This window comes from Felis catus, chromosome B3 (assembly GCF_018350175.1).
Source record: "Felis catus isolate Fca126 chromosome B3, F.catus_Fca126_mat1.0, whole genome shotgun sequence".
Classification (NCBI taxonomy): Eukaryota; Metazoa; Chordata; class Mammalia; order Carnivora; family Felidae; genus Felis; species Felis catus.
Window position 1 is genome coordinate 97,732,555 of NC_058373.1, and position 240,837 is coordinate 97,973,391.

A 240,837-nucleotide genomic window follows, 5' to 3' on the forward strand; every position below is an offset into this window, starting at 1 on the left:
ATGCTCCAACAACACCAAACCTCATTTGATGCAGTTGAAGGTGCTGGTTTGGAGCACCTGATGGGTTGCTCACTGCATTCCAATTCATCCTTCAAGAATCAGCTCAATGGTCCCTCATGACATCTTCCCTGATCAACCCAGGCAGAATTAACCATACCCTCCTTTGCACAGTCACTGTAGCTAATTCATACCTTTATTATTGCACTTCTCCCAGAGTTGCAATTATTTTTGCATGCCTATCACATTATGGATGAGGAAGCATCTTAAGGGTATAGATCGCATTTTATCAATTTATTTGCCTCTAGTACCTAACGGAGTATTGATGTGTATACTGGACACCTAAGGGATACCTGTTTTGCTCCTGCTTCTGGACCTAATTGAAAGAGTTGAATAAAATGTGTCAAATGTTTCATAGAAACCACGCAGGGTGGATTTGATAATAGGAGAAGGGAAGAGAACTTAAGTGTTTTGAGGATCCTTTTACATCAGGTGTTATTCTAGATACTTTACATATGGGACCTCAGCTTTCAGTTAAATGTGGAAGCACAGCAACAGGCCATATTTCACTTGCTGTTCCCTTTAGAGTATTTTGAAGAGTCTCCAGTAACTTCTCTGCTAAATTCTGCTTCTGCTAGTCTGCAGCAATGGGATCTTCAGGGCTTCAAGAGGCTATTTCTCTGTTTTGTTTTGGTTTTACATTCTGCTGGGAAGTACCAAACCAGTAACGCCTAATAGCTTATTAAAGCCTTACAGGGTTTTTGTTTTTTTGTTTTTTGTTTTGGTAAGAGCAACCTCTTTTCTTCTCCCCCATGACCTCCTACTCCCTTCCTGTGATGAAGGTGGAGTTAGAGAGGAGGTGAAAAAGTCAGAGTGGGACATAAAAGTAATGGATAGACATACTGCAAAACAGAATCGCTTCTTTTTGACAACTGAGGCTTGGTTTTCCCCTGGACCACGTTATGTGTTGTTTACTTGGGATGACTTCTTTCACACTTCTCCAGTTTGCAAGAGTTGACCAGTCTCAATTTTCAGGAGAAGCCTTCCTCCCTGCTCTCGTGCCCATATATTATCTAGTTTAACCATCACCACAGTGCTGGCCAGTGTGCAGCATTCTCATTTTATGGAAAGGGACATTAACATTAAGAGAGGTCAAGTTGCCCAAGGACATACAGCCAGATTAGGCAGTAATCAGTGAATGATTTTCTCAAGAGAAAAATAATGTTCAAGCGTGGGTGCATAAAGGGAAAGTGACTGGACACAGAATGGAACTGGGACTGTCTTCCAGGGCTAATGGGGAATTCTGTTCCTACTGGCCATACTAGGCTGCTACTGGGCTCTCCTCTGCCCTGGGATCTCAGGTTAACAACCACTTACTTTGGACAGAGTAACAGACGAACGTGGATGTCACATACACACACGTTTGAGAGTGCAAAGAGAGTTTTGGAACAACAAAAATTTTTTTAAAATCTTTGTGACAATATTTAGAAAGAAGATAGCTATTTTAAAAGCATATTTTTTGTGCCTACGTTCATAAACGTCACAGAAATCCAAAGACATGCTCTGGTTAAACAACAAACACACTCACATGAGACTGTGACTTGTTTTTCCTGTTTTTAAGTTTCAAGAAACCAGGCCTACATTCGATGTGAATTATATGCCACGAGATTATTCTTTACACTCATTCTAAATGTAAGGATAAAGCTTCTCATCTAAGTTTTGGATAAAATATGCTATTTGTATTTGGAGCACCCCAATACTCAGCTGTACCGTGCATTGCAGTACAAGTGGGTTTTGAGGACAGATTCCTAAAGAACAAAGTCAGGTACTGAATGTGGACACATGGGAAGTTTGTACTGTACACTCTTAACTCCAGCAATCATTTATTAATTTATTAAAGCAATGATGAGCCAACAGGTAGACCTGAAACTCACCCTGTTGATGCCTGGATTTCAGTAAATTAACAAAATGGAATAAAAGTTAACTTAAAAAAAAATACTCAAAAGTGTTTAAAAGCACTGATCCATCAAGGGTTTAATAGACTGCCAGTAATACTTATTAGAGCTAATAACATGAAGGAAATCTGATAACTATTCAAACATTTAAGCCTGTAAGCTCTACATCTATAATAGTTCTTTTCCAAAAGTCTTAATTTTGCTCTGCAAGGAACAAATGTCAGTTTCCAACCTTGTGAATATTAAAAAGTGCAAATTACTCTTCATCAAAATAAGTTAGTGCATTATAGGTAAGTAATAAATGCTCCTAAAAATTAAAACCAGCTATTTAGGGTTCATGACAATCTTTTCCATCACTTAAAAATAAAAGACCTTGGAAATTTAATAAATGTAGGTAGGCCCATGTGCCTCTTTACACTGGCTGATGAGGAAGCAGATACAATTCCTTTGCGTTCTCTCATTCTTGTCTGTTGGTACATAGTCAGGTAGTTTGAGGGATTAGTTAAGCTAAACTCCTGGAACCCATCATTCACATGACATGGTAAAAAATTGTTCATCTGGGAGGTAACTGCTACAGAAGTGTTTTAGACTCACCTTGCTTTTAGAGTTCATACATCTAAACTTTGAAAATAGTTATGTGGATACATCAAGTCCTAGACTTCAGAAAAATGGTCTGCTGCTATACGTTTAATTACCTATTACCTAACTGGTCTCAGTTTAACAGATGTGATAATAAGAATCACAGAGCGAAGAAGTGGCTAAAAGTCCAGGGAGGTGGAATGTTAATCCTGGAGCACCAGACAGCAAGATCAGGCTCCTGTATTTAGAAATGAGGAATTCTATTTGAAATGAGGATTCCTTTGAATGCCCATGGCACATACTTTAAAACCATAAGAATGAGGGGCGCCTGGATGGTTCTGTCAGTTAAGCTTCTGACTTCGGATCAGGTCATGATCACCCAGGCTGTGGGTTTGAGCCCCATGTTGGGCTCTGTGCTGACAGCTCAGAGCCTGGAGCCTGCTTCAGATTCTGTGTCTCCCTCTCTCTGCTCCCCCCCTGCTCATGCTCTGTCTCTCTGCATCTCTCTCAAAAATAAACAAATATTCAAAAAATAAAAAAATAAAATAATACCTTAAAATGAATAGCAAACAGGGGCGCCTGGGTGGCTGAGTTGGTAGGAGCATCCTACTTCGGCTCAGGTCATAACCACATGGTTTGTGGGTTCAAGCCCCATGTTGGGCTTTGCCCTGACAAGAGGGAGCCTGCTTGGGATTCTGTCTCCCTCTCTGCCGCTCCTCACTCACACGCTCTCTCAAAAATAAATAAAATATTAAAAAAAAAAAACACGAACAGCAAACAAATGTTTTTCTTCCAGTCCATTTTCTTCCTTTTTCTAAAATTGCTTACATGTTCAAATAACAGTGCTGTGGAACAGTGCTCTCAACCTCCTCCTACCCCAACCACCATTCCCACCATGATGGGGGAGTGATGTTTACATGGATCCTATACTCTCAAACAGATGTCCAGATTTTATACTGTCATATAGATAAAAATAGATTTCTACCATACACAGTTTCCTAGTCCCTACATGTAAAGTAATTCCACCTCTACTATAATCACAATATACACTGAACACTTACTACGTGCCAGGCACATGAGTGCATTTCACATATTAAACTGACTTAATCCCCATGGCAAAGTATTCGGTGGATACTATTATGATCCCCATCTTACATATGAGAAATCAAGCACACGGAGTTTAAATAACTTCCTCAAGGTCACACAGCTAGTAAATGGCAGAACTGGGAATTCAAGCCAAGATAATCTGGTCTCTAGGCCTGTGCTGACACATGGTTTTCAGAATGCATGAAAAAAACATTATCATGGAGATAATTTGCTCTAACACATTTTTAAGTCTATTGTTTGGAAACTATCTTGTTAATAAAAATTTACATAAAATCTATCTCACAATTGATGGGCTCACTAGATCTTCACAAAACTCCAACTAATACTTAAGAACCTAAGACAATGTCTCAAATGACTCCAAGTATGCAACAGTTTTAACCTACCTAACTGGTGTAAATGGTTTGAGAATTCACTGCTTTCTTACTCAAAACTATGTAAAGTGAAAACTTTGCTTTTCCATTACTTTTCAGTCAGATTTTGTTGCCACATTTTTTTTCTGTATTTGAATTAGCTTGAAGGTCTCCATGGTATGAGAACTGAATATCCTACGTTTACAATGTTTATTATCAACAAATCAAAAACTCTTTCAAACCCTGATGTTCCTTGAGGAGAAAGAGAAACTGAATGTCAAGAAGCTGGCCTAAGCCTACAGGACGATGGTACAGCCAGACAGAGCTTCAGTCTTGTGATGCAAAAGCTACTTATTACTCTAGTGAGGAAAGTACACTGGTTTGAAAAGCTAATTAAAATTAATTAGAAGGTTCAAGTACCTCAAACATAAAATCATGCATTATATAAAAGGTACTTTCAAGGTCAATTTTACAGAACTTGACCAACTAATTTAGTTTCTTAAATGTCTTTCACAGAAGATATCAATAGCAGGGAAATGGTTTATGAATTGCAGTTTCTGTAGCTTTAGGAATAACACTCAGAAATTCAAAAGGTATATCAGAATGCAATCGGGGCACCTGGGTGGCTCAATCAGCTAAGCTTCCGACTTCGTCTCAGGTCATAATCTCACAGTTAGCGGGCTTGAGCCCTGCATCAAGCTGTGCACCGACAGTGTGAAGCCTGCTTGGGATTTTCTCTCTCTCCTTCTCTCTTCCCCTCCCTCACTGTGAGCAAGTGCTCTCTCAAAATGAATAAACTTTAAAGAAAAAGAATGCGATAGGCATCACGATAAATCAAATATAATTTTATAAGAAAAAATTCCACTTTACTTACACTGTTGTTATGGTCTGAATGTTTGTGCTCCCCTCGCCCAGCCCAAAATCTTATGTTAAAACTTATTCCCCCAATGTGATATTTGGAGGTGGGCATTTGAGAGATGAGTAGGTCGTGAGGATGAAGCTCTCAAAAGTGGGATCAGTGCCCTATAAAAGAGACCCCAGGGGGATCCTTTGTCCCTTCTGCCATGTGCAGTTACCATGAGAAGACAGCTGCCTATGAGGAAGTTGATCTTGGACCTGGAAGCTGCCTTGATCTTGGACTTCCAGCCTCCAGAACCATAAGAAATAAATTTCTATTGTTTATAAGCCTTCCAGTCTGGGATATTTTGTTCCAGCAGCCCAAACACACTAAGACAACCATGTTATACTGGACAACAACTCATGATAGGTAGGTTTATTTTATTTATTTATTTTTAAGTAGGCTCCACACCCAATGTGGAGTTTGAACTCATGACCCTGAGATCAAGGGTTGGATGTTCTACCGACTGAGCCACCCAGGTATGTTTATTCTTTAAAATCTAATTTGGTTCTCCTTTAAAATGCAAGTGTGATTCTAATTCAAAATATTCTATTTTAGCAACTTTCTTTTTATAAACTGTTTAAAGACAAAGTCAAGCAATGCCATCTACAGGGAAACTTTAGAACAACAGTCCTATTTCTATAACCCATGCTTCTTTAAATTAATAGAGCATTTATAGTCTGAGTTATAATATTGCATTTGGTATCATCTGGCAAGAAAAAAACAGCAGCTGTGTAAAAAAAAATCCCACTAACAATCATTCTGGATTAATATTTCCTAAAATAATTAAAAATAACCTAACTTCACTCCCAAGTTTATCACACTTTGGTTATGAACCATACCTGATTGAGATTCAAGTTATGCAACCTCAAGAAACTTTAGTTTTAACTGGTATGCAGGGGAGACTCAAGTCATTGGAGACTGACCTGCAACAATTTCCTTTTTCCAACTATCGAACTCCCCTCCCCCTTCCTCTTGAGTAGCATCACCTTCCCGTTGTCGGATTCTCTAAATTTTCAGGTAAATAGTTTCTAAAGTTCAGTCCTGTTTAATCCCTATTTCACAGACCAGTCCACATTGCATTCAAAGCTCCTTCCTTCTCTATGCAGTACAGGCCCACTCTAATCATGGATGGGTTGTTTTCTTATTTCTCCTCCTTTTTCTCTGCTCTTTCTCTTGGGAAGTAGATACTGGAACGCAGTGGTTCCCAATTTAGACCAAACACCCAAACCACCTGGAGCCCTTTGACAAAAATTCCATGCCTCTTACTTAATTGAACTGGTACCTGAACATGGCTTTTGTTTGCTTTTAATTTTCTAGGTGATTCCACATGCAGCCTAGTTTGAGAATCACTGCTTTACAAAAGGGGCTCCCTAATTGGCAACAACTGCATGCTGATAACGGGCCTATGGGTTTCACGGTGCACAGTGGCAACCCCTCCTTCCCTCCCCTGCAACCCAGCCCTGGCAGTCCCTGGAGGTTTGAGAGTTGGCTGCATTCTGGCTGATCCCCAGTCCCTGGCATCACACCTCTCTCATTTATAGCACCTGCCCCTGAACTTCCTCATGTGACTGCACACGTCCTTCAGCCTCCAACTCTTAGGCTGACAGGACCCATCTTTAATACCTCTCTGCCTGGCAGCCCCCGCCCTCCAATTCTATTCCTGTGCTCTGGAATAGCAACGCAGATATGCTAACCTGCTGAGTAAACACAAATCCAACCAGGTGGAGAAAATGCTGGGTTCCCCTTCTTAAAGGCATCTTGAATCTTAAGGTGTTCCCTTAGGCCTCCCTCTTGTGGTTTCTGAGTACAGATGCTCCCTGTCCCTTCTCTCATGACAGCCCAAAGGACTAAATCCCATTCCCCAACACTGCCTCTCCCTAGCCTCCCAGCTGTCTGTGGAATGGCGGTTCGGGACAGGGCGTTCCACAAACCGGCAGCCCTCGGTAAGCCCTGCAGTGCTCATGGGTCCTAAGCACCAGTGGTGCCCTCATCTTACAACGTGGAGACTTGCTACCTTGGTACCTTTTAGTCTCTGTTTTGGTCTTACTCCAGAATAGGAAAAGAAAAATCCCATGATTTAATGTTACAAATTACTTAAGTCTGCAGTCAGTAACTTACGTCAGTTCTCTAGAACAGATGTCAATGAATGTATGCAAATGACTTATTAAGGAAGTAAGAAGGAGTGGGAATAGGACAGGGAAGGAAGCACGCCCAAGCAAAGGGGTGATTCTGACCAAGCGGTAGAGGCTGACCTCAACCCAGCTCCTCCAGAGAGTTCCGGAGTGTAAACGTACACCTATGTGAGGTAAAGGAGCTGGGCTTTCATACAGAAATGTCAAGGAGCACTTCAGGCCGAAGACCCGGAGGTACTGAGTATTAGAAGCATAGTGAACAGGGGAGGAGGGTGAACAGGGATCTGAGGAATCTGGGTGGATCACTATAGCTGGTCAATGTCAGACTTACTTTTACAAGTTCTACAACGTTACCAAAAAGGCTAAATAGACTTCACTGATAATAACTGGTGCTATCTGTAACTAACAAAGTATCATATATTTAGTTTACACTGTTTAGTAAACTGCTTAATAAAATGCTAAGGGCAGTATGAACAATGTATTTTGAGAAAGAACAGCAAAACAAATTTTAAAGACTGAAGGAAGCCTGGAGGAAACAATGGTTCTTTTGCTGGAAAGCCTGCTTTAGACATTCATTTTCTTCAAAACTATCTCTGAAACATTCACAAAATCACAGGGTCTCAAAAACAATGTTTATTTTAATACAGAAAATGTGCCACCAAGCACCAATGCCTGTAAGTACCAGAATCCCATCCAGTTAGTATTACTCTTCACAACTGGTATGACTGAAGTCCTTGACAGATCCGAGTCTGAGCAGATGATTACCATCACTAACATAAAACAGACGACACAGAACCAAAATCATTTGCTAAATGTATACAGAACTACATGTGTAGTTACTTAAAAACCTTTCTCTGTTCCATGTAAAAACAGCAGTGATTTTAGTCATTTTCCTAGAAGATACACACAAGGAGAAGTGCAAGAGCCACATAAGTGCACAAGCCTGAAAGTGGGCTTTTTATTCTCACTCCATTCTCAAATGGAAGATTCTGTAAAGATACCTTTCCCCACTCCTGATTTCTTACTTTCATTCTTACCAACTCATTACAGTATAATTTACTATCCAACTCACATAGACATGTATGGTGGAGGAAAAGAATAAAACTTTGGCTAATTTAAATATAGAAAACAGTATTTTTGTTTTTTTTTAAATAAAAGAAAATTTAAATACTAAAGCTATCTTAATAACAGCAATGAAGTGGAAGGTATATATAAAACCACTGCAGAATTATGTTAAAATAAAAATCTTTTTTTACATTTATCTAGGTTGAAGACAACTAAATTTTACTAGTTTCAATTTAAACATAATTACATAGTAATAGATGTCTCTCTTTAGAAATTGGATCAATTTATCCCTGGTTTCCTGAAGATACACCACGTCATGGTTATGCTGCTTCACTGTTTCTTTCTGGCAGACTTTGGCAAATCGCAATACCTATTTTCATTTGAGGAGTGACTGATATGCAATTTTCTTTTAAGCAGAACCTGATGCTGAGCTAAAAGTAAACTAAGTTGGATTTCAGGCCCAATGGCAGGCAGGCAGTCAGTAATCATTTTTCGAATTGCAGGCAGCCCATGGTAGTTTTCATTTATATATCAAATCTCTACGGACATGCTGGAATAATCTGTGAACACAATCTTCCCATGCTGTATTCACATGCTCCACTCACATCTTTAGCTTACCCAGGTTGTTAGAGACTTGGGTAAGATGACTAAAGATTTCACGATGGAGATTTCTATAAGAAAAAAAAAAAAGAAACTTTAAAACTTTAAAGAGGCTTTCTAAGAAGAAACTTTAAGTACTTACTGGGTGCTTAATACTAGGTAATATGCCTAGTAATGGCTAAATGCAATTCAAAGGAATAGCCATGCATAATTTTTGGAGATGGTTCGTTGCTGATACCTAAATGCAAGCAACCAAAGAAAAATGACATACACTGGACATCATCAAAATTAAAAAGCTCTGTGCTTCAAAGGACATACTATCAAGAAAACAAAAAGACAACTCACAGAATGAGAGAAAGTATTTGCAAGTCACGTTCTGGTAAGGGTCTAGTATCCAAAATATATAAAGAACTGTTACAACTCAACGATAAAAAGACGACCCCATTTAAAAACAGGCAAAGTACTTTTGTAAAGATATACAAATGGCCAGTAAGTACATGAAAAGATATTCAACATCATTAGTTACTTGGGAAATGAAAATAAAAACCACAATGAGATACCACTTCATACCTACTAAGATGGCTAGAATCAAAAAATTGACAATGACAAGTGTTGGTGAGGATACAAAGAAATTAGAACCCTCAGCTATTGCTGGTGGGAACGTAAAGTGATACAGCAGCTTTGGAATACAGTTTATTAATTCCTCAAAAAGTTAAACAGAATTCCCATATAACCCAGCAATTCTACTCTAAGGTACATACCCAAGAGATCTGAAAACACAGATCACACAAAAATTCACATGGATATTCATAATAGTATTATTCATTATAGCCAAAAAGTGAAAACGACTGAAATGCCTATCAAGTGATGAATGGATAAGGTGTAGTATATGCATGCAAAGAAATAGTAAAACTATATTAAAAAAACATATTATACCTAAAAAAAACTGTAAGGAGTTAAGTGCTGATGATGTAGGCTCCAACATGGGTAAACCTTAAAAACACTGTGCTGTTAGAAGCCAGATACAGGAAGCCACACAGTATGTGGTTCCATTTATATGAAATGTTCAGAATAGGAAAATCCATAGAGAACAGACTGGTGGTTGCCAAGGGCTAGGGAGAGGCAGGAATAGGAAGAGACTGCTAATAGGTATGGGGTTTCTTTGTGAGGTGATAAAAATGTTTAGAATTAAAAAGTGGTGACAGCTGTGCAACTCTGTGAGTATACTATAAAACCAGTGCATTGTACATTTTAAAAGGGTGAATTTTATGGTGTGTGAATGTTACCAACTTTTTCAAAAGAAACTGATTCTGGGGCATCTGGGTGGCTCAGTGGGTTGAGCATTGGACTCTTGAGCTACTCAGGTCAGGATCCCAGGGTTGTGGGATTGAATCCTGCATCAGGCTCTGCACTGAGTGTGAAGCTTAAGATTCAATCTCTCTCTCTCAGGGCCCCTGGGTGGCTCAGTTGGTTGAGCTTCTGACTCTTGATTTCAGCTTAGGTCATGATCTCACAGCTGTGAGATCAAGCCTGTTGGGCCCCAGTGTGGAGCCCACTAGGGATTCACTTTCCCTCTTGCTTTGCCCCTCCCCTGCTCATGCTTGTGGGATTTCTCTTCCCCGACCCCTGCTTGTGCTCTGTAACAATTAACAATTAAAAAAAAAAAAAAAAAGTGATTCTTTGGGGGGGAAAAAAAGGAAGCCTGTACATTTAGGAAACACAAAATCTTTATGCCTCAAAAAAATCCTACTTTCAAAACTACACCACGAGGGTACCTGGCTGGCTCAGTTGGTAGAGCATGTGACTCCTGATCTTGGTATTGTAAGTTTGAGCCCCACATTGGGTGCAGAGATTACTCAAAAATAAATCTTTTTTTTCTTCTTCTTTTAAATGTTTATTTATTCTGAGAGAGACAGGGAGAACATGAGCTGGGGAGGGGCAGAGAGAGAGGGAGAGAGAGAATTCCAAGTGGGCTCTGTGCTATCAACACAGAGCCTGATGCAGGGCTCAATTTCACAAACCATGAGATTGTGACACAAGCTGAAATCAACAGTTGGATGCTTAACCACTGAGCCACCCAGGTACCCCTAAAAATAAACCTTTAAACAAACAAAAACCCTGTACAACAGCCTGAGCTAAAACCACATTCCTTAAGACCTAAAACATTTTTAAATTTATCTTTATATCTCCAGCACCATGCCAAATAAAAGTTAGTGGATCTGAATTACTAACCCCACTAGTCCTCTTTCTTTATAGTCCTAACACCTAGCCTTGATCTCCCAAATTGCAAGTTATTTGCTTTTGGCTAGAATTCACATAATGAGAAAACTTCATCAACAAATTCAACAAATTCAATCAAAGCAAAGAGAACAGAAACAAGTTGGATTTACTAAATTAAGCATCTTTAATGCATAAACTTGACCATGTCTTTGCTTTATACTAGTCACATATACAGAAGGTGATACAAAAATGGATGAGACACAATTCTTCCTTTCTACAGGTTCAAACTCTAGGCATCACAGAGGCAACTTGCATAAAATATAATTACTGTAACAGGTAAAGCAACAAAAAAAGGGAAACATACATAAATTCTATTTAACAGAGTGCATTTTTATTTACTGTACAGACCTACCTTATTATATTTTACTCTGACAATTTAAAAGAATTTGGGGCGCCTGGGTGGCTCAGTCAGTTAAACATCCAACTTCGGCTCAGGTCATGATCTCACAGTTCGTGAGTTTGAGCCGCAAGTTGGGCTCCGTGCTGACAACAGGGCAGAGCCTGCTTGGAATTTTCTCTCTCCCTTTCTCTCTGCCCCTCCCTCACTCACTCAAAATAAATAAATTTAAAACAAATTTTGAATGATTGGAGAAAGTTCACAAAAGTCAGAACTAATAAGAGACAATACAAACTTATAAATAGCTGAGTTCCTTGCTTAAGCTGATGTCCAATTATAAACCTCTATTATTTACAGATGGAAAGGACCTTTATAAAAGCAGCCTGCCTAATTTTAAAGGAAGAATCCAAGGCCAAGGAGATTATCTTAACACTGAAAGTGCCTTAGTTCAGTGAGTTATCAGAGCAGTTTCCCCACATCACAATCAACATCTACACCACACATTAGCTCAGAGACCATGCCCAGCTAATGAAATCTCCTCAGAGGATAAAGGAGCTAGGAATATATTTACCGGTTTTTTCTTTCTGATGTATAAAATATGAATATCTTCGCTTCGATATTCTTCATCATGTTTCTCCAAAGGAATTTTTTCAAAGTCAAAGTCTAGTTGGAGTAGCTATAAATTTAAAAGAGATATACTTTAAATTCAGTAATATGAAGTGTCCTGTGGTGACAGAAGTCAGAATGATGGTTAATTTTAGAGTACTGACTAGGGAAGGGCATGTAGGAGCCTTCTGAGATCGTAAAAGTGTTCTATAGTTTTATGTAGGGTGGTGGTTGCTTGGGTGTATACACATGAAAAAGTGAGCCGAGCACTGGATATATGTGCATTGTACATGTGTTTTAATTCAACTGAAACAGTTTAGCAATACAAAATTTTCAATTATACTCTCAAAAGTTCATTAACTTTCATTGTCAAGAAAAATATAAACCATTTTAGCACATATCTGAGGCAGAGTCATATATTTGTTTTCTCATTTAAGTAAAGTAGTCCTTTCAGGGCTGTGTAGATGTACCCTCAAGAGGAGTCACTTGTAAAGTGATGGATTTTTGCCCATCAAAAGCGTTTGGGTGACAACCAGGGGAAGATGGGTAAAGATACATGGGACTCTATGTACCACTCTTGCAACTTTGTGTGAATCTTTATTTCAAAGTAAAAAGTAAAAAAAAGAGAGGCGGGGGGGGGAGAGGGAGAGAGGGAGAGGGGGAGAGGGGGAGAGGGGGAGAGGGGGAGAGGGGGAGAGGGGGAGAGGGGGAGAGGGAGAGAGGGAGAGAGGGAGAGAGGGAGAGAGGGAGAGAGGGAGAGAGGGAGAGAGGGAGAGAGGGAGAGGAAGAAACTGAAAGCAGACAGGTTTTCTTCCAGGACACATGGGTGGCTCAGTCAGTTAAGTGTCTGACTCTTGATTTCAGCTCAGGTCATGATTTCACAGTTCATGGGTTCTTGGGATTGAGACCCATGCTGGGCTCTGCCCTGACAGCAGGGAGCCTGCTTGGGATTCTCTCTCTCACTCTCTCTCTGCCTCTCCCCTGCTCACTCTCTCTCAAAATAAATAAGTAAACTTAAAAAAAAAAAAAAAGCAGATACGATATCTTGGTCAAAGCTTTCATAAAAACAGAGAAAACCACAGAGGTAAAAACATATCACATATCAATGTTTCCATGATGTATACTCCAAAGGTAATACATACATCAATATGTTCCCCAAAGCTAGCACAGTGTTTAATCAAGAAACATTATTTTAGATTGTTCTCTAAATACTAGATCACCTAATTAGAAAGAAAAATAAAGGATTAGAAAAGATGAAAAAAGCGGAAGTCTTAATAGAACGGTGGGCAATGAAAGATCCTCTCCTTGGGTTCATACAACCAGAATGTTTTCCCCACTCAAGAGTACCATAATATACTTGAACACACAGTCACATACAGCCTCACAGAAGGGTAATCAGTACAAAAACATATCTAGTACAGTACTTACCTCAAAATACTTTTTCTCAATTTCTGGATTTTTTCCCATGGTTCGTTGTTCATAACAACATATAATACAAGTCTCAAATCCACTAAGATCTTTTAGCGTTTTCAACAATGGCTCCAAAGACTGTTCAAAAAAGGATATAGTTTTTATTTATGATTTTTAAAAATTTATATTTTTACTATACAAACGGGGCAGGGGAAGTGGAGGGTAATTATAATTCCCCTCCAACTTATCCATCTTTGAATCAATGCAACAAAGTACACGTGGTTAAAGCTCTGTAACTAATGACTGGTAAACTTCTCTTAACTAATCAACCATTACACTGATTTCAATTTCCAAAGAGAGGAGTTAAGTGACTGCATTTTGGAATGCCCATGGGAAAACAAATGGAACTGACTTCACCCTTAAAAAATTAATTTTATTTAATCTATTTTAATTTAGGATTTTGCCCACAAAGGCAAGTCTGACAATACCTTGAACGTAAGTTAGCTCAACCCTCGTTATTTTAAAAATGAGTGATGCCCACAATGCTATACAAACGGTTTTTTAAAAATCATTCTGAATAATTTTGCCACAGAAAAATGAATTCTTTACAAAGCAACTTAATTCTCAATGTCATGGGCAACATGTTCACTAGGAAGAGCTTTAAAAAACTTGGCTTTTCATAACATCCAAATGGCAAAATCCTTTTAAAATCTTACAGAAGCTTCTAGTAAAATGCACATGACACTTTTCTCAACTGTTTCAGAGGTATATATGTTTATCATGAGTGTACATATACAGTTCCTTAAAACTTATTTTCTCTTTACTGTGTCATCAACTTTAGGACAAATATCCTGCATTTAGAGATGTTAAAATGGGAAGAAATGTGCACTATGAAATCCACCAGTCATGGTACCACTTCTAAAGGAAAGGCACTTCGCTCCACTGAGTACTTACCTCTTCGTAGTATATGCAGTCGGCCATCAGTATGTAGTCTGGTGGAGAAGACAAGTCTTCTATTTCTTCCCCCCTTAAAAATGTCAACCAAATATTTTAATTGTTGCTTTAATAATTTAAAATACAGTTTTTATAAACAAGGCCTGAAAAGTCCCCTTCGTAGTGAAATGCAATTTAAAGCAAACTACAAATCATTACTTAAAACAAGCTGAAAGGCCATACAAACCATTTCAGTACCTTGGCTTGAATAGAACCAGTGACAAGATGCTCGTTCATATTAATATTCATCTTCAGTAAATCTTGCAATTCTTCAAGATCTGTGACTACAACATCAGCCCTGTAAAATAAGGTGGATTGAGGTGTAGGCACAAGTATGGTAAACCAGTAATGTGGGTTTCCCGAACAAAGCGGCGCCCCCTCCTGCCAGCTCTTACCCGAGGGTAGCGGCCATGAGCCCCACGGCCCCTGTGCCAGAGCCCAGTTCCAGCACCGACCGCCGGCTCAGAGCGTGGGCCCCATCGCCGGAAAACTCGGGCGTTTCCAGGTACTTAGAAAGAACAATGGCAGCATCCCAAACAACGCAGCCCACGCCGCCAGAGCCATACTGCTGCAGTCGTAACACTGTGCCATCTCGCTTCTCCAAAACTCGAACAAAGTTCCGCAGTGGGTCCTCCACGGAGGACTCCAGGGTAGCCGCCATCGCTGCCCGGCAACAAGAGGCGGCGTGCGCGGTGACGTCACATCCACACGCACCGCCCCAAGGGCCGACCTGAAGAGGGCCCGGCGCCTCCTAGCGGCGAAGTTGGGCTCCACAGCGCGTGCGCAAAGGCACAAAGCCGGGAAGGCAGCGTTACCTGGGCGTGGTCGAGCACGAGGCCACCCGCTTCCCCAGCGTGCTGGTCTGCCTCACTCCGCTCAATTACAAGTCAGGCCTAACAAACAGGTAGTTTAAATCACTCTTCCAAAGCTAAGATTGTAAACTGCTCTTTAAAAAACAAAGGCAACCTCAGAGTGTTTTTACCTGGAGACTAATTCACATGGTAGTTATTGGCCTTAAACCCAGGCAGGTTCCAAGATCCTACCAAGGAAGGCTATAATCCTTATCAAGAGTTCCCTAGCATGTTTCTAATTTTTCATCTGAATGCATAAAAATAGTTGCTGGAAGCTTGCTGACTGCATTTTGAAGGTTAAGACAAAAGTAATCCCTGTAAAATTTACGTCACTTAAATTCTTTGGGATTATGTAAGGTAAATTGCACAAAATATTGTAAATAATGTAGGTGTATTTATTTCCACAGAACTCAACAATCTCTCCCCTTGTTTCTTAAAATGAAAACACATACTTTAAAAATCTTTTAAAAATTAAGACTGGGGTAATTTATTAATCTTGTTAAGAACTCTGATACAAAGCACAGTAAAAGGCCACAGACCAGTAAATAAACAACGTGGCTTTTGGCTACTTTACAACTGCTGCTACAACACTATTAGCAAAACACGCTTTTTCATCACTTTGAACCCAGGAGTCCAAATGGCAAATAAAAGTTTTATTCACTTCTCTGAATAAAAAGTTTAATAAAGCTTTAAGTATTTGCTGGTTTAAATGTTACCAATGTAAAAAAAAATATTTAAAAAATTTTTAGTTAACATGAAATTTATAAAGTTACTAGGTTTTGAGGGCAAAGCAGTTGGTTCCTATGCCATAAGAATTTTTCCTCTGAATTTCTGAATTAGTAAAGTAGCAGATTGTATTATAGGCCTCGAGTCACTTAAATTTATATGTTATTAGCATTATCTTTAAATATACAATATAAACAAAACTGTACATACATGGCATATTAACTTTGTTTTCCAAAACAATAGGCAACTCATTAGCTAAAGACACCATAGTCTGCAAAAACAAAAGGCACATCTGAATGAGATACATGCCCTTTCTCCCTCTATGATTGGGTTAGGTAGTCTCTGTATACATTTTGACAAAATAATAAACACAGTGCATTCTACTATTTTCATTCTATTTTTCATTTTTGTCTTCAGCAGCAAATTCTGGCATTTAAGACATGGCATTAAAGAGTTTAAGAACAGTGGGTGTTTTTCACAATTCTCCTACATGTAAAAACTAGAAGTAAAAACTAGAAGATGGTCAAAGAGTTTTAAAAATCAGTAATACCATACACCCCCTAAATCTGTGTAAATTCATTGCCTTAAAAAGGCATCTATTACTCAAATTTGAAAAATTCCACAAATGCACTATCCCCTTTTTCAGTGCAATCAATGTCACTTTAAACCATATTTTAGCAGAGTCTACAGTGCAAATATAAATTCTTTATACTGGCCTTTTGGCAGCACTGAGGATCCAAAACAAGGCAATGCTACTGATCACCTGAGGATCATGGTAAAGGACTTCTGTATTTTTATTTTTCTGATTTTTAAAAGCTTATTTGATCAGTAGCATTTTTGTAAGAGCATTATTTGTAAAAAGTACTAAAATACTATGCCTTTTTCTGAATAAATTAAAAAAAAAAAAACAAAACCTTTACAAATACCATTCCAGTGTCAATGACTACATATGGCTAAGGTCATTGAGGAGTTTCTGCATTTTCTAGCAAAGGCAGTCTGTACGATGGGGGGTGTGAAAGCTCCCGTTTATAAGTCTTTGGTGGCAGTTTTGGTAGGTGAGGGCTTGAATTCTGCCTTGGTGGAACAGGGGGAGCTTGAGGATGAGCAAGGTTATTGTGACTGGAACTGAGCGCATAGCATCGACGTGGTACTCTTGGAGAGGGTGTGCTAGGAGGAGTATTTGGTGAATTTGGACAGGTACTAACGTCTCTGAGCCACTCTGGATCTCTGTGAAGATGTCCTAGTGGAGGTGGCTGAAGATTAAATGGACAGTTTATAAAGTGTTCTGGAGGCCGAAGGGGAACTGGTGGAGGGGTATCAGGAAGAGGATCTCTCGGCGGTGGTGGAGGTGGACTATGCAGAGGCCCGTCAAATGCACCAGTAGGAGCAGGAACTCTGGGTTTTACCTTTGGAGGAGGAGGTTGTCTTGGTGGAATAGCAGGGGGGTCATCATCAGATTTCGTATTTCCCTAAAAAAAAAAAAAAAAAAAAAAGAAATTAAATTATACCTCCATTCTCCTGAAAAATTTGTTAAGAAAGGTTTCAAAAGACTGAAAAATTCTTATGTGTTCAGTTAAATCCAGAGGTTCAAAATAGGTTAACCTAATTTAATGATCAGATTTATCAATAAATTACTTCTAGTATAACTTGGGGCCCAGTTTAATATTTTTATATATGAGATGTTTTAATTGAAATCTTAGAACATAAAGCCTCAGGTTATCTTGTAATTATAATAGGCAAGCGACTAAAAAGGATGTATAGTTTTGTGAACATTAAAATACATAATTCCAAGGGGACTTAATGCCTAGCTTCTGCTTTCTGGTCATCTACTTCTGCTTTCCCCAGTGAGGTTCTCAAAGTGTGATCCAGGGACAGCAGCACCAGCATCAGTAGGGAACTTGTTAAAAAATGCAAATTGTGGTGCCCCACCCTAGACCTACTCAATCAGAAACTCTGGCAATCTGGTTTTAACAAGCCTCCCAGATGATTTTGAAGCAGTAAAGTTGGAGAAGTGCTGGTTTAAAGTTTCAAGAATGCTTTGAATACTAAAGTTTTTTCCATTTCTACCAGAAAGAAAACATACTTCTAAGTATATGTGAATCTGCCCAGCCTCTTTTTAGAAAAAAATATTCCAAGAATTAAGCAATTATTTAAAGTATTTTTCAAATAAAACCAAAGTGTTTTAAAACCTTAAAGGGTAGCCAAATTATAATTGACAGACTTCTTATAAGAACAAGCACTGTTCTGAAGATTCACAACTTTGAGTAAGTTGAGTAAGTTAAGGCAAACCTAAGTCCTGTTGACTACCTTGGAATTTGAAGCATCATGATCAAACTTTTTTCGAGGAGGAAGTGGAGGAGGAATCAGTGGCTCTTCATTTAGTTTATGTAAACTACCACATGAACTGAAGAAAGACTCTAGGGGTAAAAAAGATTAGTTTAACCACAATTCACAGTGCAATCATAAGACAAGACTTTATTTCAATACGTGATCAACTCTGCTACAGCAAATGTCAGAATGTATTTTTTTTTTTTAACGTTTATTTATTTTTGGGACAGAGAGAGACAGAGCATGAACAGGGGAGGGGCAGAGAGAGAGGGAGACACAGAAGTGGAAACAGGCTCCAGGCTCTGAGCCATCAGCCCAGAGCCTGACGCAGGGCTCGAACTCACGGACCGCGAGATGGTGACCTGAGCCGAAGTCGGACGCCCAACCGACTGAGCCACCCAGGCGCCCCCAAATGTCAGAATGTATTGTAGCTGATGGTTGGTTTACCTATCCTCTCCACTAAAAACCGTAAGCTTTTTGAGGGTAGTGTGTATTTATTTTTGTATCCCTAAGCACTAGTACAGTGGTAGTGCTTGATATATGGCAGGTACCATGGCTACATGAAGACATACAATTTAATTAAAATTAATAATGAGATTCTGTATCTCAAAAGCCTTTTTAAAATCTAAAACAAACATATTTGCATATATTGTAGTAACTTCCAGAGAAAGAGCATACATAATCATACATAATTCTGAAGCAGCTAGTATCAGATACATTTCTACACAGGTAATAAAACCTCCAAATAGGAGAGCAAAAGGTAAGGTTGTATCAAATAACCCTTTCTCTTTGTTAAGTTTCTCACTGATAAAGGACATGTTATATAACCACATTAAAGAGAATTTACAAGATGATAAAGTATTCAGGAGAAAATTCTATGCCAAATAGACATAGAGTATGAACTGTTTTCTGGGGCGCCAGGGCAGCTCAGTCGGTTAAGTGTCTGACTCTTGATTTTGGCTCAAGTCATGATCTCACGGTATGTGAGACTGAGCCCCGCATTAGGCTCTGCACTGACAGTGTGGAGCCTGCTTGGGATTCCCTCTCCCCCTCTCTCTCTGCCCCTCCTCCACTCTCTCTCTCTCTCTCAAAATAAACAAACAAACATTTAAAAAGTACTATTTTCATTTATTTCTTTTGTTTTTCATATGACAAAAATGCCTATAGTTAAGGACCAAGTCTATTTGATCTCTCTCCATAAACAGTTGTTATAAAAGCAGTGACCATGTCTCATTTATCATTATACTAAGATTGAGTTCACAGGAACTAGTTGGGAAAATTGATGAGTTTAATTTTAAACACATTGTGTATGAACCGCTTATGCAATATCCAAGTAAAGATGTCAATCTCGTTACTCCACGTAAAAAACTGCTGTCCTGATCATGTGACTCTGCAGTCACCTCATGTGTCTTGTTACCTCAGGGTGTCAGTAGTGGAAAAAGTATGCCTATGGGGTCTTGGCAGATGCTGTGGGATGTTAGGCAGAGCACTATGTGCTGTGGATATATTCCTTTGGCCTGCCCAACATCCTTTGCCCTGTCTTTGGATGCAAACTACTCTTGGTGATAGTGAGTCTATCTCATGTGGTTTAGTTGGCCAATTTGGCCTAGTGCACCCCAACTCCAATCAGAAAAATAACAAGTGTTGGTGAGGATGTGGAGAAAAGGGAATCCTTGTGCACTGTTGGTGGGAATGTAAACTGATGCATCCACCGTGGAAAACAGTATGGAGTTTCCTCAAAACATTAAAAATAGAAATACCATATGATCCAGTAATTCCACTACTGAGCATTTACCCTAAGAAAACAAAAACACTAATTGAAAAACATATATGTACCCCTGTGTTCAGTGAAGCATTATTTACAATAACCAACATATAGAAGCAACTCAAGTATCCATCAATAGATGAATGGATAGGGACGCCTGGGTGGCTCAGTTGGTTGGGCGTCCAACTTCGGCTCAGGTCATGATCTCACAGTTCATGGATTCAAGCCATGCGTGGGGCTCTGTGCCGACAGCTCAGAGCCTGGAGCCTGCTTCGGATTCTGTGTCTCCCTCTCTCTGCCCCTCCCCCACTCATGCTCTGTCTCTCTCTCTCTCTCAAAAATGAATAAACATTTTAAAAAGTAGATGAATGGATAAAGAAAATATGGGGTGCATGTGTGTGCATGCGCGCATACACACACACACACACACACACACACACACACACACACACACACACACACACTGGAATATTAGCCACAAAAAAGAATGAGATCTTGCCATTTGTGACAATATGGATGGACCAAGAGGGTATGCTAAGTGATAAGTCAGACAAAGAAAAAGCAAATACCATATGATTTCACTTTTATGTGAGTTCTGGAAAAAAAAAAAGCCAGAAACAGACTCATAAACACAGAGAACAGACTGGTGGCTGCCAGAGGGGAGGAGGGTAAGGGAATGGACAAAATAGGTGAAAGGAATTAAGAGGCACAAACTTCCAGTTATAAAATAAGTCCAAGATATGAAAAAAACAGCATAGGGAATATAGTCAATATTATAACAACACTTATGGTGAACATGGAGCAATATAGAGAACTGTCAAATCACTATGTTGAATATCTGAAACTAATATAATACTGCATGTCAACTATACTTCCATAATAAATACTTTTTTAAAGTAAGCTCTATGCCCAACATGGGGCTTGAAATCATGACCCAAGATCATGAGCTGCATGCTCTAATGACTGAGCCAGCCAGCCACCCCAATAATAAATATGTTTTTAAAAGTAAAAAGGAAAACAAAGAAGGGGGCACAGGACTCACTCTTTTAACATGATCAGATTTCTAATCTACCTTCCTTTTATACATGTAGCCCTGTGCTTCAGGGAAAGCTGACCTTATCCCTTAAGTCTGGAGATGGGGCCTGATTAGACCAAATCAATAGAGTAATCCAATCCTTCAGCCACAGTGACTGGTTTAGCTGAAGGCATGTGACCTAGTTCACATTTGGAAGATGTGCTAGCAGATCTGAAAACAAAGTTCCTTGCCCTTCTGGAAAAGTACTCTGCCAGTCTGTCTCTCTTTTCTGTACCTCTCTTTTCTTCTTACCTGATGGAATAAAGAAGCAAAGCACACAAACTGTTATGCTCCCGCTACCACTCTTATGACCTTGAAGAAAAACAGTCTTAGATAAAGCTGGTAATTTAGCCAAAACAATGAAGAGTTGAAAAGAAACCTGGTCTTTGATAACATCACTCAGCCACTGATTCAACAAATCTTAAAGTAGCTTTCCTCTAGACTTCCAGTTATGTGAATCAGAATGTTTTCTTACTGTTTAAGTCAGACTTAGGTGGGTCTTCCCTTCCTTACAGAAACACACACTCATGGAAGTGGAAAATATCTAAATGATGGTAGAAAAGCTGTGAGAGCTTCTGAATATAGGTCTGACTCTACAGTCAGACCACAAAACCACTGTTATACTTCTCCATAGCAGGCAGTCAACAATCCTTGCTGAAGCATCAACACAATTTTATTTTGCTATCAAGAACACTTCCTTGGGGCACCTGGGTGGCTCAGTTGGTTAAATCTCTGACTTCGGCTCAGGTCATGATCTCACAGGTTATGAGTTCAAGCCCCATGCCTGGCTCTGTACTGACAGCTCAGAGCCTGCAGCCTGCTCAGATTCTGTGTCTCCCTTTCTCTCTGCCCCTCCCCCACTCATGAGCTTGCTCTACCTCTATCTCAAAAAAATTAAAAACGATAAAAAAAAAAACCCACTTCCCTACAAGATTAGTGTTTGTGAGCATTTTAAATAGCTTCAGTGTTTAAAACTAGAATGTAGGATAATTTACTAAACAATTTCTGTAATATTAGTTAGCTATGTAAGTTACTTCCAATTTTTTTGCCATTCGTCCATCCATTTATTCAACAAATACTTATTGTGCACCTGCTATAGTGCCAGGCGCTGTTCTAGGCACTATGGCAATATAGTAGTGAACCACAACAGGCAAAAATTCATGTCTTTACAGAGCTTATATTCTGCATTGGGGAGAGAAAGTGGACATGGTAAATAAGTAAAAGTATTATGGTCATAAATTAGAAGAAGATATATTAGGTAGGGAAGGAAGACAGGAAAAGATAGGAGGGGAGCAATTTTAAATAGGGTGACTAGGGAAGGCCTCACTCAGGTAACACTGGACAAAAGCCTGAAGGAGGCAAGGGAGCCTGCCATGAGGCCAACTGGGTAAAGAGCATTCTAAGCAGAGGGAATGGCAAAGGCAGAAGTCCTGATGTGGGGATGCATCTATTGTGTGCATCAGGCAGAGTAGCTGGAGCAGAGTGAGTGACGGGAGAAAACAGTAGGTGGTGAAGTCTGACATATCCAAAGAGGCTAAAATGCATAGGATGTTCTGGGCCCTTTGCAAGAACTTTGGCATTTACTTTGAGATGGAAAGCCACTGGGGGGCTATGAGACAAGTCTAACTTACATTCTAAAAGGACCTGGCTGCTATATTGAAAACAGACTGTGGGGAAGGTGGGAAGTTAAAATGCTACTACAGTGGTGGCTTGGATCAAGGTGACAGCAGTAGAGATGGTGAGAAACAGTTACATTCTGGATATATTCTGAGGGTAAACAAGACTTATTGATGAATCACACTGGGGGTATGAGAAAGAGAAATAAAAGATAACTCTAATATTTTTGGCCTAAGCAATTAGATACAGTTAAAGCTGGGATAAGGGGCTATGGGAAGAACTACTTTGCAGGGGATGAAAACAAGTTCAGTTTTGGAGAAGTTTGAGATTCTTATTCAATGTCCAAATAGAGATGTCAAAGGTCACTGAGTATATGAGTCAAAAAGTCAAGTGGTTCCAGGTAGATTAAAAAAATGGGGAATTATTAATATAGAGATAATATAAGACTGAATGGGCCAAACAAGTGAGTGAGAAGAGGTCCAGGGACTGAATCTTGTAACCTTCCAATCTTTGCTGACTGGAAATATGAAGAGAAACAAGCAAGACAGACTAGTGAGCTGAAAGTAAAACAGAAGAACCAAGAGAGTGGGAGGAACAATGTGATCATGTATGTGACTTCTTCCCAAAATTGGTATTTTGTATTAATGAAGGCAGAAACTTGATCTTTGGTTTGCCACTGAATCTGTAGTATCTAGCAGGGTAGCTATTACAAAGTACTCAATTCCCTATTGCATGAGTAAGCCAAAGGGTATGAACATTTTTATGGTTTGACATATTGTTTACAGATTTCTTTCCAAAAGGGTCATACTAATACACCAATTTGCAAGGGATAAATAACATATGAGAGTACCTTTTAACATAGGCTTGCTCCTACTTTCATGTGAACTGTCTATTCATGTCCATTGTTAATGGAGTCTTGCTGTTTTACTCGCTGTATGTGAGCACTTTTCATATGTACAATGTTCTTTCTTTCAGGATTTGTTTTAGGGAGTCAGAATTTTATGCAGCTATTCTTAACATCCTCCATTAAATTTCAAGATGAAATTTTCTTTATCATATGGAAAGCATATTTTATTGCCATCCAAAATAATGTCTAGAACTGCTGGTTCTAAAATGGCATGGTGTTATGGTTTGAATTGTGTCCCCTCAAAAGATATGCTGAAGTCCTAACCCTCAGTACCTGTGAATATGACCTTATTTAGAAATGGGGTCTTCACAGCTATGTAATCAAGTTAGGATCAAAGTGGGCCCTAACCAGTATGATTGGTGTTTTTATAAGAAGAGGAGTAGGGACAAAGAAACAAACAGGGAGAAGATGGCCATGTGACAACAGAGGCAGGGACTGAAGTGATGCACCTATACACCAAAGGATGCCAAGGATAATTAGCAAATACCAGAAACTAGAAGAGGCAAGGAAAGATTCTCAAAGGTTTCAGAGGGAGCAAGGCCCTGTCAACACCTTGATTTTTGGACTTATATCCTCTAGAACTGTGTTCTTTTAAGTCACTCAGTCTGTGGTACTTTGTTATAGCAGCACTAGAAGAAACAAATATACATAGTAAAAACATTTCCACCACAGAACAACAAGGAAAAAAAGAAACATACAAACTTCACTGAAGCCAAGAAACAACTGAATCTTGAAGTTTCAGTACATGAAGGTGGACTACAATGTACATGAAGGAGACAAATGGAGGAAGATGAAACCCAAATGTCTATAGTTAGTGATACTGTCAAACAGCAGTTAATGTGTCCACAGAATTAAAGGAGGGATCAGGACTTAAAGGCACTTGGTATAATGGAAGGCATGGACATGAAAACAAAAGACTTGATTAAATCTATGTAAGGAACAATTAAAACTCGATAGGAGATTGGGGATTTTATTTTCTGGTGAATCTAAACATTGGACTGTGCTGATAACACAGATTTTTATATTAAATGCTAAGACCACCCAGGCAGAAGACTTGAAGATCTTTCTTTGGAAAAACTAAACATTCCTAGAGAAGAGGCCTCACAGATTCTGACATTTGGAGATCTCCTAAGTAAAAATTTCTCATCACTCTATTCACAGTGAAACCTAGAAGTCAACAAACTTTGCCCATGGATATAGTATTTCCCATCACTTTATCTTGCCTCACTCTAACATATGAAAAGCTAAGGATACCAAACAAGAAAAGAAAACCTCTAATATGAAAGACAAGAGACTACAACTAATAGAAGGAACTCAGAAAGGAAATAATATAAGAAACAAAGCAAAAATTTTTTCCAAAAAACACCAAATCCTACAGGAGATAAGACAGTGAATCCACAAAACCAGGACAACAGGGTGACATAAAATTGGCATGATCAGAGGTAACTAGAAAGAATTTCTTGGTTCAAAATCATTGTAGATGAAAAAAAAAATAGAGGAGTTGGAAGATGAAATGAGGAAATCTTGTGAAAAACAGAACAAGAAAACAAAGATATGGACAACAGGAGACAAAATAAAGTTGGAGGCTCAATCTAGGATGTACAATATGGAAAAGGAGCTCGAAAAAGGAAGTCAGAGAATGTGTTTGGGAGGAAATTATTACCAATGATACAAGGAACATTTTATAGACATCAAAGACATGGATCTCTAAATTTAAAGGGCTTAATAAGTAGACAGTAAAATGAAAGAAAAAAATGACCCATATCAAAGCAGATCATTGTATATGTGCAGAACATTAGAAATAAAAACAGAAGATCCTAGAAATTTCTTGAATATATTGTGGTAAACACTGCTAACTGTCCCCCAGTGCACCTTTCCTTTTCTTCCTTTCAGTAATAGGATCCTATGTATTTTAGCAAGACAAAAGGCTTCCCAGTTACAGACAACATCTCTTAGCCTCCCTTGTAGCTAGGAATGTCTGTGTAACTAAATTTTGGGAAGAAAGCAGAGTAATGTGAGAGAACAACTCCCAGATCACGTTTTTCTAACAAAACTCCTTGACCTTCACCTTCCTGCTGGCTGGAAAATGAACCAGTTGGTTACAACTCAAAGATGGAAGCCCCACTTTGAGAATCCTGAATTGCCTTGCTAGCTTGTGGAGCAGAGTTGTCTACTTGGCCTGCAATTGTGAGAAACAGATTTCCATTTCATTTAAGGCACTGTATTTTGGGGTCCCTTTGCTACCGCAAGTATACTCTAGTTTAAAAAAAAAAAGGACTGAAACTATAGGGTCACTGACAGAGGATTTCTATTTATTTTGTTCAGTGTTCTCTCTTCGCACCCTAGACTAGTCCCAGCACATAGGCATTTAAAAACTGTGCATGAGCGGTGCCTGGGTGGCTCACGCAGTTATTGATTTTGGCTCAGGTCATGATCTTATGGTTTGTGAGTTTGAGCCACACATTGGGCTCTGTGCTGGCAGTGTAGAGCCTGCTTGGGATTTTTTTTTCTCTCCCTCCCTCTGGCCCTCCCCCTTCTCCTCCTTCTCAAAATAAACTTAAAAATATAAATAAAAATTAAAACTATGCATGAATAATTTATGAGTGAATGACATTGTACTTCTAAAAAGCAAGCACGAAACCAAGAGGACAATGGGAAAATGCCTTCAAAATTCTGAGGTTTTTTTATTAAAAAAATTTTTTTAAACATTTTATTTATTTTTGAGAGAGAGAGAGAGAGAGCACAAACAGGAGAGAGGCAGAGAGAGAAGGGACAGAGGATCTGAAGCGGGCTCTGTGCTGACAGCCCAATGTGAGGCTCGAATTCGTGAACTGTGAGATCATGACCTGACCCAAAACTGGACGCTTAACTGACTAAGCCACTCAAGTGCCTCCAAAATTCTGAGTTTTAAGCAAATAATTACACTTATTTATAAGAATTTTATTAATTTCTTAAAAAAATTTTAATGCTGCCAAAACCCAAATACCCATATACAAATTTAGTCAACTCGATTATTATCTGTACAGTCATTTCATTAGAATCAACTCACTTACTTGAATGTGGCAAGAGGACTGGAGCAAAGATGCTATTGCTGCCTATTGGAATGAGAAAAGTTAATTTGAAAAGAGAGGTAAAATGTATGGTTTTACTTTAAAAATATGTTTGCATAAAGTAACAAATGTAGTAACAGAGAGAGTACAGAATTTTATCATCCTCTATTGCCATATTTTAAAAGAAATGAACCTGCATAGTTACCTTTGTAGGTTGGATGTTTTTCCGTTCTTAGCATGCATAGTTCTCTCTCTAGCACAGACTCTTTTTAAACTTCTTTCACAAAACTTATCTCTTGTTTTCTTACTGTCTATTGCTCCCTTTAGAGTAGTAGTGGGGCCCAAAAGGTACTAAATAAGTATTTGTTTAATGAATAAATTAGAAAATAAATGCATAAACAATACACAAATGATGCTTTAGTCCCTTGTGTTAATCATTATTTTCACATTTAAATGCCACTTTCCACACTAATATAGTGTGCAAAGGATTCTAAAGTTCCCTAATTAAAATGATGAGAAGAATTATCTGAAACATAAGATTCCTTTTTTAACAAATGGTTTTATCAAATACATACCACAGGAACTGTTGAGATCCACATCTAAAAACACACTAAGGTCTGAAGAAGCAGATACTGGTGGAGTAGATGGCGTATTTGGAGAGGTTGGTGCTGACACAGTTGATTCAAGATCAGTTTCAGCAATCCGACTAAAGCTTATCTTATATGGTTCTCTTTCTAATGGTGTTGGATGACCTCGTAAAGTGCCTGAGGTAGAGCCATGTCGGCCTGTATTAGGCCTTATTCCAGGAGATTTTAAAGAGAAAGTTGATTTCCTAGGCTAGGAAAAGCAAAATAACTACCATTACTAATTTGCATATACTTTATTTTTAAGGCTTAGCACAACCTTATTAATTCTTATCATATAGTTAAGACAGTACAATCAAATCCCAATCTGCAAAACACCCTGTAACATTCTAGTAGAACACTTCAGAATTTGATTGCCTTAATTTTAAGATGGACTTGAATACAAGTAAACCTCTTTTCATACTGCAGAAATAAAAATGTTGAAAATCTGTGTGAAAACTTGTTGCTCCCCAAACAATTCAATTCTTCAATTCATCGATATCAATTTTACACATATTTACTGTAGGCACAATATGTGCAATATATGTTATGTGCATCAGGAAAAAAAAGGTCTTTTTTTTTTTTCTTCCTAACAGTAAATCGCCAACCTCTATGACAGCACTTTAAAGTCTTTGGGAAAAATGCTATCATTGTCTCCTACCCTCAACTTCCACCCCTCTTTTTAAACTCTCACAGTGGTCACCTAATAAAAAAACATGTAACTCAGATTCCAGTAACTTCAATTAAAATCTCAACTGTGCCAATATCTAGCTTTGCAACCTTGAAAAAGTTATTTAACTTCTTTGAGCCTCAGTTTTGAGATTTGTAAAATGAGAATAAGATCTATATTTACAATTGCTGTCAAGAGGAGATAACATGAAACTACCATGCTTACTTCTTGGCCTAAAGTAGGTGTGTTATAAATGATTTTACTTTCTCCCACATTTTGCTTCCAGTTCAACTACTTAGAATTGGTCTTCCACTACTTCTGTTGCCACTATAAACCCAGGAATAACTAGGAACTGTAGCAGCAACTTTTAGCACGAAGTTCGTTCCACTGGCAACAACGGACTATGGTGCTCTAACAACAGGACTCATGGTTAAGCCAGAAAAACCGGGATACACTTGCTCACTCCTTTTCCCAGGTCTTTTCATTTCCTGTTCCATTCAGCTTACCTATCATTTTAGGTTTTCACTTTCTCACAACTTTCCCCCTTATACTATGAAGGATTAAAAGCTGACAGATAAATAAGTCCTACTAAGATAAACGATAAACCAGACTTTATCAAAAGGCTAATAACATTGCCCCCCCACAATATATATAACTTTAGAAATAGTATAGTAGTGTAAAACAAAAGACTGAAAAATAGTTATTCAAGTAAATTAGAATTTTAACGGTAATGTTATATTAAATATTGAAAACTGTTGTAAAAAAACAATTTTTCCAAAAAAATTTTAAAAACCACAATTTTTCCAGAATTGTAATGAACTTACAAATCGAGGTGGCTGTTTGCAGTTTCGGGGTTCAATTTCTAGTGACTTATTGAACAAATAATCTGTAAACTCCTTTTCAGAAGCACTTCCCATGGGGTTAAGGTTTTCAAAGAATCTCTGGAATTAAACAAATTTCTGTAAGTATGTTTTAGATCTTTTTGGAATATGCATTTCACCAGTTTAAAACAAAAAAAATTATCAACATACTAAGGGATCATGTCTTAGAGTTCACAAGATTGTTTCAATCTCCCTCCTTTCAAATAAAATTGTATAATTTCTATGGGAGCTGTATATTCTAGTCTTCATTTTCTATAAAGATGAACAGATTTTCATTTATTACCATCTTAATGGCTCAGTATCCCTCAGTTAACATTACTTCTATTCAGTATAACAACAAGATGATTATCACCAATAAGCTATCAAAAGTGTTTAGGGGGCTCCTGGGTGGCTCAGTCAGTTGAATGTCTGACTCTTGATTCCAGCCAGGTCATGATCCCAGGGTTGTGGGATGGAGTCCTGAACCACAAGGGTCTCTGCACTGAGCGTGAAGCCTGCTTGGGATTCTCTCTCTCTTTCTCTGTTTCTCCCACTCTGTGCCTCTCCCCCGCTCACACTCATTTTCTCTCTCCAAAATAAAAGTATGTAGGGGCACCTGGGCCGCTCAGTCAGGTAAGCATTTGACTTCAGCTCAGGTCATGATTTCATGGCTCGTGAGTTGGAGCCCTGCGTCGGGCTCTGTGCTGACAGCACAGAGCCTGGAGTTTGCTTCAGATTCTGTCTCCCTCTCTCTGCCCCTCTCCGACTTGCTCTCTCTCTCTCTCTCTCTCTCTCTCTCTCTCTCTCTCAGATATAAACATTAAAAATTTTTTTAAATAATAAAATAAAATAAAAGTATTTAGAACAGAATTATAGTTAAAATTCAAAATAAAACTTTTTTTAAAGAAAGATTTTAAGTAATCTCTACATCCAATATGGGGCTCAAACTCACACCTCCAAGAATAAGAGTTGCATGTTGAGCCAGCCAGGTGCCCACAATGAAACTTTTGATAATTGGGGAGAAAAAAAAAGATAAGTTGGATTAAGTTCTATTCAAATTCAAAAGTAATTTCAAGAATAACTATAAACTTATCTGTGCTAACCTCTAGTAAAATAACTTTTCTTGTCTTTAAGGAAAAATATTTTCTAAGCTTAAATTTAAGTTTTTAGGTAGGAAATTTAGATGATTTAGCAAAGGGCAAAAAGGAATATAAATAGCAATCTCACTAACCAGAGATCTGTTAATATTTTACTAATGGAATATAGTTCCAATGTTTTTACTGTGTGAATATATGCACGTATACATATATTAGTTTTGGGGGGTTATTTTGCAAAATTGGGACCACACCACAGTTATTGGTGGCTTATTTATAAAACACAAATTTTAGCTCTGGTGTATTTAATCATATGGATGTTCCAAAATATATTTCACTTATCTCCACATAGGCAGTTATCCACAACAGTGCTGTCTAATTCTTTGTTATTACAATAATTAGTATTATTATTAACTTCTTGTGCATAGTTTTCTGTACATTTCTGATGATTTCCTCAGAAAAATTCCTTAGAAGCAAATCATTAGATTTAACTTTATTTAATTTTGAAGTGGTTTAGAAGCATATGTAAAAATAAGTATTGTTTTTCACTTTAAGGGTAGGCAAAATGAGCTTTAGAATTTCTGATATAAAATTCTCCATTTTTCAGGCTTTCTGCCAATGTCAAGAAAATTATATTATTCTAACAATATTGAATCAACTTGTTCTTATATTCAGGTTAGCCAAATTAAATCATATGAACCAACAGTAATTTAAAGACTTTAATAAAGTTATAATAGCAATATTCTTGATTTTCTCACCCTTTGCTCTATTTTTAAACACCACTTAACTATGGCTTGAAAAGTGAATAGCTACTTTGTCTATGTTTAAATTTACTTTGACTTAATCATAAAGAAAACATTCTTTGCTCCCACATCCCCAAGAAGAATGCTATAAATGATGGTAGGAAGTCTAGACCAGATCACAAAAAACTATTAGGAGTTACTGAGATATGAATGTTAAAAGTTCTATTTGAAATATACCCAGCTACAATTTAACATTATTTCTCTGGGAAAATGTATTATAAACTCTAATCTGGGCTTCAAGAACATATTTCTTTAGACCTATGAAGTTGCACATCACAGAGGGCTGGCCTAATGTTGAGGGAAGAGAATGAAATATGGGACCACCAGCATCATTTTCTTTAAAGCAGGTATCTGTCTATGTTTTCATAATGGCGTACCCTAGGTCATTCTTTCTTAGGACTAGGGTATTTTGTTTTGAACTCAGAACAAAGAATAGTTACCATCTTATAATTTAGGAGGGTGGGAGTCATGGTGGCCATTTTCACTTAATATGCCTAACCTGCAGATTAAGTCTGAAAGTTTAACACCATTTTTAATGTGACAGGTGAACTTATTCCAATAGCTATTATTTGTTCTGAATTTCAAGTAAGTGTAACACAATAAAATTCATTTAACATAAACATAGTATCATAATTTACTATGATTTAGACGCTATCCCACATCTTATAGTACTACAGAATCAATGTTATGAACCACTGCTCAAAATAGAATATCAATTGATAGAATGTTAAAAAAAATAATTTTTTGCTATGCATACATACAACCAACCTCTTCCCCTATTTTAAACCCAGCGTTCTTATGAAGAAATTAATTACTTAATGTTACATTAGCACATGTAAAATATCTAAAATGGCTATCAATCAATGATAGCACTAGTAGCGGACTTTCTTTTTACTACATGGACATCAGAGTTACATTCATTTCGTCATTCATTTTTTGAACGTATTATTTGAAACAACTGCACAAAGAAGCAATACTCTGAGAAACTATCTAATATATGTATTTTTAAGATTTCATTTTTAAGTAATTTCTACACCCAACTATGGGGCTCGAACCTACAACCCTGAGATCAAAAGCCACATGCTCTACCAACTGAGCCAGCCAGGCCTCCAGTACCTAATAATAATTACTGCATATTGTTAGCACAGAACATCTAATATTTACTTCTATCTATTAGTTATTAACTTACTATATTATTTTTATAGTAAAATAGGTGGCATAACATGTGGTTATGATATTTCTTACAGATTGCAGAGGATTTATTATGTTCTCTTTTAAGGATAAGCAAAGAAAATATTTACCCTCATTTCTGGTTCTATCCGTAAACAGTAAGGTTGATTCTGATACTGCTGAATTTCTCCAGTAATTTCAGCTACTTTCCTCCTCTTACTGAAATTGATTAAATCTTTCCCTTTCTTTTTTAAAAAATCATTATTCCCTTCTTCAGTTTTCAGAATATTTGTTAAATATATTCCTAGTAAAAAAAAGTATTTGAAGTTATAAAATTTGTTACTTAATCAACCATTTGAAAAAACAACTGTTCTAATAAAGTTGAAAGACATCCTATAATCCAGCAATTCTACCCCTAAAATGTTAAGTCTCTGATAGGTGTATTAATCAATTTTACATTAGGAATTTTTTTAACATGGGAAGAATTAAAAATAAAAAGAAAATTAGGGTTTAGAAAAGGCTTCTTTCTTAGACTAATAGCCTAAAATAAAAGGATTCACTCACAAAGTCTAAATTATAAGTGTTATATATGTTCTAACCATTTTAATATTTGATTATAAATATTTAATGCCAATGATCTTAAATAATGATCAATAAATAAATTTTAAGCCAATTCTGGTGATAAGACTACAGATTTATAAACTAATCCTCTGTTTTCCCAAAGCCCATAATTTAGATAGAAAAAGAATTATTCCTCACTCTGGGATAGTAAGAAAGTTTTTAGCTTCTTTTTCATACATAATTATGGGTTCATTTAAATCAGTAGCTCTCAATGGGGGGGACAATTTTGTCCTATAGGGGATATTTGGGATTGGCTAGAGATATTTTTGGTTAACATAACTGGTTGTGTATGTGTGTGTATACACAGGCATACATGTTTGTTCAAAATTCCTATGTTGAAATCCTAATGCCCAATGTGATAGTATTAGGAGATGGGGTCTTCAGGAAGTGCTTAAATCATGAAGATGGAGCCCTAGTGAATGGGATTAGTGCTTCTATAGAAAGACTCTACAGAGCTCCTTACAACAACTCTATGAGATAATTTTTATAACCTTATGTTAAAGACAGGGAAGTAGAGACTTTAAGTTTTATTTATCAATATGAACAGCTACTATCTGAGATATGCTCAGATATAAAAATTGGGACAATCTGCCTTTAAAGGCTGGTATCTCTTGGCTACAAAAAACTGTACCTAAAATGTAAGCATAAATCTATATTTAGTAACTTACCAAAAAAAGGCACACAAGGTGGATTGATTGACTTAAGTTTTACTAGGTATTTTTTAAAGTGATCTTGACTTAATTCCACAGCTTCATCCAAAATTCTCCTTTTTCTTTCCTGCAATGCCTTTAAAATATATGAAGTGAATATAATTTGTTTTTTACAATTCAATCATATTTTATGAACACAGAGTTTGGAATTTTATAAAATTCTGCAAATATCTGAAAAATAACTTTTTAAATTAAGGATGTGTAGTATTTCTTTCTGTACTTGCCTGAAATGATTTATCTATAAATATAAAACTTTTCAGTTTTTTTGATGTAAATTAGATGATTAAGCAATAAAAAATTCTTCCCAAGACCTTATTAGTTATATTTCTGATTAGCCAGAGTTTCAAGTTATAGCTATAGGAGAGAAATATAGTCCCAAAGCATTCAAATATTTTTGTACTTTCTACTGAAAGGTCTTTTGGGGTTAAGGGTAAGATTTTGCTAAGGAGGAGAAGGGTGTGGGAGGGAGAGAAGAATTGAATGAAAATTTAGTAAAGCAAGTAAGCAGAGTCATTTCTTTTATATTTCATTATTACATTTGTTACAAATTAATTATTTTTAACCTTGTAAGTACACACACACACACACACACACACACACACACACACACACAGCAAACTTTATACTTGACAGAAACTATTCAATGCATTTCCTTTAACTTAAGGAAAAAGCAAAGGTGACTGCGTTGTTAACTTTTATTCAGTACTATACACAAGTCCTAACTAGCATGAACAAAAAAAATAAAGTTCTAGAAAATGAAAAGAAAAATTGTCAGTATTCACAGAGGAAATAACTGTCTGTGAAGAAATAAATCTACATATAGAGTATTAATCAGAGAATTTAGCAAAGTTTCTGGATATAAAACTAATAGGCAAAAATCAATTGCATTTTTAGATATCATCAATAAAGAAAACAAGATATTAAAAAATATTCTAATATAAATCTAATAAAAAGGTATGAGATCTTCATGAAGAAAACCATAAAACTTTATTAAATGAATAAATAAATGGAGAGATACACATGATCATGGTTTGGAAAACTCACTGTAAAATTGTCAGTTCTTCATCAATTGAACCAACTGCAATTTATATAACCAATGCAACTCCCATCAAACTGTCAATAAATGTATGGAAGCAACTGGCTAGCCAGCCATATGGAACAAAACATGAAATTTAACTTCAACCTCACTCCATACTGAAAACTTATTTCCAGCTATGGCGTACCTGGGTGGCTCAGTCAGTTAGGCGTCCAACTTTGGCTCAGGTCATGATCTCGCTGCTGGTGGGTTTGAGCCCCACAAGGGGCTCTATGCTGACAGCTCAGAGCCTGGAGCTTGCTTCTATGTCTGCCTCTATCTCTTCCCCTCCCCCACTCAGGCTCGCTCGCTCGCTCTCTCTCTCTCTCTCCCCCTCCCCAAAATAAACATTTTAAAAAATGTAAGAAAAACTTATCTTCAGCTGGATTAAGGACTTAATGTGAAAGACAAAACATTAACATCTTAGAGGAAGATCAATTAAACAAGATACCCAAAAGCACAAATTATAAAAGACAAAATAAATAAATTTGACTACATTAAGAACTTTTGTTCATCAAAAGACATTTAAAAAAAGGTGAAAAGGGAAGATCTGACAAGAGATATTATCACACACTAACTGACAAAAGACTAAGTTCCAGTATATAAGAGAACTCATACAGATTCCAAAGAAAAACTCAACAATTAAAAAGTCAAAAAATTTCCATAAGAAGAAATACAAAGAACCAATAAATGTTTAAAAAGAGGTTCAAACTCATTAGAAATCAGGGGCTTATCAACCAAAACCACAAGACTAGAAAATGAAAAGGACTGACAATGTCAGTACTGGCGAGAATGTAAAACAACCAGAACTCACACATTTCTGGTGGGAGTATAAACTGGTACAATTACTTGGGAAAACAATTTGGCATTTTCTAGTATAGCTAATGATACCCATATCCTATCATCTAGTAGTTCTAGGTAAATAACAGAGAAATTTGTGCATGCATGCACTAGGATTTATTTAGAGAATGTTCATAGCACTATAACTGATAATAGCCTCACACTGGAAACATGCAAATGGCCATTAACTAATGAATAAATAAATAAAGTTTGGTAAATTTATTCTTATAATATGATACAGCTATGAAAAAGAATGAACTATAGCAGCAAGATACAACCTGGATGAATTTTTTTTTTTAAGTTTATTTATTTGGAAAGAGAGAAAAAGAGAGCGTGAGCAGGGTAGGGACAGAGAGAGAGGGAGAGAAAGAATCCCAAGCAGGTTTCACGCTATCAACACAGAGCCTGATGCGGGGCTCTATCTCATGAACCGTGAGATCTTGACCTGAGCCAAGATCAAGAGTTGGATGCATAAATGACTGTGCCACTCAGGTGCCCCAACCTGGATGAATTTTAGGAAGATAATGTTGCATAAAAAAAGCATTTGAAAAACTATATTCATATATAATTAAGAAACATGCAAAATGAAATAGTACATTGTTTAGAGATACAAATAATAAAACTATAGGAAAATAATAAGCAACAAAATTCAGAATGGTAATTGGCTCTGAACTGATGAAAAAGGAGATGGAATTGGGAGTTCTTAAATTGGATACCAAGTATACAGGTGTTGTTTGTATTTTTATTCTTTTGGCTTTAGACATAGTTTATAAATATTGTTCTATACCTAATATTAAGAGACTAAAACTTAAACCTCTCAAAATAAATACATTACACTTTAGAGTTTTTCAAAGTCAGAATTAAAATTATTAATCTATTAAATAGATTAATATTTGGCAATAATTAACTGTTAATATCCTTCATATATGAAAAATTCATACAAATAAATAAAATGCAAACACCCAAATAGAAAAATACATATACGAAAGCAGTTTGCCTTCCACTCCCCTCTAATCATAACCAACTGAAAGAACCAATGTTAAGAAAAGAGTATGTATCTTTCCATACTCTTCTCAATGCTCATGCAATTCCACTAACATGTTTAGGGTTTGCTCTGTTTTGTTACATAAAAATGAAATCGTATTATACTCATTGTTCTAAAGTTTTTCCCCTATAATATTACAAATATTATTTTAATACAATACACAGATCCTACTCACTTTTTTTCTATAGCTGAATAGTATTCTACACTGTTGGTGTAGAACAATGTATTCAAGTCATTCTATTTATGGACATACAGGTTGTTTCTACTACTAGTAGTAGTACTACTACTAGTGGTTTTCTGCTACTACAATTAACGCTGCAGAAACTACATCTTTGTACATTAACCATACAGTCTGGCACTTTTATTTCTGGATCCAAGAGTATGTGTTTTTTTAACATATACTTTCTGTATCTTCTGAATTTTCTGTAACAAACACTAAACATGTACTCTTATATATAATTTAAAAAACCAAATTTTAAGTTTTAGAAAGACTTCTCTCCATGTTCCTCTTTCTTTGACTGTATACATTAAACTAAAGGTAACTGAAGTAATTTGTATACTTATATTTAAAATGCTTGTCATTTATTTGAAACAATCAATGTGTCACTGGAAAAATCCATTTGGAACTTCATTACATTTAAGTAGCATATTAAACAAAGTCTCAAGTCACACATTCCTTGAAGAATCCTAGGCTTACCAGTGTATACTGATATATTTAAGGGAATAAGATGATTTATAAAGGATTCATTCAAAACTACTGGTGGTAGAACCAGTGTCTTTTACATCAATTGTATCTCCCCCCCCAAAAAAGATAAAATATTTAAGCCTAAAACTTACCTCAAAAGTATGGTCTAGTCTGTACACTGACACTGAATTTACTGCACTGACTATCTCCAATACACCATTGAAATTATTCAAATCTTGAAAAACTTGCAGAATTTCTATAATTCTACTTAGTACTGCCACCCGTTCCTCAAAATTTTCTGCTTCCACAATGCACCTAACCAAAAAAATAAAAATAAAAAAAATCATGGCTTAAAATGCAATTATGCAATTTCCTCACCTCATCTAGAAAAGAAGAAATGTATTTTTAGCCAGAATTTAAGCTTATAGATGACTTCTATTATGATTATTAAGAAGTAATAAGACAGAGTAAGTAAACACTCACTTTTCAAACCAGAGGGTGAGATTTGTGGTATGGCGAATCATTTTTAATAAATTTGGAGAATTTATTTCTTTATCTTCTTTGGTCCACACACTCCCTACAAGTTCAGAAGGCTGGACTTTCCTGTGGAACCAAAAATCAATCCAACTTAACTTACAAATGATTAGTATCAAGATTATTTAAATATCTCCTAAAACTTAGTAAGGAAAAGACAACCCAAAAGATAGATGGACAAACATATAAACAGGTTTAAATCACAGAGGACTGGACCCAAATAGTCACATAAACATGAAAAAATATTTTATCTCTTATTCAGGGAGAAGAACATTAAACCACAACAAAATGCCATTTCACTCCTGTCAGACTAACAAAAGTCTAATGATACCAAATGGGTAAAGATGTGAAAAAAACAGCACCTTTCCAACGCTAATGTGCAAGTGAAAACTATAACAATCACCTTGTAAATAAATTTAGCAATTTCTCAAAATACTGAAGATATACATATTCAATTACCCCACAATTCTATCTAGGTATATATTCTAGACACACCAGGTTATAAGAAAACATGAGTAAGAATATTCAGTGAAGCAGTCATTATTTCCAAGAGTGAAAAATCACAAACAACCTACAGGTTCATCATCAAGAGACTAGATAAATTATGGAGCATTCATATAATGGAATATCACACAGTAATTAGAATAAGCAAACTAGAGCTATATTCATCAACTTGAATACCAGAAACAATTTAAGTGCAAAATATGTTGCAGAATGATACATAAGTATAAACTATTTTAAATCTGCAAAACAATATTATATACTGTTGATCAATGTGTGTATGTAAATAAATTATAAAGACATACATAAGAACAATAAACACCAAATAAAGGATAGTGGTTATTGGGAGAAAGAAGAGGAATGGAATTGAGAGGAATTAGTGTAAGGATTTCATTTTTGTAATGCTTTTGTTGTTCATGAGCCCTCCTTATGTAATTTTCTACATTTTTTTAAATACCTGAATTACTTCATTAAAAAACCAGACATAAAAGCAGATTAAATCATTGTATACAGTCAGTCAGGATTACATATTTAAAAAATTGACCAGTGGCATACCCATCAATGTCCTACAGACGTGGCTATTAATTAATTAAAAAAAGGTTTTTAATCAGTAGATTCAAGTATACATGGATACTTGCTAACAGTTTTTAAAATAAGTTTTCTTATGTGGTTCTATTATTTCACCAGAAATTCAGTTTACAGTGTCAACGTTTTACATGTTAGTCTTAATCCATAATACACATATCACTTAACAAACCTATTTTCTGTGTTCTGAAGGCAGGTCCACATAGAGCTAAGTGTTTTTGTTTTGTTTCTGATGTCCACTCATGTAACAGTTACTTTATGAGGAAAAACTTGATACAGTACTATTTGCTTTTTAATCTCATGTAACAAGTCCCTCATTCCTACCTTTACAAAAGCAAAAAACAACCTGAACTCCAAATTACTTAAAATACAACACAACACTCTGAATCAGATGTTGACAACTTCTGATGTGTGTGCTAAATTCTGAATGGCACGGCCAGGGCGAACCAGAAGCCCAATTCTAAAGAAGGAAAAGATTTTATCTCTGCTGCCTTCCTACATTCTCCATTAGCACTAAATTTTGTGTATTCTTGCTTTTCCCTTTAAAAAAAAGTGGCTGCCAATCAGGATAACTTCTTAAAGGTATTTGTATTTTGGAAGGGATTCCTAAATGCAGAAAAGTTTTTGATGGAATGATAGTGGTGGGAGGTCATTTTTTGACAGAGTTGGGGGAGGAGGCAGTTACCTGCAAGGCCTGTACTCTTCATAGGAGCCTGGGTTGTAAATGAAAGAAGAAAGCTTAAATTAGGAAGAAGACAGAATAGGGCTAATGTAATGGGAAAGGGAGAGTGGTTTAAAAAAAGATGGTAGAGGAAGAAGCTGATAAACGCAAGCTGAAAGGAGAGAAGACTATAGTTAGAAGCTGCTTGAATTAGTAATTTTGAAATAAGAATGATTTGGAGTGATAACAAGATATGGAATATGACCACGAGAGGTGTTTTGATTTGGAGTGGAGAATGACATTGGAAGTGATGAAACCATGAAACTGTAAAGGTTAGGTTGTGAATGGGTGATCTGCATGGATACAGGGTAATGGCAGGAAGTGTTTTACAAGTAAAGACAGATGATGGGATACAGATCAAAGTAAACAGCCAAGCACATTTCTAATGAATTTCACAAATGAAAGAAAGTGGTTCAGAAGTTTTAAGCATGGGTCATCATCACACCTTATAACTTTTCTTTAAAGTTAATATGAATTTTTAACTTAAATAGAGGGGCAGAGGGAGGACAGAGGATCTGAAGTGGGCTCTGTGTTGACAGCAGAGCCCAACATGGGGCTCGAACTCACAAGCTGTGCGTGAGATCATAACCTGAGCTGAAGTCAGATGTTTAACCAACTGAACCACCCAGACGCCCCTAAAGTTAATACTGACTTCAAACAGCTGAAGTACTTAAGACTCCTTTCAAAAAATAATGGAATCTTTATTCTTCTAAAAATTTTGTTATTCAATTGCCTAGCAAACCTAACTCAAACTCCAAATTTAAATTTTGATTATGTAGAACCTGAAAAAAGAAAATAAAGCTTGTCTCACTCAATATTCTATTTACTCAGCTGCCTTTAAGAGTACCGATCCATACTGACTGATTTAGCTGAACCAACTCCAACTAAAGCAACCTGAGAAAGTATTAGGAGCAGAAGCTGGGTGACTGCCTTGAAAGTGTTGCTATTCTGCTGCATAGTTTCTCTCCACCACTACTCTAGTGAAGGATTTCTAGGCCCTACTTAGGCCTAAACAGCAATAAGACTTTTACCTATAGAAAAAAATTGTAGTTAAAAACTGTGCTGTGAGCTTTCCTCCAAGCCCACAAGAAGACATGAGGGATTTTTTTAAAAAAATTTCTTTTAATCTTTATTTATTTTTGAGAGAGAGACAGAGTGTGAGCAGGGGAGGGGCAGAGAGAGAGGGAGACACAGAATCTGAAGCAGGCTTCAGGCCCTGAGCCATCAGCACAGAGCCTGACGCGGGGCTCGAACCCATGAACCGTGAGATCATGACCCTAAGCCGAAGTCGGATGCTCAACCGACTGAGCCACCCAGGCACCCCGACATGAGGCATTTTTAAGCATTCATAAATAATTTGCAAAATGTTCTGAAAATAGACAGAGGTATGTTTAAGATTCTTGAAAACAGAGCAGCAAATGAACATTAATTGTTTACCTGTAGAGATCAGATTCCAAAAGTGTCAGCTGACGTGCAATTTCTATTGGATGAAGTGTCATAAGATCAAATGTTTCAAACTGTCCTGGTCTGCTAATATGCCATTCAATTGGTGGAGGTGGACTCTCAAAGGTAATATTATGGCTTATTCCATTTGCCTGAGCTTGTTTCTTCCTCTTGATGATCTTAGCAATTGACTCTACCCACTTCTTCATAGCTTTCCCTATGTTTGTGTTGCAGAGTACAAATAAAAAAATACTTTTAACTTGACAGACTGACTGCAAATCTTTATATAATCTCTGATCTTCACCCAGCTTCAATAATTATCAACTCATGGCCAATTTTGGTTTCATCTAACCCCACTCGTGCCCTCCCTCCACCCCCCATGTTATTGTGAAACAAGTATATCATATTATTTCATTTGTATTTAAGTATGTATCTAAAAAATTAAACACTTTTTTTAAATGACCACAATACCATTATCATATATAAAAATGACAATAACTTAATATCATCAAATATCTAATTAGTGCTCAGATTTCCCTGATTCTCTGATAAATTCTTTCTAATAGTTGGTTTCTTCGAAATAGGGTTTGAACATGAACTATAAATTGCACTGAGTCAGTGTCTCAAATCTCTTTTCATCAATTTACAGTCTCTCCTTTTCTCTCTCATTTTTGCTTGCAATTCACTTGTTAAAATGGAATCATCTGCCTTGTGGTATTTCCCAAGTCTGAATTTTTCCAATTGTTTTTGTGGTATCTCTGTTCCCTGTTTTTTCTGTAAATCACATGCACAGAGATGTGATACGATATAGGATCAATTTTTTGACATGAATACTTGCACGAATAGTTCCAACAGCCAGCATATAATGTCCAGTTACTTCTCTTGTTACAATATTAGGGAGTTGAAAAATAGTAATATTCTAATTCTATCATTCCTTCTCCATTTATTAAAATATTTTTATAAAAAGAAACTTTCCCTCATCACTATTTGGTTATGCTGTGGTATAACTTACTTCAGAAAGGCCTTACGACATCAACTTCAGACATTAACATAACCCTTTACTTGCTTTATTCTAATACATATATGTATTTTTTTTATTTTAGAGAGAGAGAAAGAGTGAGTGTGAGTGGGGGAGAGGGACAGAGGGAGAAAGAGACAATCTTAAGCAGGTTGCACACTTAATGCAGAGCCCAACATTGGACTGGATCCCACGACCCTGGGATCATGACCCGAGCCAAAATCAAAAGTCAGATGCTCAATCCACTGAGCCACCCAGGTGCCCCTACATATATTATTTTAGGAGTTTCTTAGATCATATATAATTTAGTGTCCTCATTAAGAAAATAATACAAAAAAATTAATTTACTACCAAAAACAAGTATCAAGGCACACATGATGATAATGTACCTTAAACATCTCAAAGCTGAAACAAAGGAATCACAGTCTCTATTTTAAATAAAATCCCCCTTAAGTAAAAACAAGTAGGAGAGAAGTTAGGTTTAAACTATTCTTAATTAATGCCTTATACTGTTAGATAAATGATCTTGATTCAATAATATACATTTGCTTAAATGTTCGTGGTGCAGAATTTAATTTCATGGGCTGTGCTCTGAAACTTCAGATAGGAAAGTCCTATCTTTCAGGTGCTAAAAATATACAAAGACTTTTCCAGAAGTAAATATCATTTTGAAAAGCTGTTAACCATTCAAAACTAAAGAATAAGATTAAGGAGAACACGAAAATAGATAAAATTAGTTGAAAGAATGGAAACCTTGAGATAAAATTTTAAATGTTTATTAAAGAAGACTTATAACTTCTTTTAAAGAAAGATTCTCCTAAAAAACTTGAAAAGGTAAGGTTCTCAGACTTCCAGTGGCTCTAACATGTGAGTTCCTTAGAGTCTATAAACCATACCAAATGTTATTTCAACTGTTAAAATACATATAATAGTTTAGCTTATTTAAAAGTCAAATTTAAAAATCAACTCATGTGCAACATAAGATTCAATCAAACCTTTAAATAATATACCTCTTACACTTGAAATGAAGGATTCTAGTCTCTCAAGCAACTCCAAATCTCTTTCAAAGTCATAAAAATGATGTTCAACCCAGTGCCGAAACACATTTAAGATCCTAAAAAAAAATGGAAAGAAACACATTTTAGCAAAACCTAAGCTTCTTCTACTTCTCTAATATCATAGTGACAACTTTATATACAAGGGCCAATATAACACTCAGAGTCTCTATTTTGTATTTAGTTAAAACCTTAAGTACTTCAATGATGTGAAAACCGGTCTCAAGACTAATTTATTGTTTTAAAATTATACTTTAAAAATATTTATAAGCATAAAAATTGTAGTTTCCATATTTAACTACCCCTTTATGCTTAGGAAAAGTAACTTTTCTTTATAGATATGTAGAAAATTCATCTTCTGTACAGTACAAACACTATTTTAAATTCTTAAATTGAAAAGGATTTTTTTTAAAGATCTAAATTGATATATTTTTCACATAAAATGGCAAATCAAATAAGATTAATGTATTTGTTTCCAAACTCAAGTGCTATCATCAGACTTCTCTTATCTATAGTTATGCCCACATTTCCTTATTTTATGTCAAGATAAAAATATTTCTGACAGAGCTGTTTTGTTTTGTAGTACCTCAAAAATGACTCTTACAACCTTGCAAACAGAGATTTAATCTATCTGTATAAATATAACATTATATATAACAAATATAACACTACATAATGATAGTGTAAATTAATTACTTTAGAATTTTTTCTTCATTATTTTAAAAAATGACCATTTATAGGTTAGCTTCTCTCTCCCCCCCCAACCCCACCCGACTTTAGTTTTTCTCCCAGGCTAAGAAAAAACTTTAAATTCCCAATCTCTGTCATGTTATCTATAATAAAACAATCTTTTTTTTTTTAATTTTTTTTTCAACATTTTTTATTTTATTTTTGGGACAGAGAGAGACAGAGCATGAACGGGGGAGGGCCAGAGAGAGAGGGAGACACAGAATCAGAAACAGGCTCCAGGCTCCGAGCCATCAGCCCAGAGCCTGACGCGGGGCTCGAACTCACAGACCGCGAGATCGTGACCTGGCTGAAGTCAGACGCTTAACCGACTGCGCCACCCAGGCGCCCCTATAATAAAACAATCTTAAGTTACTGTGTGCCTGGTAGACTCGGTGGCTTAGAAAATATTTCAAAGAAACAAAACTGTTAACTTCTAGTTCACACTTAGGTCAATCTGTTGCCAATTTCTGTCCTTCATAATTTCTACAGCAGCTAATGTAATTTTAAAATTAGTATCATGTACAGGAAAAAAAATCTAATTAGACTTCATCAAAATTAAAAACTTCCATTGACCAAAAGACATTATTAAGAAAATGTAAACAGATGGGGCACCTGGGTGGCTCACTCAGTTAAGCGTCTGACTTCCAATTGGGTCATGATCTCACAGCTCGTGAGTTCGAGCCCTGCATCAGGCTCTGTGCTGAAAGCTTAGAGCCTGGAGCCTGCTTCAGATTCTGTATCTCCCTCTCTGTCTGCCCCTCCCCCACTAGTGCTCTGTCTTTCAAATATAAATAAATGTAAAAAAAATTTTTTTTAAAAGAAAAATGCAAATTAAAACTACAAAGACATACCACTATACCCCACCAGTTCAGCTAAAATATAAAGACTGACATAACTAAATGTTGGTGAGGATATGGAGCAACTGGAACTCTCATACATTGGTGGTAAGAGTGTAATAAAGAACAATCACTTTGGGGAAAGATTCGACAGTTTCTTTTAAAACCAAAAATATAAATACAAAGCTAGCCACTCCACTCTGAGTTATTTACCCAAGACATATGAAAAAATATATTCACAAAAGATTTATAAAATAAAGTTCATAGCAGCTTTATTCATAGTAATAAAAAACTGAAAAGAACCCAGGTGTCCTTCAGTGGGAAAAAAAACTGTGGTATATTCATATTGCTACCTTAGCAATAAAACAGAAGAAACTACTGACACAAGCAAAAACATGCTCAGAAGCATGATGAGTGAAAAATGTCAGACACAAAAGAGTACATAAGAATCCATTTATATGAAATTCTGAAACAGGTAAAACCAATCTATGGAGGAAGATGAATACTGCTTTGGGCAATGAGGACAAAAATTGATTAGAATGGGCATGAGAAAACTTTCTGAGGTGATGGGAACATTTATATCTTGAAAGGAGTTTGGATTATAGAGATGTATGTATTTGTTAAAATTCAACCAAAGTACATTTAAGATGTGATTGTTTTGGGGCTACTGGGGGGCAACTGGTTGAGCAACCAACTCGATTTTGACTCAGGTCAGAATCTTAGTTTATGAAATCAAGCCCCACATCAGGCTCTGTGCTGACAGCTCAGAGCCTGCTTGGGATTCTCTCTCCTCTTCTCTCCTACTCCTCTTCCACTCATGTGTGTGCATGTGTATGCACATGTACTCACTCTTTAAATAAACTTAAAAAAAAGATGCAAAAGTACAATAAACAAATAATGCACTTTTAATGATATACAAATTGAAGTATTTAAGAAGTGTACTTTGAAATACGTCCCCTAAATTTGACGATTAATGGACCAAAAGAAGAATAATAAATGAATATATGTGTGATAAAATAAATATAGCAAAATTAACAGTAGATCTAGGTGGTGGATGTATGAACTCTCACTGTAAAATTCTCTCAAACTTCATTTATGTTAAAAATTTTGCAATACAACAATAGAAAATGTTACGATTGTTATAAAAATTACCATCATTGCTAAAAATTCTTTAATGTTTGTAGGACTGTTTTAACAACCTGGCTTGTATTTCAAGGCCATCTTGAATTCCACCCCATTCATTCCATATAGTTAATACCCCTACTACTTCTTGCAATACATTGTCTTCATTTCTGTTGAGTTAGTTTCCGTACTTATTTCGTCTGCACACCATTCTCACTTTTGTCTTCTTGCCTTTGTTCATACTATTTCCCAGGACCTTGAATACCTATGGTCATTTTCTGCCTACCTAAATCCTATACACCCTTTAGGGGCACTCAGATTTACCTCTTCCAAGATGGCTTCCCCTAGCTAATCTTAGCTATTGCTCAAATTATATAGGGATATATTTTTTAAAGCCACTTAAACATTTAAAATAGAATACATGACTATTATTACCGAACACAGAGCTCAAATTCACAACCCCAAAATCAAGAGTCGCATGCTCTGACTGAGCCAGCCAGGTACCCCTTAAATTTTTTAAAGTTTTGGCTGAGAGTCATGTAGCTGGGAACTCTACATTTCTCTGAAACTACATTCATTTGTGACAATTATCCTGGAAAATAAATCATATACTCAGTTCCAAAGTTGTAATTTATTAGTTAGCAATAATCAAGGAATCTTAATAGTTACAAAGAAAAAAATATTTAGATCATGTACAATTAGGGACTGTAAAGAGAGCTAGTCAAAGGAGCTTCCAATTTCCAATCTCAGTGGTATAAAAAACGAACACGGGCTTAAGAAGTCAAAATGGAGTCTGAAACCTGTCCTGCTGTTCTCTTTATATGACCTATCTCAAATTACTTTATCTTGCTAAGTTTCAATTTCCTCATATAAGTTTCAATTTCTTTCATATATAAAGTAGTAACTGTGTTATGAGGATGAGATAAAAACGATAAGGCATTTAGGTACACAGTGAGTACCTAACAGCTAGCAGCTGCTATTATCAATTAACATTTTTAGAAATTGCTGAAATGATTTTTTAGATGAAGTAATAAATGTCTATGTTTTGTGTGAGAATAATGGGGAAAGAGCTATAGATTCCATAAATATCATAAACTATAAAATAGCCCAGAATTACTAGATGATCACAAAGGAGGAGGAGCAAAGTTGACAGTAGGCACACTCACATAAAATTTTATAATTTTTACTTAATAGGTATCCTGGTATGCTAACTGTATATTGAAAACTGAACAGCACATAAAAAATAAAATATTCAGGCCAAACCTAAGTTGTACTGGTTGGACATATTCCTTGCGAAACCTTTTAAGGTCTGCACTGATTGGCTGTTCGCCTTTCTCTACTGCCAATTTATCTGCTTCAGTAGGTTCTGGCTCTGGAATTTCAAATCTAAGAAAAAAAAGAAGCAAAATGAGAGAAATTTTTTGTTTCATATACAAATGAAAAGGATTTAAAATACAACAGAAAAAATATTTTATTTAAGCAACTTTCTTTCTTATCATTTATGTGAAAAGTGCAATTACTGATAAACTTTCCCCGAAGTATTCCATACTGTAAGAAATTGTTCTTTAGCTATACAGTAGGAAGGTTTAATATTCTTACTTTTATCAAAACAAGTTTGGTAACTAGCACTGATCAATACAGAAAAGGTCAATTAAAAAGATCAAGCTATATAAAAATAATCTATAAGAAAAACTTTCTTAAATGATGTAACAGAATTGGTATATCTAATAATCTGTCCTTAATATTTATTTTGTTAAAATTAGACATAAACTTCCTTAAATGACTATACATACAAGAGAAGGCCCAAACTGAATTTTAAACAATATTTGAAGAACACACTTAAGTGGATAAGGTAACAATCAAAGCTAAAACAAACAAATAAAAGGAAACCTTGCCCAATCATAGGAAATATAGCTAAAATAGGAGTCTAAGAAATGTGCTTTCCTTATTTTGGACATGGAAATACAACTAACTAGATCTTCATAGCACATTACACTGATTCAGTCTGGTAAACTTAGTTTCACAGTACAACATAATGATACAGGTGAAGATGTAATTCTGGTATTAGGTTTTTATATGTGAAACAAAAATTATTTTGGAGCCCAGACACTATCTAAAGAAGAAAAATTCAATCCAAAACTTAGAGTTTTTAAAAAACTAATCATAATGAAAGAACTGTTAATTTTTTTACATATAAGACTTTAATTATGTTTTTAATAAGAGTATTTATCTTTTGGAAAATGAAAATATTTACAGATGAAATATGTTGTGTAGGATTTACTTCTAAATAATCCTGGGTTAGAGTATTGAAGTCAGTAGGGAAAGAGATGAAAAATGGGTTGATAATTACTGAAGCTGGATGATGAATAAATGGGGTTTACTGTACTCTTCCATTTACTCTTTTATATGGTTTGAAATGACATATAAATGGTTTTAAAGTGACATATAAATGGTTTTAAAGTGACAAGTAAAAAAGTCTCTTTTAAGGAAGTTTTTATTGCCCCCCAAAAACTCATTTAAATACATACTCAAAATTAGGTCTTTTTGATTACCACTATAAATATTGCTATGATCTGAAGAGACCTCTGTTATAAAAGATATTTCAATGAGCACATTGTTTGAAGAGAACAGTAATACTACCAATTTAATGCCAAATATATTATGTTCAAAAACTAGCTGAGCACATACTAGGTCCCCATCACTTTGCAAGGAACAAAGTAGTTAACTTTTTATCAAGTGTTAAGTAAAATAAATATTTTTCTTACCGTTCAATCAGTAAGCTTAGTAATTCCTGTGGTTTACAAAATGAACGGTATGTAGTAAGAAAAGTACGGACAAAATTGGGATCTGAAAAGATAAAGAGTATAAAATGGGACGTATGTTCAATTTATTCAGTTTCATTAATTCAAAGTAGCATATTTTGGAGGACTTCCTCCTTTTTTTTTCAATGTTAATTTATTTTTGAGAGAGAGAGAGAGCGAGAGAGAGCGAGAGAGAGAGAGCGAGAGCGTGCACGCGTGAGAGCAGGAGGGGGGCAGAGACAGAGAGGGAGATACAGAATCTGAAACAGGTTCCAGGCTCTGAGGTGTCAGCAAAGAGCCCAATGGAGGGCTTGAACTCTGAACAATAAGATCGTGACCTCAGCAGAAGTCAGAAGCTTAACCTACTGAGCCACCCAGGTGCCCCTTTTCCTTTTTCTTTTTATTCTGGTTCCTCCCACCATGGTCTTCCTGCCAATTATGGGATTTCTTTTTTTTTTAATTAAAAACAATTTTTAATGTTTATTATTTTTGAGGGACAGAGAGAGACAGAGCACGAGCAGGGGAGGGGCAGAAAGAGAGGGAAACACAGAATCCACAGCAGGCTCCAGGCTCTGTCTGAACAGAGCCCGACGCAGGGCTCGAAACCCACAAACCGTAAGATCGTGACCTCAGCCAAAGTTGGATACTTAACCGAGCCCCCCAGGCACCCCATGGTATTTCTTGATAAATGAGGACTGTTTTCCAATTTAAGAGTCATACAATTTTTATGAATATTTAATAATTAATGAAGTTAACAATACTATACATATATATTTTTAAGTTTATTTTCAGAGAGAGACAGAGAGAGAGAGAGAGAGAGAGAGAGAGAGAGAGAAAGAGAGAGAGCACAGTGGGGGATGGGCAGAGAGAGAGAGAGGGAAAAAGAGAAAATCCCAAGCAGGCTCCGCACTGTCAGTGCAGAGCCCGACGTGGGGCTCAAACCCATGAACCGTGAGATTATGACCTGAGCCAAGTCAGACGCTTCACCAACTAAGCCACCCCATGTGCACCAACAATACTGTATTTTAGAGACATTTAATTAGTTATTTATTCCCTTTGATCCTATGGAATTCTTTTTATATTTTAGAAGCAATCCCTTTTTTTCCATGCCTCAAGCATTTTTTTCTTTTTGCTTCAAGTTTTTAAAAAAAATTCTAGTTAGTTAACATACAGGGTAATATTGGCTTCAGGAGTAGAATTTAGTGATTCATCACTTATGTACAAAAACTGGTGCTCATCACAAGTGGCAAACTTTTTTTTTAAGTTTATTTATTTATCTGGAGAGAGACAGACAGCACAAGCAGGGAAGGAACAGAGAGGCGGGGGGGAGAGACAGAATCCCAAGCAGGCCCTGTTCTGTCAGCACACAGCCAGACGTGGGGCTCGAACTCACAAACTGTGAGATCATGACCTGAGTCAAAATCAAGAGTCAGACGCTTAACAGACTGAGCCAGTCGGGTGCCCCAAAAATGGCACAACCCAGGTAAGCAAGCATTTGTAATGAGTTTCACATACCTGCATACATATGATATGTTAACCTTTCAATTAATTTCACCACAGTTCCTCCTTTAATGATGGGAATTCCACTTCTACTTTGCAAGTTGTCTTCAAAAACAATGTTTTCCTCAGAGTCTTTTACCACAAAACGATACACTTCAGGACTTGGTAATCTCAGTGGCTGCTCATTTTCTTCTTTCAATAACACTGAATCTAGCATTCGATCTAGTGTACTACGATAGTGAAGAGAAATAAGTGCGGCCATCCAATTATTTTTCTCTTCAGCAGACTTAGCAGCAAATATTATGCTGTTTTCATCTTTGGATACTATTTCAAAAGCATGTTTACACTCACAGGTATCTTCTTTATCACATATTTGTATTTTCCTCATGACAAATTTTTCTTTTAATCTGTATTCTGCACTACTGTAACCTGGAAGGCGTGACTGGCTATGATTGGGCTTACAGCTAATCATTAAGCCATCAAAGAGAAAAATATGCCGTTCATGTTTAGCACCAATTCGTGTCAATGGACCTTCCATAATGAATTCATTACAACACTGTCCAATATCTTTGCCTTCCCATCCATCTATGTTTTTCTGAATTTCATTCATTTTTTTAATAGCCAGATGCTTGCTTCTTAAGTGACGATTATAAAAAGGGCAAATAGGATCCCTAAAAAAAAAAAAAAGATAAATTTAGCTTTTTCAATGACTAAGCAATCCAAATTTCTTTAAGCTACCTCAAATCAAGTGATAAAAATATTAAATAATCAAACACTAGATTTTGCGCTCAGCATTACTTCCTCCTACTAACTTTGCCACAACAGACACATGCCTCAATTTCATTATTGTGAAAGAAAAGTACTACAGAAACTGTATTTCATTCCAAATGCCATACGAACTAAAGTTACAAAGAATCCTAAATTTCTTATATAACATACAAAAGTTACTATATTTAATAAAATTTTAAAAGATATACTATCTCAACAATATGACAATACCAATTAAAAATTTTTTTAATTTTAGAGAGAGACAGGGAGAGAGAGTTTGAGTGGGGACAGAAGGTGGGGGAGAGGGGGAGAGAGGAAGAGAGGGAGAGAGGGAGAGAGGGAGAGAGGGAGAGAGGGAGAGAGGGAGAGAGAGAGAGAGAGAGAATCTCAAACAGGTTCCATACCCAGGGCAGAGCCCATCACAGGGCTTGATTCCAGGACCCTGAGACCATGACCTGAGCCAAAATCAAGAGCCGGACGCTCAAGTGACTGAGGCACCCAGGCGCTCCTGACAATGCCAATTTTAAGCTCAAAGACCAAAAGAAAAATGTAAAACAAAAGTATAACTTTCAGGGGCGCCTGGGTGGCTCAGTCGGTTGAGCGTCCGACTTCAGCTCAGGTCACGATCTCACGGTCCAAGAGTTCGAGCCCCGCGTCGGGCTCTGGGCTGATGGCTCAGAGCCTGGAGCCTGCTTCTGATTCTGTGTCTCCCTCTCTCTCTGTCCCTCCCCCGTTCATCCGTTCATGCTCTGTCTCTCCCTGTCTCAAAAATAAATAAAAACGTTAAAAAATAATTAAAAAAAAAAAAGTATAACTTTCAAGAATGCAATTATCACTACGAATAAGACTTCTTTTATGGGGCGCCTGGGTGGCGCAGTCGGTTAAGCGTCCGACTTCAGCCAGGTCACGATCTCGCGGTCTGGGAGTTCGAGCCCCGCGTCAGGCTCTGGGCTGATGGCTCAGAGCCTGGAGCCTGTTTCTGATTCTGTGTCTCCCTCTCTCTCTGCCCCTCCCCTGTTCATGCTCTGTCTCTCTCTGTCCCAAAAATAAATAAACGTTGAAAAAAAAAATTAAAAAAAAAAAATTAGGCATCAGATCTATAAATGAAGTATGCAGAAGCATTCATATTTTCAACAGTTTGGAATTACCCAGGTCGGCGTCTAGGTGAATACTGCTTGTAAATTCGGTCCATACTACCTTGGAGATTCATAAGAGCAGTAATAGCTTGGTTCAAACATTCTCTGTCTTCCTGCTCTTCACTACATGCTTTCAATTGCTAAAAAAAACAAACAAATATTAAACCTGCATTGTTCAATTCTTTCTTTTCTTATAGTTAGAGGAAAGAGCAACAAAAATTATTAACTCTAAATGAATTTTAAATATGCTTAATAATATGCTTAATAAAACCAGTTATACTTTTATTTCATTACATACCTGATCTCTCGAAACCAAGTCTCTTTCTACATATGTAAATATAATACACATATAAAGTACTACTGCCAGAGCAATCAGAAAAAGAAGCAAGTGTGAAAAACATTTGGACATTTTCCAGATACATAAAAATAGTTTGAAACATGCAAAACATGAAGCTTACAGGTTGCTTTTGTTAGTAACTATAAGATAACCACGTAAGTTATTTCATATTCTTGAATGATTAAGTTCTTATGTTTCAGAAATGTCTAAAAGCTTGCATATCTTTGTTATATAACATAATCAAGTATACAAAATTAAGCAACCCAATCCATCATAAACTTTTCTGCAAACAGCATCTTTGAGATTCAACTGGTATCTTTTACAACATAAAATTAACCACTGTAGTAAATATCAAGAAACCATGAAAGCCAATATTCTATCTCATTAACACTTAGAAATAAGGTTTATAAATTTTTAACAACTCTGGCTTTATTGGACTTATCCAACATTTCTCTTGTATCTCACTCTCAAAATGAAAGAAAATTTACCTTGTAATAAATAATTCAGTTTGGATGATGATCCAATGTTTTTTTTTTTTTTTGAAGAAAGAACACAAGCAGAGGAGACACAGAGAGAGAGAGAGAGAGAGAGAGAGAGAGAAGGAGAGGGAGAGAGAAGGAGAAGGAGAGGGAGAGAGAAGGAGAAGGAGAGGGAGAAGGAGAAGGAGAGGGAGAGGGAGAGGGAGAGAAAGAGAGGGAGAAGGAGAGGGAGAGAAAGAGAGGGAGAGGGAGAGAAAGAGAGGGAGAGGGAGAGAAAGAGAGGGAGAGGGAGAGAAAGAGAGGGAGAGGGAGAGAAAGAGAGGGAGAAAGAGAGGGAGAGGGAGAGGGAGGGAGGGAGGGAGGGAGGGAGAGACAGGGGGAGAGAGAGAGAGAGAGAGAGAGAGAGAGAGAGAGAGAGAGAGAGAGAGAGAGAATCCTAAGCAAGCTCCACACTCAGCATGGAGCCCAACATGGGGCTCAATCCCACAATCGTGGGATCATGAACTCAGCTGAAATCAAGCGTCAGACATTCACCTGACTGAGCCACCCAGGCACCCTTCCAACATTTCAATTTGTTTGACAAAAGAAGTCAAAGTGGAGCATTATGTAGATATTATATACAGATTATATAGATACAAAAATACATTTATGCAAGAACAAATATGGAAAACTTATAATCACTTCTTTCAGAAAATTTTTAAAAATTTAAACCTATTTCATGATTTTAAACTACCTTACTAGAAATTTTGTGATAAATTTTCCTGATATTCCAAGAACAGTCTGAAAACCATTCAATAATGATCCCCTTTCCTCAGCAAGGAACTGAATAAATATTGTTTGAGTCCTAGGTCATTACCTTTTTTAAGTTTACTTATTTTTTAGTAATCTCTATACCCAACATGGGGCTCAAAGTCATGACCCTGAGGTCAAGAGCTGCATGTTCTTCTGACTGAGCCAGCCAGGCTTTCCTAGGTCCATTACCTTTCATTTATATATCCTAAAAATTATTCTCCAGAACACAGAACCATCTGTGGCATGTTTTGAGATACATGTAGAAGTCTTATTACCAAAAGATCAGCAATATAAACACTTGAAGAGACTATCATTAGAAATAAAGCCTTAATTTCTAGATTAAGAAATAAGAAATTGAGAGGATGAAAGTAAAAGAGGCCAAATACCAAAGAAATTGGAAAAGGATCAGGGCTTGGTCATTCGGACTTCTAAAGGTGAAACATTACTAGCCAAATCACTTATTTTGCTGCTTTAAAGATTTCGTGCAAAAAGATTCTTCTCAGCTCTACTCTAAAACATTTCCTTAGTAAATATGGGTATTGATGATATAAAATGCTTAATTACAGTTTTTTTCTTACTGCTTCTGTCAATCCAAATTTCAAATTATCTCTAACAATGACAGTCTACCAAAATGAGAGCTGCTCTTCTATTTAGGTGTATGAGGATACTATTTCTACAGTCTACTTAGTCTTCAGGCTGCTCAAACTCATCTATATAAATGGCCATGTCTTTTCTAAATATCCATGTTATAATTAAAGGCTGTCAAGGAGCAGGAAAAAAAGGATATTTCAAGGATATTTCAGGGTATTTAAAGCATAGGATTTCCTAGTGATCAAAGTACATAAAGCAGTGGCTCTGTTTGCCATGATCTTAGTTCACCAATTTGCTAAACATTTCCTGAACTTTAATTAAGATCAGTGAGATTTAATAAACATCAAATAAATACCCAAGCTATCTATAGACATTTGAAAGAATGTATTCTAAACATCTTACGGCAACACAGAAATTACCATACTGAACTACCTACAAATAAGCCCAGCTCTTTCACATCTCTATGGCTTTCTATAGGGTTTCTCTGCTCCTCCTTATCCACCTGGCAAATTAGCCTCTGGACAGCTCAAATGCCTCTTCTCTATGAAACTCTTCCTTTTTCTCCCTCCTTATATTCTCTTAAAATAATATCAAATTTATAAAAAATTTATGAAAACAATACAAATAATTCCTGTATAATAGGAGTAACCAACTTTTAACATTTTGCTACATATGCTTCCTTATTCTGTGTGAGGGTATGTGCACCATTTTACCCCTGAACTATTTGAGAGTAGTGTGTGATGCTATCCTTTCAGTTCCTTGCTGAGGAAGGAGAACCGCTGCTAGTTTTGAGATGGTTTTTGGAATACAAGAAAAACTTAAGAGATACACAAATTACTCTCAAATACTATCATTCCCCTTCATTCCTTTAATATGCCAGCAGTGCAACTTATAGCAAAGATACTCTTCTATGGTAGTGACTGACTTCAGGAGATGTAACATTCATGAACTTCTATTATCTAATTTTGTGCATATCCAATTTTGTCAATGTCCTGATAATCCTTAGAGTAATTTTCTCTCCAATACAGGATGCAGTCAGGTTTCTACTGGCTCTCTCTTTTTTCCAGTTTTATTAAGATATAATTGACATGCAGCACTACCTAAGTTTACCATGCACAACATGATTTGATTTACACATATTGTGATTTACTGCCACTCTTAATCTGCAAAAGCTCCTCAGCATTTACCTTTCATTGCTCCCCAAAATAAATTACACACCAGAGTAGGATAAAAATCCCTACATCCCCAAAGCCCATATTAATTTTTTTCTTACTTCCCTAGACATTGTTACTCCTGTCTCAGCAATTCCACAGTACTACTTCTTAGACACTTAATTACATTTACTTGTTGTAATTATTTGTTTAATGTTTATTTTCTTCACTAAGCCATGAATTCCTTAAACCCTGGGATATGTTTTATTTACTTTTATGTTTATTTATGTTTTGAGAGAGCGAGTGAAAGACAGAGTGTGTGTGCTCAAGCAGGGGAGGGGCAGAAGGAGAGGGAGAAAGAAGTCCCAAGCAGGCTCTGTGCTGACAGCGCAGAGCTTGACACAGGGCTCAAACTCATGAACAGTGAGATCATGGCCAGAGCCGAAACCAACAGTCAGACACTCAACCAACTGGGCCACCCAGGAGCCCCTATTCATTTTTAGTATACTACATGGTAGATATCCAAAGGTAATTAGAATGAATGACTACTGTATAAATACTTATAATTTTGTTAAATGTTTAGACAAGTAACAGCAATACACATTTACTTAGTTCTTACTCTATGCATGCTCTTTTATGCATTACCTTACTTAATCTTTGGTACAACTCTGTAAGACAGGCTCTATGATTATACATATTACAAATGAAGAAACCAAGGTACAGAAAGGTTAAGTAATTCACCCAAGATAAACAGCAGAGTGCATTCAAACCCAGAAATTCTGATTCCAGGGTTCATGTTTTTTGCTGTGCACTACACTCACTGCCTATCTACAATGATGCAGACACTATGCAAAACACTGGTTTCTGCCTAAATCTGGTGACCATGAGTTGAAGGGGACCCCCTCAATGTTAAAACAAACTGGATAATTACACAGTTTAAGAAATAAAATGAAGTTGGTGTGCTTTGGAAAAGAGGTCAAGGAGAGAAATGTCCTTTCAATATATGCCTAAACTAAGCAATAAAGTGGAAATGATCTTTCATCAAGATGTAGTATCTTATTGTGAATACAAGCTGGCACAGCCACTGTGGAAAACAGTATGGAGGTTCCTCAAAAAACTAAAAATAGAACTACCCTACAACCCAGCAATTGGACTACTAGGCAGTTATCCATGGGATACAGGTGTGCTGTTTCAAAGGGACACATGCACCCCTATGTTTATAGCAGCACTATCAACAATAGCCAAAGAATGGAAAGAGCCCAAAAATGTCCATCAATGGATGAATGGATAAAGAAAATGTGGTGTATATACATATAATGGAGTATTACTTGACAATCAAAAAGAATGAAATCTTGCCATTTGCAACTACGTGGATGGAACTGGAGGGTATTACGCTAAGTGAAATTAGTCAGAGAAAGACAAAAATCATATGACTTCATATGACTACAAAAACAGGGAGGGGGACAAAACAGAAGAGACTCACAAATATGGAGAACAAACTGATGGTTACTGGAGGGGTTGTGGGAGGGGGGATGGGCTAAATGGGTAAGAGGCATTAAGGAATCTACTCCTGAAATCACTGTTTCACTAAGTGCTAACTAATTTGGATGTAAATTTTAAAAAATAAAAAATAAAATTTTTTAAAAAGATGTAATATCTTATGAACTTGACTAAAGAATATATTCCTTGCTTACTTGATAATCATTATTCTCCTTACTTGTCTATAAGTATATCCCGAGATTTTACATTACACACCATGTAAGTTTTTTCTTTATGAGACTTCTTGAAATACTTATCATGATTCTCTTGAATTCCTATAAAAATGCTGTATCTACTATGGATGTCTGTGTGCCTGAAGGTAAATTATAATAAATTATAAATTTGTTTCTAATTCATTATACTGGGAATGCAGTCTTGGTGTGAAATAATATATGTGATCAATTCTTTTTTTGTAATAATAAAGTTCTCTCAACATTTTCATAAAAATAGTGTTTTAGTAATTTGGTGAGAATTCAACTCATTAAAACCTATCACTTTTCTTTATATGCTTTGGGAAAAAATGCATTATCTTCCTTAGGATGTCCTTGAATCATGTGTCAGCACTGAAAGAATACTAATTATGTAGCAAAATATTTCTTGTAGTCTTTTTCAATAAATAGAACATTTCTCTTAATAGAGATTATCTCAAGGTCTTAATGTTATAATACACTCACACACAGGAACACAAAGCCAGTGACAAAGCAAATGTTACATAATCTTAAGAATTAGTGAACCTAGGTGAAGGGAGCATACTATACTATTTTTGCACCTCTTCTCTGTTTTTCAAAGTAAAAAAGTATTTCCTAAAGAAACTCAATCGTCTCATATCGAAATATTGTCTTCTCTTTCCCAATGAGCCTCATTAGAATTATTACAAATAGGTCTTCCTGTTAAGCTTTAAATTAAATTAAGAAGGATTACGTTCTCTTGACAGGAGACTTTTTATTCTTTCCATGACTAAATTTCCAAGGAATGACCAGACAAGCAAAGAATGTTACTTGGCCTTGAACACACCAATTGTGAAGTGAGACCAGATAAGTTCTTACCAACAGAAGAATAAACATAGAATATGCTAGAAAATAACAAAGTTACTTATAAACCAGGAAATGAATTATTTTTTTCTTGTTCCTCTTACATAAGGATTGAATTATGTATTAAGAAAAAAATCTATAATTTATCTGAGGAAAAAAATTAAAAAATGAAAGTAGTTTGTCATCAACCTCAGAAAGATTAAATTTGAAAAGAACCAAAAAGAAATATATCACCTATAAGATGAACTTTAAAGTACTGCTACGAATAACAATAATATAACAATTCACTGTAAGGTAATTTCAAGTAAACTATATGTGATATACTGTAATTTCTCCTTATGTAGTCATTTTTCTATTTTATCATAAATTCTGGTTCTGGGAAATAAAAGTTGAATAATATTTACTTATTTTTTTAAAATTTTTTAATGTTTATTTTTGAGACAGAGAGAGAGCATGAGCAGGGGAGGGGCAGAGAGAGAGGGAGACACAGAATGTGAAGCAGGCTCCAGGCTCTGAGCTGTCAGCACAGAGCCCGACATGGGGCTCGAACTCACGAACTATGAGATCATGACCCAAGCCGAAGTCAGATGCTTAACCGACTGAGCCACCCAGGCGCCCCAAAAGTTGAATAATATTTAAATGCTATGTCCACAAATAAATATTCCTTGGTATATGACTGAAGCAAATACTTCAGATTAAAAACAGGTTTAAAACTGCTCCAGGATTGTGCTTTCTATTCCCTAAGGAATGTGACAGCCTTAAGTTACACTGGCCTAGCTTTCTTTCTTATGGTTCTCTTCCCAAAGTAAGCTTAACATGAAATGAAATTTCATTTGGATGAGTACTTGAGCCAAACAATATCACAAAAAGGCAATCTACAGAATGGAAGAAAATATTTGCATCTGATATATATGATAAAGTACTAATATCCATAATATATAAAGAACTCCTATAACACAACAACAAAAATGTAAACCCCCCCCCCCGAATAGCAAAGGATTTAAATAGGTATTTATCACAAGAAGATACACAAATGACTAACAAGCATATGAACAGATGCTCACCATTACTAATCATTAGGGAAATGCAAATCAAAACCACAATGAGATACCACCTCACATTCATTAGGACAGCTATTATAAAAAACCAAAATTACAGGGGCACCTGGGTGCCTCAGTCGGTTAAATGTCTGACTTCAGCTCAGGTCATGATCTCATGGTTAGTGAGTTCAAGCCCCACGTCAAGCTCTGTGCTGATAGCTCAGAGCCTGGAGCCTGCTTCAGATTCTGTGTCTCTGTCTCTCTGTGCCCCTCCCCGCCATGCTCTCTCTCAAAAACTAATAAACATTTAAAAAATACAGACAATATCAAGTGTTGATGAGGATGTGGAGAAACTGGAATGCTTGTGCATGGCTGATGGAGATGTAAAATGGTATAGTGCTATGGGATAAAGTACAGTGATTCTTCAAAAAATTAAAAACAGAATTACCATCTGATTTAGCAATTCCATTTCTGGGTATATATCTCAAAGAACTGAAAGCAGACTCTTGAGGAGATATCTGTGTACCCATATTCACAGCAGCATTATTTACAATAGCCAAAGAATAGAAGTTACCCAAATGTCCAGTCACACAATGGCTCCATAACAACATACTTAGCATACTTAAAATGGTTAAGATGGTAAGTTTCATGTTATGTATATTTTACCGTAATTACAAACAATTTTATGTTTTAAAGAACCAATGGTATCAGGGGCACCTAAGTGACTTAGTTGAATGACTCTTGATTTCAGTTCGGGTCCTGATCTCACAGTTCATGAGACTGAGCCCCATGTCGACTGAGCCCCACATTGGGCTCTGTGCTGACAGTGCAGAACCTACTCGGGATTCTTTCTCTCCTCCTCTCTCTCTGCCTCTCCCCAACTCATGTCATCTTCTCTCTCTCAAAATAAACAGCAAAAAAAGAAAAAAAAAACAATAGTATCACAGTCAGAAAAGATTTAAGAGTAAAAAGTAGTTTCTCATCTGCTCATGTGATAATCCGTTTAGCTTGTGTTTAGAATTACTCCTTATTTCAGTGTTTTTCAAACTGCCTGTCATAATCCATTAGTGGATCACCACCATTTTTTAAAAGAAACAGAACAGAATATAAACAGACACAGCATGAAATGTTAAGTAGCATTTCATGAAAGTTTTTGTTTCATATGTTTGTGTGTGTGTGTGTGTACACATATGTACATATACACTGATCGGATGTTAAATGCATTTCTCATTGTGGATCACTCCCACTATATAACATAAAGAATGATTCTCACAGGACAATAAATGCTAATAACTGGACCACATTCTACAATATTTGGGCCCTTGTGATCCCACTAATTGAATCGTATGCTTAGCAAGAATCAGTGTATGTTTCCAAATATGTTTATGCAAGTTATGCCTATATCGTAATTATGTAATTCAATTACTCACTACATAAGTCAAAGAAATAGGAGTATAAAAGGAGATATTTATATGAAAACTCAAATAATTTTAAAGGCAAGCTCCTTTAAAAAGGTATAAGGAAAATGACATAAAAATTTTGGAAAAATTATGAAAACCTAGGTTTTTGCACTCAGATTGTTTTACAAACATCTTCAAGTTCATGTACCATCTAAAAGAAATGGAAAATAGAGGGGCGCCTGGGTGGTTCAGTTGGTTAAGTGACGGACTCTTTGTTTCAGCTTAGGTAATAATCTCACAGTTTGTGAGTCCAAGTCCTACATTGGGCTCTGTTTTGACTGTGCTGACAGTGCAGAGGCTGCTTGGGATTCTCTGTCTCCCTCTCTCTGCCCACCCCTCCACCTTTCTCTTTTTTTCTCAAAATAAATAAACTTAAACGCGCATTATAAAAAAATAAATGGAAAATAGAAATCACAGAAGATAATTTTTGTGATATAAGAAAGATTCACAAAGAAAAGATTTTATCCTAAGTCAACAGATTAGCAAATAAATACATACAAATGTTGATCTACAGGGGTTTTGTGTGTGTTTATGAGAATGAAATGTATATAATATTCAAAATGACTGTTTAATTAGCTGACCAACTTCAGTCCCAATTACGAGGACATGGAGTCCAGTGATTAACTGGTGGCAAAACAGCTACCAGGATCAGTCTCAAGATAAGTCAGGCCATCATTATTAATGATGCAGACATAGCTGTAAAATTAACCCTGAAGATTTTAATTTTTTTAAATGTTGTTTTTTTTTTAATGTTTTTATTTATTTTTGAGAGAGAAAGAGACAGAGCATGATCAGGGGAGGAGCAGAGAGAGAGGGAGACACAGAATCCGAAGCAGGCTCCAGGCTCTTAGCTGTCAGCACAGAGCCCGACGCGGGGCTTGAACTCACGGACTGTGAGATCATGACCTGAGCCGAAGTCGGATGCCCAACCGACTGAGCCACCCAGGCACCCCTGAACATTTTAATTTTTTTAATGTTTTATTTATTTTTGAGAGAGAGTGAGAGTGAGTACAAATGGAGGAGGGACAGAGGGAGAAGGGACAGAGAATCCAAACTGGAGTCTGTGCTGACAGCAGTGAGCGCAACACAGGGTTTGAACCCACGAACTGTGAGATCGTGACCTGAGCCAAAGTCAGATGCTCAAATGACTGAGCCACCCAGGTGCCCTAACCTTGAAGATTTTAAAAACCAATCATCCAGATAGGGAAAAAAAAGTAAGCTTCAATTATGAAGTCAAACAAGGATTTTAAATATTGGCACATACTAGAAGGCAATTATAAGACTAATGATAGGACTTCCAATTAGACATGAACATTCTCCAAAAAATTTTAGAAATCTAAGTATACACCTAGGGCAGACAATATATTATTCATAATGAAGGCTGCAATTATTTTTATGAGCTCTTTAGAGATCCATTTATCTCCACAGAGACATTCAGAATCAAGATGTTCACCTATTTGTGCTCAAAAACTTTAGCATCACACATTATGGGTAATAAGACTTCATAAAGAAGAATTCCTGAGGGGCACCTGGGTGGCTTGGTTAGTTGAGCATCAGACTCTTGGTTATAGCTCAGGTCATGATCTCGCTGTTCATGGGATAGAGCCCCACATGGGATCCCACGTGGGATTCTCTCTCCCTCTCTCTGCACCTCCTTTGCTTGCATGGTCTCTGTCACTTTCAAAATAAATCAATAAACTTTAAAAAAAAAAGAATTTTTTTTAATCTTTACTTATTTTTGAGAGAAAGAGAGACAGAGTGCAAGTGGGGACAGAGAGAGAGGGAGACACAGAATCCGAAGCAGGCTCCAGGCTCTGAGCTGTCAGCACACAGCCCGATGCAGAGCTCGAACTGGTGAACTGCGAAATCATGACCCAAGCCGAAGTCGGATGCCTAACCGACTGAGCCACCTAGGTGCCCCCAAAAAGAATTCTTGAGATAGCTTCTCATTAGAAATCACCAAATGAATTCCTTGCCTAGGTGCCTACAAGATAGAGTTATTCTGGCTTTAATATTATTACTAAAGAGTTAGATGGAAAAAGTCTGAACAGGTTATTTAAAATAACAACTTGGTATCCTAAAGGAGATGTACAAAATACTTACGCAGAAAGATGCCTAGCTTCTAAAAAGTAATTTAAAATGTGGAAGGGGGTGCCTGGATGGCTCAGTGGGCAAAATGTCCGATTCCTGATTTCAGCTCAGGTCATGGTCTCAAGGTTTGTGAGACTGAGCCTCACACTGGGCTCTGCGACAGCCGAAGCCTGCTTGGGATTCCCTCTCTCTCTGCCCCTCCCCTGCTCACACACTCTCTCTCAAAGTAAATAAGTAAACTTCAAAAACTTTTTAAAAAAATGTTGCAGAAGAAAATTTTACTAAGCAAGATATTTTGAAATTACAAATGAAAAAGGGAACTAATCTGAAAGTAGACAAAAGTCCTAGATGTTAGCTGGAGTCAATGAAGATCAGTAGCTATGACATAGAGAAATTAGGATGTATGGTACCCTGAAAATATCTATCTCTCCACATGCTGACTTGGGTAACAGTCCTAAAGATCAAGTTAAAGTGCAAAAGGAACGTGGAGTAGAAAAAGAAACATACACTCACGAATTGTGATGCCTATCTAAAGGCAGCAGATATTCTTTTGTAACTAAGTAGTAGTGCTTTAAAGGCTTCAAGGAATAAGTAATGAGAAACCACCCGTATCTCATCAGTGAAACTATAACCCTTAAATATAGAATATACTCACTTTTAATTAATGCACAACAATAATAACAAATAGAAATATGGAATGCAAAGACAAGCCACAGGAGAGAAGATATTTAAAATGGCAAAAGACTTCAATAAAACTACAACAGTTATCTAGAAGGCCAATAAACATATACTCAAGCTCATTAATAATCAAGGAAATATAAATTAAAAACATGAGATACCATTATAAATATACCAGATGACCATTAATTTAAAAGTCTGAAAATATGCATAAAGAGCAACATAAACACTGATGCATTCTCTTAAGAGTGTAAACTGTACAACCCACTTTGGAAAACTGCTTGGCAATATCTATTACATTTGAAAATATGCACATCTTATAACCAAGCAATTTCATCTTTTAGTATATACTCTAGAGAAATAAAATGCATGCACATATGTACCAAGAGATATGTACAAGAATGTACATATCAAGTGTTATCAGCAATAGCAAAACACTGTTCATCAGCTAGGAAAGGATAAATAAATTTGCAATTTATTCAAACAATGGAAGAAAAACTAGAAAAACATACAATATCAATAAATTTTACAAATATTACTTTAAGAGAAGGTACAAGACACAAAATAATATATATATTATGAACTAATTTATATCAAGTTCAGAAACAGGCTATATATATTTTTAGTGAGATATATATATATATATATATATATATATATATATATATGGTTAAACTGTAAAGAAAAGCATGTAAGTAAGTGCCATTCAAGTCGGCATTGTGGTTTACCTCTGGTGTGTTTATACATTCATTTATTATATAACATGTTTACATTTTACATTTTTCTATATGTAATATAATTTACTAAGTTTAATAAGTTTATACTTTATTTATTAGAACCTTTAACAATTCAATATATTTTTATGTTTACTGATCTTCAAAAAGAGTTCAAGTTTTACTGTAATTCTTTTTATATGTTGCTTGGGTTCTAGCTACGAGAGGAAGAATACTATACTGTATGGAAAAAAGAAGTGCTTTTCTTAATAAGTTAAAATGATGGAAATTTAGACCAATGTTTTGCATTTTACTAATTAACGTAAGAGGCAAATCACTGTTATTGTGTGCCTTCAAAAATTAATGAAAAAGTAATCTCTATATTAGTACTCTGAAATACTGTATTACAAAATGACAGATAAAGACATATTTTCCTCTCTCTACCACTTGGAAATGATATGAAGACAAGAAACATAGGGTTTTATCCATGGAAAAGAAGGTAGACATTTAAGGTATTTTATTTTTATGAATAGAAAGTATGAAAAATAATATGCCAGATTAAAACTAGTTCTTAAGCCTCATAAATGCAAGTACTTTCAGTTCAGGAAGACTTCATCTTACCTTTAATAATTCAAAATAGTGCCAACAATGATATACAGGCACCAGCATAAGGCGTGGAAGGACATAACGAACTGCCTCTTTAAAACCATCAGCAATGGACTGTAAAGTAAAAAGATGTAACAGTATATCTCTGGTATCAAGAATGTACAACAGCAGTGCCTAACACAAGTAACTTTTTATTTAAAGTTTATTTGTTTTGAGAGAGAGAGAGAGCGCGCGTGTGCAAGTGGGGACGGGGCAGAGAGAGAGAGAGGGAGAGAGAGTTCCAAACAGATCCATGTGGTCAGCGCAGAGCCCAACATGGGGCTCAAACTCAGGAACCATGAGATCATGACCTGAGCTGAAGTCAGATGCTTAACCGAATGAGCCACCAAGGTGCCCCTTAACACAAAAAACTTTTAAAGATATAAGATAACAGACTTAACCAAAACAATAATGGAAATCATGTTCTATATGGAAAGAGAAGCACTATAAAATCAAGGGTTTTTTCCTCCTTTAAGTTATTAGATATATACATTTCTTCATCTCTTATACAGCCAAAATAACTTTCACAATAGTCCTATACAACTTTTTTTCAAAAGTTTTGGCTTTCCCATACCCTAAAAGAGTTTTGAAAGCTATGTATCCTCTTGCACATTTTTGTATCATCATTTGAAATATCTTAAGTGATTACAAAGGATGTATTTTTTGGAATGTTGCATACTGTAAACGTGATTTAAATATGTTTCACCAAACAATGACTAAATAAACTTCAAATTTAGCTTATTTTACAAAAACATCTCTCATATAACAACATTGACAAAGCCGATCTTCATTGTCAAAATAAACAGCTAGATCAGACAATGTCTTCAAAAAGTCTTGGCTGCATTCTTAAGTTCAAATACACGTTAATGTCACAGTCTGAAGTACAGAAACCATCTGAAAGAATCTATAACTGCTTCTAACATAGTGCATCCAGGTATGAGAACATCACAAGCCTTCCCTCTCCGTTATTTCAATGTCCAATGAAAGATGAGGTACTCTTCGGGGTGCCTGGGTGGCTCAGTCGGTTAAGTGTCCAACATCGGCTCAGGTCATGCTCTCGCAGTTTGTGAGTTCAAGCCCCGCGTTGGGATCTGCTGACAGCTCAGACTCTGGAGTGTGTTTCAAATTCTGTGTCTCCCTCTCTCTCTGCCCCTCTCCCTGCTCATGCTCTGTCTCTCTCTCTCTCAAAAATAAATAAACATTAAAAACTTAAAAACAAAAAGATGAGGTACTTTTCTTTTAGGAAGTTAATATTCACCCTTGTAACAAACATCTTACTTCTTAATCCTCGGATAGTTAGATACGACAAGACAGAGATATGACATGACATTTTAGCTACTGAGAATTTTTAACACAATTAAACCCACCTCCTGCTATTTGAAACCTTTTTGCTTTGTACTCAATGAATTCTCCTTCAAAAGCAAAAGTTTTGTGTTCTCCCTGGCTGGGACCCTGCAGGTTTTTATACTTTGGATCAATGCATAATGGGAAATTAAATATTGCTGGCAAGGGTAATGTGTAAGGAAAGTTGGAAGAGAAAATGCAAAAACACAAACAAGGTAGCAGGTAGGCTAGAAACTGATTCCCTGAAAGCTGTCTGTGCCCTTATATCACCTGGGAAATCTTAGCGAATAGCTAGGGTTAGGTATATCCCAGTTTTGAAAACTAATCGTCCACAGAATAAATGATTTTTTAAAATTTAGAAGGGATTTAAAAGTCACTCATATTGATTTTAAATGTCATTAAGGTTGACTTAAACTAGTATTTCTCCTCATTAGATAAATATAGAAAACAGCAATAAAGGAGGAAAAAATCTCATATGATGCTTTTGAAAGTATCCTCATAGGCAAGGGGTGCCTGGGTGGTTCAGTTGGTTAAGTGTCCGACTCTTGACTTTGGCTCAAGTCATGATCTCACAGTTCGTGAGATCGAGCTCCATCTAGGGCTGTGTGCTGAAAGCGTGGAGCCTGCTTGGGATTCTCTCTCTTTCTGCTCCTTCCCTACTCACTCTCTCGAAAAATAAAAATAAACTTTACAAAAAAAAAAAGTGAAAATATCCTCATAGACAAACACTGCCATAATTCTCATAAATTGTTCACTGAAGTTAAATTATAATTTGTTCAATGGACTTGTTAACATAAGATGCACAGTCAACTTACTTTCCTACAGATTAATTTCTTTCACCATTCAATTAATGAAAGTGATGTCAATCACTCGATATATTTTCATATATTTTATACATAATGCTTTAACTGGAACCAAGATGAAACTTAAAATTAAGTCTACAAAGATCATCTATATTGTTAATTAGCACTGAAATGGCTACTAAAGCATATTCTCAAGTGCTAATGCAATGTATATTTATAGTGTAAGAACCATAAATCACACAAGCAAATGTCTATTTAACATGTGCCAAATGTGCTTAGTGTATTCCCATTTGGTTTTTACAGTTTAAAACCATAAGAGATATACATTATGATCATTTCACAAATGAGCAAACAAAGTCTCAGAGATTGACTTTCTCAAGATAACACAATTACTGACTGGCCCAAAGCCAGAAGTTCTAACTCCAGAGCTCATGTTCTTAAAGTGTGCTATACATCTTCTAAACAAGTTTTTTTGTTTTCTGTTTTTCTTAACGAAGCATTACCTTCTTCACTTTACACTGAATGAGTCTTTTTAAAGTTAATACAGTACAAGTGAGTTTGGCCTGAAAAGGGTTTAATCTAAGTCTTTGAATTTCATTTCATATCTGCAGCAATAGCTTAAATAACTGGGTCCTAAACATTCAAATCGCACAGTAAGAACTCCTAATAAAATAGGAATGAAACAAGAAATGCAAAGATCTTACAGGCAGACTGTCCCATTTACACAATGTTTACTTTATGGCTTATATGAATATAGAATATTTAGCTTAAGAAAACTATTCCTTCATTGAAGTAAATTTTGAGAATTAGGTGTCATTTTTATTCCAAGTTGACAAATTACTCAGTGTAGAGTAGAAGTAGGAGACAATAAAGGGAATTCACACTGATGAAGGCAGAGGGATGGTAAGTTCAGTTTTGAATACATTATATTTGAATTGCTTGTGAGACATCCAAGTGAATTAGCTCAAAGGGCAGCTGGTTATATGAAAGTGTGCAGTCACACACACACACACACACACACACACACACACACACACACACACACACACACTGCTCCAAAGAGAGCAGTTTGAAAATACAGATAGGAAGTCATTAGCATATAGGCAACAGCTGAAGCAAAATGTACAGATAAACTTACCCAAGGAAAGCACAGAGGGGCAGAAAAGCAGGGGCTGATAACAGAAATTGGAAAACATCTACAATTAAGGAGACTAAGAAGAAATCAACGAAGTAAGATAAAAATGAGGACAAAGTATCAAGGGAGCCAAAAGGACAAGGAGGGGACTAACAAATACTACAGGCATAAATATGAAATAAAAATATCCACTGGACTTGGATATTGTATGGATATTACATGAGGATATTCTCCACTCTTTATGATTTCTGTTCTAGGGAATTCTCTACTCTTTATGATTTCTTATTCCTGTGGGGAGTAAGATCCTGAAATAGCTCTGCATATTAATCTCTATATCCCAGACCTAGAATGTGCCATATTCTTGTAGCAATCAGAATGTATAATAATATTCTAGAAAAGATTTCTACATTAAGGACAGACTGAAAGAACTCAAGACAAAAATAGAAGACAATCTAAAATAAGCTAACAGTGAACATATTTTGAAGTACTTGCAAATTATTTCCTTATGTGCTTTATGAAAAGATTCTAGAACTGCAAATATTTGAAGGATAAGATGGTGAAATATTTCTTTAGTTGCTTTATAAAAAAAATAACATTCAATTTAAGTTTACCTGAAAGTGTAGAGCCACTGCAGGTCTGGCCATCAACTTACTGAAATGTTCATTAAATTTTGGAGACAGAATATCCTGTGATAATGTTTCATAAGGATCAAATGCTTGCTCCTATTTTGTTTAAAAAGGAGAATGTGTTAGGTTTAAAAGAACATCTTTTCTACTAATACGGCACAGATTACTTAATGGCAAATTTTTATCAAGGCTTCAACTAAATTTCAGAACTTTTTGCTTTCTGCTTTTAAGGGGCAAACAATAACCAGGAAATTTTTTTAAATGTAAGTAATGATCTTGAGTGATAGATGCTGAGGTCTTAAAATAGGTGACTGAATCTGTGGTCAGAAGTTATCAAACTTAGTGCTTATGCACATTTATCCCCAGTAAATAGAGAGGATTTATTAGTAAAAGAAGGTTGGGATTTGAAATTTCAGTTAGGCTTACCTAGATTGAAATGAATTTATACTTAGGATACTTCCAAGGAAGCAAAATGTACCACTGTTTTATCCACTCCACACTTTTCAAAATTAGAAAAAGAAAGCAAAGACTAATATACAGTAAAATAACACAGCAGAAACTCCCCATATGTTGTACAATGTTTATATTTAAATACATTCCTATTATTTGGTAATAATCAGTATCCTCAAAGTATAGAACTCAGAGATTTGTTTCATTTTTGTATTTTAAAAATACAGTATGTTTTTCAGAAAATAACAAATATTGGCGAGGACCCTATGACCCAGCAATTCTACTACTGGATATGTACCCCAAAGAACTGAAAAAAAGACTCAAACAGATACTTGTATGCCAATGTTCACTGCAGCAATATCCACTATAATCAAAAGATGGAAACACCAAAAGTGTCCATCATCAAATAAATGGATAAACAATACATGATATATACATACAATGGAATATGATTTAGTCATAGAAAGGGATGAGTTCTGATACATGTCATGATATGGTTGAACCCTGAAAACATGTTAAGTGAAATGAGCAGACACAAAAGAACAAATATTGTTATGATTCAGTATCTAGAATCAGCAAATTCACACAGACACAAAGTAGATTAGAGGTTAGCAGGGCTCAGGAGGGAGGGAAGAACTTAATGAGTTCAGAGTTTCAGTCTGGGCTAATAAAAAAGTTTCGGAAAAAGATAGTGGTAATGGTCGTATAATATTGTGAATTTGATTAATGCCACTGAATTGTACACTTAAAAACAGTTAAAATGGCAAATTTTATGTTATATATATATATTTTACTAAAATAAAAAACAAAATAAAAATTAGAAAATACATGTTTTTGAATCATGATATCTTTAAGAGAACAGCAAGCAACCAGACTACAGATTAATATGCTAAGATATTATAATATAAAAACTTTCTAATAAGAACCAAGACTGAATATTTGGGTTAGGTATTAGTAACTGAATCTTTCTATACTATCAGTTTCATTATCTACAAAATGGATATAATAAAAGTAACGTATATTTTCAAAAATAGAGGCAGAGATTATAAAGTAAGAAAATCTTTTTACATGAAAACTAAAGAAAGCGCTTTTAAAACCCTGTTTTCCAAAAGCAATAAAAATGGCCAATGAGTATACAAAGATGTTCAACATGATTAGTTTAAAAATTAAAACAAATTGAAGAATGAGGCTCTTTTTTTTTCTCATTAGACTGACCAAAATGAATGGAATAACACCTGGACTTAGTGAAGGTGTGGGGAAAAAAGAGCCACATATACTAGAACTTACCTGTAAGTAAATTTGGCAAAATGTTTCCAAGTTCTAAAAATTTCCTAATCTTTAGTACTACAATTTCATTTCTAGGAATACATCCTAAAATAATTATTAGACTATGAAGACAATGTAGATACGTTTGTTACAGTATTGTTTACAATAACAAAAAATGGAAACAACTTACATGCTTATTAATAGTAAGGAATTAAAATATGTTATTGTGTCTCCATATAACATGTTACTAATTCAGACTTCAAAAACAGTATTGAAGGAAGGGTAGTGGGACTGGAGAAACAGGTGAAGGGGATGTGAGGCACAAACATCCAGTTATAATGGGAGCAAATCACAGAGATGAAAAGTATAGCATAGGGAATATAGTCAATAATATTACAATAATGTTGTATGGTGACAGATGGTTAACTACACATATAGCAGTGAACACTGTGTAATTTATAGAATTGTTGAGTTTACACATAATCTAATGTAACATATGTCAACTAATCTTCAACTAATATATAAAAAAATTATGTGTAAGTCTATTAACATGGAAAATGTTCATGATGTATTGAGAACAGCAGATTTTATAATAGTAACAGCCTATTTTTGCAAATAAATGAGTTTGTATGTACACATAGAAAAACATTTTTAAGGATTAAGTAATGTATGTTGTAAGGATAAGTTATCTCTGGGTGTTGCAAAATGGAGTGATTTTCATTTTATTTGCCTTTATTTTCCTGAATATTTTTACAATGAACTACATTACTTTTATAATCATTTAAAAGACAAAATGATTTTCACTTTGGGGAAAAAAAATTGAAACATAAACTTCCTTTTCAATTTTTGGAAATTAAGACCAAGATCTACAAAAGCTAAATAGCTATGGTCAATAAAATTTATTTTCTTTCACCTTTAATGCACGTGCCATTAAAAAAAATCCTAAATGCTACTACTCAACCAACTTTCACTATAAATAGCATCATAAATACACTATAAAAAGTGTCACTAAAAATATAGACAATTTAGTTTGCTACTGGCTAAACCTTAAGTATTGTTTTACAGTAGTCAGCAATATCCTCTAATTTTCACAAAGAATATCTTACTAAATTTCTTAATACACCATTTAGGACTTTAATGAGAATTATCAAGTAGTTTTGTAAACTTACTTCTGCCAAATCTTCAAAACAGCTGCCAGCTAATGGATGAGGGCTGCTTTCATCAGTCATTTCAACTGTGTCTTCAATAAGACCTAGAAGTTTCACGGTCAATTCATGTATATCTGAAATGTTACTGAAAATCCTTTCAATATCCTGAAAAAAAGAAAAAGGTTAAGATATATGAGGTTGAAATTCTGTTTAAAAATTATAAAATATAAGTACTATAAGTGTTAAGGGTGTATTTTCACTCAATGCATACTTACATATTACAAGACATGATATATTCTATAACAAAGCAAAAGTTAATCATGAACACAGAAGTGAAATAAAAAACTTCTTGGATTACACATAGTAAATTCACTGTAAAATACAGACTGTAGATAGTTTTGTTTAATAATTCTAAAACTCATACTGTGGATGAATCTATGCATTCATAAAGAATCCTGGCATTTGAGTATTTTAAAATTAGTTAAGAAGCTAAAAATCTTGATTAAAGTCTTATAGAGCTGGTTAATGACAAAAGCTGGGATCAAAATGAAGGTCTGATTCCTAACCCAGATACAACCCAGTTTCACAATTTGCGATCAGCCTATCTCCTGAATTTGAGGAATTAAAGACTTCATTCAAGCTTTCATGTGTGAATTAGATCAGGATTAAGAAATGTTAAGTCCTTTGGACACAGACCCTATACTGACTGTGCAGGTTATGGCCAACTATCATTCACTCTTCCATCTTTTTTTTTTTTTTTTAAGATTTTATTTTTAAGTAATCTCCACATCCAACGTGGGGTTTGAACTTAAAACACCAAGATCAAGAAAGAGTCTCATGCTCCACTAACTAAGCCAGCCAAGTGCCCCCCGCTCTTCCATCTCATAATGGAAACATCACAGGCTATAGAACCTGACAGACCTCAGCATGGATCTTGGGCCCCGCACTTGCTAGATAAATGACTCTGGATTAGGTCACTGAGTATGTTTCAGGTACTATTATAAGTACTTGACATGTAATCTCACAACAGCCTTATTAGATAGGTACTATCATTATTCTCATTTTTACAAATGAGGAAACCAGCTCAGAGCAGGTTAAGTAATTTGCTCAGGATCACACAGCTGGTATACTAACACCTACCCTCATAAGGTTCTTAATAAGGTTCTTAGTAGGATTAAATAGATGATTTCTACAAACTGCTCCTGGCATATATTAGGTCCTTCACAAACTTGAGCTTTTTGAAGACACAGGGGTAGAGCCCAAAGGAGTAAATTAAGATTAGTTTTAAGTCATTCATTCTTTTAATATTAATCCTCCTCAAATATTTGCTGCGTACTATGCTCTGATCTCAGGTGGTCTTTATCTCAAAAGTTTAGTCTTTTGAGATTAAAAAAAATACGGTGGAAAAAATACAGTAAATATAGATAATTTATATCTAAATGCTAAAAAAGGTACAGTAGATCTAGAAAAAGAAAAAAAGGGACTGTCTCTTTCTCTTGAGCTTTCAGTCTAATAGAAATTTTCTATCAAATCAGCACTAACTCAATAAAAAGAGATCCCATAAAAATTAACTCCTGAGGAATGAAAACTAATGGGACACAGAAAAGGCAAAGAAAATAATATTAGCTATCAGCATCTGTTAGGTTTTTATTCTTAAGTAGAACTCAATGACACTGTGGTATAAAAGAACTCAAATTCAAGTTCAGCCTCTGTAACTAACTTACCAAGTCATAACCATCCTGTGTCAATTTCTTTACCAGTAAGTTAGGGATGATAATACTCAGAGGAGTATTATGAGGGCACATAAAATAGGACAGTATTTTGAAAATTACAAAATGCTGATTACTTAAGTCCAGTGGGAGTTATTATATTATCAAACATTAAACTAAACATACGTACAAAAAAAAAAAAAAGGACAGATGTCAACTAAAAAACCTTAAATTATCACTGAAACTCATGATTTTGGAAAATAATCAAAGAGGCAAAATCACATCTTAGTCTTAAACACTCAGTCACTGCACATTCGTTCACATAATAGTCATTTGGGGGAGGGAATCAGGAGGGAGAAAAAAGGCTGAGTATTTAAAGTGAAGGGCAGACACACAGACATCTAAGAAAAATGAATCATGGGATAAAGGAAGGAAAGAAAAAAAATCTTTAAAAAGACAGGATTTTAAGAGTCTCTTATGGTTTGGCTCCCACCCTCTCTAATTTTTTTTCCCCCCTTCCCCTCCCCCATGGTCTTCTGTTAAGTTTCTGAGGATCCACATAAGAGTGAAAACATATGGCATGTCTTTCTCTGTATGACTTATTTCACTTAGCATAACACTCTCCAGTTCCATCTACGTTGCTACAAAAGGCCATATTTCATTCTTTCTCATTGCCAAGTAGTAAAACTGAGAATTAACTGCGGGTTGATGGGGAGTGGAAGGGAGGGGAAAGTGGGTGACGGGTATTGAGGAGGGCACCTGTTGGGATGAGCACTGGGTGTTGTATGGAAACCAATTTGACAATAAATTTCATATTTTAAAAAAAGAGAGACAGGATTTGTCTGGCTGGATTCCTTAAGTTGACTTTAGAAGCTAGATAAGTAAGAAAAAGATGACAAGGTTCCCATCCTATTCACACCACTCCTACCCCGTTTTCCAACAGCAGCTCTACCTGTGTTTATGTGGCATTCTGCATAAACTTTTTTCTTAAAAAGTTCCACTGTTGGGGCGCCTGGGGGGCTCAGTCAGTTGGGTGTCCGACTTCAGCTCAGGTCATGATTTCGTGGTTCATGGGTTCGAGTGCCACGTCAGGCTCTGTGCTGACAGCTCAGAGCCTCAGGCTCTGTGCTGGAGTCTGCTTTGTGGATTCTGTCTCCCTCTCTCTCTGCCCCTGCCCAGCTCATACTCTGTCTCCCTCTCTCTCAAAAATAAATGAAACATTAAAAAAATAATAATAATAAAAAAAGTTCCACTGTTGAAACTTTAAGCCTCTGCCTTAAAGTATTTACCAGAAGATATGAAAAAGTATTAAGTCTATCTTTTGTAGACCATACATCTTTTTCACTATCTTCAAATGAAGGACTATAAACCTCAAATAGCTCATAGCAGAAAAAGATTTCATTCCAGTGTAGTCTCCCTTTCTAATAAGGGTAGCTGTATGCACTTGTGTCTAACTATCATTGTCACTGGCCTTAACGTAGTATAACAATTCACATATTTTAAAAACTATAAATACCACATAAAAGAATACTGGTTTACATACTCATAAAGTATAAAAAGTTACTATTTATGATTTTAAGCTGCTATTTAACTTTTGGGGTACATAGTATTTCAAACAAAAAAGGTACTTACACAAGGTTTAAATAGCTTCCTGTCAGAAAGGAAAGCTTCTCGAAACACTTTTATAATCATATTTAATTCCCGTAGATACTGCCTTTCTTCTGCAATTTCAGTTCTGACAAGGTCATAGTAGTTTAATTCACCTGAAGAACTTGGTTCATCTTCACAGAGAGAAACCAAACCTATGTCATCCTGATCAAACATGTCCATCAAAACCTGAGAAATATAAATCAATAATGTATAAACTTGTTTTTCTCACTCTTATAAAATGGTCTCAAGGTACTTGGAATTAAAACATTATTAAACAATGAGTTTTGTGTTTTACAGGCTAATTTATATAAGAAAATTCAAATAAGAGAAATATGAAAAGTTGAAGGGAAAAATGTTCAAATAAAACTGGATATGCAAAAGTAAATAAACATTTATGGAAAAAAAGATAAACCTAGTAGTGAAATATATGTGTGTGTGTATACATATATATGTGTGTATATACATACATACACACACATAAACACACATATATAAAAGCCAAAAAAAGCATACCTTTGAAGAACAACAATCTGAGCCAAAATCCCGGTTCAACCACTTACTCACCTGTGATTACAGACAAGTTATTTATTCTTTTGAAAGCAGATTCCTTACATGTAAAATGTAACTGATGAAAAAATTCAATGAGGTAATGTACATAAAATGCATACTATTATGTCTGGCAAATAGGTGTTCAAAATGGTAGTAGTTCCTTGTCCTATTGTAAGGAAAGCTGTATGCACTTGGAGAAAAATGAAAGGACACTATTGTAGAAGCACATGATAGAGCATAGTATGATGCTTTTCTAATGCATATTTACTATACCAGTAACTGGTACTAAGGAGTTAAGAAAGGTGCCTACACCAGTGCTATTAGATAGGACTGTCAGATTGGTTACGTACAGGAGAAGTGATCAAATAAAATATATTAAAAAAATGGGAGCCAGATTTCTCAGTGTCAGAGAAGGCAGTTACAAACATGAAAAAGGGGAAGCTAAAATGAACACTGTGGTAGTAGTTTTGGATTGGAGAGATCTGTGAATTCATATAAAGACAGATAATGCTTTTTCGGTAGACACAAGGTAGTCCTTGAGTTACAAGCATAAGCCCAAGAGAGGGGCACCTTGGTGGCTTAGTTGGTTAAGTGTCTAACTCTTGATTTCGGCTCAGGTCATGATCTCATGGTTCGTGGGTTCAAGACCTGCATCGGGTTCTGTGCTGACAGTATGGAACCTACTTGGTATGCTCCCTCCCTTTCTCTCTGCCCCTACCTGGCTCCGGCTCTCTCTCTCAAAACAAATAAGTAAACTTTAAAAAAAAAAAAAAAAAGAAGCCTAAGCCTAAGAGAAGGGTAAAGCAGATTTCCAAAAATGTTCTACCTCAAAACTGTTCTACCACTCAAAAATAGGTAAATAAAATACTATCTTTTAAGCAGAGCTAAATTACCACTTTATAGGTCCACTTCCACCTAAATGTAGATTAGTGCTAACGTATCACCTATGTCGGAAAATAAACAACTTGTATTAGTTTTCTTGGGCTACCATAATAACAAAAAGATGGAGAAGAAATAAATACGTATGTGTATGCATGTATATAATGTATACACACACACACACGCCCCAACTCTGGCCTCTAAGAGACCAGAGCATTTACACTCTAACAGCTTATGGACCACCCAGATTTTGGTTTCCAAGTACCATTCTCCACTAAAAGGAACCAGGAGTTTTTAGAAAATGCCTAATTCCAGGTTTGAGCTGCATATAAAGAAAAGTTGAGCCTGGAATATCTGTCAAAACAAAGTATTCAAAGAAGGATACAGACAGAGAAACCAACTTGAAGGAATTCCCACTGGCCAGATCTGGGACAATTTGAATATCAAAACAAGTAATGAAATAACAGATGACAGCACATTAAGTAAGAATCCATGGGTCTATATTAAAATAAATGAATACATTTCAAGTACAATGAGGAATAAGATATTCACAATCTCAAAATATTCCACAAAATATTTATTAATTACAAAAGGGAAAATAGTACTTCAAGATAGAGAAGCCTGGAAGATAACCCCTTAATCAAGTGATCAAAATGAACAACATCAGTAATTGGACACATCAAAATTGTGTGGCATGTGAATAATGCAACGAGAAGAGTACAGCATTACTTCTATGATATTCCTGCCAAAGATCTATAACCCAAATCTAATAAAGAGAAAATTTCAGAAAAAAACTAAAGTAAGGGACATTTTAAACAATAACTAGAGTAATCCTCAAAAGTACCAAGGTCACAAAAGTTAAAGAAGAATGAGGAATTATTCCAGACTGAAGGATTCATGACTGATTCTGGACTGGATTATTTTGTTATAAAGGACACTAATGGGACAACTGGCAAAACCTAAATGGGGTCTGAAAATTAGATAGTATAATGTATCAAAATTAATTTCCTGGATTTTGATTGCCAGACTGTGGTTATGCAGAAGAATGTTTTCATTTATAGGACACACTAAACTATGTTGGCAACTTACTCTCAAGTGGTTCAGGGCACAGGGAAGTACTTGTAACTTATCTAAAAGTCTGAGATAGAAAAGTAAAAAACAGGCTGCAATCATAATTTTAGAAGCCAAAATAGAAATATCAAGGAATTTCTACTATTAAATTAAAGTGAAAAATAATTTTTGAGACTATCTCAGAGTACAGCAGATCTCAACCATAACTGTAAATCAGAATCACCTGGGATGCTTTCAAGCTATTTCTAGGCTTAGAGTCCTAACCCAGGCCAAGAAAATCAGAACCTCTTGGGAGTAAGATACAGTCATCAGAATCTTTAAAAGCTTTCTTGTAATTCTGATGTACAAAGGAGAGAAACACAGGCATGTGCCAAGTCGTAGGGGTCATTTACCCTTAATGGTCTAATTTAGGCATCTTCTCAATGAAGTGTTCCTGGTCTACCCCATGCCAGAGTTCAACACTTTCTATACTGCACCTTTGACTTCTAATAGTTTTAATCACACTGTGCTGCAATTTTTTTTATATTTTTATTTCCCACTAAAATAAATTCCTTCTAACACAAGGGACAGCTGTCTTATTCAGTATTTTATCATCACTTGGGACAGTGACTGGCATATAACAAATACTCAAAAATTTTCATTTAAAATGTAAAAAAAGAAAAAGTAAAAAGGAGGAGAGAGGAAAATAAATAAGAGACTCAATTTCTTCCCCCAGTAGCTTACAGCCAGGAAGGAAAAAGGTAACTAACAAAAAAACTTATCAGAAGGAAGAAACATTAGTACTGAAGTCTTTTGCTCTCTACTTGTGCCCCAAAGTATGTTTTTCAAAATTACTTCTGTTTAAAAGTACCTGAATGCTCTGTGTAGATTCTCTTTATATTCTCTTTCTAAAAAGATAAAATTCAAACTATTTTTCCTAAACTGGTTTGAGGCTTTGGATGTTTTTTTCCTGTAGGTAAAAGACTCTTGCCGGGGGGGGAAAAAAAGGGGGGGGGATTCCCATCCTGTCATATGCTGAAAACCTGGAAATATCATGTTTTATCTAAAAAGCTAGCATTTTTATGTATTCTAATACAAGGAATTATAAAAATTACTAATGTATAAAAAAGAGATAGAAGTGACATATAGTCACTATTATTCAAGTTAAGTTAAAAATACAAGTGTTAAAAATACCTTTTAACACTTACCTTATCTGCACACATTGACACTTTAATGTCCTGCTGAGATATTTCATAATGTCGGATATTAAAAACATAATTACCAGCCAACTTCAAAATATCAGCTGAGATATACTCTAGTACAGCCACAATATACAGGGATACATGATAGTCCACTTTGTACCCTAAAACCTCCTGTGGAAAAAATAAACAATTTAATTCCAAAAAATGGGACTGCCAAGTATCAGTTAAACACTTAAAAAATTATCCAATATTCTTGCTTATTTATAAAGAACTTTCTATAGACCAAATGTCTAAACTTACAGATATCAAAGGACATAGAATGAGCCACAGGTCCCAGTGTCAGAAGTTTTTTTTTTTTTTTTTTTTTTTAAAGAGACATCTAATCTAACAAATCTGCCTTTAGTATCAAGTAAGAAGAGATTATTGATTCCAATATAGAAATCTTGGTCAGGACTTCATGGAAAACCTCTTAAATTAATACATTACCCAAACCCATTGGACAAGTATCTACTATTTTCAAGGACCTGTAACCAATATTTCCAAATGCCAGTGGTTTTCATTCAGGGGAAGATGTGTGCATGTGAGGGGGGGTAGTTAGGGGCTCTCAAAATTGCTACCCAGGGGCATTCAAATCCATATACACCAAGTATTTTCTATTGACTAAATAATATTCCCTAGTCTACTTTTTCCAATGTATGTATCTGTGATATATTTGAAAACAGTTCTGAACTCACCATAGCTTTTGACAATTATATATTTTCTTAATCAACAAAAGGTTGAGAGTCAGTCAGGGGTAGTACTCATCAGAAGATGACACAAAGATGCACTATTGCTTATCATTAACTTTTAATATTATTTGAAAGGCAATATGATTTTATTAGAGTGTGTTTATTTTTATTTGTACACACATTAAGAAATATATATATACATATGTATATGTACAAGTATACACACATACACATGCACAGACTAATATAGGCCGTGCTATATAAATACTAAATAAATACACCAATACTTTAAAAAGTGTTATTTGTTATAAAGAACTCCCCCAATGTTTGTTTTTACTACCTTCAATGAAGGATGGATTTTGTCCACAGGCAGTAAGAGAGGATTTCTTCGTTTTCGTTTTTCTATGGCAGATTGTGCATCAGCAATAGCCCACTTGTCAATTGGATGAGGAAAGGTCTTCTGAACACGTTCCTGTTAATATCATAGCAGTACTATTGTTAATTGAAGTGTTCATAACTAGAAAATTCATGCAAAACTAAATTTTATTATCATCTTTAATGCTAGCAGATAACAGTGCCACAACATGTTTTGATTCCTGTAAGAACTACTTTTTTAAAAGGATCAACAAGACTTTCAAAATTTTTTCCTACATAATTCCCATGAATAAAGATAAAGTGAATTTTAAACAGAAAGCTTTAAGCATAAGCATAATTAAAATGGAACTGGAACTAGAAAAAAGCAGTAACATTAGGAGAGATTAAAGCTAGCATGAAATACTCATCAGTGATTTTACAATAAGGCTCCTAGGATTAAAACTATTTACCTGGCAGAAGTTGTTAACTCATTATTAATAATTATTATGCAGTCACTTTCCCTTTGCTAACCTTAGAGCTTTAATATAAAGAATTTTAAAAATAAGAGATGTCATGTACCTGTTAGAGGATCAAGTAGGTGACAAAGCTCAGAATGTCTTAAGGAAATACATCTCTTGGCAAAAATAATCTAAGTCTTATAGGTTACTATTATGGCTCATCTAATCAAAATTTAATCAGTGGTTGGCATGAATAATGAGAACTAATGATAACTGAATCAAACTCCAATTTTTAGGACTTCCTATTTTAAAAATTATACTCTCATCTTTTAGCATATTTAGCTATTGAGAAGTTTGCTTTTTTTTATACTTAATGTCTAATTTTTAGAGCTGAGACTAGGGAAGAAATACTCTAATTCCAAGAGTCCCTGAAAATATTAATAGCTCAATTACTCCAAATTAAGATTTTCCTTCATACTGGAAGTTGTTGCCTTATTACAGAAACAATATTCAAAAGAAAGGATGTAAACAGTATAGTAAAAAAGTTAATTTTTGAAAGCTGTGCTGATAGGTATTTCTAAAAATCTAAAAATACTCCCATGTAACTGAGCCAATACAAATATTTTAGCACTAATTTACACATCTTTTAGAAGTGTGTCTGCGTATTAATCAAACAGTAAATATCCAAAAGATTTTTATTAGTCCTTTATTGAAGCAGTATTTATATGCAGTAAAATGCACAGATCTTAAGTGTACAATTCAACGAATTTTGAAAAATGGTTACACCTGTGTAACCATCACCCTAATAAAGATTCTAACATCTCACTCCCCACCCCTCATAGGCACATCCTGACTTCTATCACCATTAATTTTAGTGTTTCTGAACTTCACAGAAACGTATCCTACTATATGTACTCTCTGAGGCCTGGCTTTTTTTGTTGCATATAATATCTTTGAATTATAGCTATGTTATTGTACATTATCAATAGCCCATTCTTTCATTTTATTACTGAGTAGTATTCCATCTTATAAATCAACCACAATCTGTTTATTCATCTTCTTGTGATGGAAATTTGAGTTGTTTCCAATTTTTGGCTATTATGAATAAAACTGCTTGGATATTCATGTATAAGTCTCTTTGTGAACATGTATTTTCATTTCTCTAGATTCAACACTCAGGAGTAAAACTGTTGGGGCACAGGCTAGATATACTGTATATTTAACTTTATAAGAAACTTTGTAAGAAAAAATAAACATTAAACTTTATAAGAAACTTTTCTAAGTGGTTATACTGTTTTATATTCCTATAGGAATGTGCTGAGAATTCCAGTTAGGCTACATCTCATTTGGTGTTATTAGTCTTTAATTTTATCCCTTGAAAGAGGTGTGAAATGGTATCTCATTGTGGTTTTAATTTCTATTTCCCTGTGATTTAAGAGCTTGAGCACCTTTTTCATGTGCTTATTGGCCATTAGCATATCTTCTTTTTATGAAGTGTCTGTTCAAGACTTTTACCCATCTGGGGAAGGAGGGGGTCTTTTTATTATTGATTTGTAGGAGTAAACATCTTCTAGATACAAGTCATTTGTAAGGAATATATATCGCAAACATTTTCTCCTGGTTGTGACAAACACCTTTTTCATTTTCTCGATAATTTTATTCTTTAATACTTAACTGTGTTTTGAGTCCTCTGTAAAAAAAAAAAAAAATTGCTTAACGCCAGGTTAAACAAATATTCTCCTGCATTCTTTTCTAAAACTTTATAGTTTCAGCTTTATGTTCAACTCTACGATCTGTCGTGGGGTGCCTGGGTGCTCAGTCGGTTAAGTGTCTGACTTCAGCTCACAATTCATGGGTTCGAGCCCCGCCACAAACTCTGTGCTGACAGCTCAGGGCCTGGAGCCTGCTTCAGATTCTGTGTCTCCCTCTCTCTCTCTGCCCCTCCCCCACTCATGTTCTGTCTCTGTCTCTCAAAAATAAATAAACATTGAAAAAAATTACAAAAAAAAGACTATGATCTGCCTTGAATTAATTTTTAAGTGAAATAGGTTTCAAGGGTTTTTTCCCCATAAATTTATTCAGTAGGTTTAGCACTCTTTTTTGCTGAAAAACTTTCCTTCCCCACTGATTTGCCTTGATATCTTTGTTGAAAATGAACTTAGCACACACCTATCCCACATGATTTCAATGGTTTTAGTTTCCACAATAATTCAGAACGATATAGATTTAAAAATTCATTTTACAATGGTTCAGTGACTTTGAAATATCAAAATAGTTTTTACCTCCACATCTTGAACAGTCCTTGGCTGAGCCATGCATAATTTATTAAGCAGCTGAAAAATCAGCTCTTCAATATAATAGAGAGACTCTTCATTAGCTGAGAGATTGGGATGTACTTGCTCCTGAACCTTTAAAAAAAAAAAGTTCTTAGTTAAAGTACAGGCCAAATTATTAATGACAAACACCAGAGAATCTTCTTTATAATTAATATTTTACTAGACTAGTCATTCAAATACAGACATAAAACACAAAAAGTGGGAAGAAAAACTCACCTCTATTTGTTACTCTCTATAAACTTTTCTGAACGTATAGAGTAGGGTTCCTTAAGCTTTTTTATACTCTATGAAAATCTATTGAAAGCCACTGGCCCCTCTCTACTCCTTACTGCCAAAAAAAGCATATACAGATAAAATATTCTATATAATTTGAGGAATAGTAGATACCCATACCCTTAAGGTAACTAATATATCTACTAGAAGTCTTTGAGCACTAGGTCATGAATCCCAACAATGGAGATATCTCTGAAAAACCAGACTACTTTACAGAGCTGCTCTGTGAGGTAGGTGCTAGTCAGCTTTCTTCTAGCATGGCACAGACAAACCTCAAAGATATTCTGGTTTCAGTTCCAGACCACTACAATAAAATGAGTATCACAATAAAACAAGTCAAATAAATTTTCTGGTTTCCTAATGCATATGAACGTTATATTTACACTATACTGTAGTCCAGTAAGTGTGTAATAGCACTATGTGTAAGAAACAATATATATACCTTAATTTTAAAATATTGCTAAAAAATGGTAATTATCATCTAAGCTTCCAACAAGTCATCATCACTGATCACCATAATAATAAAGTATGAAATACTGCAAAAATTACCAAAATGTGACACAGAGACATGATGTAAGCAAATATTGTTAGAAAAATGGCACCAGTAGACTTGGTTCCACACAGGGTTGTCACAAACTTTCAATTTATAAAAAATACACTATTTGCAAAGCCCAATAAAGCCAAGCACAAAAGAAGGTGTGCCCGTATACATTCCTTATTGCTGCTATATAGCTGTGGTGAGCCTTTTTGGTTGTTAATTTTTAATTAGAACCTAGTAAACTATCCTAAAAAAGAATCTAATAGAACTGGATATGAAGAGTAAGGTAAAAAATGGTGTTTAGCACATGGTAGGTGTCATGTAAATATTTGTTTAAAGAATAGTTGAGAGAAAGGGGTGCCTGGATGGCTCAGTTGATTAAGCATACAGCTTTGGCTCAGGTCATGATCTCACGGTTTGTAAGTTCGAGCCCTGTGTCGAGCTCTATGCTGACAGCTCAGAGTCTGAAGCCTGCTTTGGATTCTGTGTCTCCCTCTCTGTGCCTCCCTTGCTCATGCTCTTTCTTAAATAAATAAATAAATAAATAAATAAATAAATAAATAAAAATAGAATAGTTGAGGGAAGTATTGCTCTTTTTATGCCATATTAGAAGGTTATCAATGCCACTGACATAAAAATAGAAAACGTAAGTAGTCTAAGATCTACTTTTACAAAAACAAAAAAATTGAAAAAATAACTCACAGATTTTAATATGGAATATTTTTAATAATCCAGTTCAAAATAGCTTCTAATTTCCATTATGGTTTTCCCCTTTGACTTTTAGAATTTAGAAGTTTATTTCTTAATTTTTAAACTTACAGTTATTTTTTTAAGTTCTCTTTTTTATTGATTTCTAGAATAATCACACTGTAGTCAGAAAACATACTTTCCAGGAGTTCAATTTTTTGAAATTTGTTGAGACTTGCTTTTATAGCTCATTATATGGGCCTAGATGGCTTCACTGACAAACTTATTAAACATTTAAGGAAGAAGATAGAAAAAGAACAAGAGACTTCCCAACTTACTTTGAGACTACCTAGATATAAAAATTTAAAAAAGATGAAAATTATAAGCCATGTTTACTCATCAGCCTAGAAATAAAAGCCTAAATAAAATATCAACTAAATTCCATAATATATATAAAAAATATACGTGACCAACCAAGTGAGTTTATCCCAGCAAGTTGGGATAAAGTTGTAAAATCCCAGTAAAGTTGGTTTAAAGTTGTAAAATCAAGCAATTTACCATCCTACCAGATTAAAAAGGAAAATACGATAATATCAATAAATGTACAAAGAGCATCTAAAAAACTCAACATTCATTCATAATAAATTTTCTAGTGAAACTGGGGCGCCTGGGTGGCTCAGTCAGTTCAATGTCCAGCTCTTGATTTTGGCTCAGGTCATGGTTTTGTAGTTCATAGATCAAGTCTTTGATTGGGCTCTGCACTGATAGTGTGGAGCCTGCTTGGGATTTTCCCTCTCTCTCTCTCTCTCTCTCTCTCTCTCTCTCTCTCTCTCTCTCTCTGCCCCTACCCTGCTTGTGTTCTTTTCTCAAAATACATAAATAAACATTTTTTAAAAAGTCTCTAGTGAAGTTAATTTAGTAAACAGATAACTACAACAAAAACCCTACAATAAACATCACAGTCAACATGGTGAAATACCGAAAGCTTTCTGTTTGAGATCAAGAAAAAGGCAGGGACAATTGCTACGTCATTTCTATTCCACATTGTACTGGAGGTCCTGGATAGTGCAGACCATCAAGAAAAAGAAATAAAAGTGTAGGAAAATAGATTTACAGATGATTTGATTGCTCATTGTGATAGCTAATTTTATGTGTCAAATAGCCTGGGCCACAGGATGCCCAGACATGTGGTTAAACATTCTTCTGAGTGTGTCTATGAGGGTTTCTGGGTAAAATTAACATCTGAATTGGTAGAAGTCTGAGTGAAGCAGACTGCCCTCCCTAATGTGAGTGGACCTGCCTGAATAAAAGGGTGAGTAAGAAAATTCCTTCTCTCTGCCTGTCTTTGAGTGAGTATTTTGGTCTTCTGCTTTTGAATTAGGACATGAACTACAACTTGAACTAGAACTATAACACCAACTCTCATGGGTTCTCCAGCTTACTAACTGCTTATCTTGGATTCCTCTACATCTATTAGAGAGAGAGACAGAGAGAGAGAGAGAGAGAGAGAGAGAGAGAGAGAGAGAGAGAGAGAGAGAATGTGTGTGTGTGTGTGTGTGTGTGTGTGTGTTCCTGTTCCTTTGGAGACCTCAGACTAATACACCCAAGAAGGAAAATCAAATATTGTATAAATACATTATTTTAATTTATAAAAAATAAAATTTTATTCCTGTGTAGCAGCAACAAAGTTGGAAAATAAAAATTTTCAATAATATAATTTACAATGAATAAAAATATGTATCATGTACCTTGGAATTTATCTTAACAAAACAAGTACAGAATCCCTAAGGAAAAAACTATAGACTCTGAGAGGAATTAAAGATCCAAATATATGAAATGTAAAATCATGTTCGTGAATTATCAGACTTAATATCGTAAATGTATCAATTCTCAAACTGATTTTATAGAGATAAAATCACAGTCAAAACCGAAAAGGTTGTTTGCTGAAACTGACAACATAATTTCAAAACTTATATGAAATGCAAAAGGCTAAGAAAACCAGCCATTTAATCAAAGAAGTGTAAGTACTTGCTCTAATCATTATTGGGATTTATTACAAAGCTACAGTAAGAATGTGATACTGTTATAATGACAAACAAATGAATGGAACAGAATACAGAAGCAAGTCCACATATATATATGGACCCTTGATTTACAACAAAGGTAGTTCTACAGAGTATGAGGATGGGGTCATGGGAAGGTGGGGAAGCCCAGAAACAGTAAACAACTAGATACCTATATGGAGAAGAACGAAACTTAACTCCAGTTCACACTTTACACAAAAAACAATTCTAATTGGATTTTTTTAGATTACACATAAAAACCTAATAAACTTCTGATAATATAAAACAAGATATTATCTTCATGACCTCAGGATAGGAAAAGATTTCACAAAAATTACTATCCATAAAGGAAAGGATTCATAAACATAACTATATTAAAATTTAAAACTTAACATTCATCAAAGTTAGCACTGGAGAAGAATAATGTAACACATAAAATAAAAGGGCTCATATCCAGAACACATAAATAACTCCTAGAAATTCAGTAGACAGGCACCTGGATGGCTTAGCTGGGTAAGCATCCGACTCTTGGTTTTGGCTTAGGTCATGATCTCGGGGTTTTGGGAGTTTGAGCCCCAAGTAGGGCTCTGTGCTGACAGCAGGGAGCCTGCTTGGGATTCTCTCTCTCTCACCCTCTCTCTTTACCCCTCCCCTGCTCACGCTGTCTCTGTCTCTCTCAAAATAAATAAACTTAAAAAAAAGAAAAAAAGAAATTCAGTAAGAAAAAAAGTATAAAAATTCCAGTACAGGGGTGCCTGGCTGGCTCAGTTAGTAGAGCATGTGACTCCTGATCTCAGGGTCATGGTTCAAACCCCATGTTAGGTATGGAGTCTACTTAAAAAAAAAAAAAAAAAAATACAATAGAAAAAACAGGTAAAAAAAATCAGCACTTCATAATAGAAGAAATTCAAATGACCAGTAAGAGCTTTGGCTCTTTAGTAATCAGAGAAATGCAAATTAAACCACAATGAAAACTATTACCTACTCACATCAAACTGCAAAACTAAAATGTCTGATAATACCAGTAATCATGTAGAACAATGGGGAAAAAAAACAATGCGAACTTCAGACACTGCAAATGGAGTGCAAAATGCCTCAATCATTTTATTTTTTTGGCTCAATCACTTATGAAAACTTAGCCATTATCTACAAAAATGCAAAATATGCAATACCCCGTAGTCAATAATACTGTAAAAACTTTGTATATTAACAGATGGTAACTAGACTTATTGTGGTGATCATTTCGTAAAGTATATATACCTGAAACTAATACAAAATTGTACATCAATTATACTCAATTAAAAAAATTAAAAATTAAGGACACCTGGTTGGCTCATTCAGTACAGCATATGACTCTTGATCTTGGGGTCATGAGTTTGAGTCCGGCATTTGGTGTAGAATTTACTTAAAAATAAAATCTTATATATGTAGATAAATAAATAAAGTGTTTAAAAGGATATGCATACCCTATGTTTAAAGCTATGTAGACCAACATAGCAGACACTAGGTACCTGTGGCTACTGAGTACCTAAAATGTAGCTCCACTGAATTAAAATGGGCTTTAAGTATAGAGTATATGCCAGATATCAAAGATATAGTATAAAAAAAGAAAGTCAAATATCTCAATGTTTTTACTGTTTATATGCTAAAATGATTAGATTTATTGGGTTAAATAAAATATATTATTAAAATCAATTTCATCTGTTTCTTCTTACTTTTTTAATACAACTATGAGAAAACTGAAAATTACCTTATTTACCTGTTTTTACATTATATTTCTACTGGACAGCACTGTTCTAGAGAAATTAGCACATGGGTTTACTAGAAGACATGTACAAGAAGGCTCATAAGCAGCATTACTAGTGATACCACCAAACTAGAAACTCAAATATCTAGGGGCGTCTGGGTGGCTCAGTCAGTTAAGCCTCTGACTTGGGCTCAGGTCATGATCTCACGGTTCGCGAGTTCGAGCCCCGTGTCGGGCTCTGTGCTGACAGCTCAGAGCTTGGAGCCTGCTTCTCATTCTGTGTCTCCCTCTCTCTGCCCCTTCCCTGTTCATGCTCGGTCTCTCTCAGTCTCAAAAATAAACATTAAAAAAAAAATGAAAAAAAAAAAGAAACTCAAATATCTATCTAAAGTGGAATAAATTATAGCATAGTCATACAATTGAATACAGGAGGAAACATGAGTAACTACAGCTATGGATATATCTTCAAAATAATGTTGGCAGAAAGAAGTCAGATAAGGAGAATATATACCATGGAATTCCACCTCAAGATCAACAAAATTAAACTATAATGTTTAGGGACACGTTTAAAAGGTAAAAATATAAAAGAAAAGGGCAGTTATTACCATAAAAGTGGTTACCTTCTGGAGAGTTCTATTGAGAAAAGCGCTAAATAAGTGTTCCTTAAATTGTATATTTATGTTTTATGCATTTTTTATTGTTTTACCACTTCACCATAAATAAGGTTTTAAAATGTTGGAGAATCATCTAGCAAACAGAAAATCAAGGGGTGAAATTACAAAAAAAAAATAAGTCAAAAGGACCCTCCTAGTCACGAGCTAATAAATGAAATTAAAATGTCAAGGGTGCCTGGGTGGCTCAGTTGGTTAAACATCTGACTTAGGCTCAAGTCACAATCTCACAGTTTGTGAGTTCAAGCCCCACAATCAGGCTCGGTGCTGATAGCTTGGAGCCTGGAGCCTGCTTCAGATTCTGTGTCTCCCCCTCTCTCTGCCCCTCCCCTCCTTATGCTCCATCTCTTCTCTCTCTCAAAAATAAATAAACATTAAAAAAAAAATGTCAGAACCCTGGAGACAAAGAGAATATCCTACAAGCTGAGGGTGAAGGAAAGAAGCAGGTCCTGTACAAAGTAGGTATTAGACTAGTTCCAGACTTCAACTCTAATACTAGAAGCTAGAAGGCAATGATTTTCATCCTAGAATAGTATCCTAATAAACTATCAATCAAATGTCATAGTAAAATGAAGACATGCTTAAACATAACAAGGTCAAAAATTCTGTCTCCCATGCACACTTTCTCATTAAGCTTTTATAGTCTGTAACAGTAAAACAAGAGTATGAATCAAGGAAGAGAAAAAATGGCATACAGGAAATGAAGGAGCTAATATAGAACAAAGGCCAAAGGAATAACCAGCATGAAGTGAAGGAAAAATGTGAGAGTTGTACAACAGGCATAAGGTCACCAGTCCAGACTGCAGATCAGAATACTCTGGGAGAAACTATCTCAAGAAGATGAAATCACGGAGCACCTGGCTGACTCAGTTGAAGAACATGTGACTCTTGATCTCAGGGTTGTAAGTTCAAACCCCATGGTGGGTGTAGAGATTACTAAAATAAATAAAAACTTTTAAAAAAAGATGAAATTGGTAAGAGTATCTGATGGATCTAAAAATCTTAAGAGGCTATTTAGACAACTGGTAGAGACTTTAATCTTGAATTAGTAAGTACATAAACAACTACACAAATATGAAAACAAGACAATTATTAACTCCAGTAAAAGGTTAGGTAGAAAAGGAAAAGCAGTTTAACTATAAACAACATTTACAGTCATAATAATGTAAACTGTAAATACTGATCCAAACAAAACTAAGATATAACCATGGTGTGGGGTGAAACAGGAAATATGTTATGTATGGTAAGGTAGATGTGTATGGGGGAAGGAGGGAGATGTATATGTGTATTAAAGAATATTAAATCTTTATCTTCCATGGTAGGAAGTTAACAGATAATGGCCAAAACAGAAAAATCAAGAAATAGTAATTTTTTTCCTGAGAGATACAGAATACTGAAACAAATCACTTTGAAAGTTAAAAGTAATTATCTCTGGAAAGCAGAAAATTTTGTGAATGGAGAAGAGATACTGCTATTTTTCTTACAAGTTATTGTTCTTATAAGTTAGTTATCTTTTTATTTGCAGGAATAATTTTGATAAAATATAAACTAACTTATAAAGAAATATAATCTGAACTGGGGAAGTAGGAAAAAAGAAGGATACATAAAACTAGAAATGATAAACACTATTTTTTCAAGAACTTTGGATAAGAAGAGTTTAAAGTAAGGCAGTTAGATATTTATACAGGACCAACATCCAAAATGACAGGCTTTATAATATTTTTATAAATTCAAAATAGATTTCAGGGAAATATTTTCTCTTACATCATGCACTTCTTTAACATAACAAGAAGAAACTTAATTACATCTTACCATGTTTCTATTAGATCAATAGAATTAAAATTTTCCTTTTTTAATAAAAAATAAGGACTGGGGTGCCTGGGTGGCTCAGTTGGTTAAGCATCTGACTCTTGATTTTGGCTCAGGTCATGATCTCATGATTCATGAGTTCCAGCCCTGTGTCAGGCTCTGAGCTGACAGAGCCTGCTTGGCATTCTCTCCCTCCCTCTCTGCCCCTCCCCTATGCCCATTCTCTCCCTCTCTCTCTCTCTCTCTCTCAAAATAAATACATAAACATTAAAAAAAATAAGAATTTACACTGGAAGTTTAGCAATGGCATTCATAAGACTGTTTCTTATAACATCCTTCCATAAAAGCCAAGTGCCCTACTCAGTAAAAGTGACTGTGCATGAGAATTAAAATAATGTCCAACTGGGATAGATTTTTTTTTTCTTGTGATTATGATTTTGGTAAATAACCTGCAAAGCAACTTTAACATTTAGCATCAAAATTTCTTACGCCAAACTTCTTAAAGTAAGTGCAAATATGAAAAGTCATAAAAATATATGTTAAAATCCCACACATAAATACTAATAAGACATCAAGATGACAATAAAAGATAACCCTACTTTGCACTTCCACAGTGTTTACTATGTCAGCACCGTAAGGGACAGTAAAAATAAAATTACCACATCAGAACAAACTCACCTATCATATTTTCCTGAAAGACTAGTCAGAAAAAGAGCAATTAAAATAATTTTCAGTCCTTAACAGTAGATCAACAAGTCAGACCTGCATTTTAGTTACACCATTTTTTCAAATTGCCAGAAAGTATTTCCCTATACACACACTGTAAAAAGAATAGTCATGATTCTATATATAGATTCATGCACAAAAACTTTAAATTTTTTCCTACTAAGATAAACACTATACAAACTTCAGAAATGTCATTTCCTAATTTGTATCTTTCAGTTCTGCATATTCACAATCAAATAAAAAACTCTTGCTAGTGCATTTATTTAATCAATTAACATTTGAGTTTTTGTACAATGTAGAAATAAATCCCTTTGGCCACACAGTATGACATTTATTGATGCCAAATTCTTCACTCCATTGCCAAGATTTTTGCAAGGATGCAAATATCTCAAACATCAATATTAAGAATACTGGAAGTTTAAGGGGCACCTGGGTGGCTCAGTCAGTTAAGCATCTGCCTTTGGCTCAGGTCATGATCTCACGTTTTGTGAGTTCCAGCTCTGCATCGGGCTCTATGCTGATAGCTCAGAGCCTGAAGCCTGTTGGGATTCTGTGTCTCTCCATCACTCTCTGCCCCTCCCCCACTTGCTCAAGTGCTCTCTGTCTCTCTCTCAAAGTAAATAAACATAAAAAAGAATACTGGAAGTTTTTGTTGTTGTTATAAAAGAGTTAAAATTCAATTTAGGGGCACCTGGGTGGTTCAGTTGGTTAAGCATCCAACTTCGGCTCAGGTCGTGATCTCGCAGTTCGTGGGTTCAAGCCCCGCGACCGCTCTTTGCTGACAGCTCAGAGCCTGGAGCCTACTTCGGATTCTGTGTCTCCCTCTCTCTCTGCCCTTCCCCTGCTCACGCTCTGTCTCTCTCTCTCTCAAAAATAAACATTAGGGGCGCCTGGGTGGCGCAGTCGGTTAAGCGTCCGACTTCAGCCAGGTCACGATCTCGCGGTCCGGGAGTTCGAGCCCTGCATCAGGCTCTGGGCTGATGGCTCAGAGCCTGGAGCCTGTTTCCAGGCTCAGAGCCTGGAGCCTCTCTCTGCCCCTCCCCCGTTCATACTCTGTCTCTCTCTGTCCCAAAAATAAATAAATGTTGAAAAAAAAATTAAAAAATAAATAAAATAAACATTAAAATAAAAAAAATAAAATAAAATAAAAAAATAAAATAAAATAAATAAAATAAAAATAAATAAATAAATAAATAAAATTAAAAAAAATAAAAAAATAAAATAAACATTAAAAAATTCAATTTAAAAAGGAAAAGCAAATTTCATTCTAAAAATATACGCAAAAAACTGTAAAATATTGCTGACAGAAATTTTAAAAGACCTATGTAAATGAAAAGATAAACTTTATCAGCTGGAAGACTCAATATCATTAAGATGTCAATTCTTCTCAAATGATCTTTCAATTCAACACAATCCCAATAAAAATTCCAGGTTTTTGCATAGTAATTGATACCCTGATTTTAAAATTCTTATGGAACTACAAAGGCCCAAGAATAACCAAAACAACTCTGAAAGAGAACAAAGTTGGAGGGCTAAAATTACCTCATTTCAAGAATTTTTATAAAGCTACAACAATCAAAACGGTGCAGTATTGTTGTAAAGACAGGCAAAAAGGTCAATGGAACAGAATAAAGAATCCAGAAAGAAAGCCATAAATATACAGATGAATAATTTTTTTTAAAAGATCTTATTTTTAAGTAATCTCTATATCCAATATGGGGCTCAAATTCACAACCCTGAGATTAAGAGTCACATACTCTACTGACCTAGCCAGCCAGGTGCTGAGTGATGAGTGATTTTTAATACAGGCATAAAGGAAAGGACAAAACTTATCAAACTGTACATTTTAAACATTTATTTCAATAAATGGTAGCAGAACAACAGATATCCATATGGAAAAAAAAGTAACATACAAAACTATCTCATATGTAAAAATTAACTCAAATAGATCGTAGACCTAAATAGAAAACCTAGAACTATAAACTTCTAGGAGAAAAAGTAGAAAATTTTTATAACTCTCAGTTAACCAAAGTTTTCGTAAATATGACACCAGAGGCATTGTCCCTAAAAAAGCAAATAGGTAAACTGGACTTTATAATAATTTAAAACTTTTGCTCTTCAAAAGATAATATTAAGAAAATGAAAAGACAAGTTACAGACTGGAAGAAAATCTCTGTAGAGCATATATCTGATACAGGATTTGCATCAGACATATATAGAACTCTCAAAATGCAACAAAAAGCAAACAAATGGGCAAAATGGGCAAAAGATTTGATCAAACACTTCACCAAAGAAAACAATGGATGGCAAATAACATGAAAGATGTTCAACATCATTAATCACTAGGGAAATACAAATAAAAACCACAAGGAGATACCAAGACAGACCTATTACAGTGGCTAAAATTAAACACCAAATATTGGCAGGAGGAACTGGAACTCTCATACTTTGCTGGTGGGAATGTAAAACTGTAAGACAGTTTGAATGGAAAAGTTTGATAGTTACTTAAAAAGTTAAACATATATCTACTGTCTGATCCAGCCACCCTTTGGTAATTACTCAAGAAAAAAGGAAATATATGTTCATATAAAGTCTTATACACAAATATTCATAGCAGTTTTATTTGTAATAGCCAAGACTGGAAAACCAAATGTACACATATAGGTAATGAGATAAACAGTGGTATACACACAATGGAATGCCACTGAGCAATAAAAAAGGAGTGAACTATTAATATATGAAGCAAAATGGATGAATCTCAAGACAATTATGCTGAGTAAAAGAAGCCAGACAAAAAGAGTATATATCGTATGATTCCATTACTATAAAACTGTAGAAAATTCAATCTATAGTGATGGAGGGCAGAACAGTAACTGCTTGGGTACAAGAAATGGGGAGGGTTGGGAGGGAGAATTATGAGAGTCAAGAGGAAATTATGGGGCTTAGGATATATTCAATATTTTTTTGTGATGGCTTCACTGATATATACATACACAAAAACTTATCAAACTGTACACTTTAAATATATGCAGTTTATTATATGTCAATTATACTCCCAATAGTTTTAGAAAATAAAAATATAATATTTTAAGGTAGCATTTTCTTTAACTAGGGTATATAATGAAGAATTGAAACCGCAGCTGTACACTATCAAATCTTTAAGGTCAGAACCATTTCTTATGTTTTTGGTTTCCTCTTATTTCCCCACCCATTTATTTCTAATATACAGGTAATCTAGTGCCATGCTTTGCCTAAGGAAAGCACTCAGTATATACCTGTTAAATAAATAAATTCACTGTAGCAAAGAGATTTCTTAGCCTCACTGAAATATGGCCATCTGGCACTGGCGAAAATTGAGAACTCCATAAAATTAGTTTTTATTTCACTGGATATGTACTGGAGACTCAATTATCCCATATAACATTACAAATGAGATTTCCAATCTATGTTCCTCCGTTCTATCAATATTCACTTCTCAGATTCAGTGCTCTTCGGTGCTTTCTTGAAGGGTTTTCTTTTCTTTTTTTTTTTTCTTTTAGAGAGAGAGAGAGAGAGCAAGAGAGAGAGGGAGCACGTGCACACCCATGAGCAGGGGAGAGGGAGAGAGAAAGAGAGAGAGAATCTCAGGCAGGCTCCACACTCAGCACAGAGCCCGACATGAGGTTTGATCCCATGACCCTGGATCACGACTTGAGCTGAAATCTTGAGGGGTTTCCAATGTAAGTTTTTTTTTTAATGGAGATAAGTACAGGACAAGAATTTTATTCTATTCAGCTTAATATTATATGTGAGGGCTTACCATAAAATAATCAAAACATGTAGAGAAAACTATTGGTGGAAGCTAACATTTTTGTCATTAAAATTTTCCTTAAATGGAATGCAATGGCATATGATTTGTCATGTGAATATTAAGTACATTCCCATACAGGCAGGCCATTAGCCTATAAAGCCAAGAAAGTGCAGGCTAGATCAATGGTTCTGCGATGTTTCAGGGACAAAGCATTTCGAAGTTACACTGCTCTTAGCAGAATATGAAATATTAAGTCACTTATATTTCATCATAGAGAGTAGGTGTAATATTAGTAAAAATGACTACAAAACTGAAAACTATAGGCACATGTTTGTAAGAAAAAACAAAAAGTGCCAAACTTTTTCCTGCAAAATCTCTGTATCTCTTGTTCATTTGTGTTACTATCTTTCACTACTCACTAGCAAGTAAACTGTAGCAGACACACCATAGACTTAAGAAAAACTTATGAGAGAAAAATAAAATTGAAAAAAATTAATATTGGCTTTTTTCCCCCTCTGAACTAGGAAAAGATCACTCTTCTCAATATGCTTTTATTCAAAGGGTATTTACTCCTAGTGCCAAATACCCACTTCCTTCAGCATACTACCAAAACTTTTAGTATGTACTCTTTCTTAAAGAAGATCTGCCTGACAAGGTACCTGCACTCAAAGAGTAAACAGGCTCTCCTTTCCCACCTCTTCTCAGCTGCCCTCCCACTTTGCTGAAGAGGCAGATCTCTAACTTACTCTGAATGTCACTATGGTGTGTTGCCCTGGGGTGCAATAAAAAACTAATAACTAAATTCTAGGACACTAAACAAAGAGACAATTACAAATACTTCTCATTAAAGTACCCTGCTTCTTGGGGTGCCTGGGTGGCTCAGTCAGTTAAGCGTCCGGCTTTGGTTCAGGTCATGATCTCGCGGTTTGTGAGTTTGAGCCCCGCATCGGGCTCTGTGCTGACAGTTCGGAGCCTGTAGCCTGCTTTGGATTCTGTGTCTCCCTCTCTTTCTGACCCTCCCCCGCTCATTCTCTCCTTCTCTCTCTCTCTCTCTCTCTCTCTCTCTCTCTCTCTCTCTCTCTCTCTCTCTCTCTCAAAAATAAATAAATAATTTAAAAAGTACCTTGCTTCTTCCATTTGCTAGCCTACTATAAAAAAACACAGCCTAAGGAGAAAAACTCATGAAAACAAAGAAAAGAAAGCATCTTTAAGAAATATTAAAAGGCAATATTACCTTATCTCATTCAGGAGAAAAAAATTCAAAGCAAGTTTTCACACTTTATCTACTTTCTTATCTTACAATTAGAATTCAGAAGTGAGATGGCTGGCATGTGACATGTATTAACACATTCATTTGAACGCATTCATTTGAACTGAAAAATTAAGTCAGACTTTGTCTCAAAGAAGATAAATATGATGAGGCTGGTTGGCTTGACAATTAAAACTAACCTTAGCAATTTGGTTATGTGGTGGATATTTTGCATTAAACAAATGAGCGTGGTACTCAGAATTCTAAGGTGGCCCCTAGGATTCCCACCCTGTGATATACGTGCTCTGTGTACTCCTCTTGAGTGTGGGCAGGACCTGTGAATGTGATGAGGATATCACTCCTATGATCAAGTTACCATATAAGGCAAAAGTGAATATGATCCCTAATCAGTTGACTTTGAGTTAATCAAAAGATTATCACTAAATCAGGTGAATCCTTTAAAAGAAGGTCTAGAGTATGAGATAAGAAACAGCACCAGATACATTCCTGTTGGCCTTAAAGAAACAAACTGACATGTTATAGAGAGGGTCGTGTGGCAAGGAATGGCAGCAGCCTCCAGGAGCTGAGGGCCTCAGACATGTAGCTGCAAGGAAATGAATTCTGCCAATAACTACATGAGCTTGGAAGAGGATTACCAAGCTTCAGATGAGACTGCATGCCCAGCCAAAACCTTGACTGAGACCCTAAGCAAAAAACCCAGGTAAGAGCTGTGCCTAGACTTTTGACCTACGGAAACTGAGACAATAAATTTGTGTTGTATTAAGCCACGAAGCTTGTAATAATTTGTTACACAGCAGAACATGAATACAATGAACTAGATCTACAGCTCCAAGAATTCAATGAAAGTATGTTTAAAGATGAGGCATCTGGGTGGCTCAGTTGTTAGTTAAGCATCCAACTCATGATTTCAACTCAGGTCATGATCTCACGGTCATGGGATTAAGCCCCTTGTCGGGCTCCATGCTGATGGCTCAGAGACTGCTTGGAGTCTCTCTCTTCCTCTCTCTCTACCCCTCCCCTGCTCATGCACTCTCTCTCTTCCACAAATAAATAAACATAAAAAAAAGAAAATGTTTAAAGAATATGATAAGGTAAAATATATTTTATTAGTAAATACTGTCATAGCTAAAGTGTACTAAAGTTAATACTGTTTTCATTTTCCCAATTTTTCTTAGATATACTGGACTAAAAGTACTTGGAAGCAAAAAAGTGTAAAAGTAACAGTTATAATTATTAGTCATTTGACACGTTCTAGAAAAGCTAGAAAATAAAAAAGTGAATAGCTCTAAATACCAGGCAACAAATCATTCTGCAAGTCAGGTGGTTTCCAACGTTTTACTTTAAACAAAAGGAGTTTAAAGTAAATGAGTTGCTGGGTGACATGTCCTTAAGACTCTTTGATAGATCACAATACAATTTTTGGCATGTAATTTTGAAAGAAGTTTAAAAATGAGTTTGTTTTAAATTCTTCTATTTATGTTAACAAGGGGTCTCAGGGCTTACATCTATAGAAATGGGAAATAGGAATAGAACTAACACTGAACTATGATTCACCTCTGCAAGACCCTATCTTATTCTAGCAGTTAAATCATCCACAAAACATGAACTAATTTAAAAACAATGCAAACAACTACATAGGTGTCACTGAATAATGCACATTCAATAAAACTTCGTAAGTACTAGTTGTTCAAAATCCATGACATACATGTTCTTTTGATCAACCATATCCTGCTGGTAATTCATCCTAAAAGAAAGATCTTAACACTTTATAGTCACTGAAGAGTTTTAAAAATTCAATATGTAGACACTTTTGTTGAGGAAAATGTAACTATAAAGAAGAGATAAAAGACTTTCAAGCATAAAAATAATAGACTATAATTATGTGGAGGAAGTGGAAGGAAAAATTCAGAGAGAAAAAAGAATGATATAAAATTTCCAGCTGTTAAAAAAAGCACTTTGTCCCATTTGCAATGACACGGATAAAGCTAGAAAGTATAATGATAAGTGAACTAAGTCAGGGAAAGACAAATACCGTGTGATTTCACTCATACATGGAATTTAAGAAACAAATGAGCAAAGAGAAAAAAGAAAGAGAGATGAACAGACTCTTAACTATAAAGAACAAAATGATGGTTACCAGAGGGGAGAGAAATGGGGGGATGGGTCAAATCGTTGATGGGGATTAAGGAGTGCACTTGTCATGATGAGCACCAGTTACTGTATGGAAATGATGAATCACTATATTGTACACTTGAAACTAATATAACACTGTATGTTAACTAACTGGAATTAAAATAAAAAAATTTTTTAATATATATATATATTTTAATGTTTATTTGTTCTTGAGAGACAGAGAGACAGAGCATGAGTGGGGGAGGGGCAAAGAGAGAGACTGGGAGATACAGAATCTGAAGCAGGCTCCAGGCTCTGAGCAGTCAGCACAGAGCCCGACGTGGGGCTCGAACTCACAAACTGCGAGATCATGACCTGAGCTGAAGTCGGATGCTCAACCAACTGAGACACCCAGGCGCCCAAAATAAAAACATTTTTTAAAAAGAACGTTGTCATGTATATTATAAAAAGATGAATGGTGGATATCAACTTGTTACAGTATTTAGATTTCACTGGATTTATTTAAAAGACTGATAGAACTGTTTTATTTTAAAACATCAGTATTTAGGGGTGCCTGGGTGGCACAGTTAGTTGAGTGTCCAATTCTTGACTTCAGCTCAGGTCATGATCTCAGAGTCATGGGATCGAGCCTTGTCAACACAGGGCCCCGTGCTGAGTGTGGAGCCTGTTTATGATTCTCTCTATCTCCCTCTGCCCTTCTCCCCTACTCATGCTCTCTCTCTCTAAAACGAAAACAAAAAAAGTCAGTATTTAGAACACATACATTTTTTTTAATGTTTATTTATTTTTGAGAGAGAGACACAGGGTGTGAGTAGGGGAGGGTCAGAGAGAGAGGGAGACACAGAATCTGAAGTGGGCTCCAGGTTCTGAGCTGTCAGCACAGAGCCTGACATGGGGCTCGAACTCACAAACGGGGAGATCAGACCCGAGCCGAAGTCAGACGCCCAACCGACTGAGCCACCCAGGCGCCCCCTAGAACATATATAAAATTATATCTTCTGCAACTATTTGAACGTGAAAATTTTTAAATGTCAACATAAAAACATGCAATTAAAAAATTTCTTTTGGGGCAAACCATAAGAGACTCTTAAATACAGAGAACAAACTGAGGGTTGATAGGGGTGGGGGAAGAGGGGAAAATGGGTGATGGGCACTGAGGAGGGCACTTGTTGGGATGAGCACTGGGTGTTGTATGTAAGTGAGGAATCATGCGAATCTTCCCCTAAAACCAAGAGCACACGCATACACTGCATGTTAGCCACCCTGACAATAAATTATACATATAAAAAAATGTCTTTGGGGGATACATAGCAATAAAAGTAAAAAAAAAAAAAAAAAAGCAAAACAAAACAAAAAACAACCCTCTAATTTAGGAGAATCAGGGCTCCATGCTGATTAGATTTGAGCCTAGTGTGACACAGAAGGGAAGGATGATGACCAGGTTTCTGGCTTGAAAACTGAGTATATCATTTATACTGGAGGTTTTGGAGATGATAATAAACTTGGATTGGGTTATGTTGTGAACATCTACATAGGAATGTCCAGGAAGCAGGGGATGTAGCAGTTTTAAATAGGCTTCAGGAGAAGTCCTCTTCAAGATGATGTTTGACTTAAAGGAGATACGAGGACCAGTCATGTTTTTAATCTGCAGGAAGGTTGTTCTAGGCAGACAAAATAGCAAATACAAAAGCCCAGAGATTAGAATACGTCTACAGATTAGAATGTCTCTATCTGTGGGTACAAGATAGCCACTATGGGCAGGAGCAGAGCAAAAAAGGGACAGTAGTAAATGAAGTCAGAGGCGTAAAGGTAAAGGGCAGCATAGAGTGCAATAACCTATTGAGAGGACTTAGACTTTTATTCTGAGAAGCAATGAGAGTTTTGAACAAAGGAATGACATGATCTTACTTACCTCTACTATGTTAAGAAAAGACTGAATGGGGCAAGGGCAGAAGAGAGGAGGCCAGTTATAGGGTATTTTAATACTCCAGGACATTGATGATGACTTGGTCTCAGGTGGTAGAAGTGGAAGAGTAAGAAATGGTGACTGAATGAATATAGCTACTGTTTTCGAAGTACAGCTAAATGGATTTTCTGACAGATTAGAGAGACAAGATTTAGGAATAACTCCAGATTTTTATTTGGAGCAACTAAAAGGATGGAGTAGCCATTTACTGATATAAGAAATACTACAAAAGGAGCAGGTTTTGCAGGGGAAGAGAAGGAGCTCAGTATTGGTTGAGATGCCTATCACAAATACACGTGGAAGTATCAAGCAAGAAGTTGCTTAGGCTCAGGAGAGAGGTCTGAGTCAGAAATAAAAATATGGAAATCATCAGATACGGATGACATGCGAAGCCATGAGGCTGGATGGGATCCACAAGAAGTGACTGTAAATAGAAACAAAAGTCCCAAAACTAAGCTCTGGGGAAGTCAGGATGAAATAGTTAGGGAAGATGAGGAGGAATCAACAAAGGGAGAAGACCTAGAAGGAATAGCCAGAGGGAGAAAACCTACAGAGGTGGGCATCCTGGAAGCCAAACAAGGAAAAGGATTTCAAGAAAGAGAAGTTCAACCGCCAAATGCTGCTAATGGGTTACTTAAGAAAGCAAAGTGCTATGTAAGTAAGAGGTAATGTTTGAGTTTACAAAGGGACTTAAGAAAACAGGGAGACTGAAAACTTTCCTTGGAAGAGACAAAACTAGTGCTCATATCTACATCTTGATGTTATTTTCATTGTATTGCTTCATCTCCACACATTAAAATGTGAAGTGCACAACACTTCATACATTACAAAGGCTTTCTACTATCATATGTTCTTACATAAAAGAAGAAAAGTTTCAGGTTGTTAATTTTTAACGTGACTACATGAGATAATGCTAAGTCCATTAGTTCCATTAAAATTCCTTCCTGATTCAAACATACAGGCTAACAGAGGATATAATCAAACTACCGTTCCCTTGAAAGAGAGGCCATGGTTAATATAAAAGACACATAGTGGATTTATGTCAAGTGGTAACACAGGTAATGCTTTGGATAGTCAGCATAAAACACTTTAATGGAATATTATCGCTCCAAATATACCATACCAAAATTAAACTGAAAATGGAGGACGACTACTAAATCATGGCTGACAGGGAACTAAATGCAGCAAGTTAAAATGCATTCCTAATGCTCATCCAGTTCTGGCTGAACCCCTTGGGTCAGTTTGGGTCATTATTAGTTTGGAATAATTCCAAATGACTCCCTGGAGTTCTACTTTTATATTCACTGGCTTTAGGAAATCCAGAACAGGACTGACGTCACAAAAAATCATAGGATATCCTATTTGTTGCCAGCTTTCAGTTGCAGTTATCTTTTAAAAAAGCAATTTGATCAAGTTAATCCAATTATTTTGTTACATAAATAACACTACAGGACTTCGTATTTTCAGGTAGAAACGTTAACCTGGTCTTACCAACTAGCCTCTTCTTTTCACTTCATCTTGGTTCTTTAAAACAAGTCGTGTTTTGGGGCGCCTGGGTGGCGCAGTCGGTTAAGGGTCCGATTTCAGCCAGGTGAGTTGGAGCCCCACGTCGGGCTCTGGGCTGATGGCTCAGAGCCTGGAGCCTGTTTCAGATTCTGTGTCTCCCTCTCTCTCTCTGCCCCTCCCCCGTTCATGCTCTGTCTCTCTCTGTCCCAAAAATAAACGTTGAAAAAAAAAATTTTTTTTAAATAAAAAAAATAAAACAAGTCGTGTTTCCTACCTTTCCCTCAGTCTCAAACTCTTTCTCCACCCCCACCCCCTTTCTTTGTCAACTCCTATTGATCTTTCAGATAATTGTTTACTTTTTTATTGTCTGACTTTCTCAGTCCTCTCCCACAGAGCCATTTAGAAGGGAAGCTTTATGAGAGCAGGGGCCTTACTACAACCTATCAAGAGTAGTGCGGGGAACCTATGAGGCACTCAATAAATATTTGAATATATCCTCCACAACTCGGCACAGATGTTACTTCCCTAGAAAAGCCTTCCTTGACCTTCTTATGTTAGTGACACCAAGTTTATTTTCTCAAAGCACCCAATGATTTTTTTCTGGGCCCCAGAAAGATCCAGAGCAGTCTTCTAAAATGGCTCCAGGAGACATTAGTACAAAGGCAGAAACACTAGATCTTACAGAGTTCACAAAAGCATTTCTAAACCAAAACCCCCGACCCTCTTTTTCCTTGCCACAGACTGCTATTTAATTAACTCAGACGTTCTCTCATACCTCTTATATTTTAGACAGCTATCTAAGAGCAAACTGTAACATTTGGGGTGGGGAGTTCATATTTAACCTAATTAAGTTAGAGTCAGGAACAATGTAATTCAACCAATTCTTTCTCTCTATGACATTTGTAGCTACAGATAGTAAGACATCAGATATTTTCTTTTCCATAATTAGCCTGGTGAAGAACACCTGAAGGAAAAGACATCCACAAGGGAAACATCAGGGACTAAAAAACTGTTCAAATGATTTTAAGGTATGTTTCCCATACGTAGAATGCTTACACTGATTTTTCGCAGCATACACTCAACAGCACATACACAAAGTACCAAAGGCATTTCAAAGACATAGGTAATAAGCTGCACTTACAAGTATACTCCTGTGCTCTTTTTTCCTCCCAAGTAATATGATAGCTTCAATTTTCTTAGGGAGTAGTGGTGAAGGCATTTATGTTTCTTGCTCTTTTAGGGAAGATACATAATTTAGCAGTAATGTTAACAATCATGTATCATCCATTAGTAATGTCATTTCCCTCTGCTTTACCCTCTCTAGTTCTTTACGTATGTAAATGCTCTACATGAAGTTCTGTTATAAAAGTTAAATAACAACAACAAAAAGTGAAAGAACAAAAACAAAACAAAAAGTGACAGAACACATTTTTATTTTCAAAATCATTTTTCCATAAATCTATTTTTCAATGTTAGTGTTTCTATGTAGCGAAATACATATTTAAAGTTGGTTTAAAAAATGTGGTTTTGGGGTGCTTCAGTGGCTCAGTTGAGCATCCAACCCTTGATTTTGGCTCGGTTTATGATCCCAGGGTTGTGGGATCAAGCCCTGAGCTGGACTCTGACGTGCATGTGGAGCCTGCTTGAGATTTTCTCCCTCTCTCTCTCTCTCTCTCTCTCTCCCTTTGCCCCTCTCCCTAGCTCACGTGTGCGCTTTCTCTTAAAAAAAAAAAAAAAAAAAAAGACCCCTGTAGTTTCCAGGGCCAACAATGGTGACTTTACCATATTATTTGATTTTCATAAAAATTAGCCAAAACTTGAAAATAAGCAAAAGAGATTACTAGGTGTCTTTCAGTACAATGCTGTACTCAAAGCTCTGATTACTCCGTAATGACTGCATTATTTTAGAAATCTGTAAGATTAACATAGAGATGTTTTGTCTGGTACAGAAACAGATAATTTCAAATCAACAGAAAAGACAATCCACAACTCAGTGTTTATATTCCTATAGGATATTAACTAATTTTGTATCTTACCCAACAATCTTAATACTACTTTTAAATTATCTATAAATACCTACCTCCTAAAATTTTCATATGAAGAAGCCTTAACATCTTGTGAGTTCCCTCATTAAGGAATGCATTAAATCAAACTCACTAACACATGTTCATTTATATTTGCATGACAGTTATGATTTTACTTTTCTGAAAATTATACTTCAAGTTTTCGAGGTTCCACCAAGTAGAATCTGATAGAGCCAATTGAACTACATTGCTCTTTTCACACACTCACACACACACACACACACACACACACACACACACAGATATTCTTTACATAACTTTGAGTTCCTAAATGCTATCTTATTTATATAAACCAAAACGAGAAAGTTTAGAATTCTCAGTGTAGATGGTAAACACTTTTAGAGTGGGGCCCCTGCTTTTATTCATCTGTGTAATTTTAGTTCCAGCATGGTGCCAAATACCTAAAGTGTGTTCAATTAATGTTAATTGCAATTATACTTCAATTTTTAAAAATGCAGGGATAAAAATAAAGCGCAGTAAAAAAAGAAAAAAAATGAAGTATACCACATGTTCAATGGAGGAAAAACCAACTGGAGGAGAAAAATCCTAGTGGTCTAAACTACTGCTACAAGTCAATTACTAATCCTGGTCGTCTTTATAACTATCTGTCAGCTGAAGGAAGCCAAATTCTAGAGGCTTTCAATGTAAAGGCAGAGCGTCCCAGGAAATGGCAGGATTTCTCATTGTACAAAGGTATGGGTGGCAGACACATACCAGAATGTAACACATCCTACAAAGAAAGAGTGAACCTTGAACTCTTTATGAACTGTAACTCTTAGCAGGCACTGCAAACCTACATGTTGCAATACCACAAATACCCAAATGCCACAAAACTGAACGTAATTCAAATTACTAACCCCCAAAATTTTCCCAAAATATGAAAAATGTCTTCCTTAGGAATATATCTCAATTCTATAATAACAGTAAATTAATGAATTAAATAAAAATTGCTTTTTGAATTCAATTCACCTAAGACCACATTTTCTTAGATGTATTGATTCCATAAGCATGGGATATACGAGAACTGTGGTATAAGACAATACAAATCTACAAAACACCTGAGCTCCAGGTAAACAAGCACAGAAAATAAATGCAAAATAACAGTCTCAAAGCAATGGACTAGCAGGCTTGTTCTGGCTTTGTTTCTAGCCTAACCTGAAGAAGTAAATCTGTGCATGCAGGATCATTAGGGTAAAAGCTACCTACTGAATAAGTTATGCAACATACATTCGAAGACTATTTGCTACCAGAAAGTACCTGTAGGTAGATACGTGCGTCACACTGCCAACAATACATGCCTACCTGATAACTGCACTCACACTTCTGCTAAGTGCAACTGTTCACGGACAAGTCAATTACTATCTAAGCATATCCCCCTTCACTTTCAACTCAGGCCAGAGTTCATTATCACTACTCAGCACATACCCGTTTCTTTCCCCCTCCGTTTAGGATCAGGCTGCCCATGGAAGTAAAGTCAATTTAATACTTCAACACCCAGCATGCCAATGAAATGATAACTGCCACTGGTTACCTCCACTAAGTTCTCTAAAAAGACAGGACTTGGTGTTTGGCCCAAGGGAGGCAGTATCTCCTTGTAAGAATTATGAAAACAATGGAAAATCCAAAACTGAATGCAGGTGGAAAATGTTTTTACTTTTAAAATAAGTGACTTCCTTTCACTTACAGAAATGTATTGTATGAACATTTATTTTCCAAGTGCAGTCTTGTAAGTTAATGTTTATTTTTCTTTATTATTTTGAAGTTTATTCTTGGTTATTTTGCACAAAATGCGGATGGGGCTAAACCTGCATCAATGGCAATGGAAGCCCATGTTCAGCAGGTGTCATGTCTAATCCTGCAGTCTCTGTCTTGACTTTACAAAAAGGTTTATTTTAAAAATGACAGTGATTACTATCTAAATGCACAAACGAAGACGACATCACCTACAGGAGAGATGCACTCAGGCGATATACACCCAAACTTGAAAGACTGATTTTTACGAGCTGCCCCTTTTTTGCCCCCTTAAAATGATTCCAAGTTCTAAACTGCACCCAGTGAAGAAACACCAAATCTTATGGGGGAAATCTCTTGTAAACAGATAAGACACTTCTGGCAGGAAGTTAAGAAGGCACTTTAAATTTACCTCAAGAATTGTAAAAGGAGTCTTACGGCTCACTGACATTTCACACGTGAAACACGTTCATATTACAAAACAGTACTGCCCCTTAAGTGAGTGGACACCCTTGACAAGCAAACTGCCTAGGGGAACACCCCCAAAGAACCTGATTAAAAGTAATTACCAGGTCTGGAAATGAACTTTTGTTTTAGAAACTATGTAAACACCAGCGAGACTTTCTCCTGCCCGAATCCAGCCTGAGGACAACAAATTGGCCAACGGCGGAAGTCGCCTGACAAAATGACTGCAACATGAAATCCATTTTTATGATCATAACAAAACCTTCCTTCCGGGGCCAGGCAAAAACTTGAGAAAACGTCCTTCTGGATGCAACAGGCGATTGTGGAGCCCCCCCACAGCCAGCCATTGAGCAACAGCTGGACCCGCGGGACCCGGGCACTGGGAGGATGTGCGGCTCTCCGTTAGAAGCTCGCAGGGGGCCCCGGCCCGGCACCCCCCCCCCCCACCCGCCTGCTGCCGGGCTCCGCAGACGCAGCTCGCGGCCGCCCCGGCACCTCCCTGGGCCCCTGCGGCCGCCCAGGAGCGGCACTGACCTTCCGCAGGGCCGAGACCAGCAGTCCCCGCCATTTCGGACTGTTCTCTTCGCTGAAGAACTCGTACGGCTGCGGCGCCTGCTGCATGGCCCCGGCGGCAGCGCCTCCGCATCAGGGGCGGCCCGCGGACCGAGCCGGGCCGGGCGGGTGGCCTGACAGGCAGGGCGCGGGCCGCCTCGCCTCGCCGGCCGCCGCCGCCGCCCGGGCCGCAGCTACGGCCGAGGCGGCTCGGGGGCGGCGCCGGCGGGCGGGCGGGGGCTCCGGGGGCGGTTTCCTCGGCCCGGGCGGCCTCGCCTCGCGCAGAGTCCGCAGAGGAAGCGCGGCGGCCCGAGAACCCGGGCTACCCCCAGCAGCGACCGAGACGTCGGCCTCCTTTCCCGGCGGCGTTGGCCCGCTCCTCGGGCGGCTCCTCCTCCTTTGTCTGGGTTCGCAGTCCCGCGCGGGGTACAGCTGACCTCGCCCTCGCCCCCGCCCCAACTACCGCTACGGCCGCGGCAGGCGGAGAGCGGCGGCGGCAGCTCGTCTCTTCATCGCCTCATTCCCGCCCTCCCAACAGGCAACGCCGCCCGGCCCGCTCGAGTCACCTCCAGAGGGCCCTGGGGATCGGGCGAGCGAGCCACACTCTGGCGCGCACAGTGCTGGCCACCGCCGCCGCCGCCGCCGCCCCTTCAGACGCCGCGCACAGCGCCCCGGGGCCGCCGCCGAGCTCCGGGCCCCAGCAGTCGCCTCTCGGCCCGCCCCCTCGGCCCGGCGCTCATTATCCCGGGTCGCCGGAGAAGCCCCGCACGGAGCATGCGCGCCGCGGAGCAGGCAGAGGCGCCGGCCGGTCGCGGACTTTCAGAGGCGCGGGGGCCCGGCCGTGGGTGTCAGCCTGTGCTAGGGACTTGCTGGGGGCCTGTCCCAGATCGAGTCTTCAACTTACTGTGTCTAACACGAACGCTCCCTTCTCTCGACCTTCCCAAGACAATCCTGACTCGGTGCCACTCTTCGAGGACGACAGTCATGGGAAGCAATTCAGGACGGGGAGAGAAAGGGACATTGGGGCTGGACACGATGTTTAACGTATGTGTATACATAGGAGGTAGTTAACTATTTCATAGTGTGATGTTTTGGGGATTGAAAGGTGAGACGCGGAAAGCCCTCAGCCACCAGTGAGGAAGGGAAAGAAAGAACGGGCGGCGGGGCGGGGGAGTACATGCTGTGTACTTCAGTTCCAGGATTAGTAACTCAACAATTATCCTCTTCTCAAACACACCTCAGTTTGTCATTTGGCAAAAATCGGAAAGACAGAGTTGGAAAGTTTATTTTTCTAATCCAAGTACCCACGGAATCACGAATTTCTTCTAATAAAGTCACATCCACATTCCCGTGTACTTGGGATAAAGGGTAGGATAGTAAAATGCTTGTATTTCTCCAATTACTTTTTCAGTGACGGCAGACTTTGACTTATACAGACGGTTTTTTACTTTTCTCTCCTCGTCCGGAACTCCAGCTGTAAACTACTAGGCTGTCAAACGAGACTGTCATATTTTCTTACAAGAGAGTAAAGTGGTCAGTAGGAAGTTTCATTCTTGGCCAAGGAGGATATTGGAAGCCTTCTGAGTCAAATTTGGCTGAAGACACATTCTGCTTACCCAAATCTATATTTAAATTTTAAAATTGTTAATATTTTCAAATCAAGAGATTTCATATAAAAATGGATTTCCAGCTTCTGGACAAAAATCCAGCAACACTGGGTGCTGCTGCATTCCTGCAAAGGAAGAGTCAGCAAGCAGGCAGTCGGTAGTGGCTGCCCTCTTTAGAAAAGTATGCCATCCCATTTCCAGTTGGCTACACTCCCTACCTGGCACTCTTCACTCTTTTATGTAACCTGCCTAGTCTCTACAGGCATCTGAGTTGTGATCTCTGAGCTGCGCAAACAGAAATGTGATCCACCTGCATGAGGGGGATAATCCAAGAATTACTCCTGTAAAAATCCCAACCAGACAAAAGGGCCATCTAGAAAAAAATGTTGGATCCATACCCCACATGATACGCTAGGATAAATTCCATTATGTATCAAAGACTTAAATGTAAAAAGTTAAAACCATAAAATAATTTGTTTATAATTTCAGAGTACAAAAGACCTACTATGATATAAAATCTAGAAGATTGGTAAATCCATTTTTTTTTTAATGTGTGGCAAAAACAAAAACCATCACAAGGTAAGGCAAAAAGCAGATGACAAACTGGAAAAAATGTTTGTAACTCATTTTCTAAATAGTTTATTTCCCCAATATCTAAAAGAGTTTCTACAAATTAATAGGACCAAACTTAAGGGGAAAAAAAGGATAGCAAATACGAAAAAACACAGTTCACAGAAAATGAAATATGTCTCTTCAACATAGTACAGATGCTCAACTTTACTCATATTACAAGAAATTTAAATTTAAATTATACCGTTATTTTTTACCTATTAGAATAGCCGCATAGATCCAAAAGTTTGATGATATACTATGTTGGTGAGAGTATGAAGAAACAGATTATTATTGGTGAGAGCTTAAATTGGTTCAACCTCTACCAAAGGCAACTTGACACTATCAAAGTTGCAAAGGCACATACCCTTTGACCCAGCAAATTCGAAGAATATGTCCTTTTGGCACACTTGCTCGAATGTGAAATGATTTAACACAAAGTTATTGATTGCAGTACTGTCACACCAAAAGCAAAACAAAAATGCCCGAGAAATAAACAATTTAAATAATTGTCAGTAGGTATCAGGGACTGGTTCAACAAATAATAGTAAATTCGCAGAATGGAAGCTATAAAATCATTTGAAAAGAACCAGGCCACTGTGTTCAGGTCACTTGAACATTATCAAAGAGACAGTGCAAAGTGAAAAGAGCAGGGTATATAATCTAGTATGCAGAGTATGCTACCACTTGTGTAAAAAGAAATGGAGGCAATATTTTTTTATGTATAGTATCTCTGCAAGGCTGCACAAGAGATACTGACAATTTTTGTTGCCTCATGAATCAGTGAACTGGGTGGCTTGGAGGAGAGGAGATTCTTTCATGGAGTACATTTGGGGCATTTTGAATTTTCAACCATATGAATGTTGTACTTATTCAAAACACTGATTAATTAAAAAACATTTTAAAAATAATACAGAGCACCTGGGTGGCACAGCCGGTTAAGCGTCCAACTTTGGCTCAGGTCGTGATCTCGCATGATCTGATTGTGTCTCCCGCTCTCTCTGCCCCTCCCTCCTCATGCTCTGTCTCTATCTCAAAAATATTTAAAAAAAATTTTTTTAAATAATAAACACTTGCTTCAAGTGTTAAAAAATGGAAGTATTAGGGATACCTGGCTGGCTTAGTGAGTAAAGCATGCTACTCTTGATCTTGGGGTTGTGAATTCGAGCCCCACATTAAGTGTAGAGATTACTTAAAAACAAAATCTTTTTTATTTTTTTTTTTAATTTTTATTTTTTTTTTTTTTTATTTTTGGGACAGAGAGAGACAGAGCATGAACGGGGGAGGGGCAGAGAGAGAGGGAGACACAGAATCAGAAACAGGCTCCAGGCTCTGAGCCATCAGCCCAGGGCCTGACGCGGGGCTCGAACTCACGGAACGCGAGATCGTGACCTGGCTGAAGTCGGACGCTTAACCGACTGCGCCACCCAGGCGCCCCAAAACAAAATCTTTTTTAAAAATTGGAGTATTAAACATACTGATACTATACTTGGTCATAAATTTGAGTTAAAATTAATATGCTAGTTATTTGACAAGTACTAATTTTGTCTTTTTAGAATTTAGAATGGCTTTTGGGAGATAACTTGAATAATCTAAGCACATCTCAAATTTTAAAAGGCAGTGAAAATTTTAACAGTAATATTCTTGCACTGAAAAGCATTTTCAAGAAGGACTTACTCAACATTTCTCCCATTTACTCTCTCCTACTTCCTCGATGTATTTAAAGCTACAAGTGCTGCCAGTCAAAAGCAAACCAAAGCAAGGCCACAGGAAACAATAAATGTCATTGTCACTCACTTTCATGGTTTGTTGCTGTAGCTAACTCTGGTCCTTTTACAGTCCACCTGCTGGCAAGAAGTTGGAGCAGGCTCTCAGACAGATCATGTGCCCTATCACCCTTATATGAGGCTTATGCCCAGAAATCCAACCCCCCATGTAAAAGATAGCATACCAGAATGTCTTCCTAAGAGAAACTATAATGATTTATGAAATTCCGATTTGATTGATTTACTGTCCCCTCCACTGCCCGCAAAGCACTGTGTGTTTATGTGTTATATATATATTCTGCTATGGAACAGAAACCATGTTCCCTGGTGCTCTGGGGGTATGAAGATGACACTGAGGTGAGCCAGATATTGCCACCACTACCAAGTGGAAAGCCATTTTTGTAAATGGGGAAGTGCTCTACTTTTTACCTAAAATATAAACCTCATTTTTATATTAAATGCAAATAGTTTTTTTCATTTTTCTAAGGTTGGCTGCTATTTAAAGTTATGATAGTTCATGTTTTACACACAAAAAATTCACTTGAATCAGTTTTATGAAACTAAAAATTATGTTTACAACACAAAAACTCATTAAAATATTTTAATATTAATTTACATTTTCTTATCTCAGAAATACACAAAACTTTTAAATATTATATCAGTATTACACAACAAAACCCTATTGATATAAATATAAAATGTTTTACAAACAGAATAACCTGCACATTCAAAACACTTTCAATAACTTTTTTCACTTATATTTTTTGGGGTATAATATAGACTCAAATGGAATGAGGGTTGCTTTAATGAGGAGAGTTATTTTTATAATTTCAGTCTTTCACAGCTTAGTATATATGTAATCTCACTGTTTATGAAATAGAGAATTGTAAAATTTTCCATCTCTTAATAGTCTTGCGATGGAACAGAAAAATATCCTGTGTGTCACATTTCTTGGAGGAATCAGTTGTTATGAAGAACCATTAGGGCTAATTTCTTCTGTGAATGATTTCTAAATGCTTTCAATATGTTCATCCCAAGTGTCAAATAATTGCCTAGTCTCTACCTGGGATGTGCTACTTCTTGAACATGAGTTGATGGTGTAGCCTTTCAAATTAATGGTTGAGGTAGCTCAGACAATGTAATCACTGAGGCTTGAAGTGAAAAAGAAGAAAACAGAAGTTTTTCCTTTCAGTCAAAATGCACATCCTTCTTAGTCATCTATCACACAGATTTGGAGAGATAAGAGGAAAGAATGAAGAGTGGAAGATTAATCCTGAGAGTATATATGAGGGAAGGGATGAAAATGTCTCGCCTAACTGGTGGTGCTGTAATAAAGTTTCCCCAATCAATGGGCTGCCATAAATTCATTTATATTTCTATTTTCCAACTTTCTGAATTGCAAGAATCATTTCAACAGATACCACACACATATATACAGTATACAGTATTGGCACTGGGCAATAATTTAAATACTCATGAAGTACACGTGAATGTAAGGCACTTTTGCGGTTTACAAAAGTGAATGCCTCAAAGTTAGGTATTTCCTCAAAATGAAGAAATATCCTCATAAAAGTTCATAGGATCCCTGAAAACCAAGTAGGCATGAATAAAATAGTGATCTTGGCTAACGTTTGAGAAACCTGGTATGACTGAAAAATAGAGATATAGAGGTAAATTTTTAAAATTACAGAGTTCTATATATCAGTGGCAGAATTCTAAAACTGCTCACATAAAAACCTATCAGTTCTAAGTTCTTTTAGTTTTGCAACCACAGAAGACTAAAGAGTAGGCAACAACCATTCATAGTGTACTGCTGTCTGGATTTAATGGGAACCCTACACCAAGTCAGTTATAAAAAGACTGGGAATAATAAAGGGTTTGCATTTCCTTTGCAAAGTTATTTCTTACAAATATTATAGCTAAGATAGAATCTTATTCAAACTACTTAAAAATGTGAAATTTCATAAATTTTCTTTAAATCAAGAATTTTAAATTCCCAAATACAAATACTGTTGCTCTAAATAATGTGAGCTTTCATTTGATCCTTCAAAGTTAAAAGGAGGTTTGCAACCTATGATATACTATATTTTCTCATCTAGGAGAGAAAAAAAAAAGCTTAGATACTATAAAGACAAAAAGTTAAGGGAATAATCAATTTTTTGTGCCATCGTTTCCAGAAATTCTAAGAGTCAAATCTCCAGATCATGGCTGGTGAGGAGAGGTCCATAACAGTCAAGGATTCAGTACAGACACAACTGTACCTTGCTTCTTTATTCACAAAGGAGCATGGACTTTAAAAAATTATTTTTCTATGTTACAGCATTCTAACAATTCAGTTGTTATCTAAATGAGATACCTAACAATAAGATTTTCAAATCATTTTCCTTAAAGAATACAATTAGTATATTCTTGTGGCTGAATGTGGAAATTAAAATGCATACTTAGCTCCTTACATTATTTACAATTTAAATCTTTGTTGCACTTCATCTGCAATCATTCCAGAAATTGCAAGAGAAGAAGTAGCAGCAGGGGAAGGTGCATTTCTCACATGAAGAATGCGATTTCCAATATCCCCAACTCCTCCATCAAATACAAAATCTTCTATCAGATTTCCATCTCTATCCAGGGCTTGGGCTCTTACTCCAGCTGGACCTCTGCAAAAACATGATGGTAGTCAACTGACTAGGAGAGACAGGACACTTTACAGATCAGTGGTTTCAGAGTATTCTTAAAGCAATAAAGTCTTTATTCTTCTAAATGCACCACTATGTGGAAACCCAATAGGTTTGTGTTTAGCCAAAGGCTATCAGTTTGGTAGGGTAGCCTGTCAAACATATCCTTAGCCTAGAGCATAATGCCTGCCACATTACAGTGTCAATAAATGCTTACCAAATGAATACACAAATGGCAAGTTACTTATAAATATTTGTTTTTCCCAAAGTAGCAGATAAACCCACATTTAATTAAAATAGATGCATTTTTAATTTGGATTTACAAGATGAATTTATTACAAAATCAACCAATGGGAATAAATAAGTCTCTTCTGACTAATAAAAAGCAATAGAAGTGGGAGTTATGTATGTCAGTTGCATTCCTAAATATGTGTGACAGGATTCTATTTATTTTTTCATTTTGTTGAGTATAAATTAACATTTATAGAGAAAAATATTTACAAATGGCAACAAGTTCTTTTTTGTGATTTGTTTCTATTTTCAACAGTTTAGCCTTCACTATCAGGATAACTTTCAATTAGCTGAACAAAGATGATAGAAAAAGCACAACCTGGCAGCATGTTCATACAGTAAGAGGCTTTACTACTGAAAGTTCTGCTTTATAACACTTGAGTTCAAAAATTAGTTTTTTTAAAGATAGTTAAAATTTACAAATGAAATCTAAATAGAGTATTTTTGAATCCAAAACTACCTCCCTTGTACAAAGCCAAGCAAGGTTAGGTCATAGATTGGATTTGTGTGTCATGTGGTGGCTGCAAACTCCCAGTTCCTAAGGGTGTGACCTAGGGCAAGCCTGTCCATCATGGTGCTAACCAGCTAAAAGTTTACTGGAAGCCTTCAGTCTGTTGCACATGAGCGAGCTGGATGCCACTGTGGGGCTCTGAGAATCCTGAATTCTTATTGGGTTGGTGAAGATTCCACATACAAATTCTTGAGGTTATCTTCTTTGATCCATTCCATAAAGCCATCAGTAGAAATCCTGACACCCACTGGATCACCAAACCAGTCCACAAGCACAGGGGGATGCAAGGACTGACATCTGCAGGCTGCAAGAACGCAGCCTTTGGAGAGGGTCACAAGTTCCACCACACTGTTAGTGGTTCTGGCCACCTAGCATGGAGAAGGTGCAATCCTCTCCAGCTCCGCTGGTACCACTAATGTAAGCAATGTTTGTAACATTCTTACCTAATAAACAATTTAGGACAGTCATGTCAGCTTAAAAGCGTTGTCTGTTAAAATGAGTTGTTTGCAGATTGTTCCAAGAGCACATTGTCAAAACTATTAAAGTGCAATACTGTTTGAAGACTATTAAGTGATGGTGTATCCTGTTTCTGATAAACACTTCTCATTTCTGTCCTTGCTTTATCTTATTAGGGAGTTTATACGTCAGTGTTTAAAATGCTGTTTGGCATAATAGGTGTAAAATCTGTAAAAGTGGGATGCAGAAGCTAGCCATGTAGGCTCACTGGTGCATATAACGAAGCCCACACTTCACTGGGGTGATGTAATGCTCTGCTGGCTTACTCTCAAATGGCTATTTTGGGGCACGTGGGTGGTGGCTCAGTGGGTTAAGCATCTGACTTCAGCTCAGATTCGTGAGTTCAAGCCCCACATTGGGCTCTCTACTGTCAGCACGGAGCCTGCTTCAGATCCTCTGTCCCCTTCTCTCTCTGCCCGTCCCCTGTTCATGCTCTGTCTCTTAAAAATAAACAAACATTTAGGGGCGCCTGGGTGGCGCAGTCGGTTAAGCGTCCGACTTCAGCCAGGTCACGATCTCGCGGTCCGTGAGTTCGAGCCCCGCGTCAGGCTCTGGGCTGATGGCTCGGAGCCTGGAGCCTGTTTCCGATTCTGTGTCTCCCTCTCTCTCTGCCCCTCCCCCGTTCATGCTCTGTCTCTCTCTGTCCCAAAAATAAATAAAAACGTTGAAACAAAAATAAACAAACATTTTTAAAAATGGCTGCTTTTAGGGGTTTGGTAAGGAGAAGCTTTTTAAGTTGTATTCTGCTTGGAAATGTGAAGACTATCCTAATCTTTTATCATGCTTATATGCAGAATAACAAAGTTAACTAGGGACCACATTTTTAGGTTGAATCCAATATTCCATCTATGTAACTGCTGCTTCTAAAAGAAGAGTTTAAAATTAAAAAATGCTACCATTTTTAGGAGAATTGAATAAACCTGTTGCAAGAGGGTTCACTTACAAATGAAAATAAATCCTACTTAACCTAAAAAAAAAAACAGTACCTCCCTTGAAACTGTTCAGAAAACACAGTTTGAAAACAGCTGCCTTAGGGGTGCCTAGCTGGCCCAATTAGCAGAGCATGCAACTCTTGATCTTAGAGTTGTGAGTTCAAGCCCCATGTTGGGCACAGAGCTTACTTTAAAGAAAATAATAATTTTTAAAAAAGAGAAAAAAAATAGCTGTCTTATACACACCACAAGACTCAACAAATAAGGCAACCATATTAAACATTTTTAATGATTCTGGGCCAATGAAGAGAAGTACTTGAGGAAGACAGAACAGGAGATCACTGCCCTCTAATGATAATAAGATAATGATGATGATGATGATGATAATAATAATAATAATAATAATAATATGCTATTTACTAAGTGCTTTCTCTGTATTAGGAATTCTAATTCTGACAACAACTGTAAGAGGCTGATACAAGTATATATTTAACAGCAAAGAAAAAGATTAAATAAGCTGCCTGAAGTCACAGAGCTATCCTATTCATTTGTAAAGAGGTAAATAAGAATTACAACAAGGGTGAAAGATTCTATAATAAAGGTAAATATTCTTACAGAAGGCTGCAAGGAATCTGGACAGGAGAGTTTTGAGGTGTAAGTATTTCCAAGTAAGAATCAGATACAACACACAGAACATAAAAAGAACTGGACTGATGCTAAGATGTCTTAAAGATACGTATCAACTGACACACCATGTTATCAGTCAACACGCACTCCACTTTGTACATTCTGTTTTTGTAGCTTATCGCAACCCATCAAAGCAGCATTTGCCCTTCTTTTCCTGAACAATGCTGCTGTTGCTGTTAAGAGCACCTCCAAGAGTTTTCTTGTTCCACTCCTTTTATCTGGTAGAAGGCCAACATGGAGGGGGCACAGAGTGGCATGACCAGCCGTTGATGTTTAGTGAAGAAAACAAAACTTTTTTTTCTTACAGAGGTTTAGTTAGTACATTCCCCTAACTTTCCCTTCTAAGCAAAAATAAGTTAATACTGATTAACTACAGTTACAAATGTGTCTCATATTTATTTCTGTTACAAACACCAATTATCTTCAGTGTCTCCTCCTGCCCAAATGTTCAAAACCTATAATCCAAACTGTAAAAAACAATATACAATATTGTTCTTCTAAGGATCTCACTTTAGCTCAAGCTAAAGTTAACTATTTCACATGAAATGTTTAAAATTTTTTTTTAATGTTTATTTTATTTATTTATTTTTTTTTTTAATTTTTTTTTTTAACATTTATTTATTTTTGGGACAGAGAGAGACAGAGCATGAACGGGGGAGGGGCAGAGAGAGAGGGAGACACAGAATCGGAAACAAGCTCCAGGCTCTGAGCCATCAGCCCAGAGCCCGACACGGGGCTCGAACTCACGGACCGTGAGATCGTGACCTGGCTGAAGTTGGACGCTTAACCGACTGCGCCACCCAGGCGCCCCTTTAATGTTTATTTTTGAGAGAGACAAAGCGCGAGCTGGGAAGGGGCAGAGGGAGAAGGAGACACCGAATCCAAAGCAGGCTCCAGTCTGTGAGCTAGGGGCACAGAGCCTGCTGAGAGGCTGGAATCCATGACTGTGAGATCACGACCTGAGCCAAAGTTGGAGGCTCAACTGACTGAGCCATCCAGGTGCCCCTAACATGAAACGTTTACCAAATTCTTCAGGCTTCCTCTTCAGCACTTAATGCAACTTCAGGGTTTTTCTTTGCACGATTACATACAGGCATTCCCCCTCAGAACACCTCAGCTTGAGATGAGTATTTATCACTTGAAATTTCAGGTAAGATAAGCCATAAATTTCTTAAGGGTCAGCATCTTCTACAACACCCCTACCTCACCCTCATGTCTAGTTTTGTGCCTTGTGTATAGTAAGTACTCAGTAAGACTAGAAACTTAATTTTTTAACTTCTAATTCTTCAAAACTCCATTTTAATAGCTGAAAGAACAATTTAGTAAATTTAGTATTTGTTAATTCAGCTACATTTAATTGTTTAGAGCTATCTGTAGCTATGTATTTTGCCCTATCTGTGGCTAAATTTAATGGGAATGTAAGTTCTAGACGCTTAAATATGTCTAGAAACAAAAGGTGAATATGAGGGGCGCCTTGGTGGTTCAGTTGGTTGAGTGTCCCACTCTTGATTTCGGCTCCAGTCATGATCCAAGGGACAAGGGATTGAGCGCTACGTTGGGCTCTGTGCTGTGTCAAGTCTGCTTAAGATTCTCTCTCTCTCCCTCCATCCCTCTCCCATTTGTGCATACTGTCTCTCTAAAAAAAATTTTTTTTAATGTTTATTTATTTTTTGAGTTAGAGAGAGACAGAACACGAGTAGGGGAGGAGCAGAGGGAGGGAGACACAGAATATGAAACAGGCTCCAGGCTCTGAGATGTCCACACGAACCTGACACGGGACTTGAACTCATGAACCATGAGATCATAACCTGAGGCGAAGTGGGAACCTTAACTGACTGAGGCACCCAGGTGCCCGCTCTCTCTCTAAAATGAAAAACAACATAGGGGCGCCTCAGTAGCTCAGTCAGTTAAGCATCCAACTCTATTTCGGCTCAGGTAAGGATCTCATGGTTTGTGAGATCAAGCCCCATATTGGGCTCAGTGCTGGCAGCCCAGAGCCTGCTTGGTGTTCTCTCTCTCCCTCTCTCCCTGCCCCTCTCCTGCTCTCAATCTCTCTCTCTCAAAATAAATAAACCTTAAATTTTTTTTTAATAAAAAAAATGAATATGTAACTAATGGCATTCCTTCATCTGAAAAGTGCTGTATTTATTGCTTTATTGTTCTGTGGCAGGCATTAACCTGTGAGCTAGAAAAGAACTATGAAAGGCTAAAACTGATGTCTTTGACCAGTTCCAAATAGGACAACTTAGTATTTTATAAAACTCACCATGGGATCTACTGTTAATCTAAAAATAGAAGTTCGCATGAGCATATTGTATGGGGAAAGTAAACTACTCCATCTTAATTTCCAAACATGAAGGAAGAGTATTTTTGTTACTTATCTTCACCTTAGCTGGATTGTGACAAGAGGATATGGTTTTTCTATGCCCAGTTTTTGAATTTTGTTGAGAACCCGATTTAGGGATTAGAGCTTTTTGAGTCTCTGTAAATATTTTCTGAGGGCTTGAATAATACAAGCAGTTTGTAATGGGGTTTGGGGAGTTCTATACATCCATTCAATCAAGAGTTTTAATTGTGTTATTCAAATCTTCTAATATTTTATCTGCTTGATCTACCTTCTATCAACAGACATGTCTTAAAATCACTCACCACAATTGTGGATTTGTTGATTTCTGCTTGCAGTTATGTCCATTTTTGTTCTCTTTTTTCGTATCTCTGTTATATGCAGCAAGTTTATAGCGACCTTCTTTATCTCTAACAATTTTTGCCTTAGACTGTATTTTATCTGAAATGACCCAGTATTTATCTTTCTTGCAATAAGCCATTTGCCTAGCACATAGATGCATTTTTTAATCCAATGTGACAATTTCTGCCTTAACTATTAAGTACACTTACATTTATTGTAATCACCAATAAGTTTGATTTCTATTATATTATGCTATTTAACCTGATTTTTCTGAGTTTTTCTCATCTCATTTCTTGGCTTATTGAATATTCTCTATTTTTCTTTCCTCCTGTACTAAATTGTAAGTTATATAATCTATTTCCATTCTTGTATTTCGTTTACTTATGAGATGGGATTCACCGTGCATCCTGTGAATCTTATGTCATTTTGCCAATTCCAGGAATTTCTCAAATACTCCTTTGCAAAGTATTGCCTCTTTTCAATTTCTCTGGAAATCCTATGAGATATAGTCTGGAATCTTCTCATTTTCTTCTCTTTTAATTTCTATGTCATGCACCTTTATCTTGCAATGTTCTCTAAATTCTTCAGATTTATCTTTCAACTTATTAATTTTCTTTTAAGGTAGGTCTTACCAACTTAGTCATTTGAGTTTCAAAATTTAAGAAGTATATTTTTCTATTCTAGAAATTCTAATTAGTTGGTTTCCAAATTTGCTCAGATTTTGGGGTGGAGGGGGTGTCTTATTCTTTTTCATGTTTTCTGTTCCTTTTTGTTTTTAATTCACTGGGTTATTTTATGGTTTCTGATATTACTATTAACCATTTAAATTCACTAGGTTACTTTATGGTTTCTAATATTACTATTACCCAAAGTTATTAGGGGTCTAATTCTGGTATTTATTCTATGTGCTTATTCTCACTCATGGTGCTTTGTAATATTTGATGGCGTCCTGTTCAGCAGGACTTTATCTGGGGGAATACTATACAGGATGGGTTGAGGTTATGTCCTCCATGGAGGTTTTACATTTGCTTCTATCCAGTGTTCCAGAAGTATTACCATCCTTGGAGCACTTTTTTTTTTTATGGATATTTTTAAACACATACAAAAGTAAAATAGCATAATGAACTGCTATGTATATATTACCTAGTATCAACAATAATCAACACCCAGCTAATTCTGTTTCATCTACATCTCCACTCACTGTCCACCTCTCTTCACTGGATTATTTTAAAGCAAATCTTAGATAGCATATCATTTTACTTCATTTCTTTTTAAAGGACTCTTAAAGGGGTGCCTGGGTGGCTCAACTGGTTAAGCGTCTGACTTGATTTCGGCTCAGGTCATAATCTCACAGTTCATGAGTTTGGGCCCCTGTGTTGGGCTCCGTGCTGACAGCTCAGAATCTGCTTGGGATTCTTCCTCTGCCCCTCCTCTGCTCACACATGCATGTGCACATTCTCTCTCTCTTTCAAAATAAATAAATAAACATTAAAAAAATCATAAAAATAAAAGGATTCTTAAAAATAATAATTCAAAACTAATAATTGCTTTGTATCAGTAATACTTAGTCTGAGGTCAAATTACCCTGATTGTCACTGTCTCTAATTTGTTTAAAGTGAGAGAGAGAGAGAAATGGTTAGTTTGAAGCAGGACCTGAACAAGCTGGATTTACTTTTTTTTTTTTTTAAAGTAATCTTTACACCCAACGTGAGGCTGGAACTCATGACCTGGGGGTTAAGTCACATGCTCAGGGTGCCTGGGTAGCTCAGTCAGTTAAGCATCCAACTTTTGGTTTCAGCTCAGGTCATGATCTCGCGGTTTGTGGGTTCAAGCCCCAGGTTGGGCTCTGCGCTGACAGGGCAGAGCCTGCTTGGGATTCTCTCTCTCCCTCTCTCTCTGTCCGTCCCCAATGTGCTGTCTCTGACTCTCTTAAAATAAATAAACTTAAAAAAAAATAAAACAAAAAAAGTCACATGCTCTACAAACTGAGCCAGCCAGGTGCCCCTGGATCTACTTTTTAAAAAAAAATTTTTTTTAACGTTTATTTATTTTCGAGACAGAGAGAGACAGAGCACGAACAGGGGAGAGTCAGAGAGAGAGGGAGACATGGAATCTGAAACAGGCTCCAGGCTCTGAGCTGTCAGCACAGAGCCCGACGCGGGGCTCAAACTCACAGACTGTGAGATCATGACCTGAGCCGAAGTCGGACGCTTAACTGACTGAGCCACCCAGGCGCCCCCTGGATCTACTTTTTAAGTTAACTTCTTAGTTTAAGGTTCCTAGATCAAGTGGTGGTACAAAGTCAAACTCTAAGCACTTGTGAGGGCGGGCCCAGGGTTCTAAATTTTTAGAGGAGATTGCACCTATCCAACATTGCCTCTACCCCCAAGGCCAGGACAGACAATATTCCTTAACACTTTCTGGTGCTAAGGGGATTTTTTTTTTTTTTTTCTAGACTTCCTTTTCACTGAGGGTATAGCCCTTCAAGAGTCCCTGGCTTTATACAGGGGTCTCAGTTCCAAGTTTGTACCTTTTATATATAAGCCTTCTTCCCAGCACTTGAGTTGCAGTTAAAACATATGTCCCTAATGTTTTATATCTTGCTCTACGTGGCAGATACATGAACTTATACAATTGCCAAAATCCGTTGAGCACTTAAGATCTGCATATTTTACTGTATGTAAATCATGTATCAATTAAAAATAAAACTGTTATATTTATATCAAAATCAGCAAATCTAACCCCCTTCCACCCAGAATAGCATCAGCACCAATTCCTCTTAGTACATGGGTTTTCAATTTCCTTTTTGTTTTTGCTCCTGGGATGCCCCTTGTTTTGTTGCATTCACAGCTATATGTATTTCAAGGGATTTTTATATTTTCTCCAGACTCTAGTATTTTGTAGTATGAGGGTTGCCCAACTCTAGACTAGATGTTCCCAACCAAGGGAGATTTTGCCCCCCGGGGGACATTTGGCAATGTCTGGAGACATTTTTGGTTGTAACTAGGAGAGTACTGCTGGCATTTAGTGGGTAGAGGCTAGAGGTGCTGCTAAACATTCCACAATGAACTGAACAGTCTCCTACAGCAAAGAATTATTTGGGCCAAAATTTTAGTAGTGCCAAGAATGAGAAACCTTGATCTAGATCACTTTAATTATAGAACTGTTTGGCTTTCACCTTTGCATTTCACAATGACATAGTATAGTTTTAGCCATCACTCACCATAAAAACATCTTGCTTAAAAATTTACAATTCCCCAAATAAGACATTTTTTAAAATAAAGGGTGGGAAGAAAAAGAAGATCTTGGCATGTGTGCCTTCATCTTTTATGCTCTTACTGCTGTTAGATTACCACGTCAAATTTATCACAGAACAAATTAAAGGACTTCGTAGATAAAATTAAGAACCTTAGAGATCATCATTTAACAATGACAAATTTATACACCTAACACATGTACTTGACAGATTATAACTTTACACTCCAATCCAATGTTCACTGGTCAATTATCGCCCCAAATGCTCTGGCTAAGCAGAAAGAAGTCACGCTGGATGCCCTTTGGTTTTGCTTTTTGGAATTTTTTTGGATGCCCTTTGGTGGCAATTTAAGGACACTCTCTTGAGCTAAACATCCCGCTGAAAGTGTGGCTTCAGTTCTCTTACTATCTAAAATTGCTTAATATGCTTCTGCCTCAATATTAATGATTGAGCATTTATGGTTCCACTGCACTGAGCTGCAAGACAGGTAGGACTTAAGCTTCATAATGCGGGAAAGTCTATCGATCTGATTTTATTATGATGACTTAATACTGCAGGCATATACCAAGGTACAGAGAATAACATAACAAACACCTATTTTCTTACCAAAGAGCTTAAGAAATAAAGCTTATAGGTATGACAGAAACCCCCTGTGGAGCTCTCTGATCCCATCCCTTCCTCTCGCGAGAGGTAACCACTCTACTGCATTAGGTGACTCCCGTGCTTATTACTATTTTCACATGGTATATAGAATCCCTAAACTATATATGATATTGTTTAAACTGATATAAATGCTATCAAATATATTTTCTACAACTTCCATTTTGTTACTGATAATTTCCTTGTTTTAAAAATCTTTTGTTTGTTTGTTTTTGAGAGAGAGAAAGAGACAGAGTACAAGCTGGGAGGGACAGAGATAGAGGGGACACAGAATCCGAAGCAGGCTCCAGGCTCTGAGCTGTCAGCACAGAGCCCAATGCGGGGCCTCGAACTCACCAGCCATGAGATCATGACCTGAGTCGAAGTCAGACATTTACCGACTGAGCCACTCAGGCGCCCCAAATTTCTTCCTTTTAATAGCTACAGGAATTAAGGGAAAGATGGAATTGCTGAATGTGTTCAGCTTCTCTGTCTCCAAAGAGAAACTCTCTGATTGGGTTAAATTTGTCCCTAAATGTAACCTGTCTACAGTGCTGTGTGTCCTTTTCTACTACATGCTAATGAAACTGGAAAATGAAATTCACACCCTTACACTCAGAGACAGCAATATTCACTAAAACCCAGTTCTACCATATGAAACCCACTGGTTGAAAGAGTTTTCCCCAGGCTTCTATGAAAGGGTGGTAATAGAATATGGGTACTGAATTCACTGCAACTGTTTATATACAGAATTCATGATGTCCACCTATTGTGTTATTCAAGGAATATTAACAGCAGTAACAGATGCCAGATTTGATTAATATATTTTCAGATATAAAACATAACAAGTCTACTAAAGCAGACCACTGAAAACACAAAAGGCTTTTTTTTATAGGTGAGTGAAAGAAAGGAAAGCCTAGATATTTTTATCCCTGCCATTTCAAGAGGTGAGTAGAAGGGATGAGAGAGATAAGAGTAAAAACATCAGCTGGGTTTTAATAGTTCTTCTAAGGATTCAAAGAGGCTGGTCTGAGAATGATACATTAGTGTCAGATTTAGACCAGGACACTTAGCTCCCCTAAGGGAGACAGCTGACATGATTATTGCTCTCTTCCCAGGCAAGTTCAGCAGCTGTTCCTCAGAAGACAGACATTCAGTGCCCTAGAGTTTCACGGAGGGATGGATTCACAGAGAGAGAGTACTTCAAAGTACAATGCTGATTAGGCCTAACAGTAGCTTGGCCAGGGAAAAAGGTGAACATCCTAAAATATCACCAAATGGAAAAAGAAAATTGGCTTGGGTGGTATTTAGGACAATGTGCAGCTCAAGTCCAGAGAGCCTTTTATCCTTGAGAAAAAAGTTATCCTTCCTTTTTAAGTTATCCTTCCTTGGCCCCACATCGCTACAGCACTAAGACTCAGACTGTTACCACATTCTTCCCACTTTTGTCCTCCAACTAGAGTCCCTGAGCAGAGTAGGGCCCAAGAAAGAACAAAAGAGGAAGAGAGGAAGCAGGTAAGATGTCATGTATGGGAGTATGTCTAACAGGTTGTAAAATGTAATCAAAATGTAATTTTTTATGTGTTTATTACCTAATCAGTTAATATAGCGATCAATGATCTCATACAGAGTTTAAATCAAATGGCTTTGCAATGACAAGAGTAAGTAGCCAGGAAGATTAAAAAATTTCAGGCAAGATATTTTTATCGTGATACCTAGACATGAAGGCAAAAGTGGCATCACAATACAGCTGCAGTGGAGATTTGAGTTTAATGCTGTAAAGTGGTCTAGAAAATTATAAATGAACCTAGTTCAGGCACCAAGGGGCACGAAGCAGCAAGGCCCAATGCATGCGTTGAAAAGGGAATTCAACAACTTGCTGGGAAAGAGAGGACACACAAAGATTCACTGGGTACGCTGACTCTGAAAGTATGCTTACCGAATCACCAAGTCAGAACCACCTGCCAAATTCACATAGGTCATGACCATATTTGCAATCCTTATAGCTTTTCCTTACCTAAGTATATCACTGACAGTAATTTCAGGGATAAACTTTTGGAGGTGCTTCACTGTTGCACTGAGAAAACAGGCTTTATACATTTCATTAACTCCGTAGGAAAAATTCTGGAACACCAGTTTAATCAAGCCACTGAAAGCAAAATATTTAAAATCTTTATGAGAGAAAGGAATTCTTTATTACTATAAAACATCTTTACAACTATGAGATTTTTAGGGGGGTGGCATCACAGAAATGTAGGCAAAGTCAGAAAAAAACACGTATTAAAAGAAAATCAACTTTTGGCCAATATAAGAAGGAAACTTCATCAAAGAAATACCTTCCAAACTTAAATTCCCAGGGAATGCTGGTTTCAAGCTAGATTCTATGAAGCCTGCCAACAGCAAGGTTTTCTTTTCTTTTTTTTTTTTAATTAAAATTCAAGTTAGTCAATATATAGTGTGGTATTGGTTTCAGGAACAGAATTTAGCGATGATTCATCACTTACATATTAACACCCACTGCTCATCCCAACAAGTGCCCTCCTTAATGCCCATCACCCATTTAGACCATCCTCCCACCCAACACACCGCCATTAACCCTCAGTTTGTCTCTGTATTTAAGAGTTTCTTATGGTTTGCCTCCCTCTCTCTTTTTATCTTATTTTTCCTTCCTTTCTCCTATGTTCATCTGTTTTGTTTCTTAAATTTCACATCTGAGTGAAATCATATGATATTTTTCTTTCTCTGACTGACTTATTTTGCTTAGCATAATACACTTTAGCTCCATCCATGTTGTAACAGGTTTACTAATGCAAGTGTTAGGTGCTTTCGAAGCCACACCTAAAAGGCATTAACAGATCTTTAGATCAGAGCCATTAAGCAAGTGGAATATTTACCCTACTTTTCTTTGGTCAGCCAGAGGTAAAATATTCCAGATCCTCCAGCCAGACTCTACAGAGCCTATGTAAATGTATATGTATTTTTACAAGCACACATGCTGGGAAGCCCCACCCTAAAACCTGTTTCAGAATCAGTGAAGGGTGAGACTCTAGTATAGCTTAATAAGCTTTCTACTGATTTTGATGTAAAACTGTAGAGCGCAACATTATTAAAAGGACCAAACAAAATATCTCACTGAGTAGTTCTTACAACCATAAAGAATCTGTCATACAGGTCAACACAATTCATCGTCAGTTTTCCACAAAAGGAAACAACACTGGTTATCAGCAATTTCTCCAGTGTTTTTCAAAATGATGGTGACTGGTTGGAAATGATCTTATCAAAGTAAGCCATCTACTGATTTTGAAAGAAACTTTTTTTTTTTTTTTCCAAACTCAACTAGAAGATTAGCCAAACAAGATTTGGGTTGTCAGATATGTGTTTGGCTCCTGGTCTTGTTTTTTTGACCAAGACACCACCCTGGCTCATCAGAATTTTCTTTAAGTAGTTAAAACATTATGTGTATTACATGAAACTCTGAATCCAGATTAATTAAAAAAAAATCAACATACCAATCACAAATAAGAGGATTTACGCAATAAACAGAATTATCAAGAAAGACGAAATTTCCCATCTTAAAAATGTAAGCATATAAAATCTTTTTTAAGTAAATAAAGTTACCTCTTGATAATTATATCCATAATATCTCTGGCACTGAAGTCAAAGGGTCTGTAGCCCTCTCGTTTAAAGGCAAGAACTGCATTAGGCCCTAGCCAAATACTGCCATCCATCCTTGGTGTGAAATGAACCCCTAGGAAAGGAAACCGGCTATCTGGGACCTATGGATTCAACATGGTAAAGAGTTATTAGCCCCACTTCAAACTGCATTCTATTAAACATGCAAACATGCAACTGGTAATATAAAACACTTTCTTCCCATGCATTTAATTTGCATTACTTTTGATCTGCCACTCAGATATTTCTTTCTATGTATACACACTTCTGCCTAGAAATGCCACACAGGAAACACTGATACTATTGATACCAATATACACTGTCCCATGTGTTCCTCTTCCTAGGTTGAAATAAAAAGAGAGAGACAGAGAGAGAAAGAGAGAGAACCGTCCTAGTTCAGGTTACTCCCCACTTCCCAGCCCCTCACCCACCAACTAGCAATTATGTGTCTGGCAAGTAAAATCTCAGAGCTGTCAGAAAAAGAACACACATTTACAGTACAGGCTTTTGGAAAGTGGAAATGCAATAGGTTAAGGCAGATGAAATGTATGTTTTGGCACCATCAAAAACATTAAATAGCTGAATAGTGGTAATTTCACCTGGTTCAACCCAGTAGTTCCAGAGAGAAGAATGAATTCTTCATTTAAATGGTTCTGTCTATGCCATGAAACTATAGTAACCACATCCCCTTTCCTGCACCTATCGATAATGAACTAAGAAAGACAGCTGGGTATCTGGGCATCTTGTAAGGGAAAGTTCCCTTGTGAGTGCCCCTTTCATCAGAAAGGAGGAAGAATTAGGTTCCTTCTTGATAGCCCTTCCTGAGGTGCACTCATGCTTTCTAGAGACATGCACTTGTGGGCAGTTAATTATAATTTCATAACTCTGATTTTAGGATAAAGATTTAAAGATTTAATGACAAAAGAAACAGGTGAAAGGCTTGCCCAAAAGGCCCTTCAAAATAGCTCTTACTTCTGACCCAAGTAAAAGTTTTTGTTTCATTTCCTTTTTGCCCATAGTCATCTTGAGAAGGGTTAGAAGGCAGAAACATCATTACCTACCGGATAAATATTTCCTTTTACAAGATAGCATTTTTCTGGCTTCAAAATCAGGTAATCTCCTCGGAATGGCACAATTTGAGGATCAGGATTACAGCCACTCAGCTCTGAAATACGGTCAGAGTAAAGTCCTGCACATGTCACCACATACTGACACTGAACTTCCTCTCCCTAGTGCAAAAGAAAATATGAGTAGAAAGCAACAGGTCAAGGGGGGTAAAAGATGACAGAAAAGATAATAAGGGTACAGAAATGAACTTTTCTCTATTTCTTTTAAAAGAGGAAATCAAATACAGGTATCAGCAAAATAAGTTCTGCAGCATTTAGGTAGCAGCTAGAAACTTACGGTAGTGGCACGTAGGAGGATGTCACCTTAAATTTTATACTTTAGAGATACAATCAATGACCCTGCAAGGATACTTAAATTAGACAAACACACACTCCTATTTTACTAAGACCTAGCATCAAACTTAACTATTTGCTATATTAAGAAACAAACTTCATTTAGCTGGATGGTTCCCCCCAATTTGGCCTCTTCTGTATTTCAGACAGCTTCTCCCATCTTATCTAGGAGTTAACCCTGTTGCTCTCAGGTTGCTCACACTCAATAATCTAGCTCAATTCCAACTGTATCCTACCCATCAACCGATTTCTCCTTCCTGATCAATATCTGCTTTGCAAATTGAGGCTACGTTTGAAATGTTATCCTTTCAGTCCACATTTACTGAGAACACACACTATCGTCAAGGTTTGCTTTAGTGACTAGGAGACCACTAATCTTAGGCTGTTTGCATTTTCCCATACATTTTATTTTGTGATCATCTGCATATTTTTCTGCCTTATCCTGCCAGGGTTAGTCAATTTGCCACCCTATTTCCTAAATGGTTTCCTTTAACCCCAATTCCCCACTATATTTTAATTCCCATCTCTTTAATTTTTACAGAGTAAACAACTAGCACCTCCTTGCTCCAAGTAATTTGCTGTCCCTAGACTTCTTTCCCAGACAACCTGTTTCTGAAGCCTCAGAGTTCTTACCTGTCTCAACAACATTTCTTTCCAGCCCCTATTGATTCAGCCTTATTCTATCTTTACATCCTATTTTTGCCTAGCTGCAAAGGTAAGCCTCTTTTTTTTTTTTTAAGTTTAGTTATTTATTTTGAGAGAGAGAAAGCGGGGGAGGGGCAGAAAGGGAAAGAGAATTCCAAGCAGGCTCCGCGCTGACAACACAGAGCCCTATGCAGAGCTCGAACCCACAACTGTGAGATCATGACCCGAGCAGAAATCAAGAGTCGGGAGGCTTAATTGACTGAGTCATCCACCCACCCCTAGCTTCTTTTCAAGTTACACAACTCACACTTCAGACAAAAGTCAGATGAAACTTTTTTGTAATGAAGTCAAATTAGCTAGACTAAACCATAATAGTTTAAAAACCCTTGAAGTCAAAAGAGCTATGTCAACAAAAACAAAAAATGCCTTCTTTTAAATAGGTTCATATCTTTCCTGTTCATCTAGAGTTATACCAGAAGTACAAGAAAGATTTTTATGTGATATAAATTTACTAGTTCCTACTTGAAAGGTCAGCAATTCTTTTGTTCTTGCAACATAAATTGTAAATACAACTCTGGATAAATGTAAAGATAAGAGAATTTGTAGAATGGTACCAGTATGTAACAACCTAGAAGTTCTCTTTAAAAAACTCAAGGAACAATTCCAAAGGAAGAAATGACTAAAACCTATCATAGGTCCCTGAAATCATTTTATGCTACACATGAAATAATAACTAAATTCAGTAATACATTAATTTCACATCCAAAATGGAGATTTAGATAAACAGTGAATGATGTATTTGTTCAAACAAAAATCTCTTTTAAAAAGCAAACTATGCATCTCTATTGCTATTTCAGAAGTAAAACAAACTTTTTCCTAATATGTATAAATCTTTAGTTTGCAAAACCTCTCCCCCCAAATTTATTAATTTAATCTCTTTAACCTCTCATAAAAGCACAGAAGTTCAATTTGATAAGCTGACTCAAAATTTTTACATTATATCTAACTATACTAAAAGTAAATGCCCAAATAAAAGGCAACAGTTATAGCATCTGGGGTTGAAATACATACTCACTGGCATCCCAGAGGCCCCTGCATATCCTCCATCACATGATGCCATACTCTAGTGAAGATGGCCCTTCGATGAGGGCAAGGGTAGAAACAGACTTTTAATCCTTCTTTGAATGGAAATCTTAGATGCACTGTCACCTGGGCCACATGACCCAGTGGATCTGATGGTAATCAGGGTGTCTATGGCAAATAGTGATGTCTTATGGAGACTTTGCTAGGTCCCTATAGCCAAATCACAGCACAGAACTTTAGGATTTTGGAGGAGTTATACCATCCTCTGCAGATAACTGTCTTCCTTTTGAGAAAGTACTTCTGGCTTTGACTCAACACTTGACCACAAGTCACTAAGTTACCATGTGAACTACTCATTATTAACTGTATGTTGTCTGACTCACCAAGCCACGAAATTGGGTGTGTACAGCAGTACCCTGTCATCAAGGGGTAGCAGAATATACAAGGTTAGGGTTGTGCAGGTCCTGCAGGCACACATAGATTGTGGAGGCAGGTGGCTCAAATTCCCATGGCCCCTAGTCCTGCTAAATTACTTCCTCCTTCTCAAGCTGCTCCTGTGGCCCTATGAGAAGTTCTCCATGATCAGTTGACCAAAGAAGAAAAACTACAGGCTTGATTTACAAATAGTTCTGCACACAACATTCTGGCACTGGAAAGTAAACAGCTACAAACCAGAGTCCCACTCAGGAGTGACCCTAAAAGACTGCAGAGAAAGGAAATCTTCCTGGTAGGCAGAACTCTGAACACCATACCTGTTATATATCTTACCTAGAAGGAGACATGACTAAAAGTATGGATCTATATTGCTTCATGTGCAATGACTAATGCTATGGCTGGTTAGTTAGGAAAAGGAGCTCTGGAAAAAAAAAAAAAAGTATATGAATGGACCTTTCCAAACAGGCTCAGAGAGTAAAAGATATATGAGCTCCATAGGAATGCTCACTGAAGAGGAACCATGGCAGATGAAGATTTTGATAATCAGTAGACAAGATGACCTGCTCTGTGGATGTTAGCCTCTTTCTCCAGGCATCCCTGTCCTTACCCAATAGCCTCATGAACTAAATGGTTATAGCAAAAAGGATGGAGGTGGTGATAGGTTCAGCAACATGGACTTACTCCCTAAGGCTGATCTGTCCATAGCCATGGCTGAATGCTCAATCTGCCAATAGTAGAGATCAATAGAGCCAAAGATATGGTCCCTGAACCACTTCAATTTAAAAAAAAGGGGGGGGGGGCAATACTTAGTCCTCACTGAAATAGATACTTGTTCTGAATATAAATCTGTCTTCCCTGCCCACAATGCTTCTGAAGAAACCACTATCTGTGAACCTACAGGATGCCTTATTCACCATTAGGATATTTTGCCCAGAAGCATTACTTCTGATCAGTGAGCTTATTTTACAACAAATGAAGTGTAACAATAAGCTCATGCTTGTGGAGATCACTGATTTGACCACGTTCCCCATCATCCTGAAGCTGCTAGGTGACAGAAAGAAAAATGGGTTTTTTGAAGATGCAAAACAAAACTAGCTGACTGGCAACACCTTGCAGGTCTGGGGCAATGTCTTCCAGGATGTTCTATATGATTAATATATGGTGTTGTTTCTCCAGAGCCAGAAATCAAGAGGTAGAAATGGGAGTAGCTCCTTACTATTAGAATAATCCACTAATGAAATTTTTGCTTTCTATCTTCACAACTTTGGGCTCTGATGTCTAGAAGTCTTAGTTCCCAAGGGAGAAATGCTGCCATTAGAGAATAAAAAATTGATTCCATTAACCTATAAGTTGACAACGCCATACCTGGCCACTTTGAGTTCCTGTATCAGTGAACAGGCAGAGGGGATTACTGTACTTAATGGGAAACTGAAAATAACTCTCAAGGAGAATGAGAGTTGCTACCACACAGAGAGCTTGTGGGTGATAAAGAGAAATACGTCCCAAATATAGATCTCCTAGGGCATGTCTTAGTACTCCTATGATTGATATAAAAGTTAATGGAAACTACCACAACCCAAAACAGGCAGGGCTGCTAATTGCACGGACACTTTGGGAATGAAAGTTTGAGTTATCCCACCACACTGGAACATGACCAGCTGAGATGCTTCCCAAGAGCAAAGGAACTATGGAATACGTAGTGAAAGAAGGAAATTATAAATATCAGCTATAACCACATGATCGTAGTGGTTATGAACTGTAGTAGTTATGAATATTTCTTCCTGACTTTGAAATAAATATATTTATCTATATATTACTAATATCTATATCAGTAATCTACATACTATCTATATACTATATTAGTAATCTATATTACTATCTATATATTATTCTTTCTTTATCCTCACTGTTATGGACTGAATTGTGTCTGCCCCCACAAGGGCATACACTGAAGCTTCTGCTCCCAATGTGGCCATTCGGAGACAACAGCCTTTGGGGAGGTAATGAAGATTAACTGAGCTCACCTAATCTGTCCAACAGGACTGGTGTGCTTATAAGAGTAAGAAATATCAGAGACTGCTCTCTCTCTGTACATGTGCATGCACAGAGAAGAGGCCATGTGAGGACACGGCAAGAAGGCAACCATCTACAAGACAAGAAGAGAGAGCTCATCAGAAACCAATCCTGATGGCACCTTGATCTTAGACTGCTTAGACTCCAACTATGAGAAAATAAATTTCTGTTTAAGCCACCTCATCTGTGGTATTCTGTTATGGTACCCAAAAAGATTAATACCATCTCTACCATTTCTCCATTATCTAACACAGCGTTTCTCAACTTCAGTACCACAGACATTTGGGGCCAGATACCTCTTTGTTATAGGGGCCTATTCCTCACATTGCAGGATGTTTAGCAGCATTCCTGGCCACTACCTGCTAAATGCCAGTAGTGCTGACCCCCTCCATCAGTTGTACCAACAAAAATGCTTCCAGACACTGCTGAATATCATCCCCTTGGGAGCAAAATCACCTCCAATTGAGAACTATTGATCTAATAAGTTTAAATAGTGGTTAACCTTGTATCTCAATATTTAAGTTAAAGGATCTCAAAGAGGGAATGTGACTCAGCTAAAAAGAAATGAACATCACCCAAAGATGGATTGAGTGGACTTCCTATCTTTTTCGAAGAGTTACCATGTCTTCAGTTGTATAAAAGATAATTTCATCTTGTAGGTGGAACAGTAATTTTACTACTGTCTGTACTTGGAAGTTACATGTGGTTAAAAGGGGTGTGAATGAATGCCAAGTTGAAAAGGAATGGACTGCAGGCATTTATCTTTGTCAATTTGGTTAAGGTGGGAACTGTAACTGACAGAATTCCCTTCCCTGTAATGGTTCCAACTTAAAATTGATCAAAATAGGAATTGCATATGATTTGGCAGGCAGAAGTAAAGCAGCAGCCACTACTCTCTGAAGGTCATTCTAGTCCAATGTGGTGACAAAACTCATTGCTCAGGGAATGACAGTTCCATATCTAGCTCTGATTCCCAAATACTGATCCTACTGACTAACTGTTGCCCTAGCCCACTGCCTGGGTAAGAGGCAAGAGCTCCCCCAGAATGCCTCATGAGCTTCCCATCTGCAGGCCCACTTTAGCAGTTGGACACACTTGGCTTCTCAGACCGGCTGGAAATGCCTCTGATCTACCAACTCCCCTTCTGAGCCTTTGCTTCCCCAGAAGCCCTCACAATTGTGTAATGCCTAATTCCTATAATGAATCCTACAACCTTATTAATGATTCAACTTGCCTGACTGAACTCTGATCATTCAGAGAACACACAGCAAATGTAATGCTTCTCTGCCATCCAATAGCTCTTGTTTTAGACTACGTGGAGGTGAAGGAAACCAGTTCATTTCCCTCTCAGCAATCTACCTGCCACCAAAGTCCTCTAATTGGTAGAAAGCTAATAAGTAAATGCAGATAAGTAGGCAGAACAATAAAGTATTTATCAGTGTTGCCTTAAACACTCCAAGTGCTTATAATCCTATTCTTGGCTGGCACAATCACTTTGTGAATACATTTCCAAGTTGAAACCCTTCTTAGAAAGCAAGCTTTTGAACTGCCCTCAAAGAATTTCTCTCAGAACAACTTCTACATTATACAAAATTCATTCACACACATAGAAAACAGCGCTGTGATTAAACTTTTTGAGGGACGAGGAGGGTTAAATTAGATAAAGTAGTTTTGCTTAAGAATCTTTACCTTTGTATTCCTTATAACAATTGGATATTTCATCCCTGAAAAAAAAAGAATTAGTGAAAGATTTTTAGTAAAATAAGGCCTACATTATTAGAAATATTATACTAGTATCAAATTTAAACAATTTTCTTCTGCTTCCCACTTTCATTCTAAAGCTTTTTATGAAGCAACAAGATTAAACTAGTTCATATTTGATAATATATAAAACTCTTGGCATATTTTTAAACTTGTTTTAATTCACTGAATCTATGCTAATAGACCACTCCTCACTTCAGATCCAACACAAGCAGTTCTGGCTTTTCTCTGAACTACAATCCTAGAAACGATTTTGTAAAAGATCATTAATCAGTATGTATTTTCACAAAGGACTAATGAATGCTTTTTTGTCTAAGTGTAGGTAACCTGAGTCTTCGTAGATTCTGGGTTGTGTAGAGAAGCAACACAAAAAGTTCCAATCATAAACTATTTATAAAATTATTTTCCAATCAGACACATGGGGTCTCAAAGTCTTAAAAAGCATATGTACATCAAGTAAAGAAACAATCTATTGGTATCATAAATTTGATTTTATGCTACCTACCTATACCAATATTAATTATTTAACAGTTTTGTTCATCATATTACAATTCAGAAGGACACTGGGAAAATGATTCAGATGGCTCAGATCTCCTTAAAAACCTGTCAAGGAAGAACTGAGCACTACACTTTTTCTCCTTCAAATTTCCCAATAGCAAAAATGTCAAAAAATTCAAGGTTACAAATCTATTTATTGGGTTTTAAAAAAAATTGTCAGCAGGGCGCTTGGGTAGCTCAATCAGTTGAATGTTCAACTCTTGATCTCAGCTCAGATCTTGATCTCAGGATCATGTGTTTGTGCCCCACCTTGGGCTCCATGCTGGGCATGAAGCCTACTTAAAAAAAAAAAAAAAAAAGGAATAAAATGTCCCCACAACAAAGCAAAACAAAACAAGCTCTAAGTAGTCTACAATGGGGGGGGGGGGGGGGGGCGGTGCAAGGGGACTTCAAAAGGGCTCAGTTGTGCCCTGTCTCCAGATAGTCTGATCCACTGAGTATGCTAAAAATTTTTAACTTTTATTTTTATTTTTTTTTATTTTAGAAAGAAAAGGAGAGAGCATGAGGGAAAGCGGTAGAGGGGCAGAGAGAGAGATTCCTAGGCAGGCTCCACGCTCGGCACTGAACCCAACACAGGGCTTGATCCCATGACCTGGGATCATGACCAGAGCCAAAATCAAAAGTCAGACACTCAACCAACTGAGCCATTCAGGCACCCCTCTATTCTTATTCTTAAGAATTAGAAAAGGCCAATTGCACATTCAACTTTTATTCCAAAATGTCAAATGATTGTAGATCATTCATCTGTAGAGTTTGAGCATGTTTTGAGTGTAAAAACAAAAACAAAAAACCCCACAAAACAACAAGAAAAAACTCAGGCTATTAATTCCTCATGTTATCTGGAGAGAAAGTTTGAGCTGAAATCAAAAGCCAGATACTCAACCAACTGAGCCACCCACGTGTCCCTGCATTTTTTTTTTTTAAAGATTTCATTTTTAAGTAATATCTATACCTAACATGGGACTCAAACCCACAACCCTGAGATCAAGAGTTGCATGCTCTTCCAACTGAGTCAGCCAAGTGCCCCCAAATCTGCATTTTTAATAAGCATCCCCAAGGAATTTTGACTGTAACCTACAAAATAAGCAAGTGTCTGGGGGCTGGTTTTCCATTAACAGCCTTGGCAATTCAGGTTTTAGCGCCAATCAGAAGTGTCCAATCAGTGACAAATTCTATCAGCACAAGACTCACCAGAAGCCCCAGTTCTCCCATGTCCAATCTCACACTCATCCCTTCTGCACATGCATCCAGCTTTGCACCCTACTTTAGCCTAGTTCCTGGAGGCCCTCCCACCAGCACCACGCCAGCCAAAACTAGTTCCAAGTTGGTTCAGAAGTCAATACTAGTATTCAGAAGAAAAGACAAGGATGGCTTACCATCTTTACTTCTTGAAGGACTTTCTTTAGCCAATTCAATATCTTTTACTTCAAAATTGGTCAAGACAAAGCCACCTGCTTCTTGGAAATCCTTGGCAAATGACAAAGCCACCTGCCGATAGTCCACAATGCCAGTGTATGGACAATCAATAGCCATTAGACCCTGAGATAGGTTTATGAAAAAGTCAAGATAATACAATTAAAAATCATTGAGGATAGTTGTTCAATAAATTTTATTTGCGGCTGAACTTTTTTACTGTTAACTTTGATGGATCACATGTATTATCATTTCTTGCCAAAAATTCAGTGCCTAAATTTGATGTTGAATAAAGTGTCTAGTAAATAAAGAAATAATACTAGCTAAGTAAGAAAATCTCTATACTTAGGAAATAATTCTCCTCTAGGGAAGTTAATTTTGCTGGGCTCTTCTGGCTGCTACAATGAGTTTTTCAGTTTTATTCATCCCTCACCATATCTGATAGTGAGTCAAATTCGGAGTCAAATTCTGTATCACCATATGATTGTTTTAAACAAACTCCACTGAGATTTTCCCATGCACATTCAGTGAAGACTCAGAGTTGTTCTAGCTTTTTACAACATTTGCAGATCATTGATTTAATTTGCTGCAGACTCTTACCTTCAAGACTACAAATACTGAATGGAGATTTTAGGTAGTTAATGCAAACTTTCACTTCAGGTAATATAAGAAATTAATAGCCTGAGTTTTTTGTTGTTGTTTTGTGGGGTTTGTTTTTGTTTTGCCACTCAAAACATGCTTAAACCCTACAGATGAATGGTCTACAATCATACTTGTTTAACTTTTTCAACAAATGCTGAATGTGTATTGGCCTTTTCTAATTCTTAAGAATAATAGAGGGGCACCTGAATGGCTCGGTTGGTTGAGTGTCTGACTTTTGATTTCGGCTCTGGTCATGATCCTGGGTTCATGGGATCGAGCCCTGCACTGGGCTCCATGCTGAGCGTGGAGCCTGCTTAGGATTCTCGCTCCCTCCCTCTGCCGCTCTCCCTGACTTGCACACCCTCTCTCTAAAATAAACTTAAAAAGAAAAAGTATAAGAACAGAATTTCACATATCAAGTATTGACTAGATTTTGGTGGATCCTTGGGAATAGCATCATTTTCTGTTGCCTTACTGTGTATGTGAGTGTATCAGTTCTGCTAATCAACTTTCCTAAGAGGGTGGTAGCCTGGTTCCTGGTACAACTAATGCTGAGAAGCTGAGTGTGACTGGTAAATGCTACCATTCTCTTGTCTGGCCAGCAGGGAACTGGTGTTGTTGCAGTTTTACAATAATATCTGATAGTATTACTTTAAATATCTTATTCTTATAGTCAGTCCCACCGCAACTCCAATACATTTACTTGCTTAGCCTTTAAAAGCTTTTAACTTTGCTACCCATCCCTGACCATTAATTCCAAATGTCCAGATCACACCAGGGGTAAAAGGCACATAAAACACACAACAGTCTCTTGTCACAAATTGAAAGCAACATTTGGCAAACTTTATTCTTGCTTCCAGAATATGAGATCATTTGCCAAACACAAAAATCATTCCTTCTGTCTCAATGTAGTAAAGTTTAAGATTTTTATATTAGACCTTATATTGCCTGACCACTTCCAAATTCACAAGTCAATAGTTATAATCCAACTTCAAACTATAAACAATATTTAGGGTACAATACCCTTGGAAAAATTACCTTAGGATAATACCAAGAGTTTAGTCACAAAAACTCAATTTGCATAAACGACATGACAAATAAGATAACAGAGGAACAAAAACATGCTGTAAAAGTGCTTCATATCAATAGTTTTTTAGAAACCCAAATATCTTCCATATTCATCTTATTTTCCTATTACCCAATACAATGCCTGACACACAGAAGGCACTCAAACATTTACTGAATGAACTTCTGAGGACTGTCTTTAAACATACTAGATATTCTCCCTTCTCTACCTTCCCTTAAAGGTCTCCCTTCTTTTCTTTCTCTTTCTAGTCTCGGTTTTGCTCCTCATGAGACGTTGGTGTGCCCCACTCTACGTAAATGCTGGGGGAAAGTAAGGTGGAGTGAGTCACTGCTGCTAAGCAATCCAATACCCTGGCGCAGGACGGGACTGGTGGACAAGCTGGCTGTCAGCTAGGGGGCTGGGCATGCACCATACAGGTTAGCAGGTCAGAGCTTGAAATCTGAGGCCACTGCAGGTCAGGTGGCTGGAAAAGAACCAGGCAAGCAGGACACAGAAATCTGGGAGTTGGAAGTCAGTCAGGAGGAGAGAGGAACAGATGAATGTGTGGTTGACCAACAGTGTTTAAGAAAGGGCAGCAAGATCAGGAAAGCTAAGGTCAGAGTGAGCAATCAGGATTTGCCCAGACAGAGAATTGGCAAGAGCTATCCTCTAAAGTCAAAGTTTACAAAGGCATTTAAAAATTTTCTAAGGTGGAGGTGCCTGGGTGGCTCAGTCAGTTAAGTATCCCACTTCGGCTCAGGTCATGATTTCATGGTTTTTGAGTTTGGACCCCATATCAGGCTCTGTGCTGACAGCTCAGAGCCTCGAACCTGCTTAGGATTCTGTGACTTCCTCTCTCTCTGCCCTTCCCATCCCCTCTCTGTCTCTCAAAAATAAATAAGCATTAAAAAATTTTTTCGAGATGCTCCCCTTGGGGGTATTTGGTATTTAATCTTTTTTTTGGGGGGGGGGAGAGCGTGGGCCAGGGACAGAGAGAATCCCACGCAGGCTCCACACTGCCAGTGCAGAGCTCGATGTGGGGCTCAAACCCACAAATCGAGAGATCACAACCTGAGCCAAAGTCAGACACTTAACCAATTAAGCCACCCAGGTGCCCCTCCTTAATCTCCTTCTTAAAGAGACCTGGTCCAAAAAGAGACCTATTAGAGCTGCCCTGATAAATTTTTTCTTTGTGGAGAGGCTGGAAGAAACAGATATGACCCCATACCATAGAAATCTTGCCCACCAGTCCTGGTAGTAGCATAGGGTTGAAGGACAAGGGAGAAATTCACTCAAGAGACCTTTCTGAAATAACCAGACTGTATTTTCCACTATACATTGCCACCATGAAATATATCTAGGCACAGATAATTACAATGTGCCATTATATAAAGTGTCAGATAATGCTAATGTGGCATTATATAAAGTAGATCAGTTCTGCAGAGGCCGCAGAGAAAAGCAAGATGTACCTCCTTTACAAGTTACACTCCTTACTTATCTTTCAAGTGAAGGTTCACCTAAAGAATGCTTTCTTAAACTCCTGGATGAAGCTAAAAGCTTTTCTGTACATCGATATAAACCGAGTATCAGTTCTATCAAAATACTTATCACTGTATTAAAATTACATCTTCTGCTACACTGTAACTTTCTTTAGGTTGACCACCATTTCTTCCTCATCTTATCTGTAGTGCCTACCATAGTATTTGGCATTTAGTAAAGAAGAAAATGTTGGTGGAACTGAATAGAAGAAATACCAATTCTGAATCAGATCTGGGGGCAGGGGACTCTTTAGAAGCTGTGTGACCTTGGCAAAGTAATTGAATCACTTTATTCATTTTTAAGACAAAAAATACATGTAGATATGTAATTTGATGATCTATGTACACATAGCTCATCTATCTCATTCTGAGACCCGTAAAGATCACATGATTGGGGCATAGCACAATATCCAGACTCATCTTTAACCTTATCATGTGTGAAAAGCTGGTTTCTTTCTTTCTTTTTTTTTTTTTTAGACAGAACTCTTTATTTAAATTTTTTTTAACATGTATTTATTTTTGAGAGACAGAGCGTGAACAGGGGAGAAGCAGAGAGAGAGAGGGAGACACAGAATCTGAAGCAGCCTCCAGGCTCTGAGCTGTCAGCACAGAGCCCAATGCGAGGCTCAAACTCAAGAACCATGAGATCATGACCTGAGTGGAATTCCAACACTTAACTGACTGAGCCATCCAGGAGCCCCAAGAGAACCATGTATTTAAACCCAACTTCAACTATACAACTAAAGATAACTTCAGGGGGAAAAAATCTATTTCTACCTTGTCTTTTTTGCAGAAAAGATTTGAAGCAGCTTGTAAAAATAAACAAGGAACACAAAACAATATATACTAGAGGTGCCTGGGTGGTTCAGTTGGTTGAGCATCCACCCAGCTCTTGATTTCAACTCAGGTCATGATCCCACTGCATCGGGCACCTCAATGGAGCTTGCTTAAGATTCTCTCTCTCCCCGCTGCCCTTCTCCCCCACTCATGTGTGCTCTCTCTAAAATAAAAACAAAAAAAACAGGGGCGACTGGGTGGCTCAGTCAGTTAGTGTCTGACTTTGACTCAGGTCATGATCTCAGGATTTGTGAGTTCAAGCCCCACATCAGGCTCTCTGCTGTCAGCACAGAGCCTGCTTCAGATCCTCTGTGCCCTTCTCTCTCTGCCCCTCCCCCACTTGTTCACTCTCTCTTTCTCAAAAATGGGTAAACGTTTAAAAACAATTTTTTAAAAACAATTGACACTAGCATTACATATTGAGCCAGCTAAGTATATGAATTGGAAAGAAAGAATTATTTGCAGACAGCATTACTGTCAATAGAAAATCCAAAAAATAATAAAATAAACTATAGACAAACTACGACAATATGTGAATTTAACAACTAAGATGTATGCAAGGTCAAAAATCAATTATATTTTCATACATTTGCAACATACAAGTAGAACATGAACTTTAACAATACGATTTATGAGAGTATCAAAAACATCAAATACTTAGAAATGAAACTAAGAGATATGAAAGACCTCTGTACTGAAAATTATAACACATTTTTGCAATGAATTAAAGAAGATACAGATAAATAGGTGGATCTACTATGTTGATGGATTGGAAGATTAAATACTGTGAAGATATAAATTGTCTCCAATGGCCCTACAGATTCAATGCCATCTCAATTAAAATCACAAAAGGTTACCTTGTGGAGTTTAGCAAATTAATTCTAAAATGTATATAGAAATACAAAGATCCAAGAACAGCCATGACAATGTTGAAGTCAACAAAACTAAAGAAATTACTGTACCAGGTATTTCAGCCTACTAAAAAGCTATGGTAATTAAGATATTATGGTAGTGGTAAAACAAGAGACAATGTAACAGAACAGAGTCCAGACATAGAGCCCACACATACAGTCACCAGATATCACAAAGGTAAGACTGCAGTGCAATGCGGAAATAATGGTCTTTTTGATAAACTGTGCTGGGTCATTTGGGTATCCATATGGAAAAAAAAATGTATCTTGACCTCTACCTTCATACAATGGACTATTAATAGTACAGCAAGGAAACTTATAACTACAGTTATAAACTTATAACTAAGTTCAGTCAAAAATGAGCACATACTACATGATTCCACTTAAATACAACTCAAACCTGTGATGTAAAAAGCGAGGACAGTGTTTACTCTTAAGAGAAAGGTAGTGATAGAGGGGGCTTGAGGAGAATACCGCGAGGCTGGTAATGTTCTGCTGTTTATGAAAGCTCACCAAGCTGTACATTTATGATTGTTATATGTTATGATTAAATGAAAAAAAGTCCAAAAAATCAAGGCAGAGAGGAAATGAGAGTAGAAAGATATAAGGAAATGAAGAAGGAAGTTAAGACATAAAAATAAAAACATATGCTTAAGGACCTAAATATCTGGCAGGAGTGGGGCACAAATGTGTCTCTCAGCTTCCTGGCAGTCAAGACATACACAACAACACAATCAATGAAATGATTCAGTGTTTGTGAGATAAAAACAAGCCAATTGTGCTCAGAAAGAACACAATTATTCTTAGAAATGAAGTTTGAGGAAAATTTCTCCTGAGGGTTTTCAGAGAGAGAGATGTTGGGTAACAAAATGAACAACCTATGTCCTTGACCCCATCCTAACAGTAGAGGCCACGGTGTCACAATGACCTTCTCCTTAGGCTGATGCCATAAAACCAAAGAACAATTCAAGGACAGTAATTTGGGATAGAGGAGTAGCATGGGGAGAGACAAACAGTGCAGTGAAGGTGTGCCACTGTGTATGGGAATAAGTGGTCTACCTATCCTTCAGGATATAAATTATGTTTTTATATAATTGTGCTCATAAATTGTGTTTTTATTTCCCATACACCAAGCTTTTGATAAGCATTGCCCGGCAGTGAGTTCAAAGTCACATTCTCTAGGACCAGTACCTAGAGTCCTGCTATTGTACATGGTCAATAAAATGGAGGGGGCGGGCAGAACAGGAGATAACAGCCATTCGTTAGAACAGTTAGTGGAACTGGGGGTTGGACTGATATCCTCTGAAAGACTATCAAAGAAAGTCAATATGCAGAGTAACTATTAAAAATATTATTCATGTCTCTTTCCTAAAGAAAAGATCTGTTCTCCCCATAGCATGTTCTAAGCAAGATACTCTACAACCTGCCCTTCACACTCATGGATAATGTAGCTACCCTCCTCAAAAATTTTCAGTGGCTCCCCATGCCTACTAATTTCAAAGCTATTAGCAGGAATATCAGGACTTTTACACACACCTAATCCTGCCTTTCTAGTCACATCTATTATCTCTCCCTACATATCCTAGGATTCAACCATACCTCACTGTTCAATGCTTTCCCAATATGCCATATGGTCTCAGACCTCCTCTTGCCTTTGTTTATGTTCTTCAGATTTGGTATTTTCTTACAAAGAAAGAAGAAATCAGGTGTTCAGTTTATGGCAAGCCCTCTTGTGTCTGTCACCTCACTGTCACAGAAGCAGTAATTCATGCCTCCTATAAATTCACCCTCAGCCTCCATGTCACAGTACTGAGCCCTAAACAAAAATGTCCCCGTGAGCATGTACATAGAGTTAGTGAATCACATACCCTACAATATGGCTCCTTCTTTTTTATATCCTCCTGTTGGATTAGCCTTAAGCCCTGGACACCATTCTGCCGGCCTCTCTCATATAAGGCCTGAAGTCTGGGAATTTCTTCTTGTTCAACAGCTACTATAAGCTTCAAAAAAAAAAAAAAAGATAAAGAATATGGATAGAGTTAAACATATAGCTTTTATTAGCTATAAAAGATAAAAGTCAACAGAAAATCATACATTATTGCATGATTCAAATTCAGTTGATTTTTATCTACTTCTCTCTTCATGACCTCAATTTCCTCCTCCACTGAAAAAAGTTATCTTAAGAAAACTGCATTAAAACAAATTTTCCCCAAAAGTTAGATGTAGCCTCAATCTCCCCTTCTGCTATCATGGTTGCTACATGAATCTTGGCCACAGCAACTGTCATCAATATCACTCCCTCAATCCCAAAGAGTGAGAAGCACAGGTGGCTTTGTCTTTACAATTAAAATACAAAAACAAAAACAAAAAACAGAACAAACAGAAAAACAGAATGGCCGCCTTCTTTTTACAAGAGAATGTAAAATGCCCATATATCAGAAAGACAGTGGTATTCAGTATAATAGATATCACTAACAGAAAAACTATTCACTTTATTTCCTACAATAAAGTATATTATAAAATATTTACTAATGCATTCTAATGCAGAGGGGGAAAAAACAGTAAATTAATCAACTTTACTTAGGATTCTTTTTCATTTTATTTCTAGGCAAAGTATCTTTTTGAAGTAGTTTCTTCCTTAATTAACAGCTACTAGAAAAGAAAAGCAGAGATGCATATTCACAGGTACGTTAGAATTCACAAATTGCTATTTCACAGCAAGAAATCACCAGAATTTCATGAGATTATACTTTTAATCAAGGCATGAAGGTTATTTAAATCAACAAATAATTAACCTCAAAAATAAAAGTGGAATCAAAGGACACTACTAAGAAAGAGAAAAGACAACCCATAGAACGACTGAAAATATTCACAAATTACATAGCTGTATGGCAACAAATTAGATAATCTAAATGAAATGGAAACGTTCATAGAAAAACACAAACTTCTGGGGCGCCTGGGTGGTGCAGTCGGTTAAGCGTCCGACTTCAGCCAGGTCACGATCTCATGGTCCGTGAGTTCGAGCCCCGCGTCGGGCTCTGGGCTGATGGCTCAGAGCCTGGAGCCTGTTTCTGATTCTGTGTCTCCCTCTCTCTCTGCCCCTCCCCCGTTCATGCTCTGTCTCTCTCTGTCCCAAAAATAAATAAACGTTGAAAAAAAAATTTTTAAATAAAAAAAAAAAAAAAGAAAAACACAAACTTCTAAAACTAACTCAAGAAGAAAAAGAATCTGAATACACCTGTAACAAGTAAAGAGATTGAATTAGTAACTTTAAAACTTCCCATAAAGAAAAGCTCAGGCCCAAGGGCTTTACACATGAATGATACCCTATGTTTAAAGAAAAATTAATACCAATTCTGCATAAACTCTTTCAAAAAACAGGAGAGGAGGGGCGCCTGGGTGGCTCAGTCAGTTAAGCTTCCGACTTCATCTCAGGTCATGATCTCACAGCCCATGAGTTCAGCGTCGGCCTGGAGCCTACTTCAGATTCTGGGTCTCCTACTCTCTGCCCCTCCCCTGCTTACACTCTGTCTCCCCCCGCCCCCCGCCAAAAAAAAAAAAAAAAAAAAAAAACAACCACACAAAACACAGAAGAGGAGGGAATACGTCCTAACTAATTCTATGAGGTCAGTATTAGCCAGATACCCAAACCAAACACAGATATCAAAAGAAAATAAAACTGCAGACCAGTGACCCATATAAATATTGATGCAAAAATCCTGAACACAACAATAGTAAACTGAGTGAAGTAACATAAAAAAACTATACACTGTGACCAAGTGGGATTTATTACAGGAGGTAAGATCAATTTAACATCCAAAAGTCAATTAATGTAATATACCATATTAATAGAATATAAAAACAACATGATTGCCTCAACAAAAGTGGAAAAGATGAGACAAAAAATCCAACACCATTCCATGATAAAAAAAAACAAAACAACACTTAACAAACTTGGGGCACCTGGCTGGCTCAGTTGGTAGAGCATGCGACTCTTGTTCCCAGGGTTGTGGGTTTGAGCTCCACGTTGGATGTAGAGACTACTTAAAAATAAAAATCTTAGGGGCGCCTGGGTGGCTCAGTCGGTTAAGCGGCCGACTTTGGCTCAGGTCATGATCTCGCGGTCCGTGAGTTCAAGCCCCGCATCGGGCTCTGTGCTGACAGCTCAGAGCCTGAAGCCTGTTTCAGATTCTGTGTCTCCCTCTCTCTGACCCTCCCCCGCCGTTCATGCTCTGTCTCTCTCTGTCTCAAAAATAAATAAACGTTAAAAAAAAATTTTTTTTAATAAAAATCTTAAACAACAAAACAAAACAAAACTATCAATAAAAAAGAACTCCCTCAATCTTATAAGGGGCATTTGCAGAAAACCTACAGCTAGCATCATACTTAATAGTGAAAGATTGAATGCTTTCTCTCTAATCAGCAACAATACAAGGATGTCCATTTTCACTACTTCTATTCAACACTGTATTTGTGATCCTACCTGGGGAAATTAGGCAAGAAAAAAAAAAATATATATATATATAAGGTATCCAAACTGAAAAAGTAAAATTATTTTATTTGCAGATGGCATGATCCTGCATATAGAAAATCCTAAGGAATCCACACACAAAGAAACTATAATGAGTTTAGCAAGGCTGCAAGAAAAAAGAACAATATATAAAAAATCATATTCTATACATTAGCAACGAATAATTCAAAATGAAATTAAGAAAACATTTCTCCTCACAAAAGCATCAAAAAGAATAAAATACTAAGGAATAAATTTTGCAAAAAAAATGCAAGACCTGTACACTGAAAAATACAAAACATTGTTGAAAGAAATTAAAGAAGATCTAAAAAAAAAAAAAAAGGGAAGACATTCCCATGCTCATGGTTTGCAAGATTTAATATTGTTAAGATGGCAATACTCCCCAAATTGATCAATAGATTCAACACAATCTGTATCAAAATTCTAGCTGCTTTTTTGGAGAAACTGACTAACCCTAAAACTCATATGGAAATGCAGAGGACCCAGAAGAGTCAAAATAATCCTGAAAAAAGGACAAAGTTAGAGGACTCACACTTGCTGATTTCAAAATATAATCAAGAGCCACAATAATCAAGATACTACGGTATTGGCATAAAGATCGATGTACATCAATGAAATAGAATTGAGAATCTTAAATATACCATCCTACACTTATGCTCAGCTAACTTTTGATAAAGGTGTCAAAACAATCTTTTGATTGCTAGAATCAACAGAAAGAACGGTCTTTTCAATAAATGGTACTGAGACAACTGCGTAGCTACATGTAAAAGAATGAATTTGAGCCCCTTCCTCACACTATGTGCCAAAATCAATTTAAAGTGATCATATACTGTAAGTACAGGTACAGGGCTGGGGTGGGGGGCTCTGCTTCTGGTGGCAGAGTCTGGGGAAGGAGCAGGAGGCCAGCTGTGAAGGTGGTAAGCCCCTGAAATAGCCAAAGAAGCAGGCCAAGGAAATGAACTAGGAAGATAAGGCATTCAAGCAGAAACAAAAAGAGAAGAAACTCAGGGGGCTAAAAGTGAAGGCTGTGGGAAACAATCTTCTGGCCACAGTTGGAATTAAGAAATCTGGCAAAAAAAAAAAAAAAAATAAGTTGTTCCTTGTGCCTGAGGCAGTGGTGATCTTTAATTCCATTCTTGTTTAAACATTTGGATTACCTGCCATAGTATCTGTTGCCACCTACAGCTAGAATAAAGTGTCATCTTGGACCCTGCTCTATGTTTAAGATACATTTTTGTAAAAATAAAAAATCCTGGGGCGCCTGGGTGTCTCAGTCGGTTAAGCGGCCGATTTCGGCTCAGGTCATGATCTCGCAGTTTGTGAGTTCGAGCTCTGCGTCGGGCTCTGTGATGACAGCTCAGAGCCTGGAGCCTGCTTCAGATTCTGTGTCTGGCTCTCTCTCTCTGTCCCTCCCCTGCTCACACTCTGTCTCCTCTGTCTCAAAAATGAATGAAACATTTAAAAAATATTTAAAAAAAAATAAAAAATAAAAAATCTTACAGTGGCTCATCTTCTCTTTAGTTCTTCTCACTCAGCCATTCCTACCTTAGCTCTGAAGTCAGAGTAAACCCAGCTCAGGATCTTGCCAAAGTCTGTTCTTCAATCTTTGATCTACCTCAAATTCTGTCCCACCTGGAGTTAAATCAACTCAATTGGGGGGAAAAAGTGATCATAGATCTAAATGTCAAAGCTAAGGATATAATAAAACTCTTAGAAACGTAGGAGTAATTTTTCATGATCTAAGGGTAGGCAATGATTTCTTAGATATGACACAAAAAGCATAAGCAACAAAAGAAAAAAGGTAACTGGACTTCATCAAAATTAAAAGCTTCTGTGCTTCAAAGTATATCATCAAGAAAGTAAAAAAAAAAACAAACTACAGAATAGGAAAAAATATTTAGTAACAGTTAAAGTATTGCCATTACTATTATTATTACCATTGCTATTATTACTATTTTATTTTATACATAAAAATATTTCAGTATTTTAGTAGTATTTTAGTAAATATCATATAGCTGATAAGGGACTATATCAAGAATATATAAAGAACACATATAGCTCAAGAATAAAGACAAATAACTCAATTTTTAAATGGGCAAAAGATCTGAATAGACATTTCTCCAAAGAAGATAATTGAATGGCCAATAAGCATGTTGAAAAGATGTTCAACACCATTAATTACTAGGGAAATGCAAATCAAAACCATATTGACATACCACTTCACACCTACTAGGATGGCTAAAAGACACAAATAACATGTGTTGGCAAGGATGTGGAGATATGGAAATCCTCATTACTGATGGCAATTTAAAATAGTGTGGAACTGTGGGGCATGTGAGTGGCTCAATCAGTTAAGTGTCTGACATCAGCTCTGGTCATGATCTTGTGGTTCACGAGTTTGAGCCCCACATCAGGCTCTGTGCTGACAGCTCAGCACCTGGAGTCTGCCTCAGATTCTGTGTCTCTCTCTTTGCCTCTCCCCAGCTCGTACTCTGTCTCTCCCCGACTTATACTCTCTGTCTCTCAAAAATAAATAAAAATCATTTTTAAAAATGTTTAAAAATAAAATAAAATAGTGTGGAACTTTAAAAAAAAGTTTGGCAGTTCCTCGACATGTTAAACTTGGAGTTACCATATGACCTGAGAATTTCACTCCTAAGTATGTATCTGAGAGAAATGAAAATACTGGTCCGTACAGCCAAAAGGCACATAAAAAGATGCTCAACGTCACTCCTCATCAGGGAAATACAAATCAAAACCACACTGAAATACCACCTCACGTTGGTCAGAGTGGCTAAAATGAACAAACGAGGAGACTATAGATGCTGGCAAGGATGTGGAGAAACGGGAACCCTCTTGCACTGTTAGTGGGAATGCAAACTGGTACAGCTGCTCTGGAAGACAGTGTGGAGGTTCCTCAAAAAATTAAAAATAGACCTACCCTATGACCCAGCAATAGCACTGCTAGAAATTTACCCAAAGGATACAAGAGTGCTGATGTATAGGGGCACTTGTACCCCAATGTTTATAGCAGCACTTTCAACAATAGCCAAATTATGGAAAGAGCCTAAATGTCCATCAACTGATGAACGGATTAAGAAGTTGTGCTTTATATATACAATGGAATACTAGTTGGCACTGAGAAAGAATGAAATCTGCCCTTTTGTAGCAACGTGGATGGAACTGGAGAGTGTTATGCTAAGTGAATTAAGTCAAGCAGAGAAAAGACAGATACCATATGTTTTCACTCATAGGTGGATCCTGAGAAACTTCACAGAAGACCGGGGGGAGGTGAAGGGGGACCAAAAAAAAAGTTACAGAGAGGGAAGGAGGCAAACCATAAGAGCCTCTTAAATACTGAGAACAAACTGAGGGTTGATGGGGGGTTGGGGGAGAGGGGAAAGTGGGTGATGGGCATTCAGGAGTGTACCTGTTGAGATGAGCACTGGGTGTTGTATGGAAACCAATTTGACAATAAATTATATATTAAAAAAAATACAGGTCCATACAAAAAAAGTGTACATAAATGTCCATAGCAGCATTATACGTAATAGTCTAATAGCAGTGTTCATAATAGTCAAACATGGGAACAACCTAAATGTCCGTCAACTGATAAATAGGTAAATAAAATGTGGTATAGCTGCGCAATGGATTATAAAAAGGAATAAAGTACTGATTCACGCCATAAGATAAATGAAGCTTGAGAACATTATGCTAAGTAAAAGAAGCCAGTCACAAAAGACAACATATTGTAGGATTCTATTTATAGGAAACTTCCAGAATAGGCAAATCCACAGAGACAGAAAGTATATTAGTGGTTGCCAGGAGCCGGGGAAAGGTAGGAATAGGAAGTGAGAGGTATAGGCAATGACTGTTAATGCATAAAGGTTCCTTTTTGAGGTAATGTACATGTTCTAAAATCAGACAGTGGTGACAGCTGCATGATTTTATGAATATACTAAAAACCAAATTGAACACTTCAATAAAAGGGTGAATTGTATCACATACTGTATATAAATTATATGTCAATAAAACTGTTATTTTTTTAAATTACGTGGAGTTAGTCATACCACTTTTTCTAAAGTTATTTTCTAACATTAGACTTTGAAAATTACATAAAGATAGAAAAGCCATTTTTTTAAATTCAACATTAAACATTGCTAAGAAAATGCTAGTTATAAGTAAGTCAAGGCTGTAGTAAAATGCCTTACCTTACCACATTGCTTGTAGGAAATTCCTTTTTGCTTACAATACTCATAGATGAGGGCTGCACCTTGTACACATAATTTAGCTTTTAGAGATTCAGGTTTATAATAAATTCCACTATGTATGACACCACTGTTATGTCCAGTCTGGTGAATAGCTACCGGACAAGAGAAACAGGATAAGAGAAACTATACAAAGTATTCAAAAGCTACAAAGTGGAGGAACAAACAAAGTTGAAGTTAGTAGAGACCACATTATTGAAAATTCTGCCTGAGTTTGTTCTTATAGGCAGGACACTGGTAACTTCTTCTAGTAGCCATCCCTGGTGTCCATGCCACATCCCCTCAGGCCATCTTTCACTTCAGTTACGACTTTGATGCACAAACCCACTCCTCACTACTAGCAAACTTTGGTGCACAAACCCAACTCTCCCTGCTGGCAAACCCACTATAGCTCTGGGTTATTCCACCCCATGGCCTTTTCTAATGTGACAGGAGGGGAGAGGGAGAAGATTACAACTCAATGTCCCCAGGGGCAATCCTCAGCCAGTAGAAACACTAGGTGATGGAAAAATGAGCACAATCCTTGGAAATGTTTATGTTGCTCCTCAGAGGTCCCAGAGGAATCAAGCTCACAATTGCAACCTTGATTATGTACCCTCCTGTGGCTTTTCTTCCTTCCAGGCTTACTCTCCACACTCCTCACTTCTGCCTCCTAAACAACATCTCAAATAAATCACCTCTACTCAAGTTCTGGTCCCAGGCTCTGCTTTATGAAGAACCCAAACTAAGGTACTAATAATGACATTCAACATGAAACATGCAGAACTGAAATAATGAGCAGGTATCCAGGTTAAGCCCAAAGAGCAACACGGGTAATATACATACCCAAATCTTTCTCCTTTTCCAGAACACCAATGGAAAGTGCTGGATGTCGCAGGATGAGTGCTCTGGCAGAGGCAAGGCCCACAATTCCGCCACCAATAACGACTACATCAAATGAGCTTTAAGAGAAAGTCACCTTTAAAGTATTGCATGTTTACAGTAGATCTCATCAAATTTCGTGTGCATAATTTTCATCAAACTATTAATTTGTAATCATTACAATCAAATATTTATTGGGCTTTATGATACTGTCTTCTTAAAGGAAAAAGCCTTTAAGAATTACATGCATTGCTGGGTCAGTAATATAAGCTGCCACACCCAGCAGGCAGGGTAACTAGTTCCCAAGCCTCTCTCAATCTCACCCTCCACAGCACTCTGCCTGGGCAGAGTGTTTACTCCGTGTTAAGCATCACACTCTTCTCTACCAACTATTCATTTAAAACTCAAGTGCAGTATTCTTGAGGATAAACCAACACATTAGGTCTTTAAGACTTAGGTCCTTCAAGACAGTCAAGTCTTCAGTGTGCAAGAACTTTTTTCTACTGAGAAGGAAACAGCCAGTGAGAATTTCAAACCTTAGGGAAATAACTGATTCAGAAATAGGCTTACAGCCACAATTTTAGCCATGATAAATCCGGATTATACAACCATTTCAAAGATTAGGAAGGGCATGTATAGTCTATCTAATTCAGTAATGAGAAGCAGAAAAAGATTACCTTTAGCACCTACCTCATGCCCAACATATCTACTTTTGTAAGCATATGGCTAATGTTGCTTTTTCTATATCCCATCTATTTCACCTCCTCCTGCATTAAATTATTTTGATGCAAATCCTAAACAGCATCTGTAAATATTTCAATATGTTATTTCTAAAAGGCTTCTTTAAAACATGCACACAATACCAGTATTCTAATTTTTAAAAATTTACAATAAATGTATTATATCATCAAATATTCACCATAAAACTTGTAGAAGAAAACAAAGGAAAAAACCTTTGGGATCTAGGGCTAAGTGAAGAGAAGACACCAAAAGCATGATCCATATAAGGAAAACTGATAAACTGGACTTCATCAAAATTAAAAATTTTGTTCTGCAAAATATTTTGTTAAGGGGGTAAGAAGACAACCAACAAGTTAGTTGCAAGCCACATATCTGACAAAAGACTCATATCTAGAATATATAAAGAACTCCCACATAAGCCATTTTGAAAATACGCAAAGGATAAGAACAAATTTCATCAAAGAGGATAGATCTACAGATGGAAAATAAGCACATGAAAAGATGTTCACTACCATTAATGACTAGGGAAATGCAAATTAAAACTACAATAAGATGTCACTACACTCCTCTTAGAATGGCGAAAATTTAAAAAGTGGTAACACCAAATGCTGGTGAGAATGAGGAGGAACTGGATCACTCACACACTGCTGGTAGGAATGTGAAAGAGTACAGCCACCCTGGAAAAAGAGTATAGCAGTTTCTTAAAAAACTAAACATTTATCTTGGCCGTTGTGTAACACACTCCACTCAAGTCAGATAATTGGTTTAGGCCTTGACGTTGGCACAACCTCCTTTGTTCTGTTCTCACTCATACATAGGAAAAACAGATCTTTGGGCTTATATCTTACCCAATTTGGGCCACATCATTGATCTCCCACTCTTCCTCAGGCCATTCTTTGGAGTGTTGAAGATCTCCCACTTAAAGGATATAATGGTCTCTTTTTGAGTCCCAAACATGGACTCCACTCATCTCAAGTCTTTCTGTAAGGGAAATTCTAATATTCAGAACCTGGATCCCAGGTGCATGACTTCATGTTTTATACTTCCTTGGGAACCTCTGGTGTACTCTTCTTTTATAAATCAATACTCAGTATTTCTCAATGGATATTCCTTTTACGGCCCTATATTAAAAGCCATGCCTACAATGAAAATAAAAAACTAAGCATGTGCTAACTAAATATGTCTTAGCAACTACACCCTTGGGCATTTATCTCAGAAAAATAAAAACTGATGTTCATACAAAAACCTGTATATAAACGTCACAGCAGCTGTACTCATAAGAGCCCCAAATTATAAACAGTTCAGATGTCCTTCAACTGGTGAATGGTTAAACAAACTGTAATACAACCATATGATGAAATACTACTCAACAACTAAAAGGAAACTGCTGTCAATATAGGCAACACTGTGGATGAATCTCCAAGACGTTATGCTGTGTGAAAAAAGCCAATCTCAAAAGGTTATATACTGTGTAATTCTACTTATAAAACCTTCTAAAAAATGACAACATTTTACAGCTAGAGACTAGATTAGTGATTGCCAAGGGTTAGGAAGGGTGAAGAGATGGTATGTGAATATAAAGGGATTGGTAACATAAGAGATATCTTTGTGGTGTATTTTGTGATGACAGTTACACAAAGCAGCATGATTAAATTGCATAGAAACACACACACAAATGAGTGCATCTAAAAACTGATGAAATCTGAACACGGTCTGTGTCATACCAATGTCAATTTCCTAGTTTTGATATTGTACTATAGTTAGGGAAGACGCTATCATTGGGGTAAACTGGCTGAAGGTTACCTAAAATCTGTATTTTTGCAATTTCCTGTGGGTCTAGAATTATTTCAAAATAAAAAGTATACACAAAACCCTCACTAACTCTACCTTGTTTCCTTAAGAAAAGCATTCCCCAAATAACTGTCTACATACCCCCACTATGAATCACAAATCCTATACCACTCTAATCCTCCAAATTAACACACAGCAGCCAGTCAACTTTTGAAACCTCAACATTCAAGCACTCTCTCTTCTTAAAAGCCCTCTAAGTCTCCCAATTCCTTTAGAATAAAGTTCAATGTGTAGTTAAAATCAAATCAAAGCTCTGCTGTGATGTAGCCTGTCTCCAGTATCATGCCACACCATCTCTATTCCACTAAGCTCCAGCCACATTCAATTTGCCCACCTTCTACTTCCCAAAATATCCAAGAGCTTTCCAGCTTTAATGCCTTAGCATAAGCCATTTCCTTCACAGAGAGCAGAGAAAGACCGTGGTTTCTAACGTGACCTCCAAACTTCAAATCACAGGACACTTACTTGTGCAGGTTTTGACTAGTAACTGAACTGCTTCTCACAGGGCAACTCTATGCAGTGTTTGCCAGGAACTGACTGATTTAAGAATGGTTTCAAATCATCCAAGCAACATCAGGGATGCCAGCTAATAAACAGTTTCTTTGACTGCTTAGTGTGATAGGTCCTTTAACCCTTAAAACGACCACCTACGGGAGAGACTAGGCTCCTACTCACAACTGAGCCTTTAAGAAGCTTAAGTAACCCACCCAAGAATTGAAAGGGAAGTGGAGGGTAGTACTGAAAACCAGAACTGCTCTAGAGCTCCACTCAACACCGCCTTATTCTTTTCATCCGTCACACAAACACAACCAGTGAATCCTACAGGTAACTCCTGGGATCCGAGGTTGCAGCCAGGGCTCCACAGGACCTAACCTTCACTCACGCCCGGGGCAGGGAAGTAGAGTAGGGGCAGAGGTCCAACAAGAGGCACCTCCGAGAGAAGCGGTCGCACAGGCGGCGAGGGCAGGCCAGCGGCTACTCACCGGGTGCTAGCTGGGCGGCCACCTTGGTACAGCGGCCAGGACCTCCCCGGCGCCGGCCGGCCTGCGGAGGAGAACCCCCCGGGGAAACCTCCGAGGGCCGGGCCGCAGGCACCGCGGATATAGCGCAGTGCGGGGACCATTGCCTGCGCCCCTCCCCCGTCCTCCCTCAGCCCCCAGAGGTGGTCCCTGGAGCCGGACGCTGCGGGGCTCTCGGCGCTGTCTAATCCCGCCTCCCACTCAGGGGCCAATGGAGCACGTGTCTTCGCCCCACGTGGGAGCGACGCCAGTAGCCAATGGACGCGCACGGCGGAGGGCGAAGGGCAGGCCGGCGGCGCCGTAGACGCAGGGCACGCTCGCTCGCTCCCTCCCTTCCTCCAATGCCGTGAGTAGAGGAGCTAGGCCCCGCGCGAGGCGGGAGTAGGGTGGTGGTTACGCTCTGCCCTTTTCCTTCTCCCGCTGCGGGGCTCACTGAAAAGGTGGCCCGCTGAGCCGCGCGTCCTGTCATCTCAGGCCCTGCGTCCTCGGGGCCTTGGGAGAGAGTGCGGGCGTGACGGGTGAAAGCTCTCGTTTGGGCGGGCCCAGCGGCCTCCCTGCCTCCGGCTCGGCCCCTGTCTGCGGGAGGCCCATTGCTGGCCACCCGCAGGCGAATTGCCCACTGAGGGGCGCTGCCCGTCCGGCCCTAGCTCTCGCTCGGGACGGAGGCCTTGTCGCGGCAACGCCTGGTAGCCCGCGGTCTTCTGGACTTCTTTTTGTAGGGCTCCTGACGATGTCATTTCTTGGTGTTGTAAATATCGAGCGCCTAGAAGAACCAGATGGCTCTGTCTCTGCCATCATTAGGCAGTCTGTTTCCTTGTCTTAAATCCTGGGTGGAGATACAGATTTAAACCCACTGTGCGGACCTGGGAATACGGGGCTCTTCTGTACAGGTCTCTTCACCCCGTGTCCTTATCTGTAAAGTGAAGGAGGTGGGCTATGGAATCCCTAAGCGACCTTCCGACTGAAGTTTGGTGATTCGCCCTCACCGTGGCCGTTTAACGCCTGTGCTCAGTGCTTATCGGCAGTTTTTCATTTTTAGGGTCGGAACAGCTGAACAGAACAAAATTAGAATGTTAAAAACTTTATTGCTGGAAGGACTTTGATTTGGTTCCAACTGTTTAGACTGGTGGCTTGGGGAAGTCACTTCGTCTCTGCCTCGGATCTCTTCTGTGAACTAGGAGTAATAGCTGTGTCTCTCACACAGGCTGTTGTGTGGATTACATGCAATAAAGCCCAAGGGTGTTTAGCGGAGTGAAATACAGTTGACCCTTGAAGAGCACAGGTTTGAACAACTCCTGTCCACTTGGAGGCAGATGCTTTTCAATAAATCCAATACCGTACTCTAAATGTGTTTTCCTTATGATTTTCTCTAGTTTATTATAAGAACATAGTGTATACTACATATAACATGCAAAATATGTGTTAATCACCTATGTTATTGGTAAGGCTTCTAATCAAACAGTAGGCTGTTAGTTAAATTTGAGGGGAGTCAAAAATCCTATGCAGACTTTTAACTGCCCTTAACCCTTATGTTGTTGAAGGGTCAACTGCACTGGATAAATGAGTTTTTATTATGTTCAAATGGTTTTACCTCCTGGACAGTTGAATGCCTTTGTTTGTGAAAACAACATAGAACGTTACCTGCTTTTTCCATCACAAATGAAAAAATAATAATGAGATGGTTATTCCTTAAATTCAGTTTTTTGTTTTGAGATAATTGTAGAGTCCCATACAGTTGTAAGGAACAGTAGAGATCCTGTGTACCTTTTACCCCTTCTCCCCCCATGAAAACATCTTGCAAATCTGTAGGACAGTGTCATAACCAGGAAATTTACATAATCCGTTGATCTTCCTCAGATTTCCCTAGCTTTACATTTGTATGTCTATTTAGTTCTGTTTAGTTTTTATCACATGTGTAGATTGTTGTGTCACCACCACGGTCCAGCTACAACACCGTTCAGTCACCACAAGGGATCTACGGGTACCCTTTTATAACTTCACTCCTTCGGGGCACCCCTTCCCCAATCTGTAATTTTTTGGAATTAGCTATTTTTTACTTAGTGTAATCCCTTGGGATCGTTGTATGTATGAAAGGTTCATTCCTTCTTATTGGGGAGTAGTATTTCATGATATGGGTATACCACAATAGGTTTAACCGTTCACCCATTGGAACACATCTGAGTTCTAATTAGCTATTTGGAATAAAGCTGCTATGAACGTTAATGTGCTGCTTTTTGTGTGAACCTGTTTTTGTTTCTCTGGGATAAATGCCTAAGAGTCCAATTGCTGGGTCATATAAACAAATGTTTAGTGTTGTAAAAAACAGGCAAACTGTTCCAAAATGGCTGTACCAGGGCACCTGTGTGGCTCAGTCAGTTGATCGTCCGCCTCTTGGTTTCCGCTCAAGTCATGATCCCAGGTTTGTGGGATAGAGCCCTGCATCAGCCACCACGCTGAGCACGGAGCCTGCTTAAGATTCTCTTTCTCTTCCCTCTGCCCCTCTCCCCCAGTCCCTCGGTCTCTCTCTAAAATAAAAAACAAAAAACAAAGTGGCTGTTCCTTTATACATTCCCACCAGCAATTTTTGAGTGATCTGGTTCTTATCACCAGCAATTGGTGTTGTCACTGTTTTTAATTTTTGCCGTTCTGATAGGTGTTTAGTGGAGATGGTTATTTTTTAGTTTGCACTAGAGGTAGTGGATTTTTATTACTAGGTTGAATACAGAATTACACATGTTTATGGTCAACTTTCATGGGACGCTTGAGCCCAAAGTAGTGACTTGTTTACCATGTAATTTTGAGTACATGCTTCTTTGTTTAGCAAGATGAAAGAACTCACAATACATCTGCTCTTTGTATAACTTTTTTTTCTGCTTACCTTCCCCTAGGTTTGACTGTACCTTAATTTGTTTCAGTTAAGTAATTTCAAGTCAAGAGCTTACCTTCCATTCATACACCCTGTAATGTCTTGGGTGTGACATTTTGTATTCATGACACCACCCTCAGCTGAGAGTTCAAGTTCATCTTCCATCTGTGTCAGAACGAATAAGGCATTACTTCACTGGATCCCATGTGATGTTGGCCGAGGAATGGCTTTGGGGAACTTTGCTTCCAATTCCTAATGAATTTTTCTCTTCCTTTTCACTAGACTCTATACACCTCAGGAATAAGAGTTGGCATCAATATTGGGTGATTTGCAGTGAGGTGGGGTTGTAATTTGGGGAAAATCTCCCCAAATCTGCCCCTTCACATTTTTATCACCCTCAAGAAATAGTTCTTTAGTTCAGTCTTTTGGGCCACTTAGCCATCGCTTTGGATAGCCCAGCTAAGTAAAAACAAAACTTCCACTGTTATTTTTATTAAAAAAATTTTTTTTAATTTTAGGTAGGCTCCATGCCCAATGTGGGACTTGATTGAACTCACAACCCTGAGATCGAGAGTTGCATGTTCTACAAACTGAACCAGCCAAGCACCCCAGAACTTCCACTTTAAAAAAAAAACTTACTTTTCTTATGCAAACAGGGGAACCCTCAACCAAACTTACTCGGAAACATTTTGTGTGCATCCTATTTTGAATCAAACAGAGATCTAGCCTTCTGTAAGTAATAAGCATAATTGCAATTTTTAGAAACATGTGCTTTCAGCCAGGTTATGAGAGTAAGAAGGAGATTTTTTAAATGATTTTTTAATTTCTGAATTATTTATTGAAGCAATAATTTAGTAGTGGCTATTTTTTTTTTTTTTTTTTTTAGCTTGCTGTTAACTGCTTTGTTTTTTTCCCCCAATCATTAGAGCTAAATTCACCAACTCACCACTAGAGGTCTCCTCTTTCCCTATAGAAAACATTTCCGGACGTAACTGCTTGAATTCTAAAATCAGCAGGGGTGCAGTTGAGAATGTAAAACCCTACCAATTTATTATTTTTTTTACCTTTATTGCCAAGTAAAATTTTTATATTCATGTTTAAAGTATTTTAAATGTAATAATCTAGTATTTTTAGAGATCCTAGCTGGAGTAAATTTAGCCTTTCCTTTAAACTGAATTATAAGGTGAACCAAAATGAATCAAGTGAAGGTACTCAATTTTCACAGACTACTCCAATTTACTTAATCACAGTCTCTCTGGTTTGCCTTTCTCTATGGAAATATATCAACCATTGAAGACCACTAATTAGTAAATATCTATTAAACTCTTGAATTTGGTGGATGGGAATGTGCTAGGTGCTAAGAAAAATGGAAATGAATAAGATGTAATCCTTGCTCTCCTTTTTCCTCTGCACGCTTTTCTTTTTGTCTGCCTAACTAGAAACTCTTAATTATCCTTTAAGACCCTCTCAAAAGACACCTCTAGTGTGAAGCCTTCCCTTCCCTCCCTCCTCTTGTGTTTCACAGAACTTGTTAATACCTCTGTTTAGACATATTGCATGCTATTTATTTGTTTTTATGTTGTCTGTCTTCATTAGAGTATATATTCTATGAGGACAAAGAACCTTGTCTTTCTCTGTCTCTCCTTTGTTGTTTTTTAATCTTACCATTGTATCTCTGGCACTAAGTATAGCAGATATTCAATAAATACTTACTGAGTGAATGAATGAATGGATGGGTAGAGATGGCGTTTGAATCAGGTCTTGAGGCTGGGTAAGATTTCCACAGACAGGATGGGGATGGAGAGCGGGGAGGGACAGGAAATAGGACAGCCTAAGTTGAAGCTGGAAAGTCCAGATAAATGAGATTGGCAGCCAGTTGAGTGATCAGAGGTGGGCACAGGTGGAGAGAGCTTTAACAAAAAGTTGGAAAGGGCTGAGAATGATAGAGTGATAGCAGGTGGGAGGTTTGCAGTGATGAAGGCAGATGATGGTAGAAAAGAAATGAAGAATGGAGGTGATCCCGGGTTCTGTCCTCAGACCTCATCTCTCACTGTTCTATAGCCTCAACATCTGCAGTCACTTCTCAGCTCTAGGGTGGTTCCCACTCAGGCCTCTTTCTAGTCTTCTTATTCCCAAGTTCTAGTACCATCCATTGACTGAGGAAAAAGCTCTGGACTGGTAGGAGAGAGCACTCGGTTCAGGTCTCCGTGCTACCACCAATTAGCCATGAAACATTGAGTAAGTTCTTTTAAACATATGCAGTTATTAAATCTCCACCTTGTTCCAGAAGGGATTTAGGGTGTCAGCAAGTTGCTTAATATGAGGGCCTGTTTCCTCATCTCTAAATGGTCTAGGTGGTCTAAGTTCATTCCAGTTCTCCCATTTTGTGAATCACTCTAATAATTTGTTGGTTATCTCCACTTAGAAGTTCTGCTAACACTTCATAGTTAGGATATGAAAAACTGGGGATGGGGGTGGGAGAAACCTACAGCTGGTTCTCCTGACCCTGATTTCTATTCATGGCATCACCATCCAACCAGTGACCCAAGACCAAAACTTAATGTCATCTTCAACTATTCTGGCCCTTGCCAGAACATCTCACTGAGATGTGGAATCCACTCTGTAATGTCATTCCCATTCTTTCCCCATTTGGTCCTTTCCCATGGCTATGTGTAGTTGAAGCCCTTGTTAGCTGTTTCTTTGGTTTTTTCTATTGACCCTCAGTCTTAATGCTGTTGTCCAAATAACATTCTGAAGCATAGCTCTAACATGCCAGTGCTCTTTGCTAAAACCTCAGTGACTCCCAACTGCCTGTGGAAGATAATCCAAATTCCCTGGCTGATCAGGCGAGACCCTTCCTGATGTGACTGTGTAAACTGTCTGCCTCCTCTTCTCATGATCCCCATGTGCTAACCAAACTGAGCTACAGCATGCCTTAAATATTTCTGCCTCAGCTAATCACCTGACATACCTTCCCCTGGCATTTTGCCTGCTGAAATCCTGGCCTATCCTTATTTTACCTCTTTAAGGAACTTTTCAGGTTCTATCATTTATTTTAACGACTTGATAACTTGTTTTAGCTCACTTCATCCCACAGTAAGTTTTCAGCAATCCAAAGGCAGAAACCACACTTCATTTATCTTTGTTTTCCTCTGACTTAGCACACTCCTAGAGAAACTTGAACTGAATTAAATCAGATTGAGACTCAGTTCAGAAATCACTTTCTCAACTCATGCTCATAGATTTTTACAGGTGGAAATCACCTGAGCAAATCATCTGATTTTACAAGTGAGAAAAACAAGGGTCACAGAGGTGAAGTTACTTGCCCAGTCTGTCCTAGCTGCCCTTGCCTTTGCTTGGACTATTCTGGTGATACTACTTGCAACCTTGTCTTAGAAAGGTCTGTTTTCACGTCGCCTCTCCCTTCCTGAATATAAGCGTCTTAACCTTGACACATTGCTCCCTAGGTGATTTTAGTTTGTCATTTTGATACTGGAAATGTAGATTGGGAGTAGCTGGTTTCAGCAAATGTGTAGGTGGACTGCCTGAATGGTCATCAGGTGGCGACACTGCAGGCAGACTCCAACCCAAAGTTGAAGAATGAAACTTAATATCAAGGCTGGAAGGAACCTTCCAGACCATCCAATCCAGCCTCTCTATTGTTTTTTTTTTTTTTTTTTTGCAGCAAAGAAACCAGGAAACAGAGACAGGAGTGACTTGTTCAATAACTTTGAGTGGCAAATGACTCATCAACTTCATTGGCACAAGAGCATTGACTTTGAAGTTGTAAAGCAAGTTACTGTGTGTTTGGGACTCTGATTGCCAGCTGATAACCTAATACGAATACTGTTTTGTGTGTCTAGATCAAATGATGCTGTTTGGAAAAATTTCCCAGCAGTTGTGTGGCTTAAAGAAACTCCCATGGTCATGTGACTGCAGATACTTCTGGGGCTGGTTGAATGCAGTGTTTAATAAGTAAGTTACTCTAAGGTGAAGAAACATGGTAATTATTATAGCTGATGAGTTTCCAGTAGCTAATTTGGTTATTTCTTGTATGTCAAATATCTTTTTTTTTGTACAGTATGTGCAATATGATCCTAATTTTGTTTAATAACAAAACATACAAACATTGAATAAAGACCAGAAAATATTAACATTACTAATATAAAATATTAACTAATTGGGTTCCAGTCAAGATTTCAGTGATTTTTATTTGTCCTTTCAATACCATTCAAGTTTTCTAAAATGAAAGGGATCTTAAGGGATGTAGTTAGCCTTTTAAATACTACCATGGGGACTCAAGTTTATTAAAAAGTGGGTGGCATGGTTTGAAATATCATTTTGAGGGGTGCCTGAGTGGCTCAGTCAGCTAAGCGTCTGACTCTTGATATCAGCTCAGGTCATGATCTCATTGTTTGTGAGTTCAAGCCTGTGTCGGGCTCCACTGTCAGTGTGGAGCCTGCTTGGGATTCTGTCTCTCCCTTGCTCTCTGTCCCTACCCCACTTGCTCTGTCTTTCTCTCTCTCTCCCTGTATTAAAATAAACATTTAAAGATTTAAAAAAACGAAATATCATTTTGAAACTAATGAAACTCATCTGCTTGTTGCTTAATACAGCTTTAATACCACCAACTAGCGAGAAAGGCAAATGTAAAAATTAAATAATTAAAAATTAATGACATTAATTTGAACAGATTTGAAACTATTCCATTTTATCTTTTATCATTAAAAAAAAAACAACAATAACCCAGTATAGTCGTTCATTCAACACGTAGTCACCGAGTACCTCCTGGTGTCAAGCACTGTGCTACATGTGAATCAATGAAGGTACATGTCTGCCTGATAAACTCATATACAAACAATAGGCCTAGACAGAGTTCACTTGGGAACAAAAGAAAAACAAAAAAGGGAGCCGGAAGAGCCCTCATGTTTTTTCACATGACTCTCACGAGTATACTTCCCTCCCTCTCAGTCATTTGAAAGGAAAAGTTGTTGCCGTACTGTATTTATGTTGACGGACTGCCATGAAGCAGCTAGCGATTATACTAAAAACGAACTATTTTTGTTCTTTGCCGACAGAGTGGATTATGAACGCATCAGGGATGTGGGACCCGATAGGGCAGCATCGGAGTGGCTGCTGCGCTGTGGGGCCATGGTGCGCTACCACGGCCAGGAGAGGTGGCAGAAGGACTACAACCACCTCCCCACAGGACCTCTGGACAAGTACAAGATTCAGGCAATTGATGCCACCGACTCTTGTATCATGAGCATTGGATTTGATTACATGGGTAACTACCCTGTCATTTGCTTATGGGAAACGGAGGTGCTTTGCAGTGACATTTTGTTGCAGTTGATTCACTGTTACAGTCAGAGGTGTGTCCTTTTTTGCCCTTGTCAGTACAATCCAGCTTGTTTTTTCCTGTGTATGATTTTTTTAATTAAGTAGATATTACAAACACCTTCCTCTCCTTTCTCCTTCCACTAGGCTTATCTCTACATGCCTTTATTTTGTGCTTATTGGTTTAAAATTCAAGGCCTGGTTTATCAAACTGTCAAATTTCTGTCATTTGAGAAACCCTCAATAATGTGAGAATAATTGTACACATACAGCTTTTGCTGGTGTGGGCCCTTCTTTCCTCCAGTACACGGGCATCTGATTACAGAATGGACCTATATTATATAGTGAATAGTTTGTATGGTTAATAGGGCGACTAATCATCCAAGTTTTCCTGGGGACTGAGAGGTTTCTGAGGACATAGGATTTCCAATCCTAAAACCAGAATAGTCCTAGGCAAACTAGGATAGTTGGTTATCTTAATGGTAAAGCAGATTCTTAAAATGTATCTTTTATCTCCTAGAGGGCCTACAGCATGTTGAAAAAATAAGGCTATGCAAGTGTCATTATATCGAGGATGACTGTTTGGAGAAACTTGGAAAACTTGAAAATTTACAAAAGAGTGTATTGGAAATGGAAATAATTTCATGTGGGAATGTCACAGACAAAGGCATCATTGCTTTGTATCACTTAAGGTAGGTGGTCAGTGCCAAAATGGAAATTTGATAATGTTAAAAGTGAATAATTAGAATTTAAATTTTAAAAAACTTTAAGTAAACTCTACTCACAACATGGGGCTCCAACTCAGAACCCCAAGGTCAAGAGTTGCATGCTCTACCAACTGAGCCAGACAGGTTCCCTGAATAATTAGAATTTAAAACAATTAAGAGGTGGAGCCTTTTTTTTTTAATTCAGAAAAATATAAGAAAATGACTTAACTTTCTTCCAAAATAAAACAGTTAAAATTATCAACCTTAATACATTGTTTTATTGTATTTTTAAGGGGGCATCTTCTTTAAAAAGTAAATGTACATCAAGCATCTAGCATGGTGACTGCTACAATAGGCCGTCAATGGACATTTGCCATTATCCTTCCTGTCCATCTTTTGAAGAATTTTTCCTGATGTTCTGACAATAACCTCAGTATCACAGAAAGTTTGAGAAATTTTAAGTTAATTTTTTTTAGTAATCTCTGTACCCACCCTGAGGCTCAAACCCATGACCCCAAGATCAAGAGTCTCAACGCTCTACTGACTGAGTCAGCCAGGTTCCCCCACCCCCACTTTTAAGTTTATTTTTTTTTTAGTAGAGAAATTTTAAGCATCAGAACCAAAAGTAGTAGACTGTCTCTTATATTAGTTGAAGGTTTGAAGCTTCATCTTTTAATGAAGTTCTTTTAAGAACTTTCCCATTTTTTTTTCTTTTCTGGATTAAGATTCATATTTAGTGTTTCACATGCAAAAGAGTTCTATGGCATAATACATATACTGTATTTGGAAAGATTCAGCTAGAATTACTGATATAATTCAGAACAACTCAACTTTCCAAAGTCTGGCTTAGGTCCTAGAATGAATTTCATTTAAAATAGCACTCTTAACACTACTGTTCTAAAAGTCATTTTGAAAGTATAGTGTAATATAAACACATTCTATGTGCAATGTTTTTTAGGCCAGTGAATACAGTTTATTGTTCATGCTATAAGAGTAAAGGCAAAACCAAAGTAGCTTTTTTTTCCTTCTCTTTTTGCAGAAACCTGAAATATTTATTGTTAAGTGATCTTCCTGGAGTAAGAGAAAAAGAAAACATTATCCGAGCCTTTAAGACAGCACTGCCTTCTCTGGAACTAAAATTAGACTTGAAGTAAAATAATCATATTTAAGAAGTATCGTATTTCAATATAAAGTATCATTTGAAATTGTTGATCCTAAACATCATAAATATTATATAATAATCAACAGACCCTAAGGATATTCAGTCATGACATTTCAGAAGCAGAGTCCATCATGTAGAAAATATTCAGACATGACTCACTGAAGTTACTAAGTTGGAAGTAAAAATATATATACATTAAATCCTTTTAGGAAAAATGGAAACAAGGTAGCAGTTTAATTCTAATATGTTCCTCATTTTATATAGAAATCTGTACAGTATGTAGATACTGAGAGTTCTTTAAAGCGATTTAAATGTGCCACACAGATATTCTTTATTGTATTTTATGAGTAATTTATGTTAATGTTACATTTTACTTTAAAGCTATTGAAGCATGTTACTATAAATGTATAGTTATGAAAAACTGAAAGCTAAGTTTCAGATTCATTGATGAATTATGAAAGGCAGTCATTGGTTGTTAAGGCATCCCTATTGCTTCCCAGGATTTGCATTCATTTCTCATGACCCTACATTCCTTTGTTCTTTATAACCTACACCTTTCTCTGAATGAATAGTTTCTGGCTAATTTGTCTATTTTGTAAGCTTAGTCAGGTGTTTTATTAAAACTAGACATAAATATTTGGCTGAATTCAAATAGTTTTGCAACTGCAGTAGAACAAAGGAAATAATCATGAAGACCATACTTTTTGCTTAAATTAAAATACTGCTTTAAACCAAAAATTTTGACATGCCAACTAGAAACTAATTTAAATTTCCCCATATATGTTGGGTACTGCTTCCTATGACTTCAAGGGACATCAAAAAGAAGTATAAACACAAAATTCAATTTATATCTAGAAAGCAGTGATAAAGAATATCACAAATAGGTAAAAACAGATCTTTAATTTTACCTGCTTGAAATGGCCCTGGTTCTATTATTGTTAATTATAGGCCAACTTGTCTGTAGATTTCTGTATGTCTGGTTCTTGAACATAAACTGTATGGTCTTGAATAGAACCTTAGCTGGAAATAATTTTAAAATAAACACTGTATGATGCAGCATTGGGGTAGAAAAAGTGGATTTTAATTGTGTTTAGAAACCAGCTTATGTAAATAGCACATACCACAAATGATACACTATTTACGAATAATTGCCACTGTCATTTACAAAATCAGAAAATAACAAATTAAAAAGACTAGGTTGTAAAACAGTCTTATGTGAAACAATAGTGACTCCATGCTGAATGAATGATTACAGATATGGTTGAATTAAGCATTAGTGCACATTTAGAACTCATTAGAAAAAAATGAATGCTTCCATCTCAGATTTGTTTGCTTATTGTGTGGTGAGGCAACTGATTCACCACAATTTAGTCTGCAACTACTTTTGTATTCTAAATGGTTTTCTATAAAACTACTGGATAAATTAGGCAGCTATAATCATCTGCCTCGTCAAGTACATTGTTTTGGGTTAAAAAGAAGAACACAAAATGTAAACTCTTCACAGAAGTGGGCTGTCCTTCTTTGCCATTTGAATCAAAGCCACATAAGAAGAATCAGATAATGCCGAGACTAGTATTTAACCCACTGTCAGCTCCTTGCAAGAAGCCACATACATCAGGAAGCCTTAGAATATCATTAACCTGGCTGGAGTGGCCAAAATTATTGAACAGATGCCTAAATTTAGTGAGTTACTTAGCAGTAAAGAATAAAGTCATATGCTGTCATGAAGGAAGTTACTATAGCAGTAAACTAGTAAGAGTACAGAAGAAATGTTCTGAAGATACCGTAAAATACAACATCTAAAACTGTGGCTGAGAATGACTAGGACACAGCGGCAGCCCATCAGCCAAAACTGGCAGTCAGCTATAAGAAACAGACGTGAGCTTCATTGTACCCTGTGTTCAGGGGACAGGAGTGATGAAGCTTTTTGAAGAGTGGTAGCCCGCGTCAAAGCTAATTATAGGTCATCATTTCAAGTCTCACAATACAAAGCTAGGAATCTTCAGTATCAATTTGGACTACTCTGTTATTATTTTTATCAGTTCTTAGCATACTATATGTATACACACACTTATATGTGTACAGACACATATGCATATGTATACACATATACATACAGATAGCATAAAAAAGTATTTCAGGAAAAATAGGAGTTTACAACCTCACGTCTTTCATGATCCAAGTAAAAACTCAAGCAATTTCTTCCAAATCCCAGATTACTGTAGATAGTCCTACCCATAGATCTGTCTCCAAGTCTGAGGCTGAGCTGGAGAGAATGAAGAATAATTACTCTCAGGCTGATAGGCTCAGTTCCCAGGAAGCCTGCAGGGCTCGTTCTACCTCTTGATCGCCTTGGTCTGCCGCCAGCCTTCACACCACTGTTTGCATGGGGAATTGGGTAACCTGTGGATGGGTTATATAAACCCATCTTGCCTGCAAAAATGACTAAGATGCATCCTTTACTAAAGGTAAAGACCAAAGCATATGTAAGAAATGTCTAGAAATATCATTAAATTTGTAATTTTGTTACGATAATCCATGATTTTTAAAAATATTAAGCAACTCTTCAATATTCCAAAAATGTTTTAAAATAGGAAAATCAAGAAATAGAACAAGCAGGAAATGGGATTTTAAACATTTTGAATTCAGGAACTAAAAGGCAGGGGATAGGACTCCATGTGAAAGAGATACAAGAAATACGTATGGGTGTTTTGTAATCCATTTTTCTTGTTGCATATAGTACAGTTGGAGCATAAATATCACATCTCTAATCTTGCCAGATATATGGGCAGCAGCTACAATTTATATTTCTGTCAATAAACTCAGCTACTTAGATACAACAAAAATGCAAGTGAAAATCCAAACAAGTTTTTCCTTTCTGTTCTAGTCACCATCAGGAAGCATGGAAGAAGGCTGCCTCTGTAATTCCCCTTCCGATTCTGCCAGCTGGCCTCCCCCAGGTTATTACTTAGGTTTTCTCCTGATGTTCTTAAAGCATTATGATTATTTTCAATCAAGTTTGTAAGTTCGGTTCCTTTTTCATCATCAATCTTCAAGCTCCTTAAATGTTTGGAAAACGGGAGTTGAGTTTCTTCAAGTTACAGTAGTACTTCTTATTATCCAAAGCTGGAAGGAAGCTGCTGCTAGTCAGCTGGGGTAGGTACTGCAGCTGAAAATACAAAACATAGGATCAGGTTCAACACCACACACTCTTTTTGTTATTGATAACATATCACAAAAGAGGTAAAGAAGTCCATTTTTCAGCATGGAAATCCTTTTTCTGCACAGAATCCCAGGTTCTGAGTGAAGACAAAATGTTTCAATTTGTTCTTTTTCCTTTTAAAGATTTCTTTAAAAAAATTTTAACATTTATTTATTATTCAGAGACAGAGCATGAGCATGGGAGGGGCAGAGAGAGGGAGAGACACAGAATCCAAAACAGGCTCCAGACTCTGAGCTGTCAGCACAGAGCCCAACGCGGGGCTCAAACTCTTGGGCAGTGAGATCATGACCCAAGCTGAAGTCTAACACTTAACCGACTGAGCCACCCAGGCACCCCTAAAGATTTCTTTTATATTAAAAAGCAAAACATTGCACATTTGAGAAAATTTAGAGAATATGAAAAAGAAGGAAAAATCTACATATTAACATTAGGAAAAAACCACATAGATTTACAGGAGTTAAGAGCTTGCTGGGACCTTTGGGATCATTTAAGCCAATGCGTGATCTTAGAGCCAAGAAAACTGGTGTCTGGAGCACTTAAACAATTTGCCCCCTTACTCCTTAGTTAAAAAGGCAAAACTATTCCCTTCATGCTCCCAGAAAATGTTTGAATTTATTGTCAATGTCAAATGAAAGTAAGGAGAACATACAAAAAATAGATGTACTACATGGCCTTAGGTATCTGAACAGTGGTTACTTTTTTTTATGTCTATTTATTTATTTTCAGAGAGAGACAGAGAGACCATGGGTGAGCGGGGGAGGGGCAGAGAGAGAGGGAGAGAGAGAATCCCAAGTAGGCTACCTCGCTGTCAGAACCTAACTCGGGGCTCAAACTCACGCACTGTGAGGTCATAACCAAGCTGAAATCGAGAGCAGGATGCTTAATGGACTGAGCCACCCAGGAGTCCCTGAACAGAGGTTACTTTTTAATACTTAAAACAGTTGAATCCTTCAGGGCCTATATGCAATACACTAATTAATTAGTGGGCTTCCCTATTCTTCCAAGTAAAAATATTTGCATCAAGACCCTCTACTCTTGAACACAGATTAACAGCAAGTTAAGTGGTAACTCGGGGTGGGTGGGGGTGGGGAGTCTAATTCTGGCATGTTTTGCTACCTGGGTCATATATGACAGAATAAAATAAAGCTTTCTTAATTTTGTAACTCTGGTCTATCTTTGGACCCCGCAGTTCATGCTCTACCTGTTTCTAATGGGTTGTCCATCCCCTTCTCTCCTCCAAACCTCACAGACACAACCCGGATGCCATTCAGCATGCTGGGCAGTGGGGTCTGCAAAGCGAAAGACTAAGGCATAATAATTTATAGATTAAGGGCTACCTAGGCAGATCCAGAAATGACCAGGAGTAGCCAGCTCATCTTAGTTGTGGTTCTAACCACAGCCCATTCTAAGTTACTACAGCTTTTGGCTTGTAACAGGCTTACACTTAAGGCAAGGCTATTTTGCCACTTTATACCAGTCTTTTTCTTCACAGGCTCCCTGTGTGCAGCTTGGATGCTGTTCTCTGGTTAAATAAGCTGTTCTGATATCACTGAGAGCACTCGGCACTGTATCTACTGGAGCCAACTCTGATGATTAAAGGAACAGAGGGGAAAACAGGTCCATTTTTGGATAAACCTGGAACGTCAATCAATACTGAAAGTAAACATGATGACAGAGAGCTGCCTGGGATAAATCTGACTTCATTCTCCAAAGCACAAAAAGCATGCTCAGCGGGGCTCATGCTCGTGTACCTGAGACCCATGCTCGTGCACAACAAAACCCCTCTGTGGCAGCAGGGAACTGCAGGGCAAGGACGCCTTCAGGATTCAGGGAGAAGGGGGTCCTTGGAGGCAGATGTCTCAGTGCCCTGGTTGACAGATCATATGCCCGTCACCGTGCTCTGCAAGGAAGGTGCTGGAGCTGCAAGCCGCTGTTACCGCCCCAAGAATAGATACAGACTCCCTGCACCAGGTGGCAGGCATGAGGTCATTGGAAACTACAACCCCGGGACACTTGTGTAAAGCAGTGCCCCATTTTTACCCCAGGCAGGTGCTTTCGGCTCTGTCTCAGCGTCTTCCTTATTGGTCTGTCACGCTCTTTTGCTGAATCCCCTGTTTCTCTGATGCTGTCAAAATACGGGTGCTGCAACAGCTGTTCACATGTCATTCTCTCAGCAGGATTCATGTGGAGACAGCCCTAAAAGAACAGACAAGTCTCCATTCTTCTTTAAAATTGTATTAACTTACTGAAATCAATTTTTTTTTTCTTTGACAGATCAAACCCTTCATTTGGGAACAGGAAGGAGGAAAAGTAGGAGAAACACACCAAACATGCTTTTGGTTCCTTCCACAATTATTCCTAAATGGGTAACCACATAATAAGTAAATAGATAGGTTCTAGGAATAGTAACAAAAAAATCATTTTCTCCACCTTGCCCTGTTCTGGAGGCAGTTGGTGCTCTGCCCTGAGGGAGTAAGATAGGATTTTTGAGTTTGCCTCAGTATCCAACGGGAATAATCCACATAACCAGTTTGGTCCTTTGTGTATACTTTGTAAAAATTTGGGTTTTTATTAAAAAAATTCATACCCACACATGGTAAAAATAAAATGTATACAGAACACAGCAAAGTCTCCTCACCACTCTAGTTCTTCCATTCCCCCTTCCAGATTCAGCTGTTCCTTTTTTTCTGGTATATTCTTCCAGAAATAGTCCATGCATTACAGTATATATATGCATGTATGGAAGGAGAAGCATAGCACACATGCCCTTAGATTGCATCATTCTGAACTATTTGCTTTGCCATTAAGTAGGCCATAGGGTTCATACTTGAGTAGATGAAATCTCACAATTATATACCCCAAGGAACTGTCTCCGTTTTTTTTTTTTTTTTTGGTTTTTTTTTTTTTTTTTTTTTGGTTATACTACAAATGCATCAGTAAGTGCATTAAATACTTTGAAATGGGTAGGGCATGGACTATAACTTGAAAATGTTTTAGTTGGTACTCGATTTTACATAAGAGCTATAGATCTCTGAAAATGTATATACAAATCAAGTTTTAAAATCAAAACCTACTTCTGATATACTAGGGAGTTGACTATTTAAATGAATCCTATGGCCCAACATTTTTTGAAGAAAAGGATCCCTGCATAAAACAAGTACTATCCATCTGAAATTTCTGTAACTTAGATTTTAAACACGGTATGTTGGGTTTAGTTTAAAGTGACAAACACCTACAGATGTTTTCATTGTAACAATGTAAATAAAAATTCAACGTATTTATACTTCCCAAAGGAGAAGGAGAATTCTAAAAGGAACACTTTTCAATTCATGGACTGATATAAATCATTTAGACTCCCCAATGACACCAGCTACTGTGTGCTTCCGGTCTGTTAGAAGCTATGATTTTACCTTTAAGAGCCCCAGGGCCGGAGAAGAGATGTTTGGAAATTTTAATTCAAGTGGTTCCTGTTTAAAAAAAAAAAAAGAAGAAAAAAAAGAAGAAAAGGGGGTTTTATTTACAGTACGTATTCAAAGCTAAGGTGACCTCAGGTTGAATGTCTTCTGAGTAACAGAAGCATCTTCCTGGCACCTTTCTTGCCTCCCCCACCCACCTCCCAGCTGAAACAAGGCCTGTTTCACAATCTCCTTCTCTCTCCGCCTCCAAATTTCTTTTCCAAATTTTCCTCCTCACCACTCCCTTCACTTCCCAAAGAAATGGTGCAGGTAGCAAATTATGAGGGAGCATTCATGGAAGAAAGAAACGCACTTGTGAAGCAACTGTTATTTCTTTTTTTTTTTTTCTGCCTCAATTTCTATAACTTGCCTTTCCTTAGAGTAATTTTTGGCACTTACATTGGCATTTAAAAGAGGCCCTAATTTTTGCATCTATTGACATTTACATAAAGGAAGCTTCAAAATAGATTTTTCCTCCCTACCTAGGTGAACAGATGCTTCTTGGTTTTCTGGAATAAACACTGGTTTCTCCTCCCACAAGAGCCTGCTGTTTCCCTGATCATCCTGCTGTTTAAAGAGTCTCTGGGGCAGACATTCATCAATCTCCCTCTGGCCATATAAGGCTATTTTGCTCCAGTCACATGCTGGAGGCAATCAGGAATAACAAGCACTATAAAGCAAGAGGAATGCTGAATGTCAGGGGGCCAGACAGGCCAGTTAAAGGGATACACCACTAACAGAGGCTAATTAAGGAGGGCAGCTGGATGGAGTGCATCGCATGTATAAAGAGATGGCAGATGTGAGCTGGAGGGACTGGCCAGGCTCATCTAATGCAATACCACTCTTAAGTGCTGTGGTCAAGCTTAAGAGCACAGCACGGTGTTATTTTTGCACAGGGAATCAGCCCCCAACACTCAAATTCCGAGTGTGCACTTACCAATCACCGTAAGGGTAAGAGATAAGAACCTCAGTTTTGGAGTTCCCTAAGATCACCAGGGAAAAAAAATCCTACAGGAGATTTGTATTAGAACCTTGAGAGTAGCCTCCCCCCACCCCCAACTATATCTTAAATATTTCTCTTGCCTTTTGTGTGTGTTAAATCTGGGCACTGCTAGGGATTGACATGACATTGCTGACACTGAGCTCTGCTGTGTCAGCAACAACGCCTGGCCTGGGATGAGGCCTGCTGGTTGGCTGTGATAGGAGGGCCCATTCTGCCTGCTTAGCTGGTTTCCCAGTGCCAGAGGCAAGCAGGCCTCCCTCCAGCAGGATGACTGACCGGCAGAGGGACTCGGGCACAGATGTTCAACCAGTGCAGCCCCCGCATTACTTCTTCCTGTGTTTCTGTCAACAGGAAATCCCCTGCAGGACAACCTCTGGGAGACCCTGGGAAGCCTTTTGCATTTATGAAACCCCGGGTTGTTCATGAGTCTTCACTGTAAGACAAGCGAAGAGGAAATCGCTAAGGGATATTTAGTGTGGAACTGGGAATGTCCAGGTCACAAGGGAGCCAGCTGGGTCACCTCCCATATGCCAGGTGTCATTCCTGCCTCTCGGTCCCAGCATGCTCCCAGCATGACCCACTTTTCCTATTTGTAGTGGTGCCGGAGAAGGAGGCAGCAGGGGAAGGTGAAAGCCTTCACTGTGGGACAGGCCAGGAGGATGAGTGAACACAGAGCTCAAATGGAGCTTGACAGAACTTCCAACTGGAAGCTGAGCAATTAGAGGCTTAGTTTCAGTTTGAAAGTACCTTCCTTAGGCGGTAGAAACTCAGGATTTCACAAACGTTAATTGTGCTCTGAGATGTTTTTGATTATAATACAGGCTCATTGGAAGACACCCAAAAGTATTTTTTTAAAAAACCATAAAGAAAGAAAGAAATCATGCCACCACAAAGAGATACCCACTGTTAATATTTTGGTATATAACCTTGCAGCCATTTATTTCACAAATGTAAAAAACTTTGCGTGATTTTGCAGAAGTGGTCACGTTTTATTTATATATGTAAATGTATGTGTACATACATACATAAATTGTGCATTTATTAAACATTTATTAAAATTATGTCAAATTATTAGTACTGTTTATAGCCTTTTTCATTTAACAATACATTGTGGACTTTTTATTCAGGTGAATAATAAATCTAATTATTTTTACTGGCTATGTGGCATTTCTATTGTAGAGATATATCATAACTTACATGATGAATCCCCTATGGATGGAACACTAAAGGAAATAATTTCTAATGTCACATATTGATGCCTCTGTCTGATGGTTTCACTGCAATAAATTCTTGAAAGTGTGTTAAGAGTATGCACATTAAAATTTTTCAATTTTAAAAAATGAGTATTTTCTCCACATTGGCTGTAGAGGAGAGATACCAGAATGAGGCTTGCCAAGCAAGTTCATTATGGTTTCCCACCATGGTCTGGGCAGTAAGAGTACAGTAGAGTAGGGGACTTGGGCAATGCTGGATTTTCCTCCTGGATAAGTCACTGTGTGAGGTACCTAGCTTCAGCTGCTGAAAACAAGGCAGGACAGGAGAAGGCAGGCAGTTCTGCATTTCTGTCCAACATGCTGGCTAACCTCTGCTATCAGCAACTTCTAAATTGGTATTGAAGGCCAGGGTCTTGCTAGCCAATTTGCCCCAATTTTCTTTTTCATTCTTAAATGGACTTTCCAGTGCAGAGTGGGCCACGGCACTAAGGCAGGCGAGTAACTACCAAAACCTCGTTAGTCTGCAACTCCCCATATAAAAAGAATGATTACCACTTAAACACCCTGGTAACCTTAGCCTCCATATTCAGAGCTCTTTCCAAAATGGGTCACTCACCATATCCTCAGGGTCTGGAATTTTCACCCCGCTGAAGTACTGATTCGTACTAAATACCTGCTGGTGTCTAGGAATGAGATCTCCTTTGGACAAGAAGAAAGAGATTGGTTAGCAAGGGCTGATCTATGGTTTGTCTCCATCAGTGCTGGGTCTGTGCCTACCACCAGTGAAGGCTGTAGTCTGCTCTTTCAATCAGAGGGAGATGTTGAGGCAACCCTCAACAACATGTACTAAGACCTCAGTGGATGAAGCACCGTGTTAGGTGTAGAGAAGGCATGCACAGAAACTGAAGGCTATGAGGTTCTTGCCCCTCAAAGACTCACAATGTATTTGAGGAATCCAAACAACTCAGAAGCATACACACACACACACACACACACACACACACACACACACACACACAATAATGCCTTTTAAAAAAAATAGCCAACATGCAACAAATACAAAGCAAAATCATATCAACTGAATTCTGATGGGTGGATATAAAAGGGTACTGGCCTACCACTTAGAACAGTGCCTGACACATACAGTCAATAAATATCTGAGGATAAAAGCAAGGGAAAAAGGAAGAGAGGAAGGAAGAAAGAGGGATGAAAGGAGGGAAGGAAGGAGGAGGGGTAGGAGGAGGAAAAGAAGGTAAGAAGGCAAGAAGAAATCATGGAAGATCTTCTAGCTAGAAGGAATTCATTTCCAAATTGGAACCACCTTTTCTTGTTTCATCAAATAGTGATCACTTGGAAATCCCACTTTACCTACTGCTTAGAAAGCATTTACAATATGAATCAATGAAGCAAAAGAAGCATTTCTATATTCTGGAGGATAAGGTGAGGCTCATCCTACCCACATTTCAGCCAAATCAGCTAAAATCACCCTTGTGTAAAATTCTAGGGATATTACATGTGAAGAGGAATTTTGTTCCGAAAATACCAGGAGATACTCAGCAGGGTGCCCCTGGGGTACACCCAGGCCCACTTCCCAAAGCAGAGTGAATGACAAAAACCTCCCAATCAGGGACCCAGAAATACTGCTAACCCAGAAACTGGACTGGAGTTTCCACCCCAGGGTATCAAGTTGTCTAATTTTACAGATTTGTTTTGGAACTTTACCTCTCATGCAAATCCAAAAACTGTTGTCTTGCCCCATTTTGTACAAGCAGCCAAAACAACTCTCTACTACCTCGCCCCGGATCTCAGTGAACTTCATCATGAGCACACTGCTTGTATCTTAACAACTTTCTTCCATCAGGGTGCTGGAAGTGGAGACACAAGAGGGTGCCCTGAAACAAAGGAAGGCTGAGTGCCCCTGGAATTGCTCCAAGGTGCCTTACATACTACTCAAAAAAACCCATCAGCAAATACCTACTGCCTACTACGTGCAGATATTGGTGGAGGAAATCTAGAAATGTAAGACATGATCTCACTCTCAGGTAGCTTACAGTATCTTTGGGGAGATAAAAGTACAAGAAAAGACAGGGTGATGGTAGATGCTCCAAGAGTTTAGAGGAGGAAGTTTGCTTTCAATTGGGGAGTAGTAGCAATTCCCTGACTTTTGAAGAAGGCAGTCACTGCTTATAGATCTTTTCATCCATTCCTCTCCAAGTCTCTCTTCTCCTCCCCTTCCCTCCCCTATCCCACCCCAAGAGTAGAGAGAAAGACAACGAAAGTGACACCAGAAGATCCAGACTTTCTTCCTGACACTTAGAAGGTTTAGAATCTTCTATAGCATCTCAGTGATCCCATCTAGCCTGGCAGACTAGAGTGAAGGATACCCAAAGAATAAATTACAATAATAAAGAATAAATCCTAATAAATGAAATCCTAATAAATGAAATAAAACACAGTAGCATTCTGTAAACTGTTAGGCCCATACAGAAACGTAGCTTTTACTGTTGCTATAATCATTATTCAGAGTTTAACTTGATCCAAACAATGCTGAAGAGAGAGCCTTGTGTCCTTTTGAACAATCGGTATGTATTCACTCTAGTTAATTCTTTTTATTAAAAACAAACGTGGACAACTTTTTCCTTTTTTTTTTTTTTAAATAATCTGTATGCCCAAGGTGGGCTCAAACTCACAACCCCGAGATCAACAGTTGCATGCTCTACAGACTGAGTCAGCCAGGTACCCCCAAATGTGGACACCTTTAATGGAATTATTTAAGTGAGGCTTCTAGAGTACCCCTCCTTTGTGACTGTAAAGGGCATCGAATGAGACTGGGAACTTGGCTCCGTCCTGTATTGACACGGGTCAAACTATTCAGTTTCCCAAAAGGCATAACAAAAACACCACTTACCCAAGGTTTTCCTAATCAGATAGAGCTGATCCACATCTGATTTCCCCGGCCACAGAGGCACCCCTGACAGCAGCTCAGCAAAGACACAGCCAACAGCCCACACATCTACTGGGGGGCCGTACTGGGTGTCCCCCACCAATAGTTCCGGGGAGCGGTACCACCTGGTAGCCACATAGTCTGTGTAGTAGTCACTTGGTCCAGCTGGCCAGTGATGGTACATGGAAAACAGAGAGAGAGCAGTGGAAGGCTGGAATCAAAACAGGCAGGGGGAAGACCTAAGAAATCAAGCTTGTGCCCCATCTTGTGGCTTTTGTAAATCAATGGTTCTCCATACTGGTTGCATATTAAAATCATTAATGTAGTATTTGTTAAATTACTAACGCTTGGGCCCCATCTCAGTCCAGTGAGACCAGAACTCCTGGGGGAGAGCCTGGTGAGTTCTCAGTGTAGTTTTTATAGTTATAGTTAATAGTTCCCCAGATGATTCTAATCTGCAGCCAAAGCTGAAAACCACCACTCTTCTAAAATAGTACTTCTGAGATCACTATTTAAGAAAAAAAAAAAAAAAAAAGAAAGGTAGAAACCAGGAGAATAACATACTCTTTAATAATAACTACTATGGTATAATTTATATAGCATACATTTCTAAGCCACTGTATGTATCTACATGTTTTCAGTAATTGCAGAATTGTAATTTAGGGCATGCTTATGCCCTAAACATATAAGAACTAGCTTTTTATAGCATCAAGAGCCTTTCTCATATAAAGAAATCTCTCTCTCTTTTACAATTATTTAAGAAAATATCAACACTCACTCAAAAGCCGAGCAAATCCAAAGTCACAAAGCTTAATCACTGAATGTTTTGTGATGAGGATATTTTCTGGCTTCACATCTCTATGTATGCACTAGTCACAAAAATCAAAACAAAAACAGATTATCAAGGAGAACTATAACGTATGGGATAAACAGAACTCATGAATATTTAGCAAATATCTGAAAAATCATTAAAACCTTGTACTGGCTGTTTGGATAATAGGCTACAAAATAGCAGCCTAAAATAAATCTAGTACCATACTTATTATAGCCTGAATCACTCCAAATTCCTAAAGGACCCAAGAGGACCAACAAGGAAGAAAGAAAAAATGAAAATAGGGTAGGCAGAATAAACAACAAATAAGTTTTCAGTGTAAGTACATCCCATGAAATATCTGGGACATACTTATACTAAAAAGTTCAGATTGTTTCTCTGAAATTCAAATTTAACTGGGTGCCCTATATTTATTCTGGTAAGCCTAGGTGGAAGGGAAAATGTTAAAAGCCTCTGGGTGAGGCCTGCATCGGGGCTGCAGAAGCTGCAAGTTGATACATAAGCAGAATTCACAGTTCAGTTGTTTAGCTGAGAACAGAACACAGTCCGCCTGGTAAACAGGACAAGCCCTGGGCCTGCTGAGATAAGCTGGGGAAGAGAAGGGCGGGAACCAGAGCTTGCCAAGAGACCTCCCTTCCAGCTCTTGGAATTCATCCTGACAAGATAAACAAGGGTAGACAGAGCTTAGCCTCTGGGGAGAGTCGCTAGATGTCAGCTCTGTCCCACACACAAGTTCTTAGAGCGACATCCACCCCCACGGGACATAGCCCCCACTCCATAACTTAGACTCAAATCACCTGTGGTTTCCAAACCACAGCTGACATTGTTTAACAGGCTAATGTTAGAAGAAAGTTGAAGAATCTTCACATGATTTTCTTATTAAACAACAATTCTCTTGGCAAAGAACAAATCAACAACCTAATTAAGGATTACATAAAAACAACATTTGGGTCAAAATCCCAATTTCCAATAATCTTCCCTTCTCCCAAGCATTTTCCTCTCTGGAGAGGAATGTTGGATCCTGCTGCAATCTGAGAGACCCTCTTTAGCTTACAGCTGAAACCCTGGGGTATTCTTGACTTTCTAGAATTTGGAGAGAGGACAGAGGTTCTTCTTGGGCCTGGCCTAGTTCTCCCTCCAAAGGACCTTCAGGGTGAGAGATCAGTGTGCATGTTTCCCCATGGGTATTTATTATTCTTGAAAATCTGGGGGTGGGGGAGACAATTTCTCAATTATTTTGTTACTATCTATCTGGTTCTCAGCAATTAATGTTCCTGAGATCGCCATTCTTTTCCCACTGGCTTCACATATTACTATAAATGGGTACACCCATGAATATCATGATGACAGATGGTCAGAAGGACTCACAAGCAAGAATGTGTTCCTATTCTGTTCTGGGAATTCTTTTACAAGGTTCTACACCCTCCCCACATCAGTACATGTGGCTGCCCAGAGCTTCAGGGACTCTCCAGGGAACAGTGGTATGTGTTGTATTCCTCTTTACTGTCTCTGATTCTCCCCACCAGGGCCTTTAGGAGGTGTCTCTTGCTCCCCCGTCTTAACACCTGCCTTCAGGAAAGTGCTCACCCCCACTTGCAATAAATAGCAGCATAAGGTGTCCACGCTTTCTGGGATACATGCATTTTGACAAGGATTGTAGCCTTCAGCTGAGTGGAGGCTCCACAGGGGGAAGTGCTGGCGACTTCTGTATTTTCTCCTTCCAGAAAGGCAGTTTCAGGAAAAATCATTTAGGACCTCCTAAGGTAGGGGATTCAGCCCACCGGCTAAATTGAGCCTGGCAGTAGATAGGATATGATATATTGCAGTCAAGGTGCCCTGACGGCCAAAATGAAGCTGAAATATTGGAATCTGGCTTCCGCGTGCAGGGAGGGGGCAGTGCTGTACTGGAGGGAGCAGTCACTTGCCCAGTGTTCGTGGCGTCTTACCACCTGGGCAGCAGCCCCCTGTGCCTCCCACGCAGCCTAGCTCTGGCCAGGACTCTCAGAGACGTCCGCTGGGCTGCTGTGCTCCAGCGTTGGCATTCTTATCTCACCAACACAGACACCAGCATTTGTGCATGGCGCGTGGGACTAAACTAAACAACTAAACAACGCAACTAAACAGGCATGAGCCACCTGGGGCTCCTCTCTCCAGTTTCAGAGCTTTTTGAGGGTGCCAGATCAATGCAGACTCCAGATTCTACTTTAAGCAGTTTCTCACCAATATAAACCTATAACTACTTTCTTAACATTGTAACAATACATCTTTTATGTAACCTGAACAAGTAAGAATAGCCAGGTTGGCATTTTTAGCCTCTGTTAACCCCAACCAGGCTTCAGAAGATTTGGGTGAAAATCATATCCACAAAAGTAGGATGTAAATTTTGTACAAAGGCTCTACCTCAGCTTAAGGGCAGCCTTCTGATTTTTCAAGGGCGATCATGAGACTTACGTTGTGTTTATGGCAAAAATTTACAGCTTGCAATGTCTGCCAAGTTATGCTCTTCACAAGATGTTCTGGTACCCTAATAAAAATAAAGAAGCAACATAAACACATTCTTTAGTGTAGCCATGGAACTCAGCTGAAGGAAGGAAGGAAGGAAGGAAGGAAGGAAGGAAGGAAGGAAGGAAGGAAAGGAAGGAAGGAAAGAGTAAACTAAGACAGGCTTACGTAGTGACACATACCACCATCTACCTCACGGAGCAAATCCAAAGTGTAAAGAGCGTGTGATCAACACACAGTGGGATTCTAGGGACAGCAAGGTAATAGCAGTACTAACATTGACTTCTACAGAAAGGGACCATGAAGACTGAGGGGTTTCCACAAATACTTAGGATCACCTACCTCAAACATCTGTGACACCACTGGAAACCTGCCTGGTAATTTGAGCTCCATTTCTACCAGGAGCTTTTTGTTGATGAAAAGTTAGTTAATACATAGCATAAAAGGTATTGTTGTTTGTTTGCTTTTTTCAAGTGGCTTCAAACTGATGCCTTGAGACAGAATTCATCTTTCATGCACGGGCACATGGTTTCTCCAGACTCCCCAGGCAGCATTTTTTTTTTTTTTTTTTTAAGTAATGAAGATTTTACTGCCAAGAGGGAAGAGGTTTACATTGCACAGCATGTAACAAAAGTGAATAAGTGGTTCTTTCCCACACTGCTTCTCTCTGGCAGCTAGCCGCATCCCACTCCACAACTCTCTGCCCTGTCCTCTATCACCGTTGTCTACACTTGGTGCCACTGCCCCCAGCCTCCCACTTCTTCCCTGACTCTCAGCTTACATAACCAGGGCAACCAGTAGCCCTGTCAGATGCTTTGTGCGAATTAGGAAGAGACTCCTCTTCTGGGAGCCTTTAAAATATATATCGGGCAATGAGTGAAATGACTACAGAGAGAGTACATTTATTTTTAGAGCCTCCCACCCACCATCCGGACTTACTGTTTTTATGAATCAGACGTTAAACAATGGCGTTATGGTCCCCAGCCAGAACTAATAAGTAAACCAGGGAGGAAACTCTCTCTAGTAGTTGTGTTTAGGTGACCAAAACAAGTCACTTCTAGGCTCTGGGATGGGCCACGAGGCCACTGTTGTCACCAGACCAGATGTTCAGGAAATCCTTTCAAGTAGATCAGAGGATGCTTGAACAGAGGATGGGACAATGTGGAGGAAATGAAGAGGCCACCGCCAGGAAGAGCTGGGACGTTTCTGGACCAGAACCATGTCCCTGGGATTGAAGTATCTTCTCTCTAAATTCTCTTCCTTGTCCTAGTGCTACACTGGTACAATGCCAGGAAAACTCACCTGTTTAGAAAGAAGGCCTAGAAAAATACAACTAAGAAGAGGGCACTTTAGAGAAAATGCTTCCCCCAGCCTCACCTTCTTGTCCAGAAAAAATATGGAGCATACTTTGATTATTTAATGAATTAAATATTACTATAAGGTTATCAGTGCCAGGCCACTTTAGTCTCTAAAAACATTTCCCTAAAGAAATTATGCAAAAGGAGCACTTAAAAGTAAATTATAACAGCATATTTACTAATACTCCTCTAAAGCTGGGCCCATTATTACACAGTCCTCAAACGTCCAAACCATCCGGTGGTCATCTTGAGCTAGCTACTCACTTCACTTTATTACTCTGTTTCTTCTCTAAAATGCCAGGGCCTCAGAGTCCATCTCTAAGATCCTTCTTAGCTGATGATGATAGGAGGCAAGTTTTTCACTGCTGAAGAAGGGAGTTACAAAGATAAGAGGGAAATAAATAGAATCCGTTCTGTTGTGTTGGGTTGGAACTGGATATCCACGTAGGTACACAGGGTTCTGTGCCGGAAGGGGCACTATCTTCTGTAGCGTGGTCCAGAGAGCTTCTCTGCTTAAGTTAACATTTGAAGTAGTGGTTACGGGAGTGAGAAGTGGCCAGATTTGGGCAATATTTTCAAAACAGAATCTTCAGGATTTTCTGAAAGATTGGATAGGAGAGACAGAAAGGAACCAAGGAATGATACCAAGGTTTCAGCTTGACTAGCTGGTCCATGGTGGGGCTCTTTACTGAGGAGAATGCTGAGGGAAGATCTGGTTTGGGGGAGGAAAGGTGAATATATTGGGATGCTTATTGGACAGTAAAAGAAAGCCTCTGGGTTGGCAGTTCTGAATTCACAAGGGAGGTCAGGCTGGAAATATAAATTTGGGAAGTATATACATATGGGTGATATTTGGAGCCCTAGGGCTAGATGGAAGCCACGGAAGTGAATACAGAAAAAGAAGAGAAGGTCAAAGTCCTGAGGCCCTACAACAGGTGGAGGTCAGAGAGCAGCGAGGGATTCAGCAAGAGACTGGGGTTGAGTATGGGGGAAAATAAGGTGACACTCAGAAAAGCAGTGTCGCCAAAGCCAAGTGAAGGGAGTGTTTCAAAGGACTTGTGGATTAAGACAGTAGGTTGAACAAGCTCATCTAATTTCACTCCCTCTCCAAACCTGACTAGAGCCACACTGAGAGGTTTTTTCCAAGACCAAAACCTACATGGTCAGAACAGAAGAGATAATAGCAACACATTCTGGAATCTGGAAAGCAGGCGGATGAATGAAAACCGACAGCAGATCCAAGAAAGCCAAAACCTAAGCCAGAAGAGGAGAGAGTGGAAGACCAACCAATTTGTCCCAAAGAATCCTCCAAAGGTGGGGGTGCACCTCCAAGGGTGCAAGACCTGGCAGCCAAGATCCCTCTGGAAGTGGGAGGGGCAGAGGAGTGTGGAAAATCTGTTTTGGAAACAATGAAATCTCTAGATCCCTTCCCCTATTGTATCTCAGTAGGGAGCACTCTTCCCCCAACCTAGTAGAAGGCTGGAGTTTTGTTTTCTGGAGAGTGTAAAATAGAGGATGTTTGGTACAGTTGAGATGGTGGATACTGTTCCCAAAACAGAGGATTAAATGATTATGTACATACTAACTGGCGAATGCTGAGACTCCCCAGGCTTCTTCCCTCACTGGCTCTAACAAAGCTGGCGGCCAGACTTCACACTCCAAGGAAAATACTGGAAGACATTTATGGAGGAAGCTCAGGAGGAAAGATCTGAAAATTCTGACATTAGGGTTCCCCAGCAAATGAACCAGCCAGATAACCCCACAGTGAAGCCCAGAGCTTCCAATAGCACCCTACTCTTAACCATGGGCATTATCTAATGTCCAAGGAAAGCCTGAAATGAGAAGGGTAGAGATCAAAACAAACAGAAAGAAAACAACTTAAAAGAAACAGAAACCGTGGAGGGTGACGAGAACTTGAAAAAAAAGAAAAAGAGGGGCACCTGGGTGGCTGAGTCAGTTAAGCAGCCGACTTCTGCTCGGGTCATGATCTCATGGTTCATGAGTTTAAACCCAGCGTCAGGCTCTGTGCTGTCAGCTCAGAGCCTGGAGCCTGCTTCGGATTCTGTGTCTCCTTCTCTCTCTGCCCCTCCCCCGCTCACACACATGCCCTCTCTCTCTCTCAAAAATAAATAAAACATTAAAAATTTTTAAAGAAAAGAAAAAGAAAAAAAGAAAAACATTAATAGAGAAAAGGAAAGCTGTTGCATCCACGAAACAAGAAAAAGACACTATAAAAAAAGCAAAAGGACCAATTAGAGTCCAGAATCCAAATAACAAAAGGCCCAGAAAGGAAAATACAGAAAACAAAGGATAGTAAATCAGTAATAAAACAATTGAAATTTTCTTCCTCAGACAAAAGGAGCCCACCAAGTGCCAGCATAAGGGGTAAAAAGCAAGGCCCATGATTTTCATAATGCAGAATTCTGTGAACAAAGAGAGGAAGCTTCTGGAAATAAAAAAGAAACGGACTTCACAAAGGAGCAGAAAATAGAATGGCAACAGACTTCTTAACACTGGAAGATAGAGAGCACTTCAAAAATGCTTTCAAGGGGAGGCTGGGTGGCTCAGGCAGTTAAGTGTCCGACTCTTGATCTCAGTTCAGGTCATGACCTTGTGAGGTCAGCCCTGCATCAGGCCCTGCATTGAGCATGGAAACTGCCTGGGATTCTCTCTCTCCTTCTCTCTCTCCCCCTCCCTGCTCATACTCTGTCTCAAAAATAAATAAATATTAAAAAATTTTTTTGAAGGACTATTATTTTCTAAAAAAACAAACATACAAATCTATATTCACACAAAATACCAATCAATTGTGTGAAAGAATTTTTAAAGTGCAAAGGCAAGACTTCAATCTCTCTCTTTTTTATTTTTATTATTTTTTTAATGTTTGTTTATTTTTGAGAGAAAGAGACAGAGTGTGAGCAGGAGAAGGGCAGAAAGAGAGAGGGAGACACAAAAAGGGAAGCAGGCTCCAGGCTCTGAGCTGTCAGCACACAGCCTGACACAGGGCTTGAACTCACAAGTGGTGAGACCATGACCTGAGCCGAAGTTGGACACCCAACTGACTGAGCCACCCAGGCGCCCCCCCCAACTCTCTTTTTTAGACCTCTCATACACCGTTTCTCAGGGAGCCCCTGGAGGAAGCACCCCACTCAAAGAAGTAGACTATAAAAGATTACTTGAAACAGAGAAAACTGGATGCCTGACACACAAGAAGGAAGCAACAGGAATCTCCTGGAGGATAGTGAAGGGAGATGTTCTATGATAACGGCATTCCAGGCATGGAAAACAACTTGTCCAGATTGGAATAGCTGACTCAAGAGCCAGGCATGTTGAGGGTTGTCACCACCATGCCCTCTGCCTTATACCATCTCAAATAAATATGAACATATTTAACAAACAGATGCTTTGGAAGAGTCTGCATCCATGTTCAAATTTTGAGTACCAGGCTATACTTTTCTTGTGTGCAATTCCATAAACAAAGTCAAGTTATAATCAGAATGGTGTTTGGCAGTCAAAGGATTGGGATGAGGGAAAGTAGGCAGTATGACTACTAGCCTGGGCTAGCTTCTTTGCATCCATCTCCAAATTAGGGGATGCAATTATAAAACAATGCAATTATAAAACAATGCAAGTTATAAAACATATATAATCAGTCAATTTTATGTATTTTTTTAAAGTTTATTTACTTATTTTGAGAGACAGTGAGAGAGAGAGAGAGAGAGAGAGAGCGAGAGTGTGCATGCAGGGGATAGGCAGAGAGAGAATCCCAAGCAAGCTCCATGCTAACAGCATGAGGTCATCATGACCTGAGCGGAAATCAAGAGTGGGACACTTAACCGACTGAGCCACCCAGGTGTCCCTAAAAGTAGGTATGTTTGAATCAGGAGATAGTGCCTGAATACTCTTTAAAAAACGCAGAACTGGGGCGCCTGGGTGGCGCAGTCGGTTAAGCGTCCGGCTTCAGCCAGGTCACGATCTCGCGGTCCGTGAGTTCGAGCCCCGCGTCAGGCTCTGGGCTGATGGCTCGGAGCCTGGAGCTTGTTTCCGATTCTGTGTCTCCCTCTCTCTGCCCCTCCCCCGTTCATGCTCTGTCTCTCTCTGTCCCAAAAATAAATAAACGTTGAAAAAAAAAAAATTTAAAAAAATAAAAAACGCAGAACTGAATGATGTAGAATACAATCTATTTAAATATGGATATACATAGAAAAATAATTAGAAAACTATTTCTCAACCTGTTAATTTTATTTCTATGTTTCTGTGTTGCTTGAAACATTATTGCAACAAACAATGTATCACTTTTAATCTAAAAATAGTTTTAGTGTTTTATAAAAGTTGTGGAATTCCATTGCCAGAAACTGAAAACTTGCAGTAATAACCTTCCCCCACCAGATGTTCTTTGAACAAACTCCATCAGAGGCAGAGGCAGAACCAGTGGTAATGGGAAAGAAGTATTATGTCTGGCTGCACTTACAGAGGGATAGAAAAATGAGGAGGGAATCCAGAAACTAGTCACTTACCAAACTTTGACCGAGGACAGACCAACAGTTTAAGAATAAGTATATTAAGTTCTTCAGAAGATAAGGAACGGTAATATGTTTGTTTGAGGGCAAATATAAACAACATAAGCACCACACTGGAAATTATAATGGATACATATTTATGTCACTGTAGCAGGATACATGTCTTGTGCACAAACTTGCTTGTTAGTAGCAACATGAATTTGAATCTTTTCCAAAAGCTTTCCAAAGGAGTACAAGAAGTTACAAACATGATAATGAGGCAATGAATTAGTGTCCATTTCAGATTCAAAGTAGAGACAGGTCTTTTGAGTTTTATTTGTCAGGAATTATTTTTAATGATTAAAATGTAACCACAGTGATACATGCAACATGGGGGAAGTATTTTAAAAAACATAAACAGGGGCGCCTGGGTGGCTCAGTCAGTTAAGCATCTGATTTCAGCTCAGGTCATGATCTCATGGTTTGTGGGTTCGAGCCCCATGTCAGGCTCTCTGCTATCAGTGCAGAGCCAGCTTGGGATCCTCTGTCCCCCTCTCTCTCTGCACCTCCCCCACTTGTACTCTCTCTCTCAAAAATAAATAAACATAAAAAAATAAGTAAAATGAAAACTATAACATTCATAATTCAAGGTATCACTATTAAAATATTAAGTGTATTATTTTTCTTTTTTTCTATCTATATATGAATTCTATGAAAAGAAATTATGTATTTTTATTATAGCATTTTTCTTCATTTTGCAATTACTCATGAACATTTTTCTATTTCAGTGTTTGGGTTTTTTTTTTAACATTTATTTATTTTTGAGAGACAGAGACAGAGTGCAAGTGGGGGAGGGACAGAGACAGAGGGAGACACAGAATACAAAGCAGGTTCCAGGCTCTGAGCTGTCAGCACAGAGCCCAATATGAGGCTCGAACCCATGAATGGTGAGATCATGACCTGAGCTGAAGTCAGACACTCAAACGACTGAGCCACCCAGGTGCCCCTATTTCAATGTACGGTTTGTTTTTTTTTTTTTTTTTTTTTTTTAACGTTTATTTATTTCTGAGACAGTGAGAGACAGAGCATGAATGGGGGAGGGTCAGAGAGAGGGAGACACAGAATCCGAAACAGGTTCCAGGCTCCGAGCTGTCAGCACAGAGCCCGACGCGGGGCTCGAACTCACGGACCGTGAGATCATGACCTGAGCCGAAGTCGGCCACTCAACCGACTGAGCCACCCAGGCGCCCCTCAATGTATGTTTTATCTATAAGCATGATTCTTAGTGGCCCCACTGTATTTCATTGTAAAGACATACCATAATTTACTTAACCAGCCATCTATTATTGGACATTTCAGTTGTTTCCAATGTTTACACTATAAAAAAATCCTTTAACGGGGCACTTGGCTGGCTCAGGTGGTAAAGAGTGCAACTCTTGATCTTAGGGTCGTGAGTTCAAGCCCCACAGTAGGTGTAGAGCTTACTTAAAAATTTTTTTTAATAAAAAAAAAACATAGAAAATCCTTTAATAATAAACACTTGTATAACTAAACCTTTGTGCATATACTCAATTATTTTCTTATGATAAATTATTAGAAGTAGAGTTGCTTGATCTAAGATTTGTCTCTAAAGCTGTTAATACACAATATGCCAAACTGCCCTCTGGACAGGCTGCTCCAGCAGTGTACTGATCATTTCCTTTCACAATATTAGGTTTTAGAATTTTATTTATTTTTTTAGGTAGGTGCCACGCCCAAAGTGGGACTTGAACTCGCTACTCTGAGATCAAGAGTCACATGCTCTACCAACTAAGCGAGCCAGGCTCCCCAGATTTTAGAAGTTTTAGTCAAAGTAACTATCTTAAAGTGAAAAATAATCGAAACACTGTTATTATTACCCTTCTTCAAAATCATTTTGTAAGTATCAGTTTATTGGGCTGCTAACTTGGTCATCCCACAACAAGTATTAGGGATATACCAAGTGCCGAGAATTAAGGTACAAGATACTGGGGATACACAGAGGAGGAAGGCACAGCTCTTGCCCTTGAAGATTTTTACAATTTACTGTGCAAATGGAGTCTGTAACAGAAATAATCCCAGAAGATACTATGGATACCAAAGAAAGGAACTCCTGACTCTTCTCACCGTCAGCTAAAATAGTTACCACACAGGAGGTCATATTTGAGTCATATCTGAAGGACAGGCAGGGGTGTGTAGGCAGAGTAGAGAAGGTAGGGCAATGCAGACTGAGAAAGCAACTGTCCTACTGAACGAGGCTCAGAATGGAAATGATTCCATGGGGCAGTATCACATTTTATGTGGCAATCTGGGGAGAAATGGGGCTGTGAAACCTGGTGTCCCATGTTAGGACCACATCAGTAAGCTTTGGGGAGCTATTACAGGGTTTTATAAAGAGGACTGGTAAGATCCACTTTGTATTTCAGAAATTTGTACTTAGAAATACAAAATGGTGATCACGGGACATTCTGGAGTGAGTGCACAAACTGAAGGAGGACCCCACCTGACACCAGGAAAACACCGGCATCCGCATGCTATCCTTTGTTGATATTATCCAACAGATTAAACATGATGTTGAAGGAGACCTGCGGTCTTCTGACCTCTAGGGTATTAGATCAACAATTCATAGCACTTTAGACCTGAGAGTCCCCTTAAACTTCACCTCGTCCTAAACTCTCATTTTCACAGGTGAGAACACCTGGAAGCAACTTGCCAAAGGTCACACATGTGATGTTGACCCACTTTTACGGGGGATGTACTTATAAAGTGCTATTTTATAATATGAGAAATTTCTAAGTTGAAAAACAAAAGGTTTCCTATGAATTTCAAAATCTTTGGTTGATGCAGTTTAATGACATTTACTCCTTAATGATGACAAGCAAAAATTTGAAATAGCATTTAAAATAGATTGGAGAATTGTCAACTATTCAGTATAATGGAAAGTAACTTTTATTTTTAAAAACAAAAAAAATCCTTAAACTTCAAAATAAATAAATGAATATAATTTGGTTTAGAATAAATCTTATTTTTTAAGTTTGCTCATTTATCAGCATTCCTTCGGTCAATCTTCTATTTAACAAACCACAGCACATCATCATTTGGAAATGTTGCTTGTACTTAACCTCACATGTATCTACGGGTCCTTCCCTTACCCACCTCCATATTAAAGCACTTTCTATTTCCTGGAACATACATAACATATTTTAGCCAGTGGAGTTAAAAAAAAAAAATCTGCTTCCAAACTCTAATGGCTCCTTGTCCTATCCTTTTTTCTTCTGCTCAAACTATATGCCAAAAAAAGAATTGACTCCCAACTGCTTTCAGCCCCCCACTGATCAGTGTTTCCAAGTGACTCAACCTAACATGATTCATCAAGCTCCCTGCAACATCTCCCTAGTAGCACATAGCCAGGAGTAATTTATACTAATAGGTTTAACTGAAATGTCAGTTGCAAGCTATCAAAAGAGCAAATATCAACATACTAACAGTTTTCCTCCCTTGAACACATAATTTCTCTGTATCAATGACTTTCTGAAGAGAAGTGTCTGTTCTCTGGGCTCTCTCTGGCTGTGTAAATTAACACGAAAAGACTATGCCATGGTCACTCACAAACCACAAGCTGCTTTAATCCTATTTGTCTGGATATCATGGCTGATCACATAACTACCACCACGTGGCAAAGAGCAAACACTTGGCCGGGGTTTGAAAGCATTGTTGAGAGAGCCACAGGCTCCAGTCACGGGGTGTGATTGTGAGCAGGGATGGGGCACCAGTCCACCATTCTGATACATGAGGCCACTCTGCATATTGTCCTCAGCCAAAGCTGGGCTCCCAGGAGCACAGCAAAAGGAGGGGATGGGCTATCCTTACCTGCTCACATGTTTGAAGTCTCTCTCACTATTCAACTCAAAGGCCACCTCCTCCAGGAAGTCTCCTTGGATCTACGTTGAATTCTATCTTCCAGGCCTGCTAAACATTCTACCCTCTCCATCTGGCCACAGTGATTAGCCTCCAGGTTAGCTCCATCACTTGAACCGAAGCAGAGTCTTCCAATGACTTTATATGCAGATGCTACCTTCTTCTAGAACTTTCTTTCCTCTAGAATAGCTACATAGGTTGATAAAAGCCCGTGGCAATGCTTCCTATTTCGTATTTTCCCCTTCTATCGCATACCATTGACACATACTCTCCCAAAGCCACCTTATAAGACTCCTCTGCAAGGCAGAGTGAAGCCAGCACAGAGAAGAGTTGGGAGAGAGAGAAAATGCAACACTGACGGTGCTTTAAGCATCCAGTTGAGGAGTGGGTGGGTGCCCAAGTCCCCAAGTGCTTACTCTGGCAAGAGGCTACTGTCAACCAGAGGAAGGGACACACACACTTTTGTGTGTTTTTTTTCTTTTTTCAAACAAAAGCTCTGTCTGCTCACCAAGCCTTCCTGTAATGCACACAAAGCAGCTGCCCATGCCAGAAAGGGGTGTGTGATAAGGTCACCAGAGCCCCCAAGTCACGCCATCCTTCCCGGCCACAGCCACCCCAACATTCCTTTTTCACCTACACTTGCCTTAAGTGGGTTCTTGCCACCTGTAACCAAAGAATTCCTGACCAAGACACCAGACCAGACTCCCAGATCGCTTCAGCTGAAGTGTTACGTTTGTTTTCGCCTTAAGCCTCCTATTGGCCGTCGTCTTTGGACTCTTGCCTTCAATCTCTGAGTCCTTACACCTCCCTAGTCAGGCACGACTAACCAGTAATCTTCCTTTTCTTTCTTAGAGACCAAGAGGGCTTCTATGCACAGATAGTATAACAAAGAAATGAAGTTCAATCTAATAATGCTGCTGCTTTCTTCATGAAAACAATTAGTTATGACCTGCTTCCCAGTCTTTTCAGTAACTCTTCTGCTGTCAGGCCCAGCAGCGGAGTAAACCTGTTCTTGCCCGATCTGCAAAAGGGGCCATTGCTAATTTTCCCTCATGAATCCTGGCGTGTGGTGCCGTGTTTCATTTGTAAGGGATGGATCACTCACCCTCTTTGGTGTCTGTCCAACTCATGGAGAACGGTGTGGTCACAGTACTCAAACACCAGGTGAAGCTTCCGCTTCCTTCTGAAGACTTCGATAAGGTTAACCAGGTTGGGATGCTTGAGTTGCTGAAAACACAAAAAGCAAGGTGCTAGGCGGGGGCCGTGAAAGACCCCTTTCTCCAACTTGGATCCAATTAAAAGAGAGCCGTTTGTCCTTTGGGAACTTTCTTGTCTTGGACTGAAGGAGGCTGTAAACAGTATGATCTTACTTCTCTCAAGGAGCTGTTTGTCAGCGGCTTGTAAATAATTACAGCATAAGGGCACCTGGGTGGCTCAGTCGGTTAAGCCTCTGACTTTGGCTCAGGTCATGATCTCAGGGTTCGTGAGTTCAAGCCCCACGTCTGGCTCTGTGCTGTCCGTGAGGAGCCTGCTTCAGATCCTCTATCCCCAGCTCTCTCTCAGCTCCTCCCCCACTTGTGCACTCTCTCTCTCAAAAATAAACATTAAAAAGAAATTAAAAATAAAAACAAAGTTATAAAACAAAATGATTACAGCATAACCTAGGTGGTTGGTGAAGGCAAAGAGAGAGATGGGAAGGCCAGAAAAGAAAGGAGAATAAAAAAGAGGGGGCGATATTTAGTTAATGCAAGTTCATCTTCAGATGAGGATCAAATGTCCCTTCCTAAAGAGGTGTCTTTGGACCTCCCCAGGCTGGTTCAGTGTCCCTGTATGTCTCCTAGCCCCCCTGAACTATGTCTCCTTGGCAATCCTTTGGAATTACTAAGATCATTCATTTGATTGTTTAACATCCTCTGCTGTCAATAGATACAATATTTCATGAAAAGAAGAATCATGACCTCAGGATTCTCCTGTTGCCTCAAAACGATGTGGCTGTACTCCCAGCCCAGGGCTTTGCACATAATAGATGGGGGGTGCCTGGGTGCCTCAGTCGGTTAAGCATAATAGACATTTGATAATTATTTGTGAAAGAAGGAGTAAATCATGTTTCCTAGCTTGATGAAACACTTTAAGACAGAAAAATGATGTGCCTGAAGGTGCGCGTGTAGAGGAAAAAAAAAAAGTGGGGAATCAATGTTGTGTTGCCAAAGATAAACCTTGCACTTAGCTTCCTGGACGCTTCTGTCCATAATCCTGTCTGAAGCACTACAACTAGGCAAACTAATAATTGTGAAGGGAGACACAGTGATTAACTTTCTTCAGGACATGAAGGCCTCCAGGCACTGGTCTAAGAAACAAAAGAAGGAGCCATAAGGCTTCCTAAGGCCTGTCCTAGAAGCCAGGGGACACTACTGCCGCTTCATTCTAGAAGTCCAAGAAAACAAAGCACAAGGCTCAGCCCTGAAGAAGCCCGGGATGAAGTACCGCAGGCAGAGAGGCCCAGGTGTCCTCGCTGAGCTCATTCCCCAGCCACCGCCAACTTAAATTCAGCTGCCTGAGTGAACCGGGCAAGACCGACTGAAGGAACCCTTCCCCAAGCCACAGAATTGTGAGAAATAAAACATCACTCTTGCTTGAAACTACTAAGTTTAAGGCGCAGTGGAGAACCTGTACCAGCTCACAGGGGGACTTTTGAAACCACAGGTGTGTAGGCCCCATGCCCAGAGACACTGAATTGGTCTTAGGGGCCAAGCATCTTGTTTTCTCTCAAAATTCTCCAGGTGATTCAAGAGGTAGCCAGAGGTATTAATCACGGATGAGCAGATACTTCGTAAAAGGTAAAAAAGGTAGAAGGAGAAAAAGTGAAGATCTTGAACTGCATGCGATATTCGTACGCGCAGTGAGAAGAGAGGCAGCCAGCAAGGGAAATACTAAACAAGACGGGTATTTTCTCGCTTTCTTTGTAAAATCCCTCTGTAACCATCTTCAAGATATGAAATTCTTCCCGTAGATGTTACACTTGGTGAAACAAAGCCACGATACTCTAAGGGCCATTAGTCCCAGGTGGGCCTTAGAACAGAGGGCCCTACAAACTATAAAATCTCTTATTTATGTTAACATACCTGGAAACATTTAGCCTGAACTAACATTTTCCAGACAGAGTAGGGCAGATCTGACTACTGTCTTGAACTAAAAAAAAAAAAAACTGCACGGACTTCGATGTCTCAAACAGCAAACAATCAGCTCAAAGGGCCGAAACAGTAGCATTACGACATAATTAGCAGAAAGCAGGGGTTTTCTTTCAGGCTCTGAAAAATCGCTGTCCACAGGTCCAGACTTCAAATCTTAGATTCTTTTAATTTTCCGTGTTCGATATGCAGTCCTCATTTATATCTCCAGCCAGCCTTTGAAGCACAAGTACAGATACATCAGTTGTACCCAAATGAATACCCAGACCTTCTCTGGATACCAAGACTGGTGCCCCCACCTTGTCATGTGCACATCTGCAGGGATTGTGGCAGGGTGCTGCTACCTCAGGATAAACCCCAAAGGTCCTCTCAGTTTGGCTTCTGCTTATGTCTCCAGCCTCATCTCTTATAACTTCCCCCCAAAGGCCCTGAACTTCACTCACTTCCTTGAAGGCTGGTGCTCCCTTTCCTCTCAGGACCTGCTCACCTGGCTCTCTCTCTGGAACACTCCCTTCATCTGGAGGTCACTTTCTCTGTCTGGCTTCCTCCCCCCAAACCCTGATGCACCTAGTGGGCACTAACCAGGCACTGTAGTGCTGGAGCCCGAGCATGGGTACCCCGTGAGAGGTGAAGGGCACTGTTACAACAGTATCCACTGAACCAAGGGGGACCAAACATACACTACACCCGTCTTTCTATTACTATACACCTTTGCAAAGCCAAAACCCTAGTAACTGTAAGATAGTCTCTTCAGATAACACGTAGATTCTTTCCAATTTGTGGCTGTTGTAAGTAAGGTTTTGGTGAACAAATTACTCACTGGTTGACCTTAACTTTGAATACATTCACTTCAGGCCTCAACCTCCATCAATGAGAGCAGGAAGCTCAAGGGTTGGCTTGTGTGGCTAGGATAATGCCACACAAGGAGCACTCAACAGTGTCAGTTGAGTACAGTAGCCTCTTCGTGAAGGGTAACTGCTGATATTATTATTTGGAGTTAAATCTATTTTTACATAGGATGATTTCCTCTACTCAGAGTATTCAACAGCTACTTATTGATTTTAGTGTGCATGAGATAAAGTCTTAAGGACATAGAGACAAAGTGAGTCATGCCCCTACCCTCCAAGAGCCTAGAATCTAAGAGGGAAAGGAGATACTGAGCAAGTAATTACAGCTATGATAAATGCCACCAAAAGCAAGGCAAGGGTGCCTAGTTTGAAGATGGTGGGTGGTCCAGGGAAGATCTTGACGAAGTTAGGTAGACACTATCTAGAGCACCAAAAATACAGCTTTATGGCTCTAGAGATGGCCAAATTGCTTTCCAAAAGGATCACAGATATTTACACGTAGGTCAGGAGCATGAGAGTACTTTTTACCATACGTTGGCCAGCTATATATATAGATCTATAGTTATATATAGATAGCTACATATAAATTTATCTATAGATATAGATAGACAAACAGATAGGGACTTAGACATTTAAGATTTGTGATATATATCATCAAATTGCTTCTAGCAAGACAGGTCCTATGGCTTTTAAACCACCTGTCTCTCCTAACTCCCCCCACGAGATAATCTGCATATAACTGAAAATCGGTAATAAATTGTTTCTCCACTTATTTTAAGAACAAGTTGAATTTAGAAAAATTGATCGCTAGGACTAAATTCTGACTGGGACTTTTAAATATTAAATACTTTAAACTAAATTATTAACGGTCTCTAGGTTGCCAGGATTCTGGGTGATCAGAAAACATTCCAGAGCAGCAGGTATTTTAAAACCATTCCCTGTCCTGGCTGTGTTCATTTATTCAACAAAGATCCACAGAGCACCTGCTTCGTCTCAGACACTGTTCTAGGCACTAGAGACACACTGGTCAAAGGGGACAGGAGACTCAGGCATTAAACAAAGAAGTGTCACAAAGAACTCCACATATACAAGGGATTAGGCTACCTCAGAGAAACTGTCCCTGAGTAAGTGGCCTTGAGCTGAGTCCTGGAGGGAGAGAAAGGTCTGACCAGACCAAAGTCAGGAGGGGTGGTAGAGGCAGCTTTCCAGGCAGAGGACTGGCCCTGGCCAGAAGGGGATTAGGCCACTTACAGAACTGAAAGACAGTGTGGCTTGAGGGTCAAGTGCATGGAACCAAGGCCAGTTTGACAGAGAGAAGCAGAGTCCTGTACAACCTTGAGGGCCATGCTAAGAAATTTATACTTTATCCTAAGTGTGATGGAAAGTTACTGGAAGGAATTTTAGCAAGATGTAATATAATAATACCATGTGGGTTTTTTAAAGCTCACTATAGTGGTTAGATACAGAATGGCTTGGAGGAGGCAATATGGTGAAAGGAGACCAGTGACGAGCCTGTTGTCAGCTGAGAGATGATGACAGCTTGGACCAGGCAGAGGCAGGGAGATGGTGAGAAAGGCACTGTTCGGTATTAGAATATTCAGGATGAGGTGATGGGCTGGAGGTGAGGGACAAGGGAGAGGGAGCTGTTAAGAAGGACCAAAGTTTTGTATAACGGGGCAGATGGTGGTGCTGTCACAGAGAGGAGGAGCAGGTTTTAAGGGGAAGAAACTGCTGTTTTGGGCAGGTTGGTGGGGACTCTGAGATACCAAAGTAGAGTTGTCAGGTTGGCTGGAGTTGGAGCTGAAGATAAAAGCTAGGGAGTCAGCAGGAAGGTAAGGGAAGCCACGGGTAGATGCAATTTCTTAGAAGAGCAGGTGAGAAAGGAAGAGGCCCACAGAACCTCGGCACTAGATGTGTGGTGGCTGAGGAGGAAGCAAGGAGAAAGGGAAGAAGACCTCCCAAGATAAGAGAGAAGACAGCAGAGGGATGGGCATATCATGGAAGGAAGAAGTGGTCGGCATTGACGGAGGCTGCTGTAAGGTGGAGTGGGGAGAGGCCTGAGAGGCTTCCTGCTGGTTTCCCCAGGCAGGCTGGGCCGTGTGACCTCCCCGGAAGCTGTGTCAGTGCTGGGCTGAGACCAGAAGCAAGGTTGTATGGATTTAGCTTCTCAAAGAACCTTACCCCTCTCTCTTTGCTGACTTCCCCTGACCCCAGGAGCAGAACTCAGGGGGACCTCTCTAATCCTGAAACCCGTTTGCAGTTGGTAACCTGGAGGGTTCAATGACAGCCCCAATATTGTGAATGTTTGTGTTCACAAAGGTTCGAGTACTTCTGCTTCAATACTGAATGCGCTTCTTCAGAGACATGCAGAGGAATTAGATGAGAAGTAGGCAACATGACGGATGGACTGTTCATAGGCTTATTCGGCATGGTTATTTATACATACAAATAATCTTAATAAAACAGGTTCAACTGCCATATCTACTACCAAGATGTAGTTCAGGGCTCTTTTAGTTCTAATTGCTTCCTATTTATGAGTGTATGAAGTCAAAACCTCAGGGGTTGTCTTTTTTTTTTTTTTTTAAGTTTTATTTATTTATTTTGAGAGAGAATGCATGCACATGCATGCAAGCAGGGGAGGGGCAGAGAGAGAGAGGGAGACAGAGGGAGAATCCCAAGCAGGCTCCACACTGCCAGCGCAGAACTCAATATGGGGCTCGAACCCACGAACGATAAGATCATGACCTGAGCTGAAGTTGGACACTGAACCAACTAAGCCACCCAGGTGCCCCAGCACTGTGAAGCATTTTGTGCTAGTTGCCAACATTTCAGATCAGGAGATGTTACTTTAAAACCCTGGTTACCAGGATCCTCTGGAAAATGATGATGATCTAGCACAACTGGGCCTGCAGTATCTGTGGCATCAGTGAGCTGGGGCCGGGAGGCAGCTGTTCACTGTAGATAAGGCCTGTGGGCTTCAGTTCCCCACAGTCCCCACCCATCCCTACCACTCCCCGACACTAAGGCCAAGTGAAAGTAGTCCTTTCTCATCACTCTTACATCATTGATTTTCTCACGTGAGTTAAAAGGGAGATATTTAATGTACCCATGTTTCTATCAAAAGTGGGAAAACGGACAAGCAACAGAAATGGCTGCATATTTCAAGGCAAATAAGAAAAAGTGTATTTATTTGCAGAAGTCAAGCGTTGCTCTCACATCTGTCTGGCCCCGGCAGGTAGTCAATGTGTGACCTCCACCCTAGGGAGTCCTCAATAATGGCTGCATGTTTCTGGAATGACCAGTGCACGTTATATCTGTGGGTTCTCCTTTCCTTCAACTGTCAAGGATTCTCATTCTTTGTGGGGAGAGGGGGAATATTTATCCTGTCTTTGCTTTAGACAAAAAGGATTTTGTCATTTTCTCAAGGATCATATCCTGTTTTCCTTTCTAAAGCATTCTTCTCCCACAACTGTGGTAAATAATAAGAGAGATTAAGTTGGAGAAAGTGGGAGCTATCTTAGTAATATGTTTTTATAGGCCTTTACAATTCTTGAACTTGACTCTAAGTCTTTGCAGGGATCTTCCATCAGTTAACGTTCACACAGAATGGAGAAAAGTGATGCCCCCCTCTCCTTTATAATAATTAGCCTTGAGTACTTCCCAAGGATTCCCAGATCAGCATATTATAACACTGTCAACCACTTGAGATCCAGTAAGGTTTAGAGCTTGTCCAACTGAGAAGCTGAGAAAAATCAAGTTCTTCATATTTCCTCCTGTTCTTTCTGAGATGAATGCTCTCAAATAAATCACAAGGCAAGAGTTAATAGCAGCAGTACTCAATTTGCTTTTGATTCAAAAAGAAAGCTTTAAACTTCACCTTAACCCCATTTAAGAACTTTGGAAGCACAGGTATGGTCCTAATAAAATGATACCACTCAAGAATGGATATCATAAAAAGGTGTTCTAAAAATAATATGTAGATATAAGGCAGTTCAAATCAGAATTTAAAAAAAAATGTTTTTGAACTAGATAAAATGCCTTTTACCTTCGTACAGAACTGTAACTGTTTTAAAACCACCAAGGAGGGGAACCAGGATGGCTCAGTTGGTTAAGCATCTGACTTTGGCTCAGGTCATGATCTCATGATTCATGGGTTCAAGCCCCATGTCAGGCTCTCTGCTGACAGCTCAGAGCCTGGAGCCTGCCTCAGATTCTGTATCTCCCTCTCTCTCTGCCCCTCCCCAACTCATGCTCTGTCTCTCTCTCTTTCTCTCAAAAATAAACATTAACCAAAAAAAATTTTTTAACCACCAAGGAAAAATGGGGCAACTTGCTCTACCAGATGGCAAAATTTTCAATGTAGTGCCTATAGGGGCACTTGGGTATCTCAGTCAGTTGAGTGTCCGAATCTTGATTTTGGCTCAGGTCATGATCTCGTGTTTCGTGAGTTGGAGCCTCACACAAGGCTCTGCGCCGACAGTGGGGAGCGTGCTTGGGATTCCCTCTCTGTCCCTCCCACATGTGCTCACTCGCACTCCCACTTTCTCTCTCAAAATAAATAAAACTTTTTTAAAAAATAAAAACTTTTAAAAAGTGCCTATAATCATTACCACCAGCAGCAGCAGCAGCAGCAGCAGCATTAACAGGCCAGTAGGCTATTGACTAAGAAATGAACAAACAGAAGAAGTACAGGGTCTAGAATTAGGTCCAAGTATTGAAGGGAAATTAACATATGACCAAGGCAGTACTTCACTACAGTTGAAAAAAATGTGCTTTATTTAAAATTGATTCTGGGAAAACTGGCTACTCCTTAGGAAAATTAAAATCATACCTTACCACCCTATATATAAGAATAACTTTCGGATATGTTAAAAATTTTGGTATGAGATACTAGAAATACTAGAAAAAATTTTAGGAGAAACTTCCTATGACTTTAGAATGGAAGAAAGCATCCTGAAAAAACAATCTAGAAGAAAAAATGAAAGATAGGTAAGTTTGGCTACAGGAGAATAAAATAATGTTAGGAAGATGGCAAAAGTTCTGGAGATGACGGTGGTGATGGCTGCATGCCGCTGTGAATGCCCTAACATCACTGGACTAGACACTTAAAAATGGTTAAAATGGTAAAATTTATGTTCTGTGTAACTTACCACAATAAACAAAAACAAAAACAAAAAACAAAAACACTCGAGACGATGTCAAAAGACACATAATTGGCAGGGAAATGTGTGTTATGACAAAGGGTGATGGCCCTTCTATTACAAAGATACTTCATGTATTATGAAGAAAAAGACACCTATGCAGGGAAATGGGCAAAAGATATAAGTAGGTAATACACAGAAGAGGAAATACAAATGATCCAAGAGACATGGAAAGATACTCAATCTCACTAGTAGTCAGAGAAAGGCAAATCAGAGCAACAAGGTAAGGCGACTCAGGTTCCTAACAGGTAAACATTTCACAAACTCCTAACCTCCAGTGCTTCCAAGGATATAGGGAAACAGATCTTCTCATACTTGGTTGATTAGACTTTTTGGAAAAGTTACTAGCAGTATTTATTAAAACAATATACCCAAAACACATGGGCAAAAGATCTGAGCAGATACCTCACCAAAGAAGAGATACAGATAGGAAATAAGCATATGAAAAGATGATCAACATATTTTTTCACTGGGGAATTGCAAATTACAAAAATAATGAGACACCGGAGTGCCTGGATGGCTCAGTGGGTTAAGCATCCAACTTCAGCTCAGGTCATGATCTCAAGGTCCATGAGTTTGAGCCCTGTGTCGGGTTCTGTGCTGACAGCTTGGAGCCTGGAGGCTGCTTCAGATTCTGTGTTTCCCTCTCTCTTCTCTGCCCCTCCCCCGACTCTCTCTCTCTCTCTCTCTCTCTCTCTCTCTCTCTCTCTCTCTCTCAAAAATAAATAAACATTGGGGTGCCTGGGTGGCTCAGTCCATTGAGCGTCTGACTTTGGCTCAGGTCATGATCTCACGGTTTGTGGGTTTGAGCCCCACGTCAGGCTCTGTACTGACTGCTCAGAACCTGGAGACTGCTTCGGATTCTCTCTCTCTCTCTCTCTCTCTCTCTCTCTCTCTCTCTCTCTCTCTCTCACTGCCCCTCCCCCAGTCATGATCTGTCTCTCTCAAAAATAAATGAATGTAAAACATTTTTTTAAATATTTTTAAAAATTTAAAAATAAATAAAAAAAATAATGAGCTACCATTACACACCTATTAGAATGGTTAAAATCCAAAAACAGCTGAGCACACCAAATACTGATGACAATACTGAGCAACAGAACTCTCATTCACTGCTGGTGGGAATGCAAGATGGGGCAGCCACTTTGGAAGCCAGTTTGGTAGTTTCTCACAAAGCTAAACATAGTTGTACTATATGATCCAGCAGTCACACCCCTATGTATTTACCCAAATCATTTGAAAATTTATGTCACATAAAAAGCTGCACACAGGGGGTCCCGGGTGCCTCAGTCGGTTGAGCATCCAACTCTTCATTTCAGCTCAGGTCATGATCCCAGAGTGGTGGGATTGAGCTCCATGTGGGGCTCCATACAGAGTAGAAGCCTGCTTAGGATTCTCCCTTTCTCTCCCTCTGCCCCTCCCCACCTCAGTTCATGCATGTGTGTGCACTCTCTCTTTTTCTCTAAAATAAAAATTTTTTAAAAAACACACAAATGTTTATAATGGCTTTATTTATAATCACCATAAATTGGAAGCAAATGGTCTTCCTATAGGCAAAAGGATAAAAGATTGTGCTCTATCCACAGTGGAGTGGGATGTTCATCAGAGATAAAAAGAAATGAGCTATCAAGTCATGACAAGACATGTATAAAATTTAAATGCATATTAAGTGAAAGAAGCCAGTCTGGAAAGACTACATATTGTATGATTCCAATTATATGACATTCCGGCAAAAGCAAAACTATGGAGACAGTAAAAAGATCAGTGATTGCCAGGAGTTCAGGGGACACGGGGGGAAATACAAGGTGAAACAGGATTTTTAGGTCAGTAAAATTATTCTGCATGATACTGTATTGGAAGATATGTGACATTATGCATTTGTCCAAACCCACAGAATGTTACGGCACCAAGAGTGAACCTTAATGTATGCAAATTTTAAAAAATCATTTAGGAGGTTGGGGAATCCTATGTTAGAATGCAGAATCTAATAACAAAAAAATCTACCCGTATTACTAATGTATGAAACAACTTCAGTGGCAGTGGGGGTGGGGGCGAGGGGAGTAACTTTGGAAGTGGTTAGAGTCTATAAGACTAAAGGCAAAAGGAACTACACATAAAAGTATCAATAAGGTACTCTTAGTGATAAAGTTGTTTCTCAGGGGAATAGGAATTGACAATTCTGGTTTTTTTTTTATGTTTATTTATACTGAGAGAGAGAGTGCATATGTGCGAGCCATAGGAGAGGGGCAGAGGGAGTGAGAGAGACAGAGAGAGAGAGAGAGAGAGAGAGAGAGAATCCCAAGCAGGCTCCACACTGTCAGGGCAAAGCCAAAAGGCCAACCGCAGAGCTCCATGTCATGAACTGTGAGATCATGACCTGAGCCGAAATCAAGAGTCAGGCGCTTAACCCACTGAGCCACCCAGGCACCCCGGAATTGACAATTCTAATAACATTATACACTGAATTAAACAAGTAAATGAATGCTGGATAATGAAAACCAGTTTCCCCTGTTAGCACAGGGTTAATGATAAGCAAGGAGAAGAGGCTAGTGTAATCCATGATCTGCTCCATCCATGGGTTAGAGTTGGAGACATCAGCAGGAACTCATGTTTAGGTTAGTATAGATACAGGTGGTTACATACAGGAATAACTATAGGTATCTATACGCACAGGTTAGTATACACACACATATTTCCTTGCTCTGTCAGCTGAGAGAGCCTAGAAGCAACCACACCCTAGCAGCAAGAAGTACACATGGAGCCCAGGTCTTGGTTTCTAATACCATTCATTCTCCAGCAGAAGGAACCAGAGTTCCTCAGAGAAAATGGATGATTCTAGGTAAGGCAGGAGAAATACAAGATGAGGCTGGGGCATCTTATAGTGCCATCAAGGAAAGTGCTAGGACAAAACAAACACTAAGACTGCATTGATGGGGATATGTCATAGCGACGCAAATATCCATGAGTCTCTACTAACATAAATGACTGATTGAATGAGTGAATGAATGAATGATTAGGGGAGAATAAGTAAGTCTATGTATAGGAATTCCAAGTAATTTATGTAGATACTCTCTGCATGATCATCTCAATTTTTCTGGAAATCTAAAACTGTTCTAAAAAATAAAGCTTATGGAAATAGACGCACATCACCTATCTTACCCAGCACACCACTTCCAGAAATATACCTTACATAAATAAAAGCCCATTGTATAAAAATGTATGTACAGGGGTATTTATTGCAGCATTATTTGTAAAAGCAAAAAATTAAAACAACACCAACATCTTTTATTAAAGAGGATGGTAAAATAAATTGTGGTACATTCAAAGCATGAAATACTGAATACTTTGTAATGGTTAAAAAGAACAAAATTAACATGGGTCTATCTACTGGCCCAATGACAATGATGTAATGTTGAATAAAGAAGGCAAGTCACTGAGTGATTTTATAAAAACATATGAAAATAGAAACTACTGAATAATTTTATTAAAAATATATAAAAATAGGGGCACCTACGTGCACCTGGGTGGTTCAGTCGGTTGAATGTCTGACTCTTGGTTTCTGCTCAGGTTTGTGGGTTCAAACCCTGTGTCGGGCTCTACGATCCCAGTGCAGAGCCTGCTTTGGATTCTCTTTCTCCATCTCTCTCTCTCTGCCCCTTTCCTGCGCTCTCTCTCTCAAAAATAAATAAACTGAAAAAAAAAATTGGGGCAGCTAGGTGGCTCAGGTCATGATCTCACAGTTTGTGCATTCAAGTCCCACACTGGGCTTTGCGCTGTCCATGTGGAGCTTGGGATTCTCTTTTCCTCTTTCACTGCCCCTCCCCCACTCATAATTTAAATATATATATATTTATGTATAATATTGTATATTTTATATTAATGTATATTATTTACATATATATATGTATGTATACAAATAGGGTGGGGGAGATGCGAGAAATAGGTGAAGGGGATGAGGAGGTACAAACTTCCAGTTATAAAATACATAAGTCACAGGATGAAGATTACAGCAGAAGGAAGACAGTCAATAAGACTGTAAAAACATTATATGGTGACAGATGGTGACTATACTTATCATGGTGAGCACTGAGTCATGTATGGAATTGTTGAATCACTACATTGTGCACCTGAAACTAATATAACATGGTATTTCAACTATACTTCAGTAATAACAATTTTAAAAATATGTATGAAAATAGGAAGTAATCAAAAAATATGAAAAGGTTCTATTTTCATATATTCATTTTTATATATTATTACTCAAAAACCTATGCTGAGCCCTACTTTGTGCTGGACATTACTGTAAGCTCTGAGATTACCATACTTAACATGGCTAAGAAAAATCTCTGCTCTCAGGGAGCTTATAGTTGAGTACCCTGGATGGTGATAAATTTTACGGAAAGAAAGAAAGAAGGTATGGGGCACAGTAGTAGCATGGTGGGGGGTACAATTTAAAACAGGGTGATCAGGGAAGACTTCAGGGCAAAGGTGACAAATTAAAAAAGATCTGAAGAAGGTACAAGCCATGGAGATGGCCAGAAAAATGTTCCAGGCAGAAGGATCTACCATTCCAAAGGGTCTCACTCCTGCCTGGAGTATTTCGAACAGCAAGGTCAGTGTCAGCCCATCTTTTAATTTAACTATTGCTGCACCAACCAGCTTCATGTGGATGTATCCAACAGGCCCTCATCTCAGCTACATGCTGTATCTTTTGCCTTCTGCCCCAGGGCTTCTGGGGTGCTGAGGTACAGGATGCTGGTGGGTGACTCAAACTTGCAGCAGTTAACACTCCATGGGGGAACCCTTGACCAAGGGGGACAGGAAGTGGTAGGTATATGCTTACCTCTTCAGTCCTCCATGGGGGAACCCTTGACCAAGGGGGACAGGAAGTGGTAGGTATATGCTTATCTCTTCGGTCCTCCGGCTCCTTACAGAGACCTGGCAGGTTGAGTCCCTGTTGTCTCTTTCATTGCTTTTCCCTCCTTCCCCATTTCCCTCTCCCCTGTCCCTTACTCCTGCTCCCTCCCCAGATAAACTACGAACGTGCAATCCCTTATCTCAGACTTGACTTTATAGGAGGTGCACAGGCTGAGATGGTTGGTACTAGAAGTGGCCGTAGCTAGCGGATCTTCAGAATGGGATTCTGGAACTGGATCCATCACCAGGCAGATGGCAACAGGGACCCCACTGCTGGTGGTAAGTGAGGTGAGAGGAAGCCCTGGGGAACTGCCTCAACATAATTAGTAAGGCTGTTGTCAGGAGTGGTTTTGAAGGCAGTGCGGTTGGCTCATACAATAGCAGCGGCTGGTGAGTGGTATGGGCTAACGGTAATTACAGGGTTATTGAGAGAGCTGGCTTTTGTTAACACCTTCAGGTCGTTGAAGGAAAAAAAAGAGAAAATGACAGGTTTGGGTTAGCCACCAGCAAACTGTGAGAATCAGAAGGCCTCTATGTAGTATTTAAAGAGACATTTATCTCCTGCGGACACAGGACAGATGGTGCTAAAATCAGGCTTAGGACTTAAGAACAGCAGAGATACAAAGGAGACAATGTACAGCTTCAACGGGTCTCTTATGCCAAAGGCAAGGCTTTGGTGAGAAAAGAGAGGGGCCCTGAGATCTGGAATAGAGACACTTAGGGTAATGAGCCTGAGAATCTTAAATTCTCAAATTGCCCTGAACCCTCTGGGCTGGGAGAAACAGCTTCTGCTCTTTTGCCAAAGGTGAAACACTTCCTCTCATACAGAGACTGTGGGAATACCAGAAATATCACTGAGGCAGGTGTCTGCTTGGGAGGATGATGCAAGTCCTCCTTAGATTCTATCCCCACTCTTCCCAGGGCCACAGACCTGTGTAACTAGGATGCAGTTGGAGCAGAGCTCAAGCAGGGCAAGGTGGCTCTTGGTCCAGGAGGAAATAACTGAAAGCATTACAAGACCTGGCTGGTAAGTACGGCAGAAATCTTGGGGCCTTCGACCATGGCAGTGGTGACATATAAGGCTGGAGAGGGAAATTCACTGATATGGGAGCACTGTCCTGTGACTTGGGACTTATTTCCTGACAAGGACACCTGGAGACAGTCTTTCCTTCCTCCACTAACGCAGTATAGAAGGCACAGGGAAGGAGGTCACTGGTATCTTTGAGAAGCTCAGTGGCAGCCGTCCTCTCTCGGCTGGAGACGCTCCCATGGAACTAGGCCCTCTGGTACCATTATGGGAAGCGAGGCCCGATGCCGTATTTCCCAGAAATCTGTGCTGATGCCCAGATAAAAACTCACCATGGTGTTCTTATACGTGAAATAGAAGAGCGGCTGGCAGGTGTGTTACTTGACTTGTGTTACCAGAAGCAATTGAGAAATGACAAACAGAAGGTTGCCCGTCAGAATGGAAAACTACAGTTTCTCACCCAGTTTCTAGATCTAAGTCGGTGTGTACCAAAGTGCTGTTGATTGAGTCCCGTGCCAAGGGATCCTGCAATGCCACCACAAGTACTTCTCAATCCTTTCCCAAAGGGATCTGTGGCTGTTTACCAGAGTAACAGGGGAAAGGGAAATACTCAGACCTTTCAAGGGCTGTGGCTAGCTGCAAAGTCTGAGCTGGCACTGACATCTGGGGATCTAAAATGCTATCATGGCCCCAGCTTCGAGTAATGGCTCACAGTGGGGCCTATTGGGTCCACAGTTCTGCCCTTGAGGTTATTTCCTCCACTTCCAAGTGCATAATAAGGATGGATACACTAGTAGTTCATAAACCTTCACACTGGTTTCACAACCAGTTGGGAGTAAGAGGCAATACAGCAGAAAGGGCCAAAGAGAAGGCCTTGAAATTGCACACACTCCCCAACACAATCCTGGCCAAAAGAGGAAATCGGAACAAACCACATCCCAAAAGGAAATGATGGATTAGCACCATCAAAGACGTAAAGGATGCAGGGGTGGCAGTCCACATCATAATCCCACTCAATTCACCTGGTAGACTACTATAAACTCAACCAAGTCATACCTCCAAATGCAGGTGCTGGGCCAGACGTGGTATCTCTCCTGGAAGAGATCTACATAGTCTCTGGCACCTGACATGCAATTCATCAGATCATGCATTCATCATTGATCTGATAAGTGTATTCTTCCCAATCCCTATCAGTAAGGAGGATCAAAAGCAGTTCATTTATTGTGGAACAGACAGCAGTCCACATTCACTATTTTGCCCAAGGCCTAGGTTAACTCTTCTGCTCTGTGTTACAATAGAGTCTAAAGGGACTTTGATCATCTTGACATTCCACAGAATATCATGCTGGTCTACCGTATTCATGACTTCAAGTTAAATGGACCTTCTGGTGAGCAGGAAATGACAAGTATTCTGAATGCCCAATTAATGCCAGAGGGTGGCAGAAACGTTCATGGGTATGTCATGGGTTAACGTTCTAGGGGTCCAAAGGCCTGGGGCATGCTGAGACATCCACTCTAAAGGACAAATTGTTGCACCTTGTATTGCCCACCACTAAAACAAGGCATTGCACTAGGTGGGTCTCTTTAGATTTGGGAGGCAGCATATCTTAAACATGTGCACCACAGACTAGCTCTTGGGAATACTGCTCTCATTTACCAGGTAATCAGGAAGGCTGCCAATACTGAGTAGGACCCAAGATAGAACTTTACAGCACATCAAAGCTACCGTACCACTCAGATCATATGAGTCAGTACATCCAGACAAGATCGGGTGTGTTCAGGGCACTGTGGCCATAGACGTGAGTCAGTATATCCAATCACGCTAGTGCTGTCTAGCCTCTGGTGTGTCACGAGCCCTAATGGAGACTGAGCACCTGACCACGAGACATCGAGTGATTATGTGCCCAAGAGCTGCCAGAGCTGCCCGCTCCGGCAGAGACCCATGTCATAAGACTGCATGGAGGCAGCAGCAGTACTCTATGCTGTGACAACGATACATGTGTGATCAGGCTCAAGCAGGTCTGGAGGGAACGGGCAAGACAAAAAGAGGTGGTCAATTCTCCCATGCCATCTATTTTATTGTACTGTCACCTCTCCTTCAACGTACACATATGGTTTAATGGGAGTTTCCAGGCAATGGAGGAGAAAAACCTCAAGTCCAACTCACAGATGGCTCAGCTCAGTATGCCGGCCCTAGCTGAAAATGAACTGCCACCAGGAGGGGCCTTGAAGGACAATGGTGAAAGGGTATCCTTCCACCAAACATAGCTTCAAGTGGTGCACTCGATGGCTCACTTGGTATGAAGGTAGAAAGGACCTGAGACATATATGGACCCATGGGTAGAGGCAAATAGCTTTCTAGTTGATTAAGAGTCTGGAAGGGACAAGGCTGAAAGGTCATTTGGAGAAGAGGCATAAATTGCACTTGTGGGAGTGAGCACAGAGCTTGAGGATCTTTGGGCTTCACACTAATGCCCACCAGAGAGCATCTACTACAGAAAATTCACTGAGAAACTTGGCAGATGTCTTTCTGGTGGGGGTGAGCCTGCTCCGTCCTTGGCCACCCCAGTGCCTGTGTAACTGACCCACGAACACAGTGGTCATGGCTGCAGAAATGGTGGTTATGCATGGCCCCAAAGCACGGCCCCCTCTCTGCAAGGCTGATCTGGCTACTGCTGCTACTGAGTTACCCAACCTGACAGCAGCAACGACTGATACTGAGGCGCAGAGGTGCGCTGTCCTTTAAGGACAGCAGCTGCTATGTGGAGGGGATAGATACTAGCTTTAATGTTTTATTTATTTTTGTTTATTTTATTTTTGAGAGACAGAGAGAGACAGAGCATGAGTGGGGGAGGGCCAGAGACAGAAGGGGAGACAGAATCTGAAGCAGGCTCCAGACTCCTTGCTGACAGTGGGGCTCAAACTCACAAACCATGAGATCATGACCTGAGCTGAAGTCCGATGCTTAACTGACTTAGCCACCCAGGTGCCCTGATGCTAACTTAAAAAAAAAATGTTTTTAATGTTTTATTTTATTTTTTGAGAGACAAAGAGAGACAGAGTGCAAGTGAGGTAGGATCAGAGAGAGAGGGAGACACAGAATCCAAAGCAGGCTCCAGGCTCTGAGCTGTGAGCACACAAATGTGGGTTCGAGCCCACAAATGGAAGATCATGTCCTGAGCCGAAGTTGGACATTCAACTGACTGAGCCAACCAGGCGCCCCCCTCTCCCCAATACTAACTTTAGAGACGAGTTTTGCCTTTCCTTCCTACACCACAATCCAAGGGCTTAGAGAATGCCTGCCTTACTGGCATGGAAATTCACATAACATCAGACCAAGAGGCCCATATTTATAGCAAAGGAGACATGACAGTTAGCACATGGCCATGGGATCCACTAGTTCTACTATATACCTCATCAACTACAACTAACCAGCCTAATGGAAGACGGAATTCGTACCTCAGCCCTTCAGGGGTATCTGCACTGATACCCATGCACATGCACCCATGCACAACTGCATGGTGTTGTGTCTTCAGTGGCTAATCCACTCTGGCTAATTCCCAGTGGGTCTGGGAACCAGGAGCAGAAATAGGACTGGACTCTCTATCATCACTCCTAATGATCTACTTGTGGAAATCATGCTTCCTATTCCCAATATTCTCTCAAATTTGCAGAGCTCTATGTTTACATTATTGACTGAATGTCTATTAAGAGGTGATTAGTTAAATAAACTATAGGACTTTATATTGCATTCAAATGATAAAACAATATGCAGTTGTTAAAAAGAATAAAGCATATCCGTATGTGTTGACTTGGAAAGATGTCCAAGATACAGTGTTAAGTGTAAAACAGAAATTACAGAATGTATATACTATATGATAGTATTTGTATGTATTTTTTAAAAAGAAATATATGTCTTTGTGCAAGCACAGAAATCCTCTGGGGTAATGCCAGAGAGAGAGGGTAAAGTCAATTTCCTTTTCACTTTACATTCTTCTATACCTTCAGTTTTTTCTTACATGAGCTTATATTACTTCATCATACAAATGGTTTTAAAAAGATTTAGGGGTGCCTGGGTGTCTCAGTTGGTTAAGCATCTGGCTCTTGACTTTGGTTCAGGTCATGATCTCATGGTTTGTGAGTTCGAGCCCCACATCAAGCTCTGCGCTGACTGTGCACAGCCTGCCTAGGATTGTCTCTCTCCCTCTCTCTGCGCTACCCATGTTCCTTCTCTTTCTCTTTCTCTCAAAATAAGTAAAATAAACTTTAAAAAGTAAAATTAAATTAAATGTAAAAAAATAAAAAGATTTATGTGTCTTCACTGTATTATAAAACCAAAATAAATATTTTGAAGTTAGTTTCAGAGAGTTAATACATCACCTTTGGGGGAAAAAAGCTATTGTCATTCTTTAAAAGGCTATTAGGGGCGCGTGGGTGGCTCAGTCGGTTAAGCGGCCGACTTCAGCTCAGGTCACGATCTCACAGTCTGTGAGTTCAAGCCCCGCGTCGGGCTCTGGGCTGATGGCTCAGAGCCTGGAGCCTGCTTCCGATTCTGCATCTCCCTCTCTCTCTGCCCTCCCCCATTCATGCTCTGTCTCTCTCTGTCTCAAAAATAAACATTAAAAAAAATTTTTTTAATAAAATAAAATAAAAGGCTATTTAATTACTACCACCATCTCCAGCCAAGAGGAAAATATTCTTTACCCCTCACGATGTGGCTGAGGAATCATTCTTTAACGCTTTTGCTAAAGGAAAGCTGTTTTCATCTCGTATTTCTTCCAAATGCCACGGTAGATACCCTGGCTAATGTTTTGTTTTGGGGACGAGTAGAGAAGGAAAGGGTGTGACATATGAAGCAGGAAAGTATTGAAAAAGCTGGAATCACAAGTGGAGAGGTGGGGAGGTGCTTGATGTGTATTTATTTTAAGTTTCCTGTAGACAACGTGGACAGAACAGGGTATGCCAGGCTGGTCATGAAATCTCTTCTGGATTCTTCCCAGCACAGTCTAAGGATGTGCACAGTGGATGTTCGATTTGGTTTGTTGACTAATAAAGTATATGAAAAGTTCCAGAAAAGAAGCAATAGTACAAATGGGGTCAAAATGAAAGTTAACAATGGCATAGCCAAAAATTAAAGCAGCAATGTACTGATAGTTAAAAACAAATTATTTGTTTGGTTTATACACAGGTTGATAGCTTCCACCGGTTTAGAAAGTCACCTTTCTAAACAAAAAGAGGAATCGAGTTCAAAGTTTTCAACCAGGCAATTCTATCCAATAGCGTTTTTACTACAGTGCTTTTAAAGTTACTAAGTAATCAAGAAGGCTAATAATTAGCAAGAACATATGCCTGTGAAAGCAAATTTGTGGCTAAGACATCAATCCTGCCAAATAAAAAGGTGAAGTAAAACAGTAAAAAAAATTAAACGGAAATGAAAGACAAGCCTAGCCCATTAAAAAAATTTTCCATTCTGTATAAAAAGTACTACCTCCTAGTATGGTTTCACTGTTCTATAATGACTGCATGTAACACAGACTGTCTACTTATAAATGTTTTATTTGCTGAAAACAAAAGCAATTTGAGTAGCTAAGTAATAGCTTAATTACATTTTTTTTTAGCAATGTGCACTCTAAAATCGCTTATTTTCTCCTATTGCTCTGTGATATTTTTTAATTTTCTACAGTGTAAGGTGTAGGCAGGATGTGTGTAGGAGCGTTTAGGGGACTGATACACAGTGGCATGTGCTTAATCTCCATATAAACTAAGTGTCTCTATGACAGTAATGAGCCAGCCTGTTGGTTTCTGCTACTTTTGTTCTTGAAGTATTTGTACGGCAGCTTTATTACTTAGGAGTTCACTACACAGCAGAAATACAATCTTTCTGTATAAACAAATTGTGAGCTAAGCCAAAACATCTTATAATAAACAAACAAAACAGCCTGTTACTATTTGCAGGTAGTATGTTATCTTGTAAAACTCAAATTAAACAGGTCTCCACTTGTTGAACAAATAGGGAAAGATGATGATAAGGGGAATTTGTTTGGTTTCTATCACTGTGGGCAAGGGAATGCCCTGCTTTGTCCTCCGCACTATTGACAACCAGTTTCCATGAACCCCCAATACCTATCTATGTATTAGCAATGAACATCGAAGGGCCAGATCTGCCAGTCTCTACTGAGAACATCTGCATATAATGAAAGCTGTACATTCCAAAGGCCCAAAACTGAATCTGTGGGTCAAACGTTACCTGCAGATGTGTTCTGTTTGGCCTGAATGGTGTTCAACATTTTAAAAAATTACTTGTCAACCTTTTTAAAGTCAGATTTCATACTGAAATGAACCACGGCTCCTTGGAAAAATGGCTGGTTCCACACCTGGGGCAGGATGAGCCTGGTACATTTTGTTATGACACACAATAAAAAAATATTCAAGGAGGGGAGGCTGGGAGGCTCAGTCGGTTAAGCGTCTGATTCTTGGTTTTGGCTCAGGTCATGATCTCATGGTATTGTGAGTTCGAGCCCCACGTCGGGCTCTGCGCTGACAGCATGGGGCCTTCTTGGGGTTCTTCTCTCTCTGCCCCTCCCCCTACTTGTGCTGGCACCTCTCTCAAAAAATAAATAAATAAACTTTAAAAAAGTATTCAAGGAATGGTAGCATCTCTCAGGACAGAGGAGTGGGATCTAAAGAGTCCCACAGGGCCAAACGTGTGACAATTTGAGAATCAAAAAGAAGAATGACAGTGATGGTTTGGAACAAACTGAAGAAAAAAAAAAATCCACAAATTCACAGTGATACTGAAGAGTGTATGAGGTGGTGGGAGGGGTAGCATGTGAAGGAAAGGTTGTTTTGTTGTTGTTGTTGTTGTGAGCAGAAAAAATGTTAAATAATGAATGTAGAAAGAACTGTTAAAAATCATCATTTTATGGGGCACCTGGATGGCTCAGTTTGTTGGGCGTCCAACTCTTGATTTAGGCTCAGGTCATAATCTCACAGTTCATGAAATTGAGCCCCACATCAGGCTCTGCTCTGTCAGCACAGAGCTTGCTTGGGATTCTCTCTTGCTCTCTCTCTGCCTGTGCCCTGCTCATTCTCTCTCTCTCTCTCTCTCAAAGAAATATTAAAAAAGAGAAAATCACCTGTTACAATAACTCTTATTATAATCTATTCAAGCAAAGATTACTGGGTGAAAGTTGTTGGTGCACAAGGTGGTCAAAGAGTCTCAGCGTATCTCCCCACAGATTACACACTAACTGTAAAGGAGAAGATGTTTCTTTACAGTTAGGAAATATGGAAGACCCATCAGGACCAAGAGATCAAAGCTGAGAACACCAGTTATGAGACACACTGATACTGTGTAGAGAACTAGTGTCCTCCTGCTGAGAACTAGTGTGACGGACCCATCCTCACTCCTATAGTGGAAACAGCCAGACAATCTATGTTGAAGCACATTCTAACAAACTGGTCTGTACTCTTCAAAAATGCCAATATTAAGAGAGACTAAAGAGACATGATAACTAAATGCAATGTGTGGTCATTGATTAGATCCTGGATTTAAATATATAGGTGTAGTTATAGTTACAGTTATATAGTTATAGCTACATAACTATTATTGGAACAATATGAGAAGTTTGAGCACAGCCTGTATGTCAGATAATGGTATTGAGTCAATGATAAATCATATTGTGGAAATCATATTGTGGTTACACAGAAGAATTCTAGCAGATTCATGCTGCATACTTAAGGAAATGATTCAGCCAAAAAAGTGTGGTGTGTGTGTATGTGTGTGTGTGTGTGTGTGTGTGTGTGTGTGTGTGACAGAGACAGAAAGGAAATGAAGCAGAATTTTCACAACTGATTAATGAATCCAGTTAAGGGAATGCAGGATTCATTCTACTATTCTTTCCACTTCTATATTTGTATTTTGTAATTTTTTTTCAAAACAAAGAATTGTGGGGGGAAAAAAACCCAGAGATTTTACATAAAATTATTTGGGGGTTTTTAGAAAAAGACTCTGAAAATCTAGCACCCTGGGCTTGCATTCTTTGGGTGGAGGAGTAGCCACCCACCTACACACCCTACAAGCCATGAAGTCTCTGGTCTGCCCAAGTCCACTTTCTATCTTGTCGTACATTCAGCCTGCTTCAATCCGTTGTCTCCAGTGTGATCCCCACAAACATTTGAGTTTGCAATCTCACATAAACCATAACAGAGAATTTTGAACATGGCTAAAGCAATTTCTAGAAATGTGTTACAAATCCATTTCAACAAGCCAATTAAACAATCTGAAGAGAAGGAACCTAGAAATGGCATCTACACTAGCAACGGCAGCACTAAATGTCACAGAACTTCCCATTGAGACTTCTATTGAGTTGTGAAATATTATTCAACTAATACTGGGAAAATATTCCTTCAACTAATACTAGGGGAACAGAAGCCTTTAAAAATTATGAAATATCTAGGGCACCTGGGTGGCTCAGTCGGCTGAGTGTCCGACTTTGGCTCAGGTCATGAGCTCACAGTTCCTGGGTTTGAGCCCCATTGTTGGGCTCTGTACTGTCAGCATAGAGCCTGCCTCAGACCCTCTGTCCCCCCATCTCTTTGTCCCTTCCTGGCTCATGCATGTACTCTCTCTCTCTCTCTCTCTCTCTCAAAAATAAATAAACATAAAGGAAATTTAAAATTATGAAGTCTCTAATTAGATCCTAACACTAGGGAGCATTTACACAGTACTCTGTTAGCATTTGGTGGAACGGGGGCCCTGGTACAAGAGCACATGGAATTAAGCACTTCATAAGTTCTTTGCATAACAGGGAACCATGTCAGATGTATTTGCCCCAGTGCCTTTTCATCCCTGGGATGGTAATTTGCCCAGTTTACTGCAGTGAACCTCTCAGGACAGACCGAGTGAAGTCCTTCACCTACAATGCCTATCTTTGGTATTAAGTCCCACCTCTCTGCCTTTCCACGTATGCGTCTTTCCCTATGCAACTGTTTTGTTTGTTTGTTTGACCCTCTATTTTTCTGCCCTTGCATCCTTAAGGCTGTTTGACCACTGTTCAATGTTTGGCCCAAGATCACTCTTGCTCCCCTCAGCAAAAAGTCAGCATAACAGTGCCAAACACAGACATAAATCAAGGTGAATTGGTGGGCCAGGTTCCAAGCTGCACCAGAGCTTGCCCAAGGTCACCCCACAGCTCTGAGCTATTTCAGAAACTGCAAGTCTCAACTGTGGCTCCTGTCCCCATGCAGTCACACAGCCTGAGAGCCTCATTGGAAGGTTACTGAAAGCGAGGAGACAACAGGAAAAAAAAAAAAAAAAAAAAAAGGGAATGTTCTGAACATTCCGTAGGTTCTTACTATTCATGATTAATTAAAATCAAATGAGAGCATGTTTCTGGCACATAGAACACACTCAATATTCTCACCAACCCCAAAGGAGCTTTTCCCCCATATTTATCCCCAAATGAGTCTTTTTTCCCCTTATCATTTCCCAATGAAATTTTAACTCCACACATCTACTGTATATGTGCTGTATGGAATCTGTGCTTTATACAGTAAAAGTTACACTACCCCTACCCATTCCCTGAGACCAATTTTCATCCTCTTGGGGGTGATGTTGTTCTCATTAAGAAAGCAGGTACTGTAATGTTTATAGTAAAGCTGTAAATGGACATTTCCCCCCGTGCTTATTCTTGTCTTTGTTGGTCGCAAACCATAAATTTTGCCCTTTAAAATAATCTACAGGGTCATGGAATGAGAGTTGGAAAGAACTGCCATTCCAGCAAGAATCTGCACCCAGGCTCCATGGAAGCCATAAGTCCCACAGCTAACGCCCTGCCAGAAAGGACAAATCCTGAGGACGGTCACTCAGAGACTTCAGAGTGTGGTGTTTGGTGTAACGTGATGGTTCTGATGTGTGGGAGCAGCAAGACATGGACTTGGGGACAGACAGAACTGTGTCTGCATTCCAGCTTACTAACCAGGAGGCCATGGCATATCATTAACCAGCCTGAATCCATATGTAAAATGAGATAACAATACCCACCTCCTAAGGTCATTATAAATATGATTTGTGCCTCCTGGGTAATGATACTTGGCACTTTGCCTAAGTCTACTGGGTCACCAAATGGCGATACGTCATTCCTTCTGCTTGCTTCTATCTTGTTTTGTCTTCTGGAGGCAGGTTACCACAGACAATATCCTAGCTGCTGCTTTCAGCCCTTGACTGATGTCGGTCTGATCTACTCTCAGGCCCCCATACCATGTTCCACACTGCTAAAGGTCTGCCCAGGCACCGCATAGCGGTTCTGTCCTGTCCTTTACCTCAACTCCTCTGGGAGCATCTACTCTTCCTACCACTCCTGTTGGAAATCTCTGCTTCCTCTTCCAATTGTTCTACCATTTTCATGCCACAGAAAGAAGGTTTAACATCATAAAGGCTGGGGGGCTTCAGTAATACAATTCTTCTGGGTTGGCTGGCTCACATTGTTTTCAACCACAAGGCCCTTTCCTTCCTGGACACATAGATAGTCCCCAGGAGTTGGGCTGGGTTCAGTTAAGCCACCTGTTTTATGCAGAGCCAGTACTTACTTCCCAACACAAGGCCTGTGATGACTCTAGCCTATCGTGCCAGACTTCTTGATGTAAGGTGATTTTCTTGCAGGATCCTTGTGTCTCTGCGTATTCTAGCTTCTGTCATGACTGCCCCACTTCCCATCTAAAATATCTTTATATGCTTGAAACCCTAGTCATGGAACGGGGTTGAATTTTTCCTATAGGGTTCATGGGTCACATGCAAATCAGGACATGTCACATACCTAGGTGGAAGAAGTTCTACACACATAGCTTGGAGATAACTGTAGGTCCTGTGAAGATTAAGGATATGTTAAGAACCTAGCAACATTCCAAGTAGCCTAATCTAGCTGGTCCATGAATCGGTCTTTTATTACACTATTACAGCTATTTTTGGCCTTAGTGCAGGTTAGTAACTCAAGGTCATGGCTCCAGGAATTCTCTCCCTCCAAAAAAACACCAAGTTTCTTTGTCTGCTGGACTGATACCATTAGCATACAAATATACTTATTCTTCCATATTAAAAACAACTACTAAAACTCTCTTGATCCTATTTCTCAGTTTTTTTTAAATAATCAAACTCACCAAAAGAGTTGCCTATATCACCTTCTCCACTTTGCTCTCCCCTTCCTCGGTCGAATCCTCTCTGATGAAGCCTTCATTCCTGCCACTCCACCTAACAGCTCCTGTCAAGATCTCAAATGACCCTTATATCTTCAAAGCCACTGAATAATTCTAAGTCTATACTAATCATGACCTTTGACACTTTGGACCATTCCCTTGTTCTTCTTTATAAGAGCTTTTATTTGAATTCCAGTTAGTTAACACAGTATAATATTAGTTTCAGGTGTAAACTGTAGTGATTCAACACCTCCACACCCAGTGCTCATCACAAGTGCACTCCTTAATCCCCATCACCTATTTCACTCATCCCCCCACCTACCTCCCCTTTGGTAACCATCAATTTGTTCTCTATAGTTAAGACTCTGTTTCTTGGCTTGCCTCTTTCTTTTTTCCCCCATGATCATTTTTGTTTGTTTGTTTCTTAAATTCCATGTCTGAGTGATATCATATGGTATTTATGGTATTTGTCTTTCTCTGACTTATTTCACTTAGCATGATCTCCTCTAGCTCCATCCACGTCACTGCAAAGGGCAAGATTTCATTCTGACCATCCCCTCATTCTTGAAACTTTTCTTCACTAAGCATTTAAGTGTGGGGAAATAGGTGCAAGAATGCCTTATATTTACATAAATGGGTTAAACAAGCTTAGGGCAGAAAGCTGCCACCACAGGGCGGAAGTGCCTAAGGTTAGTTAGTGAGATATTATAAAAGGATCAAGAGTAACACAAGTTACACAAGTTATATCACCTGCAGGGAACTACTTTCCATCTGGCACCAATATATTTTGATCACACACTGCACTTGCTCCCCAGACCCTTTGCTTCTTACACACACAACTGTCTGATCGTTTTCTTCACATTCACCACGTATGTAAGATCTTGAGAGCTCAATAAATATGGAAGCAAACCCCTTGTTTGGGGCTCTTATCTGTCCCAGACATTAGCCTCAATTCTGTGCCTGCTCTCTTACTGGACAAGAGAGAACTCCAGACTCATAGTCGGTGACATTTAAGAACACTGCTCTTGAGATTTTCCTACGTTAATGATCAGCCCCTTTTATTCCTCCTTTGCTGGTTCCTCCTCATCTTCCTGACCTCCAAATGCTGGAACTCCAGGGTTCAGTCTTTGGTGTTTGTCTCTCCATTCCCCATGGCAACCCAGGCTCAGGCCCTTAAATGCTTTTGTTATGCTGATGTCTCCCAATTTTATATCTCCAACCTGGATTTCCCCCAAATGCCGGACTTGTATATTTAAATGCCTACCTAGGGGCGCCTGGGTGGCGCAGTCGGTTAAGTGTCCGACTTCAGCCAGGTCACGATCTCTCGGTCCGTGAGTTCGAGCCCCGCATCGGGCTCTGGGCTGATGGCTCAGAGCCTGGAGCCTGTTTCCGATTCTGTGTCTCCCTCTCTCTCTGCCCCTCCCCCGTTCGTGCTCTGTCTCTCTCTGTCCCAAAAATAAACGTTGAAAAAAAAAATTTTAAAAAATAAATAAATAAATAAATGCCTACCTAATAGTCTCCTTAGATTTGCATCTCAAATTTACCATATCCAAAATAGAATTCTTGATTTCCTTTCCCCTAGATTTGCACCTGGGTCTCCCTATCACAATGAATGACCCGATCTTTTCATTCTTGTAGTTAGTTACTCAAGTCAGGAACTTTGGATTCGTTCTTTTAAAAAATTTTTAATGTTTATTTGTTTTTGAGAGAAAGAGCGTGAGTGGGGAGGGGCAGAGAGAGGGAAGGAGACACAGAATCTGATGCAGGTTCCAGTCTCTGAGCTGTCAGTACAGAGCCTGAGGTGGGATTTGAACCCATGAACCTCGAGATCATGACCTGAGCCAAAGTTGGACGCCCAACCGGCTGAGCCACCCAGGTGCCCCATTGGATCCGTTCTTGATTCCTCATCCAACAACCAGATTCCTATGTACCCTTCTCTCAGAATTAATCTTGAATCTAACCACCTCCACCACTACCACTGTGACCCAAACCCCATCACCTCACACCTGGATTGCTCTAACAGTCTTCTGATTGTCTTGCTTAAAGAGCTGGAGCAATCAGTAGCTGGAGGAATTCTTCTGGAATGTATGTCATGCCAAGGCACCTCTCTGCTCAAAATCCTTTCATGGCTCCCATCTCATTCAAAGTAAAATCCACAGTTCCTACCAAGACCCACAAGCCCTTACCCCTCTAACTTCTGACCCCTTACCACTCTAACTTCATCTTCTATGACCTTTGCCCTTTGTTTACTGTGCCTCAGACCTACTGATCTCTTTACTCCTCCTAGAACACACCAGAACACACCACACCTAATACACATCACTTGATCCTGCCTGTGGCCTTTGTACTTACTATTCCCTCTGCCTGGAAAGCCTGCATCACTCACTCCTTCCCATTTCCTTCTGTTATCTCTTCAAATGTCATTCGTCAGAAAGGCTCTTCCTAACCCCTCTCTATAAAAAAAGCAAGCCAGCCCCTTCATCACCTTTTACCCCTTTACCACGCTTTGTATTTTACCACTTGACATATAATTATTTCTTTACTGTCAGTCTCTCCTTACTTGGAGGGCAAGGGCTAAGAACAATGCCTGCTACATACAGAAGTTCTGTAAAAAGTTCCCAGATTAACATGTGGCAACTCTCGTATGCACAAGTGTCTCATCAAAAACAATGAAAATGTTGAATTCCTTTTTTTTTCCCCACATTGGAAAGTGAGTTTAAGAAAGGGTAGGAGAGCTGCTTTGAGCTCAGGTACTGCAGTATAATTTTATTACTGTCACTAAATAGTACTTAATTTAGAGTCTTTAGAGTATGAGCGGGCTGATTATAACTGTTCCAAGTGATAATATTTTTAAAAGCCTGACTATGTAACTGGGAAAAAATAAGATTCAGAATTAAACATTAAAGGATTGACTGCAATAGGACCTCTTGGTGAACAGTGAATTATATTTAGTTTAAAAAGCAGTTTGTTAGGGGCGCCTGGGTGGCTCAGTTGGTTAAGCATCCGACTTTGGCTCAGGTCATGATCTCATGGTTCATGAGTTTGGGCCCCATGTCAGGCAGGCTCTGTGCTGACAGCTCAGAGCCTAGAGCCTGCTTTGGAATCTGTGTCTCTGTGTGTGTGTGTGTCTCTCTCTGCCCCTCCTCTGCTTGTACTCTGTCTCTTCCTCTCAAAAATAAACACTTAGGGGCGCCTGGGTGGCTCAGTCGGTTAAGTGGCCGACTCCAGCTGAGGTCATGATCTCTCAGCCCGTGAGTTCGAGCCCCGCATCGGGCTCTGTGCTGACCACTCAGAGCCTGGAGCCTTTTTCGGATTCTGTCTCCCTCTCTCTCTGACCCTCCCCCGTTCATGCTCTGTCTCTCTCTGTCTCAAAAATAAATAAATGTTAAAAAATAAAAAATAAAAAAATAAACACTTAAAAAAATTTTGAAAGCAGTTTGCTAGTACAAACACTACATTTATCTCATAAAAATGTGTCACTTTTTTTTTCAAATGGCGCAAAAGAATGTTATTTAAAAAGTGTTTCAAGTTTTCAGGAAAAAATGTTTTCTAAAAATACTAGCAAACCAGTTTTTTGATAATTATTATCCTCAAGAGCATTTACCAATGGATGGTTACATCCTCATATAAGCTTCCACACCAAGAACGGAAAGCATTGCAGGTGTGCTGCCTTGAAATTATGCAGCTAAACGCTGGACAACACACTCCCATGATCTCATCTGCTTCCAAGAAAACAACCATAATTTTCAGAACAGTCCAACAGCAACTATCGGGAGTTACTCTAAACTGTAAAGTTTTAAAAACACACACACAAGGAATTCTCTGAGGATGGAGGGAGGCCAAATTTTATTACAAAATCCAAGGACCATGCAGTTCTTCTGTCGTGTGCTAGTATTTCATTGTATCAGCTATGGATCCTCTAAGCAGGGCATCACCTGATCTGGGGAAGCTTCTCCTTCTCAGACATAGCTAACTTTCCTGACATTGAGCCGCACAAAACAAATGACGTCACCATTTTCATCAGTGGATAGTGAAGTGAGAAAATAAGGGCAATGGTACACACACACACACACACACACACACACACACACACAATTACACAATCCATTATTCACATTGTGTTTTTTGACAATTGTGGTTTTTTTGTTTTTAATTTTTATTTTAGAGAGAGTGAGTGAGCAGGGGAGGGGGGCAGAGGGAGGAGAAAAAGAATCCCAAGCAGGCTCCACACTCAGCACAGAGCCCATTGTGGGGCTCAATCTCACAACTGTGAGATCGTGACCTGAGCTGAAATCAGGAGTTGGACACTTAACTGACTGAGCCACCCAAGGGCCCCTATGTTTTTTTTTAAATACTAAAATGTCCTGTCTTTTATGAAATGATGGTGAAAGTAGTTGGTAGTTGGTTTTTTAAAATGCGGACAACACTATCTCAATCTGTAAAAAAAAAAAAAAACTTTTTTAAATTTTACAGGTACATGAAATCCAAAAATCCACACGTGAAATGTGTGCGTGTGTGTGTGTGTGTGTGTGTGTATGTGTGTGTGATGGAATATAGTTCAGCCATAAAAAGAAGAAAATCCTGCCACTTACAACAACATGGATAGACTTTGAGGCAATTATGCTAAGTGAAATAAGTCAGACAGAGAAAGACAAATACTGAATGTTTTCATTTATGCATGGAATCTAAAAAAGCTGAATTCATAAAAATAGAAGGTAGAATGGTGGTTGGCAGGAGCTGGAGGGTGGGGAGATGGGTACAAACTTCCAGTTATAAGATGAGTAAGTTCCAAGTGATTAAATATACATGTGGTAACTACAGTTAACAATACACATTATATAAATGAAAGCTGCTAAGAGAGTAAATCTTAAATGTTCTAACTACCAAAACAATGGTAATTTTGCAAGGTGATGGAGGAGTTAACTACCTTATTGTGGCAATCATTTCATAATACATATGTGTAACAAATACCACATTGTATGCCTTAAATTTACACAACGTTACATGTCAATTATATCTTAATAAATGGGGGGGAGAGAAAAAAATCCAAAAGTCTACAAATGACAACCTTCTAATTAAAGGCATCTTGGTTAGCTTCTTTCTTTTCAGAAGAAAGCCAAACTCCTTAGCCAGGCATTCAAAGTCTTCTACATGTGGTCTTAATCTATTTGTCTTGATTTCCTTATAATAGGAGCAGTCAGGGGGTCAGCCCCTGCCAGTCCTCACCTACTCTGGCTAAGGCTTCTGAGGTAACCTTCAGCCTCAACCTCCCTGGTTCCTAGTTCCTGACCTTAGTAAGGGTCATTAAAAGCCCCAGCTCTACAAGAGGTGTGCAAGGAAAACACCAGGAACTCAAACTCACTGAGCTGCAACTTTCCCCTGGGCCCACAGAGCTGTGCTTTGCTCACAGTTTAGTATTCTTCTTCCCACGGCCCACTGGAGCTCTCCCTTGAATTCCAGCTCAGGTGGGGGCCCTAAACTGTTTGCCTACATGTCACCAGTTTCTTGTTCTCTGGGACTACAACATGTCCTCTGGAGTCAGGCGCCAAACCCCAAAGGCCACCTGGGACCAAGGTGCCGCTTTGGGCTAAGCATCACTTAACCCAGGCCAGACCTATCTTCCAGGAAATTCCTCACACCCCCTTCTACTGAACCCTGGCTTCCTTTGCCTTCCTTCTCTCCCTGGCCTGTTGTCATCCAGGCGGCAATCCTGGCTAAGACTTTAGGGTTATAACCTGTGTTCCCTCAATATACTGCTTTCCACACATACACCTTTTCCTGGGACAGACTGTCTGCCCTAATGCCTTATTTCTCATTCCATGCATCCTTAAATACCTCAAAACGTAGCTTAAACATACCTCTAATCACCTTATTTAGAGGGTTCTTGTCAGGCAGACATGGGGATACAAGGTAAATGACGCAAACCCTGCCCCAATAGGAACCCAGTTTATCAGGAGTGAGAGCCAAGGGGAAATTTACCTTCCTCCCCTTCTGTGAATTAAGCATCTGAAACACAGGATGTACAACTTCTTATAAACATTGTTTTAGGCACAATGAGGCTCTATACATACTTACTGAATAAATATATGGAGAAAATGTGACTTCATTTAAACTCTCAATTCACTTTTTCAGCAAATATTTAAGGACCTATTATGTGTTAGGAATATCACAGAAAGCTAAAAAGTTAGGGTGTTAGAGAGCAGACTCTATCAATAATCTAGTCTTGTCTCATATAGATTAGGGGAGTCTACATTTGTACACTTGATTTTGAAGAATGGGGAGCTCTGTGCTTTGAAAACGGGCTCCTGTGCCCACAACTCTTTCCTTTAAGGCGTATCAATACTCAGTTACTCAGGAGAACGCATTCTGACTTCCTAATATATTGTGAACAACCACCCTACCTAAGAGCTTATTTTGTTAACATTATTTTTCAGTCGAACAGTAACATTTATTTATTGGGGGCCCAGCCCGCTGCACACTTGCTTAGAAGTCCACACAGAAAAACAGAGCTTTCCATCCTGGAGGAACTCAATTAACTCAGGGAGCTACACCTGCAAACCCAGTATTGCTAAAGGGTGCTGAGAGGGTTCCGAGGCATTCACAGGTGACCTTCAGCATCAGAAAAAGAGTACCTCTCCACTAGAACCAGATTGTCTTTTCTTTAGAGTAAATGAATCCTTTAAATACAATTATCGCCTTCTGCCCTAAGGGAAACCTGAGAAAGTGAAAAACCCCGATCAGCCCAAAAGAAAGGGTGAGAACCTGTCCCTGTGTGTAGACAGTGGGGAAGGGCAGAGTAGTCCAGGCCCTGAGATGGGCCCTGCTGGTCTCACCCCTTCCTAGGGGAGGGCCTAACAGGGTGGGGGTGGGGAAACCCTGGAAGTGTCCTCTCACAATAGATAGCATCCTGCTGGTAAAGACCATCCTAAACCTAAAGAGAGAGTTTTCCTATTTTCCACCCATTTAAATTTACCCAAAGCCTGCTACTTCATATTCAGATAACCCCATACACTCCAGCCATGGGGAAGAGAAGACTATTAGAGAGGCCTGGAGAAAACAGAGAGGCAGCGATAAGAGAAAATCCCCTGAATGTTCCACTCATCTCCCACTAGGTTGCTCTTTCCTGATCATTTATTTGGTTATACATGCTCGAACACAGAGGCTCTGTTTGAAACCAAGTTAACCCCACTGTGTTCATTACATGGCACGTCCTGTGTTGGGATTTGGGTTTCATCTTCACAGAAATTCAGAAAAGTGGCCTCTTTCTATTACGGAAAAAAAATACTTTCAGCTTGTAAGTAACAACTGTTTCCACTGCTCTGATTTTATGGTCTCCTATAGCTAACTAATAAACATTTTAAAAGTGATCACTTCACTTTTTTAAGAAGAACCCTTTTCCTAGAGAAAGGACATTAGGGTGTTCAGCAGCAGATAAAACGTGAGGTGCAAAGAAAACCTGTCAGCTTCCAACAGTTTGAAAACAGGTGAATGATTAATTATCTTAATGGACTGAGAATATCAACAGAAGACGGCCTGAAAGTTTAAAGCTCATGAATGCCAGAAAATTGGAGTTGTTCCCGTACTATCAACGTTGAGGGCTCTTGAAGAATCAGATCTAGAGCTGACATCAAGAAACGATGGGGAAGAAAAATAAAATACCCCACAGCATCTCTGAAAAGGAATAGCATCTTTCTCTGCACTGATGTCTCTGCTTTCTGGTTCATTATGCATTTGGTGACCTGTACATGTTAACACATTTACTAAACATAACATGACTCACTTAAGTTTTTTAGTCCCTGATAATTCACTTTAAATAATCCATTACCTTGAGCATGCGGATTTCTCGAAGGGCGATTTTCTTTATGACAGGGTCATCTTCTGATTCCAGAAATCTCTTGATGGCTACAATCTGGCCCGTGTCCCTGTTTCTGCATTTGAAAACAACTCCATAGGATCCTTCGCCAATTTTCCCAATTTTTTCATACTTCTCCATCATAGAGGAGGAATAAATCTTAAAATGGATCTTCACATAGTTTGAAAATGTCGCTTATGAAATACTGGCACGAACAGACTGTACTAGAGCCCCACTCAACGATGGGTCTTTGTCAAGCACCTAGAACAGAAGGGCACTTGTTAAAGAATTAGGAATCGACCCCTGTCCTTAAAGCCTCGCCCCTCAGCAACCGCAACGAGATCCGGGATGACAGCCTAGAGCTCGTCTCCGGTAATCTAATTCTAATCGTCTGGTACACACCCTGCAAGTTAAAATGCAACGCTGTTATCCTAAATCGGACGGAGTTGTAAGATAATCTATCTTGTTTAATGTTATAGTTCATCCGATCTAAGACACATGAGCCTGCTAGAGGACGGAGAAGGAAGACTCAGGGATTCCCCGGTTCTAATTTCGGGTCTCATTTCCTTTGGGCAAGGAGACACCGCCCGGGTCCCCGCGGGGGCGAGGCAGGCGCCGGAAGGGGGAGCCCGGCGACCCCAGGCGCGGGCTGGCCTCGGCGGGGAGCGGGGCCGCGCCTTCCCGCCGCCCCCGCGGGGCCCGGCCGCCAGCGCCACCCGGTTGCCCACCCGCGCCCGGTCCGCGCAGCGCAGCCTCGAGCGGCACCACGTGGCGGCCAGGCCCGCCGTCCGGGCCCGCGCGCCTTCCCCGCCCGGCACTCACGGCGCCGCGCGGCCCGGCCTGGCCCTGCTCCCGCCTCGCCGCCTCTCTGCCGGCTCCGCTCGCCGCCGCCCCGGCCGCAATCCCTATGGGAACCGGCCCCCGCCCCGGACTGGCCTGGGCGGGGCCGCCGCGCCCCGGCTGCCCTTCTGGAGCGGGCCGCCAGCCAGGCTGCGGGGAAAGGCCCTGGGGGGTGGGGGGACCCTAGGGCCCGGTTGCCCGCGCGACCCTCTGCCGGGAGAGGAGGCCTGCGGGACTGCAAACTCCAGCAGGTCGTGTAGAACGCAGCTATAGCAGAGTCGGCTGGGAAGACGCCTGCGCCGGGAGCACCCCTCCCCAACCCTCGTGCAATCTGTACTTCACCGGCAGGGCAGATCCTACCGGTACTACGCGAGATTACTCCCCCGTGCCCTCCGCTAGTATGTAAACGGCTTGAGGGCAGCTTCTGTGTCTGTGCTCATCAGTGCTGTAGCATCCAGTCCAGTGAATGATGAATGAATGAAAGCAGAGTGAGGAAAAGAGGGAGAAGAAGGTATGATGACTGAAACTGGTTGCAGTTCCACTAGTTTGGGATCCATCACCATTAACTTCCTCTATAGCTGGGCTTTCTGACATGGGAGACTTACAGAGCCCGCCTTGGTTTAGGAGGGTTCTTTCTTTCTTTCTTTTTCTTTCTTTCTTTCTTTCTTTCTTTCTTTCTTTCTTTCTTTCTTTCTTTCTTTCTTTCTTTCTTTCTTTCTTTCTTTCTTTCTTTCTTTTCTTTCTTTTCTTTCTTTTCTTCTTTTTTCTTTCCTCCCCTCCCTTTCTGACTTTTCTTAAGTGATCTCTACACCCAGTGTGGGGCTCAAACTCAGGACCCTGAAATGAGGAGTCTTATGCTGTACCGACTGAGCCAGCCAGATGCCCCTGTCTTAGGTTACTTATTCCCATCCTTGTCCCAACTGGGTCCTACTCACCCGGGTCTAAGCACAATAGTGGGAAGTTAATGGACCTGGGGAATTCATGAAATAATTTGCTACTAGGCAGACTGCCCCAGTACTTTATCATCTATCCCATTCCATATGCCCAGCACTGAGATGGCTGTTTGCTGGGGAAGTGATATCTGAGGAGAGGAAAGTGCCATACTGTCTATGAAACAGGGACCAATTCCACACCAAGCAGCATACCATTAAAAGTAAATCTGGATACGGTTCAGGAAGGAGCTGAAGCTGGGAGGAGAGGAATTAGGGCTGCCTTGGCTGAAGTCACATATAGATAGGGTCCAGGGATGAGCTAGAGGTGGTCTGTGAACCTCCTAGAAACTGTTTGCAGATGGCAACCACTGATGCATTTCCTGTCTCTATAGTTTTGTGTTTTCCAGATTGTCATATAAATGGATTTTTACATTATGTAAGCTTTTGAGGCTAACTAAGCTTCCTTTATTTAACATAATGCATTTGAGATTGATCCATGTTGTTGCATTTATCACTAGTTCATTTTTATTTTCATTATTGAGTAGTATTCCATTGTATAGATAAACCACACTTTATCCCAGTTGAAGAACATTTTAGTTGTTTCTAGTTTTTAGACCACTATAAACATTCATGCATGGTCTTTTGTGTGAACATACTTTTTTATTTCTCTTGGGAAAATACTAGGACTACTGTTAGGTCATCGGATAAGTATATGTTATTGTAAGTAATTGCCAAAATGTTTTCCAAAGTGACCATTCCATTTCACATTCCTGCCAACAATGTTCAATTACTCTGCATCTTTGCCAGCACTTGGCAGTCAGTTCTTTTGATTTTTATCCATTCTAATAGGTAGGTAATTGTCTCTTGTGGTTTTAATTTGCTTTTCCCTAGCGACTAATGTTGAATGGTTTTTCCATGCACTTTTTACTCTCTGGATGTTTTCTCACTTATAAGTTCTAGCTTTTTGTAAATTCCTCGGGGTTTTCTAAGTAGACAGTCCTGTCATCTGCAAATAGGGACAGGTTTAGTGCTTCCTAACTGGTATACAGTTTATTTCTTTTTCTTGACTTATTGCACTTGGTAGGTGCATTAAATAGGAACAATAAGAGCAGCCATTTTTATTACTGATCTTAGGAGGAAAGCATTCAGTCTTGTACCATTAGGTAGGATGTTAGTTAGGTCACTTTGTAGATGCTGTGGCAGGCAGCCTCCAAGATGGCCCGTAATGAGCCCTGCCTCCTGGTATTCATGCCCTTATGTGTTCCCCTTCCCTTCAGTGTAGGCCTGACCTAATAACCTTCTTCTAAGGAATAAAATATGGCATAAGTAATGGAATATCACTTCCAAGATTAGTTTACAAAGAGACAGATTTCTGCCTTGGGAACTCTCTTGCTCACTTTCCCTGATGGAATCAAGATGCCGTGTTGTGAGATCCCTATAGCAAGGTTCTGAAGAGGCAAACAGCCAAGAAATTAGGCACTCAGTTTCATATTCTGTGAGGCACTGAATCTTGCCAACAACCATGTGAGTGAGCTCCCGCTCCAGGGAGCCCTCATATGAGACTGTAGCTCCAAGTGACAACGAAACTTCAATCTTATGAGCGACCTTGAATCAGAGGCATTTAGCTAGTCATATTTGGATTCCTAATCTCCAGGAACAATGAGATAACAAAGGTTTAATATTTATGTTTTGGGGTTGTTATGCTGCAATATAAATTTAACACAGAAGCCCTTTATTAGATCGAGAATGTTTTCTGTAATCTCCTTTTACTGAGAATTTTTAAAAATATATTGAATGGATGTTGAATTTACCAAATATTTTTCTACATCTATTGAGATGAGCACATGATTTTTCTTATTTAGTGTGTTGATATAATGAATTACATTCATAGATTTAAAAATGTTAAACCAACCTTGCATTCCTGGAATAAACCCAACTTGCATGATGTTCCATCATTTTGATACATGCTGGAGCGAATTAGTCATATTTTATTGAGGGCTTTTGCATTAATATATCTGAGAGATATTGATTGTAGTTTTCCTATAATGTCTTTGTCTAGCTTTGGAGCCAGGGTAATACTAATCTCATAAACTGAGTGGGAAGTGTTTCCTTCTCCTCTGTTTTCTGGAGAAGCTTACATTAAATTGTATTACTTACTTCTTAAATGTTTGTTGTGATTTTTCAGTACAGCCACCTGAGTATGGAGTTTTCCTTGTTGAAATGTTTCAAATCATAAATTCTATTTCTTCAATAAGGTATAGGGCTATTCAGGATATCTGTTTCTTCTTGAGTGAATTTTGGTAGTTTGTGTCTTCAAGGAATTTGTCTATTTTGTCTAGATATTTGAATTTATGGGCATAAGGTTGTTCATATATACTAATATTACACTATTATCTTTTTAGTGTTGTTCATACATAATACTATTACATTATTACCCTTTTAATATCTATAGTACACATAGTGGTGTTCCCTATGTCATTCTTGATATTAGTAATTGTTTTTTTCTCCTTTTTCTTGATCAGTGTGACTAAGTCTTATTGATTTTATTCATCTTTTAAAAGAAACAGCTTTTGATTTAATTTATTTTCTTAAATTTTTTTTTTTAATGTTTATTTATTTTTGAGACAGAGACAGACAGAGCATGAACAGGGGACGGTCAGAGAGAGAAGGAGGCACAGAATCTGAAACAGGCTCCAGGCTCCGAGCTGTCAGCACAGAGCCCGATGCGGGGCTCGAACTCACGGACTGTGAGATCATGACCTTAGCCAAAGTCGGCCGCTTAACCGACTGAGCCACCCAGGCGCCCCTGATTTAATTTATTTTCTATTTTTTTCTCTTTTTCATTTCAATGATTTCACCTCTTTTTTCTGCTTGCTTTGCTTTTAGCTGCCTTTTCTAGTTTTTTAAGATGGACACCTAGAGGTCACTAATTTTGTTTTTATTTTTTATGTTTATTTATTTATTTTGAGAGAGAGAGAGAGATCATGGACTAGCAGGGAAAAGGCAGAGAGAGAGGGAGACAGAAATCCCAAGCAGCCTCCACACTCATCACAGAGCCCAGTACGGGCTCTATGTCACAAGCCATGAGATCACGACCTGAGCTGAAAATCAAGAGTCAGACGCTTAACTGACTGAGCCATGCATGTGCCCCTAGATCATTATGTATTTCTTCTTTATACTATAAGCCTTTGCTGCCATACATTTTTCTCAAAGCACTACTTTAAATACACCCCAGAAATATTTATATGTTGTGTTTTCATTTTCATTCAGCTCAAAGTATTTTCCAGTTTCTTTTGTGATTTCCTATCTGACCCATGGGTTATTTGAGGTGTGTTGTTTAATTTCAAACTAGTTGCGGATTTTCTAGATAATCTTTTTACTACTGTTTCTAGCTCAACTCCACCATTTTCAGAGAACTCTCTTTGTATGATTTAAGTTCTCTGAAATGTGTTAAGATTTGTTTTATGGCCCAGCATATGGTCTATGTTGGTGAATGTTTCTTTTCTGACAGTTAAAAAAAATTATTTTTAAGTGATATGAGAAAGTCAGTGTGAGTTGCTCCAGAGCTGCCTTGTCTGAAGTTCATACCAGGCTACAGTTAGTCTGGAAAATTAACTTTATGGACTCTACAAGGTTCAGTACCCAAGGGGCCTGGAATTGTACCAAGCCCGGTGGTAGTTAAAGTAGGGAGCAAGTGCACTATTTATTTACGCCTAAGTAGGCAGTGGACCAGAAAGTCAGCGTGACTGGCAGCTGGACCAGTTGTTTTGTTTGGAGGAAGTTGGAGCAAAATAGTAGAGGACAGTTTTGAAAAGGAGACAGACAGTTGATGTCACCATTTAGCACCAAACAGAGAGGATACTGTGGCCTCTCTACTGTCAAATCACAGGCAGTGCTTTCAGTTGGCAGGACTGAAACTGGTTTTGATGTAAAAGAATTACAGCTCCTGGGAAATATAGTTCTTGGGAAGCTGAGAAATGGTCTGATATGTGGGCTCTTTTTCTCAAGCGAGAGCAAAGAATAGCGAAAGAACATTATCATTTTCTACTTACAGTGATCTTTTATTTGTAACTCTGCATAATTAGAATACGTCAATGTCCCTGTATTACATAAACAGTGCTGTGGTATTTTAATCACTTAAGGAAGCAATAAGCATTCAGTAAGGAAACACACGGTAAGACAAAGAGCCTGGGATTTGGAGTCGGAAGACTAGGATTTCTACCTTCTTACTAGTGTTTGATCTTGTGCAAGATAGTTACTGTTGCCTAAACAATAACAACAGCCAGTTAACTAGTGTGAACCTCGTGACAGGCATTGTGCTTGGAGTATTTTCTGTGTGAGCCCCACAACAACCCTGGGAGATGGGCATCCACATTATCACGAGATAATTTCAGACGAGGTTTCAGATGAGGAAGGTGAGCTTTAGAATGGGTAAGTGAGGGGCACCCGGGTGGCTCAGTGTGTTGAGCGTCCGACTTTGGCTCAGGTCATGATCTCACGGTTCCTGAGTTCAAGCTCGGCGTCAGGCTCTGCGCTCGGAGCTTGGAGCCTGGAGCCTACTTAGGATTCTATCTCTGTCTCTTTGCCCCTCCTCTGCTCACGCTCTGTCTCTCTCTTTCTCTCTCAAATATAAAGTGAATCATAAAAAACAAAAAAAGAATGGGTGATTTGTCTGAGGGCACAAAGCTAGTGAGTTGTGAAGCAGGCATGGGATTGTAGGCAGTGAGTCCAGAACTTTTACTCCTGTTTTTGCTAATATCACCGAATGTTTGGGGGTGGCTGTCAGGATTTTGGAATGAGGGTATAGGACCCTGGGAGTTGATCCACTGTACTTCCCACACACAGTGTAGCGCTCTCCTTTTTTTTTTTTTTTTTCAGCTGCCTGGAAGATGAGTCTTGTCATTACGCTTCCTTCTCACAGTAGCCCAGAAACTTCATCTGTGTGCGGCTCTGACACTTTGGAGAATTAACCTCCCCAAGGTCGGGGCAGAGTGCTGACACCTCACCCGAGTGCTGAACACAGGGCGATGCTGGAAGTTTCTCTGCTTGTTAGTTTTCCAATTATATTTCCTTAAGGAAAGGGAGTTGAGTCACAGTGATCTTACAATGACACAATACAGCTGCTCGAGGAAATCCTTGACTTTACTTTCCCTGCTTTAGGTGGATTTGGAAAGGAAATCATTTCATGGCACATTCAGAAAATGGTTAATGACTACCATTCAGGGACACTTATGTTTCAGGTTCAATAACCACACGATCTCTAATCTTTATAACATTCCTACATGGTTGGATATATTAACTGGTTGGAATTATTAACTGCCCCATTTTATAAAAGAAGAAGCTGGGGATCTGAGAGGTTGGTCAAAGTAGACAAGGCCATCCAGGTATCCAGGGCTAAAGAAAGGCAGGTTTCAAACTCAGCCCCACCTATTTCCAAAGCCCATGCTCTGGAGGTGCGAACACGTAACTGTGGCAACTAAGAACACCCTGTGAACAGCCTAAAGAGAAGCCAGGTGTCACCCAAGTTCATCCTGACAAATCACTACTAAATGTTACAAAGCCAGGCGTGTAAGTAACTTTTCCCTTTATCTGGAGACTGGTGAATCAATTCCAAAATACTGGAAAATAAATGTAAATAAAATAAGGGCCTATCGCCCTTGACTTTCTCTGTGGGCCTAGCCAACAGTAAAATTGAGTATTTTCATCCCTATTAACATAACCTTAGTCATTTTGTGTGGGTGTTTTCCCTTTAAGTACTTCTTGCATTTCCCATTTGGCAAACCATCCTTTTAAAGCACCTCCTCTTCTAAGGGCTTTCTTTGTTTCTGAATCTCCCTTTAACAACCTCAACACCTTTTTGCCTTTCCAGATTTTAAAACCACCACCCAGTACCTTCGCCCTTGAACCTACATGCCACAAGAGCTCAGCAACATTAACACTAAAACCTTGGGAGGTTTATGTGGCTGACCCTGGGCTACCAGTGGGTGAGTCACTGTATCCGATGATCCATGATCCGCCTTCAGGAAAGTGTCAAAACCTCAGGGTGTACATCTCTTTGCCACTTTGGACAATGGATTGCTAACCATACTTATCTTAAATAAGGCAATCTATGTACGTTTCTATTTTATGATTTTGAATCGTATGTTCTAGGGGAAAAAGGTACATTCCCAAAGGTAAATTTATGAGACTGAAGAGATAGGAAAGAACATTAGTGACTTTCTGAACTTCAGCTTAAAACTGTTGCACACAAACAGCTGTTTGGAAAGCAGGCTTTCCCTGAGTGCTGGCATGTGCCCGCCACCACGCTGGGCACCAGAGGCTCAGAAAGGGGGTGAGACTTGCTCAAAGATGATCAGAGACTCAAGGCGCCAGCTGAAACCAGCACCTGGCTCTGCTCACTCTCAGGTTCAGCTTCTCCTGTTTCCTTCCCTGCTGTTGATGCACCTTGTCAACGTGTGTAGCCAGCGCTCCTGTCTCTCCACCCTCAGCTTCTCCCTTTATAAAATGGGGCCGTTAATTCCAACTAGTTAATATGTCCAACCACGTAGGATTATTATAAAGATTGGAGATCATGTGGTTACTGAGTCTGAAACATAAGTGTCCCTAAGTGGTGGTTATGAACTATTTTCTGTATGTGCCCATGAAATGATTTCCTTTCCAAGTCCACTTACAGCAAGAAGGAAACTAGAGAGGAGAACATGGAGGGCTTTTCAGTAGAACCTTGGTTTGTGCGCATAATTCATTCCAGAAACATGCTTGTGATCCAAAGCACATGTATATCAAAGGGAATTTCAAGAACCATTGGCTCAGTGGTGATCATGTGATGTTTGGCGTCAGGTACTACTCGTATTGCAAGACGTCGCTCATTTTTATCAAGTTAAAATTTATTAGAAATGTTTGCTCGTCTTGCGAAACACTCACAGAACAAGTTACTCACAATCCAAGGTGTTATTACTTCCCAAGGGTATTTGAAGAAATTTGAAGACACAGAGAAAAGGTAAAGGACTCATTCAGAGTAAAAAAAAAAAAAATTGTTTTAGGCAGCAAACAGGCCAAAATTCTGGTTTGTATTCTGATTTGTATTCTTTCCACCTGCCATGCCACAACACTGCTTCAAATTAGGTAACTCTATTATCTAAAAAAATATTTTTTAATGTTTATTTATTTTTGAGAGAAAGAGAGAGAGAGTGAGAGATGGAGCAGGAGTAGGGGAGGGGCAGAGAGAGGGAGACACAGAATCTGAAGCAGGCTCTAGACTCTGAGCTGTCAGCACAGAGCCTGATGTGGGGCTCCAACTCATGAACTATGAGATCATGACCTAAGCCTAAGTCGAACGCTTAACCGACTGAGCCGCCCAGGCTCCCCTAGGTAGCTCTAATTATGTGGCTAAAGAAATAGAAATCTGCTTTTAAAAAACCCAGTATCAAAATAGAAATATTCATGTGTGTGATAAGGTGGGGGAGGAGGGAAGAGAGGACAGGGAGTGTGAATTATTTGCACTTTAAAAATGCTTTTTCCTTACTGTGAGATTTCTTTTCATATAGATTGTTATAAAAATGCACCCCTTTCTCGAATGGAGTTAATAGTTTAAGTCCTCCCAACTTTCCCTCCTTACAGAGACTCTGTGATGCTTATTCACTGGTTTCTAAATAACTTTTTGTACAAACAAACAGAAACTACTGGCACCCTAGATACATTTCCCATGTCAACCATTGAATTCTCAGGCGTCTGTTGATCCAAAAGATCTAAACAGTTTCATAAGATCCTCTTGAAGCTGCATACATGCCAAGGATTGAGTGAAGATCATAGTTACGACCACAGGAGGAAATCCTATCATTGTGAGCAGCTTTCACAGGAACGGCTCATCAAGTATTAGCAGTGAGGTCCTGGAGGCATCGAAAACAAATCCACATGCAGGTCCTTATAAAAAATACACATTTAAATATTTCCCCCTGCATAATAGAAATCCTGCACCTCACACAGCAACATCTTTATTTTCCTACAGTATCATCTGACCTGATTTTCCTACAAAGAGCGTGAATTCTGGAGCCAGACAGCCTGGGATCCCTTCTAGTTCTGCTGTGAGCCGTCTGTCAGGAGTCAGGCAAGTTCCTTGACCTCATTATGCTTCATATGTGTCATCTGCAACACAGGAATTAGCTACCTTCCAAGTTGTTATGGGGATTACAGGCATGCTATATCCATATTAGCTTTTACTGTTATTATCGCCATGCTAATAATAATCTACACACTATTTTCTGTTCAGGTGGGAATTTCATTTACTACTAAAATGTATTCCAGGAGCACCTGGGTGGCTCAGTCGGTTAAGCGTCCAACTTTGGCTCAGGTCATGATCTCACAGTTCGTGAGTTCCAGCCCCGCATCAGGCACTGCTGTCAGCCCAGAGACCGTTTGGGATCCTCTGTCCCTTTCTCTCTCTGCCCCTACCCCACTTGTGCTCTCTCTCTCTCTCTCTCTCTCTCTCAAAAATAAACATTAAAAAAAAAACCACAAAGAGTAAATCTTAAATAAAACATATTCCATACCTCACTGAGAGCACATGTAAATTTATAGATTCATTCAACACCTACCAGTCAAGGAAGAATATCCTTTTAGTCACTCAGAGGCCTAAGCAACACTTGCAGGGTTCTTCTAGGGAAGCCAGTGCTTCTCACTGGGAGAGCAGCCCTGTTTCCACCACAAGGCGCTGCCGCTGGATGGAAGGTCTCCAAGGAAGGAGGCAGGGTATGATGGAGGGCCAATCAGACCCGGGTTCAAACCTGGGTTCTACCCTTTTTTTTCTTTTTGCTGTGTGAAACCAGGAAAATTACTTCTTGTATTAGTCTGGGACTTTTTTTTCTTCTTTCAGTTTCTTTTTTTTAATTAAATTTTTTGATGTAATTGCTGATTCCCATGCAGCTGTAGAGATTCTGTAAACTGTCTCCCCAGTTTCCCCCGGTGGTAACATCTTGCCAAACTATGGTTCAGCATCACAGCGGGATATGCACGTTGATGAAGTCAACCTACAGAACGGTTCTATCATCACAGCATCCCTCGTATTACCCTTCATCCCCCTCTCTGACCCCTGCTTGGGAATAAGTTCTGTGGGCATAGGTGGGTAAATAAATACCCAGAGACGACATGGTTGGACTGCACAACAAATGTCTGTTTAACCTCCTAAGGCACTGCCATATGGCTTTTCAAAATGGCTGTGCCATTCTGCACGCTCTCCAGCAAAATGCGAGAGTCCCAGGTGCTCTACGTCTCTGCAAGTGTTTGGCGCCATCAGTCTTTTCTTTGTTTTTAAATTGTGCTGAGAGGCACATAACATAAAATTTACTGTCCTTATCATGTTCAGTGGACAGTTGAGTGGAACTGAGTGCTTTCCTGTTGTTCTGCCACCATTACCACCAGCTTAGAGCTCTTTTCATCTTGTAAAATGTAAACTGTACCCAGGGTACAATAACTTCCCCTTCCCCCCACCCCAGCCCCTGGCGATTGTCATTCTACTTCCTGTCTCTATGGTTTTCACTACTCTAGGTACCTTTCATATTTTAGCAATTGTGAGCAATGCTGCTATTGATACAGATGCACAGATATCTCTTCGAGACCCTGACTTCAATCTTGTGGGTATACCCAGAAGTGGGATTGCTGGATCATAGGGTAGTTCTATTTTTCATTTTTTGAGGAACTACCATACCGTTTGCCACAGCAGCTGCCCCATTTTACATTCTCACCAACAGTACACAAGGGTTCCAATTTCTCCACATCCTCACTAACATTCGTTACGTTCTTTTTTTTTTAATTTTCTTGATGGTAGTCATTCTAGTGGGTGTGGGGTGGCATCTCACTGTGGTTTTGATTTGTGGACTGGGATCTTAGTTGCCAACCATAGAAGCCGCTTCAGCTAGTTTAAGCAGAAAGGGATTGATTAAGAGATATTAAATAGTTTGTAGCATCTCCAGGAAAGTCAGATAGTTAGGGCTCGGGGCTGCGTAGCTAGACCCCGGGGCTGCTGCTGGCGGTGCTACAGGTGGCAGGACACTACACGCAAGACTCTCCATCATTCAGGCTACTGAAGACCAGACTCCTCTCTTCCATGCAAGCCAGAAAAGGGGATTCGGGACAGCACTGCTTCTTCATGCTGCTCTCTTTCCGACTGAGACTTGTGTGAGTCTGGCTGGGAGCATCTGTACCCCGGCTGCTAAGACGCTGGGAAAGGGAGTCTGAGCTTCTGCCTCCGAGAGTCCAGATTCCTAGTGAAGGAAATTATTCCAGCATAGGAAAAGTTTTCACAGACAGCCACAAGGCATAAGAAATATATACTCTACTCCCCCACCCTGTTTATAAATAGGGATAGTCATAGCTACCTAACAGACTTGTTTTAAAGATGAACTGAGGTCCCCGAGGTAAAATGTGTAACACCATTGTCTGGCGCATGGCAGGTGCCAATCATGTTATCCTTCTCCTTTGTCTCAATAAAATGCAAGCTGTGAGTTACTTCCTGGGTGACATTAGGGTGTTATGTAGGCAGCTATAGGATATACTTTTAGGAACCTCAAAAGAGCTCTATGACTCCCTTAATGTCCTAGCTAATATAAAGCTCCATGTTACTATTTTACTTAAGTTGTGATTCTTGAGAAAATGCAAATATCTGAAAAAGGAGGGCCATTAGGCTATAAATGACGTGTTAATACAAGACCACCTCATATGTTGGAAAGAACGCTCACCTGGGCATCAAGAGGTCTGAGCTCAAATCCCATCTCCTTGTAAATAACTGTGTGATCCTGAGCAACTGGTTACCCTTTCTCGGCTTTTCTCCTCTACGAGAAGGAGGGTGAGGTACCCAATCACCATCTAGTTCTTTGGAGCTATAAATGGAGGCTTTGGAGAGCAGGTTCTGATGTGGAGCAGAAAGGACAAAGCAGATGGGACGCCTGGGTGGCTCAGTTGGTTAAGCGTCCGACTTCAGCTCAGATCATGACTTTGTGGTTTGTGAGTTTGAGCCCCACGTCGGGCTCTGTGCTGACAGCTCAGAGCCTGCTTCGGATTCTGTGTCTCCCTCTCTCTCTGCCCCTCCCCTGCTCATGCTCTGTCTCTCAAAAATAAATAAACGTTAAAAAAAATTTAAGGGGCACCTGGGTGGCTCAGTCAGTTGAGCGACCGACTTCGGCTCAGGCCATGAATGGTTTGTGAGTTTGAGCCCCGCGTCGGGCTCTGTGCTGACAGCTTACTCAGAGCCTGGAGCCTGCTTCTGATTCTCTGTCTCCCTGTCTCTCTATGCCCCTCCCCCACTCATGCTCTGTCTCTGTCTCAGAAATAAATAAACATAAAAAACAAATTAAAAAGAGAAAGCAGAAATATCTGTGCCCTTGAAGGATTCGAACTCCTGGGGGAAAAAAAGGACACCAAAGGACCTCAGAATGATGAGGGAGGGGGTACTCTTTCCAGTGCCTCTGCAGCCGCTAGCAGGACTCAGTAAAAACATTAGCACAACAAGTGGCAGAAAAGTTAAGATTTTGTGGATTACCTTTTCTTCAGGCGGCCGAGGAGATGGTGGTCATTCAGACTGAGCCTGCCTACCGAAAGTCACCAACCGTCTTTCAAAATAAGAAAAGGGTCCTGCTTGGAGGACCTGGCAAGGAGAATCTCCCATGATACTACAGAAACTGGTCTGGGCTTCAAGATACCCAAGGAGGCCATCAAGGGCACCATATTGACAAGAAATGCCCCTTTCCTGGTAATGTCTCCATCTGAGGGTGGATTCTGTCTGGTGTGGTGACCAGGATGAAGATGCATAGGACCACTGTCACCCCCTGAAACTGTCTCCACTACGTCAGAAAGTACAATCACTTTGAGAAACGCCACAAGAACGTGTCCATGCACCTGTCCCCCTGCTTCAAGGATGTCCAGATCAGCGACATTGTCACAGTGGGCGAGTGCCCACCCCTGAGCACGACTGTGCGCTTCAACGTGCTCAAAGTCACGAAGGCCACTGGCACCAAGAAGAAGTTCCAGAAGTTTTGAAACTTGACATCTGCCCCACACCCCTAAAGAAATAAATTTATTTTCAGTCAAAAAAAAAAAAAAAGAAAAGAAAAGAGGAAAGAAGAAAGAAAGAAAGAAAGAAAGAAAGAAAGAAAGAAAGAAAGAAAGGAAGAAAAAAGATTTTGTGGATTACTTAAGTATCTTGAAATTCTGTCCTTATGGGCAGGGCAGACGTAGAGCCACACTGCTAACTGGACGGTTCTATATTCCATTCCTTTGTTTTATAATCTACGTCACTCTTATCTTTGATCTACCATGAGTGCCACAGGTTCATTTTGCCTAAGTGTGACAGAAATAGTCTAAAAATATGCTTTCTGGTACATAGCAGGTACCTAACTAAAATTTGTTGAGTAAAAATGCCATTTCTGGCACTTAGAAATGGGCTTTAGTGCATTGGTCAGTCACTGCTATTCCATGTCCCTAACTTAGTCTGAAGAAGGATGTTCAGAAATTATAAAAATAGGTACATCATGTGAATCTCATTGGGAACACTGGTCTTTCAAACAAAAATCCCACAAGTCAGGTATGGGAAAAAGATTCTTTGTCACTGTTTGTACTCAATGACAATGATGGAATGACAGTAATGGAGATTAATTTATTACTTATCGAGTAACTGTTTCCTATAACATACTGTAGATGCAAAGCTGAATTAATGTACAGTCCTTGTTCTCAGGCATTAATTCCAGAGGAGAAGATAGAAATATCAATAATTGGAATATAGTATGGTAAGCCTTAACGAAAGCAAGTATGAAGTGTAGTACTATATTATTTTAAAGTACCGTAAAACCTTGGTTTGCAAGCGTAATTCGTTCTGGAAACATGCTTGTAATCCAAAGCATATCAAAGTGAGTTTCCCCATAAGAAATAATGGAAGCCCAGTTGATTTGTTCCACAACCCAAAGATATTCATATAAAAATGATACAGTACTGTAATACAATACAAAATAATAAAGAAAATACAAAATATAAAGAAAAAAATTAACCCGCACTTACTTTTGAAAACCTTCATGGCTGGTGTGAGGGAGACAAGAGAGAGGAGGGTTATTGTGTAGGGTGCCTTTCACTATAACTAATGGAATCACTGCTATCTATTGGCTCAATGGAATCTTTTTCTGCATGGGGGCCATTTTATACACTTGCACGGATGTTGACTACAGTAAATTATTAATAAACTCTGTCATATTCTGTACTTAATGTAACTGGCAATAAGGCAGCAGAGGAAAGGACCTATATCTGCAGGCAGGCTGACCTAGAATGAAGCCAAGCATTCCTAAGCTTACTCTTGTATGGAAAAGCAAAGGACTGTCCATAGGTGCTTTGAAGTGACAAAAATACACTAATGGCTGTTGTGGGCACCTTCCAACGTTCTGAAAAATCACTGATTTCTACAAACACCATGGCCTGAGACCTAGCATCTGACACGGGAGATGATCACCCACAATCCCGCAGCGAGACAGAGAGAGACCCATTGGCTCAGTTGTGATCACGTGACATTCGGCGTCCCATATTATTTTGTATGGCAAGACATCACTCGTTTATCAATTTAAAATGTGTTAGAAATGTTTGCCTGTCTTGCAGAACACCTGCAGAACAAGTTACTCACAATCCAAGGTTTTACTGTATTTGCATTTTGGAGAATTATATATGGAAAAGTGTAGAAAAGGCAACAATTAAAAAAAAAAGTCTTCGTTTTCTGTGTTCTAGTGATTCCTACCATTACTATCTTAAGATCAAGTACAGAGTTTGATAAAGGAGAGTGTGTATGTGTAAATCTAACACACACACACACACACACACACACACACACACACAGTTTCAAGTTGGGAAGATAAGATTTAACTTTTAAAATAATGGGAACTACAGTATGCTTGATAAATATGAAGACTAATAAGATGGCATTGGCAAATAAGCTTCAACTTGTCTCAAAAAGAAAATTGGAACCATCTTTAAGACCCAGGTCAAATGCCACATTATACAAAAAGTCTTAAATGCCGATTTATTTTTTGACAGAGGGAGAAAGAGAGAGAGAGAGAGAAAGAGAACATGAGGATCTGAAACAGGCTCTGTGCTGACAGCAGAGAGCCAGATGTGGGGCTCAAACTCACGAACCACGAGATAATGATCTGAGCCAAAGTCAAACACTTAACCAACTGAGCCACCCAGGCGCCCCTACACAAAAACTTTAACAGATCCTCCAGCTGGAACCAATCTCTCTCCACCATGTTGCCAGTCTGCCCGGTGTTAGAGCTCTTTTGCCTATGACCATCTCAAATTAGACTGTGCGCCCACTGAGAGCATGGACTTTGTTTTGTTCATGTTTGTATCCCTCCAAGTACAGTGCGACACCCACAGTAGGTGATTGATAGGCATATGTTGAATTAAATTGAATGTTGGAAGCCTCTCTCAGAGAAGGGTATGCTATAATACTGGAAACCAGAATCCACATGCATTTTCAAAGGTTGGGAAGAGTTTAAGCTAACCATGTGAATTTATGGAACCACAATGAAAAAGTAGAATGTTAGTGTCTTTTGGCTAATCATAATTGATTAGATGACATTTTATTAATTTTAAGATATATGTCAAGAATATTAATTTATTGTTGCTTTACCAGATACTGAAAGTTTCTGTTCTAAGTTGCGCTTGTTAAAATGTAGCCATATAGAAATACCGAGAATTATATGGTAATACAAGGAAAAAGTAATTTGCAGAAGAGAGAATTCACTTAGCATTAGTTGCAGATAACTATCACATGAGTCTCTTTTATTAAATCTTCCTAAAAGCACTGCCTAGATAAAGGGCCACAGTAGAATGGAGATAAAGCAATTATACCTCCTTTTGGTGCCTCTATAATTCCAACTTTACAGATACTAGAAAATTAGTTAAGGGAAAGTGACACATATAATTTATTAGGTGACACTCTTGGTATTTGCATTGTTTAGATAGCATGTTAGTCCCTCTTTGGGGGATTATATGTGAAGTGTTCCCTCCATAACAGTCTAGGTCAAATATTGCCCCTAGATGTATTATTTGCCTATTTAATGTCTTTTGGTTCCAAAGTAACCCTTCTATATATTCTGTTCTGTTATGCGGGGGCCGCAATTCTGCAAACGATATTTTCAGAATCCATTCCAGTAAGGTTGGACCAACTGGAGACACAAGGAGGAGGATGGAGAGTGGAAAATGAAAAAAAAAAACAAAACTTTCTTTCCATTTCTCTGGCTCTTCCTTATCTCCCTAGCTTCAACTTCTTTTGCCCCTTCCAGAACCCGAATTATTCCACACCTTCAGAGGTACCAGCATCAGCCCGGCAGCTCCTCTTCTCGAGGTAGGAGCCCCAACTTCCTGGGACCCTTCCTCTGAGCTCCTGATGAGCCTGTGGCAGCCGGGCAGCAGCCCCTCCACAGAGGTCAGGGCGCCAGTCTTGTGGGTCTTCTCCTCTGAGTCGCCAGGTTCTAGTGATCCCAAACTGGCCCCTTTCGTTCCTCCAGCCCTTAATGGTAGTAATTGCTTCCTGCAGCGGTTGTTCCTGGTTCCCTTTGTGTCCTATTTCTGCTTTGTCAATCCTCCAACAAGTCCACGTATTAATTCTCTAGTAAAATGGTTAGTGTTGTTTTTTTTTCTATTTTTTAAAAATGTTTATTCATTTTTAAGAGAGACAGAGAAGCAGAGCACAAGCAGGGGAGGGGCAGAGAGAGAGGGAGACACAGAGTCCGAAGCAGGCTCCAGGCTCTGAGCTGTCAGCACAGCGCCCAACGTGGGGATTGAAGTCATGAACCGTGAGATGATGACCTGAGCCGAAGTCAGATGCTTAACTGACTGAGCCACCCAGGCGCCCCTAGTGTTGTTTCTTGTTTTGTTGCCTAGACTCTGACTGATACATTTAGGCTCAATATTTTTAAATGATTTACTCCCAATACAGTCCTGTCTTTCAGAAAATTGGAAGGTATTTGCAATGTATCTGCATTTTACAGGAGCAAGACTCTTAAGAGTCAAAGAAAAATTTATTAGTTATACATGAGTGAGTTACTGCATCACTGACTCATAATGTTCGTTCTAGTGTCGTTCAATACAACAAATGTTTACTACCTACATACTGTATGTCAGGAACTGTTAGGTGCTGGGGATACAAATCTAAGTGTTACTGTTCCTTAGCCTTAAGAGAGAAAGGGATTCCCGGGCACCTGGGTGGCTGAGTCGGTTGAGCGTCCAAGTCTTGATTTTGGCTCAGGTCATGATCCCAGGATCATAGGATCGAGCTCCACGCTGGGCTCTGTGCCGGGCACGGTACCTGCTTGAGATCCTCTCTCTCCCTCTCCCCCTCTGCCCCTCTCTCCCACTCTCGCTTTCCCTCTCTAAAATAAATTGTAAACAATTTAAAAAACGAGAGAAAAGAATT

General features: G+C 38.8%; 5 protein-coding genes across 15 annotated transcripts; 1 reads left to right on the forward strand and 4 right to left on the reverse strand.

The window, feature by feature from the left end:
- Positions 1-7,639: 7,639 nt before the first annotated feature.
- VCPKMT (valosin containing protein lysine methyltransferase) lies at positions 7,640-15,477 on the reverse strand. 2 transcript variants are annotated; one of them, XM_023255677.2, is made up of 6 exons: positions 14,708-15,477; positions 14,500-14,610; positions 14,274-14,346; positions 13,338-13,457; positions 11,875-11,979; positions 7,640-8,757 (listed from the first exon to the last, which is right to left on the reverse strand). In XM_023255677.2, exons 1-6 carry the CDS (start codon positions 14,971-14,973, stop codon positions 8,743-8,745), a joined length of 690 nt encoding a protein of 229 aa, XP_023111445.1. In that variant the 5' UTR covers positions 14,974-15,477; the 3' UTR covers positions 7,640-8,742. The 2 variants fall into 2 exon arrangements, with proteins under 2 accessions (XP_023111445.1, XP_044915827.1); XM_045059892.1 differs by lacking the exon at positions 7,640-8,757 and adding an exon at positions 11,067-11,233.
- A 146-nt stretch (positions 15,478-15,623) lies between these two features.
- Positions 15,624-106,055, reverse strand: SOS2 (SOS Ras/Rho guanine nucleotide exchange factor 2). 3 transcript variants are annotated; one of them, XM_023255675.2, is made up of 23 exons: positions 105,804-106,055; positions 81,757-81,882; positions 79,003-79,134; positions 77,941-78,105; positions 74,237-74,440; positions 70,917-71,060; positions 68,017-68,127; positions 64,100-64,198; positions 51,589-51,716; positions 49,688-50,343; positions 48,137-48,218; positions 46,635-46,757; positions 42,640-42,743; positions 40,606-40,828; positions 37,311-37,430; positions 36,980-37,142; positions 33,141-33,258; positions 31,983-32,155; positions 28,749-28,865; positions 27,207-27,468; positions 26,635-26,676; positions 18,197-18,306; positions 15,624-17,358 (listed from the first exon to the last, which is right to left on the reverse strand). In XM_023255675.2, the coding sequence occupies exons 1-23, from the start codon at positions 105,888-105,890 to the stop codon at positions 16,849-16,851; spliced, it is 3,999 nt and encodes a 1,332-aa protein (XP_023111443.1). In that variant the 5' UTR covers positions 105,891-106,055; the 3' UTR covers positions 15,624-16,848. The 3 variants fall into 3 exon arrangements, with proteins under 3 accessions (XP_023111443.1, XP_044915825.1, XP_044915826.1); XM_045059890.1 differs by lacking the exon at positions 64,100-64,198; XM_045059891.1 differs by lacking the exons at positions 31,983-32,155; positions 33,141-33,258.
- A 4,335-nt stretch (positions 106,056-110,390) lies between these two features.
- Positions 110,391-153,599, reverse strand: L2HGDH (L-2-hydroxyglutarate dehydrogenase). Of its 5 annotated transcripts, XM_045059893.1 has the most exons (12): positions 153,323-153,462; positions 151,337-151,469; positions 150,438-150,552; positions 149,712-149,827; positions 148,830-148,981; positions 141,956-142,087; positions 135,057-135,219; positions 133,051-133,085; positions 126,727-126,894; positions 125,612-125,769; positions 124,011-124,142; positions 110,391-112,457 (listed from the first exon to the last, which is right to left on the reverse strand). In XM_045059893.1, exons 3-12 carry the CDS (start codon positions 150,497-150,499, stop codon positions 112,262-112,264), a joined length of 1,314 nt encoding a protein of 437 aa, XP_044915828.1. In that variant the 5' UTR covers positions 150,500-150,552; positions 151,337-151,469; positions 153,323-153,462; the 3' UTR covers positions 110,391-112,261. The 5 variants fall into 5 exon arrangements, with proteins under 5 accessions (XP_044915828.1, XP_023111446.2, XP_023111447.2 ...); XM_023255678.2 differs by lacking the exons at positions 150,438-150,552; positions 151,337-151,469 and having other exon boundaries at positions 153,323-153,583; XM_023255679.2 differs by lacking the exons at positions 141,956-142,087; positions 150,438-150,552; positions 151,337-151,469 and having other exon boundaries at positions 153,323-153,599.
- Position 153,600: 1 nt separating this feature from the next.
- Positions 153,601-164,489, forward strand: DMAC2L (distal membrane arm assembly component 2 like). Of its 4 annotated transcripts, XM_045059897.1 has the most exons (6): positions 153,642-153,704; positions 156,881-156,956; positions 160,088-160,199; positions 161,303-161,511; positions 162,082-162,253; positions 163,308-164,489. In XM_045059897.1, the coding sequence occupies exons 3-6, from the start codon at positions 160,093-160,095 to the stop codon at positions 163,420-163,422; spliced, it is 603 nt and encodes a 200-aa protein (XP_044915832.1). In that variant the 5' UTR covers positions 153,642-153,704; positions 156,881-156,956; positions 160,088-160,092; the 3' UTR covers positions 163,423-164,489. The 4 variants fall into 4 exon arrangements, with proteins under 4 accessions (XP_044915833.1, XP_044915831.1, XP_044915832.1 ...); XM_045059898.1 differs by lacking the exon at positions 163,308-164,489 and having other exon boundaries at positions 153,601-153,704; positions 156,743-156,956; positions 161,303-161,596; positions 162,082-162,221; XM_045059896.1 differs by lacking the exon at positions 156,881-156,956 and having other exon boundaries at positions 153,602-153,704.
- On the reverse strand, positions 164,490-223,160 carry CDKL1 (cyclin dependent kinase like 1). Its single transcript, XM_003987625.5, has 10 exons — positions 223,024-223,160; positions 222,595-222,882; positions 189,502-189,623; positions 178,553-178,625; positions 176,048-176,138; positions 175,234-175,434; positions 172,942-173,024; positions 170,064-170,120; positions 168,694-168,849; positions 164,490-166,599 (listed from the first exon to the last, which is right to left on the reverse strand). Exons 2-10 carry the CDS (start codon positions 222,763-222,765, stop codon positions 166,492-166,494), a joined length of 1,062 nt encoding a protein of 353 aa, XP_003987674.3. The 5' UTR covers positions 222,766-222,882; positions 223,024-223,160; the 3' UTR covers positions 164,490-166,491.
- Between the last annotated feature and the right edge of the window lie 17,677 nt (positions 223,161-240,837).

Bases quoted from the DNA above. Each gene is read 5' to 3' on its own strand.
- L2HGDH (XM_023255678.2), bottom strand. From the start codon at position 153,462: ATGGTCCCCGCACTGCGCTATATCCGCGGTGCCTGCGGCCCGGCCCTC. The intron at 135,220-141,955 runs GTATGTGATTCA...AACCTATCTCAG, and splicing joins AGAAGGAGCCATATTGTAGG to GGTCTAATGGCTATTGATTG. The intron at 126,895-133,050 runs GTAAAGATTCTT...CTTTTGCACTAG, and splicing joins TTGTTATAAGGAATACAAAG to GGAGAGGAAGTTCAGTGTCA.
- SOS2 (XM_023255675.2), bottom strand. From the start codon at position 105,890: ATGCAGCAGGCGCCGCAGCCGTACGAGTTCTTCAGCGAAGAGAACAGT. The intron at 33,259-36,979 runs GTAAGTTTTAGG...TATATTTTAAAG, and splicing joins GACTAGACCATACTTTTGAG to GCATTGCAGGAAAGAAAAAG. The intron at 27,469-28,748 runs GTAAGTTCATTA...TGCTTTTCCTAG, and splicing joins GCAAACAGCCACCTCGATTT to CCTAGGAAATCAACTTTCTC.
- DMAC2L (XM_045059896.1), top strand. From the start codon at position 160,093: ATGATGCTGTTTGGAAAAATTTCCCAGCAGTTGTGTGGCTTAAAGAAA. The intron at 161,512-162,081 runs GTAACTACCCTG...TTTATCTCCTAG, and splicing joins CATTGGATTTGATTACATGG to AGGGCCTACAGCATGTTGAA. The intron at 162,254-163,307 runs GTAGGTGGTCAG...CTCTTTTTGCAG, and splicing joins ATTGCTTTGTATCACTTAAG to AAACCTGAAATATTTATTGT.
- VCPKMT (XM_023255677.2), bottom strand. From the start codon at position 14,973: ATGGCGGCTACCCTGGAGTCCTCCGTGGAGGACCCACTGCGGAACTTT. The intron at 14,611-14,707 runs GTAAGAGCTGGC...CTTATTTTACAG, and splicing joins CTCATGGCCGCTACCCTCGG to GGCTGATGTTGTAGTCACAG. The intron at 13,458-14,273 runs GTAAGTACTCAG...TTTTTTGAACAG, and splicing joins ACTGCATATACTACGAAGAG to TCTTTGGAGCCATTGTTGAA.
- CDKL1 (XM_003987625.5), bottom strand. From the start codon at position 222,765: ATGATGGAGAAGTATGAAAAAATTGGGAAAATTGGCGAAGGATCCTAT. The intron at 170,121-172,941 runs GTGAGTGACCCA...TTTTTTAAACAG, and splicing joins TTCCAGACCCTGAGGATATG to GAACCACTTGAATTAAAATT. The intron at 166,600-168,693 runs GTAAAAATGGGG...TTGTATTTTCAG, and splicing joins GCCGAAAGCACCTGCCTGGG to CTGCAGTACCTACCCCAGCT.